At 39.3% G+C, this 288,358-nt stretch overlaps 3 protein-coding genes across 7 annotated transcripts in view; 1 reads left to right on the forward strand and 2 right to left on the reverse strand.

Annotated features, from left to right (window-relative positions):
* Positions 1 to 67,950: 67,950 nt before the first annotated feature.
* Positions 67,951 to 189,369, forward strand: PTPRZ1 (protein tyrosine phosphatase receptor type Z1). 4 transcript variants are annotated; one of them, XM_089524364.1, is made up of 30 exons: positions 67,951 to 68,228; positions 99,948 to 100,013; positions 118,286 to 118,465; positions 120,272 to 120,423; positions 124,933 to 125,028; positions 125,287 to 125,353; positions 129,386 to 129,543; positions 132,693 to 132,843; positions 139,254 to 139,438; positions 141,722 to 141,848; positions 148,979 to 149,013; positions 151,443 to 154,977; positions 160,405 to 160,534; positions 166,658 to 166,749; positions 169,472 to 169,557; positions 171,393 to 171,413; positions 171,555 to 171,651; positions 173,084 to 173,166; positions 174,058 to 174,192; positions 176,208 to 176,342; positions 176,544 to 176,707; positions 177,018 to 177,153; positions 178,267 to 178,413; positions 179,272 to 179,365; positions 181,015 to 181,088; positions 182,056 to 182,184; positions 183,361 to 183,510; positions 184,035 to 184,177; positions 185,108 to 185,243; positions 188,395 to 189,369. In XM_089524364.1, the coding sequence occupies exons 1-30, from the start codon at positions 68,168 to 68,170 to the stop codon at positions 188,533 to 188,535; spliced, it is 6,906 nt and encodes a 2,301-aa protein (XP_089380490.1). In that variant the 5' UTR covers positions 67,951 to 68,167; the 3' UTR covers positions 188,536 to 189,369. The 4 variants fall into 4 exon arrangements, with proteins under 4 accessions (XP_089380490.1, XP_089380491.1, XP_089380492.1 ...); XM_089524365.1 differs by having other exon boundaries at positions 183,364 to 183,510; XM_089524366.1 differs by lacking the exon at positions 171,393 to 171,413 and having other exon boundaries at positions 183,364 to 183,510.
* Positions 189,370 to 197,989: 8,620 nt separating this feature from the next.
* Positions 197,990 to 241,039, reverse strand: AASS (aminoadipate-semialdehyde synthase). 2 transcript variants are annotated; one of them, XM_089524368.1, is made up of 25 exons: positions 240,943 to 241,039; positions 237,508 to 237,729; positions 236,279 to 236,455; positions 233,803 to 233,887; positions 232,807 to 232,874; positions 232,559 to 232,705; positions 231,784 to 231,862; positions 231,569 to 231,696; positions 230,995 to 231,143; positions 228,514 to 228,636; positions 227,104 to 227,215; positions 223,804 to 223,863; positions 223,645 to 223,712; positions 221,426 to 221,547; positions 219,827 to 219,859; positions 218,036 to 218,165; positions 216,461 to 216,571; positions 214,734 to 214,842; positions 212,839 to 212,979; positions 210,023 to 210,190; positions 208,952 to 209,047; positions 206,077 to 206,192; positions 205,306 to 205,394; positions 204,284 to 204,460; positions 197,990 to 202,972 (listed from the first exon to the last, which is right to left on the reverse strand). In XM_089524368.1, exons 2-25 carry the CDS (start codon positions 237,718 to 237,720, stop codon positions 202,854 to 202,856), a joined length of 2,820 nt encoding a protein of 939 aa, XP_089380494.1. In that variant the 5' UTR covers positions 237,721 to 237,729; positions 240,943 to 241,039; the 3' UTR covers positions 197,990 to 202,853. The 2 variants fall into 2 exon arrangements, with proteins under 2 accessions (XP_089380494.1, XP_089380495.1); XM_089524369.1 differs by lacking the exon at positions 219,827 to 219,859 and having other exon boundaries at positions 240,943 to 241,038.
* Positions 241,040 to 282,858: 41,819 nt separating this feature from the next.
* Positions 282,859 to 288,358, reverse strand: part of LOC149312310 (fez family zinc finger protein 2-like) — a 6,752-nt gene continuing 1,252 nt past the window's right edge. The window contains exons 2-4 of the mRNA XM_089527190.1: positions 287,878 to 288,012; positions 286,443 to 286,575; positions 282,859 to 283,781 (exon numbers count right to left, since the gene is read on the reverse strand). Of these exons, the coding sequence (XP_089383316.1) occupies positions 283,468 to 283,781; positions 286,443 to 286,575; positions 287,878 to 288,012 (582 nt within the window). The 3' untranslated portion in view covers positions 282,859 to 283,467. The remainder of the gene's footprint in view (positions 283,782 to 286,442; positions 286,576 to 287,877; positions 288,013 to 288,358) is intronic.

Raw genomic sequence — 288,358 nt, forward strand, 5'->3', positions numbered from 1 at the left:
TGGCAAGGTGGTAAAACCATGAAGAAAATGGGACTGTACGAAGAACAATGAAGAAGCTTAACTAAATTTAACTTTGCCAAGCCTGGTGTCTCCTAGGTATATTGCAATACAATTCCCACTTTACATGCAGAATGACTAGGGTGATGAGAGATGTGGTACAAAACATCTGAAACGTGCTAGATGAAAACAATAGGCTTTCAAGCGCCAAAGACCATGTCATAATGTACCTATGCATCTGTAAAATGACAGCCATCATGGTGTAGTGGTTTGAGTGTTGCACTATGACTCTGGAGATGAGGGATCAAATCCCTGCTCAGCCAGGAACCCCAATGAGTGACTTTGGGCAAGTCACACACCCTCAGCCTCACAGGAAGGCATATCTAAAAACTCTTGCCAAGAACTCCCCGTGACAGCGTCACCTGAGGGTCAACATAAGTCAGAAATGACTTGAAAGGACACTACAACAACAATCTATAAAATGCATGTTGCTGTTTTTATTTCTGCAGGCTAAGAAGTACTGAAGGTAGCTTGAGGTATATATATAGCCATGGGATAAGTCAACAAGCATTGTTGGCAAGCATTGAGGGAAACCTTTACTGTCCATAAGTTCTAGATGTTGGAATTATACAAAGAAAAACTATATATTTAAATGGTAATCTATGTTTATTGAAGCGACATACAGTTTTAAGAAAATCAGGGCTAGAATTCAAAACAACTCCTTATTTTCAACTTTTGGCATCATTTTCTTGTGCTGTTGTCTTCACGTAATTTTGTTTTGTTTTGTTACACTCTCTCAATTATTTATTTCAGGCATCTCCCATTTCTACCATGCATAATATATGGTATCTACATCTTTAATGTTATGTCTAATGTATCAAAAGGCTTGAAAACACTAAGAAGAACTTTCATAGGATAGTTTGACATAGGCTGGAAATCTATTACCCCTTTAACTATTTTTCCTTTTGGCCATTTGTTTCTGTCATACCTTCCCTCTCTTGAAATCATTGACTCATTTCATGAGTAGGTGAAGCAAGACATTTATTTCATTTGGTGAGTATTGTAGACACATTGCTGAATACAAACACTGTACTATTATTTGTTATGATTTCCCAAAGAAATTCAGAAACCCTCTCTCAAAAAGTTTTTGTATGAAGATTGGCACAACATTCAGAGTGCCTCAAGACTAAGAAATCCTAGGAGGCATAAAATATGAAAAATACTGTTCAGAAATGAATTAACTCTGTTGCTAGTTATCTTGAAATAAAAGCTGCTTCAATGTATTATTAGGTGAGGTCTCAAACCAAACATAGGTCCTGTTAATGGGTGCTAGTCAGTTTTACTTTGATAACTGACTAAATTGATGCCAGTAATGTAAAACCAAAAGATTGGCTTTTGGTGTTTTACTTTTCAAAGCCATTTTGTATAGACCTTTTGATTTCCACAGATCTGTGTGGAGAGAGAAACTGAGTTCTTTCATGTGGTTTGGTTTTTAAAATATCTTTCAGGTGTCTTCAAGGGATGGAACAGTAATTCAAAACATGGAAAGGTGGTGAAAATGAATAGTTTTATTCATCCTTCCATGTATTTCTGTTACTTTTCTCCTTCAGAAAGGTTTTATAAAACTGTTAAGATAAAAAACATGCCACTCTAGCATGACTAAGATGGTGTCCACATGAAGAAAAAGAAATTCCAATCTGTTTCCACTCTGACATGTTCAGATGACACACCGGGCCAAAACAGGTGAAACACAGGCCCCATCTGTGCTCCGAGGCAATCCTCCAGAATAAAAATAGTCCCCTTTTGCGCTGGATCAGGGTGAAAACTCCAGAGAATCCCCTGAGCATGTGGACTGCATGCCAGTCCAGGGAGGGAGAGCTGCTGATTTCTTACCTCCCAAAACTTCCAAGTTCCCAACATAATACTTTCTCTTTCAGGTTTGTGTGGTTTCTCTGGCACCATTTATTTTGCAAATGTGCAGATTGATTGTAGAAGCACACATTAGCACAATACCACCAGTACAGTGCACCATCACAAATTGATCACATAAATACACATTAGCAAAACAATGTAGCACCTCAATGCTCCATGGAATAGCTGTTGTGCCAACAAGCAATGAAAAAAAGAGGTATCCTGAGGAGTGTGTGGAGTATACCCCTATTAGCCTGTTGTGGGTACCGGTTATGCAGATAGCTTGTTCTTCCTGCAGATCCAGAAGTCTGAACTGTAAGCTGGGTTTTCCTATCAGTATGGACACTGCCTGAGTCTGAATCCTGCCATTGAAGTGAGGTCTCAGTCCTGTTTTGTCTTTGATATATCAAGTCCAAATTTTCATTCTTTCATCCTTTACCAGGGTGATATGTACCATTTGCATTTTTTCCTTGTTTGATATTTGTAATTGTGGAGTGGCTTTTTTGGTATCTGCTGCCCATTTTTATTATTTAAATATAAAACAATAAAATACTGATATTTTAAAATGTAAACTATAAAAATAGAATTAAAGTGTTTAAAATTAAATATGCTATTAATACCTACTTCATACCATACCACTGTTTCCAAACCCATCCTCCTTTAATTTTATCTTTAATTAAGGAAGAAATGTTCATCACTGGTGGTGTGGCACATCTGCTCTGAAGCCCCCTGAAATGAGTAGTAGTTGGTGAGAGCCAGCATTGTGTAGTGGTTTGAGCGGTGGACTATGACTCAAGACAGTGATTCAGATCCCTACTCAGCTATTGGCTGACTTTGGGCAAGTCACACTCTCAGCCTCAGAGGAAGGCAAAAGTAAACCCCCTCTGCACAAATTTTGCCAAGAAAACCCCATGATAGGGTTGCTGTAGAGCCGCCATAAATCAAAAGTGACTTGTAGGCACACACCACCAACAACAAGTACTGCTGGTGGTGTTTCCACTGGCAATAGGGGCTTAATCCCTGTTGCAGCTACTTTGTTTTCCAACAGTAGCCTGGAACAGAAATCATCCTTAGGCTAGCCTCTTACACAGACCTCTTACACAAATGAAGGAGAGAGATAACAGAATAATCAGGGAGGAAAAATAAAAAGAAGTCCTTGGGTTTCCCACTGGGCTTTGGAAATGGTGATGATCACCTACCCCACCCACCTGAAGATCTCAGGGTAGCTTACAATGAAATCAATTTCAAACAATAAATAAAGAGGAGGCGCCTCTTTTTGGCGGTCTGTACCCCACCAACAAGAACTGAACTAAGTCATTTGGAGTTCCACTATTTCTTTGCATATGATGGCCATCTGTCGGAGATGCTGTGATTTGGATTTCCTCCATGGCAGGGGGTTGGACTGGATGGCCCTTGTGGTCTCTTCCAACTCTCTGATTCTATGAACTTCCCTTTTTGGTCAATGAGACCAAATTCTATTCTTTGCCAAAGAAACAACCCCGTGTTTGGGCTCTAAATAAAATCATCACATCATTCTGCCTGATTTAAATTCCAGTATATCTTGACCACTTACACACTCTTCTACCATCATATTCAGTAAAAGCGACCACTGTGCCAATTTCATAAGCCCTTCTTAACTGTAACACTTGCCCAACACTGTTTGGATGAATGAAAACACAAAGTTGGAAGCTACACTAAAAAGATCATCTAGACCTTCTCCTGTATGAAATTCACTAATACAGTATTACTGAGTGGTTGCCAAACAGCTTCTGCATAAATGTCTCTAATGAAGGAGAGTCCTCCTCCTTCTCCATTACCACCAGCACCTTCCAGAAGTTCTTTGCCACTGTCAAAATGACTCATATCTTCAAATGCTTAATTCTTTTATATAACTGCAGAAGGCAGCAAGGCAGCAGAATGTCAGAGCTCAGCTACTTGCCGTAGGAAAGAATCTTGCATTTATTAACATACACACGCATGGACAAATACACACACACACACATCCAATTAACTCATCCTTCTCTCTCCTTCACTCCTAATGATTCTTTTGTGCAGTGAAACTGTGAATATGTGCACTGACCTTTTTAGGATTACATACACCGAATATTTAACAAGCTTCAAGGAATCTGTGGGTCACTGCCTAATGTGCTGCTCTCCTTTTATGAAGGCGTGCAAGCAATCATCCGTATTGAGCATAAACAAAAACTGATTCCTGAACATTGTTTCATGAAAATATGCTTACTCTAGCAGGCAACTTCAAATTATGATCAATATTTTTCAGTAACAATACTGAAGTTACTCCTGGCAATTACTTACCTGTCTAGTGATAATTGTATTGGTCACCAATTTTTTCTCACACCCAGGCAAAATTGGAGCATGTTTTTTTCCAAATACAACAGCATGTAGGTCAGTGCCATAAATTATACTTGTTTCAGACAAATGCAAAACTTGCAGGCTGATTGCCTTTCTTGATTTTCTCTCCCAAAGGCCAATCTGTCATCTAGCTGGATTCTGTTTCTATGCAAATTCTGCTACTGGGGAGAGGAGTAAATGGCGAAGCTGACTAATGTATGATGGTTTCTGTGTCCCTTTACACTTTCCAACCAGGCAATGAAACTCAGAAATGCAATTTAGTGCACCCCCATAAGATCATGCATCAGTTTGGTTTCTTTAGTAGCATATTTAAAGCAGAGAGCTTGTAGATCATTTTACACTTGTCACACATATAAAATAATAACTACATCTATATCTATCTATATGCTAGTACAATATATATGAGAGGTAGCATGGTATAGTGATTTGAGTGCTGGGCTCAGCTCTGGAGACCATGGTTTGATTCCCCACTTGGCCTTGTCCCTGGGCATGTCTCAGCCTCAGGGGAAGGCAATGACAAACCTCCTTTGAACAAATCTTGTCAAGAGAACCCCATGATAGGTTTGCCTTAGGACTGCCATAAGTCAGAAACAGCTTGAAGTCACACGACAACAATGACGACAACAACAACCAGTATATACAGTTTGCATTCTGCAAATGTCTACCAGATGAAACTCCCCCTCTCCCGTTGCAAAAGTTCAATCAGTATATATAGAAGCCTTCCCCAACCTTATCCCCTGCAAATGTGTTGGACTGAAACTCCCATCATTCATAGTCAGCGAGTACCTCTGAAGGGTATCAAGTTGAGGGTGTGGCTTGCTGGCAAGAGGCAACATAGTACATCTACATGTACCATATAATGTTTATTTGTACTGTAAATCTCTCAGTCCCAGGGACAAGCTAAACAATACATTAAATATGCTTTCACCAAGATGCATTTTTTTCATTCCCACTGTTATCACTCCTCTGATGAAACACATAGTGGTATAGTGGCAAACTTTGAAAGCCACTTGCTCTTCCTGACAGGTCCACATAGACATGCTCTGGAGGAAGATCTAAATATGTAGGCAGTTGCATTTGTCCTTATAAACAAACCAGTTCTGTAACAGTTTTTGTCATTATTACAAGGTCTTTTGTAAAACGAATAGATCCCAAATGCCAACTCAAAACCAAAGCTGCATCTGCACTGCAGAATTAATGCAGTTTGACACTGCTTTAACTGCCTTCGCTCAATACTACGGAATTCTGGGATTTGTAGTTTTGCAAGATATTTAGCCTTCTCTGTCAGAGAGGTCTTCTGTCACAACAAACTGCACATCCCAGGATTTCATAAGATGGAGCCATGGCAATTTAAATGGTTTCAAACTGCATTGTTTCTGCAGTGCAGATGCAGCCCAAGACACCCCAGAACACTTTCCATTAGAACAGGGACAGTGTACAATAATATACTCTTTCTACTTCCCAAATTGCAAAGGGAGAAGAAAATTTGAAGGGGATGGCAAATGATGACATCATCCATGTTGTATACCCATTTGGAGTTGGACTGGATGGCCCTTGCGGTCTCTTCCAACGCTATGATTCTATGCAGATCAGGGTATCCTGGTCGACCCTGGCTCCACTACAACTCTAAAGTCCCTTGGCTTCATCTCTATGTTTACTTTCTAATAACCAGTCAGGCTTCTGTTGTTAAAAGCTCTATGAGCCACTTCTGATACGTGTAGAAGGACACACAGATATTCACTGTTCTATCCCATGAGACTTGGTTTATAGACTACAGTGGCCAGGAGGGGTGCAGCAAACCAATTACCTATAAGTGGCATTTACAGTTGTTGTCTTCTTGTTGTTATTGGCCCACAACTTGCATCAGCCTTAGCCAGTATAGTCAATGATGAAAAATTATGGGAGCTGTGAGTAGCCTAATAATAATAATAATAATAATAATAATAATAATCTGTAGGGCCACAGTTGTGCACTCCTAGGCCCTGTTTGCACAGGTCAAATAAAATGGCCTCCCCTCTGTTCCCACCACAAGGAGTTCTGATTACATAGAGGCCAATCCCCATCTCTGGTGTGGACAGTCTGGACAACATCTGTCCGGTACCAAACCTGATGTATATCCATTTTAAAACATTTTTTAAAATTAATCTTTTGCTTCAGATCTTCATGGAACACTCTGTTGTGTCCCACTATACCACCTGGTGTCTCCACCACTGCTACAAGTCACCGGGTGTCTTGTTCTGACTTCTGAATAAGAGGAGATTATCACACTGCCCTTTTCTGTCCTCCCATCCTGACCTAGGTGTGGGATGAAAACTTTTTAGCATGATTTTATTGCATGCCTCAGTGGCCAGGGTGGTGGCATGCCGTACCCTATCATAGCATCCTGTACCCAACCTGGACTTCTCCTGAACTTTGCAAAGCATGGGGAAATCCCGTTCTTTCAAAAAGTGCTGGAGAAGTCTGAATCGGGTAAAGGATGCCATGATCAGGTATGGGATGCCTCCAGCCTGGGCACAGAAGCATGCGATAAAATACGTGCTTAAAAGTTTTCATCCTGTGCCTAGGTCAGGAGAAAAAGATGGAATAGGGCAGTGCAATAATCTTCAGAGATGTGTGGAGGCAAACAGCCACCAGACATTGCAATGGAATGCCCAAGTAACAGGGCCCAGAATAGTCTGGGCTGTTCCACCTTACTCGCTAGTAAACCATGCAGAGAAGACCCTAATCTCTAATAATCAGGCATGAAGGTTCTTCAGGGGATGGATTTAAACTGATGAAACACGTTACTCACCATGTTCAAATGATCTGACTAGGCTGTCAGACTGCATCCCACAAGCAGTTTGCATTCTTATGATTCCACTTATTTCAAAAATATCATCTCTGCAACTACAAATTAAAATTAAAGTGTAACATCATTTTTTTTAAAAAAAATTCAGATGGGTAACATGTCCATTTTTCATCTTTCATTAGCAAGAGATAAGCAACATTGCTTGAAAACATGCAGGCAGTAGTAGAACAAATCATACAAATCATAGCTGAAATTTCCTGTCATTCTCTTAGCTTTATAATTCTTGGTTATGGGCCTGATTTTTCAAGAATTGTATGCGATGTGTTAATCTAACATGCCCAGTATGTCTGCACTGAGCTCCTTTCCACCATTCAATACATTTTGTATAATTATTCCTCATTTCTAGTGACAACACCAAAAGCTACATTTTCACTCTCTGTGCCTGTAATAGTATCAAGATGTTCTTGTTCCATATGTTCATATTAAAGATCGTGTAAGGAAATTCTGTGAACCGATGATTTAAATAATGTGATTGCTTCTATGAGAAATAATGTTGTTGCACGGCACTGAACAAGAATACAACTTTCACACAACACTGTGTGAGGAAAACCCATCCATAATTAAAAAGGGCGTATTCTATGTTCAGGTACTCAAGCTATAATTGCCCATTTAATTTTCTTTCACAAGCCTCAGTGTGAGATCTCTTGATAATTCAGTGCAGCAAGAGAAAGGGTGTGGTACACCCAATTTCACAGTGCATCTTCATTTGCATTGTACAATCATAGCCATGGCATTACTCCCTGCTTAGAAATGGACTCTCCTGAACAATTTTCAGTATCCTTCTCATGGGAAATGTTACGTCTTCTCATCAGCTCTACATAGATGGACATAGCCTGGAACCAGTTAAAACATGAATGGCTTACAGTGGAAACCACAAAGATATATTATCTGCTAGGAAGAGTTATCCTAACAGTTTACAGCAGAGATAAAGCAGAGCAATGGAAGCAGCACCCTTCCATTGGCTCCCTTGAGACAGGCTTTGGTGCCTTTTCTTTTCTCACACTATCCATTTGTTGCAAAGAGAAATTATTTAGACCAACGTGCTCTTGGGGAAGTGCTGATTTGTGTGCCACAGCTTAAATTAATGCATCTCAACATTTCAAGAACTTATTAGGCCAAGAGCAACCTCTATATGTCAAAAAAGAGCAGCTGCTTCCAACAGTTTCTCTTTGAAGAACCTGCAGCTATCAAAAATTCCTATAACTAAGACCTGATGCCTTCCATACAAAGTCATGATTTCATTATATCTGCTTTATTTTTCCTTCTTCTTATAGCATATCTATAAGAATTCCACAAAACACACCTATTCATTTATAGATAGATTAAAATCTCTGTTTTCTTATTTTATTAACAAAGTGTTCCTCGGAAGCATGAGATTTATCTTCTGAGAAAAGTCTAACATTTAATTATTTGCCATATTTAGATCTGGTTTGGTCTTTGGACTCTTCCAGGGTTATATCCACACAGCTCAACTATTGCAGTCTATAGCACTTTAACTCCATCATATGGAATCCTGGGATTGGTAGTTTGGCAATGTTCTCATAATTCATGAGTGCCCTCCCCTGAAATACAGAATTAGGACTCTCTGCCAGGGAATTCTAAGTACCTCACAAATCTACAAATCCCAGGACTCTAGGCTGGAGCCAAAGTGGTTAAACTGTTGTCAAAGTGTTATAATTCTGTGTAAGCTGCAACAACAACAAAACAGATGTTGAGTAGCAGTGGCATCACTATGGGGGTGAGGGGGGTTCAGGCCACACCAGGTGATACCCTAAGGTGGGATGACACCACTGCTCCCAAACATCTGCATTTTGGCAACAATTGGGCTGTGGTGTTTGCCTGTGTCCCATTAAAATATGGACGAGATGATGTGAGTAGGGTGAAGCTCAGTGGGAAAAGAAAGGAGATTGTTGGGGGGGGGGTTAAATTAAATTTTAATTTTTTTAAATTTAAAATGTTAAAATTATTTTTAAATCATCTTTTAAAACATCACCTTTTACCAAATTTTCACTTGAACCACATGGAACTATGTATATGTAATTGCACTGAAGCTGTGCGTATGGTATTGTGATTTAAATATAATAATTTTAATTTCACTATGATATGCGGGAATTACAGTTAATTATTAACATGAGTACAAAGAACATGCAGACACTGCGTGGCGGCAGAGTCATCATGGCGGCACCCATGTGGGCAGGATGCCACCATGATGCTGCCGCCCGTACGGGCAGATTTGATACTGCAACTCTGGTGACTTCTTTTGTAACTGAGAAGTATGTATCCTATGTTTAAATACACTATAGTAATTAATAACTTGTTGGGGACAGTCTGGGTGTAGTGATTCCTTGTTCACATCTGGATATTAAACAAAGATGTGGAAGCTTCTTCGCTGCAGTTCTAATCACAGTGAAAAATTAGAAATAATCTCCTTAATTATTTTTGCTTCAAGTTACCATGTAATATTATTCCTCATCATGATGTAACTCTGTACCCAGTGAAGCCAATGACAAAACTCACGGATTGCCAGGGAAATGGAACTCACTGTTTAGAGTGTATTGTTAAGTTTTGAAATGGGGCAGATGTTTGTTTCATTCAGTGATGGTCCATCATGGATGGGGAATGCCTAGCATAGGTGATGGTGTTATTGCTGCTGTTTAGTCACAACTGTTGTACAAGCACCAGCACTACTTCAGTTAATTCATTTAGCAATCATCACACCCAGAAACAGGCATATTTCCTAAAAAGCACCACAAAGAGATGTAAATGCAGCAAAAGCCATAGTAAATATAAAACAAACTCCACATTGTGGTAATGCTTCCGATTAGGCCAACCAAAAAGGGATTGAATTCCTTGTGCAAGCTTTCACATACATTTCTTCATGATGCAGGTGAAGGGGAGGATTATGATTTTAGAGTCACACTATCTTCAAGTTCTTTGAGATGGTAAGCAGAGCCACTAAGAGTAGGTTTAGATCCTGGGGAGAAGTTGCCGGGGGGGGGGGGCATCCAGCTAAGGTTGCCAAGTTTCTTTTACGAATAGCAGTATGGGGCAGCCCTCTATGTTGCCTGTTCAGCTCAAGATTGGCTGGTAAACATGAGGCAAACCTCATAAAGCCCCTTTCATGTTTCTTGAGACGAAGAACTTTTATGAGATTTTGGTTCTCATGAACCCAGAGATCTTCCCCTTCTCCTATGAAACATGGGATCTCAAGTTTGGTGAGGCACCAGAGCTTTCTGACAGAGAAGGCTAAATATTTCACAAAGCTACAGTTCCAAGAATTCCATAGCATTGAGCCATGGCAGTTAAAGCAGTGTCAGACTGGCTTGTTTCTCCAGTGTGGAAGCAGCCATTGTCAACCAGACAAAATTGTCACCATATAAATATATTTATTATTTTTGCTGCCTATGAAAATGAAAAGACTAGAGCCCTTCCCATCAGCAGCAGCAATAGCAAATAAATTCATAAATAAATAAAAGTTGAAAAACAGTATTTTTCTAAAATAATTTGTGGTAAAATACATCTTTTGTAAAAACAACAACAGCAGCAGCAGCAGCAACAACAACAACAATTTATGAAATCTTGGCACAGAAATCATGAAATGCTAAAAATTATAAGGGGGAAAGGAGTCATAATCTAGCCAAACAGTGAGAAAAGTTTAGAAATATTTCAAACTTGACAATGAAATAAATGAAGAGTTGCACCAGGGATGGGCAAAGTGTGACCCCACAGGCAATATATAAAAATGGGGGTTGCTCCAAATAGTTCTAAATGCCCTCTAGGGCATGAGGGTATTCTTGCCACAAGTTTAATTCAAGAAAACACCTTTTTAAAACCAAAAGTAAACTGGAAATGACTTCTGTCCATTTCCTATTTTGACAAAAGGCCAGTCCTGGTCTTTAAGGGCCTAAATGGGGCCTAAAACATGGCAAAAGTGTCCCCTATAGTATCTAGGGCATATTGGGAAACATGTTGGGAGACATTTAGGGGCAACATTGGAGGATGCAGCAGGAGTGGTGTGCTCAGGTGCGCCCTCCAAGTCTCTTAGGGGACTAATGTGGCCCCCCAGTTTTCTGTACCTGTCTACCCTTGAGTTACATCCTTATTCTTGTTACCCTAGATATCCTGTGGAAATAATGAAGTACTGACAATGTATAATGGACTGTAACAGATTACGCTTTTCTTTTCTGCTGAGGAATAATGTACTTTTGAAAGTAAGGAGAATGAGTATTTTAACATCATCTGTTTAAATCCATGGATGCTGTAACATCCCTTCATATGAAGGAATGATGCAGCAGAGTCCCTTTTGTTGCAGCATTTTCAAGTAGGTTAGTCCTCACATGACTTGTTAGAAGACTTTTCATAATGTTGAGAAGAGAATTGCAATGCTTTAGATGTATTAGTCTTGCAGATGATGAAAAGTAGGTTACAGCAGCACTGGGACTGGAGGTATTCACCCAGATTCTACTCCAATTAATTTTAAAAACTGTGAGATGCCAGATTGTGGCTTGTATAAAGCTTGTTCTGTTTGCTGCAAATACATTGGTTTCTTTAGTTTCAGTAATGTCCCACGTACTAGGGCAGATTCTCATTAATTTCATGCATTTCTGAACCTATGATAATCCATGTCGGCAAACCCTCTGCAAAATCAAGATAGTGTTTATAGCATCCTTCCCTTTCCCAACTGGTCCCTTCACAGTGTTGTAGATTCCAGGTTCCATATTCTATCACATTCATCTATGCTGGCTGAGGAAAGTATGGATGTTAGGGAATGGCTGATTAATAAAATGCTATAGAGGGTGGGGGGAAATTCTGGAGTCAACAAAGCTTAAATCCATACCTTCTAAGATCTCACAGATGAAGGCTGGGACATGTGTGGCCAAGCAAAATCACACTGTGGTGATTCCTGCAAAAGTAATAGGGGATTATCGCACGGAGGCACTTTCCGTATACAAAAGTTCCTGGAGCGTTCCTGAAACACGAAGGTGTGATAGCGAGTTGTGTTTCTCAAATGTCATTGAGGATCTCACTTCTTTCCCATCGATGAAGTGTTTGCAGAGCGGCAGTTATTTTAAAAAAATGCCTTCTCTGTGAATGCTTTGTCGATGGAAGAGAAGTGGGATGCCTTAATGACGTTTAGGCTTAATCGGGGACTGAATCTTCCCAGTCAGGACAACTGAAAATTATTTCAGTCAAAGAGGTAATCCTAGCTAGAATAGACAACTATTATACAACTACTGTATATTCTGCCTCAAGGTTCAAGTAATCTGTGTTCTCCTATAATCTTTTTGGTATAAGATTGAGATTTTCTGTTTTTTACTCATTGTACCACTATACTGGTTTTCAAAAATGTTCTTTATAGCCTTTCATTTAATAATTGTTATGATAGATATCATTTTAGCATATCTGCATTTTAATGTCTATTTTCAATGACTAGGGATGGGTCTACACTGGCTGCTTAATCCAAGGCCAGTCCAGAGCGTTATGCCCTGGACTTGCCCTTGGCCAACCACAATGGCAGCCACACACATCAGGTCAAATCTGGTGTGGTTCCACATCATTTTGCAGATATGTCAGCCAGGCAGACACTGCATCATCCCTGCTGTCCCATCCCATTTTCAGAGTCGCTGCCACCACTTTTTTGCAAGCAGGAACTCTGTGTAAAACCTGCCCAGCATGTCACCATTTCTGTTGAGGGCAGAAATGGACACCTGGACCTTTTGTTGATCACTTGTCCAAGAACCTCTTTCTGTCCTCAGCAGAAGTGGTGGCATATGGGGAAGGCTTAACATGGTGCTGCTACCTGTGAGGAAGCAGCAATGATAGCTCTGAAAACAGGTCATGTCCTTTACCTGTTCTACACAGAAGGGGGATGGCATAGCTATTGGCATGAGGACAACTGGATAAGGCCAAATAAGCTCCGTTTTACATGTCCGTGTGCCAATAGAACCAAGGTCACTGGGGTTTTCAGGAAACACTGGAGTTTTACCTGACTTGGCTTGGCTAGGGGCAAAGTTGGGATAAGGCTCAAAAACTGCTGTATCTCTATGGATGTAGCCGTACATTGTCAGGACCACCAGCATCAGCTTCAGGATAAGTATGGAGTTTTTCATCAGTGTAGACAAGCCTTTAGAATCCATTGAAGGAAGGGCTTTTCTGAACTATGTTAAATTAATTGATAAACTTTCTGACATGTTCTGCCAAATAACTAGAACATGAATAAGATCCTAAATGTTACAATTCATTAATTATTTTCTGTAAAATAGAAATACTGAAAACTGTGTCTAATATTTTATTTACTTGCTCTTAAGCTGGAAAAAAATCACAAATAAGAAATAGAACTCTTAGCATTTCCAAAGTTAACATACCACCAAGCGGAAACATAAAACATGGCACACATTTTGCTACAAATAGCTTATGATGAGATACAGAGGAATGGTTTGTCTTACGATGCCCATTTATTTTTGTGTTTGGGATAAAAACATTATCGCTTGGGATGAGAGAATAACATATGTCCCCATAGCTATCAACCTGCGAGAATTTTCCCAGAGGGGTTGTCTGATATTTACGTTGTTCCTGTTCTTATCTGTTGTCAAAGAGCTATGAATTATTTAAACAGAACCATTTCTAAAGGAGATCTGGCATACATAAAAAGGTGTCACAAAGTAAAGCACTTCTGACACCTTTTAAATCATCATGTGGATTTCACCATTTTGGTGGCAGAATCTTGGAGAAAGATGATAATAAAAAATCCTAACTCAAAAGTATATAATAATAACCAAATAAAAATTACCTTATTAAAGTGAACTTTATTTATTTGTTACAAGCACTTATTAATCATTCTTCTGGACACAATGGAACCACATGTGATATAGAATAGAATGTACAACAGAGTAACATTCTTCCAAACAGGTTAAAATTAATGTTAAAAGCCAGTTTTAAAAATCCAAAGCTATATAGAATATAGTTTTGTCTGCTCCCTAGAAACTCAAGAAGGATGGATTCAGGTGATACTACAAAGAAAAGTCTGTTTAATATACTGTCCAGCATAGCCTGGGGTAGCAGGGCATGCAAAATAGCCTCTGTTTAAGATCTTAGATTCTGAACAGGCTCATACAGGAGTAATTGGTCTTTCAGGTCCTTAAATACTGATGATGGTGTATACTTCATGGCAGGGGGTTGGCCTGTATGGCCCTTGCGGTCTGTTCCAACTCTATGATTCTATGATTTTACATTGGTAAAGGTGTCCAGTCAGCATATGTTTAGTCTTCACGCACAGGTACAACACATTTTAAGATTCTTTACCTTGTTTTCAAAGGTTCTTAATACATTTTCAGAACAATTTAGGCTTCAGTTTCACATATTTAAATTCTATGACTATTTATTGGGGAGAATAACCATGGGATATCCATGGTGCTTGAAAATGGCATGATTCCATCACCAAATCATAGTTCCATACACTCCAATTGTCCTTTAATTGGGTAGTCCCAATTAATCCCACTTCCACAGCTGAGTTTAAAAGAGTTCAGTTTTTCTCTCCTCCTTTCACTTTCCCCCTTTGTCTTCAGCTTACTTAAATTACTGCAAACTGAACTCAGAGTGCAAAAGTAGTTCACACTCCATTAACTCAGCAGACAGGAGGGAAGAAGAAGGAATAGAGTCATCTTCTTGCCAGTAAGCTTAAGCAAAAGCAAACCTAGCTTGTGTTATTCCTTATTTTATTTTATTTTATTTTATATTTAAAAGCAATGTTTTTGCTCACTTGACTGTATTCTGATGTTGCTTAGCTACATCTGTCTCAACTGTCATCTTTTAAATTTTGGGTTATATGGTTCTGTCCCTTCATTTCCCCTAAGTTGTGTTTTATAATATTTTGGCTAATTTCTTGAGATTTCAAAAGCTTGCACACATTTTCCCCTTTTACTCTGTCTCATAAATGAGCTTAGATGAAAGCTCCCAACCAAGGCTTTAAAAGAACATTGGGAGACATGAGTTTTGTATATCCTTGAATTCTTCTGCAAGCTAAAGAACTGTTTCTAGGCTCCTTTCCTCTGAACAGCTTTTCCCTCCCAAGAACATCCATTCCAACACTCCGCATTCTCCTAAATATTGAAACAGATGGTAAAATAAGCAGGTTTCCAGCCAGCTTCCGGGTGCCACAGTTAGATGATGCAAGCCCTGGAGCTGGCTGAAAACTGCTCTCAAGCCACCCTACGGAGAAAAAAGCCAGACTAAAAATGAGCTGGAGTTTTCTGCTTTTTCCTGGAAAAAGAGGGTGGTGAAGTTGGTGGGGTTTCAATGCGACTTTGGAAAAGGCAGCTTCAAGCTGCTTTTTTCCTGCTTGTCTGTTTCGCTCCTTTATCTGGTTAGATAAAGTGACCTTATTGAACTGTACTTCAATAAGGAAGAGCAGCAAGCCATGGAAAGGGGAAGACAAATGTCTTTGAAGTCATCCTTGCAAGAATAATGGCTATCCACATAAAGATAAGGAAAGGGAGAGGCTGTTTTAAGGAATGACAGGTTCACAAGGAGGTGGAATCATCTTCTAAGATGTAGGATCTCTTGAATGACTACTCTAAAGGCACCAAAGCCTATCTGATCTGGAAAGCTAAGCAGAATCAGCCCTGGTTAGTCCTTGGATGGAAGACCACTAATGAATAACAGGTGCTGTGGGCTATATTTCAGAAGAAGGAACTGCCAAAACCACCTCTGAATATTTCTTGCTTAAAAAACCCTATGTTTATGGGATCACATTCAAGTTGACAGGAGACTTAAAGATACACACATACACACACATTCACTTGAAAAAACATCCAAGTTTTTCAGATTTTCAAATACAGCTTAGATCCAGGCTATTTTGCATGACATGGATTCTGTTTTGGTTTTGTTTTAAAGAGTTTTAATTTTTAAATTTTAATAATGTAATGTTTTTAATTGTTTTAATTGTTTTTTAAACTTGTATTTTGCATGTTTTATAGTGTTTTAACTTGGACTGTTTTAGATTTGTAAGCCACCTTGAGTCTATGTAGTGGGCAGAAGGTAGGGTATAAATAAGCATAATAATAATAATAATAATAATAATAATAATAATAATAATATGATCTGGTGAGAGCTTAACCCTCTCTACTAGTAATCCTAGTTAAAGCATCAAAATCTGTCTTTTTGAGCTCCCAGAATCCTCCCATGAGCATTATCTGTTTTCTGTTCCTAGCATAAAACTTGTTTACATGTTGACAGTAAAGAATACTGTTTTTGAGATGATCTATCATATGATACCAATGTGCTTTGGAAATTTACAACCCTCGTACAATGCATTTGACTAAACATTGTACAGATACAATCTAGGGAAAAGGCTGTACCAATTTATTATATGCCAAGTTCAGCTTATTATTAATTGTAGCATTCTTCAGTTTCATTGTGCAAGTGCTTCTTGCAATGAAGATAAGCACCACTGAATTGCATGCCATGTTTGATGCTTGCAACTGGTCAGCCAAAGTTTCTTTTTTGTAAGAGCACCTCACTAAGATGGTACTTTGATAGCTCCTACCAGAGATTGGGGGGGGGGGGGAAGTGACCCAAAGGATCAAAAGGTTGCAAACTCTATAGTGAACTAATTTTGAAAAAGGTGCAGTGGAGCGTGCATTAACTAACTATAGCAGACAGATGCCTGTGAGCAACGGACAATAACTGAATGACAAGCTGTGGCAAATAATTCCAAAATACAATGTTTTATAGAGATAGGAAAGAAATGGCAGTGTTATCGATGCCATTGTCTTAGTCTCTAAGATCTAAAGACATCAATAGTGACTTTACATCAATAGATATCCTGCAGCTAGATTCATTTTTCAGACTTTGTACTTAAAGGTCTTATGAGGGGAAGCCTCTTTAGATGGCCATTTGGGTTGCTTTCCCTTTCTTTAGAATGTGCTCCACAGCCCTGCTGCATTTGAGGTCATTCTGCTGAAATGGACCTTAGATTTCCTTCTCCAAACCCAGCTCCAAACAACTGCTTCATGTCATTTTAAATCGGGGTATTGTAAATGGGTGTCCTATATTCTGCTTTATCTTCATAATAGCCCTGTCAGGTAGATCCAGTGGAGAGAGTGACTAGGCCACAGTCATCCTGTGAATTTCATAGCTCACTGGAGACCTGAACATGAATTTTGCATGTCCGTGTTCAATGCTCTCACCCAGGAATGGGAAAATTACAGAAGTCAAACTGAAAGCCCCAGCTATACTTTCAAGGGCCCATAGCATCCAACAACATTTACATGTGCTCACCCTACCCAACTACTATTTTAGCATTCAACCTGATCTGCACACCTAAGGTTACCAGATCTCAGGGCCTAACCCTGAGTTTTTGTGGGTCATCTCCAAACAGACAATGGAGCTGCAAATTCTCCAGTTTTGCTGGACTTGACATAAGGCAAGGGGGGGGGGGGGAAGCTATGTGTGAACCTACAGCTCGGTTTGTAGAGTTGCAGTTTGCTATAGTTTTTAATACTTAATTGATTTGTTGCTACAGCTTGCAAAGATTCTCTGTTGTGCTACATATTTACATATTTCTTCCTTCTCTCCCAGTCATAGTAGTACAGTCTGCCCTTTTTTTACGCGGAGGATCCGTTCCGGACTCCCCTGCATAAAGCAGATTCCTCCTATGCTCGAGCCCTGCATATGATGTAAAGTGCACCTGCAGATGACGCGGGTGCACTGTACCAGGGCTCACACTCTGCTCTAAAAGACAGTGGACTGCCTTAAATGTCTATCATCCCTAAACAGATGAGAGGGAATAATCCTCAGAGAGAAGGCTGAATATTTCACAAAACCACAAATCCCAGAATTCCATAGCATTTAACTATGGTAGTTAAAGTGGTTTCAAATCACATTAATTCTGCAGCATAGATTCCATCAAATCTCACAAAAGGAATTAATTGCAAGTGATGTAATATTAATAATTACTGTACTACCTTATTATTTGTAACATGTTACTTCTTCTTTCTTGAAAGCTCTTTTGTAAGGGTTCTTCGTTGCATTATGGAAAATACGTCTTTCAGCAAGAATTCTTGTCTGCTTTGAAAAATTATTATACTGTGTGCGGCAGCATCACAATAAAAGAGGTGCAGATATTAACTTCTTTGAAGTAAACTAGCTAAATCCAAATCCAAATTAAGGTATCATTTCATATCTGGAAGCTTTTGAGCTCAGAAGGACATTTGGAAATTAAAATATATCAGCAGTCACCAAGGAAACAGTCTCTAAATATTTTTTGTGCAAAGCATTTTGTCTACAACTAAGGACTGGGAGCACATAGGCAGAGATACTGAAATCTTCAGCAAAATATGTTTCATGCTAGCACATATCAAAGCTCAGAATAAAGCAATGAAATAAAAGGAGGATGGGAAACAATAAAAAGGGCATGAAAAAGAACAGACTGCTTACATGGGTTATGCTCAAAGAGAAGTCGTTTGGGGTGAAAACCTGCAGAAGAAAGCTATTTTCAAAGAGAACAGATGTTCCAGCCTTAGAAGCTGGTCAGATATGGCTTTGATATAAAAGACAGATTGGGGGGGAGGGGTATGCTGGGGAGGGGGGAAAGACTCTTCAAACATATTCCTTTCATTTCAAAAAGCAGGGGAAGCCACACAGAATTATTACTGTACAGCTATTAAGCAGTTACTGCTGCTGTTTTTTGTGGGGTTTTAGGGCTATGTGGCCATGTTCTAGAAGAGTTTCTTCCTGACGTTTTGCCAGCATCTGTGGCATCTGGAAGATGCCAGCCACAGATGCTGGCGAAACATCAGGAATAAACTCTTCTAGAACATGGCCACATAGCCTGAAAAACCCACAAAAAACTATGGACGCCAGCCACGAAAGCTTTCGACTTCACAGTTATTGCTGTGCTTGTCCCTCTCCAAGCATTCTGTTTCAGGGGATAAATCAATATGCAAGGAAGGGAGTATGCTAGCTTTGCTGTCTCTTTGTTCACATGAAAAGTGATGGCTATGTGTATGGATGTTCTCCATCTGATTTCAAACCCTGATTTTCTAAGGGTGTATTTGCACTGTAAAAAATAATGCAGTTCAATCCCACTTTAAGGGCTGTAGCTCCATCCTACGAAATCCTGGGATTTGTAGATTTACAAGGTATTTAGTCTTCTCTGAAGTACTTCTTGTTGTTGTTGCATGCCTTCAGGTTATTTCTAATTTATGATGACCGTAATATGAACCTGTCATAGGGTTTTGTTTTTTTTCTGGCTGAGTGTGTAATTTGCCCAAGTCACTCAGTTGGTTTCCATGGCCAAGCAGGGACTTGATCCCTGGTCTCCAGAGTCATAGCCCAATGTTCAAACTACTATGCCTTGCTCAATCCAATGAGTGCTGGTGCCTCACAAAAATACAGGTCCCAGGATTCTCTATGATGGTGCCATGACATTAAATTGTTGTCAAGCTGCATTATTTTAACAGTGTAGATGCTCCCACACATTCTTCTTACGCAGAACTTTTCACACAACCAACAATTTTTTTGAGGTTGGGAGGGGAGAATCAGGGATAGCATGCTTCCCATTTCACACATATATTCAGAATACCTGAATCAACATAGATATGAAGAAGGGAGTGTTGTTGCTTTTTTGTTCCTCTTTCTTTTCCTTCTCATAAAAACATAGTCACAAATATGCCAGTAATATTGAGAATACTGAGTTGTATTAAGATCGGATCTTATCATTAGAAGGACCATCAGCTACTGGGAGGAGCAGCCTTTGTCCTTTAGTGTCTAAGGTGGCCTCCTGCCCTAAAATGTGGTGAAGGATGCTATCCCATCACTAGTACTGAAGTAATTTCCAGCTACCAATCACATCAGTTTCTGTATATAGAAGGTGTGCCATCTTGCCAATAGGTCTTGGTGAAATATAACAATTTAGCTGAAGGTATGCTCCAGGTTTTCGTTCTGTAGGTTGCCAACTCCTGCAATGCCACCATAGATATTTCTTTTCATGGGATAATTATCAGTTTCAGTGGAAGGGATTGGTAAACAAGTGGGGAAAAAGGGCTAAACCAATTTAAATTGGGGCTCCCTTACAGCTACTATCTTCAAAAGGAGAAGATCTAATTATGCATTTCCTGCCACAACGTATCAAATCAGGAAATAATATAATATATGCAAATATATTCCAGCTGGAGGATATATCATGGTTTATAGGTATATTACAGTCAGCATTCTATATTTATGAATTTGACTTTTGCAGAGTTGATTTATTATGTTATCTCTAGGAAGCTCTGGTTCTTCCAGCGTGATTCTGCTGGAAGCTGGTCATAGAGTTGCACTGGAGGACCTAGAGATTCCTAGATAAAACACTTCTCTAGGCATTTATAGGCCTTCCAGTGTAATTCTATGGTTAATTCCTTGTGGATGTTGACCACAGAGTTGCACTGGAGGACCTAGAGAGGTGTTTTCTCAGGTAAAAATATTGTGTGTTTTTAATCCACTTTCCTGGGGATCCTGCACCCCTAATGCCAGTGAATGTGGAGGGTCCACAGTATATTAAAAATCATTGGTATGATATATTAAAATAAGGCTATTACCTACATGTTATTTTTGTCGTTTCTTTCCTCAGGATGTTGTTACCTGTCTGAGCCCTTAAAAGAGAAGTGTGGAACCTGCAGCCTTCCAGATGTTTTTGCATTACAGTTCTCATAATGTCTGATCTTTGGATATTTTGGCTATGGCAGATGAAAACTGGAGTAGAACAGCAGCCCAATAAGCAATAGTATCCATCCCTACTTTAAGATGATAGGGGGCAAAAGGCAAAAATAAATGAATGAATGATTGACACAGTGATATAAAAAGAAATAAGGATTTTTCAAGTTTACTGGGGATGAGGTCAAGCTAAGTCTTTGCAATCAGAGACAGCAATCTTCTCAGAGACAGCTTTTGAAGATTGGAGAGGACAGATGATGATGACTGATGATGATGCTTATATATTTATATCATGCCTTCCTCCCACAACTGGGACTCAAGGCAGCTTACAGTTTCAAAGAACAATACAGGTAAAAACATACCAAAAGTGAAGATTAAAAAAGAATTAAATGAGTCCCAACATTAAAACACTTCAGATCTCTAGTTAAAAGAAGAAAATGCAAGCAAAAAGATTAAAAACAATAAAACAATAGAGCAGATTTTTTGAAAGCCAAAACAGCATCTGGATTATTATTATTTTTAAAAAATTGTTCATCCTGAAGGCCTTCTGCATCTCTTCTGTGTTTCCCCAACAGGTTAATATTTGCCTTATTCCTCTTGCTCCAACTCTGTCTCCCAGATGATCATGTTATCTGCCCTTGATGTAAAGAAAGACAAACCTCTGCAAAGGCTTTTAATCAATGAAAAGGGAAAGCACTGTTAACTACTTGTCAGATGAGTTTTTATTGTTCTTTAGTTTCCCATTTTACAACTGAAGAGGGCTTGTTTGATTATGAAAAGAAAAATACATAAAAGGGATTTGTGCTAATTAAACTATAGTACAGTCCATTATTAACAATGATGCACGTGGCCTGTTATCTTTTTTTATTTTTATTTTTTATAGGAGCAATCAAAGTTGCCACCTTACTGAAAATTAATCATGTCTAAGCTGGAAATGTTTCAGGTCTACTGATAAGTAATGCAGAGAGAGCACAAAAAACAGAGATAAACATTTCAATGGCTGCATCTGCATTGCAGAAATAATCCAGTCTGACACTGCTTTGATTGCCTGGCTCAACGCTATGGAATTCTAGGAAGCATACGTTTGGTGAAAGATTTCATACTTTCTGTGAGAGAGCTCTAGTGCTACAATTGCTAGAATTGTACAAGCTGCAATTCCCAGAATTCCATAGCATTGAGCCATGGCAGTTAAAGTGGTATCAAACTGGATTATTTATGCAGTGCAGACCTATTTTAACAAATTTTAACTACCTCCTTAGCAAGTGGTTTCAGATTATGAGGATAAAGTGCCTGACCTTATACACTATATTTTTCTCCTTCAATATTTCTCCCACCAATTGTGAGACTTGTTATAATGGGACACCTGTTTATTTTTTACGTTCTAGAGAAAAATTGTAAACAGACCAGTTTCACACAGATGTTCTTTTCCTTCTCATCACAGGAAAAGAGTAGCACATTGAAATGAACTGTGAAAATTAATCCATTTTCCCAAGTTGACTAAAATGAGGATTTAAAATTCCTGGGTGAAAGTTTTCATTTAAATGAGAATAGCAGTAATGCAATGAACAACACTTAAGGTTTCATATTATTTTCAGTTCTTTTATTTCTGGTATAGAATCATAGCAATAGCAATAGCAAGCACATATCTACACCGCTTATCAGTGCACTTAAGCACTCCCTAAGCAGTTTACAATGTGTAAGCCAATTGTTTTAACTTTCTGGTTTTAAAATTATTTTTAAGGGACATTTTTACTTTGTTTAAAAAGTTTTTAATCTGTGTATTTAAAATATTTAATGTTTTAACATTTTTATTCAAATTTTTATATCTACATTAAAAAGCTATAGAAATTAGATACAAACACAGAAACAAATAAAAGAAAAAAGGAACAAAAAGAGATGGAAAAATTGACTTCTGATCTTCTTTTCAGCAGTTGGATATACAGTCAGCCTTCTTTATTGGTAGGCTAGCCATCTATGGATTGGAGCATCAGTGTATAGCCCTGTCCCTATTGTCAATGGCAGTGAGCGCACACAGCTTCGCCAGTGTGGTTGCAGATCCATTGAAAATAATGAGACTTGAGGTCTCACATTTTTTAGTATCTGTGGGGGGGGGAGGGGTCTGGGATTTGAATACATAGGTCTAACTGTACATATATTCATGCTTCACTTTCTAATATTACAACAAATTCCCTTCTTTGGATAATGTATTCTTTCATATCATTGAAACCTAAGATTGCCAAGTCATTTTCTTTTCCCCCCACCAAACATCTATAAGAGTTTCCAGCCTCTGAAAAATGTCACTAATGACCTTTCTCTAATAAAACAGGACAATTTGTCCATTGCTGATAAATCTGTCAGTTTCACCAGTCTCTCCTCCATAATAGATAATGCTGAATTCTTCCATCTTTGTGCATGTAATAGTCTTGCTGCTGTAATCATATGTTGCAATAATCTTCCTTGGCTCTTCTCCAGAGGTACGTAACGTTTTAAATGTGCTTATCTGTTGTGCATTATCTTGGAGACCTTGGCCAGCTGAGAGGTGATACATAAGTGCAGGCAGGCAGGCAGGCAGGCAGGCAGGCAGGCAGGCAGTCTGTCTGTCTGTCTGTCTGTCTATCTCCATAAGACTGAAGGGTAGTGGCGAGAGAAGTGGTTCAGCCAAACTTGTCCTGCTAATTCCTATTGATCCTAAGAAGAGAGATTCAAGCACAAAATCAATTCTGCCTCTCAATTTAGCATGGGATATGAGGGTTTAAGTTGAGATAGAGTTGTTACTGTTCACGATAAATATTCAGCACGTTCATTCACTGATGCTATCAATATGATAGTTTTTAAAAAATGAAATGTTTTACCAAAAGTTAATTTCCCCCTGCTTCCATAACTATTCATTTCAGAGCTCTTCATATTATTTTCAAATATATTCTTTCAAACAGTTTAGTTCCTATACTATTCATGAAAGTACTGTCTTTTGTTCTAATCACAGGCATTGATTTTTAAAAAGTAAAAGTAGATCAGTCACTATCCGTCTCAACACCAAGTACTTTTTTCATCAGCAACTTCAAAAATCACATGCTGAATTGTTGCATGCTATTAAGAATTACCCATGACCAAATAAATGTTACCAGTATTCAGCAGCTCAGATTATACATTCTGTATGTAACAATAAAATAAAACCACCACCCCATGCTGATTGGATTAAGTTGTCACAGTAGAAATTACTGTAGAGTTTTACATACTGGTGTTAACTACTTCAACCATAAATAACAAGCAAGTGTGAATTACAGGTCTTTGATTTGACTCAGCTGTGTCAAAATCCCCTTCAATGCTTTAGCGTTGTGGTTTGTTGCTAGGGTCTCTTAGCAGAATTATAGGTATGACCCACACACAAAAATTATCTTGTTCAAAAACCCACATATATGATTTTGAATTCCTGCCTGGTCCTATTTATGTAGGCTGATGATTAGAAAGACTGTGTAGAGCACCAATTCTTTCAGAGATACCTGCAAAAATGAACAACTACTGTATATTGCTCGCCAACAAACAGAAGTGTTGTTGTTGCTATTGCTATTATTTTCCTGCCTTTTCCCCAATACTGGGATTTAAATGTTTACAAAAGTTAAAACAAACATATTTAGAAAGATTTACAATTATTTGTGCAAATAAGCAATACTTAGCATATTATGCAAAATCATCTGACTTGATCTGGAGAATTGTAATAAGACAATCTTGTTCTAGTTGGTTGTGCAATTTTCTTTGCTTTGCAAAAGTTAATAGATATAAATCAAGTGTATAAATCAATTCCAACTGATGGAAACAATACAGTGAAGAACTATATAAAAGAGAGGAAACAATCCCCAGTCTTCAAGTAGCCCAGTCCAACAAAGGAAAAAAGGCAGGCTTACCTATGAGGCAAATGCTGAGGTAAAGGGAGGAGCAAACAATCCCCAGTCTTCAAGTAGGCCAGAGAGGAAAGAATGTCAGATTAATATGAATAAGAACCATAAGAACTGGATCAACCTCCAGTTTTAAAGAGTGAAGTGCACTCAGAATAATTCAGAAAAATAGGTCACCAGAACAAATACAGTAGAACACCTCCAAGTTAGAATCCACTCTAGTTCTAACTAAAATCTGTCAACGAATTTGGAAAACAAAACAATGGCCCACAGATTGGAAATGCTCAATATGCACTTCAGTCCCCAAGAAGGGAGACACCAGGAATTGCAGCAATTACAGGACCACTGCATTAATTTCTCATGCAAGCAAAGTGATGCTCAAAATTGTACAACAAAACTCTTACCATATATGGAGCAAGAAATGCCAGGTGTCCAAGCTGGGTTCAGGAAATGGAGAGGCAGTAAAGATCACATAGCAAACATATGCGGAATAATAGAATGTACCAAATATGTTTTTTAAAAATCAAGCTATGCTTTATACAGAAAAGCCTTTGACTGTATAGAAGATAATGAAATACTGTGGATCACTATTGCACTGGCTGTTTTCTCCCGATCTGGGCAAGGGCTGAGGCCATGTAAAAATGGATGTTATAGCACATCTTCATGCCCAGTTCAGAGGCATCCAGTACCCAATTGGGACTTCTCCTGTACTGAGCAAAAAACAGTTCCAGAACCTGGGAGCAACAACCAAGAAGGCCTTTTCTTGTGTTTCTGTCAGATGCACCTATGGGGGTGAGTGAGACAGAGAGAAGGTCTCAAGACACAGACAGGTTCACAGAGGGAGATAACCTGGACCTGAGTTATATAGGGTTTTATAGGTCATAACCAGCCCTTCAAATTGTGCCCAGAAATAGATGAGCAGCCAGAGGAGTTTTTGCAACAAGCAAATTGTGTTTTCCCTATAGCTAACCCTGCTTAACATTTTTGCTCCAGCTCTTTGCATCACCTGAAGCTTCCAAACATTCCTCAAATGCAGCCCCATGTAGAGTGCATTGATCTACAAGCATTAATGAAGAACTTGATCTCTACTGGTTAGCTGCTCTACATTTTAAAAGACTGTTTGAATCACTGAGAACAAATCACTATCAAAGAATTCTGCTGCATTTCCAGCAAGACTATCAAGAGCCTGGGAAAGTGACCCTTTGGGGCTATAGCTCCTAGAATCTCTGAATCAGCATGCCCACACCAACTAGGGGATTCTGGAAGCTGTAATCCAAAAAAAGTCTCTTTCCCCCAAGCTTTGTGTATGGCACAATATAGTTGATATGCCTTATTTATTACTACCATTGCATCCTTCAAAGATTGATTATTCTCTTTCCTATGCAATCTTATTCCTATGCATTCCACTCCAGACCCAGAGGGCTGGCACTCTTATAAGTTAGGGTGAAGCAGTTGCAGATGCTGGGATGCAGTAGCAAAATACTAGAAGAGGGAGATATTTATGCTATGCGGGTGCAATGGAGGATGTTTTCCCATCACCAGTGACCAATTCCAGTTGCCTTGTATGTGTATAATTGGGGAGGACACAATCTTGTCTGCCACCGCAGGCAGTAGAATACCTAGGGCTGGTGCTGGAGTTCCAAGACTTACTGTCATTTGTCTTCTGCTGTGTCCCAATATTTACTTCCTCTGCACTTTGCCATTTTCTAGAATGCTGCTGTTGCTTACTGAAATATATTCCTAGGGTGCTTCTTCAGATAGAAGTACAACCAGTCCATTACTGTCATGAGCCATTCCATCTCATCTCCCTTCATGGATTTTTGTAGAAAGAAAAAAGATGGAAGGAGCCTTAAGAAAACAAGGACTACAAATTGAAAGCAATGACATTTGCATGCCCTGTAAAATTCAGCGAATGAGGCAAGGTTACTGCACAATAAAATTTTAAACTGGATGTACCACAATTCACTCACACTGCTGTTGCCCTTTTATAAAAATCACAGAAAACTCTGTGTGTTCCATGTGTTTTAGGGTCTATTAGGCAGCAATAGAGTCCTTTATTTTATCTAAGGGCTATTCCAGTAAATATTGGGCTATCCTGTTTCTGAATTGAATTCTTTAGCCTGTTACAGACAGCCAAAATAAAGCTGCTTCGAGTCACAGTGGAGGTATGGTGTTTCAATGATGCATGCGTCCTAAGAGTCCAGAAGCCACACCAAAGCCACGCTCCAGTCCTTAGGGCTGGAGCATGGCTTTGGTGCGACTTCTGGACTCTTAGGATGCATGCATCATTGAAACACCATACCTCCACTGTGACTCGAAGCAGCTTTATTTTGGCTGTCTGTAACAGGCCTTTGTAACTGTTGTCTACCACCATCCAGTCATGGCATAAATATACCAGGCTTTTGTCCACCTCCGTTGTCCTGCTTGCAGTGCAGTTAACTATGGTATGGGCCAGGTTTCCTTCCCTCCCCATCTTATTCATGCATCATCAGTGAGAATTATCAGACCACCTAGAAGTACAGAGAAATCTGAGACAATGGAAACAGATATGGAATATTAGCCTCTCCCTCTCTCCATGACTCCTGGAACAGGAAAAAAACCAACAAAAAAGCACCCTCTGCATTGAGTTTGAAAATTTGTAGCTGATGCCACAAATTTATGCGAAATTACCCAGAACACCAGATACAACATTTGGATGTACTTTAAAAAAAAGAAAAAAATCAGAACAGGTATAATAACTGCCAAATCCTAAGGCTTTTTACCAGTACAAACCTCTTAGGTAAAGAATCTCACCTTTAGCCTAAGAGTACAGGTGTATAGTGGCTTGTGAATAGGGAAAATTTGGTAGGAAATGATAGAAAATGTGCCTGCTTTCCTCCTCCTTTCCTGGAATGTGAAACGTTGGCGGGTTACAGTCTGCCCATTTGGGGCGGGCTGTACCCGCCCCTTTCCCCGGTGTATCGGGGCTTCAGTGGCTAGAACGGCAGCCGCTGAGGCCCTGATCCGCCGTTTTCCGGGCTGCGGGGAAGAGGCAAAAGGCCGCTTCCCCGCAGCCTAGAAAGGGGTGTCCCTGGGGCTTCAAGCCCCAAGGACACCCCACGGCGGCGGGGAGGAGGAGAAAGGGGCCGCTTGGCCCCTTTCTCCTTTGGTCCGCTGAGCACAGCCATCTGAAGGCTGCACCCAGCAGACCAAACCAGGAAGGAGCTCCGAAATGGAGCTCCTTCCTGCTCCGCAGAAAGGGTGCATTATGTGCCCTGGCGCGGAGCGAGGACGTCACTTCCGCGCTGCCCTGTATAGAGGCGGCGCGGTCGTGGCGTCCTCATGGCGGCGGCCGTGTGGAATGGCCGCCGCCATTTTGTGCATGCGGAGCACGCACTAGGGTTAGGGGGGTGCAGAAGCACTGCCCCTTTCTAACCCTAGTGCACGCTCCACACGCACAAAACGGCCCGTTTGTAACGGGCCTTTTTGAGATTTTTTTTGAGGATTCTTTATGAAAAATCAAGTTTGGCCCTTAGTCCTCTAGATTGTGGGAAACAAATTTAATATGTATGATGGTTGACTTTGAATAGCTACTTCCCTATTAATGTCACTTTGGCTATCTATGCCTTTTTCTCTTCATGCTTCTTCCTTGTTATTCTTGTTCTCCTTCTTGGCTAGGGCCACATAATTTAGTTTTTTTCAAAAAAGAGTTTGGGAAGAAGCCTCAGGCAGAAAAAGAGGTCATGTGTTAGTCCTATAAGAATCCCTTCAATTTCTTTCTTTTCCCTCCTCCCCCCTTTTTCTTTTTGGCCGGTTACAAACCGGTAGTTTAGTGCGTGACGAGCACGCACTAGGGTTACAAAAGGGCGGTGCTTCCGCACCGCCCTAACCCTAGTGCGTGCCCGTCATGCACTAAACGGCGGTGGCCCTTCCATATGGCCGCCGCTGTGAGGACGTCACGGCCACGCCGCCTCTAGACGGGGTGGCGCGGACGTGACGTCCTCAATCTGCGGCAGGGCGCCTAGGGCGCCCTTTCCACGGACCAGGAAGGAGCTCCATTTCGGAGCTCCTTCCTGGTCCACGGTGCCGCTTTGCTTCGCTGGGCGCAGCCTTCAGACGGCTGCGCCCAGCGAAGCAAGGGAGAAAGGGGCCAAGCGGCCCCTTTCTCCCCCTCCCCGCCGCCGCGGGGTGTCCTTGGGGCTTGAAGCCCCAAGGACACCCCTTTTCAGGCTGCGGGGAAGCGGCGTTTTGCTGCTTCCCTGCAGCCCGAAAAGCGGCGGATTGGGGCCTCAGCGGCTGCCGGTGTAGCCACTGAAGCCCCGATACTCCGGGGAAAGGGGCAGGTCCAGACCGCCCCAAATGGGCAGTCTATAACCCGCCCATGTCACGGGCAACTGAGTTGAGAAGTCTGAAGGACCTTTCCCTTCACCATCCCTACCCCAACACCACCAAGCCTAGCAGTGTCCAAATGTATCTGTCTAACATACCATGCAGATCACGCACCAAAAGCTCTGATAATTGGATCACTCAAAAGCTTTTCACATCCATATCTGAGTGTGATTCAGCTCAGCTTGGAAAACGAAAGGCTGTCTGAAGTATATCCCTCTTCTATGGCCAGACTGTGAGCTTATTGAAATCAGCAGAAGTATTCCCATTGACCTGAATAGGCTTTGGAGCAGGACTCACTGGTCCATTGAAGTCTTCTGTAATTTACTGTGAGCCCACCAACTCTCCCTTCATGGGTAAGTCCTCTGGCCCTGCCAACTCTGAGGGCACTTGCCATTATCCTGGCTTCCCTTCTTTATAAAATTTTGCTTTCTCTTTGCCAACTGTTGGATGTGTTCTATACAGTCTGTGAGCTGCTAGGCCAACTTGAGTTGGCTTCCTCTGTGAAGATCCACCAATTTGCAATCACTAAGAAGTCTCAAAAAGAGACTGTTTTCTTCTTTACTAGGGGAGGAGAGAACTCTAAATGGAAATGTGCCCTGGATTTGTCAGGCAATTTGAGTTACCATGGAGTCTGTAACACTACAGACTTTACTGTTGCTTTCTGTGCATTTGTTTTCCACAGGCTTCAGAACTTCTCTTTAAGCCTGTTGGCCTAAAAAAGATCAAAGCTGACAAATGATGTATTGCACTGTCAGTGAGTTCTGAAACTGTCAGGAGATACATAAGAAATTGATGGTTCATCTAGATTGGTTATTATTCCAATGCAATCTTTCCCCCCCTGCCTCTTGTTCCACTGTGTGCAGTGAACTCATAAACATGTTTATAAAGACGTAGATCCTGCTAAGGTTAATAGGACTTATCATCAAAATACTCTGCATAGGACTGCAAACCATGCACTTAAATATATTTTTATTACTTAAGGAAGAAATAATGACCGATTCTACCTGAAATGTATGAAGAGATAAAATGAATATAAACTGGTACTGCTCTTTATTTTGATGTCTTATTCGAAAGACCAAATGATGTACTTACATATTATCAAATGACTGCACTATATTTGTTTTTGTTACATGCCTTCACATTAACTCTGACTTATGACAACCATATAATAAGGTTTTCTTGGCAAGATTTTTTCAAAGGAAGGTTGTCATTGCTTTCCTCTAAAGCTGAGAAAGTGTGACTTGCCAGCTCACCCAGTGGGTTTCCATAGCTGAATGGGGGTTTGAATTATGGTTTCCCAGAGATGTAGCACAGTGTTCAGACCACTATATCATTCTGGCTTTCTTTGAATTATATACTTATAAATTAAAAAAAAATACTGGAATGGTTTTGCTTGATTATTGTAAAGGTATATCCATGCTGCACTGTTCTAGCAGTTTGATGCCACTTTGTAATGACTCCATCCTATGGAGTACTATGAGTACCAGCCTAATGGTTACTCCAGCTCAGACATCAGAAGGGCTGCCAAACCCAGGAAAACCTATGGGAGTGAAGAGAAACCACCACCCAAAGGGAAGGTATTTTTTACCATGCATCAAAGGAGTCAAAGACAGAATAAGGAAACTGGTGAGGAAATACAACCTCCAAATGGTCTACAAACCAACCAAGAAAATCCAGCAAATGCCACACTCCACAAAGGACAGGAGAGACCTTCTCACAGCCACAGGAGTTTACTGCATACTGTGCAGATGTGGACAAGTCTACAGAGGGACCACCAAACACAGTGTTCAAACACGAATCAAGGAACACAAGAGACCAGAAAAATCAGCAGTAGCAGATCACATTATAAAACACCCTGGGCACAAAATGCTATTTGAAAACACTGAAATTTTGGACCATGACAACAACTATCAGGTCAGAATGCACACAGAAGCCATTGAAATCCACAAAAACCTAGACAACTTCAACAGAAAAGAAGAAACCCTTAAAGTAAAGAAAGTTTGACTACCAGTCTCCAAAAAACCTACCAAAATCAAGATCCAGTAAGTGCAAATGAAAACCACCCAGTGTGAGTGGGATTCCCAGCAGACAATGGATTATTAAGTAAATTGACACCATGCCATTCAACAACAGAACAAAACACATATTAACATGTAAAGCACTTCCTCTCAAACAACGGTCACACTGTGTATGTGTGTGTGTGTGCGTGTGTGTGTATCTCCCACTCACTTCCATGCCAGCATTCTCTGAAGATGCCAGCCTCAGCTGCTGGTGAAAGGTCAGGAATAAACTCCTTCAGTACACTGACCCAAAGCCTGAAAAACCCACAAAAAACTACTAGGATTTGTAGTTTTGCAAGATGATTTTCAGCTAGACAACTACTCTAATCTGCTGAACTACAGCAAATTTGAATTCCCTCACCAAACTGCAGAGCCCAGGATTACATAGGATGGAGCAATGGCAATTTTTGCTGTTGTTAACTGCCTTCATCATCAACCTCAACCCATGACAACCCTGTGGATGAGACATCTCCAAGATTCCCTGTTCTCCATTGATCTGCTTAATTCCTGTATATGCAGTGAGTACCTCTTCTACATGTCACTCGTGAGGATGATGCAAAATAGCTGCTTTGGAAGCAGAATGAACAATTTGTGTGACTTTGTGGTTTATGGTGGTAGTGGTGGTGGTGATGGTATTGGTAATAAGCACTAAGCACTGGGCAGGTAAGATGAGAAAATGGACAAGTATGCTTGTAAACATTTTACTGACTGCAGCTATTCCAGAGAGTAGGAGTGGAGTAGAAAACCATTGGTGTGGGCAGCTGGATGTGTTAAAAGACTGTTGCAACATCATATCCATAATCTGAACCAATACACCTACTGAATCTGACCTTCCATCTTACACAGTAATACTGTTCATAAATCATAGCCAACATCCTGTAGAAAGTGACAGATTAGCCAAATGTGCGTTCATATACATCATAGCATGTGTTGCTAAATAATTCATTTTTAATATGCGTTATTTCTCACCCACTTATGAAACAGTATATCCTGCTTGTCATTTGGTAGAATTCTCATAAACAATAGCTCTCACTGAGCCTAAATAATTCTGTTCACTATTGTCTGTCTGAGTTCATAATTCATGATGTCCAAGAGAGCTACATTTATCTTGGCAGCATATACCTATACCTTTTGAGTTTAATCTCAAAAGTTGACAGTCCTCTAAAGAAGCCAACAATTATTTAGCAGATGTTCTGCATAACATTAAGGTGCCATTCATTTAGTGTGTGTGTATTTATTTCCTAAATATAGAGCTCCTAACCTATTTATGGTTGTAGCTGTTAGATAAGGAACACCCAAATGCTATTGATAAGTATAGAATAGATGCAAACAGAAGGCTTCCAGAAACAAATTGAACCTGCCTTTTATGGAGCCCGGAATCAGATACTCTACATTCATAAAAAGAATACAATGTTCTCTAATTACTGAGCTTAATTGTCTCTAAACTAGAGGATCCAATAACCAGAAGCTTATGAATTCTTTATGTATGACTGTCTTAAAGTTCTCAAGTCAGGTTCAAGGCATGATCAGAAGGCATTATTATAAATGGTTACTCATCAGTCAAGCTACCCTCCAAACAGTTTGCAACCCTAAGGCAAACCTATCAGGCGGTTTTCTGGGTCTGAGAGTGTGTCTCACTCAAGGTCACCCAGTGAGTCTGCATGGCTGAGCAAGGAACTGAACCCTGATTTCCAGAGTTGTAGTACAATGCTCAAACCACTACACCATGCTGGCTCTCGAAAGAAGTCATACCCTCTCTGAGGCATATATAGTACAAACCAAAGAAACATCTTATGTTCTTACAATAAACACAACTCCCTGATGCTACATTTATTAGGGACCTGTATTCCATTCTTTCTGTTTACGTGTGCAATGATATCAGAGCCAATATAAGTCTCTGAGTAGTTTGGCATTTCGGCAACCCCATCTTCCCTAAGTCTAAAGAGCTGTTCATATCTACATTAATTGAATAAAAAGCAGAATAATCAACTAAAATCTTCTTCAATTTACAAGTTGTAATTCTGTGTGAAAGCTTGAGTGTGTGGTCCTCGGGTAGCCTAGAAATTCTGTGGTCTGTAATAAAGGACAAGATGTAACCTCTCTCACCCTTCCATGCAGAAAAGGCAACTGAGCTGCTGATCTTACTTCAACACTGGGACAGGACAGCATCTTCTACTGCATCTGAAGATATCAGAATAATTAGGAGACAAAAGACAGACAAAGTAGTAATCCAACTTCCTCCCCACTACTCCTTGCTGCTCAGCACCTGCTGCCTGAGGCATCTGCCTTCCTCTGTCTGTCAACTCCATGTGCTTAAATTAATAACCCTTTTCATTCTCCATTTCACATGCTGTTATTAATTGTTGTCAAGTCAGCTTTGATTTATGGAGACCTATGAATGTGAGATTTCCAAGACACTCTGTTAATAACAAGCCTGCTAAGGTCTTGCAAACTCAGGGCCATGGCTTCTTTGACTGAGTCTATCCACCTGTAATTCCTATTACCTTCCCCTTTACCAAGCTTTTGGTAAAGGGATATAATGCCAAATCAGACCAAATCATCTCAATAAGGCTCCATGGAAAATCTATGAATATTACCATATTTCAAGTATATGCACCATCCACAGATACAAAAGAGGAAGAAATATTGAGATGTTACGAAAGACAATACACCAACACACGACATTAAGCTAATCATAGGTGACTGGAACACCAAAGTTGGAAGCAAAAAGGAATCAAAAACAGTAGGCAGATTTGGTTTAGGTAAAAGAAATGAAGCAGGTCAGCGTCTGATAGATTTATATGAAACCAACCAACTATTCATTGCAAACATCTTTTTCATACAGCCAAAGCAAAGGCTATACACATGGACATTACCAGACAGACAACACAAAAAACAAATAGATTATATAACTGGAAGCAAAAGATGGAGAAGCACAATTTTGGTGGCCAAGAGGCACTAACTGTAACATAGACCACGAATTACTTATTTCAAAAATAAGAGTAAAACTTAAGAAAAAAACAAAACCAATCATCATACTGAAATTTAATCTAAACAATATTTCAACAGAATTTATTGTCAATATAAGGAAGAGATTTGAACTACTAAGCATAATAGACCGGGAACCAGAAGAACTTTGCTCAGAAGCCAGGGACATAATAAAAGAAGAATGCAGACAGACACTTACAGTAGTCAAAAAGAAAGAGAATAAACATGGATGTCAGATAAAACACTACAAGCAGTAAAAGAAACAAGAGAAGCAAAACAAAAGGTAGACAGGAACAAACTCAGAACCATTGATGCTACAATTAAACAAATTGTGCAAATAGATAAAGACAAAAATAAATAAAGATAAAAATAGATAAAGACTACAAGGATCAATGCAGAGAGATGGAGGACAACAACACAAAGGGAAGAACAAGATCTGGGAAAACAAAGGAAAATTCTAACCAAGGACTGGGACACTCTATGACAATTAAGTCAACATAATTCAGTATCAGGAAGGAATAAAAATATGCTGGATGCAGTACACAGAAGGGCTATATAAAAGGGATAACAAAATAAAGGACATATGCATTGAATAGTCATATGAAGATGAACCCCAAATTCTAAAAACAGAGATAGAAGCTGCAATTAGAGATGATATTCCAATCAAATTGCTTCAATCCACACTAGCAGAGTCAACACCAGTGCTAACCAACATATGTCAACAGAAATGGAAAACAAAGTGATGGCCAACACATTGGAAATGATCAATATACATCCCCATCCACAAAAAAGGAGATACAAAAGACTGCAGCAACTATAGGACCATAGATCTAATCTCTCATGCAAGCAAAATCATGCTGAAAATTCTGCAACATAGACTCTAACCATACATGGAGAGAGAACTCCCAGAGGTGCAAGCAGGATTCAGGAAAGGAAGAGGCAATAGGGACCACATTGGAAACATATGGTGGCTAATGGAGTGCACCAAGGAATTCCAAAAGAAAATCAGCATGTGCATTATAAACTATAGCAAGGTCTTTGACTGCATAGAGCACAAAAGACTATGAAATGCCCTTAAAGACATGGGAGTTCCAACACATCTGATAGTCCTAATGTAGGGACAGACCACAGAGAAACAGAATGGTTCCCAAGGCTGCATCCTCTCACCCTATCTGTTCAACTTGTATGCAGAACATATTATACGACAAGCAGGATTAGACACAGAAGAAGGAGGAGTAAAAATAGGAGGAAGGAATATGAACAATCTAAGATATGCAGATGACATCATACTACTAGCCGAAAACATCACAGAACAACTACTAAAGAAGATCATGGAGGAAAGTGCAAAGGCAGGCTTATTGTTGAACACAAAAACCCCAAAAATAATGACCACAGAAAATTTACACAGATTAAACCTAGACAATGAGAAAATAAAAATAGTAAAAGAATTTTCATACCTGGAATTAAATATTGATCAGAGTGGGGACTGCAGTCAAGAAATCATAAGAAGACTAAGAATGAGGAGGGCAACTGTATTGATGTGAGAGCTGGACAGTTAAGAAAGTGGATAGAAAGAGAATTAATTCATTTGAGATGTGGTGCTAGAGAAGAGTGCTGAGGTTACCATGGACAACCAAGAAGTCAAACTGATGAGTTCTAGAGCAAATCAAACCAGAAATCTATCTGGAAGCCAAGATGAGTAAACTGAGGCTGTTGTACTTTGGCCACATCATGAGGAGGCACAACTCACTGGAAAAACAATAATGCCAAGAAAGGTAGAGGGAAGCAGAAAGAGAGGAAGGCCACATGCTAGATTGATGGACTCTCTTAAGGAGGTCGTGGGTATGAATGTGCAGGACCTGAGCAGAGCAGTGGAGTATAGGGAGTCTTGGAGATGTCTCATCTACAGGGTCGCCATGGGTCGAGATTGACTCGAGGGTCGATAACGACAACAACAACAAACCACATTTCAAATGAGTTGATCCTCTTCCTGATAGCTTTCTTCACTGCCCAGCTTCTACAACCATAGATAAAGATAGGAAATGCTATGGTGTAGGCTAACCGCATGATGATGATGATGATGATGATGATGATGATGATTTTAAGTGAAAAAATCCATTCCAATCATTGTTTCTTCTCCTAGGAAAGGCAGCATAAAATAAAGCAAAAGAATACCAAACACTTCTATAAACAAATGTTTAAAAAAACAGGGGAAATCAGAAATGTATCCTTCTTTTCTGATGTATTTTTATGTATACTAAATGACTGAAGTGAAAAATGTAACATATCCACCTAGGTGAAAGGTGGGATACTCTAGATCAGTGTTTCCCAAACTTTGATCATCCAGATGTTTTGGACTTCAGCTCCCAGAATTCCTGATGGTTGGCCCAAATGGTTAGGGTTTCTGGGAGATAAAGGAAACACTTTATTTAGATAGACAGATAGATTATACATAATACATAATAGCCACTCACTGTGATATACCATGAGACCTGCAAGAAACTCAGAAATCTTTATGCTCCAGTCATATACCACTGATTGCCTGAGGCAGTCAAGCATCACTTCCAGTTTAAGACAAGTATTAGTATTCAGTCAAATATGGATGAAAATGTCGAATGAGCTCAATCTACAGAGGTGCTCCCAGTTGGATCCATGCTTGAATCTGCGGTGCAGTTAGGTGAGAAAAATAAAAGAACTGTATGAAAGAGTTTATATATTTTTCCTTTACAGTTCCTCATTACAGCTGGCAATCTCAGATGATCTCATAGTCTGCTGTGTGCCTGCCAGAGAGCTTGCATACAAATAGATGCCTTTGTACCGTGGCCCATAGAAACCTGCATCAAATTGGCCGTCTTTCCTTAACTGGAGCTGCACAAACAAAGATGAGTTTGTTGCTGATCAAGAGGCAAAGAGCTTTGTTTCCTAAGACTCTCTGAATGTAGTGCACTTTAGCACAGGAGAAGGTCTGCAACTTAAAAATAAAAAGAAGGAGAATGGGAAAGGGAAGGAGGGAGGGAGAGACAGAGGGAGAATGAAAACAAGAGAAGAATAGTAACGGAAACCAGACAACAAATCAAAGTGTATACTCTTCAAGTAGATATTAGTGTTGGGAGTATGGTGAAACTTTTTCTTCTTCTTTCTGCTCCTTGTGAATACTGGTCACATTTCACGAGCTGAATAAAAATGAAAGGGAAAGGGGCTTTAATTAATGGGATGCCTTTTGATTTGTAGAGCAAAACTGCCAGAGCAGATGTAGTAGCAAAGAGGATTAGATTGTCCCTTTGCTGACACTCTGAATTTTTCTTTTTCTCCCCTTTGGTAACCCCTATTGAGGAAGGGCTGTCTTTAGTAAATTCAGCACTGCTAAAGAAACTGTTGTATTTGATTACAATAGCCAGCTCTCCTAAGCCCAGACAGAATATGTGAGGAGAGAGCTAATATTCATTTAAATTTAACGTTTCATTAAGAAGAACTGCTGAGTCTGAATTCCTTCAGAGTCTATCGAAAGAGTATTAAAAGGAAACCTGTAATAATCCCAATTAGAGATTTTCATCTGTAAAGCACAGATCAAAAGACTATAACAGTTACATTCATTTTGTGTATTTTACATTAATTTGGGACAATTTTGTACACCTGTTTTTGACATATTAAAGACCAAAATCTAGCTGCAAGTCCCAAACAGAGTTCAATCACTGGGAAAAAAAATAGAATTTACACATATGATGACTTATCATTGAGCAATTGAGTCAATTGGTCTACTCTAGTTAGGACTAGCACTTGGATATAGCCTAGATATTTATTACATTGACAAGTTTAAATGTATTTTATAATGTTATTTTTTAATTTATTTTTTTAAAAAAATACTCACTGGCATTAATTTGATCTGTACTTCTAAATGTTGTCATTAACACATGTGAAAAGACACAGGTAGCTCTGTTGCTTTGATCTACTTCAGTGGATTATTTTTTTCACATCATGACAATGTAACATAGGAGTGAGATGGCACATTTGTCACTCTCTACTGCTAACTTACATTTCTAGCCCAAAATATAGTATTACAGTACATGCTGTCTCTATGTAGAGATCCCAGTGGTTGCCCTTACATCGCTACTGAAAAGTACAAGAACATAAGAAAAATGGTACTGGGTCAAACCAAAAGTATATATAGTCCAGCACTCTGTTCCCGAAGTGGACAATCCTAAACCTCCGGGAAGCACACCAGCAGGAACTGAATGCAGCATGATCTGAATGCAATGGCACTCTCCTATCATTTCCCTCCCCAACCCAGCATACTGCAATTACTATATAGCAATCATGTTGTTGTTTGTTAAGTGTGCCTTCAAGTCATTTCCAACATATGGCAAACCTAAGGCGAAGCTCTCATGGGGTTTTCTTGGCAGTATTTTTCCAGAGGAGGTTTGACATTATCTTCCCGAAGCTGAGAGCATGTGACTTGCCCAAGGGTTTCATGGCCAAGCTGGGAATCAAACCCTGATCACCAGAATCATAATCCAACACTCAAGCCACTATGCTGTACTGGCTCTCATATGGCTCATAGCCAACTTGGTAGCCTTATCCATTATTAAATGAAAAGATATCAGGCAGCAGATTTGGGATTGGGAAAGAGACGTCATCCTAAAATCAAACAAAGGGCACCAGATCCCATCTGATCTGGGAAGTAGGAAGTGTTAGCCCTGGTTAGGACTTGGATGGGAATCCATCAATGAATAACAAGTGCTATATTTCAGAGGACGGAACTGGCAAAACCACCTCTGAGTCTTCCTTCCCTTAGAAAATCCTATGAAATTTATGGGGTCACTGTAAATCAACATGCAACTTGAAGGCACATACATGCATGCATACACATACAGACACAAACACACGTAAGCTTTACTGGACTAATTATAAGGTCTTTTCTTTTTGAGGAGGATGGCTATTAATTTTGAATCCATCCCAATTCTAGTTGCAGACAACTAGTCATGCAGAACACAAGAGCATGGGATTCTGCCTTTCCTTTCACACCAGAAGATACTTGTAGCCATTTTAGTGCAACCTAATCACATGATTAAACTTTATACAATAAACGTAAATCTGCAGCCAAGAATCTTAAATCTTAAGCATGTGAAGTTTTCCTTTCTCATAGGAACTCCCTTACTAAGTTGAGGAGATGAATAAAGAATCCCTGTTGTGTGTTTTAGAAACACATAGATTCAGAGCATTTTAATGTTTCCCTCTTTATGTGAGATCATAGGCACATCTCAGTTAGGTCACTGGTATAATTAAAAAATATTCTGCTTTTGTTTTTATTAAAGATTAATGAGTGGGAACGGAGAGCTATCTCACCTCATATTACTGTTGCTGCTTTCAACACACATTAGATCTTGCATGACAAACTAGGAATTTATTGCTTCATCTGGGGATAGAGGGGGAAGACTGTAATATATCTTCAGCTTTATTTATACAGTTTTCCACCTAATATAAGAACCAATAGTCAAGTGCACCACTGGGGAAAAACTTGAGAAAAATCATCTAACAAGCAAGGAGAAGTTTTAAAAGTGAAAGGGATTAGTTCAGCAAGAATGAAAATGGCTTGCAATGGGGACCAGTAACATGTGGTACTAGTCTCTTCCTTTCAGCTTTCCCCCTCAATTTCCAGTTAGCTTCTGAAAGAGCTAAAGCTGGACTCCCTAAAGGCCCTTGTACTTAAAGACTTAGCTGCATTTAACATCAACTTCTACAGATTCTCCTTGGTTGCCATCTGGACTGGGATAATACCACTTTCCGTGTTTCTTCAGAAATGGGGTTGCACACTTGCAAAGAAAATGTGGAGCTGGGAGAAGCATTGTGCATTTTAAGACCTGAATCCTATTGAATCAATGGATTTTATGAAAATGTCAGTTGTTTAGCAATTGATTCAATGGGTCCATAAGTCTACTGTGTTTGATACTACCAAGAGAAATCAGGCCTGCATTAGTTTCCCATTTTTTAGGGTCATTGGGGAGAAGGTTTGTCCATGGCTCAATTATTTTTTTACAAGAAATAAATACTTGATTAAAAATAAATTATCTCCCAAACATGCCCTAATATTAACATGCCATAAACTATTTAAATGATGACTAATTACAGTCCCTTAGCCATTTTTGGTAGTGAGCAGAGTGGCTAAATGCCAGTACTGTAGCCACAACATTGTGAGTTCGATCCCATGGCTCCAAAGTTGACTCAGCCTTCCATCCTTTCACAGGTCAATAAAATGAGTACCCATTTGTTGGGGGAAACTGTTGAGGGCAATTGGCTTGCAGACTGTAAAATGCTTAGAGAGAGCTGAATTCACTGATAAGCGGTATAGAAATGTAACGGCTAAATGCTAGTGTTCCAAGCTCTCACCCTATAGACCCTTCCATGATGGGTGGAAGGTCTGAAGAGGAAGCCTGTATATGTTCAACTGATAATGTGCATAGGCTCTACCTGCAGTCAGAGGTGCTGATCTTGAGCATTTCCTAGCTGAAGGAAGGAGCTTACACACATCCAGCTAAATAAATATAGATCTCCTTTGATGAGTCTGCATCTTTACTGAGTCCACAAAAGTCTGGGTAGCAGAACTGGAAGAAATTGTGATATCAGGTTGTGCTAGCATGCCCTACTCTGTGCACTCCCTTCCCCAATGCATTTTTGAATACTTATTTGAATTTCTGGAAAGGGCTCTGAAAAATCACAATAATAACTCGTTAAAATAGTAAGCTATCAAGGGCCTTTATAACCAACACAATGAGAGTCTTACTTCAGCGGTGTAGCTGCTCCACAATGAAACTTTTCTTCAGACTCCAAATTTCTACCATTGCAAAGAGTGGCATGCTGAAAATCATTAATACCCAAAACTCTTATATTTGCCCATGCGCAATATTCACTTGGTAAATTTGCCTGCCGCTTTCCTTTGGACAACCAAATAATATTTCTCAAGGCTCAACTGAAGTTTCAAGTTGTTGCAATGTTAGAAATTTTGTGACTGAAGAAAAATGTCATGGAAGGACAGAATTCTTATTTTGGAGAGCAATGCCCTCATTTTGACTACCTTATTTTCTGTTAGAAGGCACAAATGTTTTACAAGGGCCACTTAGATCAAATCCCATCCCACCTTCTTAGGGTCCTTCTGAAATTCCTGGCTGCATTTGATCTAGGAATTAGCAAAATGCAAGCTTCAAAAATTTGGTCGGTTCCCTACTCCTGATCTGGAATGTAAAATTTTCCATGTGTTCCCCACCTATTTTGCATCCCAATTGCCTGTACTATATGAACAGCTGGCCTTGAAATTTCTCCAGAGAACAATGTAAAGAAGAATCAGGGGTGATATTACTGCTAAGGTAAAATACATCACATTTTCCTTCCCTCTCTCCCTCCCTCTCTGAAGCACCAAATGTCTATACTGAAGGGTCAAAGATCCAGCCCAAGACCTGAGATAGAAAGGCAAATGGCTCCCATCATACATAAATTGTGGCAAATTATACCCAAGGCTAGGTAAACTGATTCTGGAAGCTGTGGTAGAACCCCCCCCCCCCCCCCCAGTAATCTTTCTTTGGCTGCATTAGTACCACAGAAATAATCCGGTTTGACATCACTTTAACTGCCATAGGTCAATGCAATGGAATCCCAAGAATTGTAGTTTGATGTGGCACCATAGCACTGTATCATGGCAGTTAAAGTGGTGTCAAACCGGATTATTTCTACAGTGCAGATGTTGCATTTGCATTCTTCTTAGTAAATATATAATAACAATAGATTAATACTTAACCATTTGTTTCCTTTTTGTAACCCCAGATCTACTGTCTGGGGTAGCTGATTCACTCATCTAATGAGAAAATAGATATCTGTGCACACATAGGCTTATTCTGCACCTGAAGACCAATCCACCTTAAACAGGATCATGAAGGTGCAATTTCCAGGAATTCTTTCATGCAATCAGTTGCATCATTACTGTCCTTTGACTCATATTCAGAGTTAAAATTTTTACTCTGCTTTCACGATATTTCGATGCACACCAGCTTAAAATGTATTGTTCCTTTGGGCCTTATGAAGTAAATCTCTTAAGGGCTGTTTCCATCCAGTCCATCGTCCTTCACATTGGACTTTGTACTGAGTAATTATGAATGCCACAAATAATCTCTTAATGAACTTTAAAAAAAAAAAGGATGGGGAAAGTGGAACTTTCCCTCCTCACGGCCTCCAGAGGCTCACACAACATCCAGCCTCCATTAAGCTTTTGGTATCCGAATAGCTGTTGCTTGGCAACCAAGGAATCCTTATCTTCCAGGGGCCTCATTTTGTTAAACTGTAGTTTTATACACTAGACTCTCTCTTCCTTTAATTTGCTACCTAGTAAACAATATCAAAAAGTGATCAGCACTGAAGGGGCACCCAGAGACACTTCAAAAGCGTTCTGAATTTATTATTCATGCAACAGCCCTGATGCCTCCTCTTAAATGACCCACATTTTGGCTATGGTGTAATTGAAAAGATATAATAGGCGTATCAGTTGCCATGGGAGAAGCTCCTTAAGTATTACACAGCCACCTTCCTTCCCCCTCCACCGCCCTTGCCTGACACCCTCCTTGGAGAGGCAAAGACATCAGGAAGCTTATGCCAAGTCTAAACAGCAAGGTTATTTCCTCGAAAGCTTTCCAGTTCATCCAGCAGAGCCAAATTACTCATTTTAGCTGTAATCAGACAGCTAAAATAATTAAACCATACTTGCATGGAAGACACTTCCATAGGAAGCATGGGTGTCACTTCACCTTATATTTTTAAATGATGAGTTGTTTGTAAGTCACATGTGCCACAAGCTTTGAATCAGAGCTTTAAAAAGATACCTTTTTGGACTACAGCTGCAAGAATCCCTCATACTGTGCTGGCTGGGAGATTCCAGCAGTTATGGTCACAAAAGTGACTTTTTCAAGTAACTCTGTTTTGAAATGTCTCGTTTGCAAACAAGGGGGATATATATATATATATTCATTAGGAATACAGAAAAGATAAAAGATATTTTTTCATTCGGAATGCAGAAAAGATACAAGTCAGCTTTTCTTTCTTTCCCTCACATCACATAAGAGTTCTAATCAGATAAGCAATTTCTCATCTTTATTTCTTTTTAATTTGATAGATATACATTATATACAGATATAAAGGTTTAACATTTGTTTTTCCTTTGGGCAAACATATATGGAAAACTTAAATAGAAAATATGGCTGAAGCTGCAATGCTAACCACAGTTATAGGGAGATAACCCCACTGAACAAAGTCAGATCTGATTTCTGCATTAACATGTACAGCGTTGTGTAGTGAGTGTGCTAGCAGGTGCTAGGCTGACCACATACATCATTTTCATATATATATATATATATATATATGAAAATGCATCTTTCAAAATAGGCCAAAAGGGCCTGCAGTATTTGCACAATAACTGGAAATGCAAATTTATACGTAAAAACACAAATTAAGAAATTACTACTATAATTTTAATAGAAATGCAGTACATTTCTACTGAACTGGAAGAATTCTATGACCACATGAGCTTAATCTGCTCATCACAACAACTGTAAGCCTAGGAATCCCTACTGTGCAGCTAAGCCACTTATATGAAGAAAATATGTTTGTTCTCATTTTGACGATATCAGCAATAGCCAAGCTGAAACATGGAGTGACATGTTGATGTGCCAGCATGTTTACGTGACACATGTTATGTCAACAGGATGTGGCATCTTGATGATGAATTCTGTCCTTCCTTGATGAATGGGCACATCCACATGAACAGCAATTCCCTGTATGCCATCACCAGTGAATAGACAAGTTACATTTTGGACTACAGATCCCAGAATCTTCCAGCTGCCGTGGCCACTGACTACACATAGGAATAGTAGTCCAAAAATGAACTTTTCCAAACTCTGATACTGCTGCAAGTGATGCAAGATATGGCACAGCTAAGTGGTGGTACCAATTTGACTTTGCTTTCCAAGCCATTTATTACTCAGCACAAGTGTTAGTGACACGTATAGCTGTCTCTACAAACATTTGACACTTTTTTTATTTATGAAAAAGTTGGGTTCTTTTTCTGTACCACTTTTAATATATAGCTCTAATAAGCAGGAACAATTATCTTTGAATCAATAGTATACTCAAAAATAAAGCAAATTAATTTTTTTAAATAATAGGCCAAATAGTAAAAAAGCAATATATGACCATAAAACAGTGAACAGTATAAAATATTAGGTAATAGTGATTAAAAAAAAAACCAAAGTGCTAAGGCAGGCTTAATGTTGAACAATAAGAAAATAAAAATATTGACTACAGAAAATTTACATAAATGCAATTTAGAGGATGAAGAAACAGAAATAGTAAAAGAGTTTCCCTACCTTGAATCTATCATAGATCAGAATGGAGATTCCAGATAATAATAATAATAATAATAATAATAATAATAATAATAAAGTTTATTTGTATTTCCCCACTTCTCCCAGTGGATCGAAGCAAGATTACAACCAGAAAAATCTCCATACAATGGCAATTATATCTAAAATACATATCATAAAAACATCAGACTATATAAAAAATTTATTATAACAACAACAAAGCATCGGTCGGATCATGATGTTATGAACTGGAAATGACGTTTTCTACAGTTTTTCACAGAAGAAGACTCGAATTGGGAAGTGCAGCTATGAAGGAACTAAAGGAGATTCTAAAGTGCTAAGACATAAAAATGAATACCAAGGTTAGGATAGTCCAAGCCATTGTATTCCTCATCACCATGGACAGATATGAGAGCTGGACAGTGAAGAAGCCTGGCAGAAGGAACATTTGAGATGTAGTGCTGGGGCAGTGTGCTGAGAATACTAAGGGCAGCCAAAAAGACAAACAAGCATGTCCTAGGACAGATCAAGCCTGAGCTCTCCCTAGAATCCAAGATGACCTGAGATTGTCATACTACAGACACATCATGAGAAGGAATGACCTAATGCTAGGAAAAGTGGAGGAAAGTAGAAAATGAGGAAGACCACATACTACATATAGACTCATCAAAGAATGAGTCTCCCTGGGGCAAAGATCCGTGATGTGACAGAGAGGCTGACCAATACCCCTTCCTTTTGGTCCATGTGGGAATAAATGATACTGCAAGACACAGCCTTCAGAACATCAGAAGGGATTATGAGGCTCTTGGTAGGAAGCTGAAAGGAATGGCTGCACAGGTTGTCATCTCATCTCTTCTGCCAGTTGAAGGGCACAGTCCAAGAAGGGAGAGGAAAATAGCAGATGTGAACAACTGGCTCCGCAGATGGTGCCGCCAAGAACGATTGCATCTCATGCCAGTTGGAAGAAATGTTTTTGCCAACAGTCTCAAGAATTTGATCAGGAGGGCTTTAAACTGAGTTTCGTGGGGGAGGGAGACAATATTAAGGCAAAAGGGCTGGTGAAAATAGTCAAACAAGACAAATAGTGCAAGGACCCAACAGTGGGAGTCCAAAAACTTGCACAGGAAACAAGTAAAGGGGACCCATGATCTGCAACGTCTCTACACTAATGCACAGAGCATGGGAAATAAGCAAGATGAACTTGAACTCAAGTCATGCCATACAAATCTGATCTCTTTCTTTGATAAAATTACCAGCTTGGTAGATGAAGGGAATGCTGTGGATATAGTATATCTTGATTTCAGTAAGGCCTTTGACATTCTTGCAAACAAGCTTGTAAAATGTGGGCTAGACAAGGCAACTGTTACATGGATTTGTAACTGGTTGACCGGCCGAACCCAAAGGGTGCTCAACAATGGCTCCTTTTCATCCTGGAGAGAAGTGACCAGTGAGGTCCCACAGGGCTCTGTCCTGGGCCCAGTGCTATTCAACATCTTTATGACCTGGATGACAGAATTGGGGGCATACTTATGAAATTTGCAGATGACATCAAATTAGGAGGAATAGCGAGTATTCCAGAGGACAGGATCAAAATTCAAACTGATCTGAATAGACTAGAAAGCTGGGCCAAAGCTAACAAAATGAAATTCAACATAGAGAAATGTAAGGTACTGTACTTAGGGCGAAAAAGGAAAATGCACAGACATAGGATGAGGGACACCTGGCTGAATGAAACTATGTGTGAAAGGGATCTAGGAGTCCAAGTAGACCACAGGTTGAACATGAGTGAACAGTGTGATGCGGCAGCTAAAAAGGCCAATGCGATTTTAGGCTGCATCAATAAAAGTATATTGTCTAGATCAAGAGAAGTAATAGTGCCACTATATTCTGCTTTGGTCATGCCTCACCTGGAATACTGTGTCCAGTTCTGGGCACCACAATTTAAAAAGGACGTTGAAAAACTGGAGTGTGTCCAAAGGAGGGCAACTAAAATGGTGAAGGGTCTGGAAACCTTGCCCTATGAGGAACGCCTTAGGGAGCTGGGGATGTTTAGCCTGGAGAAAAGAAGGTTAAGAGGTGACATGATAGCCCTGTTTAAATATTTAAAAGGATGTCATATTGAGGAGGGAGCAAGCTTGTTTTCTGCTGCTCCAGAGAACAGGACCTGGAACAAGCTACAGGAAAAGAGATTCCACCTCAACATTAGGAGGAACTTCCTGATAGTAAGAGCTGTTTAACAGTGGAACACATCCCCTTGGAGAGTGGTGGAGTCTCCCTCCTTTGAGGTCTTTAAGCAGAGGCTGGATGGCCATCTGTCAGGGATGCTTTGATTGAGGTTTCCTGCATGGCAGCGGGTTGGACTGGATGGCCCTTATGGTCTCTTCCAACTCTATGATTCTGTGATTCTATGATTCTATGATTTTTGGAAGCCCTGGCCCTGCAGGACCTGAGCAGAGTGGTAGAGGACAGGGAGTCTTGGAGGTGTCTCACTCATGAGGTCGCCATGAGTTCAAGTCAACTCAAGGACAGTTAACTACGATACATTACAATAGTAATGATAATGGTTACAATATAACAACCTAATATGGCTAGCAAATAACAAAATCATACAGTAGCTAAAGCACTACTTCTAAAAAGGCTGTAATGACAGCATGAAATGTAAGTAAAGCAGTTACAGTGCAACTAGCCCAGAAGGGGATGATGAAATAATGAGTGAAATAGTAATCAAGGCATCATAGATAGCAACTAATGTATGAGAAAATCAGAACAAATCTCAAACATTAAATCATAGCATCCACACAAGTCTAGCAAACCTAAGCATTTTGAATCTCCAGTTATAAAAGACAGTCATATCTATCATTCCTATAGAAAGTTTACAATTTTTAGATGCTTGCCACAAATGTTTTAGGCTAGGTTAAGCACAGATTGACCGGTAAAGGCACCCTTCTGCTCTTGGTCATCCCTGTGTGTGTGTGTGTGTGTGTTTCTACTTTCTAGTTGGTGCTTTATATAAAATTGTCACGATGCATATGCATGACCTTACCAGACATCAAAGCCCAGAAATGTGCCCAAATCTTGCAGACCTCAAAGCCCAGACAAATGCATGTTTTTTGCAGACTTGAAAGATGACTGTCCCTGGCTTTTATGTCCCCATTAATATGAATACAAGTGTGTGATACAGTATATGCTTCTGTTCCTATAAGACAGGGTATGAATGTGTCAGGTACCTAGATTGATTGGTTTTGTATGCCGTCTATGAACCTTACTCTATACCTGTTGTGCTCGCTATGCACTTGTACAACCCTGGCTCAACCTTTTACAGAAAAGTTTCCTGCTCAAGGATTATGGTACTAGGTATAGACTGCTGTCTAGTTCATCTTTTAATTAGGGGCAACATTTATCTTATCTATTATCCTCTTGGCAGCAAGCCCAGCTGAGTTTGGTTTAGCAAAGGAATTACACCAACTGCAGCACTGTGTGAAGTCTTGTATCAATGGGTTATGACAGAGAAGTGTCCTCCACAAGCAGTCCCAACTGGGTAATTTCCAATACAAGAAAGCCTACTATCGAAAGAATCTCCTGAGTGTCTAGGCACAATGTCATAGGCATATCACCTAATTCTTAACTGAAATAAAGACTTTGGATTCTTTAGCTCTTATGGTAGAGAGAAACAAAGTATAAGCAATTTAGCAGAGACATGCATAATTAGATCAAACTGATTTTAAAATAAAATATAAGAAATAAAATCAATTTAACATCAATGTTATCCTCACTTTATGGTAAAGTCATAGCACAAAAACAATAAAATATAAACTGAGAAATCTTTTAACTCAATACATTTTAGAAAGCATTTCTTGACTGTCATGGTCTACATTATTTCATAGTCAGAGATTAAGAGATACAGTAAGTTCTTAGTTTTGAAGGATATGTTAATTGAGGGAAACTTTTATAGGGAAAGGGTTGTCCTGTCTTCAGATATCCTTTATTAGCCCACCTACAAATGGCAACCCATTCTTCAATGGATGTCTTCCAATCTTCTGTCCCATATTTCATCCTCAAGGACACATGGGTCTTACTATTGTGTGTTCACATATCTGCAAAATGTTATCATGCTGTCCATGAAGCAAGGTCTTCCTGAACTAGAGTCTTTGTTCACCAGAGATGGCCAGCTTTTATGCTTCAGACAGCTTTCTTTGCTTTTGGCTCTACAATACATGAAATGAACATAAGTGATATTCTGCTTTTCTGATAAACTTCCCATAGGCAACTGACTGACTATAGTCAGATCCAGCATTACTCTCCATACATTGTTGATTGTTTGTTGTTCAAAACAGTCCAAATCAACAATCTAATCCCAAAATGAAGAAATACATAACTACAGTACAGACAATTCATAAAACTTACTCAAGTGGCACATAGAAGGGAAAAGTAAAATAAAAGGAAACAGTGAAGACTTAGACATATACATAATGTTCTTGGCAAATGGTTACCAATTTTATTGAGGATAAACTTTTTCAGTATCAGAAATATATTCTGAAAGTGAATTGTACCAATCCCTTTGTTTTGTGGCCTTGGCAATTTAGGAGATAATGACAGCCGGAATACTTGAGCTAAATTAACAGGCAGTATCAAATGACCTAGTTCCTAACATAAAGCAGATCCAAAGAGGGTTCCATTGAAAGAAAATGCTGGTTGTTGAAGAAAAAAGAGTAGAAAAATCTGCTGTCATACAAAACTATTTTGCTGCCATGTATACTGGAGACATTGTTAATGAACAGTGTCCCCTTCACACACAGATTATCCCTGTAGCTCTGCCAGCATCAGTTCCTAAATGGTTGATTTGCCAAGGAAGTGCCAGTTTTGTAATATACACTTTTCAGGCATGGAAGCAATCCTCTCTTTCACACCCATCTCCTGAATTGGCATTCTTTGACCTTTTTGTGCCAACTTTTCCCATTCAGGGTTATTGTGGCTCCCATGGAAAGTCAATGTTCAAGTATTTGCTTGGTAGGAAATTACACCAAGTAGTTATATATTCCACCAAAAGCATGAAAGTTGGCAAGCTTCCCTGCTGACTTCAATGGAAGAGCTAGTTCTACAATCTGAAAGCTTTCCGCTGTAGTCAGATGAATGGTGAAATGCTTAGAAGTAGATTAGAATATGTTTATTGAATCTTAGGCCTCCTCCAAAATGGGGGGGGGGGGTCCCCCTCTGGAAGTATCAAGCCTTTACAGTTCTTTTTGTTTTGCGTTTTACCTGCGTATTCCCAGGATTGCATCCAAACTCTTTCTTGAAATACCCCCCTCAATTGTGAACTTCCTCTTCTCTTCTCTATATTCATGCAACATTTCAAAAATTGAATTAAATCTTCTTTATTATTATTCAAGAGTTATAGTCAGACTGTTAAACTGACACCCAGGGAAGGTTCTCTGCCTTCAGGGGGAGAAACCTAGGTGCCCACACAGAGATTGGAATGTTAGCTTTGGAAAAGAATTAATTGATGCTAAATATCAATTAGAAAATTAATTCACTACCATAATCACTAACAACTGGCTTAGTTTAATTAATTTAAACTCTGGTTGTTTAACTATCATTTATACAGTTCTTGTGAGGCAAAACCATGGTATGAACAGAGAAAGGCATAGAAACTGTCACTGTTAGCACATTTTGTTATTGGCTCCTTTAAAGAGTTTATTTTTGTCTTTTCACAATTGACTGAATTCAACTTTGCATCCCCCCCACATGGATTTCAAAACCCACAATGTGACTGTTACCTGGGAATGCGGAGTCAAATCCATGTGGGAACTGCCATGGATTGGGGAAGGCTATTGGAAATCATGGGATTTCATCTTACAACTTCTTAAATTAACTTGGGCCTAAAACACACATGCCAAAAGGGCCAGCTTTGGGCTGATCTGGGGCATGGCATACAGATGATGCATGCCTCCAGATCAGGCTGATGTTGCGCTGTGGCTGCCTAAGGCAACCTGGAGCTGCCAGCAAAAAGAACACACACAAAAAACCACTCCTTGCCAGCATCCCTTTCAGGACCACAGCAGTGGCTGGCCTCAGAACCGTGGTGTCTAGTCACTGTGGTCCCATGCTGGACAAGGAGTGACCGAGGCTTGAGCAGCCAGAGGCCAATCTAAGCTGGCAGTCTGCTTGACCCCTAGGTTACTCATCTCATTTCTCTTTGCTGTCCACCTCCACTACTATGTACACTTCAATATCTCTCTCATACTTTGGACATATCATGAGAAGGCATGACTCCCTAGAAAAGATAAACATGCTTGGTAAGGTAGAAGGCAGTAGGAAAAGAAGATCCATTGATATAGTTACACAATGGACATAAATGCTATTGCTTCCAATGGCTCACAGTAGGCAAGCTTAAATCTAACTGGAAAACTTTTACTTGTATATCTATGGCGCTGTACATACCGTCTGCAAAAGGCGGGCTGAGGCCACCTCTCTTTGCTGCGCAGCATTACTGCAGCAACCAAATGGCATGGTACCACTGCGCAGCAAAAAAGGAGCGCTTAGAAGCAGCTCCTGTTTGCTGTGCAGCTGCAACGCAGCAAAGTGCCATAGGATGGCGTGGTGTAGTTGCAGCTGTGCGGTGCTATTTGGATGCTGTGCAGCTATGATGTCACCGATGCATGCGACATGTGGGCAGGGGCACGCAATCATGGCGGCCCCCACCACATGTACTAGGGTTAGGGAGCATGCGGTTGATGTGTGCCCCCTAATCCCAATGTCAGCACCAGCACAGTGCAAAAGGCCAATCTGTACTTCGTCTATGTTATATGTTATATGATGCTTACATCTTGTCACAATCAATGGTGCTTAGCTTACTATTTTCTGCTTGCTACTACTAACTTTCTTGTTGCTAATGTTAACTGCCCTTGCTTGTGTTAACCCAGACTCATGGTGACCCTGTGAATGAGACATCTCCAAGACCCCCTATCCTCCCCTGCTCTGCGTAGATCCTGCAGAATCAGGCCTGTGACCTCCCTGATTGAATCTATCCACCCATGTGTGCAGTCTTCCTCTCTTTCTACTACCTTCTCCCTTTCCTAGCGTTGTTGTCTTTTTTAAAGAGCCATGCCTTCTCATGATGGGACCAAAGTACAACAGTCTCAGTTTGATTATTTTGGCTTCCAGGGAAAGATCAGGTTTGATCTGTCCAAGGACTCATTTGTTTGTCTTTTTGGCTGTCCATAGCATCCACAGCACTCCTTTCCACCATCACATTTCAAATCAGTTTGTTTTCTTTTTATCAACTTTCTTCACTGTCCAGCTTTCACATCCATGCATGGTGATAAGGAATACTATGATGTGGCTGATTCTAACTTTAATGCTCAGTTGTACATCTCTTCTCCTTAGGATCTTGTTTAATTTTTCATAGCTGCCCTTCCTATTTGTAGTCTTCTTATTTCTTGATTGCAGTCTCCATTTTTATCAATGTTTGATCCAAGGTACGGGAAATTTTTTGATTTCCTCATTGTCTAGACTGAATTTATATAGATCCACCGTGGTCATTATTTTTGTTTTCTTTGTGTTTAGCAGCAAACTTGCCTTTGCACTTTCCTCTTTGACATAACTTCCTATCAACAGCAGTAACCATGAAGTTTGGCACATTAGGTAACACGTTCACCAATTAAAATACTCTAATGACTTTCATGTTCTGCTTCAATGGACAAATGAGTGGCCCCATGGGGCTCTTTTGATTAAGAAGGGGTCACTGAGGAAGGGGTCACTGAGCTTCACAGGGCCTTCCTCCATACCACAGCAAAATGGTCTTTGGAGAAACCCTTGCTTTTAAGCAAGAAGGAGGTGGGGAGAATCTATGGAGATGTCCAATGGCACAAAAGAGTGTGATTATTCAAATCAAGACATGACCAACAACAACAATAAAAAGGGGAAGCCCATAGTGAGGAGTACTGAAACTGAAGAAGCAGCAGGCATTGTGGAGAAAGCACAAATAGGGACAGGGAAAGCAGAAATGAATGCAAAAAGGATGGGCTGAATGGAAAGCAGGGAGGTGAAATTGTAGAGAGCTGAAAAGAAAAGGAGGGGGAAGGAACAAAGAGTGAAGGTAAAGAAGAAGGGACCTACTAAAAGAGAGAAAACATAACTTGAAAAGTTACTTCAGCAGATTATTGGGCAAGGGGTATAATCTCTGTTGCAGACAGAGCTAATGACACAGACCAGTGTTTCATTAAAAAGTAAATAAGAAAGTTCTATTTATTTCTGGGAAATGATAATTACATAAAGACTGTTGATCAATGATAATCAGCCAGGGCAGGTGGATATCGTAATAGTCAATCACAAGCTATTACATTTCTAGTAGATGTAAACTGCAGCCCACACAGCTTCACTGATAAGAACTGTCCCTTTGTTTATATGCTTTTACTTTCTGTGATTACTTTTCCTGGATGGAAAAAAAAAAGGAAGTCATAAAAAGACTTCACTTTCCTACAAAGTGCTCCCTGTATCTTTCAGGACACTTTGACTGGATCGAAAGAAGGAATAAGAATTGAGGAATTAGAGAATGTTGTGAGATAATGAGTTCTTATCCCAGGAAAATAGATCTTGTAAAAAAAGCTGCAAAAACAATGCTCATAGATGATTTACATAGATGATTTAAATAACTTCAAAGTAGATGATAAAGATAATGAAATATTTCAACATTTTCCATATCTTTACTCCATCATTAGTCAGAATGGAGACTGCAGTCAGGAAATCAGAAGAAAATTTCTTTAACTAGGACTTCGAAGGGCAGCTGTGAAGGAAATAAACAAGATCTTCAAGTGTAAAGATATATCAGTGAACACCAAAGTCAGAACTGTCCATGTCATTGTATTTACGATTTATATGCATGGTTGTGAAAGCTGGATAGCCAAGAAAACTGATAGGGAGAGAACTGACTCACTTGTGGTGCTGGAGGAGAGCTCTGCACATACAACGGGCTGCCAAAAAGACAAATAAATGGGTCCAAGAGCAAATCAAGTCTGAATACCTAGAAGCCAAGATGAGTAAACTGAGACTATTTAATTTTGAACATAATATAAAAAAAACATGACTCACTAGGGAAAAAAGTAATTCCTGGTAAGGTGGAAGGCAGCAGGAAAAGAATGAAACCACATTACAGGTGGATACATTCAATCAAGAAGCCACAGCCCTGAGTTTGGAAGACCTGAGCAGTGCTATTGATAGCAGGGTAGCTTGGAGATCTCTCATTCACAGGGTTGACATATGTCAAAGTGGGCTAGAAGACAATTCACAACAACAACGAGCTTGCTTAGAAGAATAGTGAGATTTAAAATCCCTAGGTTTGTGTGTTGCACTTTGACTCTGGAGACCAGGGTTCAATTCCCCGCTTGGTCATGAAACCCACTGGGTGGCCCTAGACAAGCCACATGTTCTCAACCTCAGGGGAAGAAAAAAAGGCAAGCCTCCTCTGAACAAATCTTGCCAAGAAAACCCTACGATAGGTTCACCTTAGGATTGCCATAAATTAGAAATGACATGAAGGCACACAACAACAAAGAACAACATGATATGTTTGGTTTTAGTGGAATAAAATGATATAACATCCACTCACTTTCTCTGACAGTAAAGATGATGTTATGGTTTATACATCTGGGGCTTTATAAAGGACAGAAACTTCCACTGAGGCAGGAATGGGTATGATCAGCTTTGGCATAGGATCATTACAAGTCTACATAAAATATATCTGTGTCAGATGGAAGATACATTTTGCAATCCTTTTGATGTTCTCTTGAAATATTTATTAAACGTTTGAGGCAATGCAAGACAGTTGGATTCTCCAGGGAGAGGTGTTGAAGGAAAAATCTTGTGCCAAATTAAATGCTTTCCTTTCCCTTCTTGCCATTTTTTTCAACATGTTTATGTTTATTGCTCTTGCAACACCAAGTATTTGCAGCATGCAATCTGTGTTTTGTCCTTTTGCCTGTCTCTTGGGTTCATAAAAGATGAATGCATGCCATGGAGTAAGAGGAGTCGCTGAAAGTAAGGATTAGTAAAAATAATAAACAGATTCGAAATCTTTATAAATATGTGTAGAGTAAGTTTAGTAGTATGCAAAATAACCACATAAAGTTACAGTGCGTTCTATATGTATCCGCTCAAACTCAGCCCCACTGAGTTAAACAAGACCTATTTGTAGATGCGTGTAGAGGATTGTTGTTTTAATGTCTGCAAACAAATTGCAAGGATAAAAGGAAGTGGATGTTTCACATTACTGATGAAGAGTTATTCTCCCTTTCCTTTTCTTTGTCCTTGCTTTTCCTTCCCCTTCCTTGGAAAGCTCCTGTTTTTCTGAGTAGCTGTTGTTTTATATCTAGAAAGTAACTTTAGTATTCATGGCACATAACCCAATAGTTCTTTCCAAGAGGCACTGTGAGTCAGAGTTTTTGGCTGGAGTAGGATTCTTACAGAACTGGAGCGTGGTCTAGCCCGCTAATGACTCCGATAGCTGTGTACAGCTCACTTTTCTAACCAGTGTTCTAGATAACAATGTTGTCATGTCTGATCAAGATCAGCAGCTGTTAAGGATTTTCAGCTGAAAACACAGATCATACTCAGGCAAGCTACCACCCAGATCTGGAACACAGACAAAGCAGTAGCAGAATAAAATGGGCTCTGGTCACATCAATGAGGAAACACATCACTGTGTATCCAAAAGCAGGGTTTTATTTCTAAAATGACAGCTGAAACTCATACTGCCTGAGACCTGGAAATTATTTTCAAGAGCAGCCGTCCAGAAGCTTCAGCAACTCATGAATGAGCCCAGAGAGACTGTCCAAGAGATTATTTATTAATCATTGCTTTCTTCAAAGAAGAAATTAAACCACAGGATCTGTGTTCTCTGGGACTTTCCATTGGGCTCTTTCAGAAGTAAAGAAGGAGACCCATTTATCACTCAAGGGATAAGAATATATGAAGATCCCCACTGGACTATTGGGTTATGTGCTTTGATCAGACCAAAGGCTTTCTAGGATTCTACTCACACAGTTGGCAACAAGTTGCCTTTGAGAACCCCACCAGCGGGCATGTGTGCATCTTCATTCCCCTATTCAACTGCTAAACAGGAGCATATTACCTCTGATACTAGATAACAAGAAAGAATATATAGTCATCATGACTATATCAGTACTGCACAGTTACAGTAGTTTGATAGTGCTCTAGCTGCCATTGTATAAAATCCTGGGATTTGTACTTTGGTGAAGTGCTTAGAATTCTCTGCTGGGGAGCTCTAATCCAATTCCCCAAACTGCAGCACAAAAGTTCTCCAGCAGAGAATTGTAAGTATGTGCAAAATCCAGGATTGTGTAGAAGGGGCCCTTTGGAGTTAAAAGTGATATCAGACTTCTATCAAACTTCTTTAACTGTGTTATCAGACTTCTATCAAACTTCTTTAACTGGATAGGTGGTAACATATAGACACTGTTAGCTGCATCTTAACCCCAAACTTGTCTAATCCCCCTTTGGCACTCCTTAAACTGGTGGCAATCACTTTACTTTGTGGTAGTAATCTTACACAGTTGTCTCTTCAGATTGGCAGACTTCAGATCTGCAAATTCAATCATAAAAGGATTGTTGTGCCCCATATTATTAAATGGCAGTGTTATGAATGTGCACACTTCACTTTTCTTTTTCATCCTGTAATGAACCCTCACAAATCCAAAGTCTCTTCAGAATCTTCTATCATATTGTTGCTATGGATGATCAACTTTCTTCACACAGTGCAAAGTTTTATCGACATCTTCCATGTCTCTATCCATCTAGTACATGCTAACCTTTATTTTTTATTTCATGAAAGAAGTAACTGATCCCAAATATGGGAATCTATATCTTAGGGAAATGGAAAGAACCTCAAACTTCATAGAAATTGTTGGGGGTTTCTTTCAGCTGAATCAGCTGAATCCTACATGACAGCTTGGAGGTGGCTGGTGGGGGAAGACTATTGATCCCTAGCATACTTGTAAGGCATACTAGTTTTAATGAGCGAGATTTGTGTGCGGATCGCCTATGGAAATTAGTACCAGAAATATGATCAATATGAACAACCACGTAAGCAACACCGCCAGTGGTGGGGTATGATGGGATTTCCAGTCCAATAATGGGTGGACCAGCCACATATTGCTCACCTCTGCTGCACTGTCATTGTGGTTTATTCCCAAGTACTTATACATAGAATCTAGCAATATGTATTTATCCATCACTGGGTAGTATTAGGAAAACTGCACTTAAATAAACAACAAACCTGGCTACAACTGCATAAGACAGTGTCTGCAAGTTTCATTTGTTATGACCAAAAACACAATGGAGCTAGAAAAACTGAAACTCTATTGCAGAGATTGGCAGTTTCATGGGGATAAGGGCTACCTCCTCCTCTTGCAACCACCAAACGTGGCACTATTGCTGCTATTTCTATTGCTAAAAACAGCCCAATTTCAAAAGGAAACATGGTATGCAGGGAGCATTTGTCTTGTATTCCAGAGGCCCCCTGGAGAGCATAGTTCTTCTGGGAAACATGATGCACAGCCCTTACACACCATGTTTCCCTCTAGGAGCACATTGGATTGACAGGGGAATAAAACCAATGGCAGTAATTGGCGCCCCTTTTTTTTTGGAAGCTGAAAAAATGGTTATAGCATGGGGTTGGAGGTTTGCAGGCAGTCCATGTGTCATTCAGCACTCATCTACAGATTTGATGCCTCAGTGCTATGCAGCAGTCAGACCAGCACACACATGCTGTATTAGTATGCTTCCTCCACAATATGAATAAAACTAAATACAATCTGGCTGTTTGCAACATGTCATTCACCTCACTCTGCTCTGTAGAAATTGTGCAGTAGCTTGAAGGTAACCCTTTTAAGCCCAAATGTGCATTGAATAGCATAAGCATAAGAAAACAGATTTGCAAGAAATGTTCTAGGAAATAAAATCAGAAAAGGGAGGAAACAAAATTAGTTGTTTGTAGGCTGGCTCGTGTTGCTCTCAACTTTAGCATGGCTCTCTGGATCTTGTGAATTGGTTTCTGCAAAGCAAGTCTTGGTTTGTCTTCCCACATAACAAATGGCACCTGGGCAAAGTTGCCAGTTTTATTTTAACACTGTGTAACTGATAATATCCAACCCACACACTGGCAGCCCTGATTAAAATTTTGTGACAGATTGCATGGATATACTGCAGTATGATATAAATACATTGTGATCACTGGGTGCTATCATAATTATGGCTGGTAAGAAAACAGGATGCTGCCTGAAGTATTTTTGTACATGACAGAAAGCTGTTCCTAAGAATTTTAAACAAAATTGCCTTAAATTGGCAGGGATATTTAAGGCTATGGGAGTGGTCCTGGAATCATGCCCATATTGACTGGTGAATGCAATGCATGAAAATATCTAGGTTTTCTGTTGACAGCAGCTGTCAATACCTTAAAAAAACAAGGCCTTCTTGTTTGTGTTTTCTTACTCTTTCTCCAGATAGCAAGTGAAAATCTGGGTTCTGTTTTCCATAACACTCTTGGTATAAAACTCCAGTGAAAAGGGAGAATTGTCTTTGAACCAGCAGCACAATCAAAAGTAAAACAAACTTAACATTTATTGAAATGATAGACAAAATGGTGAAAATCAATACCTAATGAGAAAACAGCGAGTAATATAAAATATGAGGTACTACTAAGAATAATGGTTACAGCATAACAACAGAAGGGACTGTAATGTGGCTAACAAATAAGAACATTGTACAAGGTACTTACGGAAGTATGTCTACTAAAAAGACTATAACCGTAGCATCAAGCATAATGAGAGCCAGCATGGTATAGTGGTTAGAGTGATGGTCTATGACTCTGGAGATCAAGGTTCAATTTTCCGCTAGGCCATGGAAACCCACTGTGTGTCCTTGGGTGAGTCACATATTCCCAGCCATGGAAAATCCCTTGATAGGTTCAAACCACCTTAAGGTTGCCATAAATCAGAAATGACTTGAAGGCACACAACAAGAACAAAAACTCTTCAAGCATAATAATTAAAACAGTTATAATGTGACTAGCTTAAAAGGATATGATGAAATAGTAAACAAGGCATAATAAATGGCAACTAGCATATCAGAAAATCAGAACAAATGTCAAACGTTAAATCCTAGTTTGATAAAATGTCCCAACTTGTCTAGAAAACATAAGCCTTTTACATTCCGAGCTTTAAAAAAAAGTGATATCTACCACTCCTTTATATAGCGCAAGATGATTAAATGGTTGGAGCAGAATTTTTAAACAAGTCAGATTTGAATAGCAGGTTAAACACAGATTGTCTGGCAAAGAAACTCTCCCCCTCCCCATTCTTGGTCATACTTCACCCCTCTGTTTTCTAGCTGGGGCTTTATATAAGATTGCCACCATGTGTATGGCTGTAATAGACTTTAAAGCCAGAAGTCCCTAACGTTGATGGTCTTCAATGCCCACTCTGCAGTACTTAGTAGAAAGTAATAAATGTGTGACAGCATGTATTAATAAATTAATACAGGTGGCTAGACTAATTGGCCTTTGCTTGAACTATGGTTGACACTGCCCACCCCCCACCCCCATGCACTTGGTACAGATAAATTTCATTGTCTGGATTTGCTGTACCAAGTGTGAGTTGCTTCCCAGTTCCCCTTCTTCTTTACTTCTAATGAGATGGACCATTTATCTTATCTGTTACGCTCATGGCAGCAAGCCCAGTTGTGCTGAGCAAATGAATTACAAGACTCCAGTATTTTTTGGAGTTTTATACCAATGTAATTTGCCCACTACAGACAGTCCCAACTAGGTAATTTCTGTCTAGTCTACTATCTAAAGAATCTCCTGAGCAGTGGAGCCACTAGCATTAACATTACCTAGTGCTGTAACTCATGGTGTCACCTCCCTGTTGATCTCCTCCCATGCATTCAGAATTCTTAGTAATTTTTTTTGTACTAATGTTATTCATAAATTGCAATTCTCATATATCACTGAATGTAATGGTAATAGTCATGACAGTGACAACAAGCAAAATTAAAATTATACTTTTAAATTACAATATCACACATACAGCCTAAATGTATTTATATGTACATAGTTTCATAGAATCATAGAGTTGGAAGAGACCACATGTCCAAACCCCCAACCATGCAGGAACTCACAATCAAAGCACCCCCGAGAGATGGTCATCCAGCCTCTGTTTCATACGGTTAAAGAAAATTTTTAGTAAGGTGATGTTTTCAAAGAATTTTTTAAAGAATTCAAAAAGATTTTTTTAATTTTATAATTGTTTAAATAAATAAAAATAAAAATTATTTCTATCCCGCCTCTCTGTGTAGCACAACCAGGGTGGCTTACATGTTAAAACATACAATCCCCAACCCCAGTATCCCACCCTCCCTAAAATACAATTAAACAATTCATAATTAAAAACATGCTTTAAAATAACAACGAACAGACAGACAGGCTGAACAGTGGCTGTGGCAAAAATCACAGGTATAGTGGATTCAACTTTATTGGTGGCCGGTTATCTATTCAGGAAAGGCCTTTTATTTTTTTTAAATTAAAATTTAATTTAAAGAAACCCGAGGCCTCTCCATTCTTCTCCAGTGGAGCCTTGCCCTACTTCCATCATCTCTTCAGAATTTAAAGGGACTCAGGCCAACATGACAGCCCATTTCTATCAAAAAGAGAAGTTTGGGAAGCAGTGGTATCAACCCCCCCCCCTTTTGGGGGGTGTCACCTGATGCAGTGCTCCCCCCCAAGTGACATCCCTGTTCCTGAGTGTCCAGTATCATCCGACTCTTAACTGAAACAAAGTCTTAGGATTCCTTCGCTTTTACAGTAGAGAGATACTAAGTGCAATCAACTTATCAGAGATACACTACTGAAATCATTTCTCATTTCTTTAAAAGCAAAAATTATTTCAACATAAATCTTATTCTCACTCTATGGTAAAGTCATAGCATAAAACAATAAAATATAAACTTATGAGCCTTCCAACATATCTTAAACATAGTTCCTTGCCTGCCATAGTCTGCATTATTTCACAGTCAGAGAGATTTTAAGATATAAGCTCTCAGTTTTTCTAAGTCTGTACACAGACTCCTTACATTCGTGTAGCAACTGAAGAAGAAAAAGAAGAAGACTGTCATCCACAGGGAAGGGGGGACACCAAATGAAAAAAATATATGAGAAATGCTGACAGTGTGTATCAAACAGACCGGCAATCTGTTGTTGTGTGATCAAATTGCTAAACAGAAGTGACAGCTTTTTGGATAATTTCTGCTCCCCCAGGGGAAAAAACCCAATATGTTTCCTATCAGAATCATTCACAACTGTGGCCAACAAGTTAGGATTATTTTTGTTTAAATGGTTTTTATCCTGACTTTGTACACCAAAGGATACTCAAGGCTGCTTGCAATAAAATTAACTACAAATCATAAAATGTAGGTGATCATTAGACCCTTATCATTGCCATCTTTTATTCATAACCATGAAAAATATTATTTCCTTAGAAAGCAAAGAATGGAGAAAGGGAGAGATAGAGAGATAGAAGAAGGGAAAGGGGAAGAAGCATCAAATTGACCTCACCAACTGTTTTAATCACACTGCCTATTTATATTGATACCTTTACAGTTCCTTGTTGCTGTATACTTTTAACCCAGCAGCAACATAAGAGTTCTTATGGCTTCTGCTCCTCATCCCCTAGACACAGTACTGTGGATGAAAGGGCTAAAAGGTAGAACAGAAAAAACAGAGCACCTTCACAATACACAATTATAACACAACAAAAAATATCTGCTGAGGAAAGGAGGAAGTTTGGAAAAGAGTGAATCTGAGAGTGAACCTTCCAGAATGAGGCTGGAACTTTGTTGATGATCTTCAACAGGGATTTCTAATTTATCCTGTTGTACCTGGGATGTGTGTTCCTGGGATGCTAGGTCTATATTCTAAATGTGGTGGAAATTATTCTAGTGCACATTTTTCACTTTTGATGTAGTATTTGATGGGTAGACATTAATTCACACAGGATATGTCTGCCTTCACCCTAACAAAACATAGAATTTGGGCCTTAGGGTCACTCTAGATGATATGCTTAGAATATAGTTAGAAGGGTGGAAGGCATCTATTAGTCATGAAATGAGATTTGCTACCTCTTGCATCTTGCAAATTAGCTTGTTTTGTTTTGTGATTTATCAATAGAAGGGACACAATTTCAAGACAAATGTGGGAAATATCTACTTCCACATCATAGCAACTATGACCCTAAGGGTCTTTCTGTCAAGTGTGATAATTAAGACTATCTCACACAGTTACTTTACTCCAGCAGATGCAAATCATCCCTCCGCCCATTTAAATGCTGAGAGAGGTTGTCAGATTTATCTTCACAATCATGAAAAACAGACCAGAGCTTGGCTTTTTGTTTTCACTAGAGCTAGCAAAAGACTCTGGAAGACGTAGTACAAAAAAGCAACATGTTTGGCTGCCTCTGCTATAGAAAGTAGGTGCGCAGAATACCTCAGAATTTTAGCAAAAACACCAAGGATTTCATTAAAGCACATCTGGAGCTATGGTCAACCTACAGACTATCCATACATCCTTTCCCTGCTCCAAGGTCACTGCGTGCTTATGAATTTGAATTCAGACCAAATAAATGAATTGACCATATTATTATAATACATAACACTGAAGGATTGTTTTCTGAATTGACCCAGTGAAGAATATCTGCTCTGGAAGTGGAGTGTATATGGAGCCAACCTAGCTGATTTCCAAGCTAGCCTCCTCATCTGTCTTTGGCAAGACAGCTAAGTACAATTTAAGACACTTCCCAAGTATCTGTCCCACAATCAGGTCTGGACTAAAATTCTACAGGTTTCATCAGGATGCACAGAACCATTTCAACATGGACTGACATGGTAGAAAATCAGCATAAGCTGGCTTTTCTTGTGGCTGCCATGGGAACAGACCTTTAGCCTGAGATGAAAACAGAAAGGAGAGGCAACTCCTTTTTGATCATTACAAATGTGGGTCATTCAACACTGTCTCAATCCTCTGTATGAAGTACTGACAAATTCTCATATCATGTTAAATACTAAATGTAGGCTATTCTGTTCTAATCTCTTCTGTCCTTATTGTTCTACTTTATTTTCTACAATTTCTGTAACATCAACATGGCAACTTCTGAAAATGTGAAAACTTTGAAAACTGAAATGAAGTCTATATTAGAATCTCTTCTAGTCCAGTAAGCATGGATTTGGAATATGAGCTATGCTTTTTTAAAAAGCTGAGGCTGCTGTTGTTTAAAGCAAAATAAGAATTAAAACATGAAGTGCAAAACAAAATCGAGACAAAATTGCTTGGTTCCACTCTGACCTGGATGCTGTAGATGATACGGGTCCAAGAGATCAATCTTGGCTCCTGTTTAACTTGTATTATTGGAAAAGTTTCAAATTGTGCAGACTGTAGATGTCGATAGGAACCTTGGATAGGTGAGAGCCACCATATGTGTACTGGACCTTCAGTTTGTTTTAAAATGTATACAGGTTGTGTATCCCTTATCCAGAATTCCAAAATCTGAAGTACTCCAAAATCCAAAACCTTTTGAGCTACAACACAAGTAGTGTAGTGCCTATGGGAAGGTTTTAGATTTTGGAGTACTTCTCTCTTTTCTCTTTCCACTAGCTTCAGTCTGTTTTAACTGTTCTTTTAATAGTGTAGTACTTACCTGTATAGTATTTGCAAGACTGGAGAGATGCACAGCTGGGGAGAGATGCAAGGACCTGTGAAATGGCAGGAATCCTCACATCCCACCATTTCACAGATCTTCCGTCTCTCTCCAGCCTTATTATGACTCATTGTGTATATGCAAATACTATTCCAAAATCCAAAAATAATTTCAAAATACAGAACACTGCTGGTCCCAGGTAAATATGGTCCCCATTGACTATACATTGTATTATTTATTTGATTTATAACTCACCTTTGTACCAGAACCAGACCCAAGGCAGCTGCAGTGGTGGAGTAGAGCAGGGGCTTACAGAACTTGAGGAAGAAGGACTTTTTTTGATTAGCTGACATCCTCTACCATTCTCCTCCTCTCCTCCATCTGACCTTAACTACAGTCTCTGCTGTCTGAGCCCCTCTCCATACATACTGCCAGTACCACCTGCCACCCATAGCCATAGGTTACTAGAAGAAACTGATTTTCCACCACCAATACATCCTTGTGAGTAATCCCTGCAGCAATACAACTTTGTCAATTTGTATGGGAAATTAAGTTCCAGTTAGCTTACAAAAGACCCGCTCCTACTAAAGATGAGAGCTGCTGCAGATTTGTTGCTTTTTTGGAGTTTTCATGGGGTTTGGCTATGACTGTGAGACTGGTACATTTTAGTAATTGCACGTGGTGGCTATGAAGATTGTCATGATGCCCACCTGCACATCAAATATATCACTATACTATTAGACACCTATGTGCTGTTGTCTCCTAAAGCTTTCCACTGTAGATGGGGACCATTAGGTTCTAATAATAATTCTGGAATAGCATAAGATGTGTAGATAAACTGTGACCCTGGTTGCTGTCAATCTCAGGGCCCGAACAGACAGGCCAAAATAAAGCTGCTTTGGGTCACTTTGGAGGTATGCTGTTTAAATGACACACACATCTTAAGAGGCCAGAAGCTGTGCCAAAGCTGTGCTCTAGTCCTTAGGACTTATCAGCTTTATTTTGGCCTGTCTATTTGGGCCCTCAGTTAGTATTCATCCCCAGTGCTTGGCTCCATAACTAGCCATGGAGAAAGATGCCTGCTCAAGTTATATGCAGCGTATCAACACAGATGCTATCACCACCCATATAATTATCATTTCCTTCTCAGATCCAAGGCAGGAGGGATGAAATGAAAGTGGAGAGGCCTCTGCATTTATGAGCTTTGGAAGCATCCATGTGGCTCTATGTGTGTACAAGAACTCTGATCAGTATACTTTTGCATATTTTCACACTTACAGCACTAGTTTTTGCCATGCTTTACATAGCACTTAATGATGATGAGGGTATGTGATAGTGTAGGTAGTAGGGGCAGGATAGATTCCTCTTCCTAGAGGTTTGTCTGTTAAGGGCTTTTAAAATTAGACCAAATTTCTTCTTCACCGTAACAAGCTCAATAGGAAAATAAGTGCTAGCTGAGAAGTCCTTCCTATTAGGTGTAACATCATTAACTGGGACTGTCACTGCTCTGTCAGGTCAGTGGGTCCTTATTATTATTATTATTATTATTAACCTTTATTTATGAAGCGCTGTAAATTTACACAGCGCTGTACATGCAATCTTTTTAGTTAGACGGTTCCCTGTCCTTGTGATTTCAGTGAAACAATCTGGAGGAGATGTTATACTCCATCGAGACTGCACTGTTTTCTTTTTCTTTCATTTTTCTTCTTCCCTTTCTCCTTAAATGTTTGTTTTTAATTAATTTTTAACACAAATATTTTATTCAAAAAAAAATAAAAAGACAGAAAGAAGAGAGAGAAAAAAAGAGAAAAGAGAAACAAAACAACAAAAAGACATATAATTAATATACAATAGGACTCTGTTCCCCCCAATCCTGCCTGTCATGAAAAGTAAACTAAGAAAAGGAAAAAATTGTTATACTACCATTACACTTTCAACTACGTAATCCTACTCAAATGACTAAATATCATAACCACAGATTATAACATAGTTAGATTTCTCAATGCTCAAAAATTCATAAAAGATGTCCACTTTTTCATTATTAGTCTTTATTATTATATAATTATAAATCAGTCTTTCCAGATGGAGGGTTCTTTGTGCTCCCAGTCTGAACAAACTGTAGAGTTTTTCCAGTTTTTCCTCTCCTTAATAGGTTTTCTGCAGTATAGGGAAAATATGGAGTAAGAAGAATGGATAAACAAGGAAGAATTATGAAAGGAGAGCCACAGTGTGTGTGAAACAGCCACAAAATTAAGTCAGTTAGGCAGAGCAATGGCTAAAAACTTCATCAGGAACCACTACAGATCTGCAGGAATCTGGAGCACTGCCAGAGAAGTCACATTTTTGGTTTGAGTTCAAATTTGATTGCCTATAGAACATTTGGAAGCTCAAACCTTCAATTCTAATCTAAACTAGTTAATGAAACTACAGTTTGACATGACGTCTAAAAGATACATCAGGTCTGCTTGGAAAAGTTTAGTTTCTGCCTCATATTGACACAGGGCTATTTGCTCAAAAGTAAAACACAGCCTTTGCATGCAGGCAATGTACAAGTTAGTGCCTTGCATCTCCACATAAAACATATCTTGGGTGGCAGATGCATGCTGGAGGCACCCTGCTTGTTTGCAGTCACATGTGATCAGGATCTTGGCTGACCAGCATTAAGATCTTCTTTTTAACTCAGTCACAGATTCCTTTTCAGAAGCACTTCCCCACCATTAAAGGATGCTTCTTGTGAAAAGCAACTCAGCATTATATTAAAAGATAAAATGTGGTGGTGGTGGTGGGGGAAGATATCTGCTGCCCTTCACATTTCCTTAACTGTGCCACCTTATCTTGCTTCATGGTAAAATTGGGATCTTCATGGTGGGAATGTATATAGAGGATAACTGTGCCATGTTCTGTCTCTGTTCTGGTAACCCCAAATGCCACAAATCAATGAGAATCTCAACTGGTAGTTAGCAATAGCAAGTACATTTCTATGCTGCTTATCAGTGCACTTAAGCACTTCCAAAGTGGTTTACAACTGTAAGCTAATTGCCCTCAACAAGGTGGGTACTCATTTTAGCAACCTCAGAAGGATGCCAGGTGGAGTCAACTCTGAGCCCCTGGCTGGTACTGAACTCACAATATTGTGGTTTGTGAGTGGCTGAAGTACTGGCATTTAACCACTGCCCCAGCAAGGCTCCTCAAGTTCTTGTCACCACCAATTTTGTGGCAAAATAAATGATCACAGCCCTTTTTCGGCATTGTCAATTTACAAGGAGACAATGCTTCCTTTCTTCTGCAGAGTACACAGAGCACACTCTCTTGTTGTAGTGTGTGATTCAGTAGCATGCCCCTAGGGTTGGCATTTTGTTCCGGAAAACCTGAAAAATCCCAAATTGAAGGGACTAAAAAATGTCCCAGCTGGCTTCAATGGCTTTGGCGTGGCTTCCAGACTTAGGACACATGCATCATTTAAACAGCATACCTCCAAAGTGACCCGAAGCAGCTTTATTTTGGCCTGTCTGTATGGGGCCCAAATATATATCTCCGCGGATTTATTGTTGTGATGTGCCTCCGATTCAGGGTCCTGCTCCACATTTGGAGGGCATTTTGAACTAACTCCTGGGAAAGCAAGCTGAAAGGGAGGCCACGTCCTGGAAAGTCGTCTCTAACTTCAGGCAACCCTAAATTGTGAACCTATCCTGGGTTTCCTGGCAAGGTTTGTTCAGAGGAGGTTTGCCCTGGCTCTCATCTCCTTCTGTGCCCCGCCGCTTCCTTCCCTCAGAGAGGCTGAGGGCATGGACTGGGTGCAGTGGGCACCTCAGGGAGGAAGAGGAGAAGGAGCAGCAAAGGAGGGCTGGGGGAGGCTTGGGTGGCATTGACTCATAAAAGAGACACCTTCTCAGTTCCCTCCACCTTGGCAGAGGGGTCTTTCTTGCCCCTAACCCACCCATCTCCATCTTTAAGGCCTCTTCCTTCCTTCCTTGGGCTCCCTTTTTCTTTCTTCCCTTACTTCTTTCATTCCTCTCTCCCTTCCCTGGGCTCCCCTCCTTCCTTGGGCTCCATTTTTCTTTCTTCTCTTACTTCTTTCCTTCCTCCCTCCCTTTCCTGGGCTCCTTCCTTCCTTCCTTCCTTCCTTCCTTCCTTCCCTGGGCTCCCCTTCTTCCCTCCTTCCTTGGGCCCTTTCTTTCTTTCTTTCTTTCTTTCTTTCTTTCTGTCTGTCTGTCTTTCCTTCCTTCCTTCCTTCCTTCCTTCCTTGGGCTCCTCTCCTTCCTTCCTCCTCCCTTTTTATTTCTTCCCTTACTTCTTCCCTTACTTCCTTCCTTCCTTCCTTCCTTCCTTCCTTCCTTCCTTCCTTCCTTGGGCTCCTCTCCTTCCTTCCTCCTCCCTTTTTATTTCTTCCCTTACTTCTTTCCTTCCTCCCTCCCTTGGCTCCCTCCCTTGGCTCCCTCCCTCCCTCCCTCCCTTCCTTCCTTCCTTCCTTCCCTGGGCTCCCTTCCTTCTTTCTTTCCTTCCTTGGGCTTCCTTCCTTCCCTCCTTCCTCCCAGCCCCTGCCCTCCCTGCTGGGCGCGTGCCCGTGGCGCGTGCTCTGGGCGGCGGGAGCCTTTCCTTGGCTCTTGCAGGCAGCTCGGTCGCTCTCTCTCGCTCCCTTTCTCTTTAGGCTCAGAGAGAGAGAGAGAGAGAGAGAGAGAGAGAGAGAGATGCCCTCCTCCTGGAGGCGGCTCCGGCAAGAAGCACTACGAGCCGCAGCCGCAGCCGCAGCAGCTCCTGGGGCAGGTGGCTCCTGCTAAAGGGGATTTGTGTGCCTTCCTTTCCCTGGCTGTGCCTCTCTCCCTTCCTTCCTTCCTTCCCTTGGCTTCGGAGGAAACGCGAGGGGCGAAGGAAGAAGGCTTTGGCCATGCTGGCCCTCCAGCCCTGGCTCCTCGCCTGCCTCCAGCTGGCCTGCCTTGGGCAGAGAGGTGAGTGCCCCCTTGCGCCTTCCCCCCCTGCTCTTGCCTGACTTCTGGGGATGGTGGGGGGGGGGTTCTTTGGCCAGTGGCTTCAGAGAGGGCTATTGGTGCCATGGCCAGACTCTGAGGCTGAGAGAGTGAGGCTTCTCCATGCCAAGGAAAGGTTTATTTCTCCTGCAGACCTTTGAGACTCACTGGAAGAAAGGCATGGGCAGCATGGGCTCTTGCTAGACTTCAGTCTACTTCCTCAGATGCTATGCCCTCCACTCCACCAAAAGCATCTCAGGAAGTAGGCTGAAGTCTAGGAAAAGCCCATGCTGCCCATGCCTTCCTTTCAGTTAGGACTTTACCACTCTGGGACTCATTTCAGACATCAAAGAGAGATCAAAGCGTCTTTGAAAGCATCCTGCAAATAAAGCGGAAACGGTGATGAATCCCGTGAACAGTTATCGCACGCAACGATATCGGGAATGCATTACCACAGACATCCTGCAAGTCAAAAAGGAAGAAAAGTTCTTCCCTGTGGGCAGAAGCCAGAGGTTGAGTTATGGGCATCTCACCTCAGGGCCAGAGCGGGGCCCTGCTTTGGCCAGAAGAAAGGCCAGCCGGAATCTATTATCCTCCTCTTAAAGGAGGGGACTCTCTGCAGGGAGAAGAGATGCCCAAAGGGGGCACCTGTTCTCACCCGCACCAGTGGGAGACACATGTATTCATTGGGTTTGTTGTGGTGGTTGTGTGCCTTCAAGTCATTTTCACTAAGGGCGGCCCTAAGGCGAACCTCTCCTGGGGTTTCCTTGGTCCGGTTTGTTCAGAAAAGGGTTGCCCTTGAGGCTGAGAAAGTGTGGCTTGTCCAAGGCCATCCAGCGGGTTTCATGGCTGAGCAGGGGAGCAAACCCTGAGTGATAGAATTGTACAGTTGGAAAAGACCACAAGAGCCATCCAGTCCAACCCCATTCTGCCATGCAGGAAATCTCAATCAAAGCATCCTCATCAGATGGCCATCCAGCCTCTGTTTAAAGACCTCCAAGGAAGGAGACTCCACTGCACTCTGAGGAAATCTGTTCACTGTCAAACAACACCTCTTACCGCAGGAATTTCCTCCTAATGTTGAGGTGGAATCTCTTTTCCTGTAGCTTGCATCCATTATTCCCGATCCTATTCTCTGGAGCAGCAGAAAACAAGCTTGCTCCCTCCTCAATATGACATCCCTTCAAGTATTTAAATAAGGCTATCGTATCACCTCTTAACCGTCTCTTATCCAGGCCAAACATCCCCAGCTCCCCAAATTGCTCCTCATAGGGCATGGTTTCCAGACTCTTCCAGAGTTGTGGCCCAATGCTCAAACCACTACACCATTATTTACTGCATGTATATACTCCCTTTCTCCCATTCAAGATCTGGACCATCAGTTCTGGTCAATGAAAAAGTGGTCCCAGTTGCACTGCTCCATTGGTCAATGGAAGAGTGATCCCAGTTGCATTGTAATTATTATTATTATTATTATTATTATTATTATTATTATTTATATACCGCTTATGCACCAAGGCAGCTCACCACTCCACATAGCAAGCCTTGCGAGAGAAAGCAGGGCTGGTGGCACCCAGGACCATGAAGGGAGGGTAGTATCTGAGCCATTCTGTTCTCTCCCCCACCCAGGAGGCATGCAACCCTCCTCTGAGTCTCTGCACACATGATCGGAGAATGAGAAACTGCCTACAGTCCAACAGGCATCGACCTGCCTCTGTGGGGTGTTGGATTGTGTTACGTGTTCAGTCAGCTGGCATTGGGTGCTCATCCAAACCACTCATAGGATGGCTCTTTCCATTGAGATGAATGGTGGATGCTCTTGACTTCTGCCCATCAAAGGACTGAGGGGATTCCTCAGTCTAATGCCATAAAATAGATTTCTGTCTCTAAGAAGAAAAGTGTCTTCTTGCTAATCAGTTCACTCAATTCAGGACACACTTGTTCCGATCTGTTTTTTTCTCTCTCCTCCCGACAGTGCAGCTTACATAATCAAATTAATATTGAATATGCTCACTTTCATATAGAGGGCTTGTACTTTCTGCTTAATTTGCTAGCGCTTAAAAAAAAGGATTTTAAATTAAAATGTTAAACAGTCAGATTGTTAAATACCAGTATGATACAATTACCAAACAAAACACAGGCTTCTCATTTCTTTGTGACATACAGTCACGGCTATTACATCGCTAGCATCTGCCAAAGGGAGAGGAACATATTGTTTCTATTACTGTGAGCGAGAATAAAGATTCGCTGCAGTCATTTATACCCAAGCCCCAGTTTTACAACAGAGAAAGTAGATATTAACCTATATTTTTTACCCAATAGGTGGTGCTGGTTTTAGTACATTAAACCGATGTTAACCATGAGGGTCTGTGTCATGCTCTTTCTTTGAAAGAAATTTCATTATAACGTTTATTCAACGTGTAAAATTAATTTGACTTTTCATTTTGAAGACTGCTAGAAGAGCTTAGTTTGTAATTAAAGATGGTCGGTTCAATGGAGGTTAGGCTGAAATAGCATGAGCAGTGTATTGGCATTCTTAGTTTTATGGTAGTTGCTATTATATGTTTCATCTCAATTCTTTTGCAAATGAGATTATTTTAATAGAAAATGGTTGTCCCTTCCAGAGCACCAATAAACATGTGTCTAAATATCTGTGGCAACAGAATTCATTCATTACAGTCAGTGGCAAATTCAGTAACAGCTGAAGTTTGCTCATTTTTTTGATAATAAGAGCCATTTTCATAATTGTTGAAATAGTTTGAATGACTCTGCTTTGTTTAAGTTGTTAAATCATATATTTAAAAGGGGCTTTTCTTGAGAGTTTTTAAATGTGTTTCCTGGTTTGGGAGAAGCAATATTATGTACAGTTATTGCAATGAGGCAGAAGACAGGACCTGATTTTTGTAGCATTAGACAGATTTTTAAAAACCTATTTTTAGAAAGAAAATGCTAACTTGTATGACTACCTTGATGTTCTTGGTATGCAAAGGGATATGACAGTGAGATGGTTAAGAATAAAAGCTTAATTGACATATTAGATAGAAAATTAGCTGTTACTTGGCTGTATCACTCTGAATCATCGCTCTCAAATATGAAATAAAGGAACATAAATTATTTAGTGTAAATGACAGTATATTGCTTATCCTATGGAGCCATACTACTTGTTTTCTCAATTATGTATTAGTTCTAGTGTAAGAATGCACTCTACCAAATACTAACTATTATTAGGTCTCGTTTTGAGATGTCTTTATAAGTTGAGATGCTTGTTATCTATGCCTATTTCCTATGTGGTATTCACATTTTCAATAACTTCATTTTTCTATCCTGCTTTCACATTATGGTTGCAAAACTAAATATTTTGCTTGTGTATATGGGGGCATGCAAATATTCAATAATCCTAGCATCTAAAATCTATGTTACGATAATGGTTCTTCTGGTACATATCATCAGTGCCAGTTGGTAGCGTCTATGTTAATGCGGTAGTGAATCCACTCCTGGGTTAAGTCTTAACTTTAAAGGGCCTGTACAAGGTTGTTGTTGTGTGCCTTCAGTTTTTTTCCAACTTATGGTGACCCTCTCACAGGGTTTTCTTGGCAAGATTTGTTTAGAGAAGGTTTTCCATTGCCTTCCCCTGAGGCTGAGAACATGTGACTTGCCCAAGCTCACCAATGGCTGAGCAGATGGGCTGGGAAAGCCTGGGCTGAGCCTGTGCTGCTCCTTGGGTTGGCCTGGGGGGCTGGTGTTCACACACCTGTCCTTGCGCTGATCCAGAACCTGGGACTGGCATGCTGCTCCTTACCTTGCTGGCTGTTGATCCAACTGAGAGGCCCCCCAGTCGCCCCATCTGACATAAAAATGGGCACCTGGCTACACCCACATGGCCAGGTGCCCCATTTCTGCATCAGCCAGAGTAACTGCAGGGGGATTCTTGGCTGGATTGACAGTCAACAAGATAAGGAGCACCAGGGGGCTGTCTGAACAGTCCAGTTTTGCAGCAGTTTCTTAGAATCTACACACAAAACCAGGAGTGTTTTACACTGGGATAAAGGCACTTTACCCTGGCGTTAGACCTGATCCTCTGGGTCCAGGTGTGCACAGGAAGAATCAGGCCCAGTCCTGCCCTGGGAGTTTTGGCTTGCATGATCTAAACTAGACAACATGAAGCCCGGGGGAGAGGGGGAAGCTGGGCATTTTGGCCTGTGCAGGCAACCCCTCACTGGGTTTCATATGCTGAAGCTATTTTGGGTTCAGCACTTTGGACAGCTGTTTTAAGTTTGGAGAAAACACACCTCACTGATATGGAAACCACTATGTGATGCTATGTATCATTGTGAATATATATATATATATATATATATGCGCCCGTGTGGATGGGTTGCCGTGATGCTGCTGCCGCTGGCACATTCTAGAGCTAGGGTTAGGGACCATACAATTGGTGCATGGTCCCTAACCCTAAAATCGCCACGGCCATGACCACTTTTGGGCTGTCTGTCTCGGCCCTATAGTATCTTTTCATTACAAGAATCTGATATTTCCAAGATGTAATTGTAATTGTGACGTATTGTGAATTGATACTGGCTGTAATCCTGCCTCGATCCGTAGGGAGAGGCGGGAAAATATAAATAAAAATATTATTATTATTATTATTATTATGTTTAAAATGAGTTCCTTTCTGCCTTGAGATGAAAGCAAAGGAATACTGTGAATTACAAACTATGGATGGCCTGATGTTTGACAGTGGGACACACTCCCTTAGAGTGTGGTGGAGTCTCCTTTGGAGGTTTTTAAACAGGCTGGATGGCCAACTCTTGGAGGTGCTTTGATTTTGTGTTCCTGCATAGCAGAGGGTTGGACTGCATGACCCTTGAGGTCTCTTCCAACTCTCGGATTCTATGATTTTATGATTCTATATATATCTTCTGCCACCTCCCACTGTAGACTTAGTTCATGTCATATCATAATTTTGCTTGTTTTGAATTTGCCTTGCTTGTAATGCATTGGTATGTGGTCTTACTCTTGTTACTCTACCACATATCTTTGAGTCCATGTGTGGTATGTAAAGAGATTTGTGGGTGTCTGCACATCCATTGGTCTTCTGCCACTACACAGTCTCTGTCCCTTGAAAGCATTGCCTGTTTCACATTTAAGACTAGCAAGAACTACCAAACTTAATAATCTTCTTTAAAGTCTGTGTTTAATTTTCTTGATCAAAACCATTGTAGTATATTTTGTGAATTAAGACCAAATAAAAATGAAGGAACAGTAAAGTTTAGGCCAAGTAAAAAATGATATAAATGGCACAATTGCTTCTATCAACAAATAGTTTTGATTTTGGATTGAAAGGATTAATGTCAAAGAGTATTTTCATAACTCTGTGAGCTCTGCAGAGTCACATGGTTCATCTGAATAAAAAAAAACTGAAATGTTACCTAACCTCATAACAGGTTTTAACAAAAATAACTTGCAGACTTGTGTATAAAAAGAAGGCAATCTACTTTTCATGTTTTACCATACTGTAATAATTTTTTGTGAGAAATCTCCAGTCTTCAATTGAAAAGAGTTGTTTACTCCATTTAGATAAATTTGTTGCATTACACAATAAAAACGAGAAAGCCATGATGATCATATTACAATGAATTGATACATTTTTTTTATTCTCATCTGTCAGCATTCTTGAACATGTTTGAACCACTTGCAGATAAACCCACAACATAGTTGTGTCAAAATGTTGAATTTCAGGCAGCTTAAACATATTTGCTGCAACTGGACTAAACTGGACTTAAATAGTACTTGATGTCTTTGTGTGATGTAGTTCTACTGGAGACTGTATGATTACTGAGAAGTAATTAGTTTGAATACTGTCATCTTAACAAGTCTTATTTTCCTTCTTTCTTGTACTTGTCATTTAAATGGCCAGTTCCCACTGAGACTGCTCTAATTAGGAATTTAAGGGTGAGAAGGTTCAGCTCTTTTGCTGACAATTTCAATTCTTCTTGAAACAGTGTTTTTCAAGTTTTCTTTCAAGTATAGAAGTCTCAGTTGATTCCGGAACTCCAGTATTATAGCTGAGGGATTTATTCTTACAACTTCATGCGCCAATTGAGGGCCCTCCCAGTATGACACATCTTTGGGCTAGCATGGTCACTATGCCTATAAACTGTTCCACTCATTAAGTTCAAATATATCATGAAAACACAATCTAATAAAAAGGACCTCTTTAAAATTTAAAAGTAAATGCCAAAAATGTAGTCACCACTGTATATAGACCATATAGTGTACCCCACATAGTAGTGGCAATCCATGTGGTAAGTCACCTTAGATATAGACTGTGTAATATGTCATACTTCAGATACAGCTGGACTATAAATCCCATCAGCCTCAGTTGAACACAGTCAGTGGTGAGGGATGGTGGAAATTGCTATTCAGCAACATGGTTCCCAATTCTATCCTAGATATTATAGCTGCCATGCATGCAGAAATTTCTTTGTTCAGCCAAATTATGTATATAGAAAGTAACAGGTATAAAATTAATATTTATTTCATTGGCATTTTATTTTAATTCATATGTGATGCTTATAATTATTATTATTATTAACCTTTATTTATAAAGCCCTGTAAATTTACATAGCGTTGTACATACAATCTTTTTAATTAGACGGTTCCCTGCCCTCAGGCTTACAATCTAAAATTTCCAAAGTCCTCACAAAACCTACTACCTATTTATGTCAGATCAAACATGAGTGCTTCTGAATTAAATAGCTCTTACTCCCAGGTACTACCAAGTAACTATGTATAAGATTACAGCCTAAGACCTCAACTACATTCTTTCTGGCAGTTGCCTTGACCTTTTGTATTAGATGCTATTGATGTGAAGCTCACTGCATTAAAAATACAGAGCCAAAAGTCAACAGTGATCCAAACGTTTTCATGGCATTGTATCTGGAATTCAAAATGCTTTCTAGAGTAAGACCACAATCTTAAGATGTAAAACTGTGATTTACTATCCTGGCCAAGAAGCAGTATAGAGTGTAGTAAATACTGACTGTGCCCAACTTGAATCTAACAGAAAATGTTGTGTAACAGAGTGGTGTGGTATTTCTGTTCAGGTAGCCATAGGTGCAGTCAAATCATGTAGAATTGGCAGTTCTGAGCATTCTGAAATTGAGATCGACTTCATCAGGTGCATGAAATTTTATCCTAATTTGACAGGATATAGAGAAGAGCATGTGGATTATAAAGTGAGAGGAAAATAACATGAAAAAAATAAGGCAGAATCAATTATATTAATGTGAAGTCGAAGGCTTTCATGGCCAGCATTCACAGTTTTTTTTGTGTTAGTCGGGCTATGTTGCCATGTTCTAGAAGAGCTTATTCCTGATGTTTCGCCAGCATTTTAGGCTGGCATCTTCAGATAAATTCTCTGAAGATGCCAGCCACATATGTTGGCAAAACATCAGGAATAAACTCTTCTACAATATGGCCACATAGCTTGAAAAACCCACAAAAACTAATTAAATTAACCTTTAAATATATTTAAAAGTCATAATAACTATTATGAATAAAATTGTTGATGATAATACAAGCATAAGGTTGTGAGTTCAATCCCAGCCAAGGGCTGAGGCTCAATTCAGGCTTGGATCCTTCCGAAGTCACTAAAATGAATACCCAGCTTGCTGGGGGCAATTACCTTACAGTTATAAACCGCTTAGAGACTGCTTAGTGTGGTATGAAGTGGTATATAAATGAAGCTGGTATTGCTATGTTAACATTGTTAATTAAATCAAGACTGTTAATGAAATAAAAACCCATTATCTCAATTCAAACTATAGGTAATAAATTTAGTGTCTTGATAAATTCAGCATAAGAACTTCTCTTGGATGTAAATATCTTATATAATGACATGCCTCACTTTGTGTATCATCACAGTTACAACTACAGCTATACATAGGTAACTATTCTGGTACTGTAATTCAACTGGAATGCTTATTAACAGTTAACAGTACACCTGGACAGCAGACTGAGAAGGCATACTGCTCAGCTTGTCACAGTCTTCCTTGCTGTGGCAAGATACAATTAAATCATAGCGATAGTGTCTAAATTTGCATCTCTGTCTATGCGATATGTAAATGTGCAAGCCTGTGCCCTCATTTTGTCCTCTGTTTTGGCAATATATTTCTTCTTTTTGGGGAATGTGTAAGTGGCTATACAATGAGCATTCCATGGAAGTGCTGAACACAGACTCTAACACTTAAGTCTGTTAGATATGTCAACCTGGGATGCCCAGAAACAGTACTCCCTGAACTAGATTGCTGAGTGACCTGTTTGGCATTCCCAGTCTCATACTTCCCAGTGCCTGCTTAACATAACACAATGCACAAGGTAAAAATTGGCAGATGACTGTGTGCTTGCCTACAGGTAGGAAGATTTAAGGTTACCCAGCCATTAGAGGAAGACCAGACCCTGTGGTGTTTTGATGGGAAGACTAGCTGAAAAGACCTCAGTTAACTGCTGTATTTTTCCAGTGCAAGTGAAGTTGGGGTTGTGCCAGGTCATGCAATACTAGCCCTGTAAAGTACCTGTGCTGATTGAGGCTCACCTTATGCTTTGTGGGCTCCTGACTGAAGCCTAGGCAAGACGTGTTAAGTGAAAATCTAAACTGTAGGTCATGGGAAAGTTGTGGTCCTCCAAATTTTGTCAGCTCTTGCTAGAATAGCCCATGGGAAATGGGATTTGCAATCCAAAACAGATAATAAAGATAACCAATTCCCAACCCTTGCTGGAGGTAAATGTCAGTGCTCTCCATTCCTTAGGAAGTAAGAACATCATAAAGATTGAAAGTGTATTCTGTCTCCATCATTATCAGCAAATGGTAACTGGAGAATTCATATGTTCTGTGCCTGTCCACTCTAGAATCTGTTCTTCATTTATATCCACCAAAAAGCTTTTGCTTTTTAAGAGGTAGGTTTATTTTTCTCCTAACCATTCTTCCTTCTTCCTCATTCCCATTTTTTTTGGTAATATGCAAGATTTTCATCTATATTTCCCTCAGTTTCCCCTGTATTTTTTTGTGCCAATACCTGACCAGAGTTAAGCCAAACAGTTGGTATAAACTCTTACAATAGAAATAGAAGGCTATCTGTAATAATGTTCCGAGTAGCTTTCTCTTACTATTGAACAGGCAAAGTGATCTATCCCCTTAGGATTCACATGCTGAGCACATACTTAAACAGGAGTTTAATGTTTGAAAGCATGTTCAAAACTGCTTACAAATTCAGTAAAACCAAACCATGAGCACAGACATTTCATGGCACTAGATTGTCAACTGTTGAATCATACACGAATATAAAATACTGAAACTGTTTAAATTTTAATAAAGTACCAGCATGACAATAAGATAAGAGAAAATGTAAATGCATAATCTCTGTCAATATAAAAGTAGCAGAAAAGATAATCACATACTCAGTACTTCAAAGAACTCATAAAGTTACATTAAGGGGGTTTAAATATAAAAACAGTTTTGAGGCAGCCCTTTCCTCCTCTTGTAACTCTTACCTAGGGCATCTTGAGTCTCTCACTAGGGAATCCAATTTCACCTCCATTCATCCTCTAAATATACCAAATGTAATCACAGACCTGCTTTTTTTTATAGCTAGACTCACTGAGGTTTCCTCTGCACATACCAAGTGCAATAAGCCAGATACAGAAGAAAGATACTAGGTATTTCACAGCTCATAACCACATGCTGATTTTCTTTGTGCAAAACCTAGCTGTATTAGATATCATTTTAGCAGACGGTTTGGAGCTTCCAGAAGGACAGCTCCTAGTACTAGTGATCAGATAATATTGTGTCACTAGTCCACAATTCTGTCCATAGTGCTGTGTGTGTGTGTGTGTGTGTGTGTGTGAGAGAGAGAGAGAGAGAGAGAGAAGATGTGGTGGGCAAATATGGCTTATGGAGGCCTAACTATCCTAAAGGTACCACATCTTGTCTGATCTTGCAAGCAAAGCAGGGTTAGCCCTGGTTAGTACTTGGATGAGAGACTGATAATGAATCCCAGGTACTGTAGGCTGTATTTCAAAGGAAGGAACTGGCAAAACCACCTCTGAGTATTCCTTGCCAAAGAAAAACCTATGAGATTCATGCAGCCGCCACAAGTTGACAGGCAACTTATAGACACGCATACATATGTGGTTTATATACTGCCTTTCTCCCAGGATTGGGAAGGTGGCTTTCAACATAAATTAAAAAGGTTCCAATGAAAGCACAATAAATTGTACATATTAAAATAAAAATGCAAATTAAACTAATTATAACATTAAAAATCAGTAATTTTCTTATAAATCACCTATTCCCTAAGACTGGACTCAAGGTGACTTACAAGATTTTTAAAAAAGAGTAAAATCACATCTAGCTACAAATAATATAAATGTAAAATTAAAATAGTGTTAAACTATAGAATTAAAACCATTTAAAACAATAATGTAAAAGATTAGAATAGAAGTACATTAAACAATAAACCATTTACAAGTAAAACAATCAGTTCTCAATAACAGTAGTGGTATTTGGTATATAATATTAAAACACCAATTAAAATTATTTAAAAAGTGGTGATAACCATTAAAGTATTATAAGATCTAGATAATCTACTACTGTATAAAGCTTCTGACCAAACCAGATGGTCAGTTGTTGAAATCAGAGAGCTGGGGAGCATGCAGTTCTCTATACTGGGAAATCCAGATTTGCTAGTTTAATATAATATTATTTTAAAAAATCTTAGTGTGAGATCTGCTGAGAGGTGAACATGTTATGTGTTTTGCTCATTTAGTAGGCAGAAGTAATGAGAAGAAGTCATGGGCAGCAACGGAACCCTATATGGGAAAACAAAACGAGAAGCAATCACAAAGCAAGGGAACAAAGACAGTATAGTATCAGGCAATGAAAGAACAATATGGAGACTGACAGAGGAGAGATTACAGAAATGTAATATGCAGGAAAAAGAAGGCTAGGCTAAAGAGAAAATAGTGGGGAAAGTCAAGTGTGCTTCAGTAGTTAATATAGAAGCTACCAAATTGTTGATTTCATAAAAACATAAACATGGGTAAAATGATGTGTTGACGTTTATAGCTAGAGTGCAGTTGTACCACAGTAGAATCAGCTTGAGCTGGTATAGCAAGAGAGGTACAGGTTTTCATTCACAGGATTCTTGGAGAGGTGAATGCCACCACACATGTGCTAGGCCCTTACCCTTCCTGGCATATCAAGCAGCCTAGAAGGGAACAGGCTGCGTGCATGAAGGGCTCATGCCTTCTTACAACAAGGCAGAGTTCCAGCTTGCCTAAAGGAGGCAGCTGTGAGCTTTATGATGGATAATTATCAACTAGTGTCCAACCTACTATTTTTAGACAAGTATTGGGTATGGAACAGAGAAAGTATTTTTGATCACCTATCTACCACTGCCACCTCTGCTTCCACAGATGATTTGGCAGAATTCCCAAACTACAAATATTAAGTCTAAAAAATGTTGACCTTTTATTATTTTATAAATTCCCCTAAAAAGGGCCTTAAGAAGAGTACACAAAAGCTGAAGCATGTTGGCCTAGTTTTACAAACAAAACAACAATGTTTTGAGCATCTTGAAATGTATGTCCAACTTTGTATTTTGTTATAATGTGAGACAGCCTGATGGTTGCTATGGAGGTTATAAATGTTCTAAGCTGCTCTAGACAAGGCGATCACAGCATGAATGTTGAATGCTTCATTCAGACCCACCTCCCCCAGCTCAGACAGGCAAACTTGTTAAACAGTGAGGTGGAGAGTAAAGCTATAGAATCTTTGATGAAATTAAGATCAATACCTTGGGGCTTTAAGCTAACAGGCAGTTGTTGCCTTTTCTAAAAACAGATATAGAACTAAATTGATGTAAATCCAAGCATTTCAGTTTAGCTAGTATCTCCATAGGTCTGATTTTTTTATAACAGAAAAGTAATTTGTTGCTTGAAATACATAAAAGAATTGAGAGAGATGAAATCACTGTGGGGTTTTTGCATTTCTAGTTTCCTTCTTTTAAATGTAATGTATATGGAATGTTCTATAAACTTAAATGGATCCAGATGTATCTTAATGAACAAGCAGTTTCTATGTGCACTCACTGATAGGATTTTGCACACAGCCATTAGCATATGTAAATTTTCTTGGCAAATCATTAGCCATGTCCTTTAATGTGACTAGCTTTCTGTTGCTTGGGATGCAGTATCAACAAATTTTAGTATTCAGTGGAAAGTCTTAATTTGACTTTTCTTGTAATGGTTTCCTTTAAGTCATTATGTCTTAAGACAGACATTGTCTAATAAGGAATATCCATTGGACCGCTGGAACACTGTAAATTAAAAAGCTTGAAAGCTCATTTTGAAACTGAATGGAACAAGTCATCAGACGTACTCCCTTGGGGCACTTGGACATTCCTTAGGAGAGGCAGACACAATTTCTTCTTCTCTGTTTCACATCAGATGTATTCTTGATTATTTGCAGGCAAACTCTAAACCATTGTTTTTGTGTGTTAGTGGCATTGTAAACACAGAATGCTGGCTGGTACTGTGTTTTGGTTTAACTCACTTCTGCAGTTAGCAGTTTGTCTATTGGCTTACAGTAAGTAACTATTTCTTCTGTGCCCATAGTTTGTGACACTGCCTACTTGTAGTCATATACATGTGTGCACGTACAGACATGCACAGACACAGTTTTTTTCAGTGTCATTTCCCCTCACATCTGCACCCTAGCGATAAAACAGGATCATAACAAAAGTATGGAAATGACAATAGGATTCCTTCCCTTGTCCCTCTCTCCAATCTTGAAGCTTGTTTTCTAACATGCATGAATGGTCTAAAACATGCTGCAGGAATAATCCCGTTCAAGACTGCTTTAACTGCTGTGATTAAGTGCTAGGGAATCCTGGGAATGGTAGTTTATTGTGGTACCAGAGCTTTCTGACAAAGAAAGTTGAATGTCTCACAAAACTACAGTTCCAGAATTCTCTAGCATTGAGCCAGGGCAGTTAAAGTGGCCTCAAACTGGATTATTTCTTCAGTGTGTTTTGGAGCAATGTTCTGCATATCCTTCAACTGTTTCAGTTTTGCAAAGGTGACTACAGTTAATCTTCTGCTGTACCACTTTCTTATCTGTTTTTAAATTGTCCTGGTTTCTCGCTCATCCTTTTCACCCCTTTGCCCTTGGTTTACTTCAGTTGCACCAAACTGAGCTCATAATACAAAAGTAGTTAGTATTCAGTTAAGTTAGCAAGTGGAAGAAAAAAGGAGAGAATAGATTCTTGCCTTCTTGGTAGGCTCAGGCAAAATCAAACTGCTGTAGCCTCTCCTACCTTTGGAACAGAACATCCTGCTTTGTGTAACACCACATTGCTTCTTGTGGTAAAAAAAAAAAGGAGAAGTAGGAGTAGGTATAAGAGTAGGGAAGGGGGAGGCTACTTCAAGTAAAGAGGAGCTTTCTTTGCAGAGATCCTGATTGAATTACAGCACTCCTAAAACTGTGCACCAGGTGGTCTCTCAGTATTCTCACAGACACAGAGATTCATTCCTCACCTCTGACTTCCATAAAATTGGATCAATATTGCAGAGGAGCATTCCTGATTTGAAATTTTCCCCCTCCATTCCATTCTGTTTTTGTTGTTGTTGTTCTTCAGGTGTGTGTAAACGCTATATTTCAAGGTTTAATTACTAATTTTTTTCACTTCATCCCCTCTCCTTGGTTTTTACTAATCCTGTGTGTGTTCCAGGGATGCACAGTGGCACAGGAAACAAAGTGTAACTTCTAGAAGTTGTATGTCGGGAGACATTTTATTGTTTAATTAGTTTGAGATGTTTTTACCCCCCTAAGAGTTATTTTCAGTTTACATTAGCAGTGCAATCATGCACACATCAGCTTAGGAGAAAGTCCCAATAAGTTCAGGGGGTGTTGTTCCAAGGTAAATGTGTTTAAGACTATAGCCTGAGAAATTGTAAAAGGCTTATTAGAGTACATGTCTTTATGACAATCATGTGGTTTTTTTTAATTCTCTTTCTAAACTCATTCTTAACTAATTTCCTAACTACTCATCTTCCATTTATTCCAGAAGCTAAAACTATTCATATTATGTATTTACCCCACCCTACCCCTTTTTCACCTTGTGAAGTAATCCAGAGTTGCATCTACACTGCATAATTAATGCAGTTTGACACCACTTTAACTGTCATGGCTAGGTTGAGAAGCTATGACTGGTAAAACTGATCACATGGGTGTTATCTGGTAAGCTAGGATTTGACCTGATCTATAATGTGCCTTGAGACATGGATGTGAGTTATCTTGGGCAAGGCACACACTTTAAGTCTCAAAGGAGGGCAACAGAGAGATGCACACACACACAAACAAACACCGTGTTGTATTTATGGATTTCGGTCATCCCCTCCCTTTTCTCTAGCTTCCCTAAACCCAGTACATACGTTTCTCTGCTTGAAATAGTAGATTTCTGTGATCTTTCTCATAAATAATACTTGTTGCCTGGCCATACCCACTCTGTAATATTGCTCAGTCACACATGTCTGGTTTTCATCTGTGAAATGTTGGGAGTGCATGTTTCAGCCTCTTCTGGATGACACTTCTCAGTTTTAGTTGCTGCCAGATGTTTTACAAATTGAAATATGCAACATTCCTAGTATAGAGAAATGAGGAAAGATTCATCTATTGGATGTGAACCTTACCATAGAGTTTCTAAAAATAGAGCAGCCCTACTTGAGTCAAAGAACAAAATGGTTCCCCCATCCACACTTTTTATGGAGGTTGATTGGACTAGCAGTTCAGTCTTATTTCAGCACTGATTATTTGCTGTTCCCTTAGCACTGTAGCAGGCAGCAGGCTAGTTTAGGAGGTGCATAAACAGAGAAATCATGCACAATAGCTCTATCCCCCCAGAGGAGTACATGATCATGAAGTACAGGAAGAATGACTGGGAGTCTGTCCTTCTGCACCAACCGCCTGAGGCGATTGCCCCATTCTGCCTAATGAAGTTTAGAAGAGATGAGGATTGGCTAGGATGGCAAGGTAGATGATCCTCACCATACTTCATCCTAGGACAGATTGTCTTATAGCTGTCATACAAGGGGGCACACAGAAGTCTACTTAGGGGGAAAGGAGATCATGCTTTTAAAAACAAAGCAGAATGAAACACCATTCTATAGAACAGTGGTTGTCAAGTACAGGTGTTTATTTTGTTCCAGTATTTTGAATTAATTTGGCATTAAAATATGCTGTCTGTTGTTATTTGTCATCAATTTGACATCAACCTATGGTGATCCTCTGTATGACAGAACTCCAAGATCCCCAAATATCATCTACCCTGCTCATAACTTGCAAACCCAGGGCTGCGGTTTCCTTGACTTGGGCTGTGGTTTCTCTGCCTGCAGTGTGGTCTCTGTTTCTGTGGGGTAGAAAATTCTGTGGGATTGCATGCGCCTGTGAGGCAAAGAAGCTGTGCTGATGACAGCATTGCTGCTAATAGGGCCAGATAGGATTTCTCTAAGAAGCTAGACTAAATATCCCTAACAGCTACTGGACAGCAGTCTTAGTGGTGTTAGTGGTGCTGGTATAACACTGGTCATGGATCACTCAGAAATAACATCAGTAGCATCATAGCTAACCATGAAAGACTGTTCCTGAAACCTCTTACCTTGAAAGTGGTAAACTACTTCAAGCTTCTCACCTTGAAAACCAGGTAAAAGGTGTTATACAATCAATAAATTATGAACTATGAATTACAAGTGACCAATGGCTTTTAACAGATGAAGGAGTTTTGGAAACTGCAGCTTGTCATATCATAGTGCTGTGGAGTAACTATAGTGGGAAGCAGGGAATGTGCATCTGCCCCAGTATGACTTTTTGCTTCTTAAATATGGAAAAAACAGAAAAACAGGCATGCTTAGCCTTTGTAGAGTTATTTTTCTGCACCACTGCATTGCCATTTTCTGTGACTGTTAAAAGATTTTGGCATCCGTTGATCAGAGCAAGGAAGCAAACTTCAGTAGTCAGCAATGTAGACATTTGAACACAGAATAGATTCAATAGAATTCATTCAAGTGGTCATACAAATAAGGTTAGCTTAGGAATTAGTTTCTTTCTCTATTCATGACTAGTAGGTCTGTACAAAAAAAAAAAAGATTTGGGGGTGCTACCATTTAATTCTTAGTGGTTCTGTGCTTTTTCTGAATCATACTGTCAGATGTTGGGTTTGTATTGTATGAATCTGGCAGTAAAATGTTCCACCATGAGCCAGTATTCTTTATTATCTACACATGGGAAGCTCCGGTTTCCCCCCACTACATGGCAATGTGACAGCAGCACACAATCTGCTAAAGATTTCTCTGAATCGTGGTGTCATCTCCTAGGCAGAAACCCCAGGGGAAATATGACTGTGGGAAAGATTCTTAAATGCTGCCTCTGCTTTCTCCTGAGAATGTTAAAATATGCACAAATTCATTTATATTCCAACAATATTCAAATGTTCACAATAACTAGCAGTTAGATCTTTAGGGCTAGCTGCAAGTCTCTTTCAGTAGTAGAAATGGGGTGTGATTCAGGTGAACCTAAAACTATGGCACATCTTTTCAGTGACTGTAAAATCTTTTGTCACCACTAATGTCAAAATTACTTTATGGATTCATCGCATGCAACTGATTGGATGGATGGATGGATGGAGATACTTGCAAAGGTAGCTTCTCTTTCTTCTTCCATCAGCTGAAACTCTTAGACATAAAAGGAGGAAGACAGTTATCAAGATTTTTTCTTGGAGTGACAGCTGCTGATGGCTCTTCATGTCAGTCTGAACTTTGAATGTGACATTTTGGATTTAGGGTTCAGCCCTTTGGATAATTTTTTTAAAAAATGGTTTGACTAAAGTGCCTAGCAGATTCACTACTCTGCTATCATAGAAGTCTGCAGCTGCTACTGCCTGACTGCTGCCTTGGCCAGCTCCACAAACATCTGTGCCCTGTACTGGACTAGAATATGGAAATTGGCTTCAGTGTTCCTATGTTTTTCATGATTATAATTAATAACTGATTACTCCAAAGAGTGGATATATTAATCAAGCTTTCTAACACTAGAAACTAGAAATAACTAGTTTCAAACTGCTAGCATTATTGTGACTTAACAGGTGAAATCTTTTGTTAGGTAACTGCCACTTTTAATTGCTTTTAGAGTTATTATTATTTATTATTATTATTATTAAACTTTATTTCTAGAGCGCTGTAATTATACACAGCGCTGTTCAAAGTCGGTAAAATTAAGGAGTATATAAAAGCCTGTTACAGGGATTGTAGTCTCACTAAAAAGCGAAAGAGAAATATTGTATGTTAAAGGACTGCCTCGTGCTGTTTCTCATGCTTGTGCTTGCTTGTGCTCCCCTGGAGAAGTTGAGGATGATGAGGAGGATGTTTTGCACCATAGTACATGTATTTGTAGCATTGGATACTTTCAAAAAGTACTTGAAATAAATATTTAGTGAGTTTTGAGAAAGAAGAAGACAGATAGTTAAGTCAAAGGCTTTCATGGCCAGCATCCATAGTTTTTTGTGGTTTTTTTGGGCTATGTGGCCATGTTCTAGAAGAGTTTCTTCCTGACGTTTCACCAGCATCTGTGGCTAGCATCTTCATTTTCTAGGCAAGCATTCTCTGAAGATAGCCTGAAAAACCCACAAAAAGCCAGATAGTTACTTTTGAAATTGTAGCCATAATGACAACTAACTACTGTCAGAGCTTTGCAACTATAATACTGACATGTTACTTTTTAAAAAGTAAAAAGCCTTGTCTTGTTGACATTGTTAGAAATATGGTGAATGGATTACAGACTAAACCGAGTCAAATCTACTTTCAGATGAAACCATCTGCTTCTCTTTCTCTAGCCTTCTGTTGGTCTAGGGCAATAAGGTTGAGTGCATGGCTGAGGAAAGGACAGTAGATACTCTGAATCAACCGGTGGCATTTCCATTGAAAATGGGTGATCAATGAAGAATATGTGCAAGTACATACTTCTTTGAATTAATGTGCCCATTTATGAAATTGACAAAATCTATATCTAGTACATATGGAAAGTACTGTATACCCCAGCCTCCTTCAGGCATTCATTATCAGTGCTCAGTGAACATATGAGGAAAGAGAATGCATTAGCCCCCCTTCCTTTGAAGAAAAGGGGTACAACAGCCCCACTCACCTCCATCTTTTCTGTTGCCCTCTACTTGTGGAAGGTAGTGGTCTGAAAGGGAGAATCCTTTATATCCCTTGAATTCTCTTCTTTAGACAGTGCTCATTCACATCCCAAATATTGGATGGTGGTTACTCAGGGGAACGTGCGTGCTCCCCTTCTTATGTGTTAACTGAGTACAAATAGAGAATGTCTGAAGAAAGCTAGTGTGTTATTAAAAAGTGAATATAGATATCTGTACTTGATTAATATAATGCTTCTGAATTTCATGGGCTTTGGAAAACAATATTGTGATCTGCCACAGAACCAGAGTAATATTCTGTATTTTTATATATCCAGACACAAAACATTGAAGAGGTGACCTATGTGACCTCTCAACATAGGAAACTTAATTGCTTCCATTACAGCAGTATAGCTAAGTGACCTAGATTAATGAGAGAGAAGTATAGACCAGGATGTTGTTGAACTACACCTACTATCAACTGTAATAATCATAGACAGTTGTGCCAAAATTACCCACAAGGTTGCAGTGTTTTTAACTGTGGTTTGAAAAATCAGGACTTTGGGAAAACTGCTAATTTGACTTTTACTGTCAGACTAGATATTTTACATGGCTTTAATTTTTCTGTGATTAATCTCACTGCATAGCATCATCCCTCCTCTTTGCAAATGATAAATAGTTTGTGTACTAAATAAGCAAATCTATCATGTCAGAATCAATAATGAGAGGTGATGGTGGTCACAATCTAACAACATCTGGAGAGCCATGAATTTCCCATTCCTGCTAGATTACCTACAGGTATTATATGAATAAACTCACTCATACACATGTGTACCTAATATCTAAGCCCTTTACATTCATTTTAATGCAATATAGGCAGGTGGAAATCCTGCAGAATCAAAGCATTTATTTTGGAAAGATTTCAGAGAAGCTTAAAGAGGAAGAAGGCAAAAGGAGGAAAGAAGAAAAGGAATGTACAGTCAGCCCTCCTCATCCACGGATTTTTTTTTATTCATGGATTCAAGCATCCGCGGCTTGAAAATGTTCCAAAAAAGTATAAATTCCAAATAGCAAACCTTGATTTTCCATTTTATATAAGGGACACCATTTTGCTGTGCCATTATATTTTATGGGACTTGAGCATCCATAAATTTTATTATCCATGTGGGATTCTGGAACCAAAAATCAGTGGATAACAAGGGCCCACTGTAGCAGCACCTTTAAAACTAGCATGAGTTTTTGAGGATCTAGACCCACTTCTTCAGATGCAATATAGCTTAGGCTGTAAACCTAAAGCCTTAGGTTTTAAAGCATATTTATATGGTTGTGGGAATGGGATAGAATGTAATAGGATCCAAAAAGATACACATTATGTCCCTTACCCTATATTTGCAAAGGGCTGGGTGAGATGATACAGGTCTTTTAGATCTTTATAGTGGTGCTGATGTGCAAAAGCAATAAATTGGCTTCCCAAAAGTCATTTTATCTGGGTTCAAAATTTCCTATGAGAAAATTCCTTTTGTTGTACCTGCAGTAATGAGGACTCTTGTATTAATATATGTAGTGAGCCATGAAACCATTGTCTTTGTTCATATCTCTGCTAAAGGATTAGAATTTCTGAATATCATTCAACCCAGTTATTTCTCTTTCTAGTCTTCCTTTAATTTCTTTTTATCCAATGATTGTGACCTGTAAATTCTTTACTGTATGTCCCGGAAGGTTAAAATATTCAGCAACTGGTTTTTGGATATTGGCATTTCTAATTTGTGTCCTTTTTGTACAATATAGAACGTAGAGGGGCATTACTGGTATAGGATGTTATATATTACATTGGAAGAAAAGCAAATAAATGCACCTCTGATGTGTAAATTACAAAGAAAAAATAGGAAGATAAATAGCTGAATTGAATTATATTAACAAATCCCAATTTATTATATTCTGATGCTAAGAAACAAAGGCCCCAAATACATGGGCCAAAAGAAACGGTTTCTGGATGCTTTCAGGGCATGGTGCTTATGCTCCCAAAGTGGCTGGAAGCCACTCTGGGGTTGCCAAAGGTGGCCCAGAGGTGCTGCAAAAAGGAGCCTATTAAATTTGTCTCCTGGTAGTAGTCGGTTTAGGATTGCAGCAGCAGCCCACTTTGAAAGTGGCCCATGCAGTTACCATGGTCCTGGCTTGATCAGGGCCAGAGTGGCCTCTGGTTGCTCCTGGCAGGCCATCTGCTTCATCTCTAGGTCTATCTTCATAGTTCTGCATGTTTGCTTCTTATAGAGATGTTCCTGGTGCTTCTTTCTTTTAGTGGCAAACTTTACTATAACTTTATAGACTTCTGTTATATATAGTTATTGCTTCTGCATGAATTGAGATGATGTCCATTCAAGACGCCTGGCTTCTTGGGAACTGTACAGCTTTTAGCAAAAAGCCAAGGAAGTAGGACAAGGAATGAAGTGTGTCCCTATGTGTCAGGATCAGGGTTCATCATCCACAGGAATGAACATATGCTGTCCTTGAAAGCCTTACTTATGTAACTTGGCATTAATTCTCTGCATTTTTACTGGGTGCTTCTTACAGTTACTGTATTCCAGCTGGACTTCCAAGAGGCATTGACTGTGCTGTAGGGCAGAACAATGAACTACAGTGTTCATAAAGTATAGCAGCTGCTGGACCGTGAAGAAGATGTCTGTTTTTCTATACATCAAGTGACCTTCATTTTTGCTCTGATATATAAGTGGTTACCATACATAGTATTTGGTGACCAGATACAATACAGCTCAGGCCTAGTGTACCTTTGGTAGTTGTGTAGAAATTGCACATGTAACTTTCCCCCTTCTTACATCAATGTGACATGTCAAGATGCACCTTCCTAAGGTTTTTACTCTATAAATCAGAGGTTCTCAAACTATGGGGGAATACCCCTGGGGAGCCAACACTTGGAGGCCCTGATCCACCCTTCCCTGCTGTCCCAAACCTTTTGTGTCTTGGAAAGGAAGAGAAAGGCGAGGAGGTGCTTGGAGCAGTTGCCTTTGAATAAGGGAGTAGGAGAAAGGGAGCAAGTAGGCTTGCTGAATCATGGCTTCTGGTGGGCCTCATTCTGAGCTGCTGCTGCTTCTTCTTTCTCCACCCATCACATCAGTGCTCTAGTTTGCTGATGTAGTCTTTGTGATCATATGAAATTGCTGCACCCTGAATGATTCAGGAACACTGGAGGCGAGGGGACGATTCCCTGCCATTTAGGAAGCATGTCAGGCTTTCAGACACACGGACTTCCCTGACATTTTAATGACATTAGCACTGGTATGAAAATCTTCTTTGTCTAGTGTGGCCTAGTCAAATGGTAGCCAAAGGAGAGCCAGTGTCAGTGATAGCCCCCAGCAGAGGAGGAGGATGATGCCTCTTGCTCAGGACTGTCACCATCTCCTGGTTCTGGATGAGCTCCCCAGAGGCAAAGGAAAAGCAGCCAAATGTTGCTGTGTGTTACGTATTGAATTTAAATAAATAAACAGTTCTAATTTTAATGATATTTCCTTATAAAATGTTAAAATATGAATATATGTAAATGTGGAAACAAAAATATACATACTAAACAAACAAAATATTTTTACTCATGTGTTATGTTGAGTGTGTGTGGGGTGTGTGTGTGCGCAAAATCCTCATATAAAGGGGGTCACAAGGGTAAAAAGCTAGCTGCTATAAACCTACTGAAAGGCCAGAAGTCTGAATGTCTATTGCATGCGTGGGAATCAGGAGGTTATTTGGATTTCATTGGACTCCCAACATTATATGTGACTGGATATACTGGCTAGGACTAATGGAAACTCCAATCCAACAACCTGAAATGTTGACCATACTTTTCTAAAGAAGGTTAGCTGTTCAACAGGGAATGTGGAAAATTGTAGGACTTGGGTGACCATGCACAGTGTTAATTTAACTACAAAATATCTCTAGTCAACAGGTATATTCTTCAATTCAGAATCAGGCAATTATGAATCTCTGCGTGGCTCTGAAATTCACTTCCCATTACCCCTCAACATTGGCTGCCCTGGGTAAGGCAGATGAGGGTTGTAGTCCAAAATCTGGAGGGCCAGGTTGGCAAGATGAAGTTCAAATTGATTGTTCCCCTTCTCTTCTAGTTTCTTATTTAGATTTCTTCTAAGGACTATAAAGGCCATCAAGATTATTTTTTCAGAACATATTGGCTTGTGATCCAGTGGGACATTGTACTGTCTTTGGCTTCAGGCAATCTTTCCTTTCTTTCATTTACAGCATAAAATGATCTCTATTAATTTATATTTATTAGTTGTCAAATCAAAGATTTATTACCTTTAAAAAGCTATTAGGTACTAACTTACAACAGCTAATAGTACAGTCAGTCTTTTTAAAAAAGCATTCTCTTTACTTTGTTACATTATTATAAGTTACATTAATATTATATTTAGACAGCATAAAACTTCATGCTAATTTCCCCCGGCTGAAAATTACTTTGCATGAAAAGTACAATGTTTTATTACACAACAGACTCTCATATAACGAAGTCAATCACCTAACGTAGTTGGTTTGCATGATATTGGGCATGCATATCTGACACATTCTTAATCCATATTTTATTATCCAAGTCAGAAAGTCCTTATTTTTTATGCAAGCACAATAGAAATATAGGTTTTGCATTGCTGATGCTGAAAACAAGTGTCTCTAGAAACCATTTGCTTGTCCCATTTTATTCATTTGCCATGCTAGCATAAATTTCAGTAACCTCGTAATTTTCAATGTTTTGTGCAGTTCTGTCCTGCTTCTATCAGTATTTTCTATTCAAGGGACATTTCATCCCGAGAATCAGTGTGGTCTTTTGCTAGTATTTATTTATGGGGGAACTGTGATGATAGAAACACTTCAACATGCATTTGGACATGACCTGGATAACTTTGTGTTATGATTGATTTCAGCCTATGCAAAAATAATAGGTTCTGGGTTTTTCAGATATTTTACTGGAACTATGTCTTTCCTCACCTCTCCCATCACCTGCCTAAATGATCAGAAATGCAAGGCATTTGTGGCAATTGATGGTGTGTTTGTAAAGAATACATTTACTTACAAATCAGCCTATTTAGAAGGATGATAAATCAGCAGTGCTGTTCTTTCAGGGTACAATCAGCATCAGCCCTATCCCAGTAATTTTGAAGCACTGGTGGCTTCTTTTCTCCGGTACTTCTTTCCATCATTTGTTACAATCAGAACATTTACCTTTTTCAGAGCACCCCCACAACAAATTCCAGGCTCAATCTGACAGAGAACTCTTAAAATGGCATAGGTCTCTGCCAGCATACGTTTGCCAGTTGTCTGGGGTACACAGGTTGCTCCTCTTCCTCTGGTTCTTGCCCACTTGTACAGTAGCAGCAGGGAGTTTCTCTAGCAAAGCTGTCCCTCCCAGCACGAATCAGTTTCAGGGGTCCATTTATGTGTATTCTGGCTGCCCTTGCATGACAAAAGAAGAAGGACCAGTCCTCAACCCCAGTATAATTCATTCTTCCATGGATCTTTAAGGGTTTCTGGAACATGCACACGCATAGGCACATAGCCTATGCCTGGTGGGAATGAAGCTGTGCCGGAGAGACCCTCAGCTTCTGTTCTTCACTAAGAGTGAGGGCATTGCAGGAGGTGCTGGGTGTCTCTTTCTGAAATGCACCAGAAATTATATATATTGTATAACTGTCAATGTAGGCCACTAATGGTGCAGCCCCTAGGCAGAGTGAGCTCCCTGGACCCCACCTTTGTGACCCTTTGGGTCTGTCACCAGGCCTCAAATTCAAAATGAAGCCAAAGTACCCCCCCGCCAATCGCACACAGATGTACAAAACAAGACATCCCAGCCACAGAATCCCTACCCATCCTAAATATGTTACATTACTTCTTTTTGGAGGGGAAACAGAGGAAAACTGGAATTTTGGAGGGGAAACAGAGAAACAGAGATCTGGGTGTAGTCAATGAGGGTGTGTAATTCATGAGGTGGAAAATTAGCCCCAACCCCTCATAGAATTGCCCACCCTGATGTAAAGCCTTACAATTCATGCTACTGTATAATGTGTTGGTTTCTAAATTAGGTTTCTTATTTTGTGCATTCCTGCGTTTAATAATTGTTTCAGTTTTTGTTTGTATTATTTTATTGCAGCTATAGGTAAACCTATAGGTGCTATAGATAAATATTTGCAGTTCAATCCTATAATGTTTACTCAGAAGTAAGTCCCAATAATTCAGTGGCATCACTTGCTTTTGGCAGATTGCAATTCTATAATAACTTTATTACAGCCATTTGGCCAATTGCAACTCTGAGAAACCCTCAGTCAGTATGGTACTTTGCAGAGCAGTAATAGTTTTTGAATAGATGGGGTAGGATGGGAGTAGGATGGTAGGATGAGAATATGTATTTAAATAAACTGATTCAAATGTCAAAGGATTGGAAATGAGTTACCTAAACAAGAAAGAATCTTGTGACACATTAAATAGCACAAGCTTAATAAACGCACACTTTCCCCCCATTATCTGAAAAAAAGAGAGGTGGGGGCAAGAAGCTGTTACAAAAATAGCTTTGCAAACGATGTCAAGCCCTGATCAAGATTGGCTTTGCACCTTTTTTTATTCCTAAATGTTTAGTCCTTCTACCATTTCTGATTAATGTTTACTGGCACAGCTTCTGCATCCACTTTAACTCCATGTGTGTGTTAGGAAAAGGTTAACTCACAGCTAGACAGAATGAAAGAAAAAGATAATTTCACAGGCAGAGCTTACTCCCTGGGGGCTATAAATGAGATGAAAAAAGAAAGGGGAAAAGAGTCAGGAGAATAATGCTTTCAGTGCTCAGAATGGTTGTGAAGTGTGAAAGGTTGAGAAAAGTAACCCAGACTGTAGCAGGCTAGGAGGAGTTTCTGACAATAGAGATAAGAACCCTTCAGAACTTGTAGGAATAATTTTATTGTGGCTGTCTTTGGAACTGTCATATATACAAAAAGTATGTATGCTTTGTAGTTATATATATATGAATGTTATGCATATACATTGTAATTATCGCACCTATTTTTATTCCCACACTAGGTGTGGGATGTAAACACACAGGGATGAATTCTATCACACAGCTCCATCCCTGGCAGTACTCATCCCGTACCTGATCTGGGCTTCTCCTGGGCCTTTTAAAGAATGGGAGAAGCCCAGATCAGGTATGTGAATCTATCCCTGTACTATAGTTTTTTGAGGGTTTTTTGGGCTATCCCTGTACGTTTACATCCTGCACCTAGCTCAGGAATAAAAGCTGGTGCAGTAATCTCCATATATGCATTATGAAGCTCCAAACTTCAATCAGCCACAAAGCTTAATATATTCAGGGGTAGCTGTGATGGCTATTCCTTTATGGGCTACATCCATATACAAATGTGAGAACTGTGCAGTGAAGAAAGCTGATAGAAAGGAAATCACCTCATTTGAGATGTGCTGAAGGTGAGTGCTGAGAATACCATACCATGCATTGTCAAGAGGACAAATAAATGAGTCCTATCAGATCAAGCCTCAACTCTCACTGGGAGCCATGATGATTAAACTGAAGCTGATGTACTTCAGCTTAATATAATAGTATCCAAAATACTGTACACAAAACCATAATACATTTACTGAGAAAACCAAAATGCACAATATACATGTTGCAAGTTTTTGAAGCTCCAGTGGCTTCTTCATCAGGCAAAGATGTTAAAAATCATAAAGCAGAAAGAAAGAAAAAATGACAACGGTAATCATAGCCCTCCATTTTCTCAAGATGTTGTGGTTGTTGTCCTCAGTTCAGATGGTATAGAGGGATATTAATTCAGGCAGGCCTCTCCTCCTGGCCATGGTAATACTGGGAGAGTCTTAATGTTCAGGAAATAAACTTTTTAAATTGCATTAAGAAGACAAAAAGCTACTGCCTTTGAGATCTGGATCCAAAGCCATTGGAGCTTTGAATGCTTGCAACATGTATGGTGCGCATTTTGGTTGGCCCAATAAAGGTATCACTGTTTTGTGGATTTTGGATGTTATTGAACATTGCTATATGGCCAACACAGCTACCCCTGAAAAAGCTTAATATGTAACCTTGGACAAGCTGTGTGTTATCATCCTAACCTTACTCACATTGTGGAATTGTTGTAAAGCTAAAATGGTGAAGGTGAATGATGTGAATTATCACAAGCTACTTGAAGGAAAGGAGAAAATAAATGTAACAGAATAAATTCTAGAATAAGCTTCCATGAAGTAAGGCTGTTCAAAGTGAAAGGCCCTTCAGTTGTTGACATTAAATCAGAAGCATATTTATTAAAGGGATTAATTCAAGTGTGGTATCTATGAAAACACAGAATTCCTCAAGAGGAAACCTATTTGAAGCAAAGAGTTCAGTGAAGAAATGTGTTTATTTACGTTTTGTGTTTCTTTTGCTTTTCATGTTAATTAGTGGAAGATTTTGTGCTGTGAATTCTTTTCCTATGAGGGCATATGATTAGAATTGTTACATGATCTGCCCTTGACTTATGGAGGTTTTTAAAAGCTTGTGATGGAAAATAGTAATTAACCCCAAACCTAGTAAATTTCAATCCTTTGGGATCAAAGGCAAAAACGTTAGCACCATAATTAGCTTTATATGCTACAAAAGTGGATTCCAGATGGGAAAAGGAGATGCCTTTATGAGCTTAGTCAAAAGGGAAATGACTGCAGTGGAAAAGCAACCCCTGATTGCTTTGGTTGAGAAATAAACAAGATGCCTGTTTTATGATAATGCAAATATCATATGCTATTTGGTGAGAAAGGTTCAAAGCCCACAAAAATGTTGAGTAAAGGCATAGAGGTGAATTCTCAATGTGAAATTAGCAAGAAGGGAAGTATGATTCTAGGTGGAAAGCAATCTAAAATAAATCTTGGACTCCATATAGACATATATTGAATTGAAGTGCATCTCTCTCTCTCTCTCTCTATCTCTCTCCACACACACACATCCTTGTGAGCTATCTTCTCCCCACCTTTGCTCCATTAACGGTATGGGTGCAACCTTTACACCTGGGGATGTCTTACCTATACTACTCCTTCCAGTGCTTCATGCAGATTGTCCTCTTTATTATTTCACCCAGAATTTTGCATATTTTACTACTCACCAGCATTATGCTGCTTAAGTGGCAACCCTATAGCTTTGTTAGCTCAGGTACATGACAAAAGGAACATTATGTTAATTAGAATTAATTAAATTTCACAATTTTATGACTTTCCATCTATTTTTGTTAATTTTAGACATATGTTATAGTTTTAGTAACAGCCAAATGTTAACTGTTGACAAAAATTGTGTTATGACCAGAGGGAAAAAATACTGTATCTGTAATGTTGTAACTGTAATAAGATAGAAATGGATAATGTGGAACTTGTACAGAAGCAGTAAGCTAATAAAATATTGGCTCCGTTTATTCTGCAGAATGGTTGAGTTCTGAATTTGTGTCCATAGCCGTTTGTTCAGTGTATACAGAAAGGTAAAGTGACATTAACCCATACAAAGAAGTGGTTGTTTTCATAAAAAGCAGTCAAGACATGAATTGCATTCATGTAGACAAGTTAATTGGAGCTGAGCATCATTAAGGATTCCTGTTTCAGAGATGACATTTGTAGCCACCTCTAATGGTAAAAATATAATAATTAGAAATTAAGGACTATTTATTAGTACTCCTATAATCTGCATAGTGTTCCATCAATTCAAAAAGTCTGTCTGTTCCAAAATATCTGCACCAGATAGATTTATAAAAGCTATCTTACAAATTAAAAAGAAATCATTATTCTACCCTGTTTGTGACCATTTCCCTATATGTTGTACAAAAGTGTGAACAACTAAGAATTCCCAAAATGTAATATAAATAATATTGCAGTATTCAAATGGGACTTCTGTGAGGAAAAACAGCATTAATTAAAATGGTACAGAACTCTGTCACGATATTTATGGATCCAGAGGCCAAGATTTAATATTGCCATTTCTTACAAGTAGCAACATCTTTTCAGGAACCATTGCTCTTAAAGACAGTATGAAAGGTTTGACTGAAGTCAGGTGCTATAAACTCTGCACTTTCATGTTGCTGAAAAACTAATAACACTTGATTGTGTTCCTTGATGTAATTTCAGCATTAGCAAAATGGAAGGCATGCAGCTTAGTTGGACTTATGAGATATATGCCCATAGTAGCATCACCCCCATAGCCCAGTAATGTGGATGAGTTCAAAGGGATCTTGCTGATCTAAGTGGCTGGCACACACAACGTGATAATGGCTACATCTTCCTTAATAAAAAATTTCAGAAAGTCTTAGAAAGATCTGTGACCTAATTCCATTTTGCCATGGCACATGGAGAGCTTAGTATTACATGGCATGACCTTTTTGTATACAGTTAGCTAATCTGTAGCCTGTAACAGAGTGTCAGTGCTAAAGGGCTTCTTCTTTAAACAGAGGGCTAAATGGAGAACAAGGTGACAACTCAGAAAGGCCATGAATTCTCTTATTTGGTTCAACAGACAAAATGAGACTTTTCTCATTGTGTCAGTAGGAGAAGCTATAAAAAAGAATAACTTCTGTTAGTTCAAAGGTTAGATAGGTAATGCTTACAGCTGGGGCTCCATGTCAGTGACTATCTCTACACCTCTCCTTTAGTATGATGATCTGAGTTGTGAATGTATTTCAGTAAGGTTCCTAACTTCAGGTTGTATATCTGTTCTGGCTTTGTGGAGAATCTTTTAGATTTTGACCATTCTTCTGGGTTTAGTAGGGTCTTCGATAAATTTAGGCCTCTTAAAAGTAATGAGTGAGAGGTGGCACCTCTCTTTACCTGCAAACATTTCATTAGTTGCTATATAAAATTGGGTGGGTGGATATCAAGTGTTAGTACAACACTCACTCAGCTTTACATGCTATATTTCTGATGCCTATATAGTCATAACTTGAGTCGATCTCGACACATGGCGACACTGTGGATGAGACACCTCCAAGACCCCCTGTCTTCCACTGCTCTGTTTAGTTCCTGTAAAGTCATACCTGTAATCTCCTTAATAGAGTCCATCCATGTAGCATGTGGCCTTCTTATCTTTCTACCTGCCTCCACCTTTCCTAGCATTATTGTTTTTTTCCCCATTGATTCATACCTTCTTATATGTGTTCGAAGTACAACAGCCTCAGTTTTGTCATCTTGGCTTCCAGAAAGATTTCTGGCTGGATCTGCTCTAGGGCCCATTTGTTTGTCTTTTTGGCTGTCCATGGAATCCTCAGCTCTCTTCTCCAACCCCACATCTCAAAGGAATTGATTTTCTTCCTATCTTCTTTCTTAACTTTCCAGCTCTCATATCCATACATAGTAATAGGGAATACAATGGCTTGTATGATTCTGACATTTGTGCTCAGTTGTATATCTTTGTATTTTAGGATCTTTTACTATTTCTATTTCATAATTGTCTAGTTTGAATTTGTGTAAATTCTCTGTGGTCATTATTTTTGTTTTCTTTATGTTCAACAGTAAGCCTGCCTTTACACTTTCTTGCTTGATCTTTCTTAGTAGTTGTACTAAGAACTGCTAGTATTATGGTGTCATCTGTATATCTTAGATTGTCGATATTCCTTCTTCTTATTTTCACTCCTTCCTCTATGTTCAAGTCCACTTTTCTTACAATATGTTCTACATATAAGTTGAATAGGTAGGGTGATAAGATTCACTCTTCTCTTACCCCTTTGCCAGTTGGGAACCATTCTGTTTCTCCATGTTCTGTTCTGACAGTAGCCTCTTGCAACCTGCATCATTGTTTTCATGTAATTACTTTGAGCTGAAGTGATTAATATATAACTACATAGGAGGACTATATTTCTCACACTTCATAAATTTTCACATAGGTATGCAGATAATTTGCTCTTTTTGGTTTTATTTCTTTCTCCTGGAAATATTCATTAATCAGATTAATGACCCAATTTAGAGAGCATTTGCTAGTAACCTTTTGTAATGGGATTATGAATGACAGACATTTAGCAGGATGAATGTGCCCCATTCGCCTAGTAGAAGATGCCATTGTAACTATGCCAGCACACAACAGAGATGTATGTAGATACTTCTAGGAGTAAAGTGTCTAGTAATTATTACTAAGACCATAATAACTAGAATATTAAAGCACAGCTTGGAAAAGTTACTTTCTTGGGCCATAACTCCTGCAGTTCCCAAACCAGCATCACCAGTGACCCTGTTTAAAAATTTCCCAAGCTCTGCACTACAAACAAAATAGCCCTATTAAAAAAAAGTCAGCTGTCTTAAAACTCAGTTGTCTTTGCATCTCCACCAAATATACATCTGCATGAAAATATACTCTGTCCAAGAAATCTCTATTCTGCTTTCCCTTAATAATGTCAGGGACACCTTTGAGGCTTCACACTCCCTTTCTGCCTTTACGGGTCCTTGGACAAGACCTTCTCCTTTATCACACTAGGGAGCAAACAGGATTTAAATGAGAGTTAAATTGGAGGAAACCAGGAAATGTCATGTGATAAACATCAGGCATTTCCTGGTTTTCTCTAGTTTAACTCTTGTTTACATCCTGTTTGCCCCTTAGTGTGATAAAGCAGCTTGTATGGTAATTTTCTTCAAGGACATGTTGCAATATCCCAGCAGCTTAACCTCTTTCCCGCCACCTCTGCTTTCCTCAGGATCCTGTCCCTTTCACAAATGTCTTTTTGACATTTCAGTTTCCTCTTCAGCCCTCCTTTCAAAAGCCAGTACTCTGCTATAACTGTTATATTTTAACTCCATTTTCCTCATCCCCTTCGGTCAATGGCATGCAGCACCCCAACTGTCTGCTTGAGCCCTCTCCATTGATAACTGGTAAACTGGGTATCATAAGAACAGTGAATCAGCTCTGGGCTTTTATCTGAGGCTTATCTGGAGTGTGGATTCATTCTGGTTTCTGACTGCTTTGGAGGCATGCATTATCTAAATGGCCTCCCTTCAAAGTTGTTGGAAACCACTTTATTTTGCCAGTCTGTTCAACCCCCATGACAAGTAATCACTAACATATTAGCCCACTAACAATTTCTCCCCTGTATTGTATTTACTTGCAACAGTGTTTTGCTCAATCAATCCAATTATGAGTTTGTCTGCTTGTCAGAAAGCTATTTAGAAGAGGAATTTTTCTGAAGGGGCAGTGATAGGTAAGGTGGAGGCTAAAATATGCAAGTGAAGACTGAGCATTGGAGACTGGATATGGAATTATTCATGTTAACTACTTACATTGATATCTAAGGGGAAACCGAGAAGGGACACATTGTTTGTTTTTACATTGTGTTAACAAAATATCAAGCAAAATGAATGCATTGTCACTGGCGGAATTTGGTTTTTGATCCTTTATGCTATATAAAACTGATATTTTTCTTTCTGTATGCTTAATTTTTAGAATTGATTTCTGGATACTTTAGACAGCAGCGGAAATCTCTTGAAGACATTGACTGGTCCTACTCAGGTAAGTACATTCTGTAGTATTTCATAATATTTGCTGTTATGAATTGTTTTTCCTTGAATGGGCAAAGTAAAATGAAACAGCTGCTTCAGAAGTACTCCCACATATAGTAAATATTAGAAGTATTAGTAGGTCAGGGAGTGTTCATGGAAGGATATGCTTATTCAGCTCTTGGAAAACTGGATTCTGTTCTGTGGTTGATTGAGTATTTTCCCTCTTAGATGCCACCTATGCTAAAAAAAAATCCTGATAATAATCAGTCACTGGACAAGGAGAAGGAGGATAAAATTCTTCATTTATGAAGCAAGATGCTTTTTGGAAAATCAATGCAGAAAATGCTAGAGTTGAATCAGTTTTCCTGCTAGAATCATAGTATTGAAGTAATCATAAAAAGTCTTATAAAACTCTGTTTACACAGTTATTGATTTTAAAAGCTCTTGTCTGCAGACACTGAAGCCGAAAGAGTGGTTTGTGCTTAATCAATATAGACATGACCCCATTTTTATTTATTTTTAAAAGGTGTTAAAGAGATGTATTGATTCAGTTTTCTGATGGACATTACTGTTTTCCTGTTGGGCTCTTCCCTTGAAATAAAAGTGACAATGTTTATGCGAAGGAGGATAATTTAAAAATATATGGGAGACAACATCTTCGCAGTGTTATGAGAATGTAAGCTGGACTTATGAACTTGTAACTCCTGAGAAATCATGTTTAAAGTTTTTATGACTGAACATGACCCCAAAAACATGACCCCAAAAACCTACACCTCCAGCTGGAGAGTTTCTGATGTGTTGCAAATCAGGGCACTGAGAAATGATATCTGTAATGCTGTCTCAGTCACAAGGTCCACTGGCGCAATCTGTTGGCATAGGATATCAAGGGGTTCTCCAGCTGCCTGTTCTCCATGTACCCCATGACTAGGACAATGCAGTAAGGTCCATTATTTTCCATGTGGGTAAATTTATAAAACTGAAGCACTGCAAATGTTTATGTTTGCTTTTCTGCTTATAAAGAGTTGGGCATTATGTTTATAAAAACTGAAATTCTATGGTGGTGCACATGGAAAATTCAACCAACATGGAATTCATAAGAATCAAATTTCACAAGCTTCTCACAAATATTCCATTGCAAAATATTGTTGGTAATTTCACAGCATTTCTTATGAATAATAACATCATTCCAGTTTAATCTTGTCTTCTTATATTATTTCTGAAAGTTGAAATTAGTTTAAAATTAATTTAATATTAAATTTTATTTTTTTCTACAAAAACCAAGAATCTCCTTTTACGATAATTAAATATGATCGAATCTCCACAAAATTTATTGTTTTGAAAGCTTCTCACTCACATACAAGTCATCTGCTTGTGCTCAGTCAGATCCATTGTCCTTCCTGTAAAGCAGGAACGGTTTTTGTTTTTTATAAGAATCTTTATAGCTATGAAAATAATATGTTAAAAATTGAATTTCTAATCCACAATAGTAGATTTCTATTGTTTACATTATTATTAAAAAAAAATATCCTGAACCATGTCATGCGATCTCAGGCTGGCATTAAATCAAATGAAAGTATGTAAGACTTTAGCATTTGGTGATATGTATATTTTTTCATAATTAGGAAATCAGGCTGGAATATTATTATACTGATAATCTTTAAAATATGATATGCTGTAACTATAATCCATACTATTCTGTATGTTCCCTCTAAGGAGGTAGCGTTTCCATATGATCAACATACTATGGTCATGGTCCAAAGAAAAGTCTCAAATGCATAGAAGTGAATTTGTATAGCATGTATTTATTTTAATAATGTTTAATAATATATTTAAATAACTTGCTCAGCAGCTTACAGAACAGTGTGAACAATTACTTTTCTTCTGGTCCTTCTCATCTTTGGTTTCATTTACCTCTCATTAGATGATAGCAAAATTCACTGCCTTTGTTTACCTATGAAATGATATACAACATCAGGAATTCACTGAAATACGGAAGGCACCTTTTTATTTTCTTTCTTTTTTATTAGTTGAATTTTTTTCCAGGTTTAATCGTTTTTTCATGTATTTTTTTAATGGAAATATTGGAATTCTGTAATTTAAAAAAAGAAACACTATATAGGTGCATTGGGAGACATGATAATTGAAAAATAATTTGTGTTGGAAAGGAGCAGTAATCATCTGGTTTAAGATGTTTCATGCACCCAGTCTTGCCTGTTATAATTAAGTTAATCAATGTGTATTTTAATGAGGAAATTTAATTTTTGCCTCAGAGAAATTCAGTTATTTGCTGACCAACTCATTAAAAAACAAGACCAGACACAGAGAACTGGGTTATAAAATGGGCAACTTTATTAAAAATTCAACCTATTTAACTTTATTTCTTGAGAACTGCAAGCCCAGGGGGGAGAACCTTGTGTAGGAACAGCTGGCAGATGGTCTGCTCCAAGACCAATTCCCCAGCTTTCAAAAAGGGCGAAAACACCTGAGCCCCAAGGGCAATCCATAATTTGGGTTGCCCCTGGCCAGCCCTCATCCGGAAGGCCAACCCAAGACTTCCCCACTTAACTCTCAAGACTTAAGTAAGGGTTTGAATCTCAAGCCCGCTCCAAGGCAAGTCTCTTTCCCTTCGTGTTTAGTCTCAAGATGTAAACCTCCATTCCAGAGACCCACCTTCACCCTTTAGGAGGGTGCCAAGGTGCTCACCGAACCGACTATCTCCCCCTGCCTATGCATGAGGCCTATTTATGGCCACATCCCAAGCCAATCGTCCAATTCCCCATCCAGCAGTGTAGGGTAGGCAAAAAACCCTTGGGAAAACAAGGGCCAAAATTCCTACCCAGCTCCAAAGCAACCAGAATGAATCTTACACTGTCGTCGAGGTGGGAGGGTGGGCCAGCTCTTTTGAACTGACAGGGAGGCAAGGGCGGGAGAGCCTTAAATAGGCTTAGCTCCACCCCCTCCCTGTCTAACGGCCACACAAAGCGCACCGTTTTTATTTAAATCTTCTGGTCTCTCCAATGAGAGGCCAGCAGAACCTTCTCGCTGGGCCAATGGGCCCCGAGAACCATTCTTTCAGTAATCAAAGGCCTGGCTTAAAATGTCATCTCTGGGGCAGATGGAAACTTGATGATGCACTAGTGATTTGTAATGTATAGTCTAGTTTATTTTCTTGTGCAGCCATCACTATGCCTTTAGAAATAACTATTATGGTGTTCACCAAGTTACCCAATTTAAACGATGCAGGCACTCCATGAGATAGTGAAATAGTGGTTTTCAATTACCTACGGTATGTCATTGAAATACTATTTTTGCCTTTTTAGTTATATTTAATTTAAAATTTTGTTATATTTAATTTAAAATTAAACAAAAACATATTTTCCCACTTTACCCATGTGAAAGATGTAGATTGTATCTTTCTAATAAGGTGTTGATTCCTTTGGCTGCAAAACTGCTGAACTGTATGGAATTCTTTGTGTTGTGTGCCTTCAAGTCATTTTTTTACTTAAGACAACCTTGTTGTAGTGTTTTCTTGGAAAGATTTGTTCAAAGGGGATTTGCATTTACCTTCATCTGAGGCTGAGAGTGTATGACATGTTCAAGGTCATCAGATTTACATGCCTCATTGGGATTTGAACCCTGGTCTGCAGGATTGTAGTCCAGTGCTCAAACCAATATACCATGCTGGCTTTCTGTGGGATTCTACAGTCATAAAACATGTAACAGGAAGCAATGTACTCTGAAAAGTTAATCCTTCATTGAACAGAAATGAGAGTTGGATCAAAATGTAGTCATGCTTAGAGGAGACCCACTGCAATTGATTTCACTAGGTCTCGTCTGATATGGCTGAGTCTCAATCCAGACTACATATTTTTTAAAAAACGGATTATTGTTGTCTTTAAAAATAATTTGTAAATATAAAACAGAATGTAAAACAGAATGTGCTACAGGTGGATATGTGGTATTGCATCCTGAGTTGCATCAGTCTGATTCTGATGGGAAATTTTTCAATTGAAGGAGGGCTTCTGAAGCAGAATGCATGAAAAATTGAAACTTTCTGGAAATTTTGAACATTTGGGAAAATTCATAAGGAATTTGGATTTGGACAAACATCGTTCAAGACAGTGTGTCTTGAAAAATGAATACATTTTATTTCTAAGTTCTCCATAAAAGGAAGAAGAGAAAAGAGGAAAAGAAAATGGAAGAGTGTACTTTTGTGACTGGGAGTTCCAGCCACAGAAATCTCAGTTTTCATTGTTTAGGGCAGAACTCTTGAAATAATATGTTATAGGGTGGTTATTTCTGGTTCAGAATAGGATATGAAGTCCCAATCAATTTAATGCTGACAGTAGTCTGAAATAGTCTGAAATCTAGTGTTTGTGATTGTATTGGGATTTTAGGTACTTTGGCCACATCATTAGATGGCATGAATCATTGGAAAAGACAATAATGAAGGTTGAAGGCTACAGAAAGAGAGGGAGATATCATATGGAAGATGGATAGACTCAATCAGGGATGGCACAGGCATGCATTTGTAGGACCCAAGACGAGCAATAGAGAGCAGGGGGTCTTGGAGATGTCTCTTGGAGTGTTAGTGCAGGGGAAAAACTGGCAGTCCGCACACAGAAGACTGCCAGCTAGGAAGACAAACACCACTGCTGAGTCTTGAAGTAGTTCACAACTACTGAGGTTCTTCTGAAAAGGCTTTTAATCTTTGCTGCAGCAAAGATTTACAATCACGATACAGCAATATTTACACAAACCAGCATAATGCTGTGCCATCAACCAACATTCACACCACCACATTGTGTACTGGAGCATTCATCCTTATGTACACAAATACAGCTAAGATTCTGATCCTACCCCCTACTAGTGTTTCATCAGCTTTCTGCCATGTAGCCACAGTGACAAGGCAGTTTGGAACTGCTATGACTCATCTCCATGCTCATGTTGCATCAGGTTCCTCTGAGTCAGCATTTCCTCTTTAACCCATTGCTGCACCTGAGACATTTTACACAGCCTGGGGCAAAAATATACTGACAGTCATGGTTGGCTCAAGGGCAGTTAACAACAACAACCTTACCCACCACCCACTTCCACAGCCTTCTCCAATGCTCAGATTGTTCATTAGAGGATTTTCTAGGCATTTTCATCTGTATCTTTCAAGTATTATCCCAAGGACTTTTGTTTTCAGTTGCAAAAATCATTTATTTTATTGTTTATTTCTTAAAATATTTATATCCCATCTTTTTCCCAAGGATCTCACAGCGGCTTACAATAAATCAATTTAAAACAATAAATAATTACAAAAGTTTAAAAAGATTAATATATATATTAAGTGGCTTCTCTAATTAAAAACAAACAATTTAAACCGGATTTTTTGGGGTGGGGGGGAATAATTGAATCATAAAACATGGACAGCCAGGATAAATTCAGTTTGTCTCCAAGAGTTTAATAAAAAGCCAAATTAATTAGGTGCAGAAATGATTCCAGTGTTGGAGCCAATCAGGCCTCCAGCGGGAGGGAATTCCATAACCAGAGTCTCACTGCTGAAAAGGCCTTCTCCCATGTCTTCCCACAATATATTTCCCTTACTGATTGGACATGGAGGACTGGCTTTCCAATAATCCCAATTCTCAGGCAGGCATAAATAGAAAGAGCTCATGCCCTAAAGTATCAAACTTCAAAACCATTTAGGACTTTAAATGTTATTGCCAGCACCTTGAATTCAGAAAGGAAACATACAGCCAGAACAAGTGTTATGTACAATATCTAGTGGCTACGTTTTGCACTAGCTTCCCTTTCCAAGTAATCTTCAAGGGCAGCTCCACATAGAGTGCTTTGCCACAGTGTGGTGTAGTGATTTGAGTGTTGGACTGTGACTCTGGAGACCAGAGTTCGATACCCACTTGGTTATGATTTCCACAGGTGACCTTGGGCAAATCACATGCTCTTAGTCTTGGAAAGGCAATGGGAAACCTCCTCTGAACAAATCTTGCCTTAGGGTCACCATAAATTGGGAATGACTTAAAGGCACACAACAATACAGTAATAGCAACCAGGACGTTACCAGTGCATGGACTACTGTGGCTAAGTTATTCCTGTCCAAGAAAGACTATAGCTGATGGACCAGCTGAAGTTGGCACTAAGCACTCTGAGCCATCAAGTCCATCTGGCCTTTAGTGACAAGGATGGATCTAGGAGTACTCCCAGACTATATACCTGCTTCTTCAGGGGGGGGTGCAACACCATCCAGAGCAGGTAACCTACCTTATTTTGGTAATGGACACTAATAACTTGCAGGTGCAGAGGTTTTAATAAGTTCCTTCACAAAGTACTTCTAAATATCTTTTTAAGGTCTGTCATTTATTGAGTTTTTTTCAAGCATCTTCTCTTGCTGCAAAGTGACAAGCTACCGTTATCCATATAATGGGATACTAATGGACTGCAGTAGGGACTTGGTGATTGGTTGTTTTCTCTCGTGAGAATCTGAAGGAAATTCCTATTCGACTTAAACAGAATGCATGTCCTAGTTGATTTTTTTTTAATTGCTTAATATGCCAGAGGCAAAATTAGCTTCTAGTAATTAATAACAACATTAATAATAAAATTACATTCTCCCACTGTACAGTGTACAGCTTCTTGGTTTGAACTGCTTTAATGTAATTTAATTTAAACATGAGACCATGTTTCAAATTTAAGGGTAAAGATGAAACTGACAAAATGGACCAACACTAATTCTGCAGATAGCAGCAGAATTAGTGAGCAAAGTTTGGGGAGATAAAAGGAATTGGAGTAGGCCATGGCTGGCAGTCCAAATATTTTATGACTTGTTTATTTTATGACTAGCTGCTGGTCTTCAAAGATAAACTGTGTGTAAAGGGGTATGTACTTAACCCAGTTGAGGTTCAGAAACTTGCAAGAATTTGTTAGTCTGTTGCAAGGGCAGATAACATCCAGATGCTTTTGAACTCCCTCTCCCATTATCCCTTATCCTTGGCGGTGATGGGAGTTTCAGTCCAACACTGGGCATTACACATGTTCCCCATCTGTGATGTCCTGCCAGGACTGATTGAATCTCCCGCTGCATTTTCTTTCACATTGGTTCAGGCCATAGTATGTTTATTGTAGAAAAGTTCTTTGTATTAGTTGTGGGAGGAGCTGTAGGATTCCCCTGCATTATTTCCAGGTTTGGTTTGCCCTTTCCCATCTTTATTTTTGTCCTTTAAATTAAATTCCCCCCCCCCCCCCCTTTTGAACTTTACATTCAGCTTCAGAGCCTTTTTTGGGTAAAGAGTTTGATCTCACCAGGGTACCGGCGTTGCACACCCAAACCTGCCACCACCTTTAGTTGGGTGTGTCTTCACACCATCCCTGTTATATCTGGATAACCCATATACCAACAACATTCCCTTAACATTCCTTTAACTCTGGAATAAATTTTAATGCCTTCAGGAAGGTTTTAAAAACTTTTTGTTGAAATATATCATGGAAGTATAAGTCAATGAATTTGTTGAAGTTTAAAGAATGGTGATTTATAAGGTAGATGCTAAATCATTTTACATATTATCAAATCAGGATAGAAAAAAATCCTATTCAGTAGAAGATTCATATGTAACTGAGCTTTTGAAACTGTGATAGTTATCAAGGAAAAATGATTGCATAAAACTACAGAAATATGATAGAACATGGTTTCAGTACAATATAAAGAATCTTCTATGCGGCTCTTGAAAATATAGTCACAATTCTGAAGGAGCCGTTTTAACAAAAATGTGTAAGAAAAATACATAATAGAATCTAAAATTAGCTCCAAGGAGAAGAAGAATGTGCACTTAACAAAGCTTTAATCTTTTATATTATAGTCCATTTTATCATGTACTTGAGTATAGAAAAAAATGAATAAAAGCAAGAACAGTTTTACACATAAGTGTAAAATGGAAAAAAATCCATTTTTTCCATAAGCAGTTTAATAGAGTCCATTTATTCAGTTCATGAAGTTTACAAGTCGGATACGACTAGACAATTATATCAAAAGGGAAACATTTACCTTTACCTTTTAGGTAAAGGGCAGTAGGAAAAGAAGAAGAGCATGTTCCAGATGAATAGACTCAATCAAGGAAGCCATGACACTGAGTCTGCAAGATTTGAGCAGGGCTGTTGATGATAGCGAGACTTGGAGGTCTCATTTAAGAGGTTGCTATAAACTGAAGTCAACTTGACAACAGTTAACAACGATTTGGATCTATAGGAAGACTTTAAGAAGAAGTGAAAGTATTCTACTGGGAAATGCAATACATGTTGGAATAGGCAATCATTCATGGCTATAGTTCTCATACCAAATATGGTGAGACATAAATATAATGAAAATGGGGCTTGAACTCTCAGACATCAAGATAATAATTTTTGGGGGAAATTGTACTAACTGGGGTTTATTGTGATATCAAATGAGGTTTTCACTGCTTGTGTTTCTTGACCTCAGTGGGAATTCTGATGCCTACTTCTGGGTAGGGCCAAATTTCTGACAATCAAGTTATGTTATTTCATATCCTCCAACATTTTACACATGAAAACTAGGAGTCTGCCCTCCCCCCAAATTAACTTGAGCATAAACTACTTTTTTCACTTTGAATTTAATGTGCTGCAATTGAAGTAAGTGAAGGACAAAGGAGGAGAGAGAAAACTGGGAATTTTTAAAAACAGCTGTAAAACTGAGATCAGGGAGATTAATCAGCACTGTTCCTGCCAAATCAGGACAGTTGAAGGGTATGTTATTTCTGCTTTCAGTATCACAGCTTGTCAAAAAAGAAAAAAGGACCCTATAGGACATTTTTGTCATACTACATTACATTGCACAGGACAAAAAAGGATCCCCGTAGCAAAGACAAATGGAATTGTTGGGTCATTCTTTGTCCTAATATAGAAATAGGGTGACTAATAGACGTTGTATGTTGGTGTATGAAGGTATACAAGCATTGATAGATATACTGTATTATTTATAGGTGATTTGGTAATGTAGGTGTTTAGCATATATAATTATATACTCTTTTGGAAATAATAATAGAAGGATTGTTTTTGGTTTTTTTAATTGTCCTAGTTTGTGCCATACATGTCAGATGGCTGAAATCTAGGAACATTGCTTGCAATAGTTCAGGTAATACTGCTGCCAAATGTCTATGTTGTAAATCTAGCCTATATCAAAGGCAGACTGCTCCCACCACCTCACCTTTGGTATACTACTGATGATGCCATTCTTTGTTATCCACACAGTTAATATGAATCAGGCTGTAATATTACCTGGATGAGCTGAATTAAAAATTGGTTTTATTTCTGTATAGGGATGAGCAGTCTCATACTGGTCTTGAACAAAATAAAATTATACTTTATTTTCTTCCGAAATTACAATCTACCAATATTTACGAAAGTTTACTTGTCACTTTGGTGCTATCATTATCATGAGCCTTGAGTCAGGTTTCCTGACAGCAACATAGGTTGCAGTCATATACCCTCTGATTTGGGATTAACTACTGAACTCATTAGACATGTATAGAACTGTGAAGCTGTGTGTAAATTGAACTGATCTCTGAAAACTTAGCAACCAGCATATCTACGCATCAGTAAATTTACTTAGATTATATGCCATTTTATCCAGTAGATAAAATTTAATGATTCTTAATGGAATCAAGTTTCTGGTTTTAATTGTTCAAAGGTACATAGCCACTCTATACATTAGTATGATAGGTGTGCTTCTGTTCAGGAAAGGATTTGCATTAAATATCAGCAAAGCATTTAAATTTTATCCATTTCTACTTCTCCATCACATAGAAACATTCTGTTCTATGTGGTCCTGCAAATTTCCAGAAAAATATCATATCTTACATATTTACATCCTCAGTTCTATCAAGTGCTGTGACAGGCAAAAACAAGCTATTTCACCCCCAATTCCTGTTGATGTTTTCTGGTGTATGCACCGCTTGACTAATTCATTGTAGCTGGAAGTCAGTTCATTCATGAGTAGCACCCTTTGAATTTTTTGTTTTGTTTTATCCTTCCTGAATTTTGACGGCAGTATTCATAACTAGTTCTTTAATAACTTGCAGGGCAACAATAGACTTCCCCATTCATCACCTTGGAAGGAATCTTATCTAGTTAAAATAAATCTATATTGTAAAACTGTATAGTAGAAATGGATAGTGGGGGCTTGGGAGCTTACCGATTCTATGCCTTTCTCTTTGCAGTTTTTCCAAAAGAATAGTTTCTCCCCTCTTTTCTAGCTATAATGTTTAGTTTCATCTCTCCACGTCTGTTAGTTACCAGTCTCACTCCAGTGGTGGAAAATGTATGGCCCTCCAAGTTTTGTCACACAGCAGACCTAGCTTACATAGCTGATGGAGAGGATTATGGGAGTTACAGTGAAGCAATATCTGACCACACAGTTCACAGCCCTGCTTTACTCACGTGAGAAACAGTAACTGCTCAACTGTGTTTTCCTCAATTATCATAGATTTCATAATCTCAGCCCTGTGCTGGTTCTACATTACAGTATATGGGACATAGAATAATGGATACAGAAAAGAACTCTATCCATTTAGCAGATACTTTACATTTGTAAGGGTCATCATGTTGCAGTGCGAGGCTAGCCCAGCCATGCAGTGGGATGAAGTAACTTGTTTCAGAAAGCTCTGTCAATGGGGCAATGGCAATAGATAAGGCACAACATTGGTATCTGAATAGTTCAATAAATTTTTTTAAACAATGTTACACCTGGTTAGAGAAATGGGGAGATCTGGGCTCTTGAAACATCACTATAAACTTTAGATTGGCTGTATTTTGTACTGTTCTAGTAGCTAAAAATGCAGTGTATTCAGTGGGGCTGATATTTGACATTGATTGGTACAGTGGCAACATGTAGTTCTTTTCATTATTTCTGTAAATTTGTAATGAATATACTAATGGCATTTTAAATGTCCCTTTAATCAAGGCTGTAATGACTGAATTGACAATTCAGTCAATCAGTATTTATTTACTATACAGTAAAAACTGTTTTATGACATCTTAAATATATCTTTTTTAAAAATCTAAATCTACAGTTAGTAACATTAAAAACAATTAAAACACTAAATAGTAATCACGGCTAGAGTCTAAAAGCTGTTTATTCAAAAATTGTGATTGAATCTTAGCTTCTGCTAAGTAAAACCACTTTATAGGTCACCACCGTATTTCTGTCATTCAGCAAAAAGATCAGCTTGTCTGTTCAGAGTGGTCCACAGTCTTTAATTAGTGAAAGATGGTCTTATTTTTCTTTGCAGGATAAAGAGAAAGCATAATGACATGTGTGGAAGCTCGTATAATTTCTGTGGAAATTTGTTGAACAACAAATGATACAGGATTATACAGGATTGTATCTAACTGGTTGTCTTACATTTTGCTCAGAAAATACAATTATGGTTATGCTGTTTAGAGGTTTTACACTGAATTCTTAATAAGGACAAAAATACATTTGATGAGATAAGATAAGCGGTAAGATAAAAGATCAGAGATAAGATAAACAAAGACCAATGACATAATTCGTAACTTCCCTGGCTTCTTTAAACAAATTACTTCTACCCATCATCCTTTTGATCAAGATTTCAGTTGAATTACAATAATGCAATATTTTTGCCATAGACATGGTTTTGGTGTTTTAAATATCTGTTCTTTCCCTGAATTTCAAAATGTTAACACAGAATAAAGCTACTAATATCATATATTAAGACTACAGTGAGAATTTCTGTGCATGTATTTCAGATAACATTTATAATCTAAGACTGCAAACGGGAATGTAATTAATTCTTTTTATTTCTTCAAGATTTGACATATTGGATGATCCCAATTTTTTAAAAAAATTATTTATAGTTTTATATGTACATTTGTTATTGTTAGATAGTAATGTGGCCCAGATGTTTTTTTTCTTCTTTTATAATAACAAATTCGTTGTGTCCATATGACTGTAATATTAAGCTGCTGCATGGGGATGGGCAACATTTATATGTGCATTCATTAAGATTTTTATGTATTGTCCAACTGGCAAATAGTCACCATCTATAAATATAAAAAGCAATACAGTCAGAACTGACTGTAACAACATAGATTTTACAACCCAAACAAATATTCAGTTGAAATTACTGGGAGTTTAAAGAATGGTATGAGCTAGTATAAACAAGAGGAGAGAAAAGGTCATGGTCTGAATACTTACCAGAGGAAGAAGATTGTACTAGCCTTGTCTGTAAATGTTACTAGAGAGGGTACAAGCTGGATCTAACTTAGAAGGGCATTCTCACTACTGAAAAGTCTTTTCCCCTCGTTTTCACCCATTGCACCATTCTGGATGGCAGCATCCAGAGAAAACTCTGAAGATGACTTAATAATCAAGCAGGAATAAACTGATGGCTTAAATATCCTAAAGGCACTGGATCCTGACTGATCTTTCAAAACCAAGAAGGATCAACCCTGGTTAGTACTTGAATGGCAGATGACTAAGAATGCCAGAGAAAGGAACTGGGAAATTTCAGAGAAAGGAACTGGAAAAACCACCTGTGTATTCTTTGCCTAAGAAAACCCTATGAAACTCATGGGGTCACTATAAATTTATAGGTGAGTTGAAGGCACTTACTCATACACAGCATACTGTTGGTCCTAAGCCATTTAGGGCTTTAAACATTGCCACCAGTACTGAGAATTGGGCTCACAAACTTCCTTTGTTGCTCTGTTCTGTACTAATTGAAGTTTCTGGACCATCTTCAAAACAGCCCATTCCAATAAATCAGGCGAGAGATTACTCCTTTGTGGGGTAATGGTAGTTGGGGTATCTCAGCGCACTGAGCATTATAGCTGGTAACCACTTGGGCCTCAAGTAACAGAGCTAAATCTATGAGTGCATGTACACACACACACATGGACTGCAAGCCCACATCTTCCAGGGAACCCTCACAAAAATGGCCTTTTTATGCATTATCTCAGGCTTTATTGTTGCCAGTTTTATGATGTGAACCCCTGTTCTTAAAGGCTTGCCTTTTGTTTTTTCTTTAAGCAGGGACATAGCTAGGATTTTAGGAAGGGGGGGGGGGTCCAGACTAAGTGCCACCATTATAATGGGGCTTGAGTGCAGCGGCGCAGCAGCACACACCATTCATTTTTCTAATGGAAGGGGGGGGTCCAGACCCCAAGAACCCCCCCCCCCCTTGGCTACGTCCCTGCTTTAAGTGTTGCCTGTATTTATCTTCTTTGGAAATGTGTTGTTGATTGGAATCCTTTTTATGTTCCATAAGTTTAGGATTATGTCTTTCTTGATAATGATCATGGAAGCCTGGGATAGAAATAAGTTATTGTTATTGAAATTGAAATTGAAATTGCATGGGAAGAATAAGGTTTACCACATACATGTTTAACTAATGCATGTTCTGCCTTTGGAAATGTTTCAAATCATCTTGTTAGCTGATTTTTGTTGTTAACTGCCCCCAAGTTGATCTCGACCCATGGCGGCCCTGCTGATGAGAGATCTCCAAGACCCTCTATCTTCCACTGCTCTGCACAACTCCTGCAAACCCATACTTGTGATCTCTTAAGTAGACTCCATCCATCTTGCATGTGGCCTTCCTCTTTCTACTTCCCTCTACCTTTCCTAGCATTACTGTTTTTTCCAATGATTCATGCCTTCTAATGATGTGTCCAAAGTACGACAATCTGAGTTTTGTCATCTTGGCTTCTAGGTAGATTTCTGGCCTGATCTGTTCCAGGACACGTTTGTTTGTCTTTTCGGCTGTCCATGAAATCCTTAGCATTCTTATCCAGCACCACATTTTGAATGAGTTGATTTTTCTCCTATCCTCCTTAACTGTCCAGCTCTCACATCCATACTTGGCAATAGGGAATACAGTGGCTTGTACAATTCTAACTTTTGTGCTCAGTTGTATATCCTTGCATTTTAGGATCTTCCCTAGTTCTTTCATAGTGTCTTTCCCATTCTTAATCTTCTTCTGATTTCCTGGATGCAGTTTCCATTTATATCAATGTTTGATCCCAGGTATGGGAATTCTTTTACTATTTCTATTTCTTCGTTGTCTAATTAGTGTAAGTTCTCTGTGGTTATTATTTTTGTTTTCTTTATGTTCAACAATAGGCCTGTCTTTGCACTTTCTTCCTTATCTTTCTTAGTAGTTGTTCCACGTCTTTGAGGTTTTTCTGCTAGTATTATGGTGTCATTTGCATATCTCAGATTGTTGATATTCCTTCCTCCTATTTTCACCCCTCCTTCTTCTGTGTCCAAACCTGCTTTTCTTAAAATATGTTCTCCATATAAGTCGAACAGGTAGGGTGATAAGATGCAGCCTTATCTGACTCATTTGCCAATTGGGAACCATTCTCTTTCTCCATGTTTTGTTCTGAAAGTAGCCTGACTATATTTTTCAATATCTTAGATGGTTCTGTAAAGGACCATCTTGTCTTACATGTAGCTCAATTTCCACATGAAACTGCTGAGGTGGGTCATAGATTTGGGCTTAGATGTCATCATTGTGCTGATGATGTATCCAACTTAAGTCAAATTCACAGAAATCGTAAAGGCTATGTAACAATGTATCAAATAAACAAAGGATTGTATGTTGCTGATAGAATTACTATTACTTGAAAGGAAAGATCCATGACTGATGCACAGCCTGGGTGCCACTCTCTTGAAGTATTAAATTTTCAGTTTAGTGGGCACATCCTTTACCTGCAGAAATTGCCCAAATTTCATCACCACAAATCTCCAAGTAGGAGAGAGTAAGACCCCCTGGAGAGTCATTAACAATCAGGTGTAGACAATAATGAGTTAGATGGAAAAAAAAGTTCTGATTTGGTATAAGGCAGCTTTCTATATCCCTGTGCTTCCTCTAGATTCACTGTTGCTCTTGAATATTCTGGGCCCTCTGTGGACAGCACCATTCCCCCAAAAAGCAAGAGTGAACTGGACCTTGTTTTTAAGGGAACCCATTGCTCTTATAGCAGTGACATCACTAGGTTGATGTAACCCAGTACAGTAATTCATGGTATCACCCCCTGGTTGGGAAAAATATATCTACCTCCAAATCACAGATTTGCAATATATTTTATCTTTTTTCCACTCCTTCCCTGGCCTTCATGAGCCTTAAACATCTCTAATGCCCCTGGCCCATTCCAACTGACTAAAATTAGTATCCTTGTCATGCCTACATACAGAAACATAAATAGGCAGGCCCAGTCAACAGTAACACAGTTCCTCTGACCTGGAAGGACCTGGTCTACCTCAACCCAAGTGATCCCAATCTATCCTTGTACCATCAATCTCATGGCTGAACATCCCATTCTGTCTGAAGCCATTGGCAGTGTAGAGCCAGTTCACTTTGGAGCAACTTTATCAGTTGGGCTCAGCTGGAGAGGTGGTGGCCCCAAGGAGAAGAAGAAAAATTCTGTTCTTTGGGGCCACTGCCTCATCCTCAGCTGAGCTGCCCTTGCAAAGTTGCTCCAAAGTCAGCGGACCTCTGTGTCCAAAGCGCTCAAACATTTCAAATGATTAGCACAACTGCTTTATGGGTGCCAGCTGGGACCCCTCTCCAAGTCTGCATGATTAGAACTTGTGCAATTTGAATTTCTAATATCAGCTTTCCAAGCTCCAAAATGTATTTCTAATGCCACTCTGAGACTGGAGTCATATTTTATGAAAGTGGAAGCCAGAGTGTAACTGTACTCAGCTACTGGCTCACACTATCCTTCTGTATGGACCATCCTTCTTTCCCACTGGCCATGCTCACTAAACCTGACTGATGATTTCCAGTCTGTGTGGAAACAGATTGTGATGACTAAAATGTCACAACTTGGCTTTTCATATCTTCTGCTCAGCATGGGATACAATAAGGCTAATGCAAATGTCAAACAATGGGTGGTTGATCTAGAGTGACAACTGGATCTAGTGCTCCAACTTCTATTGCTAGTGATTCCAAAAGTGTTCCAGCTTTTATTGCTAGTGATTCCAATAGATATTTGGCATCACCTATGGTGTACTTACCAAAGCTCAAAGTACCTAAATGCTGGAGAGCCTTTACTTTAGCACGTTGTCATGCCCTTCCCTCAGTTGTCCTTGAAGACCAATATAAGAAGACCCACTTCTCAGACATATTATGCCCCTGTAACTCTAGCCAAATAGAAACAACAGTGCATGTATTACTCCAGTGCTACAGGGACATTCACCTCAGCATTTTTAACCTCTATTGCATAAATACCAAGGACACACAAGTCAGTTTTACACTTCTCTGTTGCTTTCAGACATCAACCCTTTTACAGCATATAATGTTGCCAGATGATGTGCAGCTGTGGTTAAAATTCACCTCAATGACCTCCGCAGTACAATAGTACCAAGCTATAATGGAACTGTGTAATCTGAAAGGATATTTTAAATACTGTTTTTATCCTGTGTTTATATCTTCTTTTATTCTTTATCCCCTCTTATCTGTGCTGGTCTATGACCATAATAAAGACTCCATTCTTCATACTCAAAGACATCAGCCAGAATGAGGTGCATTGCCACAAGATGCAATTTTAGATTGGGCCTGGCTTGGGTGGAAGTAGACTGGTCCCTTCCCTGTTAGACAAAGTGACTGTCTGTAAAATGTCTTCGAATTCACACATCTGTAAAATAATTGTATAAATAGTCATTTTGGTGTCAACTGCTTTGATGGTGTCAGCCAATTCAGTCCGCTCCCCCCTCCCATGATGCCACTGTTTTGAAAGTTTCCAGGAATGTCTCCTTTTGTAATAAAAGATCTTGGTTGGCTAGTGGGGCTGTCTGGAGCAACCTGGATGCCAGGGAGATGGCCAGTGTACTACATCCAGCCTATGGAATGCATTCTTTTCTTCTCTCCTGAAAGTACAGTTTAAGCTGGTGCACTGGTCAGTATGAGGACCTGTTATATGTTTCCCAATCTCAGAGGTGTGATTGACAAGCAAAAGAGATGGGCCTTTTCATTTGTAGTACCATAACTGTAGAGTTTGGTAATGGAGGAGGCCTGCCTGGTTCTGTCACTGGTCATGTTTCAGTGATTGGTAAAAATCAAGCTCTTAGGAAGACCTTTGGGATGGGCTAATATTGGCCTGCTATTGGATTAATGTTTTGGGGTGTGTGTGTGTGTTTTCAGTGCTGCTGAGTTTGAAAGCATATCTTGAGGTCACATTTTTTGAAATTGGTTTAATTTATTTTTTGTAGATGCCATGTGGATCCCTCAGAATGATTAGATATTAAATGCCATAAATAAAAGTAGGTTCTCCAAAGCCTCACCTTGTGCCCAAATAGTGGATACATAGCCAGTATTGCCAAAATACATGTTATCAAAGAGAATACAAGAACCAGGACAGAAATCTGCTACATAGCAACCAATTCTCAAAATAATATATAGGCGAATCTCCCAGGAAACTGTCATCCTGCACTTTCATAAGGAAAAGCTGTCAAGGTTGGGAAAAGTGTGGCAAAACATTCTGTGGGATGTGGACCAATAAGATTGTGAAGACTGTGAGGAACAGACCACTCAGAAAAGACTTCACAGAACAGGGATGCAATGCCAGTACCTCTGCTAGCTCACTGTAATGGAAAGAATACCCTCCCATATACACAGTAATGTCCCTCAGGTTGGTGTTACCCAGTGAAGGGGGGGGACTGCCTTGCTCCCTCCATTTGACCAGACTACTACAGCCCCTGCCCCAAGCCCTTCAGGATCTGGTTCTTACTTAAAGGCACTGCCCCCTGCTACTGCTTGACAAAGGAAGAAGTACACTGAATTCTTGGGACATGATGCTCTGCTGGCTGTCTTCCAAAATGGATTTTTGCCCTTTTTAAATGAAAGCCAGTTATGTCAAGCAGGACAAAATCTTGTAATTTAGGTCTAAGAAGTGTCAGGTTTTGTCACATTCTCAACACATACAAGACTAGAATGTCAAGGAGAAGGCTAGGGCAAAGCTGTCTCCCTGATAGCTTTTCTAAAGAAGGGAGCTTTTTGAAGCAATAGAACATCCTTTTGTGTTATCCTCTGCAGCTGTTCTGACAACCCCATGAGGCTATCACAAACCTCCACTGAAATCATTTTAAAAAGCAATGGGGAGAGTAATGGAAGGGGAAACTGGCTTTAAAAGAAGTACATCCTTCTTCATGGGCATTAATATTGAATAATTTGTTGTTTCCATGTAAAGCTCCACATTATAAATACATTTATTTAGGTTATTTACTTCTTTGTTTTTTATGCTTAGGAGCATTAAATCAAACAAACTGGGGAAAAAAATATCCAGCATGCAATGGTGCCAAACAATCACCTGTTAATATTGATGAGGATCTAACTCAAGTGAACGTGAACCTTAAAGAACTGAAATTCCAGGACTGGGAAAAAGAAACATCAGAAGATACTTTAATCTATAACACAGGCAAAACAGGTACAAAATTCATATCTAACATTTTGAATTACTTAATTTTCATACAGATGAATTCATTTTGAATGAGAAGTGAATGCTTATAGATATTAAATCTCCTGAGTCATTTTCTTCTTGTTTTTCTCATCTTCTTGAAGTTAGCAGTTTTATTATGGGAAGGACAGCTGGCAATAGCAGTCAAGCATCAAGTCAAGAGGACTCAAAGGAAAAATAAAGACATCACGTGGAGGGAAAACACCACAGAGATCATATTACCATAATCCATTAATACATACTTACTAAAATAAAGATTTGGGTATTTTATACATAATTATTATAATCATTAATAATACCTACTGCTGACATGCTGCTATGCTGATATTTTCACAACTACAACACTAGTGTTTTCAAAGATGATTATGCAAAAACATTTACATTGGAGAAATTATTTTAGAGCAATCTCTCACTTATATATGGGAGTGTAAAGAGGTGGCAGCAGTTTAAACTATTCAGCTGCTGCCAGCCATAGCTAATGCTCTGGAAGAGTGCTGGTGAGCCATACAAATGGAGATATGAATGGAAAATGGGATATACACCAATGCAATTTGGTTGAGCTTCTGAATTTGTAGAATATTGCTCTTCTAGTAGTTGATAGGGTATTTTTGACTGAGTATCTCATGTATCTTGAAGCCAATGAAAACTGAATCTTTTTTGTTAAAAAGTACCCACAGTGAATGAAATGAATGAAATGTCATTATGTTGTTGTGTGCCTTCAAATAGTTTCTGACTTACAGCAACCCTAAGGTGAACCTATTACAGAGTTTTATGAAAATGCAATATATCTCGTGATGGATCTGAATACAGTATAGAGAATATGTGATTCATCCAAGGTCTTTCTTGGGCCTAAATGGGCTCAAAACAAGATGGTAAAGGGCATTTTGGGGCAGAAACAATTGGGGGGGAAATACATATTTTTGACCCCCTGAAGGAGCCAGGAGGCACAGGACACATTTTGCCCACCTATGCTCTAAATGTTGTGCAAGGGCCTGAGGGAGGGAGGGAGGGAGGGAAAGAGAGATGAGTTGCAAGTGAAGATTCCTTGAGCCTCATCCCAAGATGCTCTGCAACCTTGCTTTACCCCATCAATTTGTTGACAGCACCAAAACAATTCTGTAATTGTTACAAAGAATAACTCTACCCTGCCTGTTGCTCAACGATCCTGTAGAATCAGTTTACAATATTTATTGAACTAGTTGCAGACTATGGAGGTTTTCAGACCAGCACTTAAGCACTTGTAAAACACTGCTAAATCGTTTAGGAAGCGTGCGTGTGTGAAATTCTGATGCACTTCCTAAGCGTCAGGAAATCATCGTCTTCCCTCCAGCATCCATGAATCTTTCGGGGAGAGGCAATTTCCTATCAACAAAAACTTTGCATTCAGAGGAAATTGCCTCTCCCCAAAGGATTCAGGGACGCTGGAAGGGAGCCAACGATTCCCTGATACAGTATTTAGAAAATGTGTCACGCTTTCACACATGCACATTTCCTAAATGTTTTAGCAGCGTTTTACCAGCACTTAAATGCTGGTCTGAAAATCTTCTATGTTACTTCAATGTAAATATCTTTGAAATTAGTCCCACTAATTTCAGTCTGAACAAAATTCAGCCAAATTATTCTGGCTGTCACACACAGTGTGGAGATATGCTTTACATTGACAGTTTTAAAATAATTACATTTACTCTAATGCTGATGTGGTAGAAACACAAGATAGATGTTGTTTGTCTTATCTTAAGAATAATTAATAACTCTTTTTTCTCTTTCTCTCTCTAGTGGAAATTAAACTGACAAATGAATATTTTGTGACTGGAGGAGGTTTAGAAGGTGTGTTTAAAGCAAGCAAGATAACATTTCACTGGGGAAAATGCAATATATCTCATGATGGATCTGAACATAGTATAGAAGGACAAAAGTATCCTCTTGAGGTAATTAAGATACTAAATATTATGTCATTCCAAAAATGACTTTATAAGTCATTAGAAATCCCATGGTTATGTGAATGCAGGAATTGCCATATTGACAGTTAAACAAAATCCAAAAGGCACATTGCTGATACCATTAGTAGGGCAACCAAAAGGTGCAAAAAACATTGCAATAGTTTCAAAAATCGCTAGCTTTTTCATCAGGCAAGGATGGTAGGAAAATCATGCAGGAGAAAAAAATGTTTTTGTAGTAGAGTAGGCCCTCCCCTTATGTGAGAGATCCATGCCAGATCCCCCAGTCTGAGGGGAAATCCGCATTGGGGAGCATGATCATGGCTCGGGGCAGTGTGTGTGTCAATGATTTGATTGGTGTGCGGCTTCCGCATAAGCTGGAAATCGCATATAGTGGATCGTGTATGGTGTGGGCACACTGTACAGCTCTTCAGGTCTGCATGTTTTGTTTATGGTGTTAGAGAGAGAATGTTTACGCAGTTACAAGAACTCAAAGAAAAAGAGAAGTAGTGAAGCAACAGGACAAAGGCTGTAAAATGCAAAGTTCAGGGATCTCGTCAAGAAAACCCTATGCTGGGAGATCTGAAGATAAATTTAAGTGTGACAGAAAGGCATACCAAAAGAACCCAGCTTAGAGTATTTTACCTTGTTCAAATCCCCATATATGACAAACTGTCCAAAAATGAGGGGTTTTTTCCTGCTTTATGGGTGAATTAGATCAAAAGAAATCCAGGGATGGTCATGTAGACAATTATGCAAAATCCAAGATATAAAGTACACATTGGAGATGATCAGATGGTGATATTCATTCCCATGAATAAAAAGTTATGAGGCCACTCCACATCACTGACAGGAGAAGGACGGGATCAGAGCAATGCCACAGGATGTCATCTGATAATTTGGCAATTGCATGATAAGGATGGGAGTGTCTCGCTTCTCTCCCATCCTTTTTTGCCATCTGATAATCTCCATTGTTTATGTCTTTATTAGGTGAAACAGAAGGCACAAAATGATTATTCTAACTTTTGAAGCTTCTTCATTAAGTAAATAGAAGCAAATGGTAGAAAAATAATAATTCAGGAGAACAAAATGACATTGTTGGGCTCTCAAGTCTCCATCTTGTATTTGTGAAATTATTATGTGCATGCTTTCATATGTATAGTTGCAGTTAAAATGTATAGTAACTATATGCTTTAATGACTGAAGACATCTGACATACATACACAGACATACACACACTGAGGTGCCCAATGTTACTTTTAAGTCAATGGAAGTATGATATTTGTAGACTTCTATATATGTAGATGCAGTTAAAACATTGTACTAGTAATGTGCTTTGATGAAGGAAGATATTTGTAGTGTGTGCACCTATGTTTACTTAATGTTTATTTTAGCTGTGCCAAACTAAAGAAAATGTCATCAGTTTCCATGTTTACAGAAGTATTTGTCATGATGATAATCATACAGTCAGATGGGACAATTGTCATCCAGTATGGATAATATATAATACTGCCTCTCAATCATTCAAAATATACCACACACTTCAAATTCAGTTTTCCCTTCTAGGCAAACAGAAATACACACATGGACTTCTAGTAGCAGTTCTTCCAATAGGCATGTTGAGGCAGTTGTCTCTGGCAGTAGATTTTGGGATGTTATTAAAGGCCAACAAGGCTTAAAATGCTTCCAGCTGAGGGTAAAAACTATCTGGAAGTCCCAGGATTTATTATTGTACAAACCACCTTTATTTTTGAAGTTTTCTTTATTTCAAAGTATTTCCTGGGAGATCCTGGCATTACTAAGGATTTTTAATTCCCACTCTACCGGTCAATTTAAATTAAATCATCTGTACTTCTGTAGTTCTACATTGTATGAATTGACTTATATGGCCACCAGTGAATACAGCTGTTGTTTCCAAGACAGATTCAACATAGATCAAGTGAGGGAAAAGTCACTGAAACAAAATTATTTTGATGTTTAACTAGAGTAATATAGCAAAAGCACTTTAACATTTTGACCATAACTCTTGAATAATATTAATAATCTCAAAGGAAATTGGTAAAAATCAATTACTGAAATATTGTATGAGACTGGGTATGGGGCATGGTCAGTGGAAGGAGGAAGAGACAGAAACCAGTCATATTTCAAGAAAGAGACTGGATGCAATTAATGAATAAGCAGATTTTTAAAAAAATATTTATCAAAACTTTCAGTACTTCCAGAGACTTTTCTCCTCATCTGAAGACAGTCATTAAATTTATTATGAGTAGTGTTTCTCTGCCAGGAAGGAGGAGGGTTTCTTGTGAGCTTTATACCTCAGGTGCTAAAATTAAGGGAGGATCTGCTTCTCAAGCTATCTGATGTGGCAAAACTATTTTTTTTCTTGTTTGAGATGTATTATTATTATTATATTCATGTAGTTTCCTGGAAGTTCACCACAGAGTAGCAGCAGGTGGTTCATGGACTAGCTTTGATGTGCAGACCGCCACTTCGAACAGCACTGACTTAGGCTATTAATATGTCTTTATGTCATAGGGGAGCACTCTCTTTTGCTCTGAATCACTGACTTGGACTTCAGTGAATGTGCCAACACATTCTTGCATGGAAGTCTCCTCTGCAGTCAGAAAATCTATGTGAGGACACTACACATTTTTCTTACTTTTAAGAAGACCCAAGAACATTTTAACATCTCCAAGCATTTTTGTATTTCTAAGCAACTTTTTATGACATTCTCCAGGATGTGAAGTCGAAGGCTTTCATGGTCAGCATCCATAGTTTTTTCTGGGTTTTTCGGGCAATGTGTTCTCTTCTAGATCATGGCCACATAGCCCAAAAAACCCACAAAAAACTATTATTGAGAACATTTGTAAATGATAATTCCTCTCGTGACAAGCTACAGAAGATAACCATCAACTCCTAGATAGTAAAATGGTCTCTGGGCATGATTGATCTGCAGAGACAGTGTTGTTAAATTGTAATTTATACCAGAAAATAAATGTTTACATTAGTTGAATGAATGAATTTATTACGGCATACAGCCAGCAACATTCGTTGGAAAGTGCAAATGGTTCTGACCTATTTCAGAGTCAGTTACATTTTGATTGTTGCTTTGTCAAATATCCACATTTGAACTGTCATATTTCTGTGCAACAAATGTCAAACCAGGTGACCCTTTTTCATTCACTTTTTTCCATGGTTATTGAAGGGAAATGGGTGTCCACATATCTTAGGTGGTCTTTGTGGCCAACCAAAAATTGTGCTCACCAGCGGTTTTGCTCCTTCATTTGTGGGTATGTCTGATTTCATGCTTCACTACAGAGAGTTGTGGAGCAGTTTGGAGCTGTGTTAGTACAGCTCCTGTTGTTCTCCCCAGTTCTAAAGTGAGAAATAAATGGGAGCTCATTCTGGTCATGCTTGGTTTTGGAGACACTCCAAACACCTCAAAAGTCCAGAATTATGGCAAGTGATATTATGACTCGTGTAGATAAACCCAGGCACTTTATAATGCCTTTAGCTGGAGGGACCATGCTTACATCTGTGGATTGAATGGGATAAAATAAACAATTTCTGGCCTACAATACTTGATCAGATCTCCAACATCACTAAACAAAATATTACATCCTGATTGGAATGACTCTTACTCTTGGTTTTCCAAGGTGAAAACAAAAATTTAAAATATAAAGATCTAAATTGCTTTTTCTTAGCAATTAATAGACTTGAAATTGCAAAATACAAACAAATAAACCCTGGAAACGATGGAATCTCTCCCTTGAAAATTGGTGGGATAAAGTACGGGATGGGTAATGGCACAACTATAAGATAAAATGTCATCTAGTATAGGACCTATGAACAACAACAAAAAAAAATTGTGGAATGTTGGTATCCTGTCACATAATATATTAATGTCAATAAACATCTCTTGAAACCTCCAGCTCATCACTTGTGGAACTGGAATGGTGTACTCTCCTCAGAACCTCTGAATCCTTGATAATGTGCTTAACAACAAACCCATATCATAGAGCTTATCTTCTTTTCTATTATCATACCCATGCCTGTTTTTTATTGCTGTTGTTATCTATACACTGAAACTGATTGCATCTATTGATGAACATTACTTTTCTGTACATTAAAATCTATGCAAATCCTACAAGTCTATATTGATACTTAGTACAAAACCTAGGTCAGCTGAGACCCTGAGGGCCCAACATGCTCTTTGATACACATCAGGCTTACATTTGCTACTGTGTTGGCTAAAGTAGGCCACATTGATGACTAGTCTTATTGAGAATAGAGCCTTAGACTGCGTTATATGTCAAAGTAATATTTATGCAGCATAGAAAGGGACATTACAGTGTTTTAGGATTAGAAGTTCATCTTTGAAGCAAATAATTACAAAAAGCAATATACATATTCAATAAATTATTTTACTATTGATATATAAAGTTTTATTGGTATAATTTAAGGGAAAATTCACCTAAATTAATATTATTCTACTTACAGATGCAAATCTACTGTTATGATCCAAATCGGTTTGAAGATATTGATAAGGCGATTGAAGGAAATGGAAAATTAAGAGTGTTATCCATTTTATTTGAGGTAATCCTTGTTTATGCATATTGACTTAAATTACCAGTGAAATGCAAACATTTCCATCTTAAAGATAATAGTACGGTGCATACATATATTGTTGTTAATTAGTTCTGCAAAAGTAAATAAGTCTTATCCATTGCAGTGTTTGGCTAAAGGTAGTATATGTAAAATATGATTTCAAAAAATATTTTTTTAAAATTGGAGAATTAACAAATGATTGAAACACTGAGCTCAAGAATAAATTATGGAACATTTCTCCAACAGGTTGGTCTGGAAGATAATGTGGATTACAATTCAATTATTGATGGAGTGGCCAGTGTTAGTCGTTTTGGTGAGTTTGTGATGTAACATGGAAAACCATCTATGCAGTTATCAATGTATTCAAATACATTAAACTTCCAGTGATAAGAATTTATGAACTCTGGATACAATATGTTCAAACCAAAAAAAGAGACAATTTGCTCCATATCTTAAAACCTTTGTTTTATAAACCTACTTACAGGGGAAAAGAAGCGATTAGTAACTGATTTACAAGCCACGAGTGGAAAACCTCTACTCCCTGCCTGGAAAAAAAGAAAACACCTCTATGCCCTAATTCAACACAAGGAGTTGTTCCATCTGCTTGTACACTTCACTTACCCATATTTGGTTCTAATATTGTAATAAATGGATGTGCACATAGATGCTGAGAATTTTACACAGGCCACAGTTGAGCATGAAAGAATCTGTGTCCACTGCTTTGAACCTAAAAATTATTTTCAGTCGATTGACACTCTTTCCATGACTTCCTTTGAAGGGAGTCTTCAGAATAATTGTTTTATAAATACAGAGCAAACTTACTTGAGTGTATTCCTATAGTGTGTTGATTTCCTAGGTCGAAAAGAAACAAATATTTAATGCAAAAATTCATGTTGTCTTAAATTAAGAAAACCAAGCTTAGAACTTGTCATTATTCACTTTATTCCAAAACATAACGAACAAAAAGCAAAAGTGGCATAGAATTGTATAAGACTGTTTTCTTGATAACACTGTTACATTTATGTTCGAGACTGAGAAATTGAATAGTTCCAGTTGTTGATCTGTACATTCAAACCTGTGGCTAGTTTTATTGCCCCAATACAATCCAGCAGTAAAAGCAGCTTTAAACTGTGATTTAGACAAGACCTTGTGGGCTGACATAAGTATGTGTTTATGGGGGGCTGGATGGATCAAAAGCTGGAAGAAGATAGCAAAAGTCTTTTCCTTTGCTATCCAAAGAGAAAGTTGCCAGCTTCCAAGCAACCTATTTTTTCTTTGTCTGACTTCCAGATTGATCGTTGAAGCAAAAAGCCCCCCAAGAACACTGCCTAGGAAGAAAAATTCCCTATGGTTTTCTGAGGCAACATTCCCAGAACATCTTTAGCTTCAGGGCATCTTTATCTTTGAGGGACTTAGCATGGACTGAGGAAATAGGCTGCTTGGGAGTTTCCTTGAAAGGAAGTAGAGAAGTCTTCCTCTGTTTCTCACACACTCCACTGCCGATACGGCACAGCAATAAAAAATGAGCACTGTGCCAGCTTAATGAATCATTGTGCCAATGTAAAATACCAGCAGGATTATAGCCAGAAAATTGACTTGTAGGTTCAGAGTCCTTCAGAATAAATTAACTATAGCTCTGGGTTCAGATGTAAGGGGGAGCAATATTTAATTGTAACTTTGTTGTTCTTTCACCTGCTTATGAAGAGGGAGAGCCACAAAGGGATTGAATGGTCTACATGCATCACCGTACAACTCATGTACATCATGGTTTGATAAGCCAGGTGGCTTGCCTTAAGGTGAAAATGTGGCCAACGTGATCATGTGGGAAAGGCCTGAGCATTTGAGAAATGCCAATATATTTCACAAGCAGAATTATCGTAAACATTATGGATACAAACAGATATATACATGTTCAGAACAGGAGAAACAAGAAACGCAGATAATGGCTATGGCAACATGATTTATTTATAGGAGGTGTGGCTTTGAAATGAAACAGATGGCCAGATCATATTTTATCCTCTTAATGAGAGGACACCTGTACTAAACTCCCTCTGTTCTTGTGGCCTTCTCTTCTAACAACCAGTACAAACAGATCAGATGAAGAATCAGATAATCTTCAAGTCTTCACTTTTCTCAGCTATCATGATATGCAGAGAGAGGCCTGAGGCTACTGTGCCTTCTTTGTTGAAGTACCACCTAACTATTCCTTGGCAGTGAGAGCAAATATATTGTTGCTCCAGCTGTTCTCCTTGGCAATAGCTCTTTTTGCCTGCAGTTATAAGGGAGCAGGAGTAGAGAACAGCAGTGTTTATCTGGGAAAGGGGAAGCTACGCACTGCTGTGAGCATAAAAGTGTGGCAGCATCAAGCACATTCATTGAGACAGAAGCCAGGGGAAAAGAAAAGGGAAGAAGGGAATTAAATCTGTAACCTTGCCTGCCTGTCTGGTGGTGAATTCTCTATACACCAGATGTAAGAACTGGAGGCCATTACAGACTTAGGGCCCCCATTAGGAGACTAACCTGTGAACTGTTAACTGATAGCTCACATGTACCACAATGTATACTGACACATATTATAAAGAACATTGTACCCAACATCATTCGTGTCTGCTGGTGCAGTTACAGTATGTGGTAACTCTATTCTGTTTTTTAGCCTGAACTTTAAATAGATTCATCACCTTGGATATTTCCTTTGAAATTTACATTAAAACACACAGCATATTTATCATCCTGCTGATAACAGAACCATCTGCTGCCACTGTCCCTCATGGCAAATTTTAAAGGGGTCATGATGATTTTTAGAATCATTGTCATAACCTCATACTTCAGTTTTGCAGAATATATGTACATTTACCATAAAAATAATTCTTTTGGATCAGTTAGATACAGGAAAGTTAATAAAAAGTGCCACTATTTTTGAAATGTAGAGTAATTACATTTAAATGATAAAAATGATAAATAGCTATTAAAAACAGGTCAGCTAAAACAATACAGCACCTCCTAGGCTGTTCTTTGAAAAGCTTTCTGTTTAAAAGCTTGTCAAAGTAAACAGGGACATTGTGTGATGTCTGTAATCTGCCCCAGTTAACAGTCTGGCTGAAACCCTTTGTACCATCTGAAGTTTCCAAACACTCTTCACAGACAGCTCCAAGTAGAGCATGTTACAGTAGTCCAAACATGATGTACCACAGTGGCCAGATCTGATATCTCAAGGAATGGGTGCACTTGGTACAGAAGCTTTAAATGTGTAAAATCACTTATGGCCACTGCAGAAACCTGGTACTCCAGGTTCATAGCTTAGTCTAAGAGTGCCCCCAGACTGCAAACCTGTGTCTTCAGGGGGAGTGTAATCCCATCCAACACAGGCTGAATTCCTACTCCTTGATCTGCCTTTCGACTGACCAAATGCACCTCTATCTTGTTTGGATTAAGCTGCAGTTTGTTTGCCCTTATCCAGTCCATTACTGATGACAAACACTTGTTGAAATTTATGTTACAACACAGCAATAAAAATCTAAACAGAATGCACAGGAAAAATCCCATCCATAATTTCGCCTTTTTGCATCCCACTTGATCTTCAGAGAGATTTTAAAAAGAGCAAACTTGCAAGAGCAATTTTCCACACTCAAATCTACATAAAGAGAATTAGTAAACTTAAAATAAAAGACACACATCTCTCTCCCTGTGTGTGTGTGTAATTTCAAGCAACAAGAACATTTCTTTTGAGAATATTTAGGAGAAACAAACATTTAGACTTAAGTTTCAATGTTTTACCTCACATATAAACTAATAGCATCTCCAGTCAACGGTTCAGGTTATATATAGAAGATTTCCATACCAGGCTTTCAGACACACACACTTCCCAAATGTTTTACCGGCATTTTACCAGCACTTACCCCATGGCAAGCACTGGTATGAAAATCTTCATAGCCTCCAAAATGACAAAAGAAAACCCTACTAAAAGGCCTGCCATCAGCATCTATCAGATTAGCAGACATTAGGACATTTTTCATCATGGTACCATGTTTGTAAAAAAATCTGTCCATAGGTGGTTTTCAAGCTGGGTTTGTATATGTGTGTCTATGGGTCTAGCTGAATGATACTTGTGATTGTTTTTTACTGTTGTCATTTTTACGTTTTGGTTTTTGCTTTAGTTTAGATTGTAGTTTCACCGACAGAAGATGAATTGCTTACTAATGATGTGGGCTTTTATGTGATCCTCTTTCCAATGGTATTCACTGACCAGAAGATTAAAAACTGTGAAATAGTTCAGCTTCCAGGTTTATTTGATGTAGTCTGGTTTTAGGAATGTCCCCACTGTTTACTTATAATTTATATTTTTCAGGGAAAAAAAGTGAACTGGAGCCTTTCGTCTTGTTAAACCTTTTGCCAAATTCGACAAACAAATATTACACTTACAATGGATCATTATCAACTCCCCCCTGCTCAGAGACAGTTGAATGGATTATATTCAAAGACCCTGTTAATATTTCAGAAAATCAGGTGATTTTATTTAATACCAGGAAATTAAAGCAGTGTTATTCAGGTTGATGTTGATGATTTTGTTAATGATTGAATTACCTTGGTCAATACAAAGAGAATAATTTCATTAGTTAAAAGTATTACTTATACCATTGTTATTATCTTATTATTCTTGAGATAGATTATAAAATTGTTAACATTTGAGTGGTAGGCTCTAAAACCTTTAAAATTTGATTCATATTAAGTTAATGAAAAATGTGGGGGGAATCTAGCAGGTTATCTGGAAAAAAAGAATTTCTGACACTAAAAATGTTACAAATAAGTAAGTTTGGTTAAAATTGGTTAATAAAAGTGAATTTTAGAGTTAAAAATGCAGAAATTTGAAGTGTTTGAATTAGGAGGTTCCTGAAATAGTTGATGGATCATATGCAAATTACAGTCTTTGGTTTTGTTCCATTAGATAACACCAAGTTCAGTGTCTCTGTGTGTACTTTGTGTACACATAAATTATAGTAGAGATGTATGAAATAAGTGTAAACAAAGTGTAAACAAAAACTATACAGAACCATTTCATTATAGGAGTGACACAGAATATTTTAATGTATAAATACATCCTATAATCTTTTGGGGTTTAGACCCCAATGTATAGTATATTTCTGTTTGATAAAATACTGGACTGTAAAGAGATTGGCTTAAATCCTCTTGTTAGGCCTAACTAGAACAGACCCATTGAATCAATGAGAGTTACGTATGTGTTGACTTACCATTCAGCAATTGATTGAACTGGTCTACCTTAGTTAAAATTAACCAACAGAATGCCAGCCAATGTTAAACTGAAATTGCACTGCATTAGTCCCATCTTCACTTGGAGCTTAATGCAAGATGTCTGGTGCAATAACATGCTGTAATGTTGTTGGCTCATACGCCAATAAATTATTTTCCCCTTGAATTAATATGTTAATGGCATCTTACCTTGCTATGGTTTAGTAACCACTTTGGATGCAAATGTCTTGTTCCACTTCATTGTGATATTGGAAGCATAGTGGATGTGGTCTGAGTGTGGTTTTACTGCTCCTCCCATTGGGATTCCCCAGGAATCTCCAGCAAAGAAACCTCTTACTGTTTCTGGTGATTGGCCTAGGAAGACTTTGGGATTCCCAACAGTTCTGCATTCATGGATTCAACCAACCACAACTCAAAAAGAAAAATCCCCAAAAGCAAACACTGACTTTTTCTGTTTTATATAAGAGGCACAATTTTACTATGCAGTGGTTTTGAGCATCCACAGATTTTGGTATCAACAGAGGTCTTGGAACCAAACGGCAACAGATATCAAAGGTCAACAAAAAATATAACTGGCCAAGTGCTGGTTGTGGAGAAAAGCCTAGGGGAAAATGGTGGAAGTGGCCTGAAGTGCTTTTGTTTTCCCAGTCTTGGAGGGGGAGGGGGTGGTTCCATAATAGCATAATTACACAATTGTGCATTTGTACAGTTCTGTAATTGCATAATTAATGGATTTCTGGTTGCTGTTGTTGTTGTTGTTGTTGTTTTAAAAAACATTCATGGAGCAGGAAGCAGTGCAAACAAGGTGGTGTAAATGGCAATTTTTGAAGTATGAGAAAGTAAATATGGAAAATAATGCCACTAAAGTGCAAATACAGTAATGGTGCAAAAGAGTACATTGTCATTCATTATTTATTTATTCATTTAATTTTTTGAGTAGAGGAGAAGTGGATTTCAAACAAAATGACCCAAAACTGCTGACTAGGGTGATGAGCACCTGAATTGCAATGTAATAATAGGGAGGAGTTAGTTCTGTAGTGCTTCATCACAGAGTAACTAGTCAATACTGTATGTGTATATGCCATACATTCAGCAGAAGCAAATATCGTTCCAGTACAGGCAATACACACACACACACATATGCTTTATTTCTTTACAGTTACAATGTTTTTTCTGACTGTGACTCAACAATTTCTGTGGAAGAATACGTTGAGTCACTTTTATCTGGAATGCCAAAATCTGAAATGATTCAAAATCCAAAACGATTTTCATGTTGTGGCTGAGATAGTGACACTTTTGCTTTTTGATGATTGAGTGTACACAAACTTTGTTTCATGCACAAAATTAATAAAAATACTATGTATAAAATTACCTTCAGGTGTATATAAATGAAGCTACTATTGCTGTATAAGGTTTTTCTGATCCATAAATCAATTTTGTGTTTATACCCAAGATTATTTCATTACAAGTGTATCCAGTGTATCCAAAATATATGCAAACATTCCAAAATATTTTTAAAAATCCAAAATACTTCTTGTCCCATGTATTTCAGATAAGGAACACTCAACCTATACCATGAGTATTTCTAACACAATTATGGTAGTCCAACAAACTGAGTTTCATTAAACTGAGCACCCACTCCCTTGTCCACCTGCATGTCAGCTTTGGAACTTCTGATGAGGTTTAAATCAGAAATTCCACAATATCGTTGGAAATCATTACAATTTGCCAGCAAGAATTAATGTCAGATTCTTTTGCATTTGCATATGTATTACACAAGGTCTTAAAGGTTGAAATGGTAAGGCAGTAGCATTTGCAGATCATTCCTCCAAAACAGTGCTGAGCAGGGACATTATGTAGTTTTCTAGAGCAATCTTAAAATGGTGGAAGATTATCTTTTTCCATGGGATGAGGCTGATTGTGAAGGAAGCAATCTAGATAGTTTGTCTAGGGAGAGGATTAAAAAGGCTAAGGAGCTATATCTCTGTTGAACTAAAAGATGATCTGCAGAAAGGCTAGAACAGGGGTCGGCAACCTACGGCCCGCGGGCCGGATCCAGCTCGGCGAGGCCTTGGGACCGGCACCAGCCCGGTCCTGCCGCCTGTTGCCGCCCCCGCCGCAGCTTCCGCGCCACTCCAGGCGCCATTTTGAGTTTGGCCCCCAGTTGTCTGAGGGACAGCAACCCGGCGCCCTGCTCAAAAAGGTTGCCGACCCCTGGGCTACAAGCATGGAAACTCCAATTTGTAAATGTAAGAGTTGTGATGTAATATCAGATATGTGTGAAATTCAAGTGCAATTTCTTCAACATTCTTGAATTTTCTTCTATTGATGTTAACTATTTCTAAAGGAAAGGCTGTGTCTGATTGCATTAACTGCCTTTTTTTCAGCTGACCGTATTTTGTGATGTCCTCACCATGCAACAGTCTGGTTATGTGATGTTAATGGATTACCTGCAAAATAATTTTAGAGAGCAACAGCTTAAGTTTTCTGGCCAGGTGTTTTCCTCATATACTGGACAGGAAGAAATTCATGAAGCAGGTATTTATTTCTCTACTTAAGTTTACAGATTTGAAAGTTTTGAGCATGATTTTGACCACAATAAATTGCTCCTAGAAGAAAGATGTATGTATGTATGTTTATTAAAATATTTCTATCCCACTTAGATTTCCAGTGTTGAAGCTTCAGTAACTTTAATGGATTGTGAAGCAGGATGGGGTACCATAAAGATCAGTCAAGCAAGGTGAAGAAATCTGTCCTCCTTCATTTTCCAAAGCGAATCACTTAATCTCTGCCATCCCCTCTCAGCACAGCTAATGAGCAAGGACAGAAGAGCATTCACTGATTGCAGAAATAGTCAAGTTGGGAAGGAGCAGCTGTGGCTGAATGTTGGGGCATGGAAGGTGATGGAGGACATGTTGCCTTTTCCTGCTTCATAGAAATTTATGCTACCTCATCCTGTTCTATGATCTGTTAAGGGGCAATATTACAGGACTCTATCTGATACCCAACCTGACAAACCTAATCCTGCCCTATATTGAAAGATCTGAAGGCAGCATAAAATAAAATAAATGTATGACAATAAATAACAATAACAGTAATTTTAAAATAGTTGTTGTGTGCTTTCAAGTTGTTTCTAGCTTATCGAACCCCATCACAGGGTTCTCTAGGCAAGATTTGTTCAGAGAAAGTTTCCCATTGCCTTCCCTTGAACCTGAGAGCATGTGACTTGCTCAAAGTCACCTGATGGATTTCATGGCCGAGCTGGGAATCAAACCCAGAGTTGCAGTCCAGCATTCAAATCACTGCACCACACTGGCTCTCTTTAAATGACTAAAAATGTATAAATCATCTGTCACTTTTGTAAAAAAGATAATTTAAAACCAGTTTAAACAATTTCAGGTGATGTTAACCACAGCACATGTGCAAATTTGGTAAAATTTGCAAAAAATAGATCACAAAGGCTTTAATTTTTTTTTTACAAAATCATGTTCTGACTTGGAGCCATAGTTATACCACATCAGAACTCTGGGGATGGGCATTCCATAACCAGGCTTGAACACCGGAGAAGACCTTCTCCATGTCCTCCCAAAATGTTTTGTCCCCACTGGTGGACCACAGAATTCAGCTCTTGGGAAGAAATATCTCTGAGAGTTATGGATTTAGTACAGAGCTAGACACTCATCTGCACCCTCTCCTCCCACTCTCCACTCACCCATCCACCCATCCAAGTCTTGTTACCATGATACTGGCTCTGTTTCAAACATGCACATATACAGAACTGTCACGAAATCAATAACCATGCTAATCCAGAAATCTCAATGCATGGGGATGCCAAACCTAGCTTCGCCAAATCCTAAAAATCTGGTCAGAATGTTTGCTTGATTTCTGATTAGGTCTAAGAATTTGCAGTTGCTGTACCTAGAGCCAGAGAAATGCAGTAAATACCTAGTGTGTTACATGATACAGTTCTTTGTCCACCTAGGAATATGCACATAAATGACTGTTTCCACAAGCCTTTGCTTCCTAATTCAGTCAGACATAAAAAAAATTATTTACAGTAAGGAAAAAAAATTCAATAACTTGTTTAAAAAATTACTTATTTTAAAATGAATGTCAAAACTCCCATTAATACTAAATGATGGGTCCATTACTGTTTCTGGATGGGAGAAGAATGGGATAAATGCACAGGAGTGTGATAATCTTCCCCCAATCTCACGATTAACACAATTTAATCGCCGGAGAAAGACGCTGGCCTCATCCGTGTGATAATCTCGTATGACATGTTCTAAGTAAAAAAAAATCCAAAGAAATGTCATGTATCTGCTGCTTACAACTTGATTACTAAAGATTATATATCCTTCTGTCTCCTTTGAATGTATCTCATCATGGGCAAACATCTTTCTCAGGGATTCATACTATATTATTTTAGTTGTACAACTAAAGTGATAAAGTTAATTCAGATCAGACCTATTGGTCATGGCTGATGTATATTGAAACATATATGGTGAAAAATGCACAAATGGAAAAGGATCCACATTCTTCCTTTAGTAAAGGAGTGGGGAATTTGTGGCACTCCAAAATATGGACTTCAACTCTAACAGCCACAGCCAGCATTGCAGTAGTGAGGGATGCTGGTAACTACTGTGAAAAAATGTCTAGAGAACTACTACTGCTTACAGTTGTCTGCCCCTGCTTTGGGCCCGGTACAGATGGGCCCTTTGCGGGGCACCCATGACGTGCTAGGGTTGCTTAGGGGCAGCACCATCCAGGTGGTGCGCGCAGTGATGACATACCAGCAGCACAGAATCCAAACGGTGTTGCGCCGCTGGCACGTCACTGTGCCATAACTGGTGCTTTGGCGCGGCATGGGCTCCTTTCTTGCTGCGTAGCAGTGCCGCACAATTTGGTTGCTATGGTGCAGCTGCGGAGCAAGGAGAGGTGCCTCCCTGGTGCCTCTTTTTGGCACTCTGAACCACACCCTTGTTTCTCGACTCTGCAGCAGGGATCCCCTTTAGCAGTAAGCTTATTTTGTCTGTCCAAAATATAAAAAGGTATGATGTTCTTAGTATTATTTTTCAGTTCCATTTCTTCTTTTCAGAAACAAAAATTACATAAAAGTACAACAAAAAGGATGAAATGCTCAAGGATATCTGTTGCTAATGGTTTGATTTAACTCTTATCTAGTGGTTTGTATTAGTTAAATTTTAAAGAGACAAATAACAGTCACAACACTATGGATGTTAAGGATATGATTACACAAAAAAAGTTTGTGTTACAGTATTTTATTCTAATACATTATGTCTTGAAGTATTTTTAATCAGTTTATGTTTATTTTACTGATATTTAATTTTAATCATTTATTTTCTCATTCCTGTTCCGAGAACCATATTGTTGTCCTGTAGATTTTGCAACTGCACATTTCCATTTCCTGAAATCTTAAATGCTGGCAGAGTGCCTAGTCTGGAAGTTCTTGCGACAGCTGTTTGCTTTATCTCCTTACTTTTGTCCCATACCTGCATATTCATTTGGGATTGCTGTTATCCCCTGGTTGTTTATTGACTCACATGCAACTGTTTGGACTATTATTTGCCAGGTAGCATGCATTAAGCTAAAAACTTGGAAGATGACTGGGATGCCTAAGAATTTTGAGTGACTAGGGAGGCATATCCACCTGGTTTAAATCTAAATATTCATGATTTTCTGTACCGTCACAGAAAGACTGTCTACAGCAACCATCCAGCAAGAACCCACATGAAACTGAGTATTGGCATACAACAGGATCAAGTTTCCAAGCAGAGCTCTCACATAAACCAATATTTTTAAGAGAATGTTATTGCATCTCATTTCCACTATTCTTTATAATCTCCAAAGTGAAATGCTTGCAACACTTCTATTCCTGATGCAGAGATAGCCTGTGTCTTTCCATGGATGGACATTCTGTAATTTTCCATCCCATACTTTAAAGAAATACAGACAATGGGAAGCATAGATCACTCTCACTTCCTGTTCCAAGCACAGAATTCAAATTCTGTGAATAATGCTCTCCATTCCATATGCTGTGGCTGTATGCAGACCTTAATGTGATATCAGCTAGATTGAGAAGGCCCCTGTTTACTATTTAAGTTTCATATATACACTGGAGACTTTGAATTGCTGGAATAGGAAGCATGATGCATTGTGATTCAGAGAACAACCCAAAACACAATATACAGAGAGTAATTTCCAATGGAGACAGTTATGGCTTTCTAATAAATACAGTATGCCTGGGAGTCCATTCATGAGTTTTGAGATTTGCCAAATATGTGATCCATATTTTAAAACCATCCCATTTTCCTTATCAGAAAGAAAATCAATTAGAGCTTAGTGGTAGAAACAATGTAGTTTGATAGGGAGTGGAGATCTTTCTCCTACATACAGCATGAAGCTTGGGGGTAGGACTCTGAAGACTAGGGTTCGATTCCCCCACTTGGCCATGGAAACCTGCTGGGTGACTATGGACAAGTCACACTCTCTCAGCCTCAGAGGAAGGCAAAGGCAACCCTCTCTGGAGTTTTCTTGACAAATTTCATCAGAGGGGACTTGCCATTACCATCCTCTGTGGCTGAGAGAGTGTGACTTCCCCACAGTCTACCGGTCGGTTTATAAGATCAAACGGGAAATTGAACTCTGATCTTCAGAGTCGTAGCTGAGCACTCAAACCACTACACCACATTGGCTAGTTACTGATAATAATAAATTTAGGGTAAAAATATGCCAATATTTTTGGCCACAACCTTCTTTTTTGAGTCCTACCCACTATTTCCATGTAGTTCCTAAGAACCTTTCTGAAACAGAATTCAGTTGTTAAGCTGAAAGAGGTCCCACAACCTTAGTTATGAAAGCTATATGAAAGGGTACTCAGTAAAGCTTATCCCAAGTATATCTGCATAAGATTGCAACCACACCTTAAGATCCATAATTATTAATAGCAGCAGAATGTTGATCTTGAATTCAGTAAGTTTCAGGCTGTAAATATATTCAAGATAGTTCGTTACCAAGGCAAAAATAATGTTGTTTGATTTCATAGTTATGAAGTTGTAGCTGTAGGTTATGGGTTTTAAAAACATAAATGCTGATTTACCATTTACTATTTTACTAATATATACTCTAGTAAATGGTGTGTTCCTCCTCAAATTTATATTGGTCCTCCTGGGTATACTTTGTTCCGTTTTATCCCTATATCTTCCCTGTGACGTAGGTGAAATAAAGCTTTATGTAGGTGAAATAAAGCATTGCAAATCTGCTTCCACTTTCTGTCCTCCATTCTGCAATATGTTGAGTACTGCCCTTAAAAAATCAAACTAATTCATTCCAGTGGCAGTGTCCCTCTTGTATGACTAAAGTCTCCAATGCACAAGTATTTTCCAAAATGGAAATATATTAATAATGCAATCCTATACATGTCTCCTCAGAAATAAATCTTTTTGACTCCTAAAGTATTTCTTCCCAGGTTAGTATGTATTGGACTGCAACCTAAAACACTCAAACCTTTTTCCTCTGGATCATTATGAACAGGAAAAGGAAAGCATTAAATGTTCCTTTATACTGAGAATGGTGTGTTCAATTCCATCTGCTTCAGTTTCAAATATTAAACATTATTGGCTCAATATAACACATTTGAGCAAGTTTTGTTTTCCCCAATGGATATACCTTAGGGTATCAGAGTAATTGCTAAATTTAATAAATGTGTACATAACCTCATCTAGTAAATGGAAACTGACACTGTGATAGGTTTTAGCGTTTTGTTTTGAAAGAGACTTTAAATGGGCCACAAGTTAAATAAGATTGTTTCATTAATTTTTTATTTGCTGTTACTGTGATATAACAGAGAGAAAGGTCTTTGAATTGTCTACTATATCATGCAGTTTTAATGCTGAAAAACAATACTATGCCTTGAGTGCCCTCTTGTGTTATAGAATCAAATTATTAGCTAATGAAAATAAAATCTGTATCCATGTTGTTTCAGTGAAAATTGATTACAATTGATTACAGAGATTTTTAGTCAGTGGTTTTTTTAATTGGAGAATTAACTACATGAATACCTATTTGCTTTCATTTACTTTATTAATAAGACAACCAACAAACAGATGAATACAAGAACTAGAATGCAGTGGAGTGTTGATGTTTTGTTTGCAATGACTGTACAAATGAAGAGCCCAAAGCTTTTGTCAGGTGTGGGAAACTGCCTTTCCCCCAATATGGGACCCAAAGCAGTTTATAATATATATATATATAAAATAGCTAAAATAATGTAGAGTCCCAAACTTTAACAAGCATTAAACAAACAATCCAATTAAAAGATAAATTTAACACAAAAATATGAACATATATATTTTAAAAAATGTAGGAAACCCACTGAACATCTCTCTGCCCCAATCAACTGAAAGTTGAAGGCATGCTTAAGAAGGTCTTTACCTGCTTTCAGCAAGAAAGCGGAGGGAGCCCATCAGTTCTCCCTTTGAGGAGACTTTCATAACCTAGGAACAGCTGCTAAGAAAGTTCTCTTCTATATTCTCACCAGATGAGCCTCCCAGATGATCCTGGGAGCATGGTGATCAAGATAATGCAAGAATCAGGCAGGGTTATGTGGCAGATGTAGCTTTCAGATAGTCTAGGTCCTAATCTGTGTCTTGATTGAGTGTACTTTCCATTATCCCATACCTGTGGCTGTACAGGCTAAGGTTGCTGGGAGTTGAAGTCCAAAAGCATTTGTATGGTTTAGGGAGGAAAGCAAGCCTGACACTTGATTTGATGATATGTACTCTCCACTTTCAGCAATGAAGCCTGGAAGAATTCAGGCTTGTCTTACGGTAGTGAGACATTCTGTGAGCTTTTTAAAATTACCACTGTCTCTTCCCTAATTTTTTTCCCCACCTATAATGACTGTGAATTTGTTTTTTGTTTCTAAGTTTGCAGCATGGAACCAGAAAATGTTCAAGCTGATCCAAAGAACTATACCAGTCTTCTTGTTACTTGGGAAAGGCCGCGAGTTGTGTATGACACAATGATTGAGAGGTTTGCTGTTTTTTACCAACAGTTAGAAGGAGAAGACCAGAAAAAACATGAATATCTAACAGATGGGTATCAGGACTTGGTAACTGACCACTTTAAAGGTTTTCTACAAAGCAGAGATACTAAATTACTTACAAATACTTATTGTGGGGGACTGAACTTACTTAATTTGGGGGAAGCTAACAATTATGTTGCTATGATTCTTGTGTTGCATTGTTCTCTTTGAAATGATTACATTTTAAAAAGCTTTTATTAACTATAGATATTATTTTAGTAGTGTTAGCCAAGTTGTATCCATGACATAGGCTTAAATCCAATTGTTAGTACACACTAGAGTCGATCTATTGAATTCGTGGCATTAATATAAGTGTTAACTTACTGTTCAGCAGTAGATTCAATATCAGTACTATAGTTGGGTCTAGCAATTGGGTTCAGGTCATAACAGCATAATCACATGGTAAAAATGATAAAAAATATTGCAACAATGCCAGGCATTTTATTTAACTTTATGTTTTATGTATTGTTGTTATCTGCCTTCAAGTTGACTCCACCATATAGTGACACAATCATAGGGTTTTCTTGGCAAGATTTATTCAGAGGAGAGTTGCCATTTCCTTCCTCTAAGGCTAAGAGTGACTTGTCTGGGTGATCCAGTGGCTTTCCATGGCTGAATTGGGATTTGAGCCCTGGTCTCCAGAGTCCTAGTTCAGCACTCAAACTGCTATACCACACTCGCTCTTTGACTTTAATTGTCCACATGATATTTATATAAGTTGTACAATGAATTCCTCTTATACCAAACCTTGGGGTACACGAGGCATGATGGTGCTGATAGGCACGTGTCTATCCCATTTATATATCTTTAACAGTAAAAGGACTTCATGGGAGAGGAATATTAAACCCTCTTCTTTGCAGAGCCTTAACCTCCCCACCCTTATTTACTCCGGCTACCTTTCAGTCTTTCAGCTCTAACACAATAACTGAGCTTGAATGGAGAAAATTAGCTTCAGCCATGGACTGAGGAGAAATTAAGATCTGTGAGGGTTTAAGATTTAGTTTTCCTCTCTTGTGCATTCCTTCTGCTATTAAAGGATGGTTGCTGAACATTCTACTTTATGTATGAATGGAGCAAACACGTCAAATGAGAGAATATCCAGCTTCATCTTCGTAGTTTAGTTTAATTTTTGGTATTTCACAAAAAACTAGTTCCATATTTGCTACCCCTATCTACAGTTACCTGCACTTCCCCAGATTTATCTGGAGTAGGGGGTAAGGCATGGGGACAGTAGAGAATAGGGCATGGGGGTACTGGATAAGGAAGGATTAACTCCCAAATCACACTTGACCATAAGATGTTAACATGCTAATCTGAAATTAATGGATGCAAAGTTTCTTGTTACTGCTTTTCTTCTGTAATCCCACTTGCCTCATTCCACATTGTTCAGGAGGGCTCCCTGACCTTCTTGAAAGGCTTCTTAAGGGTTGCAAATGAGGGGGGGGGGAGGCTGGAAATTTGTCATCTTGTGAGTTTCCTTAAATTAATGCATCTTCACTTGAAACTGTTGGATTTGAATAATAGAATGAGTGGAGATTATCTTTTAAGTGTTCTTTGTGCAAGGGGTTATTTGTTTGTTTATGCACTTTTGGGTGACCGCCACATGGGAGAGACTCATGCTTAAACCTGCATAAATACATTGGGCAGATAGAATGCAATTGAATAAACATGGCTGTGTTAGCAGTCATCCATCCCAATCAAATGATTCTGAGAGTAAATAGCAAGATGAAGACTGGTGTGCTCTGATGCAGTCCAGAGATCACATAAGCAAGAAATGTCTCACTGGGATGTTGAAAGAGCATCACTGCCACAGTGGGATATGCATGCAGATACTGGTGGCTCATAGTTCAGGCACAGAAGACCTCATCCTGCAGAGGCATTCTGCATCCTTTTCCCCTTCGGACCATGGGCTGCTAGCATGTCCAGAGTTTTGCCAACATTGCAATGGACTGAGTATGCGCTATGTACATCTGTGCAGTTTACATAGAGCAATGCATAACAACAGTTATATCCAAAGAAAAAATAGATATGTATTCAACATTTTAATTGCTTTCTACATGCAGTGGTTCTGTTGGTTGTAGAAATGCTTTAAAAATGCTTTTTATACCTGGACGTAACCACCACTGTTGACATTAGGACTTGATTTTAACTGTGCTGAAGTACTGCATTGCTTTTTCTCATGAAAAAAAGTTGGTATTTTAATAAATATAATAAAACTTTTTATGAAATATAAAGTAATGATTGGTATTTTAATAAATATAATAAAACTTTTATGAAATGTAAAGTAATGATTGCTCATTATTATTTTAGGGGGCCATATTGAATAACCTCTTGCCTAATACAAGCTACGTTCTTCAAATAGTTGCTATCTGTGCTAATGGTCTATATGGAAAGTACAGTGATCAAGTGATTGTTGACATGCCTTTGGATGATCCAGGTAAGTTCACAAAGGTAATTTTAGTTGAAACTCCACTAATCAGTCTTTTATTTGCAAACCAGCTGAAAATGCAGTGCAATGAAATTTCAATATCAATATTGTTCATTTGGAATTTCTGCTTTTTTAATTTAACTAGCACAACAAATCTCATACTTTTAAATGTCTACAGTGAGCGTGTTATTGAAAATTAAAATTATAGCCACTCTGGACATCGTTTTGACATCCTGCCACTCTTTAATATACATCAATTTATGTAACTGGTGAAGTATAAACTCAAATTTCTGCTTGATCATGAACTAGTTTTGATAATCTGTTTATTTTGTGAGGAGATATGAGATAAACATTACTAAATTAATTTATGGTAAAAGGTACAGTAAACTATTAGAAACAATTACCAAATATGATTCTATTGATTTTGAAATCTCATTGCATGGTGCTACTTTTAAAATGCGATTTCAGTGCAAATGTGGTGATGGAATTCCCTGCTTCTTAATGTTGGACTGCAACAATCAAAACAACTAACAATTACATTTTTTAAAATTGAAAAGCTCTGTTTTCTTTCCTTTTTATGAAATACATAATATTAGTTATTTGGCTGATTTCCTTTCATCATCATGATCTAATATTATGGTTTGTACCTACTGAACTGTAAAATACTTAATTTGAAGTAACTATTGTTAGTACAGGTGCCATTATTTCTCAGTGTACACTCAGTTGGGAGTAAATCTCCTTGAACAAACATATTGCTAAGTAATCAAGATTATATTATAAATCATATCTTTCTTTATTAAAATTAGAACAGTTGCAAAGGTATAAATATTGCTTAATACAGAGGTACCCAGGTTCTTTTCTTACTCCTTGTTTTCATGAGTCTTTACTCATGGTATGATAGTCTAATATTCTTGCCTTCCTACTCTCTTGTGTGTATGATATTTGTTGCTCCCAGGATGGAAGTTAGCTTTACCCAGTAATCTGTATTTTCAAAAACATTACACAGGTTAAAGAACTTCTGGAGTAGGCTGTGATACTGGCAGTGCAATACAAAACAGTAATACTGGATGTATGAAGTCATTATGTACACCAAAGCTTAGAAATTATTTGTTAAAATGTAGCATAACCTTTAAATATATATATCACCATAATTATGCATGACACTTTGCAGAGTACAAATGGACAGGTACCTTCTCTGAGGAGCTTGCAATCTAGAGTTTTACTTGGGGAAAGAAAAGAAGAAGCGAAGGGAAGTAGATACAAATAGGGCTTGGAAACAAAGGATTGTACCAAAGGTGTTTGTAACCCAACCTCCTCACTCTGGTTTAATGTGCCACTTATTTTTTTTATGATTAAAAGCATACAGTTGTAAAAAATTTGTTGAACTTCAAAGTATTTTTTCTTGAATGTCTTCTCAGAAGAAGGATGTGTTTTGATTTTCCATCATTATTGCTTTTTTGTGACTATAGTGAAGTCTCTTCACATTTGTTTACATCTTCAGAATTAAAGAAAGATATTCAGTCATCTCTTTTGTCTGCATTCAAAGAAGACCCCCCCTCTTTATACTGTGAGCAAACATTGATTTTTTTTCATTAGTAATTATTGAGATATTAGCTTGCTTAATAGATCTGCAGATCCTAAAACTTCGAGTAGATTCACTGCCTGTCTGCATTGGAGCCATCAGCTACCATTAGTGTAATGTAATTGTCATTGGTCCTGTATGCATGGGCCAAAAGGCCTGTGCTCCCCCAGCCTCCCATCATCCTATACAGATAATGCAGGGCATTAGCCCCAGGCTGGGATTCACCTGTGCAGATGCTGATCTGGCAGTTCTGGACCAATCCTGGCCCAAAGAGGCCTTAGCCTAGAGCACAAGAATTCACTGTTTGCCAAGGAGTTTCCCGGAAACTTTGTGGTGACAGTTGGCGCACCTCACAGCCCAAACCCACCCTGTATTTGCTTCCGCCATTGTGTCTTCTCAGAAGATCCCATCATGGCCCATGATGTTGGACAGGGCTGTTTGGTCATGTGGGGATTGCTTGGTGCCATGTTTCTGCCATTTCTGGCCATGACAGAGGCCTTTAAGCAAATGTGATGGTGGAGGCAGGTACATGGTGTGTGGCAGTAGTGGTACACAGTGTGTGGGCTTGGAAACACCCACCTGTCACCCATGCTGGCCCATGGACTGACCCAGCTCAGAACCTGGGGCAGGATAGAACAGGCTTGGCCCATGATGTAGCCAGAAGTTGTCAATCTTCTCATTTTTGCAAATAAATTTACAGAGTAGGGGAATCCAGAACTGCTAATTTCTTAAGTGAACTGCTGGAGAGTGGCCCTATTTTATATCTGTCTCACTGCAGCCTGGTGGAACAGCTACTGGAAGTCATCGCAGGAGAGGCAATATCTGATGAAGTTGGCTTTTCAGCATGGCTGATGTCAGTTTTGCTTCCTTTGTTCCTACTACAATCTCATTCAGTGGTTGTAAATAGATGACCAGAACATGGAAGTAACATCTACTTGCATCTGATGGTCAAGATTATGTTGGAGTAATGCACATGTGTACATTCCCATACACATGCAGTTGATCTTTTTTGTTCATTGTGCAATAGGTATTTTCAGTTCATGACTGAGTTAATTCAGTTCCACAAATAAAGCAATTTCACAAGAATTCTAGCGAAGCATTAGACAAAGTTTCTGGATGCACTGTGACATCATGATCTTCAAGGATCTCTGGCTTATCCCTGGAGAGTCCTGAGGGATGTCTCATCACCATGTGTCCATCAATAGGCACATATCCGGACACTTCACCAGCACCATTCGCCCTGTGAACCACCAGCAAGTTAATTTCTATATTAAAAGAGGGAGTACAGCAAGGTTTTGGTTGTTGTGTGAGTGTGGAAGAGAATTCTGACCTCCACAACTGCTGAAAAAAGACATATGTAGTTGTAGTCAGGGCTTAGCCGTCGTATGTCATGAACAGGATACTAGTCATTAGAAGCTGATATACTGAAACAGTACATTTAATACAGAAATAAAGAGTAGCTTTCTTATTTATTTTTTAAAAAAGGAACTTTATATTTATTCTGAATAGTTCATTCCTATGTCCTGTGTGCATGCATTCCAAAACAATCTTCACTGCTGCCAAACACATATTGTTGTTCAGTACTGAAATATTTTAGAGGTTCCTTTCCCTTAATGCTGAGTATACCTGCTAGCCCAACAGTCCTTCCCACTCTGGCCCATCATTTAAAAATCAAAATCAAATTTCTTTCTCTTCCCTCCCTAAAAGATACCTACTTATCAAGTGGCTAGGTGACCTATATGCCACCTCTTGGTTACATTTACAAACTATTATAATGAAGCAATTAGAATATGTATTTGTTTAATGACTGTTACCTACTTTCTGACCATCTGTGTCAGTTCAAAATATGAGTTAGAGCTATGACTTCCAGTTTGGAAGACTGTCAATGGTTTATAAGAGCTCTGTAGGTCGGTTGCAACACCAGACTGTACACAGTAGGCCAGAAAGCTGAATACTTTATGAGAATACAAACTCCAGGATTCCATGGAATGCTGTCATGACAATTAAAGTGGACTTGATTGATGTGTGTCTCCAAGTTGTTTCCAAATTTATGGCAACCCTGAGGTGACCCTATTATTGAGTTTTCTGGGGCTGAGAGTGTGTAACTTGCCCAAGGTCACCCAATGGTTGAGTGGGGAGTTGAACCCTGGTCTCCAAAGTTCTTCCCCACTACCTCCTACTATAGAACTATAATTGTGTAGTGTGAACACGCTCTAGGTATTGGAAACAGTTAAACACAAAAAGGTTCTTTTCACAGGACGAAACAGACAAGAGAAAGGTAATCCTCCAGATTTCCCCCCCAAAATTACTGGAAGAATACATATGCTTTTTTAAATGGGCATAAGTGTAGATGCATTCGAGTGTATTAATAACAACACTATATCTTTCCAAAGTGAACAGATGTTTAAATATAAATGGGAAATTGCTGATTCATTTGTAGATTTTCATTAATGAGGGGTTGTTTTTTTTAAAAAAACACTAATCATCTGTAGGAAGGATTTCTTCCGCCTGAAGTGTGCTAAACTGAGTGCTGCCAAAAGAGGGGATAGGGTGGGGCTAGAAATGAAGAAAAGCCAAATCAAAAGGATTTGAGGCCAGTATTCTCTTTTATACTTGTGACGATCATGCTTCTTTTTGATTAAAAGAGATGTTGTTTGAAATGTCTTCTGAAATATATATTATGCATCTACAATGTTAAGTGTTTCCATGAGCATCTTAAATTTTTTATTACAAACAATTGAGAAGCCAGGGAATATCATCACTATTTTATATCTAGCCTCCTAAACTTCTGAAAATAACAGGTAAGACTTTTTTTTTTTTGAAATTGATTATTTTCTATATTTGGTTATGCGTCTGCTTCTGAATTGCTTTATTACGTGTTTAGATATTTCCAGATCAGGCTCTTGTTGTGCAAACCTCTGCCTTATTCACACAGTTTCATCAGGATTGTGTTGTTAATCCTTCCATGTTTTTACATCATTACTTCTGTGATAAATGGGAATAAATGGGGTTCCCCATTTATCTGAGGACTCTCCCAGACAACAAAGGGTTAAATATTTGGGGGGAAGTTGCATTCTAATGAAGGTTTACATCACAGCTGATAAGATGATGACTGACCAAAGAGATGGGGGAGCTGGGACAGAAATGCGAACTTTCGAGATCCTTCTATGGAAAGATTTTTAAAAAGGCTCCTTGCACCATGAGGCTTGAGCCCTCTTTTGTCTACCTTGGGCTGTGTACCCTGGGGCAGACCTTAAGGAGCTAGTAGAGCTGGATAAAGGGCATCCAGGCTCCTAGCGGTCCAGAAACATCAAGGACTACGAATCCCAGCTGACTGTAAGTAGTTAGGAACATGTGCTAGCTAGTGGTATTAGTTTTTGGTTATTTTTCTGGCTTACTTGAAGTGACTATTCTGTAACTTACATTTCTGTATGCCTGTAGGACAAGGGATCCTACATGTAATTATATCATTTGCTCTAGAATTCATTAGGCCCCATACAGACACCCCAAAATAAAGCTGATTCGGGTCACTTTGGAGGTATGCTGTTTAAATTATGCATGTGTCCTAAGAGTCCGGAAGCCATGCCAAAGCCACGCTTCAGTCCTAAGTTGCTTTGGCATGGCTTCCGGACTCTTTGGACACATGCATCATTTAAATAGCATACCTCCGTAGTGAGCCGAAGCAGCTTTATTTTGGCCTGTCTGTATGGGCTCACATTTCGAATAAAGCTTTTCTTTAAAGTACCTTGCCTCTCACACTCCTTTTCATGCACCTTTGGCTCGGCTAGTTCTTGCCTGGGTTGGCAAGGGAAAGGAACTCTATAAATCACTTAGCAACGTCCTGATGCGTTGCTAAGGGAATTCAGTCCAATTCATCAGGTGGTGGCAGCTACTGGAAAAAGGGAGGTCTAGAGGGATCCCCTCCAGCTCAGCAGGAGTGGAAAGGGGATTCCGAGAACTTTCAATGATGACTTCTGTGGGCAAAGAGTCATATTAGAGTAGCAGCATTTGGCTCTGAAACCATAACTTCCAGAAACCATAACCATAACAGAAATCATAACTTCCATATATTTTGTTCCCACAAAAAATGGGAGACAAAATAGCTGCACTATTTATTTATTTATTTGTTTATTTTTATACTTGGATTGACAGATGTAGGAGCTATCTGTATGGAAGCATCTTTCCATACACAGTTTTTAAGCAGAGGAAGCATCTTTCTGTGTATACATTTTTTAAAGCAAAAGTACATGAAGTATTACCCTAAAGCCAAGTCGGCCTCCTCCCTCCCAATACCCTGGACAGGAGCACAATTTGCTTTTTAAATAGGTTGCAGGACCCATGTGAACTGTTCAACATATTTTTAAAAAAAACCAGTAACTCAAAACCAACCATTTTCATGTTTGTTTTTGTTTATTTTGTTTGTTTTCCTAACATCATTCCTTTACATAAAAGTAGCCATGGTCATAGCACAGGTGAAACTGAAAGAACATCTACCACAGTGTCATTGGATAGTATTAATCTGTGGTTTGTACATGTTTACTTTCTACCTATCCATTTATAAAACAACATTTAGATCAGCTGATAAGAAAATTATTAAAAACAATAGGCAAAAAATCCAAACAAATAATATCTAGAGACTTTAGCATGTAACTATATCCGAAGAGAGAAGTGGGAAATATAAATAAATGTTGTTATTATTATTATATAGTATAGTGAATAAGTAGAAATACTCTCTGTTTGGCAAGTCAATTTCCTGCCAGAAAATGAAAGTCTTCACAATGGGATGATGGGCCATCAGAGAGGAGCAAGATCAGCCTGCTAAATAGAGAGCCCCAAAGTCTGTGTTTAACCATCTCCTAGATTTCTCTTAACACACATACATACAAACACTCTCCCAAAGACCTGCTTTTGGCTATGTAGTATAGAGAAAGGTGAGTACATATATTGTTCATGTCTTAACTTCCTTCTACAGCTAGTAATAATGGCAGTGGGAGTTAAAGAAGCTGCATGCAGGAAAACTTCCTTTAGGTCAGTGTTACAGCTGCAATTTCCTCCATCTGACCCAAGTTTCTTATAAGCAAAGAAAAACATGCCAGGAAACCTGTGGCAGTTTTCCTGTGTCCCATATCATTTGGTACTTAACACTCATACCCATCCATCCTTTATTATGAGATACTGATTAAATAATATCACAAAATGGTGATCATATAGATGTCTTGCTGATGAACAGTGTGTTTTTTCCTGTCCTTCAAATCATTATGCTACCACTGCTTTTCCTTTCTGAAAAATGCCTCAAATTAACATTTCTCTCAAATGAAAATCCCAAAAATAACCTTGTCTAAAACCAAAGCATAAAATCATATTAAGTAATCCACCACAAACTGTAATGCAGGGTTTGTGCCTTGTGGACAGGTTTTAAATGCTTAGAATAAACACTTATATTTATATTAGAGAGATAATGGTTTTATGGAATTTATTATGATATTCCTTAGAAAAATGATGCCTCTGTGAGATTAAATGTTAGTTTATATAGTGCATTTTTTATTTTATTTTATAGAAATTGACTTTCCTGGAATGCCTGAAGATTACGAGGTATTGTATCAGCATATGCTTCATTTGTACCAGTATAACCAATGCTCCTGGAATTTAACAAAATATTCAGTGTGTACCTTTTGGTTTTTAAACATAAATTAAATAATATATTATATTTCCAGGTGCTGCAATCACAAGGCTGACTTGGCCCTCAGTATTCTTTTTTTTTTTTAATTAAAAAAAATCACACTGAGGAATTTAAAAACTAATTTTAAGCATATATGAACTACTTCTTATCACAATTTGCTTCACACAGATGTAAGAATGCTAAAGCAGCATATTTGAATGAAACCATTATAGAGGATGCATGGCTCTAGTACTGTGTTTTCTACTATCCAAATTCCCATACTCTGCTCTGCTTCATTACCTAACATTTCCAGAGTTTTGGAAACTTTGATTGCAGCACTATCATATCACATATTTTACACGAATAGCCATTAACAAGGGAGAGAAGAAGATGCACAGAGCTGGAGTTTTCCATATATTCTCTTAACATTTCACTGTCTGAAATTATATTTGTTCTGTAGTTTTTCAGTGACATGAGTCCATTTAGATAAAAATGACAGGTGTCACTGAAAGGGCTTTCTGTTTTTTCAAAAGGCCTTAATATCGTTAACCTAATTTTGTATTCTAGTTGCAGTGTTGTACCATTGTGTCCATACACATACACAAATGCTTCATTTGCCTGAATAGCAGAGACGTACTGTTTTGAAAGCTTAGATGGGACATTAACATGCCTTCAGATGTCCCAATTTGATGTGGACAGTTCCAATTTATCCTCTGTCCTCCCAATTTTTTCACTTCTTGTTGTTATTTGTTGTCATATAAGTCTCAAAATTGGGACTCAAAGCAGCTCATAATTTAAAAGGACAATAAAATTAAAAATATACAAAAATTAAAATATTACAGTATTAAAATAAATCATAAAATAAAAAATAAAATGCAATTTAAAAAGATAAAAGGTCTTAAAAATAATTGTTAAAATGTTATAGCACCTTCAAACCTGTTATTTAAAGGCTTTCTGTAATAAAACCCTGTATAAAAAAGGTTTTAGCTTGCCAACAAATGGACAACAAGGAGGGGGCCTCCCTGGGAAGGGAGTTTCAGAATCAAGGGGCAGCCACCAAGGAGGCCCTCTCTGGTATTCCCACCAAACATTTTACAATGATGGTAGAACTGAGAGAAGGGCCTCTCCTAATGATCTCAGATTCAGGAAGATTCAGACTGCCAAACAGCCTGGACCTGAGCCATATAGGGCTTCATTGATCATAACCAGCCCTTTGAATTGTCCCCGGGAACAAACTGGCAGCCAGTTGAGATGTTTCAACAGTGGTTTTATGTGGTCTCTGTAACCTGCCCAATTAACAGTCTCTGTGAACATATCTGGACCTACGTCTGGGGGGGATTACTTTTTTGGATTACAGGTCCAAGAATGCCACAGCCAGTATGGCCAGAGTTCATTATGTTTTTATGATAAAGAAAACTTAAAATCAGTAAAGTGCTTCATCTCTCTTAATTTGGCCCTGCCTAGGTTCTCCAGCACTGAACATATATCAACAGTGGTGTGTACCATTGCATACAGAAGTAGTATTGGGGATACTGAAGAATTAAAATTATGACAATTTATATAGTTTGACATGGATGTAACTACAATTTTTTTAAACATAACCGTGATTGCTATTATTTCACAATCCATTGTGTTAGGTGATACATAAGAAGTTGAGACAAATTGCTATGTAATACATATTATTAATTTGCTGTTAATTTTTAAAATATACATTTTCAATTTGAATTGCTATTTTCCTGCAATAGTTTATGGAAGTTTTTTGTGGGTTTTTCAGGTTATGTGGCCATGTTCTGGAAGTTTCTTCCTGACGTTTCACCAGCATCTGTGGCTGGCATCTTCAGAGAATGCTTGCCTGGAAAGGAGTTGGGTATATATACAGTATACTGTGTGACCTGGGAAGGCAGAACTGATTTGTGTGTGGATTGTTCTGTTGCTAATATCAGGCCTCAGGGTAGGAGGGTCTGCAAAAGAGGATTAGTGTCTGCTTGATTAGTGCTCATTTTCTGCTGGGAAAACCCTGACCCTGAGAGATTTCTCATTTGCATTTGTTGAGTCTTCATCTTGCTATTTTTCAGGACTGGTAGCCTAACCTTGTTTACTTTAAGGGTTTCAGGAAGAAACTCTTCTAGAACATGGCCACATAGCCCGAAAACCCCACAAAAAACTATGGATGCTGGCCATGAAAGCCTTCGACTTCATGTTTATGGAAGTTTTTCTGCCATAATTTCTGCTATAACATAAGGAAATTTTACCACCATTATTTATCAGAGATGTTGTGTGTTAGAATAATGGGTCTTCATTTTTTAGATATTGTCTGCAAGGGCCTTGATAATGTTTTCTGTATGTTTTGTTGTTTTCAAAGGAGGAAGATGAACTGGAAGAGGCAAGAGCAGGGATGGGTGAAGAAGCTGCAGTAATTTCCAGAACTGATAGTGTGACAAACCAAATACGGAAAAAAGAATTCCAGTTTACTACATCTAGCTACAGTCAGGAGAGAATGAGTACAAAACTCAATGAAGCAGGAACACACAGATATTTAACAGAAGAGGAAGATTCTCATGGAAACAATGACCAGTCCCAAACAATTTTTCATCCAACTTCTCAGCCTATTACTGAAGTATCAAAGAAAGAAGAGGATGATTCTGTTGAATCTCAAACAGCAACTGCAGCTCTTTTTCCACCAAACAGCTCCAGCAAAGGTAATGAGGAAGAATATGCACATGTTATTTCTGACACTGAAATAAGAGCATCTGCTGCTGATGGTACTGAAGATGACATAGAGGTGTCTGCTTTTAAGCCTGACCCAGACACCGACAACGCTTGGAGTTCAGTTCACACTACCTCTCCTCCATGGTTAGTTACTGTGGAGACAGCCCAAGAAAGCATCTTTAGTTCAGGAAGCCCAGACAAAATACGTGATGATCTCTCTCAAGACTATATTAAAATTCTGTCAGAAGATGTAACACCTCCAAGCGCTGAAGATTTTGCAGATAAAGTGCTTGCAGCCAATGGAAATTTGTGGTATCACAATGGCACAAATGCTACTTCTGTTCCATTGGATAGTAAGCAGCTTTTTCACATTAGTTCCCCAAATCCTACAACAGTTCCTTATCCTGGTGGTCCACTGGTGTCACAAGATTCTTCAGCTGTGGATATAGAATTGCCACATTCTTCTACCTTTGCTTTCTCCCCTACTGAGTTGTCATCTTATTCTGATGCTTCAAATTCTGAAGAACATGGCTCTGCTTCTTCTGCCAATGAGGTACTTTCTCAGACAACACAACCAGTATATAATGGTGAGATACCACTTCAACCTTCCTACAGTAGTGAAGTGTTTCCTCTAGTCACCCCTTTATTGTCTGATGCTGAGATGCTGAACACTTTCCCTGCTGCATCAAGTAGTGATGTGACCTTGCATGCTACGCCTGTATTTCCCAGTGTTGGTGTGTCATTTGAATCCACCTTGTCTTCCTATGGTGATGTACCTTTGCTTCCATTTTCCTCTGCTTCCTCCAGTAGTAAAGTGTTTCACCATCTGTATATGGTTTCACAAACATTTCCACAAGCTATTCCAGCTGTTGAGAATGATAAGGTATCCCTGCATGTTCCTTTGACATTGGCAGAGGGTGGCATACTAATGCAGTCAAGCCTTCCTCAGTTTTCTGATGTGACATCACATCAGACTGTCGGTGCAGCTTCAGAGACATTGATATTTGGTCACGATAGAACTCACTTGTTGTCTCAAGTTGAACCATCCAGCAGTGGTTTAAACATGCATGCACTGTCTACGGTGTCTGAACTTACTTATGCTTTATCTAGTAATGTGGGCTCTCTCGAAACAGTTGCTGCTTCCTATTATCCTTCAGAATTTGTGCATGAGTCTGTTGGCACATTTCACCAAGGTCCATTATTTAGCAGCTATAGCAATGTGCTAATGCATAAACCTTCTGCAGTCTCGCAAGCTGATACTTTGCTGCAGCCTACTAGCTCTCTTTCTGGTGAAATGGATTGGTCTGAAGCATATTCTGGTAGTGAGTCCCTTTTGCCTGGCACAGATATTTTGTCAATGCTTAAAGCTTCTTCGCGAGATCCTTCAGGTGACTTGATAAGCAGCACACCTGGGTTCACTGGTGATGTTGAGATGCCACCAAAAAATGGTGTAATAGAGGGATATGACAAAGAACTGCAAATTTCTTCTTTCAGCGAAATGGCTTCTCTTGCTGAAATTGAAATGACTGAACTTACAACAGTCTCTAATGATGAGATTACTAACCAGGATGCAACTTTACAAGAAGTACTCATTACTGTTTCTAGTGCAAAGGGGGTCCTTCCAGTATCTATTGCTTTTCCTGCTACTAAAGTAATTGATGATGATGCTAGTAAACTCTCAGAAAGTCACATTCCCATTCAGCCTTTGCATGTTACAATGCCAGCCTTTGATGACACTTTGCTTAAGCCTCTGCTTAGTGCAGTCTCACAGCCAGCTTCTCTTACCCCTGCTTCTAGCAAAATATTGCATCCTTCCACCCAGCAGTATTTTTATGAGGCTTCAGCTACATTAAGTAATAATGCATTGCTGCAAACTTCCTTTCAGTCTTCTGATGATGGTCCACAGATTAGATCATCTGTAACTGATCATAGTGATCCAATATTAACTGAAAAAAACAAGAGTCCTAATAATGGTAGTTCTGTATTTGACCAAATATTGAACCAAATGGCACTAGATTCTTCTGGAAATAAAAAAATCTTGCATTCCACATCAGCACCATCAGCTGTAAATACATCATATGCTACAAGTAGCCTCACAGATTTGCAAGGAAGTTTAACTGTTGCCTATATAAATGATGAATACAGTTTGCCCAGATTGCTTAACAGTGAAGAGATACACCAGGATGCTCCCTCATTGTACACTAGTGATGTGTCAAATCAGTCAACCAGAGTAGAAAATAAAGGTGTTTTTTCTTTCAAAGTGGTGAACACAATGGCTATCCCTGTCTTGCAAACTGATACATTACCGAATACAGCTGCAACTGCTAATAGTCATAGTCTTCCAAATGTTTCTGAACAGGATGTATTTCCCACTGTTTCTGCAAATACGAATATTGTTGATATTACAGTTCCTGTGCCTGAAATAATTTCTGATTTTGTTCAGCATACCTTTACAAGCACACCAGATATGCACATTTCTGCTACAGCTGATTCTTCTAGCACCAAAGGCAGTAAAATTTTAAAAACTTTATTATTCCCAACTAAAGTAACCACTGAGCTATCCACAACAGCCACTTCTGTTACTGATTTGTGGTCCTCTATTGTTGATGAAGATTATGATGAGTATGATAGTGGCTTACCTGTAAACAATTGTCACACATGCCTTTCCCATAGAGAGACTCAGGAAGAGCTAGATGAGCCCGATACACAGGCAAACAGTATAAACAACCAGTATAGCCTAATTGCAAATTCACATTTTGAAACATCTGAAGAAAAAGAGAAGAAAACCGTAACTGCTTTATCACATCATACAGTAACCAATGAGATGGATCAGCTGAAATACACATCAGTCCCAGCTGTGGCTTCAAACACAAAAACTAAGAAACACAGCAATCCAACTGTATTGAATAATCAAATCCAGACTGTTAGAGGTCCATTGAAAAAGACACCAGAATCTAAATCATGGGCAGTTTTTACAAGTGATGAAGAGAGTGGTTCAGGTCAAAGTACCTCAGATAGTATTAATGATAATGAGACTTCAACAGATTTCAGTTTTTCTGATGTTAATGATCGTGACTCTGATGGGGTAGTTGGAGCAGGTAACTCAGGATTAATCTCTGGATCACAACAGTCATCAGTAGCATCCAGCAGTAGTGGTCACTCATCAGTATTCAACATTTCTGAGGCAGGTTAGTTATGGCCATATATTGTTCAACTGCTTAACAGTAGCATCTTCTGCTGTACGTGGGAAGGTAAATACAGTGGGCCCTTAGTATCCATTTGGGTTTGGTTCCAGGACCCCTGTGAATACCAAAATCCATGGATGGTCAAGTCCCATTATTTACAATGGCATAGTAAAAATGGAGAATCTGTATCTCAGCAATGTGAACTGTAGGAACTAGCACATTTAGTTCAGTGACAAGGATGATATAATAGGGAAAAGGAGGAAAACTGTCGTTTCTTATCTATGTAACGCCATATTTGAATCTGCTTGTTAGTTTTAAACAATGGAGTATGCTCTCAGTTATGAAACAATGGAAAGTACTCTTCGCAGTCTAAAAATGCATTTATATGCATTCACCCTTAATTCTCATGATGTTTGTCTCTTTTCTAAAGGCACATCCTATAGTCCAGGCAGAGGGAGTTCATCCCACCTGCTTGGACTATGTGCAACTTGGATCTTAGATGTTTCCAGTCCTCAGGCCTAAGACATAACTACAGTTAGCTTGAGAGTCAACCTTTTCTTAGGAGTCTTTCTTACTATGTTTAATGAGATTTACACATGAGCATGAACTATGCATGAACAGTGCATAGAATTGCATTATTCAATATACTGCTCTTAAACTTACAATAGTTAAAGCAGCAATATCAAATATACTTAATATCCAAAAACATTTCCACTTGGCTGCTATCTGTGTCCTGAAGGTTTAGTTTTGCCTCATTACTATTTTTAATTATGTTTTATTGTATATTTTTGAAGTAAGGGGAAAGTTATTTCCTCATAAATGAACCCTAATCTCAGAGCAATATCTTTTCAGTTTTATTATGTTTCATTCAACTACCATTATTATTATTATTATTATTATTATTATTATTATCCATATCATAACATAGTGATTGTAATATTTTTCCTTCTGTGGAATTGAGAAATGTGGGGGGGAAAATTGAATTTGTGAAATTCTAAGTATGTTTACCTTACTGTATATTCATTTCAACTCATATCAGTAGTTTTGTTTGTCCTGTTGTATACCAACTAATGTGAATGGGTGGGGAATTGACAACTTCAGCTATAAACATATTGGTTGCATATTGATTTAACTACTGTTTCTTTCCCCCAGGAACCCTAGAAATGGTAATTTGGAGAAAGTAAGAAGTGTTGCCATTATACAGAAATACAATTCCCCCCAAGTGCTCTGGGGAAAGACATGGGAGGGTATTTTGATTGTATCCTGTATCAGTAACTAGGTAACTTCTCCTAGCCTGATCACCCCAAAATTGACAGAAATCCATCTTTTCCCCATACAGATGATGCCTGGTAAAGTAGATTTGGGAGTTATGATCATGGCAATAGCATCACAATCATGACTCAATAGTGATTGTGAATATGAAACAGTTATATGGATTTACTCATTCGTACCTGTTTCATATTCAAGATCACTGCTGAGTTGTGATTATGACATTATTGCCATGATCATAACTCCCTCCCAAACCTACTTCATCAGCTGCAAGGGGAGAATTCTGTCAGTTATTGCAGTGGGAGTGAATGGCATTTCTGCTAGGCTTTCAGGGAGGCAGGAGTTGGACTAGGAGAGGTTACCTTGGTCCAAAACACACTGCAGAAATAGTCCCGTTTGAGACCACTTTAGCTGCCATGGCTCGGTGCTGGGGGTTTGGGGGAACTGTTGTTTTGTGAGACATTGAGCCTTCTTGTCAGAGAGCTTTGCTGCAATAATAAACTACAATTCCCAGTATTCCCTAGCACTGAGTCAGGGCAGTTAAAGCAGTCTCAAACTGGATTATTTCTGTAGTGTGTTTTGGACATAAGTTAAACATACTTAAGCATACTTAATTAAGTAGCTGATACAGGGTTCTAACAATCATGCTTATGATTTCTCCTAGACTCTAGAGATTAGAAAGCAAGAATTTCACTGGCCCAAACTCACAATCCAGTAAATAACAATTGAAAAGAAAAGGAGGATTTAACAAAGTTAGTGATAGTTCTTTAAGTTACAAATTGTCTACTGTGTTGTTTAGTGGAAGGGCCACTGAGGAGACAGATCTACAGAAGGGAGCATTATCCTCTCCTTCTGAGGTAGATGTAGCAAAATAGCTTCTGATAGAATAATTTTGTTGCTACGGATATGTCCTAATCTAAAATGGACATCTGCTAATATATAGGCATTGATAACTATTGTATCACAGTTTGTATTTCTGAGAGTTTAAATATGAATCTCCCTATACATATTTCCCCATTCTTCCATATTTTCATTGTCTGTAGAGGGCAGCATTATCCAGCTAAATGTTTTATGATTTGTTGATGTCTGGAAAGGATGCTAAAACCTTCTCAGTTTTTCTGTTGTTGTTTGCTGCCGTCAAATCAGCTTCGTGGCCTTATATAAATTCATTTCAGTCATTTTAATCACAGATATATGAACAGTTCATCTGAAGCATATACTTCATTTTCTTCTATTACTGCTGTGCCTGTTTGCTTGCTTCACTGAAGCCGTATTGTTCTACATAGATTAAGAATAAGCAAATAAAATGTTTATATATTCTGTGTCCTGAGTGTAGAAGAAAAAGATACAGCTATGTGTTTTAAAGCAAAATGTTATATTTCTAGTTTGTTGATAAATTAACAATACAATACTTCATTTGCCTTTAACACGAAGAAGCTCTAAAGGGATGCTTTAAAGGGGCTATATATTATATTGCTTGGGAAACCAGCAATTGAGCCTTTATGTCTCATTCTCATTGGGCACTATCATGAAAATCATTTCCTCCTGATGTGCCTTATTTTCCATTTATCACAACAGCAATTAAAAATGAATTATTTCTACCAAGAGATCTTTTGCTAATCAACTTTAGATGCATATTAACTCATTTTCTTCCCTTTTTTAAACAGCAATAAAAATTGAATGTTGATTTATAAATTCCATGAATCCTTCCTTGCCAAGGGCAGGAATTAAGCTATTCATTGTAATGATACATGTGAATTCATGTTCTAGCCTATATTTTTGTCATTCTTTGACAATACAAAATATGTGTTCTTTCTGTAGTACCTGTTCCATAAATTTGAAAAAGACTTCCTATACATTATCTTTGATAGTTCTTGTAGAAATGAAACCTTCAACCATATTGCTATACTGTACCTATAGAATGTAGAGTTATTGAATCTTGAGAATGACTAGTATTTTCATGGTAAAATAAAGCTAGCTCATAAATTATTGTCCCCACACCCAATAAATGTGAGATGAGAAGCAGATGCTAGATTTAAATATGCAATTTATTTAATTACCAAATCTGCAAACCTGTCTAATGAACTTATTCCCGCTCTTCAGTGTGGAACGGGGCAGGCTGAGGGACAGAAATGGGGGAAATTTATCATTTCTTGGGGCAAAGACTCGTCACCCATTTAAGTGCTAAGCAGAGCTTGCTGGCATACATTTCATACAAATCCTATGGTACTTAGGTAATCTAGTGTAGCCTAAGTAGTCATATAGCTGTAAACCTTTGGAGGAGCAAAATGAACATGCCTTGCAGTAATCAGCAGAGTAAAAATAAAAGCATTCCCTAATTAATCCTTCAGTACTCAGACGTACCTCAAAAAACACTGCCAGCTAATCACTCCAGCACCAGTCTAAACAGCCTCGTTCTTTGTGATGGAGGTGAACACTCCAGTCAATGGTTCATTTAGGAAACCAACTGAGAGCAAACAGAAGAGAAGGGTTAGGAGGTAAAACATCCCATATCTACTGCCTCCCACAGCCCCCTGCTTTTACAGATGGGCCACGCTCTCACCTCTCTTTACATACAAGAATACCACATTTCCAACTGTCTAATAGGGACTTCCACATAAGTGGAACTGGGGTGTACCTACTGTGTTATACACCCTCTCTTAATTCTGTTTCAAAAATGTAAATTAGTCTCTTTAGAAACTGTAGTTTTGTGAGACATTTAGCCTTCCCTATCAGAGAGCTCTAATATCACAGTAAACTACAATTCCCAGGATTCCCTAGCATTGAGCCAGGGCAGTTAATGCAGTCTCAAACTGGATTATTTTTGCTGTGTATTTTGAATCTTTGATTGTCCTAATATATCGATTTACTGTAGGCATAGGACATCTAAAATGCAGACTGAGATCCCATCTGTAACTGTTTTCCCACTGGCTTTAGTTAAGACAATTTATATATGGATTATGCATGTCCATTTTTCTGTTCTTTTTTTTTTTTTCCTTTTTTTTTTTTTTAATTTTTATTAAATGCTTAAAATTTACAATATTTTACACAAAACTTACGTAAATATACATACAGTAATTCTTGTATTCCACCTATTATCCTATTACTTCCTTTGGGCTAGGTTCCATTCCTTCTCTAGGGCTAACCAATTTAACAAGCGCTTACATTAGCACATCCATCAACAATATCATCCCTTTCTCACTGACCTTCCCTCTGTATCTCCTTAGCGGTTAATCTAATCTAGTTCCTTCCATTTTTCTGTTCTATGATTATTGCTGGGAAATCTCTGCTTAGAAGCATCTTAGTATGCCTCTGGACTGGACTAATACTTTTATATTGACTTTGCCCAATATTTAAAAAGTATTGGGCAAAAAAATCAGTTTTTAACTTCTTTTTTCCTTTATCAATGACATAAACTTTTTTCTTTTATCAGTGACATAAACTAATAAAATGTGTATGGAGTTGCACTGATATATCAATATATTAATGAGGAAAAAAGCATTTCAATACAAGTTACAGTTTCCTAAAGTGCAACTGATTCCAGATCCCTCTTTTTCATATGGCTTTTATTAGAATAACATTATGAAGAAAAATTATGTTCTCCAGGAATAGCATGTCCAAGACTTTTAATGTTAAAATCTGACTTGCATGGAACAGGATTTTCATGAACATGGGACAGATAAGGAGGTCTTAATTATGTTTTCTTGTAATGCTTAAATAACAGACAAGAACATTTACAATTTAAATTCTATTCTCTTTAGAATGTCTTTCCACTTACAATCAATAAATACTTAGGCAAATATTTATGTACTTCAATATACTGTATATTGTTCAATATCCTGGAACTTTATTATTCATTAACATAAAGCTGAATCAAACTTCTCATTTATTCTAGTCTTTATTAATGAAAAAGATAATTATAAGTAGCTGCAAAATGAAATCCTGCACTTCTAGGGTGTTTAGAAGCCTAAGCTTTTATCTTCTGCTTTGCCACCTGTCTGCTTATTTTCGTTGAACTGGTTTGCAAATATATATTGCAGTGTTTGCTAAAAGAATTAGAACGGTAAGTGAGTGTGCCTAGGACTCTGAAATCGTGGCCAGTTATGCTGTGCTTTTTACCAAAGTTTAAATATAAGTTGTTTCAATTTTCTCTGACTGCAGAGGCAAGTAATAGTAGCCTTCAGTCGCGTATTGGCCTCCCAGAACAGAAGACAGTTATACCTCTTGTGGTCGTATCAGCACTGACTTTCATCTGTCTAGTGGTTCTTGTTGGTATTCTTATATACTGGAGGTAAGATTTTTAAGATAATTATCATTATGATAATAACAATGTACTGTCTTTTATAGTGATGACAGCAGAATTCATAGGCATAATCTCCATTGTTATCCCAAGCTAGAATGCACTTATTTAATCAATGGTGCATTAACACATAAGTTCCTATTGTTCAGTGGCTTTTCTCTGTTTAGGACTAACAACTGGATTCAGGCCAAAGTGGTTTGGCTAAAGAAACTTATTATTATTATTATTTTAATTAATCAAATATTTATATCACATCCTATACCTCATGATGTCATACAATAGCAGTTTATTTTAACAACTTATTTATAGTATATATGATCTTGTTCATGGTCATTGGTTTAAATCATATATCAGGAATCTATGTGTTTTCAGCATAGATGATTCTGGCTACTGAAGTTCACAGAAGAGCCCTACTAGATCAGACTGAAGGCCTATCTAGTCCAAAATTCTGTTCACACAATGGCTAATCAATTGTCTGTGGAAAGCTTTCCAGCAGGAAATGAGTACAACAACTGTTGGCTCTCCTGTCCACCAATTACCTGATTAGAAGCTTACTTGGAATCTTCTTCCAAATCAGGGAAGTCGAACACCATTGGCAGTTTTCTATGTTGTACAGAAATACATGAAACTGCTATCATGGCTGCTGCAAGAAAGTATAGAAACTTTAATATGAGGCATAGTTTTTCAGACCAAGTCAGGTAAACCTTCAGATTAGAGGAGAAGTAACCATTGAGAGCTTCACACACCCAAGTCAAAACTGGATCAAAAGAGAGTGATCTTACAGCCTATAATCGCTATAACATCTTTAAACTGATTTGCTGGTATATGAAGCGATACCATCAAATATGTGTTGAACTATTTCTATTGCCTGTTTTCAGTGATTGTGATTTTGACAGCCTTAAAACTAAATGAGGTTGTGTCATGCGATAGAAATATAGCATTGCTACATCCCTCCTCTTCTTCCCATTTTTTAAAAATTAATAAAATATTTCACTTTGAGGTTTATATCTAGTTCACACATGCCTGCCCATGACTTTACCATTTCAACATCAAGGGATAACTTGCATAGGTGAATGAACTGTCACAGATTTGACACCACAGATTGTGTTTACAAATAACCTGACCTCATTTGAATATATCTTTTTAATGAAGTTTATTCACACATTCAGCTGTGAGTAGTCATAAATTGGCTGTGCATTCATACATGTGTAAACCACCACATAAAGAAGAAGCATTCCAAAAGCAGCACATCTTATTTTTACTTTACATTTCTTGGACAATTATTCTGGATTTTACTGAGAGGTTTTATAGTTAACCATCATTTTGTTGACAACCTTCTCTTGTAGCTTTGTCATATTCTACATGACTGTTCACATTCATCTTCCAAAAGGTTTTATCTTTCAGGCTAAATAGTATTTGAAATCCTCTCTATTTACAAAGAAAATACTGCCATACAATTTAAGACGAGGATTGCATGGTGTAGTTTGAGTAATCCTACATGTGTTCTGATCAATGTTCTTTTCAGATGACACAGTGTTCATTTTGTTTTCCTTTCCTGAAAATATAAATATGCAGTTTGGTAACCTTGATTTTTAAAATAAAACAAATATCCCATTAATGTTTATATCCCTTAGATGTTTTTAGATTACGTTTAATCTTTCATGTCTTTTCATTGTACTACAAAATATATATTGTAGCTCTCTTTTTGTTAATCTTAAAGAAAAATTATATTGACCACAAGAGGTCACTAACATTTTTTGTTAGAGTTCTGCAGTATTATAAATTAATATATAGTTATGTTAAATTGTTCTGTTCTTTAGCAGTTTTCTATCAAAGTTAGAAGGATGTTTCGGAATAGCATCCTATTCCTGAAACATTATATCATTAATATGTATCTTATATACTTTTATATTTGAATTTTACGGTATAAAACATAATCAATTTACCCATACTGTAAATTATTCTCAGTTGTTTTCAGCTTGTGTGAAGTTCTTTCTAGATTACTCTCAGTAGACCCACACACTGTGTGCCTTATACAACATCACAAGAATGCACACTACAGATTCTATGTAATTGTAAAATTACATACTGTTTATATAATATATATAAAATCATGTTTCCTGAGGGAAAAAATGCTGTTACTGGGTTCTTTCTCTATCTGCTCAAAATTTGCACATGGTTTATTTTACATAATAATGGCGTGTTACAGACGTGCAAAAAGTATGTACTAGGTACGTACAAGGGTTAAGGCGTCCGGAAAGGACTCCCTTTCCTAACCCTAGTACGTACCTAGTATGTACAAAATGGCAGCGCCCATTCTACATGGGTGCCACCATTGGGACATCACGACCGCGCCGCCTTCAAATGGAGCAGTGCGGAAGTGACATCCTGGGGTGCCCTTTCTGCGGCACTGAAAGGAGCTCCGAAATGGAGCTCCTTCCAGGTTTGTGTCACTGGGTGCAGCCTTTACACAGCTACACCAGCGACACAAATGAGAAAGGGGCCAAGCAGCCCCTTTCTCTTCGTCCCCGCCACTGTTGGGTATCTTTGGGGCATGAAGCCCTAAGGACACCCCTTTCCAGGCCACAGGGAAGCGGCCTTTTGCCGCTTACCCACGGCCTGGAAAGTGGCGGATCGGGGCCTCAGAGGCTGCCGCTATGGCAGCTTAAGCCCCGATCCATCAGGGAAAGGGGCAGGAACAGGCCACCCCAAAAGGGCGGTCTGTAAACTGCCTATATTTCAGAAATAACAGAATAAGTCCCAAATTGCAAATCGGCTTTGAAAACTGAATGATTTTTGAAGAGTTTTAAGAGAATTACTCACTGCTTCCTTTAAGAAAAATAATAGTGAAGAATTATCTAAGATGGTCTCACTGTTTTCTAGTGCATCTCACTTTACTAAGCATTATTATCTTTTCTCGTGAGTCATGTTGTCTCATGATATCATGATAGCCTTAGGGGCGAAACAGATGGCCTGGATGGAGCAGCCTCGTGGTACTTCATGCTAGGACTTCAGCGACCACACATGCCCAGTCCCAATCTGGGCTGCTGCTGCGGTCCTAAACGGGGCTGCTGGAAGGAGCTGATTTTCCCCCACCTTCTTGGCCCAGTTCTTCTGCGATGGCGAGGAACCGGCACGGTTTTCAGCTGCATTTGGGCGGTGCGTCATCTAAACACCATGCTCCCAATGCAACCTGAAGCTGTCTGTTTCGGGCCATAGTCGTTTTAACTTCTAGGAGCTCCACTGCCACACAGTTTTACTTCATTAATACTGTGTTGGGTTTTGGGCCACTGGCAGTACAGCAAAATACACAATACTGTTTGTTCTGTGCAGAAGCCAATGCTTGCTTCTATCCAAGCTATTTTGGAGAGGACAACAGACAATAGAATTGTGTGCCACATCATTTGTAAAGAATATCTGCACAACATGTGACCAAGTAAGCCCAGCACAAACAATAATTTATTACATACTATAGAACCATGACAACATCCCTGTTTGTAAAGACAAAATGATTTCTCAAGCTTTTATTGAAAGCCATATACAGTTGTTGAGCTGCTATGATTGGTTTGGTTGTGCTTGTCTATTTTGAGGCCATATCTCAGTATCAATTTAAATGTTTGATCATTTAAATTATATTAAACTGCCATAGATAACATTTACATGGCTTGATTGACATCCCTTTCTAAATTTTTAATATTATTACAACAGCAAGCCAGACATTTGTCAGATTATTGCCTTATTAAAATAACACGAAATCTGTTGCTAAAAAAAGGAAACTATGGCTTTGGGGCAGAGCCAAAAGGGCCCACTCCCAACTCCCTGCATCATGCGGCTTTACTTCAGAGTAAAGCTGCATGGGGCAGGGACTGGGGAGTGCTGGGCCATCTCCCTCCTTGTCCCACATGGCTTTACTATTGTGTAAAGCCATGCAGGGCAGGGACAGAGGGTGCCGAGCCCTCACCCTCCCTGCTGCATTTAATGGCACGCACCAGGGAACTGGAGGTGCTCATTGGGTGTCACTCCTCTTCTGTGGTGTCACTCAGTGTGGTCCGCATCCTCGCACCCCCTAATAAAGCTACTGCTGCTGTCCACATTGCCCCCTCCCAAGGCAGGATGTGGATGCACAGACTAACCAGCACTGCCAAGATTCGGACTATCCCAGGTTTTTTTTTTGGGGGGGGGGGGGTTGTCCAATCCTAAAAACCAGAGCATGGCTTCCATCCACTTTGGAGGCATGCTTTGTGTATTGGAGCAAAGACAGATGTAGAACATTTCATCAATTCAAGCTGTTAATATATTTATGACACCTATATTATATAACTTGATACACATTCCCCTATTCAAACCTGTCAAAGTATAGAAACTTTTAAAAAATATTCTAGTTTAGTTCACTTGCAGATCACCCAGTTAGATCCACAAAATGGAAAAGGAAGCAAAAATGGATATTTAGGCCCAGTTGCTATAAAGCAAAATTTAATAAATTTAAATTTCTGTTAGTCTTATGTAGTTATCACATTTTAAACTTAACCAGTTGGGAATAATATTTCAAACAAAGCAAATGACCCATATAAAGTGCTGTTAACAATCTTAATTCTCTGCAGATGTATTTTTTTAAATTAAGGAAATGTTTCATTGTTTAAAGCTATGTTTTATTATTACAGTCTTTTGAATTGCTTATTATAGTCTCTTACCAGATGCTATTGCTATTATTTCCACATTTGGAATATGAAAGAAGACTCAAATCATATTATACAGCCCTGGTGGCGCAGTGGTTAAATGCCTGTACCGCAGCCATTCACTCAAAACCACAAGGTTGCGAGTTCAAGACCAGCAAAAGGGCCCAAGCTCGACTCAGGCTTGCATCCTTCCGAGGTCACTAAAATGAGTACCCAGACTGTTGGGGGCAAATTAGCTTACTTGCTAATTAGCTTACTTGCTGTTCACTGCTATGATCTTTGGAATAGCGGTATATAAATAAAACAAATTATTATTATTATTATTATTTATCCTAAACTCTAATTCCTTTGATCAATCACCATTGTGTATTACGCTCTTCATATTTGAACAACTTAGCTGGGTGAGATTTCGGTGTCTTGGTTTGGTGATTAACCAACCTTTCTCCTTGAATGTTTGTTGTATTATTTTGAGCTTTAGGGTGAGTTTTACTCATAATGAGCAGCTTTCTATTCACTTACACGGGAGAAAGAATTTACTCAGTGTAGTATAAAAGGTTGGTTTGAAATACGATCTAAGAATCATAGAATCACAGAGTTGGAAGAGACCACAAGGGCCATCCAGTCCTACCCCTGCCATGCAGGAACTCACAATCAAAGTATCTCCTACCCAATACTGTTGAGTAGGACAGGAGGAAAGACAATTGGCTAGCAGTCTGATCGGGACAATCATTTCAATACTATATCACTGATATGAACAACATAAAAAGCCTCAGCTACATTTGTGCCTTCAGTATTTTACAGTGACAGTGCCTGCTACATCTTTTGCCTCCTCTTCTGCTAAAAACAAGCTCCCTGAACATTCAGTACAGGAATTTTGTATTAATGTCATTGTTGTTGTACAATTTGTAGCTTTAATGACTTGTTACAGTCAAAGCACATTTAGGTATAACTGATATTAATGTAGAGCTATGTACAGTGAGCCCCCATCATATGCAGGTGCGATATACATGGCTTTCAGCATATGCTAAAAGCTGTGCTGGAAAAAGCCATGGAGCATCCTGAGAGAAGTAATGGTGTGCGTGCTGTGCCACAGGCACGAGCCCCATTATTTTCAATGGGGCTTGAGCATACACAGGATTTCTCTTACGTTGGGGGGGGGGTGTTTCAGAATGAATTCCCCACATAAGAGAAGGGCCCATTGTATATGCCCCCCCCCCAATTAAGTCAGTGAGTACCAAGTATGCTCAACCTTGGTTGAAACTTGCCTTCTTTATTACTTTCATTGTGGTGCCTTCTAAGAAGACCTATGTAGGTAAATTTTTAAACTGTGAGTTTAAGAAAACATATTTTAGACATGGTTGTAAGAAAGTATGTCATAAATGTTATATGTGATCATTGTGTTCATGTGACATGTTCTGTGCTTCTTTCTTTCATTTAGGAAATGCTTCCAAACAGCACACTTTTATTTGGAAGATAACACATCTCCTCGGGTAATATCCACTCCCCCAGCACCAGTCTTTCCTGTATCAGGTAATTTGCTTATGATTTGTTTTATGAACTATTGCCAGTTTGTTAAAAATGAGAACATAATAATTATTGTTTCTGAAATTAAAATAAAAAAGTATTAACAAAGAGCTTTTATGTCAGCTTCTAATTATAAGGCACATGCAGAGAAGAAGTAGATTGAAATAACTGGCTGTGTAAGAGAAAGCAAGATAGAAACCAGAGATTCATTGTGCAGTTTGGATTTTCATGTTCTATTCTGTGTAGGGTAGACCTCATGTCAGAAGCTGTTCTGAACACCAGCCTATTCACAACTACTAGTTGCTCTTACATTTCCCTGTTCTAATGTGCGCAACTGCCTTATTGTCTCCCACATTATTTTAGTGAACATAACAGTTTGAGTTCAGCTGAGCAGTTGGACTATGATGTTCACATATTATAATATATTTATAATGATTGTAAATATTATAAATGGTTATTTATACATATTAATACATTTATCATTTTTTAAAACTTAAATACAGCTAATGATTTTAGATTTGTTTCATTCCAATGGGAATGAATGGATCTATGATTTTTCATTTCTGTGGCATTTTTCAGTTTCTATTCAACAACTCAGCAAAGTATGCTTTTATACCAATGGGTTTTATAAAACTGAACACCTTATCTTCATAACTAAGCCAGTATTGGAATCTACATTGAACCTCAACAGCCAAACTGGACAGGAGAGATAATTTTCACTGGGAGATATGCAAGAAGTAAAGGCTTAGAAACATCTTCACATGTAGACCAAGCTTTCCCCCCTGTTTTCCAGGGTAGGAATCATAAAATTTGTTCTCCCTGGTGAAAATATGCCCAAAAAACACCAGAAAAAGTGGTAAGATGGCTTTTACCAGTTCTCCCTGTGGCCTCCTATACCCCTCCCCAAATCTCCTCCCCAGCATGAGGGAGCCTCTGTAAGGAGGCAACAGAGAAGGAATTGAGAAAATTGCAACCTTCCTTCCTACTCATTGCTTCTTCTGCTGGGATTCTCCACTGGACCTTTGTTGTATCCATAAACAAAATTAGATCTTCCTTTTTAGAAGGAAGTTGTGACCCAAACTGTTATGCTTAACATTTAAAATATATATTCACATTTTAATCAGCTTTTAACCAACTTTAAAACTCCATTTAGTGTTTACGGAACCAAGGATCAACAAAAATTACCACTTCTGTATGAATCTGAAAGTTCATTCAGAACTGGCACAAAAGCTTTGGGCATTATAAGCAACGAGAAGCAGAAATCCTGTACAAAGGATTGTTTACAGGAAAGGGGACATAGCAAAGAAAGAGGGTTTAGTTAGGGAAAGGACCACATATGAGGAGACCACTTTAAATATTTCCACAGAGTGGTTTATGAATCAAAATAACGAGGAAATCAGACTGACTCCTGATCCATTTAACCCAGAACCAGAGTTCCCCCTCCCACATACAGTTTTTATTACACCAATACAGCTGCAAACAAAGGATAGAAGCTTGAAACCTAGCCCCATTTTTAACATATTCTTCAACTTTTTCATTCACTTTTGTATTCTTTTATAAAAGTATGAAGTTTACAGTTTTTGCAAAGCTCTTGTTTATTTAATCACTGACATTCACAGTCAACAGCTCATTGAAGTGAAGTCTCTTCTCTACATTAGGACAGGCACCCAGTCATTGGTTGATTTTTGTGCTTCTTAACTTTATATCTTCATTTTATTTTTATCAGCTTTTGAAACCAACATGTGTATCCTTGACCATATCATCTGAATTAAATAGATCATAAAACTTTAGTCTCGGTGGGTCTAGTGTAGCGATTACTGCTTTCTTCTTTGTCCCATGCAGTGCAGCCATGTGTGTTTTCTCATAGATGTGCATCAGACTGAACCTTTCTTTGATCAGAAAATACATTTATTGCAAGATTGTTTTGTTAGGGTGTGAAGGTGGAGTTATTTATTTGTTCAGTTTTTGTAGATTTGAAAAGGTAATTCAATCAATGTATTCAAATCCATCCAACTTAAAAAAAAAACAAACCAGAATGAGTTCAATACAGTACAAATATTTTAGGTATCTTAAATTATTAAACACCTGTTGATATAAATTACAACTCCTTAGACAGGTTGTGTGGTATTTTCTCATAACTCTGAAGTCCTTTTGAAATTTCTTTGCATGATAAGAATGAAGGAAGAGACCTGCTGAATCATAATGGAAGCCCATAAAGTTCATTATCCAGTTGCTAGCAGTAGCAAGCCAGATGCCTCCACAAAGCCCATTTGCAGGGCATGAATAATCAGTTGAATAAACATTATCTGAGGAGATCTTCTACCCTCTAGAGGCAAATCTGATTAATACTTTACAGGCTTTTGGGAAGGCTGCTTTGCCCCACTTAGGTATGAGGCTGTAATTTGTGTGCAAGGCTGTAATTTGCTTTCCAAGAACTAAACATCTCACATTATATAGTATACATTGTTTGAACAGTGTATAGGGAATCCATCTTAAGAACACTCTTATAAGAAGTCTTTTTCTTTAGGTATTTCTGGCCTTCTTATTCTTGCAGTTGATGTGGTTTAATGTTCTTGTATTATGTTAGCATTTTATTGCAATTTGCGAACCAACTTGGATGAAGTATGTGTTTTAAACAATTAATTAATCATTACTTTCCCTCCTCTCTCTCTCTCTCTCTCTCTCTCTCTGCCCCCCCCCCAACTCCTTCTCAAAATTCATCAATAAGATGATGTTGGAGCAATCCCAACAAAGCATTTCCCAAAACATGTTGCAGATTTACATGCCACTAATGGATTTGCTGAAGAATTTGAGGTATGGAATATTATCCATTAAAATGAAAGACTGAAACAGACTTTGAAAGTATTGTGGAATATCCCTAGGTGTTAAAACCCTTTACAACACTAGTAGAAGTGGCATGTGATTAGGAGAAAGCTGAGTTGTATTGTCATAATACTGATACATGTAATCCAGTTTTGTCATCTGACTGGCAACAGCTCTCTAGGGTTTCAGAAATTCATACATAGCCCTACCTGGAGATACCTGATATTTCCTGGTGGTCTGCAAAGTATTCAAAATACATTGGTGATAGGTTGGTTAAACTAATTAATCTGATAGTAGAAAATATCCATGGGAAAACATTTATATAAAATATGCTTTTAACCTCAGTCAAGTATGAAATGTGTGATATGGAGACCAGGGGGATGTGCTTGTTCTGTTAGTGCAGAGGCATTGAATCCACCCTATATTTTACAGTTATTCCACCCACAGCTGTTATAGGTTGTAAGGAACCATCCACTTGCTGGACTCTATTCCCAACAGAAATTTGTATTTGGCATGCTCCCATACAATCTGAAGCAGCTGCAGGAGCAGCCATAGAACTAAGAATGGATTCCATGGCCCTGCAACAACAGATCCACCAGCTGCCCCTAATTGTACAGGTGTGACAGAGTTCAACATATGAATATTGTGTGATCTCAAAGTTCTTCAAAACATGGCTTCATCATATTTGGCTATCAAAATGAAAAACATCCAGACACTTAGTGGGTGTGAATTACACTTTTAATTTGCAAACTGACTACAAACCTGAAATCTTCAGATTCCCAGTATTAAGGGGCAGCAGCAGGCAATATACAGAAGAGCTAACAACACGAATGCCAGCTATCTGATATCTCTTTTTGCACTACATTTCTCCTGCAGTGACTGCAAAAATGCTCTGTTGTGTGTCTCTCAAACCTATGCATCTCACTACAGGAAATACTCAATTCCCATTTTTCATGTTATATAAGACTTATGAAAATGAAAAATGAAAGTCAATAATTTTTTTATCTCCAGTTGTGTACAGCATCTGAACTTGCTCTGAATATAGGTAGAGTATTTCCACTAATCAGAGTTTGAAGTGCTTGGTCAAAATGTACAGTAATGGTTCAATGTTAAAATGTAGTTTCCCAAATTCAGAATAGTACTTGGAAAGAATATTGATGTTTGTCAGGCTTTATTTGTGTTTTGAATTGTACATTTGATACCACCACAGGCACACAATATATATAAATCAAACTTCCTGTGATTGAGAGGTGATAAATGTGTACAACTGATATTAAATATTGAAAAATTAAGATTATTCTCATTAAATGCTTAATGTCTGTGTTTCATGTCACAGACACATGATGTGTCTTCATTTGCAGTTCATGTTTTTAGCTGTCCTATGCATGAGTGATTTTTTCCATGATTTTGATAAGATGATTTGCCATTTTAATATTTTATTTGTTATGCCATTTGTATCTGCAGATCATGATCTGTGGACTAGAATAGTGAATAGAATATTGAAATAAACAGAATTTTTGGTGGCTTTTGTGCTTAATTAGCCATCCTGATTCATTATAATCTGTGGGGGTTTTGCCACTGACTTCTGTAGGTCTTGACCTACATCTTGAATCACCAAATTATATTTCAAAGCAAATTTCTTTAAATTGTGTGCTGTATATTAGAGATATCCAGCTATGTTATATTATCAGTATGTATATATGTTTATATTCCCTCATAACCATACTTGCTTTCCATTCTATTTGTAATATATAAACATTTACTCATTTGTTATGTGCTGTGGAATTTGATTTATTTTTACTTTTTTGCATTCATTTCTTCATTAGACACTGAAAGAGTTTTACCAGGTAAGGAATTATTTCAACATATCTTTTTTCTTTTTCTGTAAATATGTAGTTGCAAGATACAGGGGACATTTAGTGGGAAGGAGGGCATGTATGCAATTATATATGTATCTACAGCAGTGTATGTTTGTTTTATCCTTTCAGGAAATCCAAAACTGCACAGTAGATATGGGTATTACATCAGACAGTTCTAATCATCCAGACAACAAGAATAAGAATAGATACATAAATATTGTTGCCTGTAAGTATTCAAAATATATGCTGATATTATGGTAAGAGTTTACATATTTGCTCTGGTTCAGAGCCACCTGATGACATTGTTGTGTTAATTTATTTATTTATGTTTATATCCTGCCTTTCTTTACAACAGGTCCAGTGTGGCTTGCAACCTTTATTTAAAAAAAAACACTATTAAAACCATAACATTAATATATAACGAAGTATAAACAATCAATACCAGACAAATGGTACATATCCTTATATTCCAAAAGCCAGCACAAATATCATAGAATCAGAGAATCGTAGAGTTACAAGAGACCATAAGGGCCATCCAGTCCAACCCCCTGCCATGCAAGAACTCTCAGTCAGAGCATCACCGACAGATGGCCATCCAGCCTCTGTTTAAAGACTTCCAAGGAGGGAGACTCCACCACACTCCGAGGAAGTATGTTCCACTGTCTGAAGAGCAGCAAAATACAGAACAGCTAGATCGCTTTCTTTTTATTTGCTGTTAAGTCAGCTTTGACTTATGACACACTATAGTTAACATAGTCGGGATACAGACCGCCCAAAAAGGGCGATCTGTCTGCGCCTTGTTTTGCTGCGCGAGGGAACCGCAGCGGACAAACCATGCGGCTCCCTCGCACAGCAAAAAGAACCTGCAAAAAGCGGGTTCTTTCTGTGGCACCATAAGGATGCCGCAGTGCGCCAATGGCACACTCGTGACATCCTTATGGGGGTGTGATGTGCAGACGCTAAACTCCGTTGTGTCAAAATGGTGGCACCCATGTGTATAGGGTGCCGCCATTTTGACACCCTCGTCATGTGCTAGGGGTGAGGCACGTATGGGCGGTGCACCCTCGGCCAACCCCTAGCATGTGACGGGGCCGCCGCAAAGGCCCATCTAGATAGGGCCATAATTCCATAAACCGCAGCCATCAACAGCTCTGCTCAGATAATGCAAACTTAGGATCATGGGTTCCTTTTAATGAATCAATAAATCTGTAATGTGATTCAACATCTGGGATACTACCACCAAGAAGACCTTGACATGTAGTTACTTCTCAGGTCATATTCCTCAAGAGTACCATCAGCAGAGTATCCCTATTTTGCATCCCAGATTGGTTGATATTAGGGCAGGTTTTAAGGCATCAAGTATCTGGATCTTGAGTAATTTATAAAGCTTTGTCCAATATTACTAACATCTTGGATAGACTTTAGGAATACATCAGCAGCTAGTACAAAGATTTTAAAACTGGTGTAACTGGCATAAGGTGTGTACATTTTGCTGTCCTTGCTGAACAAGGACTACTTGGACATGAGGGATAAAATAATTTATTTATTTTTCAACTTTTAATACATTGGACTTCCTCTTTCAAAGAATAAAAAAATCACCATTGTTACTAAAATTATGTGTTTATTGTAACCCCTTTTTCCTCCTCCATCCAATTTAGATGATCACAGTAGAGTTAAACTTGCACAACTTTCAGACAAGGATGGAAAACCTACTGACTACATTAATGCCAATTATGTTGATGTAAGTGAGCCTTTCCAATCCGTTATTTTTCTTCTCCCCCCCCCCCACACAAAAAATTATAATTTGTCTAGCCTGGGCTAGAATTTACAGTCTGTAGAACAAGAATTTTACTTAGCTATACTAGATGAGAGGGGACTTTTCTAGCACTTGAAATAGCAGTAACCTGAAGAGAACAATAATGCAAAGCTGTGGGCGGTAGGAGGAAACGAAGGAAAGGAATTACAATCAAGGTCTGTCATGCCCCATGTGAAATAAAAAAGATAAAGTAGGGCCACAGATCGGGAGTGTATGTATTTGCTACATGTTTGTGAAGAGGCTGCTTGGAATGTTTATTATGTACTTTATATGTCTATATTAGTCTTACTTCAAGAAAAATATGTGGTTATTCTGTTTCAACCTTATAACAACCTTGAAAGCAGGTTAGGCTTAGAGACTGGCCCCAAATTACTCTATTTGCAGTGAACTCCAAATAGAGCATATGCCATTTTAATTCTTCAGAATGCATCAGAATAGGCATACCTGGTTTATAACACAGCACAATGGAATAGTCCTTAAGTTGTCAGGCCAGATCAAGATTTCTAATCTTGTGGGAACCTGGAACAGTTACAAAAGGCACTCTTCTTATGAGGCATGCTTTGTACAGTCTACCTCACGTGCCACTCACTCTTGTTATCTAGACCAAAAGAACTGGAAGTAGGAAAAGTGGAACTGGTAAAGAGTTCAAGCTACTGCAGTCTGAAAATTGTGTCATGGGTATCAGTTCTCAAAACTGAATTTTTTGGTACACTAGATTTTTTTTTTTTTTAGTATCTTGCTCTTAATCAATGAACCATATTTTGAAATCTTTTGTCATTTATTTATTGATACTTTTCTTTTGTTTATTTAATGCAGGGTTACAACAGACCCAAAGCTTATATTGCTGCTCAAGGGCCTCTAAAATCAACAGCAGAAGATTTCTGGAGAATGATTTGGGAACATAATGTAGAAGTCATTGTAATGATAACTAATCTTGTTGAGAAAGGAAGGGTATAGTCATATTATATATTTTCCTTTTATATTTTTTATTATTATTATTATTATTAATGAGAATCTATATTCATTCCATAGTGATAGCAGTTTAAAGTTAGTTTAGCTGCCACAACTCCATCCTATGGAATCCTTGGGTTTACAGTTTTGTGAGGTACTTAGAATTATCTTTTAGAGATCTCTGGTTCAAAAAATTCTAAATACCTTAAAGGCTACAAAACTGTACATATTTTCCTTTGGAGTAAAGGCTTATTTCAGAAGTGAGACTTACACCTCAGTAAATATGCCTGTATTACACTGCCAACTCAACTGAAGATTCTGCAGAATGGTACGAACAGTCAAAATAGATGACACAGTTGTGAAAATGCAATTAGCATGCTGGTTATTTGTTATATAAATAAGAGCTGCAAGGAAACTAAGCAGAAGGTGGGGAGGAAATCTTACTATTCCTGTCATGGTCAGAACAAAAGTTACTTCATTTAACCTGGTGTTTGCTTCCTAATGGGATGTAAATGTCCAGTCTGGTTCTTATATTAACTGTCACTGTGACATTTAGTTATCTCTGTGGTTGTGTTATTTCTGATTTATGGTGACCCTACGTTGAATCTGTGACAGTGGTTTCTTCGCAAGATTTTTTAAAAGAGGGTTTGTCTTTATCTTCCTCTGATGCTGAGAGAGTGTGGCTTGCCCAAGGTTTCCCAGTGGGTTTCCATGCTGAGTGAGAATTTGAAACCTGATCTCCAGAGTCATAGTCCAAGGCTCAGGCTACTATAGTACACTGGCTCTCAGTTATCTCTATGTCAATTAAACCAGTTACCTTTGTAGTTGTATTGTCACAATAGCCAAGGACACAGAAAGAACTATATTGTCTATGGGTGAACCTTTCATCTCATGGCCAGGATTTGAATGAAATATTCTGTGTTCTGCTCAAGGTACTGCTCTGCCACAGTACTCTATACCTTTTTAAAAGAAGAGGGGGGGGGGGGGAGGACACTATTGTGGGACTGTCCAAAACAAAAAGAACTAGCAAAGCAGCATCAGGTAAATGGAGTCTTTGGATCTTCACTTGATTCATTTTGTCTCTAATATCCATCCTGGACAAGAAGTTACTCAAGGCCTGAACAGACAGGCCAAAATAAAGCTGCTTCAGGTCACTTTAGAGGTATGCTGCTTAAATGATGCATGCATCCTAAGCAGTCAGAAGCTGCGCCAAAGCCATGCTCCAGTCCTAAGAACTGGCACACAGCTTTGGTGCATCTTCTGACCTCTCAAGATGTGTGTGTCATTTAAACAGCATACCTCCAAAGTGACCTGAAGCAGTTTTATTTTGGCCTATCTGTTCAGGCCCTCAGTTTCTTTAACAACACTGATAGTAAAATTTCCATGTTTCCACAAATTTAATGGAATAACTGTGGGAAACTCTCAGAAACTTTGCCTTATATTTAGATCTATTTTATACTATACAATTATAGCATTTTGATACCACTTTAACTGCCATGGCTGCATTCTACAGAATCATATAGTTTGTGGTTTAGTGAGGCACTAACTGTCTAGCTGTAAATACATCACTAAATTACAAATCCCGAGATTCCATAGGATTTGGCTATGAGAAGTTAAGTAGTATCTGAGTGTTATAACTGCATAGTGTACAACAGACCTTATTAATTTTTGACAGCAAGGTATTTTGATTGGTATCTTTTTTTATTTCTGATGGATGATGATGATGATGATGATGATGATGATGATGATGATGATGATGATACTTTCTTGTCCAGCATCCCAAATGCACATTCTCTTGTTTTCTGTTTTTTTATGGAAAACTAAATAAGATATACACAACTGATTCTTTGAAAATAATAAATTTGTACTGGCATTTTATTATTGAAAATTTTGTTCTCGCACAACCATAGATATGCCTAGAGACACAGCAAGGACAAAGGCTAATTGCAACTGGGCTGATGAAATTATAAAGCATTATGTCAAATGTTTACAAATATTTATTTTTTCTCTGTTAGAGAAAATGTGACCAGTATTGGCCAGCAGACGGTAGTGAAGAATATGGAAACTTTTTAGTCACACAGAAGAGTATTCATGTTCTTGCCTATTACACTGTGAGGAATTTTACTATTAGGAACACAAAAGTGAAAAAGGTAGGTTACAGTTTAAATGAATAGTGATGATTCTATAAGAAATCACAAAAGATTGATTGATTAGATTTATGTCTCCAATCAAATGGCACTCAAGGCATGATAAAATCAAATAGAACTAATACAGTTAAAAGATAAAACTGATTATTCCCCTTCCCCAATTCTATTGTTTTCTGTTATTTAACAGTTATTATTTATTTGTAGGGTTCCCAAAAAGGAAGGCCTAGTGGCCGTGTAGTTTCGCAGTATCACTACACTCAGTGGCCTGATATGGGTGTCCCTGAATATACATTACCAGTGCTCACATTTGTTAGAAAGGTATCATATGCTAAACGTCATGCTGTAGGACCAGTCGTGGTTCATTGCAGGTTAGTTGTTTTTACTGAAATTCTCCTACATTGTAATGTTATTGCATGCTTTGCAAATGGATATATACCATGATCCTACCATTAGGAGACATAGCTATGACAGCCTGTTTTCTAGTACCAGGTTCACAAGAATACATATAACATCAAGGGTTTTTCTTTTGTAGGTAGCTCTGTTCATGAAGTTATCAATATGAGCTGTCCTACTTTTGCTATTCAATTTTTTCATGTTTAATTTGATATAATAGATTTACTTGTTGTTATTGTTACAAATAAATAGTTTAATAAAAATATTTAATATTCATTTTTTCAGTGCTGGTGTTGGAAGGACAGGTACATACATAGTATTAGATAGTATGCTGCAGCAAATTCAGCATGAGGGGACTGTCAATGTATTTGGATTCTTGAAGCACATACGAACACAAAGAAATTACTTGGTGCAAACAGAGGTAAGGAAAAGTAGTTTGTATCTGTTTTCTGTGTCCAGTCCTTTATCACAGAATCTCAGATCAGACTTTTTAAAAAGATTGAAAAGTGCAAAATAAAACAAACATGTTTGAAAACACTAATGGCAACTTAAGGCCCAGCTACCAAAAAGACAAAAAAGGAGGGGAAGCCATGATAAAAACATGATTCATGTTCCATCTTAAAGTTGGAACTTGGACTGCAGCACAACTCTAGCAGAAAGAACATTCTCTGAGGACCCCAACAAGCATACATGTACATCCTCACATAAAATGGTAGATATGTATTTGTATGTGTGCACAAATATTCCAAAGTTTATTCCACTTCCTCACAAACATCCAGTGCTCTGTGTCTGAGAGTATTTATTAAAAAGCACCAATATTTGACATAGTATCTCAGGTAACACTGGGTCTCCTTTTGAAAAGTGCAGATTCCAAAGCCCTGTTCTGTCCTTACGGCTCTCACTAAATAATATTTGTTATAAAGGACACTATTGAGCAGTATTAAAAACCTGCAATGGGGAGATGAATCATTCAACTGATTTCCCCCCAATAAATAATGCCTAACCCATTTAGGAATTTTCATCTGACAATCTATAGAAGGAAATCATTGCAAACCTTAAAAATTGAATATAATTGACTGGGAGGTGAACAGTTCTCACTGTACAATCAAGACTTTTTATTGCCTCTCTTGTGTTTACATGACACACCATACTTTTTTTCACATGAACTTCTTATGAATTTTCTCCTAGTTGTTACTGCAATGGCAGACTATAGATATAGAAGAATTTGTCATGTAGATCCATCCTAGAAATTATTCAAACTATAGCACTTTCTTGGTAGATAGTAGACAAATAATATAACTAGATTGATATTTATGCAAAAGTAATGTAGGTCAAGTAGTTTTGTTACATTTTCTTTCCGCTTGGAGAAAAATATGTTTCTGCCTGTTGTTTGTTTGACCTTAACATACTTGTCACGGTTTTGTTGGTTACCTCATATCAGTGTGGACAAAGCTAAGAGGGTTTTAGATTAGAATAAAAATTATGCTTAAAATGGTTTCATCATGCTTCTTTCCTTTTTTTTTTTCCAAATCAGGAACAGTATGTCTTCATTCATGATGCACTTGTGGAGGCCATACTTAGCAAAGAAACAGAAGTACCAGAAAATCACATTCATGCCTATGTTAATTCTCTCTTAATACCAGGACCAATGGGAAAGACAAGATTAGAAAAACAATTCAAGGTAAGATCCTTGGGTTCCAAGGACTCAGAAGTTTTCAGTTTGGCAGGAAAATGGTCAAATTTTGCTGGATGAAATTAGGAAATTAGCATCACCATAAAAAAGCAGGTGTTTCTTTTATGGCCATTCCTGTCTATACACTTGCATGTGTGCATATTCTGATATTCAGGTTGCTCAATGGAAGCTAGGTAATTGTTTGTTTATTTGTTTGTTTGTTTGTTTTTATTTATATACCACTATTCCAAGGATCATAGCGGTGAACAGCAAGTAAGCTAATTAGCAAGTAAGCTAATTTGCCCCCAACAGTCTGGGTACTCATTTTAGTGACCTTGGAAGGATGCAAGCCTGAGTGGAGCTTGGGCCCTTTTGCTGGTCTTGAACTCGCAACCTTGTGGTTTTGAGTGAATGTCTGCAGTACAGGCATTTAACCACTGCGCCACCAGGGCTCCTTGGCATCTTATTTGTTTGTTGAGGACATATGCAAGAGACTACTGTTAGGGGCAGGGGGAGGCAGAAGGCACAATAGAGTCTAATCCAGAAGTGGACAATTATGGTGGGTGTGGGGTCCACCCTTTGCTCCAACATCTCATGGCAGACTGCACTGCCCAAGCCCCACCCCAAAATAAACTGGGGTCACAAATGAAAATGACATCTAGTTGGTATTCCCCAAATCAAATGTTGGCTCAGGCAAAATGAATCCTTTCAGCCAACCCTACTGCCTTTTGCAGTATACTATAAGCAGATAGGATGTTTGAGGTTCACTGAATAATAGAATCTGTAATGTGTTGTCTTTGCATCCATGCTACTGTCATATATATGTAAACTAAATTCTGTTTTTTTTTAATTATTATTTTTCTTCAGCTTCTTAGCCAATCTAATATACAGCAGTGTGATTATTCTACTGCACTAAAACAGTGTAACAGAGAAAAGAACAGGACTTCATCCATAATTCCTGGTAAGTTTGTTGAGAAAATCTTAATGTTTATTAAAGATTAGACCAGTGAACTATTTAGCTCAGTATCCTAGTATAGTTTTTAATAATTGTAAAGCTCAAGAATGGGGTCATCTTGGCTCAGCCACAGTTTAATATCTGTGACCACCTCTGATGTTGAATGGGTTGCATCCTTAGCCCTACATGAATTTTGGCATAGTTGTGCTGATATAAACTCATTCAGATCTAATTAAATATACACCATGGTACATTGGTGACTAATTAAAAGGGAACTGTGTGGGCAGCACCCTGTCATGAGAATAGGTTCTTTGTATGGTGCAGGCAGTGTTTGCTGAAACATCACATTCTTTGTATGTGCAAGCATGACTGAGATAACCCCATTCACAGTAGAGAACCATTGCACATGAATGGCTACACATGAGCTTTCCTATACTTTTGACATAAATGGGTTTCCCCCAAGTTGTACGTTACTGAAGTAGTACATGTAAGATTGCCAGAATGAACACTGGAAATAGCTTCCATACTATTAATGGTCGTGTAGAAGAGGGAATTTCGGCAGATGTTGCTTGTCATGCAATTAGGCAATAAGGAACACCTGTTTAAATTGCCTCTTCTACACAACTATTAAAGGAACAAAAATCTCTGGCAGCTTTTAATACAAGACAGGAAATGCTTTCCTATAGTTAACCTCTAACACTGCTGTAAGGGTCAAGAGCCTTACAGTAGGAGTGAAATGAATCTGTGTCCATTACATCTGACCATTGCCAAAATAAGAGAGAACGAGAGCAAGATGCCACTCTTATTGCCCATATAATGTCACCCTAAAGCAGGGGTAGGCAACCTGCGGCCCGCGGGCCAGATGTGGCCCGGCGAGGCCTTGGGACCGGCCCCAGCCCGGTCCTGCCGCCGATTGCCGCCGGGGCCTTTGGGGGGCAATTGTCTATAGAAACCTCAGAAACATGCATTTATATTAACATTTTTTTAAAAATCAGCAATTTTTTCGCGTGTCCTCCATTTTTTAAAAAAAAGTGTCTTCCATTTGAAAATTTTGTCCTACATTTGTCCTAGTTTATTTATATATTTAATTTTTTTTTTTAAATAATTATTTATTTTTGGCTTCGGCCCCCCAGTTGTCTGAGGGACAGCAACCCGGCCCCCGGCTCAAAAAGGTTGCCTACCCCTGCCCTAAAGCCTGGAACAGTTGCTTTTGGAAGTCGAAGGCTTTCATGGCCGGCATCCATAGTTTTTTGTGGGTTTTCCAGGCTATGTGGCCATGTTCTAGAAGATTTTATTCCTGACATTTCACCAGCATCTGTGGCTGGCAAGATGCCACACATCAGGAATAAACTTTTCTAGAATATGGCCACATAGCCTGAAAAACCTACAAAAAATATAGCTGCTTTTGGACTACTTCTCTTGAAGCCTCTCAGTGGCAGGAGGGTGGGATGGAATTCTTATATTGTAACCCAATTAACTTTTCACTCCATCAATTGAAAAAACAGCTATGTGGACTAAATGTGCAAAAACATGATTCCCATTGCAGAAGATCTTTTAGTTTTCTTGCTGAAAAAATACAGAGTCTGGAACAACTAAACAGCAGGTTTTAGTACATTTGCTAGATCCAAAATACCAACCTCATTTTTATTTTATAGTGGAAAGATCGAGAGTTGGTATATCATCCTTGTCTGGTGAAGGTACAGACTATATCAATGCTTCCTACATCATGGTGAGTTTCCTCATAAATTGTACTATTTTTTTCAGCTTTTCTGTAGGCCCCTTGGATAGGTTATACTACTTTCATATCTTTTCTGTGTTTGTGTACAAGACCTATTTGCATATATTTGCAAGACTTTCAGTTGGGCTTCACAACAGACAGTCTTTTTCAAGGGGATAGACTATAATTATAGGCTGTTTCACTCCTCTTAACTGAAGCTCCCTCTTCTATCTGAGGACTTTTATCCACCTCCCTCTTGTCTTGCTCTTGACATCAGTATTTCTGCCACTGCTATTACAAATAGGAAAAAGGATTACAGGGACAGGACAGCATGAAATGCAGATTTTTTTTTAATGACATTGAGAAGAGTTGTCTCCTTTCACATCTGCCAGAATTTACTCTATAGCAAAAGGTAGAAATTGCAGCAGGACCAGGGGGCAATTTTCTATCATGGAACTCTCTAGGGGCTGCATGGACTGCCAAAAATGAGCCCAAACATTAATTAATTACCAATCTCTCCCCATGGATCGAGGCAGGGGACAACAACAATTAACAATCAACAACATCAGTTAAAACACATTGATCAAAACGCATATCAATTTAAAATGACAAATAAGATGTGCACATATTAAAACAATCCACATATAAAATTCATCATTTAAAATTCATCATTTAAAAAATCATCTGGATAAGCCTGCCAGAAATTTGTATGTTCAGTTCTCCCAAAAAGAATGAAAGAAAGACACAGCTAGCAGACCACAAAGAGTTAGCAAGCCAGCTCTGAGACATAAGGGCTCTAGCTTGATGTTGCCTCTTATATCAGTTTTCTGTATTTAGAGCTGTAGTAGGATAATCTAAATACTTTTACTCTCATCTTCTGTTTGTACTAACTAGACTGCTTTTTTAAAAGAATTGAACCTTGTTTTATTAATATTAAACATGATATATTCACTCTCAACTGAATGTGTTTACTTTGCAGGGTTATTATCAAAGTAATGAATTTATTGTTACCCAGCACCCCCTGCTACATACTATTAAAGATTTCTGGAGAATGATATGGGACCACAATGCTCAGATAATTGTCATGCTTCCAGATAGTCAGAACATGGTAAGATTATGACAAGGGATTAAATACTTTTATTCATATAAGTATTTTCCTTATGTAACTATATGGCTCAGCAAGAAATATAGAATCTCATGTACTATCTTTCTGTGATAGTTCATCTAACAGTTATTTTGACTTTATAAATATGAGAATGGAGTGAAGATATACTATTGTCATTACTAGTGCTTTAATGTGGACTGTGCAAATAGTCTCATATACAGTAAGACTTTGGTATCCATGGGGATCCGTAGTAATATAATTATACAAAGTGTTACATTATAGGAATTTTGAAGAATTAAGATATAGTGTTTATACTTGAAGGTGCACAGAAATGGTGATGTGTTAGAAAGTTATCCCTTGGCAAGTAAAAATAGCCCATATTCTTATTCTTATTCCATATTCTTAGCTACATATGCATAGCTTAAGTAAATCTCCTGGCTTGATCTCCCCAAATCTACATTACCTGACAGTAGCCACACTGAAAAGTGGAAGTCTGTTCAGCTGGAGATCAGGGCACAGGAGGAGGATGTTTCTACCCCTCTGTGACTTCTGAGCGAGGATGTGACAAGGAATTCCAACAAGAATCCTGTGTTGTATTGTTACAGCATTGCTCACTGGCCAGGAAAGGATGGAAACATGCTCCCAGATCTCAGTCACCAGCCGAACAAACTTTCAGCTCTTGGTGTGGTTGCTGCTTGGTAAAGTAGGATTAGGAGAGCATCTACACATGTTAGTGAATACAGCACAGTTACAGATCAATAACTATAGGCTAAGAATCCATTACTGCAACACAGATTGCAAGACAATACCATAAATATTTTTAATGGTTAAAATTAATAGATAGTGTCTTGCCTAGACATAACATAAACTGGGCTTTATTAAAGTCCAGTCTCTTTATCCACTGGGGATATGTGTGAGTTGCATGTCTATGGCCTAGCCATGGCCGAATGCGGTAAGATCCATCAATGACAGTTAAACACGCATCTATCTCATCAGGGATATTCACATGCGATAATCTCCTAAATGCAGATATAGGCCTAAATCCTATTATTAGTCCTGATTAGATTAAAGCCATTCAATCTAATGGATTTACTTATGTGTGACAAGTTGAGAATACCTTGATCCCAATTTATGGCTAATTTGAACTTTTGATTATATTCTTTTTCTTTTTTGCTTCAGCAGGCTGAAGATGAATTTGTATACTGGCCAAACAAAGAGGACCCTATAAATTGTGAAAGCTTCAAAGTCAGCCTGATTTCTGAAGAACATAAATGCTTGTCAAATGAAGAGAAGCTTATAATCCAAGATTTCATTTTAGAAGCTACACAGGTATTGTTGCTATCCCACTTTGTACAATGATAACCCTGTAATTTATATCTGGTAATTATTAGTAGCATTATTATGATTGTGATTATGGGGGTGGGGTTTGAGGAAGGATTCCAATAACTTATCCATAAAAAGAAAAGATGGAGGAATGTGATAATGAATTAGTTAATAGGAGCAACCCATTAAAAACAGAGTTTGGGAAACTCTCTTGTTTTTATTGGAAACATTTCTTCAGTTGGAATCTATATAGCTCCAGTATGTTAAACCCAATACTCGCAAAATTGCTAAAAACAGAATTTGGAAAAGTTGATTGGACTACAACTCCTATGTGTTGCTAACAGCAATATTTGCAAATCATTAAAAGCGGTACTAGAAATGGCTATGTAGGGCTCATGAATATAGATCAGTTATGGATTTGTAATCCCGGGTTATGCTTGGTAAGTATGATACTAAATTCTTGCTGCAGTTTCTACTTTAAATAATATGAATTGTTGAGGATATTAATTCTGTTTCTTTCATTTTTTAAGGATGATTATGTTCTTGAAGTGAGGCATTTTCAGTGTCCAAAATGGCCAAATCCAGATAGCCCAATCAGCAAAACATTTGAACTAATAAATGTCATCAAAGAAGAAACTTCCAACAGAGATGGGCCCATGATTGTGCATGATGAGTAAGTAATAATGTGCCTACTGCAGTTCAGAGTCACTTTATATGTTGAACCGTTATATAGCTATGTGCTTCACATAGCATCTGCACATTTACAGAATCTAGCATAAGCACCCCAACTTTTTTTTGCATACGAATCTCACTATGTTTTAAGCAGTCCTTTCTTTTATCCAGAGCTGCTCTATGTGGTCCTTGTTCAGTTAGTAGATAACAAGATTACTAAATAAAAGGATAGACAGTGGTTGAAAAAATAAGGAATAAATCCTGAGCTGTCAAGAATTCAATAGGACAAATTGTATGTTGAATATACTAGGCAGTTAGAATGACTGAATGTTATGAGAGGAATGTGTTAACAAATGCAAGAGAGATGTACATTAAGCCAGCCCTGAACTTTTATAGAAGCATTTCTGTTCCACAGGAATTATTATTTAAACAAAACCATTCGTAGATCTGATTTGTGAAATGGTTATAAATGGTTATAAATCCCTGCTATTGAAATCCATTTCAATAGCAGGGATAAAGTGGAGGCAAAAGACAAGAGTCTCAGCTGACTTTATAGACCCACTCTTTAATATATCCAAGAGTAAGCAGCCAAAATAAGGTTTTAAGACCATTTACTGTGGGGGGGTTTTAAATATCAGTAGTGAAACAGAAATATTAATCACACAGGTCAAGGTGTCACATGTATTCATGTTCTAGGAAACCTGTTCCCTTTGACATGAATACTTGGTAGATATGGCCATTTGATTGTTTATGAGGAGTAATCATGTATAGAACAAATTAGTTACTAGAAGTAAATCCCATGTTATCTGATCCTCTGCTCCTACTGCTGTTTCCTAAATGGCATTTGTTTAGAGAACTGTATCTTGTCAAAATTCAGGAAATGATCTATCCCTCTCTTCCTAATATTCTGTTGTTTTTAACCTTCAAAAAGACATGGAGGAGTGACAGCAGGTACCTTTTGTGCATTAACAACGTTGATGCATCAGTTAGAAAATGAAAACTGTGTGGATGTTTATCACGTAGCCAAGATGATCAATTTGATGAGGCCTGGAGTCTTCACAGACATTGTAAGTAATCCAGTATCGTGCACAGTTTTCTTTGGAACAAGAATATACACTAAGAAAAGGATATAATTATATGTTTATTTTTTAAAAATAGCAACTATAAAACATAATTAAAACAGTGGCCCTCGTGTGCAGTGTTTTATCTCAGAATGATAATACAATGAACTGAGTCAATAAGAATCAGATATAGTTCCACCTGCTTTGCGTATTAGCCCTGTTATCAGTAAAGTGTAGCTTGACCAGGAATAAAATGCACATGATGTAAAATGAGCAATTAGAAAAAATACCAGGGTTAATCATAGATTTCTGTGGTGGTGGCAATTTTCAGTTGGTCTGCCATGTATGTGTGTAGGGAGATTTAACCCTTCTGTCTTTCTGTCCCAGTCTAATTGCAGACTAATACATATCTAAATATGAAACACATATTCTTTCCTGATATGGTATTATCTTGCAGATATAAGCTTTTTATCCAAGTCAATGGGATATGTACTTTGAAGTGCACCGTTTCAAGTACTTTCATGGCTAAATCTAGCCCCAACGAATGGTTTAGCATAAGTCCCCTTGCAAAGCAGATTTCAACCAATAAAGATGAGTTAAATTGTTGTATTAAAAATGTTTCTTTTAAAGTAAATGACTTCAAATTGCTACTCTGGATCATTACTCATAAACCTTTAAGACAATTGTTGCAATTCTTTTACATAATTTGGACCCATTACAATCCAAATTCAGCCCTTATTTGAGCACTAAAGGAGTTTGGGTTGCCCTGACAAATGACATCTTTTGACGGGGGGCAATATAAGGAGAATGAGATATTTGTATTACCCTCCTCTCTTCTCAGTAGCATGTGATGGCATTGACCATGGCATCTTTTCCCATCAACTCTAGCCCAGAGCGATACAGGGATATCTCTCCTGCCATTTCAAAAACATGGCAATTTTTGACACTATGTTCCATCAGGTTTCATTTAACTCTATTATCTCTATGATGGAACTGCAAGAGCATATCTGACAAGAAGTGCTGGCAGTATGCAGTAATTCTAAGAATGCAGGTACTGTGTGTTCGATAGTCTAGGAAAATGACATTCAGGCTATTTTGGACAGGGTTGCATTATTTCTGGAAAAATAGGCTTATAGCACCTCAATCCCTAACTTTGTCACTTGAAATGCAAGTGACTCACAGTTTACTAACTTCAGCTCAATTTCCAGCTCATTCCATTGCTGGATAAGGGGTAGTATGAGCTGGCTATGGTGGTTGATGCTTTGGTAACTGCCTAGTTGGATTACAATGATGGCTGAGATCCTGCATCAGGCAATATTGCTATGACAACAGAGCTCCATTGTCACAGCTACATCTGATGTGAACAGCAAAAACCTATTATAAAAACAGGCAACCACACCAAAACAGGAATTTCTGAGGCACTGAGGAGTGGGACAGTAAACAAGAAGCCTCCAGCCCTCTTCCAGGAGTGAGGCACTTTGTGGCAGGCAGCTACTGGCTGCTACTTTTCCACAGCCCTACATTGGTGAGGCTGCCTGGCTTCTAAGGTAGGATTTGGGGCGCCCTTTCTGTCGTTGTCATGATGCAACAAGCACAAAAGTGAATTCCGAAATTTACAAAGTTGTAAGTCTTGCTTAGAACATCATAAATACTGGACAGGATACCAACCAATGTGTTATATGTGAGAATGGCCTTGAAGATGGCACATAAGGTCATGAAAGAGCACGTTCCTCATATACCTGTACCAGCTTTTGTTACTTTTATGTAATTGCAAAGGTGAGAGCTCTTTCTGTGGCAGTGCCCTGGTTTTGGAATATCCTATTTTATAGTATATACCTTTTTCTGTGCCAGGTTAAGGTCTATGGCCTCAATCCGAATGTCAGTCCTAATCAGAATAGACCTATTTAATTAACAGAATTTAGCTACCAAGTTGGAGAGCCAGTGTGGCATAGTGGTTTGAGCACTGGAGTATGACTCTGGAAACCAGCATTCAAATCCCCACTCAGCCATGAAAACTTACTGAGTGATCTCAGACAGGTCACACTCTCTCAGCCTCAGAAGTTGGCAATGGTAAACTCCTCCTGAAGAAACTTGCCAAGAAAAATGCTGTGATGGGATTGCCTTAGGGTCGCCATAAACCCAAAATTACTTGAAGGCACACAACAGACACATCCCTACCAAGTTACCATTGATACATTAGGTCTATTCTAGTTAGGACTAACAATGGAATTTAGCCCTATCTTTTTAGCCCCCCTTTTTAATTGATATAGCTTCTCAATCTACCTTGCAATTGAATTGCTTTTGTAGCGTTTTTTTTAATACTGGCTGTTAGATATTAGTTTTATTTTATTGTTTGCACTAGTGTTATAAATGATTTATGGTTGATACTGAATGCTACTCTACATTCTCATTTTATGAACATTAGCAGTATAGTGTTTTAAATATATAAAGTTGTATCTCACTCCAAAGAACACCAATATGTATACAAAATGTATGTTCCCTGATGTGTGCTCCATGTTTCCTCCACAGGTAGAGATAGCCAAAGTTTCAGCCTATTCACACCCACCCCCAGTGTTTGTGGGTGTTAAAAGACATTGAATCAAGACCCTTATCTAAAATGAATAGGGGGACAGAAATAGAGTGTGTGTGCTTGTGTGTATGTGTGCTTGATTTATTTCGCGACAACTCACCATGTAGATAGCCGAAATAAAAAGAAAATTGGGGGGGGGGGGAGAATAAGACAGAAGAAGGTTATACTAATAGAGAATACTGAGAAGTGATATGAATTAAAATGTCTGTTCCTCTTTAGTAGGATGTCTCCCTTGCAGTCTAACCCCATCAGCCTCTCCAGTTCAGTAGTGTATGGTCACTGGGTATGCTCAGGCTTCCTTGGACTGTTTATGATGGCATTTGTACCTGTAAGATAGCTCTCCTAAAGACTTTTTCTATATTCCTTCAAACATTAAGGTTCTGTTGAGGATACCTTCCTCTTACTTTACAGTGGTTCCACTTTCGGTGCAACAAAGTGGACAGAATGGAAGTTCTGTCAACAGAACTTCTCCCATCCTCCCCAAAAAAGAATGGTGCTTGTCTTCAAGAACAACCACACTAACCTTATTCCTTATTTTCTCCTCACTCCACTCCCCAACTCCCTTAGGACCACTATCAGTTTCTCTACAAAACTATTCTCAGTCTTGTTAGTTCAAGGCAAGAAGAAAATCCTTCAGTATCCATAGACAGTAATGGCTCAGCTTTACCAGATGGCAATGCAGCAGAAAGCTTGGAATCTTTAGTTTGACTGTGGACAGAACCTGACCTTCCATGGATAATTCCAGAGTTGGAAATTTCAATATTGTTACATTTCTTTCTTTTTTAAAAAAAATGGGGGGGGGGGTGTCCAACTATTGGGTAATCTTTTTATTTCACTTCTTCAAACAAACATTGCAAATGACTTGATTGCTGAACTTACTTCATTAACAATGTGTGCCTTTTTGAAATATTTCTTGTAATGCATTTTGTTATGTTTGAACTAACTTGACTGAACTTTACTGTGTTTCTACAAATGAAAATGTTGTCTCTTTTACAGTATTAGTTTCTAATTTCTCAGGCTTTGTTTTAATTTAAATTTAAGTTTCTCGGCAACAAACATGTAATGTTTTAGTATCCAGTTTATTTGCTGTTATTTATAGCATTCCTTACATTTGCTAGAAAGTTAACTTTTAATATGGTATAATGTAAATATGTTCTTCTCTGTAATATTCAACATTTTAAGATTTTGGTAGGCATTTAGAATAGCTGTTACTTACTGTAAATATTTCTAGAGTGGATTCCATGGACCAAATTTATATTTATAATTGTAGATTTTTATATTTTACTACAAAGTCAGTTTTCTAGTTCTGTGTAATTGCATTGTTAAAATGATGTAGTCCTGTACCTGTTAAATTTTAACAAACTTCTTGATACATTATCATGCATCCTAAGCGAGTAACCGTATCTCTGCATGCAATTTTAACTTTTGTGGGAAATTGAAACATACCTGTTTTAAAACAAGAACTTTCTATGAAAATAACATGTACTCAGCAATGTTTTAAAACCATTTTTATCCAAGGCGTTGCAAAAATAAATATCAATATTCCAGTTTGAGTTGAATGCTCTGCAGTATACCTTGAAAGCATGCAATTTCACTAGTACATGTAGTCCTTCCATCAGTGTAGATCACAACTAATTCACATCACTATTATGTTGATAGTTGCTGTGGCCAATTCATCACTTCTATGACAATTTTATAACAATTATTAATTCATTTTACAGCTGTAAGTGAGTTCTCTAAAAACAAATAAGACAAGAGACTGTTCTTAGTAGAATATATGGTAAACTCATATATTCAATTTCCCTGATTTCAATTAATGTGGCAATTAATTATCTTAAATATTTGTCAATTATCTCCTATAATTTTATAGGATTGTTTTCTTGTTTAATTGTTTAGCTGCTTCTACAGTTCATTATACTTCCATTCAATATTTTAGTCTCATATTCTTTCAAATTACTTCCCCCCATTAACCAATTACATAAACCCCCTCTCATTCAGTTTTACAATAGTGTCAATAATAACTCTCATTCAGCATTACAGTAGTTTCTATAATAACTATTGCATGACCCAAAAAGGGAGAAAAAAGAAATGATCTTTTTGCCATTACACTGGAGGCCTCACCAGCTACATGGACTTTCTGTGGAGATGGCAGCTGACAGCTTCTGCAGTGAAAGAGGAATAGCAAATTTATGTATGTATGTATTTTATTTTTATCCCACCTTTTTCCCAAGTTGGGCAAAGATCTTCTGAAGTCAGGAAACTGCAAACCAGCCTAACACAGCCTTTAGTATAAACAGTTCAGGCATATTGGATGGCTATATCTTAGTTTAAAGTGCTCTGTACCCAAGAGTTATAGACTGGAATAGTTATACTGGCCTATGTTTTTATCCTGCTGTTTGAGAAAGGAGAAATCCACAATCTCCCAGAACAACAACAACACACACCACACACACATATACAAACACAGCCTACAACAACAATGCAGGACACACACATGGTCTGTTTATGGTCAGGGGAATCACAGGCACCACCTGATTGCAGTCACACAGTTGTTTCTCATGAGACCATGGCTATTGCTTTTTCTGGGATGCATAACTGCAATTCAGTAATACCAGGGAATTACAACTAAATCTACAGTGCTATATACATAAAGTATAATAATACTCCATCCCCATTTTGGCTGTGCAAATGTACCCTGGTGCCATTACATTGAGACTGCATAGCCAGCAGCTGCAGAAACCCAATAGGTGTATGTTGACATTCATTTCCATTCCATCAATGATTATGCAGGAACTTGGCAAGGAGCAATTGTGGATAAGAAAATAACGTTTGTTTATATTTCAATCACAGTAAATCAAACCAGCTCCAAACAAGGGCTCAAACTGACACCAAATTTACACAGGCTAAATAATGCATCATTACCTCAATCTCAGCCTTGAAGCTCCTCTCCTCCTGATGTAAAAACACATCTTACTGGTGCCTGAAGGTGTTGAGACAATTTTTAAAAAATCTCCTGTTTGTTACGCTATTTTCAGGATGAACTAAGCTTTTAAAATGCATGGTATGACCCTGTAATTGGGATCAGGGTGGAACTGAGGAGAGGGAAGGGGGGCCAAGTTGGAGGGTGGTCACTTAGAACAGGTTGTTACCTAAGTAACTTGATCATCTTCATTTTATAGAAGCACCAGGGGGCAATGGGAACAAAAGGAAAACAAAGACTATTTGAGTAATATGCAAATATGTGTTGTGTGTTGTGGGAATTAAAATCCTGCAGCTGCTGCAGTCATGTAAACCAATACAGCAAACATGTGCACTGCACACAGTAGAAACACCTCCTTGCACAGGTGAGTCCTCTCTGGCTTTCCAAACTGGTTTCAGTTTGTATCAAAACAGATGTGTGTGGAAGTAAAGGAGCCAAAATGGGGCAGGGATACTACATAGTGGAGATGGGATACAAGCCCTCATGTAGGTGCAACCGAGGAGGTACATCAAGAAACATATCTGAATTCTAAAAAGCAAAAACAGTCCTATATTTTGGACTAAGGAACAAGAGGCAAGCAGCCAAGACAGGCAGTGAGTTGTAGAGATGCTGAAAATTCCCTAGTAAGACCAGAAGCACTGAAGATTCTCTCATATCTTTGCGATGATGAGATACCTTAAATGCAGAGCAGCTTGCCTGTTCTAAATGTAAAAAGGATAAGAGAGAGAGAAAATAATGTTTTGTGAGAAATATCCTATTCACATTTTATGAGGAGGGGGCTAGTGTCCATCTTCCTCTTTTGCTACCGTTATGAAGGTGTTTCTTATCTTATTTACATTCTAATGCATCTGACATTTAACCCAGGCTGACATTAAAACTAAGGCTAGTTTTCTACTGCTCCCCCCCCCACACACACACACACAAGAGCCTATATCAGTTCTTACACCACTTATTTTACACTATATAGGTGATAGCAATGTACATTTTGCCCTGACCAGTGCTGGATGGATGCACAGAGGTTTGGAGCTTTCTAAGGACAAAGTGAGATACGATGAATAAGTGCTTTTCTAAGGGCAATCCAGTAAGGCTGAGAGAGTCCTAGGCACTGCCTTGAAAAGAAGGTAAATCAAAATGCTCCTTAAAGTACATACACACACACACACACAAATCCTGACTGCATGAGCAACTTGCTCAAAACCCATGGCCTTAAAATAGGAGTCGATTTTCATTGGGACAAGGCCTCTTCTCTCCTTGTTTGTTTCAAAACAAGCACTTAACAAGAACAGTCCAAGTCTTTTTACTCTGCAATATCCCTTGGGATGTAAGTGCCACAGGGTTAATGTTGATCTTATGGCTGTTTCCGTAACCCCCTTTCCTAATCCTCTTGCCTTCTGTTTTCTCTTCTTCTCATAATCTCAAAGATGGAACAAATCAGAGACTCAAGACAGGAAAACACAAGGCTCTCGTGTGCCATTTACTTGACCTAGGAAATCATCTAAGAATACAGTCCTACATTCACTTGCGAAGGACCAAATCTCATTATACATGGTGATGTTTGTTTTTTGAGTAAACTTGAATAAGATTGCATTGCACAGGGTTTACTCCCAGCAATGTCTTCCATGGAAAAGAAAGGACCTGATGGATACCTGCCATTCAGCAGTCATTTTTAAAATGATTATCGAAGGAATCAGCTGGTTTCTTCCCACTTACTTCTATAATCACAATCATCATCTTAGCATGCTGACAAGTTTTTTTAAATGCATAAATCTTTTGGATAATCTTTTTACCAACACATACAGTTTGATCTGGGTGAAATGAAGAATTATAAGAAATCTTCCATAATCTTCAACTTGTCCTGGATTATTCCTTTTAATAAATGTGCATCAGTTCCTAAATAGAGCAAGTAAACCATCTCAGACAAAAAGGATGTATTCTGGTTGTTGTTATTATTATTATTTATTGTAATCCATGCTACAGACTCAAAAGACATGGAGCCTACTTCTGTAAACTAGGTCAAGTGTGGGCAAGATGTTATTTCATTTGCTCCCATGTGCCCCAATATATCTTTAACTCAGGCTGTCACTTTAAGGTGTTTTATCCCCTCTAAAGAAAGAAAAACATGTGGTGAAAGATGACAATGGCTACTTTGTTATCATCAACAAAAAACACCACCAAAAAAGGCAAATATGGGAAATGAATCTAACATAGCTTCCAATTTAGAAAAAAAATACCTAGGTGCAAACCTCTGGCCTCAGATGCCACAAAGACCATAGGATATTGTGGCCTTTCCCATCTGTGGATTGAGCTGGAGATTCATTTGCTTAGAAAGAAATCCACTATAATAAAAAGGACAAATTTTGAAACCAGTGTAAAACTTTGGCTTCCTAACAAATTATTTGAATTACATACAGAATACAGTATGCCCTATAGAGGTTTCTATTAAAAAGTTCTACAAAGGAATCTCTATTAGTACACTTATAAAGAGGGACCAAAAATGCAGGTCGTTGGATTGATTAACTTCAATATATGAATTCTCGTATTTTTCCTCTCCACCATGAGTAGTTCTGGAAAACCTTTATTGCCCATTCAACACCAGGTCGTTCCAAAATATTTTTCACTGCAGTCAAGCAAGCTCACAGCAATACATGGTTATGGAAAAATCAAAGTGCTTCCTGGCTGCTACTGAAAAAAGTGACACTAATCTCAGATGGCAGAAGACATCATCAGCTATACTAAGTAAAAAGCCATTTTACTTTGACCCTCTACTTTCACTGAACCACTAGAACAAACAGAAGATTTTTTGTTTAGTTGAAGATTGCACATAGCCATTACAAGTATACCAAAAGTTCTTTTTTCCTTTTTAGCTAATAAAGCAATTGCTGTTTCCCATGTCACCTGTCAGTTGCATTTCACTTTGCCCACAGCTCCAAACAGGCACTCTGGTAACATATTTGACCTTATGTACAATTCACAACGCAAGTTTGATTCAGACAACAATATGCCCTGTGACAAAGCTTTGCAGAGACACTTGTTGAAGATTTGTGGCTGGGGAGACATAAAGGGACATGGTGTCACAGAAAACAGGTCACCATTTCTCCTCTACAATGTGGATCTGATTTGAACAGATGGACTGTGTGTCAAGTACACCACTGTGTATAAGGCTGTGGTAGCTAACTGTACCAATTTAACAAAGTGGGTGAGTGGGGTGCACTTTTGTTGGTCAATGTATTTACAATCTGAGTAAAAAATAAAATAAAAGCCTATTGACAGATATGACTTGATCTTCCAGCCTAAAGAAGCAATATTTGTACCTATCATTTATGTTTCACATCTAAATAAGATGATTCTGGATTATTATTTTTTACGGTATAACTTGCAGAGTTAAGAGCAATATGTTGCAGCATTGGGACAAAGAACATCCAAGACACCCCCCTCCCACTTAAAATATTATTCTACAACCAAACAAAATGCAGAGGTATAATGCAAAGCAACCAGGACCTAGAGGGCTCATAACCTGTAGGTCCACAATATGGTGTTGTTTTTCTTTGTATTGCAACCCGCCACCACCACATTAATATGATGATTAATAATTATTAAACATCTGTAACCCAAAGCAGCTTATGATATTTTTGATAAAACTACATCCAAAAAAACCCCACAACAACACCCACCCACAAATGAAAAGCACAATCTCCACAATTTACAAATGAAGCAGTAATAAAGGGAGGCAACAGCAGCTTAAGATGGTTTTAACACAGTGCATCATTAAGGATTAAATGTCTGTCTGTACAAACAGATCGACCACGCCAATGCGAATGCAGTAAGAAAAGGGAGCCTTGCTAAACCTCACCCGAGCTTGGCCAGTTACTTTTAAAAATCAGTTTGTTTCTGTTGCCCATCAGGCTTTTTTTGTTCTTTGCTTTAGTAGACACTGCGCAGGCGCAGTGAAACCCATTTGTATGATTCACAGAGACCACGAAGAAGAATATGCAATGGGGGGGGAAGGGTTTTGTTTTTAAAGTTACAACAACTGAAATGCCAAATATTCCCCTAAATTAGGAATTGTGGGTCCTCCTGTCTTGTTGGTTATATTTCACTGCATTAACAAAGCCTGGGTTTACTTACCTCCCACAATAAACATTTTCTCTATTTGTTTCTCATTTTTCAGATGTTTTATCCCAGGGTTTAAGGAAATAGTTTGGAAAGTAACCCTAAGGTGAACCTATCATGGGTTTTTCTCGGCAGATTTCTTCAGAGAGGGTTTGCTATTGCCTTCCTCTGAGGCCGAAAGAGTGTGGCTTGCCCAAAGTCTTCATGGCAAAGTGGGTCTTCATGGCAAAGCCAAGATTTGAACCTTGCTTTCCAGAGTTATAGTCCAACACTCAAACTACTACACCATGCTGGCTCCAGTCCACATCTCAAATGAATTGGTTTCCTTCCTATCTGCTTTCTTCACTGTCCTGCTCTTGCATCCATACATGGTGATGGGGAATACAATGGCTTGTATTCAATTTTAACTTTGGTGATCAGTTGTGAATCTTTACACTTTAGGATTTTGTCTAGTTCTTTCATGTCTGCCCTTCCCATTCCTAGTCTTCTTATTTCTTGACTTCACTCTCCATTCTGATTAATGTTTGTTCCAAGGTAAGGGAAATCTTTAACCATTTCAATTTCCTCATTGTCTAGGTTGAATGTGTATATCCTCCATGGTCATTATTTTTGTTTTCTTTATGTTAAGCAGTAAACTTGCCTTTGCACTTTCTTCTTTGACCTTCCTTAGTCATTGTTCCAAGGCTATGATGTATGATGTACACATATCTTGGTTTCTTGATGTCCCTCCTCCTGCTGCTAAGTTTAAACCTTCTCATCATATTATGTTTTCTGTGTAGAAGTTGAACAAGTAGGGAGATAAAATGCAGCCTTGCCTGTCCTGACCCCTTTTCCAATTGGGAACCATTCTGTTTCTCCTTGTTCTGTTCTAACAGGAGCCTCTTGTCCTATGTAGATTTCTCATGAGGAGTATCAAATGTAATGGCACTCCCATGTCTTTAGGATCATTCCATATCTTTTTTTGGTCTATGAAGTCAAAGGCTTTGCTGTACTCCATAAAGTGAATATATCTGTTTAAGACACTGGATTGGTTTCTGTTCCTCTACTGAAGTGCAGAAACAGAACAGCTTGAACTTCTCATAACTGATTTTCAGCATAGAATGTTTATGGAAGCCCTCCACTGAAGTTTTTGTTAAACGCTTAAATGCCAGTGTTTATTAGGCCATTGGGAAAAACATGAGAAGCCCAGTTTTGGAGAGGTACCAATTTTGGCAGACACTACAAATCTGCGGAGATTGTCCTATTAGTTCATTAACTTGGGCAGATTCATCAATGATCCTAACCAACAGGGATGACCTGGTCAATAGGGTGCAAGTGGTGGGATCCTTAGGTGGAAGTGACCATGTTCTCCTGGAGTTTGTTGTACAGGAGAAGCCAAGCATAGTCAGACACACATTCTAGACTTTAGGAGAGCTGATTTCAGTAAACTTAGAGAAGTTCCTGTGGTCAGGAATACTAAAAGAGAAGGAAGTAAGGAAACATTAGGAGGAACTTCCTGACAGTAAGGGCTGTTCGACAGTGGAACACACTCCTTCAGAGAGTGGTGGAGTCTCCTTCCTTGGAGGTCTTTAAACAGAGGCTGGATGGCCATCTGTTGGGGATGCTTTGACTGAGAGTTCTTGCATGGCAGGGAGTTGGGGAGGTCTCTTCCAACTCTACGATTCTATGAATTGTTGCTGTATAAACAATAAGAGCTACTGATTCCTGGGAATGTAACTATGGAGAGGAGCAAAATGAAGGCATTGTCCTCCACCTGTTAGAACTATGGCCACTAAATGAAATTTCCCTGCAGTTCACACATTTCAAGCATTGCAGAGAGTAAGACTGTGAAAAATGTCCTAGAAGTCTGTTTGCTGTGCTTGGACTCCCTTGCCTCCCCTGCTTTTCTTTGTATGCCTAAACTATTTCAAAAATTTCAACGGAAGTTGTAACTTACTACGATGCTATGGGAATGAAGGGAGAGTGCATTGGGGAGACAAAATTCTTATGGGGGAACCTAAGCCCTCCTTTTCCCCACCCTACTCCTTTGCCAATTTTTGTCGAGATAGTGACACTGATGTAAGCAAGGGACAAAGCAGGTTTTGTGTTTGGCTTCTTCTATTCAGGAAGGATAATTTGTATCCTTAGAATATCTTTTAAAAATAAAACCTTTGTTATTTATTATAAATAATTTGTGATGTGATATTCAAGGGAAGACTTTTTTAAATATGTAAGTTGGTTGAGAAGGGCATAAAACTTGCAGGGAGTGAGAGATTCTTTGAACACAACTCTGGTTCTCACTGTGATCGCATCAATGAAGAGAGGTTCACTGCCTTGGAGGCACTGCATACTAGACATCCCTTCATTGGGGTGACCAGGCTGTTGGGTACACTTCTCACTCCCTTCTGCCCTTATCCTCAACCCCATGTCCCTGCCCTATGCCCTACCCAGCATGTCCTCTTCTTTCTCTCCCCCCCCCCAAAGAAAAGTTCTGAGTATGCTACGAAACAGTTGCAGTAACGTCTCATCCAAATGAATGACTTGTGTGCCCACTCATTTAAATCACCCATTCCATAAACCAAGAAACCATACCAAGGAGCAAGCTCTGGTTGCAGTTTTCAGCTGGGTCACTCAGCTTGGATGTGTGGGAGTCCAGGGTCATTCTCTTTTGGGATAATCTGTGGGGAGGGGGCACATGCAAACAGGGCTAGACAAAAGGGACCCATCCTTCTTTTCTGTTCCCTGCCTCCTTCTCATCTGGCAGCCTCCCATGGAAAGGGCTGCTCCTTCTAGATCAGGGCTGGGAATTATGTAGCCATTCAGATATTGTTGAACTGCACCTACCAGAAGCCCTAGCAAACATAACTAATGATAAGATATTTTGGGAACTACAGTTCAACAACACCACCACAATTTCAACTGCGGTTCTAGGGTTGGAATTGGCCCGTGTCAAATGAGGCCAAGGGCTATGAGAGATCAGACAAAGGCCAAAAGTTTCCCATCCCAGCTTACAAGCCCAAATATAAACACTGCCTTCAGTCCTCAGAGGGCTTTGAACATAATAAAAAGAGATAAGCACAAACAAAAGTCAAATGCTTTTATTTCATATGGCACCATAGCAGAAGCACCGGATTTCTGTATAAACGCGACAAAATACATAAAATACACTTTTGCCCTAAGGAAAGGGCTCCAAAAGAAGTATGTTGAAATAAGGAACAGCTACAAAGGCACACAGTAACGGCTGGAACAACCTTGCAGTTGTTCCTTTCTGTTATTTGAAGTATTTAGTAATATAGCAGAAAAGCTTCAGTAAAGGACATCTTTTGGTTTGGGGAGTAGGTGCTTGGGGGTAGCAAAGAAGATGGGCAAGAATTGTGGATTCTTTTATTGTTCTTAAACAAAACTCACTAAAGCTGGTTAGTATCCCAGAGCTGCTTGATGACTTCTCAGAAAGGTCACTACCAGTTGGCGAGGGGACATTTTATGTCCCACACTGGCAAAAGAAGTAGGAGGCTGAACACCTGCACACAAGTTTACTGGACTAGGTACCAAATATTGCTTAAAAGGACTTTCCATACACCTCTTTGGACATGTACATCCAGTATTTTTGCCACTGGAATTGTGTGTTTCTTTCAAAAATCTATTGAATGCTTTCAGTGTCTATTGTCAGCAAGAACACTTGTCAATAAACTACTCCAAAACCAAGGTAATGGTATTCGGCATAAACTCTCCAAAGCACAAATAGATCCTAGACCAACATAATATAGAACAAACCCAACTATTCAGATATCTGGGCATAGTTCTCAGTGAGTCCCTTTCTTGGAAAAACCATAGGGAAGCAGTAAAACTGAAAGCTGACAAAACAGTCAGAGCTTTGTTGAAATTCTATTACAACCAAGGCAGCCAGTTGATTGAACCTGCCTTGAAAATTTTCAACAGCAAAGTTATTGCCCAGATGCTTTATGGTGGAGAAATATGGGGATCAGATATCCACACCGGCAAAGCCTTGGAAATATTGCAAAATACATTTCTCCGAAAGCTCTGCACTTTACCAAATGGAACTCCTGCACCTTTTCTGTGCACTGAATTTGGCTGCCCCTCAGTTAAAACAAGAATAGATTTTACACACATAAGATATTTTGAACATATTGCTACTGTATCAACTAATCGTCTCCCAGCATTTTGTTACTTGGAAATGTGCAACAACCAGTTCTGGAAATCAAGTTTTCAAATTCTTTCACAAATATATAACTTTTCTGAGCTGAACACTGTTATTGGCATGGATAAAAGGCAATTAAGAGAATTCCTTTTTTGGACTGATTCAAGAATCTGCAGTCAATTAGGAACTCACAATTCTCCTTTTGGTTCTCCTTTTTGAAAACTGAACATTTTAGAGCCAGATATTTGACTCAACTCAAGTCGCCTACTTTAAGAATTGCCTTCACTGAGCTACGACTTCAAGTAATGCCTACTGCGGTTCTAGATGGATGCTACAACGAAGTGCCTTTTGAGAACAGACTATGCATCTGCAGTCAGCCTCAGGTGGAGGATAGTGTTCATTACTTGTTAATTTGTCCATTGTACAGCAACCCTAGAAAGAAATTTTTAACACCCTTGCTGACAAACAAAAGTAGGAGCTCTACTGTTGATTCGGTCCAATTCCTTTTGAGTGATACCAATGACTATGTAACACATAAAATGGCTCTTCTTGCCATGGCTGAAAAATAGATTAGAAAGAGTTAAAAATAATTGCCATAAATTGCTATGGAGACGCCAAGTATTAATTAGATTTTATGATTTTATTGTATATGTTTACTAATATTCAGGAAAGATGTCTCTTTTTCCTTTTGTCCTTTTTAACAGTTAACTATTTTAACTGCACACTAAATGTTGGGACATTTTTTGTCCTTTGTATTCTGTGTCTTTTGTTTTAAATGTTTTATGCTTTTTGATAAGCTCTTTTTGTCATGGCCTTTGGCTCCTACAATAAACGTTAACTTGAACTTATAGAAAGATAAAAGTCTGTTTCCCAGCAGTCAACATTTGCTTTGGACAGTCCAGATAGCTGGCCTGTATTTAGATTTAAAACTGAACCACATCAGCAAATGAGCTACTCTGGTGTACATAATACCTCCCAACAACCAGACTAGACAAGTTCATACAATGAACAGGCTGAAATGTAGTGGTACTTGTGTTGGGTTTCTTTTCCTTATTTGTGCGCATACAGACCTATTCCAGACAATACAGGCAGATTTAATTTAAGGCCAAACTTGGCTGATATCAATGAGAATCCAGATGTGCGAGTCACTTTAGTACCTCGAAGTGGAACTGCCTAATTTACTGCAGGAAAATGTTTACATAAAGGGGTACCGGATACCTCTTTAGAAAGTCAGGCAAATGTTTGCGTAAAGGGGTACTGGATACCTCTTTATGAAAGTAAGTAAAAGTACAATTATTAGTGTAAACCAGTTATGGTAGTGTAATGCCACAATGGAATTTTGGCCTAGGGATGCAATGAACACAAGAGAACTTGCTTCTGAATAAATATGGACAGGACTGCACTATTATGACAAGATGTTTCACAACTGCTTACCCCCAAACTGTCATCAAAGTAAGTGGGATTATTGAAGGAAACAAAGTCTTTAACTTTTTCAACTATATGAGAAGAACAAAGGGGACAGGAAGAAAGATCAGCACAGCTGGGATGAAATGGCAAGGCACAGTACTTTAGCACAGTACAGAAGACACTTTGGTTCATGTTTACCTCCTTTTAGCCACTGGAGTTTGAAGCAGTGTTCATCTGAGCATGTGGAAGCACAGACTGCACATTCTTCTTTCTTCCTTCATGCACAACCAAACACGTGCTCTTTTCCCACCTCATTCCCACTCCCCATGGCTGGAGCAAAGAGACCTTTCTTTCAAAACCTGAGTGATCTTGAATAGGAAGTATTAGATATCTGGCTGCATCCAGAAAGTTTCCATTTAAGACAATCATCACACATGTGGCAAAGATCAGAAGATGAGATGCATCTCTCATCACTGATAAATCCCACCATGCTCAAATGATCTCATTTTTGTTTTGATATAATTAAATGAAAGGGCAGTTACAGAACAAGAATACTTTGGATTTCCTGAAAATAATGGCATATGCACTGCAAGACCTGTCCTTAACCTATTGTGATGTCTTCCAAGTATGGAACAAGGAAAGATCCTGGTAAAGACCAACCAATGAGCACTACAGTAGAACATATCAGGAGGCATGCAGGTTGGGTGAGGCTGATATATAAATGGAAAAGAAAATGGAGATATTCCACTAGCAAATGCTACCTACAGACTATAAATCAGCTACCTTCCCATAGCTAAGTATACTATTACTTAGCTATCCAGTAGATTGAAACATACCAGTAGTTTCAAACAACACAACATTTGGCAAATGTGGAATTAAAGTTATCATATAAGATAGAGAAAATATTGTCAAGATCTCATATATTACTGAATTGTCTATAACAATAATATTATAATCAGATTTTCATTTCATACAAAAATATTTCTGGCATAATTTTCTAGGTATTGTAAATCACATTAAGAAAAGCTTCTCTTTTACTAATAAACGGATTAGTTTCCTTGACCATAAAATTATTTTCAGACAACAAGACTGAATGGTACATATCTGTCTCTCTCTCTCTTGCTGGCAGAAGTTCTTCAGAACCTCTGGCAGAAGTCTTTCCCATCCTGAGACCCAAGACTCTTTAACTGGATATGAATAGGTAGAATAAACTCTGAAAAGCTCATGATGAGACCGCTGTTGAGTACCATCTCATAAGTGAGTCCAATATACATTTGGCTTCATTGCTTGCAAACATGCAGTCATTACTACTGAGATTTGTTGGACGGCACAGTAATGATAAACCCATTATGCATATGGACTGAGTAAAAAAATGATTACAAAAGTTGACTCATTGAGGGTGGGAGTGGGAAGCTATTCCATATACATTTTTAGAAGATGGAGTTTACTAATTTTAATGCTGATTCTTCAGAGGAAACAGTCTAAAAACTGAGGCCTCAGACTGACTCAATAAAACAGTGGATCCCCAGCATGGATCCTAGCTGCCATTGGACTCCAACTCCAAGAAGTCAAAACCAGCATGGCCAACAATGAGAGAGTCTAGGAACTGTAATCCAATTTTCATTTTGGAACCTAAGACTCACAGAATTAATGGAATGGGGAAACTATCAAAATTTGGCTTTATAAATATTACAACTTTCTGCTGCCAGTGTTATATTTCAAGGGAGACTATTCTATTTTTTTAAAAAATTGAACTTAACAGACTTAGCAAATTCTCAGCACTTAAGATAGGATTTAAAACATTTAGCATTGTTTTAAGATGCCCATGTACTGTCAAAAGGTTCTCTGGCTTTGAAGGCAAATAGGCCCCATATTATGATGGAATTTCTGTTATCTACACAAAAATTTTAAAACAGAGACTGGAAACCTATGTCCCTCCATATATAGTTTGACCAAACTCCAGTAACCATTGGGCATACTGCCTGGAGCCAGTGTGTGCTGGAGCCCCAAAATATATGGATAGCCATTCATTCCACACCCCTGCTTTACAAGTAATTCTGTAGTGCAAGCTACTTAGAAATCTAAGCCTCACTGATGGAGACTTGCTAATTTGGGGGGAAAAAACTTGCTTCCAGATATGTATGGCCTGGACTGCAACTTTAAAGAAAAGCTACAGGGCATGATCCACCAGGAAATTATATTGTGCAAGCTTCACTGAAAAAGATTTAGAGATTCACAAGAGTGTGGCAGAACTGCGGCAGTACGGCTCCCTTAATTTCAATGGTCCTATAGATTTCCCAGAGAACAGAGGCCCATAAGCAATTATGTCCAAGCTGCCAATTGTTCATAGAAAACTAGATCCTGGGGAGGGGGGGAGAGATGAAGCTCCCTTTATTGCTTGATAACACTCTGGGTACTGTAGGAAATGCCTTCAGCTTGAATACGTTGGAGTATTGGTCCATATATGTTCTTTGTCAATGGGATGACCATGCCTTTGCTGTTAATTTCACCTAAAATACGAATGAAAAATGTGTTGTTGTTTTAATCTGATACTTTCAGAGAGACAACACAAAATAATAACTTGTGGAACATTGATGTTATGAAGCTACAGCCTTCTCAAACAAAACAATGACATTGACTTCTCCAAGTTAAGGTAAAAATATTACAATTTATACTTTGACTATAACTTGACCTCATGTATAAGTCAAGGGCAGGATTTAGGACCAAAATTATGGATTTTGATATGTCTCGTGAATAAGTCATGGGTAAAACCTAAGGTCATGTAACAAAGGATCTAAACGATGAAGCAAAGGAAAACAATGCCAAAGAACTTACAAAATTCCAGCAGGCATAACTGTTTGTGCTCATCCTAAAGGATGGCTGGATGGGGGCAGGAGGAGGGATTCAGTGCTTCCAGTTACTTTCAGCAGTGCATAGTTCCTTTTTACTTATTTATTTTTTTAAAAAAATAAAAGTTAAAGTACAGTACTTACACTGACCCACAGGTAAGGCGACTCAGGTTTTTGAGGCCAACGTTTTAACTAAAATTTATAGACTTATACATAAGTATATACAGTATGTATGTACAGGGATACTAGAAAAATCATGGTTCTTCAAGAACCAAAACAGTTAATCTTAAATGGAAATAAGGGGAATAAAAACATACAGGACTATTGGAAATACGAATGGAGATATTCTATGGGAATGAGACTGGGATGGACATGAGACTTATAAAACACATTCACAAGTAAATGTGTCGCACGTATTGGGATATTTTAGCTGCTATCCTAAACAGTTACTATATGGTATTATATTACTATATGCTATTATTATGGTATCCTAACTACTGGGAATTTATATTTACTGTCATGAATGTGACCTCAAAGACCTACCATCACATTCTGGCAGCACCCCAACCAAAATGTTCCTGAGGTGCTGGGAATCAGGGTGCTGGGAAATAATGTCTACAGAGCTTTCTTGATCCCAGGGTGCGTTGGGACAAACAGTTGTGGCAGGGCCCCAATGAGTCTCCAGTGCCTCAGGAATATTTTGGCCAAGGTGCTGCCCAACTGCAAAGGCAGGTTTGGGGTAGACAATAATGGAGTTCCATCAAACTTACAATAACAATGTAGCATCTTGGCCTTTGTTTATTTTCTGTGTTCTCCCCAAACTGGCTCATAGCACAGAGTAACAAAATCAAAGACCAACTTCGCCAAACACAAACAAAATGTTTTCCAGGAAGTATTTCAATACCCCACTACCTGACTGAGTAACTTTATATTCAGAGACCCCTCAGTAAACATAAAAATACTCATACATACCATCTAGAACCATCTTTGCTGCAATGGCTGTCGGGTACCCTACAGTTTTTGCCATGGCGGAATAGCCTTTATCATCACCATACACCACAAGACTGACATATTTATCCTCCAAATGACCAGAGGGATGCTTTAGTCCTATTTCATTCCTCATAATTATCATGTCTCGCTCTCCAGGGCCTGAAAGAAAAGACCAAAATCTAAACTTAAGAATTTTACACGGAGGATAGGCTGCTGCTTCAGTAGCAACCTATGTAACTGTTTCATAATCTGCACAGGACCTAAATTCAACCCAATGTGCTTTAAGATACCCTGCTCTTATCCTCCTACAGTTTGCTTTTCATCATAAACAAAAACCTTATCTTTTTCCCCCTCCAAAAGATTGTTATACTAATTACATAAACAGTCCAGACATTTCAGTGCTCTGGTGATAACTATCCAGGTATGTCAGGATTATTCATAATTTGTACGGGATATTCACCTTCCTTGTCATTAGATTAATAATGTCTTAGAATGCAGAAGTTCTACTTTTCTTTACTGCTTGCAGTTATTATCAAATTCTAGAAATTATATAGTTTTTGGTGGGTTTTTGCTGCTGGCAAAACGTCAGGAAAAAAACTCTTCTAGAACATGGCCTCATAGCCCCAAAAACCCACAAAAAACTATGGATGCAGGCCATGAAAGGCTTCAACTTCACATTTAGAAATTTTACTTGAGAAAGCATTTTTAAAAACTTACTTAACAAAAAGAGAAAGTGTGCCATAGCTATAGCTCCGTCACTATGACACCTGATCCTTAGCATTCATACTATCAGGACCCTTGGGATGTATACCAGCAAGTTACAGTCACCCATCTGTATCCACGGATTCAACTATCCACAGCTTGAAAATGTTTTGTTAAAAATATATGAATTCAAAAAAGCAACCCTTTGATTTTCTGCCTTGGTTCTCCTCTTCCCCTATCCTAAGGAGTTACAATGAGAAAACAAATCCAGTCAGTCTGGAAGCTGAGAGTGTTTCACATACCATAGGACAGTTTGGCCTCCATGTGCTTGGCCAGTGCACCCACTATACTGTCTGCTATTGGAACAGGTTCATCTCTGAGTAATCCCAACCTGAAAGGCAGAGAAAATGACGACACTGATCAGGACATTCAAACAATCTTTTTAGAATCAATTTAGATATGGAACGCATAAGAACGACAGGATACCACCACATAACATGGACAGACATTTGGCTAATGAAAGCAACAAAGGTGAAGTAGGTGCAAATCACCGTTAACAATTCTGCTCCACCTATAGGTTACTGCCACAGTGTCCTTGTATTGGCTCCTCATTGCTGCCACACTATTTCATGGTATTACACCTCCAGCTTTTTGCCACTCACTGAAAGCTTACAGTTGATTCCTGAGAATTTTTTTTAAAAATTAGGTGGAAATACAATTCTGAAACTTTTTGTTTCCATCACAGGGATACTTTCAGATATATTTTGTTATGATGACACTAATCAAGTACAAACACAAATCAAACAGAACAAAATATGAAGGCTGGGTAGGTCTTCTTTCTGGTAGGCTTCAAACTTGATCTTGATTGCACCCTGTGGACATGGGCCATTTTTATCTCCTGAAATATTTTGGAATTCTTCTGATGCCTGAAAATACCCCCATAGTCACTCAATGCAAGTTTTAAAATCCATTTGGATGGGGCTTAATTACAGTTTTGTATCATATCCCAGGATGCTAGAAAAGAGCTTTAAAAGGGCAGAGATTTAGACCAACTACATAATCTCCTGCCATACCATTCCACTGCCTCCAGTTGCTTTTCATCCTTATTCAGTTTGTGGTAGACAGCATCACGGAGATCTTCAGATCTGGCAGTCTGCTGAAGTCCAAGTAACTTGCACATTAAGTCTTTCTAGGTGTAAAAAGAAATTACAAACCAGTGTATAACTATTTGAAAGTCAAAGAACTACAGTATTTTCTGGTGTATAAGACTACTTTTTAACCCAGGAAAATCTTCTCAAAAGTCAGGGGTCGTCTTATATGCCGGGTGTCGTCTTATAGGGCAGGTGCTGAAACTTCTGAGCCAGACTGGAAAATCTGCAGTTGCCGCATATGGTGGGGGGAGCTTAAAAACGGCTGCAGCCGCAGCCGCAGCCGCATCTCCTCCATATATGGCGACCGTATGAAAGCAGCAAGGGCGGCGCTGTACAAGTACAGTAGAAGAAAATCTTGGAGACAGGGATGGTTGGGCAGGCAGGGAAAGCTGACCAATCCAAGCAGGCTTTGTATATAACAAGGTTTCCTGCTAAGTACCTGCATGTCATAAGCATTTGAATTAAATAAAATCTGATGTTTTTTAAAAAATTTATTTGGAAGAGGGGTAGTCTTATACGGTGAGTATATCCCAAACTCTATGTTTTAACTGGAAAAGTTGGGGGTCGTCTTATACGCCCACTTGTCTTAAACGCCGGAAAATACAGTATTTTGAAATTGACCTGTGCAGCTGATACCAAAAGTCTGATTTAAGGTTTTTTTTAATTTATTAATTTATTTGATTTATCTCTTGCTTTTCTTGCAATAAGAGACCCAAATCAGCTTACACTGTTACATGAGAATAGGTAAAACAAAAAAATTAAAACCATTAAACAATCCAACTGAAATATTCATTTGGAACAGTTAAAATGTATTAAAAAACGTATTACATATTAAAATAAAAACATCTATTTACCACTACCAGTTAAAGTCTTTGCTGACTGGAGAAAAGAGGAGATGGGAACTGAGACTGCCTTGAAAGGGAGATCCATAGCATAAAAGAGCAACCAAGAAGGCTCTTTCCCATGTCCTCACCAGAAACATATGCATCTGAGGAAGTACAACCTCTATCTTTTAGTTAGCCTCAAAGGTGCTACAAGATTCCTTTGCATACTGATTTTCCAGACTAGCACGACTGTACGATAAAGAGAAAGTCATCCTCAAATAACTTGTCTCTGGGAGTTTATACAGGGAGATATGATCTTTCAAATAGTCTGGACTTAAGCTGTATAACACTTTATAAATCACAAATCATTCTGAAATGTGCTCTGAAACAGAACAGTAGTCAGTGAAGCCATTTCAGCAATAAGTTACATGCTCCCTATAATCAGCACTGGTCAGTAGTCTAGCTGAATTTCAATCATTAATTTATTACGGTCATAGACCAGCATAAGTGGTCTAGTTGCAGCATATTGAACCTGCTGAAACTTCCAAACAGGCAATTCATTGTACAGTGCATTACAGTAATTCAGAGGGGATGTAATTAAGGGATGTGCCACTGTAGTTAGATCTGACATCTGCAGGAATGTAACTGGCACACTAGTGTAACCGTGCAGATGCACTCCTGGCCATTGCCAAAACCTGGGCATCCAGGCTCAGAACTGAATCCAAGAATATACCCAAGCTATGAACCAGCAATCTTAGGGTAAGCATAACCCCAGCCATCACAAGCTGAATCCCTATTCCCTGATCTGCCTTTTGGCTGACCAGGAACATTTCTGTCTTGTCTGGATTAAGTTTCAACTGTTTGGGTCTCATTCATTCTATTACTGACAAGAGATACTGGTTTAATCTCTAAACAGCTTTCTTGGAGTCAAATGTAAAAGAGAGATCGAACTAAGTATTGGTGAAAACAAACCCCAAAGCTCCAGACTCATGCATATGTTAAACAGCATGGTGGTCAGAACTGAAATCTGAAATCTGCAGACCAAACCAATGGCCAGGATGTTGAACATGAGCCAATGTAAAACAGTGCCTTCAAGTCCTATCCCAGACAGGTAGCCCAGAATACCATGGCTGAAGCTGCTGAAAGGTTCAGAAAAACCAACAGCAACATACTCCCCTTGTCTAGTTCATGATGTAGATCATCTACCAAGGTGACCAAAGCCATCTCTGTCCTATAGCCAGTCCTGAAGCCAGTCTGAAATGAATCTAGATAATCCATTTTAGCCAAGAACTCCTGGAGCTGGAAAGCCACAACATGCTCCAGGACCTTGCCGGGGGGGGGGGGGGGGGGAAGAAATACTGGAGACTGGTCAACAGTGGCCTAATAGCATAGGGATTTAGGGCCCAAAGAACATAACAAGACTAGTGAACATAATCCTGGGGGTAATCATTAATTCAGTATTTATGACACATTCTGCTCTTGTGTCCTTTCTTGGCTTTCCTCCTGATCCCTTGATGCTCAGGGCCTGGAACAAAAAACAATCTCGCTGTCAGCACTTGGTTATAGGAGGCATTTATGACTGAGGGATTCTGGGGATCCAGAAAGGGTAATGTTTCGAAGACTTGTTTCAAACAGAAACAAGTCTTCTTCCCCTTGATTGTCAGGGCAGGGAAAGCTGTGTGTGTGTGTGTGTGTACACGCGCATGCGCACAAATGAAAAACTGGTCCCATTTAAAGTAACATCAAAGAAAGGATGACTCATTAGGAAAACAGGTAAAACTGCAGTCCACAAGGTGTGCAAATAAAACTTCGCTAACAAAGAGTAGGAAGAAAACCATCATCCCAGCACAGCCCCCTGCTGTACACACACCAGATTCCAAAATAATTATAGGTGTGGCAGGCCCAAATGGAATATTATTTTTTATCAGCTTAGTGTCAGCAGAAGCCTTCCCAAGGTCCTGAGCAAGACTCACCCAGTTTATAGATGGTGCTGTTGCACTCAGCATAGGACATGGCTCTGGACTGATTAGCCCTAATTTCACAAAGCCTGCTACGGCTTTCGAATAACCCTGGGAAGACAGACAGAAGATGTCAGAAAATTACATAGAATTTAAGAACATAAGAAGATACTCTCAAAGGCCCTTACTTGTGGGTAAAGCAAAATGCTAAGAAGTAACATGTGAAATCAAATAAAGAGGCTACTCTCTTAACAGCCTTTCTGTGTTTCCCTATACAGTGAGACCTTGTTATTCACTGGGGTTTGATCCCAGAACCCCCTATGGATAACAAAATCCATGGGTGCTCAAGTCACATTAAATACAATGGCACAGCAAAATGATGTCCCTTACATCGAATGACAAAATCAAGGTTTGCTATTTGGAATTTATACTTTTTTCAAATATTTTCAAACCATGGATACTTGAATCCATGGATAAAAAAATCCATGGATATATACTTCCTACAGTAGGCAGCAAGTTATTTGTATCAATTCTGAGGACTGCTTTTGCAATCCTGCATAAACACACATTTCTGCTACAATGCTGCCTACACAATCTAGTAGGCTAACGAGTACTATATCAGTGATTTATATAACAAAGATGAAGATTTATGTTGTCAGACCATTAGGAAAAGCAAAAATAGAATGAAGAACAAGTAGCTTTTCTCATAATAAGTAAAACTTTGGCTGACCCAAGGTAGTTTGCTGTTTAAGGCAAAGGATAAGATGCTGTCTTCTCACCTACTCCACATATAACCAGACTGCCAATTGAATCATACTCCAATGTTCATATGCAGTAGCATCCTCCATCACAACTCATCAAACCCAATCATACCACGTTAGAGGAACAGGACAGGGTCTATGGCACCCATGGTTCTGTTACCCAGCACAGGCAGAACAGCCAAACAGGTTGAAAGGAATTAGAAGATTGCTGCAACAGCCTAAGGTGAAACTTCTCTCTGCTTAACAGAAGGGCCATCCTTTGGTAGCAATGCATTTTACACCAGTTGTACACAATCATGTCTTCTACAGTACCAAGCACACTTACCCTGTATCGTAAAGTTCCTCTTAAAAGAGTGTGAGCTGATTGAATACCATATGGTTCAGCATATTTTGTACTGTCCCTGTTTGGAAAACCTTCCAAATTTAATCCTGGGAAAAAATCCATGACAGTAACAGAATCAAGCACAGCTCCTCCGGCTGGAATATTAATAATCTAAGGATTGTGAAAAACAACAATCATGTAAGTGTACTATAATTACGGACAGGGCACTATAATTCCTCTTTACAAACACACACCTCCCACAACAATACAGAAAGCCATTTCGGCAGCGCTTCCTTCCAGATCAATAGTGCTTGCCGCAGGAGAACCCAGCACCTACACAATTCCAACCTATCTTTACCACCCAGTCCTCCCCCCAGACGCCCAATATATGGCCTCCACACAAATCCATCACCCATTTAACAGAAAGTCCTTTAAAACTATATAGATCAGGATTAGGGGACCTGTGATTTTCCAGAGTTCAGATTTTCCAAACTCCAATCCCTATCGCCTTCTGCCAGCCTAACCAATGTTGACAAATAACGGGAGTACTAGTTTGTCCTCTGGAAGATTACAGGTTCCCACCCACTCAGAATGAGAGAATTAGCTAAAGACTCAAAGCCTCTCCTTTCTGCAGCATACTTTTAACTTTCTACATTTCTTTCTACATAGATCAGAACTCAGCAATCATGTCACTGTCATAAAGCTGCAGAAAGAGAAGACAAGAACTAAACACCATGCAAAAAGTCAAGCTTAGCTAGAGTTCATTTAAGGTGTGTTTGATTTATTTTCACATTATAGTTTCAATTTTTTCTTCTTTCCCAGTTATTTTTGGAATCCCCTCCTCTTGCTTTTTGCAAGTGACAGAAAGCTTACGGCTGAATCATAAGAATTGTTTAAAAATCAGGAGGAAATACAAATCTGAAAGCATTTGTTTCCATCAAAGGGTTATTTTCAGAGATTACACTAATCAATTACAAAAACAATTCTAGCAGAGCAAAGCGTAAAGTATATCTACCTCTTGATACGCTTCAAACTTGATTTTGATTACATGATTGAGAAGGCAATGCACAGGCTCCTTATATTTACAGCAACACCAACTCACTTTTAGGCTTCTGAGCCTTGATTCTTTAATCTCACTGGATTCTAAGTGACCATATTAGACTAAGCATTTTACCAATCTAAGACAAATTCCATTTGGTAGTGAAGTCTGTATAAATATCACAGAATGAGCCTCATCTTGTGTCCTGTTGGAATTAAAAGCCCTGGCCAGTGAACACTTTTGGATTGTAACAATCCACAGTGTAAAAAATAAACTGCAACCAATAACAACAACAACAACAAAAATAAAAGCTCAAAGGAAAAAAGACTCACGTTATTTGTCACTCTTTGCTGACTACCCTGACTTTACAAAGGCTGGGTGAAGGTTTAAACTAGTGGCCTGTAGATGTGCTGGATGGCAACTCACAGGATCACATACCAGTGTCTATGCTAGCAAGGACTGATTTCAGTCCAATAACATCTAGAATACAACATGGCCTCTGATCATTCTAAAGGAAAATTAAAAACTTGACTGTTTTGAAATGAGCACATGCACACTCCCCCATGCCATTTATTAGGGTTCTTCCTTACACACTCTAGTAGAATGGCACAAATCCAGTTCATTATATACTGCAGGCAACCGGGAGTGGATATATGGGTGTTATAGACCCTTGTTTGCAGGCTTGTTCTGAACCGAGAATGCAGCCTGAAAAAGGAAATTGAACTACTGTACCTGTCTGAAGGCTACTCCTTCCCTCGTCGATTTAAATCTCAATGAAAAATTTTTTTGTTTGCTAAAGCTTTTGAAATTCTAGTTTAACAAGATCCTGTTTAATCTTGGAAGCTAAGCAGGGTCAGCCCTGATGAGTACTTCGATGGGAGACTATTAATATCAGATGCTGTGGGCTATATTTCAGAGGAAGGAACTGGCAAAGACACCTCTGAGTTTTCCTTGCCTAAGAAAACTCTATGAAATTCATTGGGTCACCATAAGTCAAACAGACAACTTGGAAGGCAGATACAAATATATTGTTTTATTATCTTGTATATTTTCATTATATGCACTTTTCCATTTGCTTTATATCATATTGCATCATTTTTTTGTATTTCTGTGTGAATAATTTGTTTTACAACTGTATTGCATTAGTTTTATATTTTTATTACACGTCCTCTCTCTCTCTCTCTCTCTCTGTGTATGTGTGTGTGTGTGTGGGGGGGGGGGTGTTAGACTATATGCCTTTGACAGGGCTGGCCGTTGTTGTATTCCTTTGTACAGCACTATGTACACTGATGGTACTATATAAATAAATGATGATGATATGCAAACTCTCTGACTTCTGGTTCATGTTACAGTGATGAAAACTACCATGCAACTATTCATGATGGATTCTGGTCAGAAGGGCCCTTTGCTTTAGAAAAAAAGCTACTGTGTGGAAATGTCCAATCCTGGATTGCCTCAGTTGAGCACAGAGGCCCTAATAAATGTCCAGTGATTTTAGTTGACTTATCAAGTCCATGAAATGAGCTAACAAAAAATCCTCTTACATTTCTATTCAAGACTGAGCCCTTATCATAACTTCCACATCCAGTAAACTTCTCTTCCTTTTTTATAACACCTTGAGTAAGGAAAATCAGAGAGCCAGGATGACCACACAGATTTTACTATCTTTTGGTTGGCCCAGTAAAGATCTTGGAATTACAAACTTCTATTCTCCATGAATATGTAACCTAGCTACATATCATCCTTGCATTTCTATGGCTATATACACACATTACCTCACCTGTCCATTTTTTAAATACGTGGCAGATTGAATTGTGTTTAGCAGGACTCCCTGTGGACTCCAGCTGAATTTATATCTCAGGGGATTGTCAGAATATTCTGGAGCAGGCAAGCCACCACAGAAAGAAATATAGGATACAACCTATAGTGGAAAGAAAAAAATATTTCCATTACGTTCTGTTCATTTAAAAGTATCCAGTACAACAGTGGTTCTCAAATGGAGGGGTGGAGCCCCCAGGGGGAGTGCAAGAGTTGCTCGAGGGGTGGGGGCATGAGACTTGGAGATCCTGATCCCTCCTTCAATTCCCAAACGCTTTTATGTGTAAAATTCACACACGCGTTGAGTTAAATATTGAATTTACTTAAATAAAACTGTTCTAATTTGAATGATATTCTTTTCTTATAAAATGTTAAAATATGAATATACATGAAAATACACTAAATAAACAAAATATTTTTATTCATATACTATGTCGAGTGCAGGGAGGTGCAACATCTGCATATGATTGTAAAGAGGGACACCCAAGAGAGTTTGAGTACCACTGCTATACAAGGTCCAGAGTTTGGAAACATTTGGGTGGGGGACTACAGCTTCAAGAAACCTAAAGCCATCATAGATAACAGCAATTATAGCTGGATGAATCTGGGAGTTACAGTCCAGAAAAGTAACTTTCATGTTGTCCTGCAGGCTGATTTAGTACAGCTCAGGTCTGTGTCACTGAGTCACTTTTATTTATTATAATAAATCTCTACAGAAAATCACCTAAGCATTATATGAGTCCATTGTGCAAATTCTCATTTAAAACACACACACCAATAAATTAACTTGTAATAGGTTATCCTTACTTTTTTTACTTTTTTTTTAATAGTCTTTATTAAATTATATACAAATTAAAAGAGGGATACAATAATACTTAATTTTAATAATCTTATTACATCTATTCCATCCTCTATACCCTCCTCCCCCTTCTATTACTCCTATTGTTGTTGTTGCTTTCTTATAGCTATGCTTTCTACATTCCTCTAAAAACCCTTCTGGTTTAACTTCCTTTATCTCCTTTAAGTCTACCCTCTTTAGCTTACTTACTAAGACTGGACATTCAGGTGTACATTTTCAGCTTATTCTGCAGCAACGGGTTAAGTCACCCTTTCCCTTTCTATCGTATCTGTTATTCTTCCTGTTTTCTATTTCCCATTATATAACTCCCTCAGATTTATCCATATTTTATTCTCCTCCCCCCATCCTTACTTTTTAAAAAGAATCATGTATTCAACAGAATGCATACATGTTAGCTATAAAGAAAAAAAAACACTTAAAACACTCTATATAAACTCACATATTTCCTAATCTCTACCCTATTAAAATTGAATATGACTAAAGCCACAATCCTGCCACCTGGGAATAAGTTCCCTTAAAAACAGAGAGAAACTTACTTCTGAATAAGCATATTTAAGATTTTAACATCCCATTGAAAATAATCTAATTATTAGCCCCAATTAGAGAAGACTTGAGAATCCAATGGAGTATTCGTAAACCAACACTTACATGAATTCTAGTGATTCTAAAGGTCTACCCTAACTTGAACTAACCACTGGATTAATGTCAGTGGGATTTATGGCAGTCGCAGCTAATTGAAACCATCATTTTCAGTAGAACTCAGATCACCCTGGTAGAATTATGATCATATATGGAACTTCACATTCAAGGGAATTCAATCACATTAATTCCCATCATCCTGCCTCTTCACGATGACCACTTGAAAAGTCGCAGAAAAAAAGGAAGCGAATACAATGGGCCACAGCTAACACTACACAAAAAGATGCATCGTAAGACAGAACTATTTGGGTTGGAAATGGAAACACTGCTCAGAGACTCAATTTGTCTATTCAGCTTACCGTAGCACCCACTTCTTTTGCTTTATCGATACATTCCATTGCCAACATATGGTCAAGACCAGGATCCAAACCCATTTCACTGACAACCGTAATGCCAGCTGCTTCAACACTAAAACAAAGGGGAGCATGGTTCAAAATGGAAGGCCAAAATGAGGCATTGCTACAGACCAGCATACTACTGATTAAGTCCACTTATGAGGAGAAGACCATAGGTACAACTACAATGTAGAAATAATGCAGTTGATACCATTTTACCTGCCATGGCTCTATCCTACAGCATCCTGGGATTTGTAGTTTTATGAGGCACCAGCACTCTTTGGCAGAGAAGGCAAAAGGCCTTGTAAAGCTACAAATCTCAGGATTCTAAAGGATGGAGCTACAGCTATTAAGTGATGTCAAATTGCATTATTTCTACAATATAGATGTACCCCATGTCTCACACTGGACATCCCCTTCAGCAAAGTAAGGGGGAGCAGGCCATCTTTACTCTACCCTGATTCACTGAAGGTTCTGGGCCAGGCAATAATTCCCTCCAACTCTGGCCCTCAGTGGATCTTGGATAGCAGCATCAATTGCAAAGAAAGAAAGGAATAAAGGAAGGAAGGAAAAGTAAAAACGAAAAGTTACACCTTAATTGCACCTGAAGCAGTGTCAAGGCCATTTCAGATCCAGGAAAGGCCTTGGGGACCAAAACACTTTTTGTTGATTGGGCCATAAAAACAGCCCCAGGGTGCTGCCTGTGGACTGTACACTCCCCGCTTCATCTTAGGCAAATGTACAAAAATTATTCCTGCAATTTCAGAAATTATGTTTTTTGGACTACTGTTTCCAGAATCCCACAACCAGCTGAGCCAAATTTAGAACCCACATGTTTCTCCTCCATTGCCCCCCCATGGCCCCTTTTCAGCAGCAAGTATAAAACTAATCTAGCTTCCTTTAAGATAGCCTTATAGGTCCTGTACCACTAGTGCTGCAAGGGGGACCAGTGAAAGAGAAATGACGATGAACAGTTAATTACAGTCAGCTCTCAGTATCTGCGGAGGATCTGTTCCAGATCCCCCCCCATTCCCGTACGGATACCAAAATCTGCAGATGCTCAAGTCCCATAGACCCCAATGGCACGGCGGCCATGTGGCTGTATAGCCATTAGAGAGAATGAGACTGAAGTCCTTCCTCCCTCCTTACTTCCATTTTTGCTTCCCTCCCTCCCTCCCTTCCTTCTTGCCCCTCTGAGGCTTCTGTTCCAGGCTTGGCTTTGGGGGGCAAAGGCTGGAGCCTCGTCAACCATAGGGAGCTAGAGCCAGCACAGGGACTTAGGGTGTTGGGCCTGGGGTCAAGAGGTTCTGAGACCCAAGCCTCAGCCCCAGCTCCAGCTCCCTCTGGCTGATGGGGCTCCAGCCTCCACCTCCAAAGCCAAGTCTGGGGCAGAAGCCTCAGAGGGAAAGGAAGGAGGGAAGGAAGGAAGGAAGGAAGGAAGGAAGGAAGGAAGGAAGGACTTCAGTCCCATTGGGAACAGCATGGGCTTGCCGTCCACGGATGCTCAAATCCACGGATCACAAATCCACAAGTATCGAGGTCCCACTGTACATGCTCCAAAGTCATGCAGCAAGCGTGGGACTCCCAGTGTATTGGTCCCAGTGATACCGTTTCTGTAAATAGTGCTCTAGTTTCATGTTACAAGACATACATGAGAAATCCTGAGGCTTAAAATATTCAGGAGAGCCTACCTTTCCTGCAGTTCTTTCATAGCTGGTGTCAGATAACTGGCAGTCACCAAATTCACTTTGCTCTCAATACACTTCTTAGCAACCAAAGGATGGAATGAGTAAGGGAGCAAGCTAAAGAGAAAATGGGAAAAAAGCTGGACACTTGAAATTCATGAGCTCCTTCCTTGTCACCAAAGGTGCAAACCTGTGCAGCTAAGGGTGCATCTACACTGTAGAAATAATGCAGTTTGATACCACTCTAACTGCCATGGTGCCACAGGATCCTGGGATTTATAATTTTGTGAGGCACCAGTACACCTTTGGCAGAGAAAGCTAAAAACCTTGCAAAATGACAAGTCCCAGGATTCCACAGGATAGAGCTACAGCAGTTACAAGGGTGTCAAACTGCATTCTTTTGACAGTGTAGAATAGATGCACCCTTAGTTTCTCAACACACACAAAAGCCAGGCATAGTATGGTCTATGGATGACAATTTAATTCCAGTTCTGGAGATGTGAGTTTGCAATGTTGCTCTGATATGAATGCAAAAACAGTCTTGCAGCACTCTAAAGACTATACAAATTTACTATTACATAAGCTTTTGTGGACTATGTCTACAGTATGAGATCCATGAAGTATTATTTTTGCAGATCAGATTATTATATATGTGCTTGGATGGGTGGAAAAATAACAAAAATATGAAAAGTGATACCACTTAATATTTACACAATACCACAATCATTCTTGTTTAACCACTTAACACTCTAGTGTAACAAAAAAAGGCCCTATTCAATCTAAACACATGTAAATGAAAAGTCATCTTAAAAATTGTAAAATGAAAAGGAAGTGTTTGAATTTAGGATTTCCCCTAGACTACTTTGCTCCTCCAGATGTTTTGGACTTAAGCTCCCAGAATTCCTGACTGCTGACTAATCTGGCTGGGGTTTCTGGGAAGTGAAGTACAAAAGACCAGGAATGTTTGGGAAACACTGTTCTAGAATAGCCTGCCCACTCCAAAGAGGAAGGATTAGTGCTGACACAGCATAGTATTTGGTGCCAGGTCAATACATTTATTTTTATCTGTTGAAGCATTTGAAATTCACTAATGTTTTTAGCTAGTTGAAGAGGATGATGTAGTGTGCTTCAAGTCATTTCTGACTTATGGGGATCCTAAGGTGAACTCTGCAAGATCTATTCAGAGGTTTGTCACTGTTTTCCTCTGAGACTGAGAAAGTGCAATGTGCTCAAAGTCACCTAGTAGATTTGTTAGCTAAGTAAAGATTTGAACCCTGATCTCCCAGAATTCTAGTCTAATACTAAAGGCATTACCCTACATGTTCTCCCCCCCACACACACACTTTTAACCACCTTACAATTCTATTTTTATGTTTTGATTTTATTTTTAAACAATGCATTGATAGCTATACCATTCTGCTATAGGGAGTGGTTTTGAAAATAAATGACAAACAAAATGGAACAATTCCTCCCCATTGCCACCTAAATGGCATGGCTGACTCATCAAGATACATCTTCGCACATCCCAGAGTGGCCATTAGCAGTTACTGAGGGTTTTGACATGAGTGCCAGAAAACTGACCTAATAACAAGATTGTGTTTCTTCACCATAGATGATAATTTCTCCTCATCTTCAGTGACATCTGCAACAACAGGAGCAACATTCATGTATCTCTTCGCCAGCTGTTCAAGCTGTTTCTTCATGATGGATACTGTTAAAGAGCAAAAACAGCAGCTGAAATACACATGAAAAAATTCTTCTCTTGAACTTTCAACAAATAAACTCAAATCTTCTCTAAAGTGGTTTCTAAACAATTGATCCATATTTTCTCAGTCAACTTGTTTCATATGCAGCTCATCACCAAAGAAAACCCTCTGTCTTCCTTAAGCCACCTCGAAATCTATAGATAAGATGGAACATGAATGCTTTATAACCCTCATGCACTGGGATTATTTTTTATCAACATGAGCTGTGAAAAAAAGATTCTGTTCCCAGTTAGAATTCTAATGTGATGATGGACAGGATTAAGATATAATTGGTTAAGTATATGTAAGGTAGAATACATGTTGACCACTATGACAATTCCGGAGTCCTCCCAAATGGGGTCAACCCACTGACAACCAGGGAATTTCATTTCTGCTTTGTTACATCATAGTTTGATCAAACAACATTTTTACCCCAGTACATTATATTTGGTGGGATAAAAGGGGAGGGGACTACATAACAGATGGCTGGAATTTGGGAACGCTGTTTACACTTTTCAGGTGACAACAACGGAGGATGCCTATGGTTTTGGCCTACCAAATGTGGGTTTTGCAACAAAATGTGATTCATGGCAATAATGTCAGTGAATTGATAGAAAATTGGCAGAGGAATTAGTCTCATTTACCATCTTTCTATTACAGACTTATATGTTCAAATGGAAATTCTTAGCAACACAGTAACAGAGAATTACACAGCTAAATCTTAAAAAGAACAAAAATTAAATAAATCTCTTTCAAATATTCTCAATTTAATAGCACCTATGCATGTAAGACTTTGATAAATAAGGAAAAGGGAACATCTAGCTGACTCAAAGGTACATAGTTTAGAATTAGTTTACCCTCTATATCCACAGGTTGTTTTTTTTAATCCACGGATTCAATCATCCATGGCTAGATTTTTTTTTACTATGCCATTGTATTTAATGGGAATTGAGCATCCATGGATTTTGGTATCAACAGGGAGTTCTGGAACCAAACCCCAGTAGATAACATAGGCCCACGGTACAAACAAGCCCACAGGCCTCTGTGCTCATTTCCTCTAGAACAGAGGCACTTGGAAGTTTTCACTTGTTTTAGATTAGTCAGATCTTATTATGCCATCCAAAACCAACACACTGTGGTTATCTTTTCTACAAATGGCTGAAAACCAACAAGACTCAATAGTTTAAGATGTTTGCTTCAGCAAATCACACTTAACCAGTTAAGTAGCAACCACGTAATACTAAACTGTGGTTAATCTAAAATGGATGCCAAAGCTTCTTCATGATGGAAGTGGTGGCAATAAAAAGCACACACCCAGGAGAAGGCTAGGCCCAAACCCATCACAGTAAATTACGGCTTATCATGACATGGCAGCCATTATAACAAGGTAAATATTTATGAAGGGGATGGCGGGTAAAGGAGGCTCCCAAAGGAAATATAAGAGGGTATAAGTATAGAAAGGATGCAATATCTTCCCTGTTTGGAGAAATGCTATTGTAAAACAACAACAGTGAACAAAATGTGAATTTTCCAGTGCATAAAGGTAAGGACAAGAGTGCAAGGAGGATAATGTCTTCCCAACAAGACCCCGCTAAAACTAAGCTAATCCATGCAGGCAAAGCAGTACCTGTTCTAGGATAAAGGTTCAACGGAGAAACTGCTGGGGGGGAAAGAAATCAAGAAGATCAACAAATGAAAGACTGAAAAGATGGCTAGGTCTTAGAAATTCTAAGCCATTCAAGCCAACAATTCCTACAGCCTGCATCAGGCAGAACACAGGTGGGAAATGTAGTAGTAGATAGATGACTCATAGGAATACTTTGGTGTGAATTGCTGCTCTGAGGATGAAAAAATCTTTCTAAAAATCCATTCTACATTATAGCACCCATGACTGGAAAGAATTTAAGAGTTTGATGGGAAAGTGTTGAGAAATCTCAGGAATCCAGAAAATACCCCGAAGAAATAACTCAAAAACATATTCTCAAGATTCCTTATTTGTATTTCTGAAAAAGTTTTAATACAAAAAATGGGGAAGTATGAGGTTTAGAAGCACATCATTATATTATACAATATGTATATTGTATGTTCCCTAATTACTGATTACTTCAATTTCAAGGAAGTGGCTAAAATATTTACATATTCCAGATTCATGATATACATGAGGAAATTAAATCCATGGTCAAATCTCTTGGCGCATATACTCTGCTTTCTACTTTCCTATAATCTTCTTAGAACATTGATCTAAAAATCAATGGGGATAGAATTCAGAGACACAGCCATGTTAATCTGGAATATCAGTATGCAAAAGCATCTTGGAGCATCTTTGAGACTAACTGTTGAGGGACAAAGCTAGATGGAAAGATATTGCTTAAGGCCAGGGTGGATGGATGACCATATCAATGGTAGAAGGAGTTTTGGATTGTGGTGTGTGCAGGCTATTTATTTATTCATTTATTTATTTTATTTCCAGGATTTATATCCCGCCTTTCTCCCACAATAGGCTAGAAACTAGTGTGCACAGGCTAGAAACTAGAAAGGAGATATGATAAACTGGCTAAACGCAGTGTCGTGAAGCTGGGGTATTAACCAGTGTTATAATATGTGTCATGTACCAGGAAGCCATCGTCTCTGTTTAACCCACTGTTGATGGATTGGAGTTTGTGGATATATTGTAATTATAAAAAATCAATGGTTAGGGATCAGGGCTGGCAGTACCATTAGGAAAAAAGAGACAATTTCCCCAGGCAGCAAATACTGAGAGACAACATGAATGTATTGGTAAATGCAGTGTACCTGATCTGTACTCTTCAACTTAGTCTTTTGCCTTTAGGTGTAGTGTCCTACCACTAATGTTGAAGAAAGTTTCAACTGCCAGTTTAGCAGGTTGCTGAACGTGGCATAAGAAGCAAGGCAATCCTTATGTCAATTGTAAGTGGGTTACAGGGTAATCATTCCATGAACTTTCATACCCAGGACAGTTGTTTTCACTGAAGTCTCCCCTCATTGAGTGAAATACTTCCCTGAGGAATGGAAGCTTCTCTGATGAGTCACACACAATGGCCCTTACATACAATAAAATGTAAAAACAAAGTGTACATATAATAAAGTGTAAGAAACACTGACACTAGTCAGCAAGGGTATTCTATACAGGAAGTCTTGACATATAATAAACGTGATTTCGGTTATTTCAGTTAATTTGCAATTTTAGGGTCACAGTCTTACATACCTGCTGTTATTTCAATGTTAGGGTCTCTTGTGAGATATTCTATCACAGGCCCAGAGACGTATCCTGATCCAAGGATCAAAACCTTCTTTTTCTTATCCATAGTCAGTGACTGGGTGTATTCCCTGGAAGAGAGAATAAAGTTAAGTAAAGAAATATACCAGCAAAACAGGTTTCAGATAAGCTTTCAGATATACTTTCAAATTTAGTTCAGTACGCTGGGATTTTAACTCTGTTGTTCTTGAAATGTTTACAAGAGCTTTTTCACCATTTATTTCAAAAGGGGAAAGAGACCAATCTGACAGTACATCATGCACTGGGTTGATTCCACATTTAGTAATTTTGAGATGATTAGTGATTATCATGCGTCTATTTTAATATGACTAAAGATGTAATGCATCCACCCCACAGCATCTTTGATGGCTGCTCTGAATTCTTAACTTTACACTGAAAACAAAGAAATTACTGCCAGTAATCCACAAGAATATATTTACAGTGATTTATGTGTCATTTTATAAGTATTTTCTTTTATTATATTCTTATAATGATAATGTGACAATAAAAGTGTGACAATAAAAATTAAAATTAACTTAAATTAAAAAAAGACATTACAATGCAATTATTTCAGGGAAAAATAGCCTTCCAGTAGATTGCCAAATTTTACTTTACACAGCTGTGCCAGGGATTATCTCAGCGTCAGCAATAATGCAAACCTTTAAACCAGGTCTGGGCAACTACAGACGTCCAGATATTTTGAACTACAGCTCCCATAATGGCTTAGTAATGGCTATATGCTCTGGAGCTGATGGGACTAAAGGCCAAAAACATTTAAAAGTCCATAGCTGACGAGCCTTACTTTAAATACTGCCAAAAAAGTTTTAAAGTTACTAGGATTTCCATCAGAAAGGTTTGCTAAAAACTCTTTCCACCATTCTCAAGCCATTAAAAAGGGAGAGTAAACTTCAGGACTTCTCAGGGTTCTTAAGATCAATAGTGCACAACCTACAACTGCTGCTGCCACACTGCAGAACTGATGCAGATTGACATCACCACTGTCATGGCTCCATCCTATGGAATCCTGAGATTGGTAGTTTGTTGTGGCAGACTTTCTGATAGGGAAAGCTAACTATCTCACAGAACTACACAATTCCATAGCACTTAGTCATAACAAAGTGGTATCAAACTGCATTAATTCTGCAGTGTAGAAACCTTACAAGCCTTAGAAACACAATGGCCCGTTCTGCACAGACCTTTGCGCAACCCCCATCATGTGCTAGGGGTTGGCCGAGGACCTAGTGTCCATACCAGCCTCACCCCTAGCATGTGACGGGGGCGTAAAAATGGCGGCGCCCTATACACACAGGCGCAGCCATTTTTACGTGCTGGAGGCTTAGCGTCTGCACGTCCCCCTTGCCTTGCGATGTCATGAGTGCGCCATTTGTGCACTCGTGCATCGCAAGTGTGGCGTGAAAAGAAGCCGCTTTTTGTGGCTTCTTTTTCCGCCGCCAGGAAGCCTCCCCGTTTGGAGGCTGCAGCTTCCTGGTGGCGGAAATGGAGGCAGCAGCAGACCGCCCGTTATGGGCGGTCTGTAATGTGCATATGTATCTGGGGGGGGGGGGGGAGAGTACTCTGAACACAAGAAAAGAGAACACTTGTTTTGGCATACAGGTTGTTGCTGTCAGCTGCAGACGGAGGAACCAGATCTCTATAGAACTTGTGCTTTGTTCCAGGTAATTTGAGATCTTATACATATTCAATTTCATTTTTAAATGAATTCTGAGTGGGTTTGTGTATATTTTATTCAACCAGCAGCAAAGCTGAGAAACACAAATAGCAGCACGGTAGATTCTGGAGGACAACAAGCTAAGTTTTCTTTCAGGACAGATGGCATTGTAAGGTGTCACATCAGTCATAGCACTACCACACTGGGAGGGAGTGATGTCTCCTTGAATCAAATAAACCCTAAGGCAAGATAGAACTTTATGTTTGTCACATGCAGAGAAAGTATGTCACCCGCTGCCATACTGGAAAACACTGTCAATATGCACGTTTTCTTCATTGGTTCAGTTAAATTATACTGCGTCCAACTGTATCAAACATCACTTCATAAAGCAAGGTAAGTAAAAATTCATAAGGTTAAAATACATATGCTGTCACAATAATTTAAAACTTTAATGAGATATATTTTATGTAGACAGTGGTGGAGAAATCTGTGTTATTACCTGCTTTCCCTCAGTTTCTGGATGTATTTATATTTATCAGTCAATGAACCATTGGATGCAATCACTGCCTATAAAAGTATACAAGATACGTCATTACTTTCCTGACCTCGGCATCTCAGAATTTAGAAAAAAGCAAGGCAACAGGTTTGCAAGACTTACATCTCTAACTACAGGTGAGTAGTTCTGGCTCTCAAGGGGCTCTGAGGCTTCGGAGAGCAACTGTGGAGATCAAATTTTTCCAGTCAGAGCACTTGCTTTCACAGACACATGTCTTTACATAGATAATGATCTCTCAGATACTAAAAAAAGACCCTTGGAAAGCTATATTTCATAACAACAGTGAAACAACCAGGATGCAAATTCAGATTGAAATGCAGACCATGTTATTAATCAGACCACCTTGTTGATAAGAAATTCACCTCAGCATTTAATGTTCAATTAAATAACGTATCCTCTATTCATTGCCCCTCCCCTTTCTTCCCTTTTAGTACAATTAATTGCTAATTGTACTAATTAATTAGAGAGCAAGGATATAAGAGATGCATCAATATACAATTAGCCTTCCATATCTACAGATTCCTTATCTATGGGTTCAATTGTTCACGGCTTGAAAATATTTTTTAAAATATATAAATTCCAAAAAGCAAACTTTGATTTTGCCATTTTATATAATGAACACCATTATACAGTGCCACTGTATTAAATGGACTTGAGAATCCACGAATTTTGGTATCCATGGGGTCCTGAAACCAAACCCCAGTGGATACCAAGGGTCTACTGTATTACAGAATCTGTGAGTGAATGGGATTTGTGAAAAAGGGAGTGTACGTGTGTGTATTGTGTGCCAGAACTTGGAAATAATCAATTATGAGTAAGTTGCTTTTGGGGTAATGAAGTAACATAACATGAGAAAACAAATTGTCTACTAACAGTTTCTAGTTATATTTTAAAGTTACATTTACTAGGCATTTTTACAAACTGCTTTATGCTATTGTCTTAATGGTGTTTTTTAAAATAGGGAAATGACAGAAAGAACAACATAGAAAGTAGTAAGCAACAGAGCCAGTAATACAACGAACAATGTTCATATCACTGAAATAAAAATAATGCTAAACATTGCTTTCTGAAAAAACAGGAGGAGGAATGGGAAATAATTACATCTTGAAATTAGCCTTCTGATGCACGTACACACATGCAGGCCCATGTTGGTTCTAGACATGCAATGTCTTGTTGCCTTCCAGCAGTGAACAGCCTGCCACCTTTGGGGTGTTGTCTACGCACTCTAAGTGGGGCTGCCTTTGGATGCTGTTCAGAAACTCCAGTGAGTCCAGAATGTTGCATTCAGCATGCTGACCAGAACCAGTTTTAGGGAGCATATAACTCCCTTGTGGAAACAGCTTCACTGGCTATTGGCTCATTTCCAAGCTCAATTCAAAGTGCTGGTTATGATCTGTAAAGCCCTATATGGTTTAGGTCCCGACTATTTGAAAGACCATACCTCCCCATACGAACCTGCCAGAGTTGTCAGATCTACAGGGGTAGGCTTTCTCTTGGGCCCACCACAATCACAGACTCATTTGGTGAAGACAAGAGAGAGAGCCTTTTCTGCAGCTGCTCCCACCCTCAGGAACTCCCTTCCACAGGAAGGTAGACTGGCCCATCCTCTGCTCTCCTTCAGTCAGCAGGCTGTTTAAGCAGACTTTTAATGAATAATGGCTTGCAGGGAGGCTTCTTATGAGAGAGGAGACTGCTTTAATTTTATTTTTAACTATTGTATGCTTTTAATGATTTTATATATTTTTAACATGTTATTTTAATGTGATGCTTTAATTACGTTTTAAAATTGTATTGTATTTAGCTTATCCTTTTGTGAGCCACCTTGGGTTCTAACCTAGGAGAAAGGTGGCATATAAATCGATGATATAAATAGCATGAGGCTTTTAACACAAGTGTCCAAAGTCAGTCTGGCCTTACTCCCATTCCTGCAGACCTATCATGTACTGTATTCCCAAAGAGCAAGTTAACAGTTTACAACATTCCACTGTAGAATTTGGGGATGAGTAATCAAGTTGCCAGTCGGAGGGTAACGGGTCTGTGATACCACATGAAACAAAGAAGGGAGGAGAACTGATTTGTGAAATGAGAAGAGGCAAAACCAAAAGACAAACTCTGCTATGAGACACATAGCTACATCATACCTACAATCCATCTTCTGATCCAGCTTCCTATAACCCATCTTAAAAGCCAGGTAGCTGTATCGAGGCATTTATATTGCACTGGCAATTGGAATGCTGAAGAGTGACATAAAAATTGCTTTGGATGACACTCTGGTTTGGCAAGCTCTTGCAAAGACGGATACCGGGACACTTACTTATTAAACAAAACTGACTTCCAGTTTTCTGTCTGTACTACAATGCCCACATGAGAATCATTAACACCTTCCAACAACCATTTAAATATCATCCACTGCTATTAACACACAACTCCACAATCTGCATGGCTTCAGAGTACAGTTGTCACAACAAGGATGGCACTGGGGAGTGAAGGACAGTCCACCATGCCTTGCTCGTCTCTTTCAAAACAATTTGACATGCAGAGGTCTGTAGGCAAAGCATCTCAAGGCATGTAAATAATCTTAGTACCTATTACTATCTGAATATTACTTTGCTATTAAAGCTGCAGGTACTTGGGCCAAGTGAAAAGTTGGCAACTTTGCCACTACAGAATTCACTGGGGCCACTCCAGTTAAATCTTCAAAATCTTCTACCCCCACTGCACTGGCCACCAAAATTCATCCAAGTGTCTCTTTTTGTGGTGCAGGAAGGTGCTAGAACATCTTCCCTCACCATGTGAAACTACAGGATAGAGGGTTTACTTTCCTTACTGAAGTGAAAGTAAGGGAGGAAGCCATTAAAATATTGGTAGGATTGACAGTGTCAGCAACCACTACCATGACAACTATTCCGCTGCAGTCAAGCAAGGTGGACTTAGCTTAGGAAGCGACAAACAAGGGCTGCAGGAGTCATAGATAGGCTGTATGCCCCCCGCCAACCACCACACACATTCAAATGAACCAACATTTAGAGCAAGAGAAAAATACATTGTTCCAGAACTTATCCAACAAGATCAGTTATGCGCATTCCCATGTCAACTGCAGTTACTAGCCCCTGGATGATGATGATAATGATGAACTTTTGAAATGCACAGGCTGAGACAATGGAGGAAGGTAGGGAAAGTGAAGAAATTGCAAATAGAAGAGTATCGTTTGTGTGCAGGACATGTGATTTACCTTATCCTAATGAAACTGCAGATCAGTCTAGAAAAAAATACATTCCCAATATAAACTTCCTTAGATCTAGTTATGTTTTACAGCAGATTTCCTATATAAGAAGCAGATCAGAGAAGCACAATGCACAAATGCTGACACACCCCAAATTACATGCTCCCCATCCACCTTACCATTTCTTCAATATAAGGAAAAAGCATGTCTCCAAAACATTCTGTTGATTCTATGGGAAGCTGAGCCGGCAGATTGTCAATAGAACACATCAAAATCCCAGATCCCTCCACACTAGAAGAGAAAGAAGTTTGATTCCAGGTCACAAATACTTTCTATACCCTCCTCTCTCTTTGCTTAACCTGCTTCCCAGGGCTGTTGCAATAATAAGATGCTGCAGGAGAAGAAAATTACAAATGCATGCAAAACTTTTATTTGGTTATTAAGATGTTAATTTAATTTCTTATCCCTGCACCTGTACCTATGGCTGCTACCACACTGAAGAATTAATGCAGTTAACACCATTTTAACTGCCACAGCTCATTGAGATGGAATTCTGGGATTTATAGTTTGTTGTGGCACCAGAACTCTGTCAGAGGCTAAATGTCACATGAAACTACAAGTCTCAGAATTCCATAGCACTGAGCTTGGGCCCAGTTTATTTGAAGGATTGTATCTCCTTTTATGAGCCACTAGAGCATTAACATCTTCTGGAGAGGCCCTTCTCTCTGTCCCACCACCTTCTCAGGCTTATTTAGTGGGAACAAAGGAGAGGGCCTTCACAGTGGCTGCTTCCAGGCTCTGGAACTCCCTCCCTATAGAGTCCAGGGTGACCCATCTCTGCTCTCTTTTTGGTGGCAGGCAAAAACAGGCTTTTTATACTGACAAAGGTTGGGCCCCCAAATGCTGTTTAAGTCAGATGTCAGGTTTGCATATAGTTTTTAGCACATTTTAATATTTTTAATGCATAATTATTTTAACATTTTAAATGGTTTAATTGTTTTTTAAATGCCATACTTCTTAATGTTTTTGTATTATTTTTGAAGTGTACTGTTTTAAATCTGTTGTTAGTCATTATCAGTTCCTACACTGGGAGAAAGGTGGGATATAAGTAAATACTATTACTACTAATAATTTGTGTCAAACTGCATCAATTCTGCATTGTAGATGCAGCCTCAGAAACACCTTTCTGAGGGAGTTACCCTAAACAATGTGAGATGGAGTTCAGGAGACATCCAAAAATTGGACTTGGATCTTTAGATAAACTGTCTTAAAAGAGGACACAGAAGGGAAAGTTTGCCAACTTCTTCTCTCATAGCCCATTGTTCAGGCTGTTGGCTGACCCTTCAGCAAGGCTTTGTGTGGGGAAATTCTATACAAGTGACTGCAGGGCAGTAGAAAAGACAAGAAAACTCTACTTCTGTGAATTGCCTTCAAAATAACTTCCCTGGGAATCCTATGTGTGCTAGGAGAAGTCTTGATTTTATTCACCACAATAAAATAAAGCCATCTGAAGTAAGTGCAATAGTTTCTTTTTCACTGAGCTTTTCAACCAAAAGCAAACCCTCTACAAGTGAGGAAGACCCTCTCACCTGTCATGAATGATATGCTGGTCAGCATCATACATGCAGAAGGGACTGTCAATTGTTGTACATTCTGTCATAAATTCTATAGATCCTCCAGCATCAGCAGAGATGTCACATATTGCAACAAGTCTGGAAGAGATGATTAAAACAACAACAACTTAAAACCAAGGTAACCAAGGAACTATTTTTAATTTATAGCACCTTGAAGGTATACCTCCTAAAACACACTGTCATCACTACTGTCAGAAACTCACAGCTGAACAAGACAGACTACTTGAGGTAGTTTTACAATACACACATTTTTAAGAGCCTTTTTATTTTTAAAAAAGTATGCTTTGTTGGCCACTCTGCTTTGAAGAAGAAAGCATCATGGAGCCCAAACATGGTCTAAATTTGAAAAAAGCCTGCATTATTTTTCTTCCAAAACCTCAACACTCTAACTGGTAATTGCTCTTGAAGGTGCAGTTTAACACCTGTAAACCAAGAGCCCATGGTTACTGGTACTTTTCCTTTGAGAGAAAAAGTGGACAGGTTAAAGCATACTTTTATTTAAAGTACATTTATCATAATGTCTACTTCTGCCCAAAGCCAGTATGTACTCACAATACATAATCTCTATTTCCTGCAGACAATGGAAAGTTGCTGCAGTGATAACAACAACCAGCCCAGGGCAATCTGGAATAGGGATGGTTAGTGTTGAGAACAGAGTAAGATCATAAAGTCTCCTGTAAGTTAATAAATTAGTATTCTTAGCTTAGCGATGAATCTAGAGAAGGAGTGGATGGAAGATAGATCAGGATCTATTACTAGATTTCCAGTGACCTGCAATACATGGGCAAGAATTTCTGCCACCCCGCAAAAGGCTTTTGCCCCACCACCTCTAAATTAGTTTACTAAAATGAAGAAACCTGACTGGGGGTGGGGGAACTAGGATATTTTCTGTGAAATGATACTGATACTGAACCAGGATCTGAGAAGTCTTATTACACATATTGTTGGATTGCATCTCCCAGCAACCCCAGCCAGCATAACCAATGGCAAGGAATGCTAGGAACTGCAGTCCAACAACATATGAAGGACCACACTTTGTCAGCCCTGTACAGGAAGTCTGACTGCTCTGATCCACTATTTTGAGATATGAACCCTATTTGGTGGTGTTACTAGGATTCAGAACATTAAAAAAAATAAAGAAGCAGATTCTAAGAGGCTCAATTTTAAGGAACATGATTTGGTATTCCAGACTTTTCCATAGAGGACCACTTTCACTACAGTGAGTTGCTCTGTCAGTGCAAACCAACTCATCTGCATGAACAAGCATGCCCATGGGAAGCAGAATATGGTATTTTTTGTTGTGCTGTCAGAAGCAAAGCCTGTTCCATCACTGCCATAATGAGATACACAACAAAGTCATACAACTTGCTATATTCAAAATTCAACAGACCCTTCTTGTCTTTGGTGAGGATACAAGAGAGAGTTTTCTCAGTGGCTGATTCCAGGTTATAGAAATCCCTTTCTCAGGAGGTCCAATTGGCCCCATCCCTGCTGTCTTTCTGTTCAGATGTGAAGACCTTTTTATTTAGGGAGGCATTTGGTTTTAATATGCAATGGCAGGAGGAGCTTTTGGGGTGGGGAGATACACTTTTATTATGTTTTATGTTTTTAAAATTGCTTTTAATTGTGGGGGGAATTTCCACTATAGTTTAGCCCCCCCCAGGGCCTTTTTAGGCCTAGGAAAGGGCTTTTAAAAACCTAAAAACAAAACATGAAGTGAATGTAAAGTTATTTCCTGCTTACTTCCAGTTTTTTTTTAAAAAAAACCTTTCCTCAGCCTAAAAAGATCTGAGGGAGGGCCTAAAACATGGTGAAAATGCCCCTATGGGCATAAAACTTTTTATTTTTTACAAAATACCCTAAAGGGCCCTAGGGACTTCAGAAACTGCCCTGGAAACCACAGGCAGCCCACAGGCTACACTTTCCCTATCTCTGCTGTAAAGGAATGGACAGATTACAGCAGTCTACAACAAAAGGGACTACCATTATAACTGTATACATGTTACTCAGGGCTAAGCCCCACTGCTTTCAAAATTGAACTTATCCCCAGGTAAATTAAGAACAGGACTAAATTTATAAACTGGATATAAACATGTCCTTCCATGAATTGGAGGGATCCTTCCAGTAGCAGAAGGAATGGAGATCCAAAGAGGAACCAAGATCCACCATTTTCTTAAATTCCCTCTTTGTCCTTTAGCACCAGCACCATCTTCCAAGCTGAGTTGAGGAGCCTCCAGAATGGCATGGGGAGATGACTGCTATACAAGGGATATTTGGGGGGAAGTGCATTTTCTGCCCGCTTTTTCCAGCACCAGCATAACTCTGCTGGATGCATGCCTAGATCCAATCCAGTGTGACCTCTACTGGATCTAGGGCTCACTTGTCAGCACATCGTGATGCTGATGCTTACTGTGAATGAATCACTCTCATCCTTACTTGTGTGGCAGCTCAGGGCAGCCCTCAGTAGCAGTGGCAGAAGGTCGGAGAGGAGTCAGAAGCCTCTGGGCATCCTGGCGGCTCAGCAACCGGGGAGTATGCTGCTCCCAGTAGATCCCATTGATTAAGCAGGTTGTATAGGGTGCAACCTGAAAATACACATTTGTCATACATGATACATCATTTGATTCAGTCCAGAGGGAGGGGATGGATTTTGGCAGTGACAGCTTTGGGACCTGGACAGGCCACACTGGAGCTGCTGGGACCACATGCACTTTCAGTCCTTGGCTTTCCAGATGATTCAGACTTTATTTTGCAGAACCCCCAGCCCACATGAAACAATATCTGAAGGTTCCAATGAGCCAAAGACTGAGAACACTGGCTCAGAAAACCTTCAACTCATTTTGTTGTTATCAAAAAAGCATTTTCCGTCATAGATTTCAATGTAGGAAGCTACCAAATTAACTGGGCTTTTCAAGCAATGGAGGTGCAGGTAATTGCAGGCCACTACTGTACTCAAAAACTTCAGATTACAAAGCCCTCCTAAACTGGGGAAACTAGATGTCCTACTCACATCAGTATTAAATCGAGATGTGTAGAGTTCTGGATGCTTGTCATATTCCACAGGATCATATACACCATCGCTCTTCCTTACAAGATGGTGGTGTCGACTTAGCACCGTCCCATAAACTTTCCTGAGGTCTGTGGGGGAAGAACAAAAAACGAGACACTAGCACTTGAGATTGCATGCCTTCTAATACACATCACCAGAATACCACCCAGCAGTACCTCCAGTCCTAGAGACCTCCTTCAGCTCATGGGGCTCCACAAACTCACAAGGTAGTGCATTAAACATTTCCTGAGCACCCTGCAGACCAAGACATAACCAAGACATGGGTTAGTCACCAAATATTACAAAGCATTAGGTGTCACAGTAAGAACATTTCTGTTCGGGGGCCCTATAGACATTACTGAGATCAAGTGTAGAAGATACAGATATGGTGTTTGACTCTACATAGCAAGATAGTACTCTGTTCAACTTCTCTATGTTATTATCCAATCATTCCCACTTGTTAGCTTGTCATCAACATTCCACATCTCTCTCTCTATTGGAGAGCTAGTAGGGTGCTTACCAGTGGCTGGCACCTAACAGTAGCTGATGTATACACAGCTAGTGATCATGGGAAGAAAGAGAGAACTGCAGGTGGACAGCAATTCCCTGACACTATCTCATGAGCCTCAAGTTCAATGGTACCTAATACTCTGCATGCAAAAGATCCCTATTTTATTCCTGGCATCATCCAGGAAAGTCTTTCTTTAATGATGAAAGAACTGATGTCAGTGTAGCCCAGCTTTTCCCAAAATAGTGCCCTTCAGATGTTTAGGACTCTACTTCCTATCAGCTCTAACTTATGGCAGTGATGGATGGAGTTGATGTGTGTTGTGGTCCAAAATATTTAGAGCACCATGTTAATAGGAGGCCAATTTAGACAAATTTGAGTTGAATCTGTGTCAGTCCATGGTCTCACTCAGAATAGGGCAGCTCACTTGAAGAACACCTTACCTTAGAGACATTACCGGTACCTGTAAACACAAACGTTACGGGTCCAAGAGATTTAGGCATCAGGCCCAGGGAAATTTCATAGCCTGCATCCCGAACTGCTTGCACAGCCTGGCTGCTGTTTCGATAATTATGGGCCATACCAAGGTGCTGAAACAAAGAAACAGAAAGTCAGTGCCAAAATCTGCCGAACAGGTTAATCCAATGCATGCCACCAAATGCTTTGCAGGCTGTTTGGAATACAGCCTTACCATGAAAGGAGTGTGATGTCCCAGGGCAAGAAATCGTAAACCCATTCCATGTAAAATGTTGATCATACCTGTGTCAGAAATACAGTATACATGAACATTAATTCTATAACAGAACCAACAAGGTGACAGAACTAAAAGAGATCATGAGATTGCAATACCTCAGTTGAGCACAGAGATATTTAAATCACAAATTATTCAGTGGGACTTATTTCTGACAAGACAAGTATTGGAATACATGTAGGCAGATTAGCTACTACTATTCCAGTTGATAGGGAAAGTACACTTTTACACTTTTAAATTGAAAGGCCAGAGACCCATAACTGTTGCTGCATGAAGCAGAAGGGGAGGATTTTATATTGCCTCCTAGTTCTATTTCAGTATGCCATTTTTAAAAATGAGTTCTGAATCAGAACATAGCTCTATAGCAAAGAACGGTAGAGATGCCACCTAAACATTATAAAGAACTTATTGATAGTAAGAGCTGTTCAACAGCAGAATAGATTGCCTTGGAGGGTAGTGGACTCTCCTTCTCTGGAGGTATTTAAACAGAGATTGGATGACCATCTAACAGGAGTACTTTAGTTGTATATTCCTGCATGGCAGGAGTTGGACTAAGTGGTCCTTGTGGTCTCTTCCAGCTCTATGTTTTTATGATCTACGTTCCATATTCCATCCCTGATACCCCCAGCCAAAAGACTCAGGCAAAAATGGCATCGATCCCAGCCCAAGATACTGGAAAATCTACTGGCTTTGCCTAAAGACAGTTTTCCTGAGTTCCCAATTCTCACACATTTGAGTCTGGGAATATAATGGTGGCAATATACAAAGAACCCCAATGACTTAAGCGAGGTTGCCAAGCCACACGTATCCAAGGAAAGGGAAAAAAATCCTTCCTCCTCCATACCAATCTAATGCCTTAAGTAAAAACAGATACACAACACTGAATTCTTCTGGCACAGGTGACAAACATGCAAGACCAATATTCAGTCCACACACCTGCGACACCAGCCCACTTTCCAAAGGCTACAACGCGTACTCCTCTGTGATCCACCATTTTTTCATAATCTATTAATCGTATTTTCTGAAAGTAAAGAAAATCCATTCATTTGAGAATGATTTTAAAACAATCATTTCTGTGCCCCTCCCTGCATAACAGATGCATGCAATAGTAGTGAAAATAAGTTCGGTTTTTAGACTAACAGGTTGAATCCAGCATGGGTTCAACTAGGTTGACAGAAGCAGACTTACCTGCCCTCTTTTTTCCCCACAAAAGTCTTTCTAACCTCCTCCTTTCAAGTGACACACAGAAGGTGGGGAACCCTTCTATAGCATGAGGAGAAGCTAGAATTCTTGAAAACCAGGCAGAAACTCCTTCCACAAATGGAGTTCACCCATGCTAATTTTTAGGGTTCCCTTCTTTTCCTACACCTCATGGTCTATCCCATTCAGACCCCACCCCACCCCACCCCACCCCCTTTGTATGTTATTTTGCTATGAGGAGGTAATGGGAAGGGAAGGCTAGTTATATCCATTTAGAGCTGGATCGTAGGAAATGTCTCCCATGCAATTACCACTGGGGAGAAAAATGGTATTTAAAAGGCCAAAGATAAGCTCTCTAACCACTTCCTTGCATTTCAATAAGAGCACTAAAGTAAGATGTGTGTTTTTTTAAAAAAGTGCCACTGATTTCACCTACAGTTTGAATACTATTCAAAATATTGTCTAGATTTTAAAGAAATATTATTCAAATAAATCAGCAAATTTAAAAAGTGGTGCTGCCTCCTAAAATCCAAATAGTAATGTTTCCTAGCACCAGTTCATATTTATTACATCTGGTTTTGTCCAACATGATTCAAATTCCCCTTAACTCACAGGAATTGCTACTGTCGTGTACTAACCAAACCAAGCTACTTTATTCAGACAAGTGAACTAGTTTTGATTGTGAAGTCAAAGGCTTTCATGGCCGGCATCCATAGTTTTTTGTGGTTTTTCAGGCTAAGTGGCCATGTTCTAGAAGAGTTTATTCCTGACGATGCTGGCGAAACGTCAGGAATAAACTCTTCTAGAACATGGCCACATAGCCCGAAAAACCCACAAAAAACTATGAACTAGTTTTGAACTTTCACTATAACACAAACAGGACTGTCACTAATAGGATGGTGCTGGCTTGTTCTCTGCTGGCTCAGAAGGTAGAACTAGGTCTAATGGTTTTAAAACACAGGAGAGTAGATTTCCATTGAATATTAGAAGCAACCTCTTGACAGCAAGAGCAGATCAGCAATGAAACCAACTGCATAGAGAGGTGGTGAGGTCTCCTTTTCTGGCCACCTTCAAAAAGTGGCTGGACACTTACCTGTTGGGGATGGTTTAGCCAGAGATCCTTCCCTGAGCAAGGGGTTGGGCCTGGTGGCCCATGGGGCCTCTTCCAACTCTGCCCTCCTCTTTGCCATCCTTCCATTTGCAGGCAAAGACGTCTTCCTTCTAAACAGCTCTTGAGAGCTGACTGTTTTTAAAGAAGACTTTTAAATCCTTCAACTGTTTTTCCCCCATGGATATTCTAAATTGATTTTAAGGGTCTTGATAATTTGTTGACATTTTGTTTTGTCTATACTGCATTTATTTTAAGAAGCTGCCTTTTAAAATAAAGGTGTCTTTGATTGTTTTAGCATGGACCCCCTTTCTCTCCCAACAACAATATGTGCCCTATTCCATAGGGTCCCCAGAACTATGTGGAGCATGGGAGGGAAGCTTAAGCACTGCTTTGTAAAGGAGGTAGGGAAGTCAGCTTCCAGCACCCCAGTCACACATCCCTAGCTCTTGATTCAATCCACTGTAACTGATCCCATACCAAAACAGCTCTATTACTGACAGAAAATATGTGAAGCCATACTGAGTATGGCACTTCATACTCGGCACTTCAGAAAAATACAATCCACAGTATGCATTTTCTTACACACATGGAAAAGATGAACAACCAGAAGTATAAGGGCAGCAAAAAAGGAAAACATCTTTATGTCCAGGAGTGGAGGTCCTGACACTCCAGAAGTTTTGGGGCATCAGCTCCCATCAACCCAGCCAAAAAGATCAACAGCCAAGGATTGGAACAACATTAGAAATGTTTTGTTTTATTCTGACAAGTGAGTCAAGCATGAGTCTAACGTGGCAATCTCATTCATGCTTATTCAGAAGTCCCACTGAGTTCAAGGGAAGATATTCCCCATGTTGAATGTATATAGGATGTCAATCTAGATCTCTAGGCTTTAAATGATGGGGCTTGAAAGGGTGAAACACTAATAAGCTAAGTCTGCAGCTAATTCGTGTCTTGGTTTTGGCTTTTAAACTGATAACAGACAGTCAGAGAGAGAACGGAAAGAAAATTGCACACTTTCTAAATAGTCCCACCTTGCTGAAGTCATGTTTCATCATGCTCTTACAAATAACAGTTAATTATCGTAGTTAACTACAAACCTACCTTGCTCAGGATTTCATCTAACAAGGGCATGTTTGCCTCTTGAGCTTTGATAGTATGGGAGAAGAATGCATAATTCTTGTTGGGAATCAGTTTTCCATCTGGAGGCCTCTTCACACCCACAATCAAGCAAGCCTCAGAAATGTCTTCCTGGATAATGCCACCAGCTTTGATGTAGTCCTGCAAACAAAGCATGGAAGCCAAACTGATGTCTGAAGCCAAAAGGAACAGAGAAATAACGCTCACAAATGTTGCTCTAGAAGATGTGCCCTTACATAGCCCTGCAGAAACAGATATTCTCTGCCCTCAAAATAGGGAAGATAGGAAAGACGCAGGCCCAACTCCACCTCCCAGGGCACCCTGACACCGCATGCTGCTCCACACGGTGCATGACATCATGGCGCTCCTCCGGCGCTACGTCCATATGACACATCACCAAAGAAGCGCCATATAGTCACGACAACATGGATATGGCACCCTTTTGAGGGTGCTTTGCACCCTTGAAAGGCCGGATCAGGACTACGGCATGAGGTTGCCGCGGCCCCGATCCAGCTAGAAAGGAGCAGCGTCCCACCACCATACAGCCCCTAACACACCTTTCCCCAATGTGGCCCCTTCCAGGTGTGTCAAATTCCCACCTTGCACAGACTCCACGACAGTCTAACACAATTTGAGGGTGCCAAATAGGAGAAACTAAAGATTTTCAGCTGAAGAATTCAATTTGTGAACATCCGTTTCTCACCTCTTTTGTTCCCTACTCTTCTGACCATTCTCTTCTAGATTTTCTGTCATCCACAGTTTTGTCTTGTTATTCATTTCAGCACATTCCTTTATGGACCTTCTTTCCCAACCTTACTTCTGCTTGACTGAAATGATTTCTCAGATGTTTTCTGTCTCTCCAGGGTTTAGAAAGGTTATTTTTGGCTACAACTGCCAGAATGCTGGAAGTTGTTGTCAAAAATGGTAGCTTTTCCAAGCTCTGCCTCTACTTCCTTAGCTTTTTCAAATAAGGGCAGGGTCAAGCAATCATTGCCTGAAACATTACCAGTATATTGTATATTATATATTATATTATATTATATTATATTATATTATACACACACACACACACACATATTACATAGTATCTCTATGTGTTACTGTATATTGTTGGGTTTTGACATACAAATCCAACTATATGCATATTCTCTTGTTACAACCAACAGGAAAGTACAAGAGACATTGGTACTTACTTTTTCATGGATGGATCTTCGATTGGATGGTTGCACCAGAACTTTGTATCCCAAGTTGGTTAGCAGTTTGACATGCCGGGGGGCCAGTGGAGCTCTCCTTTCCCAGGCATTAACATCCTCCCTTCTAATTGCCAATACAGATTTATGGTAAGGTCGCCACCTTGAAAAATGGCTCTCAAACCTGTGGCCTGTGCGGTTGATTGCGTGGAGCATGACAAACACCTTGACAATGGCAAAAACATAGTAATAAACAAATATAACATAAAGGTGCTTAGAAACAGGTGTGTTTGTGCCAGAAATGGGGTCTGATCTGCTTGGAAATCTGCTGTAAAACCTAGACAATAACAGTTCTGTCAATACAAGGAGCAGCCAAGAAACCAAAATTAACTATCATTGTCAATAGACTGATATATTTTCTCAGCTCTCTCAGATCAAAACCCACCCACCCTTAAGGTGATGTTTCTGCCTAAATGAAAATATGAAGAAGAAAAAAGATTAAATGAAAGGAAATTTCTGAGTTTTCAAAAGGTAGATCCATGAATAGTACAATGCAATAATCTAATCTAGATGTTAAGAGATGCTGATTAAAATTCCAAGTAGCATAATCACTGCAGAAAAAAATATATGAACATTTGACCCAAGCCAGTCAATCCTCCTAACCTTCCCCTCAGAAATGCTAGAATCCAGATTGTATTGACATTCAGCCTATATTCACATTGCTCACTATCATAGATCATGAAGATTTGGGGGGGAGGGATGAACCACAAACTTTTTCCTGTTGTTTCACAATATAATCTCTGTGAACACCACAATAAACCAGGCCCATCAAAACCAAGGCAACCCAGAATCCCACTGCTTAGTAGACCTTTAGACCCACTTCAACTCCTCATGCATTTTTTCATCTAAGGATTTAAAAATCCACATCTTTAAATATGACTACTGTTGAAGTCAGCAACAAACCATGGTACATCCCATATTAATATAATGCACCCAGATTTAAGAGCAGAGCAGTACTGTACTTAAATAAATAGTTCAGCAACGTATTTATAGCAGGACTTTGACTCTGAAGTCAGAGCAGACTTAACAGCAAATAACAACAACTACAAAGACATTTATTAAATGCTCTCTACAAAACAAAAGATGCTAAGAAGACAAAACAGTCAGAGCCAGGTAGATCTCCCACAGGTATTATATAGATTAGGCAACACAACTCAATTTATAGCTTTTTGTGGGGTTTTCGGGCTATGCGGCCATGTTCTAGAAGAGTTTATTCCTGACGTTTCACCAGCATCTGTGGCATCTATGGATCTAAGAGTCTGGAAGCCATGCCAAAGCCATGATCCAGTCTTAAGGACAGGAGCGCAGCTTTGGTGCAGCTTCCAGACTCTTAGTATGCATGCATCATTTAAACAGCATACCTCCAAAGTGACCCGAAGCGGCTTTATTTTGGCCTGTCTGTATGGGGCCATAGATTCAAGACACTTAGGGCTTTATACTGTAGGTAACATCCAGCAGTCTGAGTGGTATTTGCAAACAGATTGGGGATCAGGAAGGATGTTTCCAAACCAGCAGGAAGTAGCCTAGCCTAGCAGTGTTTTGCTGCTAGCTGAAACTACTCAAGTGTCTTCAAAAAGTACCTGTATTTAGCACTGTCTACGTGAATTACAAATGCAGGCAAAATGGAATCTGCCTAAAACAGAAGCATAATTTTAAAAAATCTCTAAGAGGTTCCCTCAGGCTAAAAAATGATCAAGTTCACAAAAACAGGAAATTCAGGAAGAGAGGAGGGTAGACAGAGAACTCCCCAGATCATGAAGAAACTGTAAGGACGCTATTTAAAAAAAGTACCTAGTAGTGAACCGCCTAAATTTAATCTCCATTGCTCTGTGCTGACTAAGAAACATAGGTATGTTTCACCTTAGGCAACGAATAGAGGCCATTCCTGAGTTTAGAAATGGAAAGCGATCATTGTTCTTCCATCCTGTTATCTAGTGTCAGGTATACCCTGAAACCTACAGAACTAGCAATGATTCATTCAGTCTCTTATCTCCATCTTGAGATTGGATTTATTGTCCTAACAACAAGCCGCCTTTGAAACTTTTCTGTTTCTTCCTCTGTCGCCTGGTTCTTTTGACCGCAGGACTTGAAAGTTCATGCACTTCTGTGACTATTGGAGACAATCTAGTGTAAAAGATGGGAGACTGGGAGCAGATGCTTCTGTCTCTTTGGCCCAAGAGAGCGTTGATTTCAGAGTCTTGGAGCAATTCCTTGAGACCAAGGGTGGCAAGAAGGTAGCTCTGATTCTACTGAAGTGGTTGATTTCTGAGTGATTTACTGCAAATTGGTAGAGATTCCTAACTCTCGGATATTTATATTTAAAGAAGTGTGGCAGCTCACCTATTGCCCCCATTACACTAAATTATGCCCCTGAAATGGACCTTGTGGCAAGCATTATAAGCAACGGAGGTTTAGTGCCAGGTTGGTTCTGGGGAGACTGCACTCAGCCTCCACATCTGTGCCTTTGACTTTTGCAGATTTGATTATTTGCAGATTTGGTTAATATGTATCGCAGCGTTTATAATTTTAGCCAATTTTGTTACAGCTTTTTTTTCCGATCGGGTGATTTTTTTTTGGGGGGGGAATGGTTTTATTCAAATAAATTTATTTCATTCAATTAGCTTACTTGCTAATTAGCTTACTTGCTGTTCACCGCTATGATCTTTGGAATAGCGGTATATAAATAAAACAAATTATTAATTAAATTAAATTATTAAATAAATGTATTGTAGTTAAAAGAGTTAGGAAATATTATTATTTTTTGTATTAGAAAGTATTATTTTTTCATTATTGTTGTATTATTAAGTATTATTTTGTATTAGAAAGTAAAGAGATGTTTATAATTTTAGCCAATTTTGTTACAGCTATTTTGCAGCCGGGTGTATTTTTTATTATTATTTTTATTTTATTTTATTTTGGAGAATGGTTTCATTTATAGCTTGTTGTTGTTGTTGTTGTTGTTGAGCTTATGGCAGTTTAGAGCGGTGTGAAACTGCATTAATCCTTCAGTGCAGATGCAGATGCAGAGGGGTGAAAGTGGGAGAGAGTAAAGCCAAGGTAGCAGAGCCTCCATGGCAATCTGGGACTGGTTTATACACAAGCTGAGAGACAAAAAGAGGAACAGGAAAGAAAAGGAGGAGAAGAAGAAAGAGGAGGAGGAGGAGGAGGAGACTCATTCCTGTTTCAATGTGAAGCAAAAAGGGAGGAAATCCCAATGCTTTTCTCTTATGGGGAAAGTCAAGAGAGGCTTAGAGAGAGTTTCATTGAGGTGCTGCATACTTAACCCGGTTTGATCCCGCTTTGAGTGCCATGATGGTGCAAGGGTGTTGGAATCCAAACCGGGTTAATTGCACAGTGTGGAACCCTCCCAAGGCTTACCTCCCTCGCAGAGCCGGCCTAGGCTGGGCCTTTCCACAAGGACGAGCAGCAGCCCCTCTCCCTCCCTGCTTCTGGGACCATATGTGGGAGGAAAAGCCCTTCCCCTTCGGCAGCCAATCCCTCGCCATGGCCGCCCTCTCCGCCCTCAGCCCGCCTTCCCTCCCCTTAGGCGCCTTTTTGGGCCTGGAATTGGCTTCCCCCAGTAAAAGGCGCAGAAAGAGGCCTGGACGGACTCCAACTCCCATCAGCCCTAGGCGGCGGCGGCGGCGGCGAGGAATCATGGGAGTTGTAGTCGGGATGCTCAAGAAGGCCTGGTAGTGGTTTGAGCGTTCATGGTGGGCCTTTCATCCCTGGCCATGAGACTTAAAGCAAACTAGGCCTGCCCTAGAAGCCACGATGACAAAACTGAGGCAGCTGTCTTACTTTGGCCATATCTTGAGGAGAACTGGGCCACATTGTGGCACTGTAGTGCTACTATTACGCTTTGGCTGTCTCCCGTTGCATTGTGGGGCTTGTAGTCCAGTGAGGCCTAAGAGCCCTGGCTGACAATTCTAAATGCCCCTTCCTTAAACTGCAAATCCCACAATCCAACAGGAGGCAGCCAGAGTAGTTAAAGGGGAATAGCAAGACTGAAAGAGAGTAGTGATAGAGTTGGCAACCACTGTGATGTTGTGGTTTGAGTCTTGGACAAAGACCCTAGAGACCAGGGTTCAATTCCCAGCTAAGCCATGAAAGCCCACTGGGTGACCTTGGGCTAGTCACACTCTCTCAGCCTCAAGGGGAAGTCTAAGGCAAATCCACTATGAACAAATCTTGCCAAGAAAACCCCATGACAGACTTGCCATAAGTCAGAAGCAAATGGAGTGACTATGATGTGGATTTCTTTTCCTTAGAGAGACCCCAGGACCAGGATGTTTGAAAAGGAAACATAGTTAATTTAGCTGCAGCGTTGTTCCCAGAGGAAATTCATATTCCAAATTCTGGGACCACGATTCTCAAACAAACCAAGTTTTTATAGTATTTTGAACAAAGGAAACTACAAATCACATTTTCATTGGTTACACTGAATCAAACATTTACACCCCTGCACTGTATATTCATTGGATGTCCTAACATACGTCTTTATCCCTCATGGGTTAGCCATCCATCAAACCCTTATCTAGATTTCCTGCATGGCAGGGGGTTGGACTGGATGGATGGTCCTTGCGGTCTCTTCCAACTCTACGATTCTATGATATGTTTTGTTTCACTGTCCTCAAACTGTTTATGCAGTGCTTCCTTTTATTTGGGCGAGCAGCTTAAAATCTGGAGCCATTCAGAGTTGTTTACATTCTGAAACAGAACATTTGACATGACCTGGAATATCAACTTTTGCTCTAGCCCATTTCACATTTCAGCACTATAATCTTCAGCTCCTGAGCATAAGTAAAATTCTGAATTTCAACCACTCTACCACAACTAGACCTCCTCCTTTTCTAGGATACATCCTAAATTTCAGGCTCCCACCGTGAATGGCCTCCATTTTGAGCACCCTTTTACATTTCTATCGGGGTGTTCCCACTTAAGATTTGAAACGATTTAAAATACAACGTTTTTAATAAAATCGATTCAAAATAACACTGTTCTTATCCCGCTTTCAGAACCGCTTTTTTTATCGTGCCCATCTGGCAATTTAAATCGATGTATTTACCTGCAAGCGTTCCTACTTGGCATGAAATCGGTGTTTAAATAAAGCGATTCTTCTCCTCCATACCTTATTTGGAGCTGTCAATCAATAGTACGTCAGAATGACGTAACGTTAATCCGGAATATTTGGAAGCGATTTATCTTTTGGCATCGTTTCCATTTCATTGACAGCCAGGGAGAATCCCTTCAGAGAGCACAGAGATCAATGGGAGAGGCTTCTGGCAAAAAGCGAAGCTCTTTCCAGAGGAACTATGGGATAGCTTTTGGAGGGCAGCATCCTTTCTCCCAAGACAGCCAGGGAAAATCCCTTCAGAGAGCACAGAGATAATGAAGGAGGCTGCTGGCAAAAAGCGAAGCTCTTTCCAGAGGAACTATGGGATAGCTTTTGGAGGGCAGCATCCTTTCTCCCAAGACAGCCAGGGAAAATCCCTTCAGAGAGCACAGAGATAATGAAGGAGGCTTCTGGCAAAAAGCGAAGCTCTTTCCAGAGGAACTATGGGATAGCTTTTGGAGGGCAGCATCCTTTCTCCCAAGACAGCCAGGGAAAATCCCTTCAGAGAGCACAGAGATAATGAAGGAGGCTGCTGGCAAAAAGCGAAGCTCTTTCCAGAGGAACTATGGGATAGCTTTTGGAGGGCAGCATCCTTTCTCCCAAGACAGCCAGGGAAAATCCCTTCAGAGAGCACAGAGATAATGAAGGAGGCTGCTGGCAAAAAGCGAAGCTCTTTCCAGAGGAACTATGGGATAGCTTTTGGAGGGCAGCATCCTTTCTCCCAAGACAGCCAGGGAAAATCCCTTCAGAGAGCACAGAGATAATGAAGGAGGCTTCTGGCAAAAAGCGAAGCTCTTTCCAGAGGAACTATGGGATAGCTTTTGGAGGGCAGCATCCTTTCTCCCAAGACAGCCAGGGAAAATCCCTTCAGAGAGCACAATAATGAAGAAGGCTTCTGGCAAAAAGCGAAGCTCTTTCCAGAGGAACTATGGGATAGCTTTTGGAGGGCAGCATCCTTTCTCCCAAGACAGCCAGGGAAAATCCCTTCAGAGAGCACAGAGATAATGAAGAAGGCTTCTGGCAAAAAGCGAAGCTCTTTCCAGAGGAACTATGGGATAGCTTTTGGAGGGCAGCATCCTTTCTCCCAAGACAGCCAGGGAAAATCCCTTCAGAGAGCACAGAGATAATGAAGGAGGCTGCTGGCAAAAAGCGAAGCTCTTTCCAGAGGAACTATGGGATAGCTTTTGGAGGGCAGCATCCTTTCTCCCAAGACAGCCAGGGAAAATCCCTTCAGAGAGCACAGAGATAATGAAGGAGGCTTCTGGCAAAAAGCGAAGCTCTTTCCAGAGGAACTATGGGATAGCTTTTGGAGGGCAGCATCCTTTCTCCCAAGACAGCCAGGGAAAATCCCTTCAGAGAGCACAGAGATAATGAAGGAGGCTGCTGGCAAAAAGCGAAGCTCTTTCCAGAGGAACTATGGGATAGCTTTTGGAGGGCAGCATCCTTTCTCCCAAGACAGCCAGGGAAAATCCCTTCAGAGAGCACAGAGATAATGAAGGAGGCTGCTGGCAAAAAGCGAAGCTCTTTCCAGAGGAACTATGGGATAGCTTTTGGAGGGCAGCATCCTTTCTCCCAAGACAGCCAGGGAAAATCCCTTCAGAGAGCACAGAGATAATGAAGGAGGCTGCTGGCAAAAAGCGAAGCTCTTTCCAGAGGAACTATGGGATAGCTTTTGGAGGGCAGCATCCTTTCTCCCAAGACAGCCAGGGAAAATCCCTTCAGAGAGCACAGAGATAATGAAGGAGGCTTCTGGCAAAAAGCGAAGCTCTTTCCAGAGGAACTATGGGATAGCTTTTGGAGGGCAGCATCCTTTCTCCCAAGACAGCCAGGGAAAATCCCTTCAGAGAGCACAATAATGAAGAAGGCTTCTGGCAAAAAGCGAAGCTCTTTCCAGAGGAACTATGGGATAGCTTTTGGAGGGCAGCATCCTTTCTCCCAAGACAGCCAGGGAAAATCCCTTCAGAGAGCACAGAGATAATGAAGAAGGCTTCTGGCAAAAAGCGAAGCTCTTTCCAGAGGAACTATGGGATAGCTTTTGGAGGGCAGCATCCTTTCTCCCAAGACAGCCAGGGAAAATCCCTTCAGAGAGCACAGAGATAATGAAGAAGGCTTCTGGCAAAAAGCGAAGCTCTTTCCAGAGGAACTATGGGATAGCTTTTGGAGGGCAGCATCCTTTCTCCCAAGACAGCCAGGGAAAATCCCTTCAGAGAGCACAATAATGAAGAAGGCTTCTGGCAAAAAGCGAAGCTCTTTCCAGAGGAACTATGGGATAGCTTTTGGAGGGCAGCATCCTTTCTCCCAAGACAGCCAGGGAAAATCCCTTCAGAGAGCACAGAGATAATGAAGAAGGCTTCTGGCAAAAAGCGAAGCTCTTTCCAGAGGAACTATGGGATAGCTTTTGGAGGGCAGCATCCTTTCTCCCAAGACAGCCAGGGAAAATCCCTTCAGAGAGCACAATAATGAAGAAGGCTTCTGGCAAAAAGCGAAGCTCTTTCCAGAGGAACTATGGGATAGCTTTTGGAGGGCAGCATCCTTTCTCCCAAGACAGCCAGGGAAAATCCCTTCAGAGAGCACAGAGATAATGAAGGAGGCTGCTGGAAAAGCAGGGAGGGAGCACTCTTCCCAAAGATTCTCTTTCCAGGGTTGGGGGAAAAGGCAGATTCCATTTGAGAAATGGAGGGAGAAAGGCTCTATCCCCCCCCCCCCCCATTCATCAGAGCCCTTCCCTGCCTGTGTGAGACCAGATGCCTCCTCGCGAGGAGCCTTCCCTTCCCTGCCTGTGTGAGACCAGATGCCTCCTCGCGAGGAGCCTTCCCTTCCCTGCCTGTGTGAGACCAGATGCCTCCTCGCGAGGAGCCTTCCCTTCCCTGCCTGTGTGAGACCAGATGCCTCCTCGCAAGGAGCCTTCCTTTCCCTGCCTGTGTGAGATCAGTGTCCAAGCGGGCAGGGAATGCCTCTTTGAGAGGAGCCTTCCCTTCCTGCCTCTCCTCCGTTAGAAATGGGCTCTCCCCACACAGAGGGGAGGTTGCAATCCACCGGGGGAAGCCTTGAGCAGCCGGGACTTCAGGCACTTAAAGCGCTGAAAAGATTAAGCGCCTGTAAACCATTAAAATAAAAAATAAAAATAATCCTTATCTCTTATTGAAAGACCACAGCGGACAAAGGGGTGAGGGAAGCAAAAATGGCGACAGCCAGACGGATGGGGACAGAAAGGGCAACTCCCCCAAGGCCAGCCCCATCGCAGTCCGCTCCTCCCATCCATCTAACACGAATCCACGGCTGTCGTTCCTATTTAAATACTCCGGTTCCTAACTCGAATCAATGGAAAACTGTAGGTTGGACCCTAGTGTTTTTTTAACACGCGTTAAATGAGGAAAACTCGAATCAAAATTTTATTCCGCTCTACAATTCGATTTGTAGTGGAGACGATTGCGGGTTGCTCTAGAACCGTTCTAGGTTTAAATCGGATCCTAATAGGAACGCCACTCCTTGGATTCGATTCAGAACGCGGGGTTTCACCTAATGGGAACACCCCCTATGAGTGTCCTTGGCTTTTATTTGGGCAGGTCCTCCATTTTTCTTGAATGACCTCCATTTCGCGGTGCCTTGTGCTCCTTAGGACATCTGTCCACCCAGAAACGAAACGAAGGCACACAACAACAACAACAACAAAAGCACAAAGTTTATTTTTATTTCTTGCTTGCTATATTTTATTATTTAATGTTAATATGTATTAATATGTATTTTGTTGAATTATTTTAGCAGAATGTACACCTTAGGCAGTTTTATTTTATTTTATTTTATTTTTAACTGATTGTAGGTACAGCACTGTAAATTTACAGCGCTCTATAAATAAAGCTTAATAATAATAATAATAATAATAATAATATCAACAACACAAGGCACCACAAAATGGAGGACATTCAAGAAAGACATAGGGCAGAACAAAATAAAAGCATAAAACACTCATATAAATGTAAGTTCATGCTTCTTAGTCCTGCTCGAAATGGAGGACATTTTGAAATTACTCCTGGACAGAAGGTGGAAATGGAGAATGTGTCCTGGAAAAGGAGGAGAAGTGTGACTAGCAATCATGAATATGGAAAAGTTGCCTAGATTTCCTAGGTACTTCGGCCACATCATGGGAAGGCATGACTCATTAGAAAAGACAAAAACATCCAAAATGTGTTTATAGAAAAGTCTAGGAGTCTTGAAAGGCACATAACTACGGCTAACTAATGGGAAAGCCAACCAAACACAAATAACAAAATGAAGTACAGTTCTCCCTCCATTTTCTTGGACTTCCAAGTCCACGGCCTTGGTCCTTTTTCAGGCCAAAAATGCCCCCAAGAGGAACAATTGCTGCTCCTGGATCAGAAGTGATAGAATTGTAAGAAACACCCATCTATCAAAAAGTTCAGCAACAAATGCAAACCTTAAAAGTCCCCTTTCACACTACAGACTATGAGCACTATTATCTAACTGCCATGGCAACAGCCTATGAAACCCTAGGATTTGCAGGACGGTTTAAAATTTTCAGCAAGAGAGATTCAGTGCTTCATCACACTACAAACTCCAGGATTGCATAGGAAGCTGCCATGGCAGATAAAGAGTAACCACGATGCTAGAATGTGAAGTCGAAAGCTTTCATGGCTGGCATCCATAGTTTTTTGTGGGTTTTTTGGGCTAGTGGCCATGTTCTAGAAGAGCTTATTCCTGCTGTTTCGCCAGCTCTCTGAAGATGCCAGTCACAGATGCTGGCGAAACGTCAGGAAGAAAATCTTCTAGAACATGGCCACATAGCCCGAAAAACCCCACAAAAAACTACAGTGTGAAAGGGGCCTAGAAGTTTGCATTTTGGCCAACTTTTGGGTAAAATTGCAGCAGTGTAGTCTACTGCAGTAGTTTCCACCCTTGTTATAAAACAACAAGGCTGTAAAATATTTAACAGAAATCACTGAAATCACCAGAGTAACTGATAAGGTTAGTGACAGGAAGATGTCTGGGCAAACAGATCAGTCATCAATTGGCAAAGAAAACACCCCACATCCAGGCCCCACATCCATACTAAGGATGAAAGAAATCTTTGGTCATAGTGAATGACAGTCTGGTCTCAGTGTTTAGAAGCTGTGAGAAAAAACAATTCCATACCAGACATTATTAGTCAATGAACTGACATAAAACTATCAGGATTATGAAGTGTTAACAGACATCTATGATGTGGCCACATTTGGAATGTTCCATAGATTGTTCTGGATGTTCTGTTTCAAAATTGATATTGCAAAGCAAGAAAGAGTACCAAACAAAGACCAAGCAACACAACTGAAGAGTAGTGGTGCTTTTGTTATAAGCAAATGCTAGAAATGAGTTATAGAATAATAGACTTGAAAGAGATTGGGAGTGCCACCCAACCCAACTGTCTGGTGTGCCAGAATACACAACTAAAGCACTCTTGAGAGATAGCCATGCAACCCCTTGTTAAAGATAACCAAGCAAGGAGACATCACCATTGCACAAGATAGTCTGTTCCACTGTTGAACAGCTCTTACCCTCAAAACATTCTTTCTAGTATTTAGGTGGAATTGCTTTACTTGCAATTTGAATTCATTGGTTCATGCCTTTGCCTATGGAAGTTTGCTTCATCTTCCACAAGACAACCCTTCAGATATTTAAATGCATTTGTTGTGTGTGTGTGTGTGTGTGTGTGAGTGAGTGAGTGAGTGTGTGTGTGTGTATGTGTAACTTCCAGTTGCCTGACTTATGGCAACCTCATGAATTTCATAGTGTTTTCTTAGGCAAGGAATACTCAGACATGGTTATGCCAGATCCTTCCATGGAAATATAGCCTACAGCACCTGATATTCATTGGTCACCCATCCAAATAATGGTGCTGACCCTGCTTAGCTTCCAAAATCAGACAGAACCTGGTACCTTTAGGATATTTAGGCTTTGCACCTATCCTATTACCTCTCAGTCTTCTCCAAGCTGAACAGACCCAGCTCCCTAACATATTTTTCACAGACCTTGATTTCCAGACCTTTAACCATCTTGGTCACACTCCTCTGGTCATACTGCAACATATCAATAATCCTCCAGATGTCAATATTTTTAAGGAAAGATGACTAACTGAGAGAGGATGATTGATGTTTTAAAACTCTGTATGGTATTGGAACCATTTTAAGACATGCTGAGGCCCTCTAGGTTATGTTAAAAGGGACCATAAGTAGGAATAATTCTATAATTTGCTGCTGCTGCTGCTGCTGTGGTTGTTGTTGTTGTTGTTGTTGTTGTTGTTTAGAGTCCACATGACCATTTTGTGAGATAAGAGAAGGGACAGACAGTTGCTTTCAAACCCCAGTTGAGGACAGCCCAGAAACATCTGGTTGGTCATCATGGGAAGCTGGATGCTGGACTGGGTCAGCCTTTGGTCTGACCCAACAAGGGTCCTTCTGTGCTGCAGGTATGAAGGATGGAGGAGGAGGCTAAATATATTACAATCAGCCCTCTGTATCCACAGACTCAAGCATCCACAGCTTGAAAATATTTAATAATATATATAAATTTTGAAGTGCAAACCATGATTTAGCAAGATTTCTTTTTTGAAAATCGGAGCAAATTTTAACTCAGTAAGATTTATCCTTCAAAGCAGTCTAAAAATCATAGTGCTCTATATTTCAGACAAGTAGGTTGGTATCCAGCATGGTGAAGTGGTTTGAACTTTGCACTTACAACTCTGGAGACCAGGGTTTGAATCCCAGCTCAGCCATGGAAATCCTCTAGGTGACCTTGGGCAAATTATATTGTCTCAGCCTCAGAGAAAGGCAAGGGCAAGCCCTGTCTGAACAAATTTTGCCAAGAAACCCCAGTGATAAGTTCACCTTAGAGTTACTATAAGTCAGAAATGACTTGAAGGCACACAGCAATCACTCCTGTTACTCCATCTCTCCTGCATCGTTTCATATAGTTTGGCCCTAAAACAGCTGTAACTTGTAATCCTCGACTTTTCTTTGTGGGAGATTTTTTTCCTATTCCAATTCAATCAGATCAATAAATTATAATCTGGAGGAAAAGGTGGGTAGTAGAAATTGTAGTCCCCCACAACTCTCAATGTGATTTCCTCTGCTCCTGATTTTGTCTAACATTTCTTCTTTGCAAGAGTCTAGATTAAAAGTAACCATTTCTCATTAGTTTTTGTTGCTATGGAAGTATTCATTATCTCAAGGCACCCAAGACAAAGAGAAGCGACATAGTGATTTGATCTGAGCAAGATAATAAGAGCTTTCTTATCGGTGCATTCTCATTCCTTCACTGCTTCAGTTCTGTAATTTATGGTAAATGTCCACCTGCTGAACAGCTTTGCTAGAATTTGAAATGTATTCCCTTCCACTTGAAATAAAATCATATAAATAAATTTTAATGGCAATTAATTACAGTGAGGCAAAATTACATTCCAAGACAACCTCTGTGATACATGATGGTTTCTGTGGCACATTATGTAGTATAAAAACAGAATAATGTTGGGGCACAACAGTGGTGAGGACCACAGGTTTTTCTCCCATTAATGTTTATTGTTTTCTTTTAGTGTGATTGTAAGCCTCATGGTGGCAAAAACAACTGGGAACAACAGCCAAGTGTGATGGGGAGAGGATGGGATTTCAGATAGCTCCCCATTTAGATCCTATCTGTTAAATGAAAGAAAATATAGATCATCTACTGCAGTAGCAGGCAAATTCTGACCCATAATTCTTGAGGACACTCAACTACATAGGAGTCTTCATGGTGGCTCTACCTCCCAACCAAATTTGGAGAGGTGTCTTGAAGACTCCCTTGTCCCTGTTTCCCTTGCCCTCTATTCTAGAGCCAAGGTCCAGATGGTGTTAGACTGGCATGGTTGGTGAATCCACCAGTGTGGGAGTTAATTCACTCTTGTTTTTACTGATGGTTCTTCCACAGCTGCTCCCATAGTTGTGTGAGAGGTCTGCTGGTGCCAAACCTCTGAAGGGACAATGTCCTTCCTTCAAAAAGTTTCTGTTGAACTTCATCTCCAGTGATTTCTGGTGAAGAGACTGTAAAAGCAAGAGTATATTCACCACTACCATCACCATCCCAAAGCCACATATCCACCAGTCATCCCTGTTCTGGACTACCAACAGAACTGACTGGGAATGATGGGAATGGTGGATAATTTTTATTTTGGACAATTGAAGAAAGAAGAAACCAAAGCATTTAGTCAATCGTTAGTTAAACTGTGTTTGTTAATCTTTCTCATATATATATATATATATATATATATATATATAACATAAAATTATTTGTAATGACTGATTTATTGATTATGGTGGGATAGTGAAGGTGGTGGTGGAGGAGAAATAGACAAGTGTTACCATTTTCTCCCTTGGTCTATAACAAGCATGTGATTACATTTTAAACATCTTGTTAGAATATGAATCTGCAATCAAGATCATGGAAAGAGTGAAGTCTGGAAAGGGGTTACATTTACGATAATCTTAAACAGCAACAAGTTTGATTAAAGTATCACCATGTCTAGAACTAGCTTTTTCAAAAAATGTAACACATACACAAAATTGACAACAAAGACTCAGACTCAGGCTTGGATCCATTTGCAGATACAAAGTTCATTTTCATATGGCACAAAAATGGCAAGATAGAAGATGTGAGCTTCCTGCATTGCACAGTCCTATTTGGAGAAATGTCCCCAGTTCTCAACAAACCTGTAATAAACATCCCTCCTTTTTTCTTCAGAATAATTGTCTGGAAATCTTGTAATGGTAATGTGTTATCTTATTGTGTATTGTTATTGTTTCATATTGTATTTATAACTTCAATTTTTAAAAGCATTTTTTTAAAAAAAATATTAGGTACTGTACTAGTCTTGATCTTTTGAGGCTGAGAATTGTAACATACATCCAGAAGAGGGCACCAAATTTTGCTTTTTGTTGCAGCACACAAAACTACAATTGGCAAAAAGCAAGCAATCTCAGAATCTTGGACAAGGCCCAATGGATTCCTCTCAAGTCACTCAAAATTACTGAGCAGGCGAGCAATATTTTAAAAGCTTGATTTATTCTTATAATTGCATACAAATAAGTCCATTGGTTTTCTATTTTTCATAACCAACAATGCAGTAGAAAGTACATTTTAGAGCATGCTGTTCTATTATATATAGATCGTGGCTTATTACTAGACTTTGCTGAGAGGTATGTGACCAAACAGGGCACCTACTGTATTTGAATTCCAAAAAAATGGCATTCATGCAAACAGAGTCTGGCAATGATTCAGCCAAAAATGACAAAAAAATCAGCCACTAAATTTCTTACTGTGTGGAGCAACTAGATCATGTTACACCATCTGAATTGCTTGCTTATTCGTTTTAAGGCTTTACCCACTTAATTCACATCTAATTGAGATCTTTATTATGAACACTCCTTAGCTGATTTATTTGTTTCAGTTTTCCTGTGCCACTCTAAATTGAAATCCTGCCAATGTTAAAACATAAAATACAAACAAAAATCAGTTCATAAAATTACAGAACTAAAAGAGCAGTGTTACCCTTGGGGCTGCAACCAGAGTTCCCAGCTCTCAGATCCTGCTCCTGTGATGTTCTCAACTTTTCAGGGGAAAATGTTGTTTCATTTATTAGATATTAGATGTTAAGGTAATATAATTGGGCATGCACAGAACCAGCGTGGTTTGCGTGTTGGATTATGACTATGGAGATCAGGGTTCAATTTCTTGCTTGGAAACCCACTGGGTGACCTTGGGTGAGCCACACACTCTCAGCCCCAGAAAACCCCATGATAGGGTTGCCTTAGGGTCACCGTAAATCAAAAATGAAGACAGAAAACAACAACAATGCACTGCGTCGGGAAAGGGGTGAGAGAATGAAGTTTTGGGAGTGAGTCCTGATTGGTACATCTGAAGGGATTTGGAAAAAGACTAGTGAATGATAGTTGGTCAGTGAGGACAAAGAGAGTAGTCTGTCGAGATTAGGGATTAATTAGGGAGTGGGTTTAAGAATGTGAATGGCTAAAATAATAATGATAATAATATTCTGCTTAATCTCAGGGAATCCAAGGGGATTACAGCAGTAAAATATGGTACAATTAAGAGATAGATTAAAAATTCCAAAATCCCCCACCCTCCACCCTCACATAAAAACATAACCAAGTTAGAGAGTGTTGAGTTTAATATTAAGCAGTATAGAAATATAAATGCTATTGCTATTGTGTTTGACATTTAATGACATCACCAAGGGCTAACCCTTGTAACATCACTCTTGTGATATCACCAGGTCCTGCTCCTATGACATCAAAATGGGTCAGCTCTGGGTCTCTGGTTTTGGCCTTGAAATCTCAGGGCCTGGGATATTCCCAACCTAGCAACCCTAGTTACAGTTTACATAATCTTTCATCTATTAACCATATTGTCTGGGAATAGTAGGAGGTGTAGTACCCCAGTATATAAGGACTGAGAATTTAAAACTTCTGATTTACTGGTGTCCCTATTTTCTTGTCTATCTGAATGAAAAATACAGTTGGTGGTTTCATTCTCATTTAGAAAATGGCTTATTTCAATAGTCTGCTTTGGTAGTGCATGCAGTTGTAATGGGCTGTTGCTTCTATATTAATATTTCCAGTATAGTGACTTGAGTTATGTAATTTTGATATGTTGTCTATGGCTTTGCAGTAGAAGGCAAAAACAAGATACCTAGCCACTGTGCATTATATCTATATTTCTAGCTGGACTGGATCAAAGATCTTCATAAACCTATTCAGTTTGTATCAGAAAGACTTCTTAAGGGCAAAGCCTATACCTGCAGAAAGAGGAGTTTGCCTATATATGAAGGCTGCCTCAACAGATTGGAATCACAGCAAAAATATTTCTCATTATTCCTACAGGCTAAGCACTATTTTCTATGTAAGCCCCTGAGCCCTGAACATTAAAGAAATATGCATATCTGTAAAAAGGGTGTTTGTGCATCAGGTAGCATACTGTTGAGAAAGCAGGATGGGCTTACCAGCTAGTTCCAGACATGAAAACATCTAACTTAAAACAAGAAAAAAATAGAGAAAATATTTTGACAGGGAAATAATAAATGACCAAAGTATAATGAAGAAATTGAAAAGGAGTACTACGTGCATATGATAGTGTTAATTGATTGATATATAATACCTGCAACTGATCTGATAGAATCAACTGATGGCAGACAGAAAGAAAAAATGGCCAGTGGCACTCTCAGGTGGCCTCTTATAAATGTCCCATCCCTTGGGCATCTTTAAAATGTCCCTTCCCATTGGAAGGGAAGATTATTGTTGACATTAACAGGGATTAGTTAATGTCTCTCTAATACAGGAGGCAAAAGAAAATATAAAAGCTGAGAGATCAGTGTTAAGCTATTACACAGCCTCCAATGAACTTTTGTTGTTGATGCTGTTCCTAGCTGATAAATACCCACAAAATGCTGGGAAGAGAGTGGGAGAGAGAATCCCTTCAAACAGTATAAACTAGGCTAAACTGAACATGTTATTCTTATCTAGAACAGATACAAGAAATGCTTGCCTGTTATATAAATAATGGATGCCACAATAAATTAAAGTACCTATGTGTTTCATTCACCAGTGATCTAAGATGTATGATTTCTTACATGTAATGTAAAGACAATGCATAAGTTATGCATATACCTAATATATATACATAATATAATTTAACCAGATATTGGTTAAAGGGACCTCCAAACAGATACAGGTTAGCTAACAAAAAAGCAAAGAAACCTCAGTTCCTCAGTCTTGACATATAGATGTGGAGCACCATGACTGCTTCATTACTCTTTTGCAGCATCTCATGTTGACAGAAGAGAAACTTTGCCAAGTTCCAAAAGTAGAGAGTTAGGTGAAATAGGGAGTCTAGTCATTTTTTATTTTAGTTGAGCCAAAAATTTCCCCAAAGGGACTTTATCAACTAATAGTATGGGCATACTTAATGAAAAAGCTCTCAGAGATGAAAAGCAAATGAACAATGACATATTCAAAGACTCCCATCACTTTTCAGAAGCCAGCCTCTGACGTTCCTACATGATTAAGTGATCCTTTCCACCTCTATCTCCTCAAGCTAAAATGCTCCAAAAGATTATTCGGTCATATCCTCTACACATTAACAAGGTAGACCTACCTATCTGTTTTGCCACTGTACTTCTCACCTATGGTGGTTGTATTGCCTCCACGTGTTGTAGGCCAGGAAGATTTCATGAGCTAGAAAAGAAATGTCACTTGTATCTTTCTGTCTCACCACTCTTCCACAAATGACAAACGTAAGACTGATTCAAAGAAAGGTATATCTATATTGTGCTCAAATTATAGCGTTGGTTGGATGAGGTGTAAACCCCTTACTTTTTATGATGGTCTTTCCTGTCACACTTCCCCAGAAGCTGACAACTGCTGTCATTATAGTTTCCCTTATAATGGTAGGTACAGCCACCTGTGTCAGGTGCAAAGGCTCTTGTACCATCATCATATACCCTCTCTGGCACACAAAGAAGTCTAACAGGACAGCATTAGCCTCTTCCTTGCCCTCTTCTCTCTTTCCCAAGGGAAAGGTGGCCCTCTGTTCCTTGGACATCTGTCTATATTGCACTGGCAGAGGAGGGGGCTGGTGTCAAAGTTACCTTGAAAAACAGCATAAAACCTGACAATCATGCCTTTTTGAGCTGTCCCTCTTCATCCATCTTGACAAACGGGGAACGCTTCACAGATGCCAACAAGAGCACTCTGATGTAAATTTCATTGCTCTCCTATTTTATTTGGTGTTTGGGCCTGGTTCCCTATCTACATCTTCAGGGGTTCCGCTAAACCCCAATACTGCCTGGATCATTTAAGTCATGCTATGTCAAATAATTTGCCTTGCATAGATGACAGAAAGGAGGTAACTGGACCAGTTGCCGGGAGTTTACCTTGATCTCCCTTTATTCCCAGATTAAGACACCATGACAGTCCAAGAAGATCGTCTTGCTTTGTGGTGAAGGAGGTAAATTAGGAACTGGTGGTGACAACAAAAACTGAGTGGAAACAGATGGTGCATGTCCAGAGATTTCCCAGGAAAGATGGTGCTGGATGATAATAATAATAATAATAATAATAATTAAAGCGATAACTAGGAATTTAACAATTTCCCTGGCCTCATCCCCAAAAGGGAAAAGGGGGGATATAAATAAGTAAATAATAATAATAATAATAATTTATTTATTTATTTACTTATTTATTTATATCCCCCCTCTTCCCTTTTGGGGATGAGGCCAGGGAAATCGTTAAATTCCTAGTTATCGCTTTAAGACGGCAGAGCGGCCATGAATTAGCTAAGTTGGGTAAAGTCAGCTCTAATAAGAGTCTCCTACCCATTATCATACAAGTGTTATGTGTACAGGGTAATCTGTCTATCTCCCTGCCTCCCTCCCTTCCTCTAGGTAATAATTCTCAGGGTGACATACAATGAAGAGTCATAAAAAAATCCCCTAGTGCATATAAAACATGTCATATGGTGTCATATGAAGGTCTAAAAATAACATGTGGGGTAAAACCATGTCAAAATACAATGTGCCATCAGGAATGTGGTGAGGTTTATAAGGCCCAAAAGAATGAAAACATCTTTGTGCCACACTGGTGCCAGAAAGACTGCTCTGGAGTGGGTATTCCATAACTGGCAACTATACCACCAGTGGAAAAAGTGCACTTTTAAGAACCCAGTGCCTTACTATGTGAGGCATTTGGAGCAGTAGTATCTCTAGGGTTGGTGTCACCTGGTGCAGTAACTCATGGTGTCATTCCCCCATTGACTTCCTCCCATTTCACACCAAACAGAATACTTAGTAATGCTTTTTACACAAATGTTACTCATCAGTCATAATTCCCATATACCACTGAATGTAATGCTAATAGTTGTGACATAAAAAACCTAGCAAAATTAAAATTATACCTTCAAATTACAATATCATATCCACAATCTACATAGTGAAGATTTGGATAAAATGTGGTGTTCATAAAGAATTTTTTTAAAAAAATTGACATTTGAAATTTGAAATTTTAATTTTAAAAATTTCTAAGGCCTCTCTTTTCTCCCCCCACTGAGCATCATCCCACTCCCACCATCTCTTAAAGCATTTTAAAGGGAAACAGGTGAATGACATAGTCTGTTTCTGCCCAAAGGTAGGTATTTGAGGAGCAGACCCTTAAGGTGTCACCTGGTGGGTCTAGACCCCCCCCCCACACACACACACACCTATAGTGGCGTCACTGCTTTAGACCAGGGAAGGAGAGTTGAGGAAAGTTGCTTTTTTAAGCTACCTTTCCCAGAATCTACTTACATGTATGGCCAATGGCCCTTTACTCAGCTCTGCTCTGATGATGATCTTGGCACACTAGTAAGACATGTGGAATTATTTGGAAGACTGCCATTTCTGTATCAGCTCCCCACAGATCTCCTTCTGCAATCCAGATCTCTGCATTCCAGAGAGCAGTTAAAGTGTCAGCAGAGCAATAGCTCTAAAATGACTCACTTTTAAAAGTTCATGCTACTAGGGAAGGCCAAAAGCTTTAAAGAGGAGCACTGTCAGAGATAAACTGGAAGGATAGCTCCTCCTGTCTCCCTCATGGCAGCCGAAGCCTTAAGGCATTCAACCTAACTAATAGTCTGGTTCAATATTACTTGCCCAGCTAATAAGGACCTAAAACTAATTAGTATGCAAAAGGATCTTGCAGCACCTTTGAGACTAAGAGCTTATACAGACTGGCACTTTGTGCCGGCCTGCAGGCAAACTAGGGCTGAACTAGGACCGAGCGTCCACATACTGCGAACCCTAGTTCTGCTGCCTGGGCACCATTTTGGCATGCGCCTGTACACATGGGGTGCGCCCTGATGACATCCCACTGGCGCAGTGCCCAAATGACGCTACACACAACAGGTGTCATCATGGTGTACAAGTGTGCCAATGGCATCCCTTTGGGGACCCAAAAAGAACCTGCTGGGAAGCAGATTCTTTTTCATCCTTCCGAAGGCTGCAGCATCTGGTTGCCAGAACCTCCATCCAGGGCAAAAATGGGTAGCATTGAGCCACCTGTCTGTTGAGCCCCTAATTGAAAAATAGAAGGTGGTAACATGAGCTTTCGTAGACTTGAGGCTACAAGATTCCTTTGCATACTGATTTTCCAGACTGAATTGTTAGTCCCAAGTAAATAAACCCATTGTTTCAATTGCCAAATTATAAATCAAAATACTTGTGGAAATCCCATTGATTCACTTGTGCTTGATTTAGTTGGGGCTAGCAATTGGCTTTAGGTCAGAATGGGAATCTTATAGCCTTCTAGCTGTTGTCCAATAGCCACAGCTAGCACAGTCATTAGTGAGGAATACTGAGAGCTGCAATCCAACATCTGGAGGGAGGAATGATTTCCCCCCACATTTGGCTCAGAGTATTTTGGATTCAGCTCAACACTTGTATACATTAATGATAGCTCAGAAAAGTTATTTTCTTGTACTAAATCTACAAAATTCCCCAGTCAACAAGGCTAACTGGTGTCTGGGGGATTCCAGGAGTTGTAGTCCAAAAGGTAACTTTTCAGTCTCTTGTTTTTAATTACCAAAAGTGTCCATGCACCCTGAATTCTAGCAAGCGAGTCCCTGCTAATAACAACATCTCAGACCTGGAAAATATTGCAGTGTGGAGTGACCCCATTCAATGACTTGCATGTTAGTGAGGTAGCAAATCCATTCTGGCGTTTAATCTAAACTTTGCAGTGATTATTCCAGGTGCTGCACTTTTTTTGATGTAGGGGTCAGTACCCTGGATATCTCCTTTAATGTCCAGAGTAGAACCTGGAGCAGCTTTACCGCTCCCATTGATGTGGAAGCCTCTACTACTCCTTTTCATGGCTAGATCACTGCAACCACACACTCCTCTAAGGCAACTCTCTGGTGTTCTCTCTGCTCTTGGTATTTTTTTAAATTGTCCTCTCCCCTTGGCAGTCCCCATTTTGTAACCGATAAGCTGGCACACCACTCATTGGTCCATGTGAGGAGAACTTGCCCTCTTTTGAGTAGGTAGGGAATGACGGTATTTTCTTGAAAAAAGAAAACTAATTGTAGGTATTTGGTCTGCAAATATTGAGGATTTGTTAGAGCATAATGATTTAAATTAAATTTTGGAGTGTGTGTGGAATTCACTTTGACCCCAAGCCGAACTCCTTGGGGCACCGCCATTTCTCCAAAGCAGAGATGTCGTGTAGGCAGCTTGCAAAGGAGGGGGTAAGAGCCCTAGAGAAAAGGACTGGAAATTCCCCACAGGAAATTTGGGAGTTGCTAAACAAGAAAAACCATGTCCTCCAAAAACTGGTACAATACTGGCTGTTTTCAACCTCACACCTGATGGCCCAGTGATTAAGTCAATGGTCATCTATTCATCTGTTTGCCTTCCTTGATTGTGTTTAGATCCAAGTGCCTTGGCTAAGTCTATTCTTCACCTTGGTTTAACAAAAGCCCAGGACTTTACACTCTTTGTCTTGGCTGCAGCTAAGCCATTAAGTTCATAGCTAGAGGCTAGAAATTGTCTATATAAACCTCAGTCCTAGCACACACCGGTGTGCTACATTCAGAATACAGCCTGGCTTCACGTCAGACTGAACTCTGATTTTAGTTCCCTCGGCCATTTTACCCCCACGTTTTGGCGGCCATGTCCTTTCATCATCTACATCCACATCTGGTTTCTGGAGAAGCCTTTGGAAGTAAGTATCTCCCGTAGATTTGCCTCTCTCAACTCTCTCCCAAATTTCCCTCCTTTCATACTCAATACTTTCATTGAAAACTGTGTGTATGTGTGTGCCCTTTTGCTGTGTGTTTGTTTTCTCCATTTAATAAATATTTGGACTTAATTGGAGCAGTCTGTCTCCGCGTCATCTTTCAAGGGATTCTTGTGGACCTCTCGTAGACATCACGGGACACGGTCTCGCGAGGGTGTTGTTAGGACCCTCCCTCTCAGCAATTTGAGCTAAATTCAGAAATTCCTCTAATTAGATCCTTCCTAACAGATTACCCAAACTGGGTGACATGAATGATGATGCTTGGGCTCCTAAAGGATCAACCCCTCAACAGATGAGGATGTAGAGCCCATATTAATATGATGAGGAAGGCAGGGTAGAAAAGAAACAATACATGTGTTTAAAAAAGACTTATTTGCAATAAACTCCACCACCACCACCACCACTACTGTTGTTCAGGGAAACTGATGAATCCACTTCATATCAGTCTTCAGGAAGATAGTATGAGGACTGGCCACTGACTGCACCAGTTTATGTAAGTTATAGGAATCTGCATCCTAGACATCCACCACTCCCACCCCCATCCTTCACTTAAGCTTCATCTACACTGCAGCATTAATGCAGTCTGACACTGCTTTAACTGCCGCAGCTCAATGCTATGGAATGCTGGGATTTGTAGTTTTGTGAAATATTTAGCCTTCTCAGTCAGTGAGCTCTGGCACCACAACAAACTATGAATCCCAGGATTCCATAGGATGGGGCCATGACAGTTAAAGCAGTGTCAAACTGCATTAATTCTGCAGTGTGGCAGCAGCCTTCAAAATTGTTGACATCAGCCAGAACTGTCAGACACCTTTTAAAATCCCAGAAAGAAATTATTCATCAGGACCAACTTTCCTTTCAGTTTCCAACATGGAAAGGAAAAAAAACCATTCAGCCAGCCCTGGCAAACTTCTCTTGCTTCTTACACCTGCCTGAGGGGCTGATAATGCCAGTTAGAGCTTGGCAAGGCGCCCATTTCTACACAAACGAAGGCATGGCCAATATACTTTAGCTTCGGCCTGCTCCCCAGGCTTGCTATTTTGCCCAGAGATTGCCAACCGTGCTGAATTGAATAGTGTTTATTCTGCAGACAGAATTCCACCAGGAGTTGAGCTCTGACAGTCGGACTCATTTTTATGTGTGAGCTAATCCAATTTGAATCCAGATTTCTTAGAATGTGCAACTAGCACGTTACGCAATGCAGCTCCTTTTCTTTAGCGTCAGAAGGAAAATTAAACCATTCACATTGCTAATCTTTGGAAATCAGCTCCCATTTGTGTCTCGCACAGAAACCACTGTTCATAACTATTGGAGGCAATATATATGCACACTATTATCTGACACGTTATTTTCATAAAAACATACTCCTCTGCCAATAGACTGATATGTCATCACTCTACTTTAATTAATGTACTATCCACCACAATTTCCCTGCTTTTCTAGAGAAAACATTTTCATTCCAGGCCCAATTTATTATGACTGCAAAAATACCCACATTGTATCTGATAAAGACTCCTCTCTCTCTCTCAATCGCTCTCTCTCTCCTTCTCTGTGTGCCTTGCTTAGCATGGTGTAGTGGTTCAAGTGTTGAACCATGACTCTAAAGACCAGGGTTGGATTCCTCACTTGGCCATGAAACCCACTGGGTGCCAGATTGTGGCCATGTTACTCATATGGATAGTTGGAAATTTGCAAGAGAAAAAACAAAGAAATTTACAAAATCTCAAAACCTGAGAGAGAACTACTGGAAGATGGAGCATAGATGGTACCTAACTCCCCCCCAAAATGCTAAAATTTACAAAGCAGGTTCATTGCTGGAAATGTCAGGCGGCAACTGGATCTTGGTTCCACATATGATGGAGATGTCCAAAATTAAAACTGTACTGGAAACAAATACATACAGAAATTGAACAAATGCTGAAGATAAAATATGAAATGAAACCGGAAATATGTTTATTAAATATGTTGAATAAAATGCCTTCCCAAATACAGAGGAAATATGCTTTATTTGATAACAGTGGCTAGAAAAGTGCTCTTGTCTGCTCTGGTTTCCACAGTGCCAACCAGATATAAAGCACTCATCTCCATAAAAAGAATGAGAAAAGGAAAGCAAGACCAGGAATTACAATGGTATATCATACTGTACATAGTCTTACATAAATGTCAACCTAGTACACTGTTATTACAATTAATGCAGTGGGAGTAAATATATAAATGCATAGGCACCTTGATTTAAATCTTTTATTCATAATTCCTAAAACAAAGTATTTTATCTTTTTTAAAAAAAATCTGTAAAAAGGGGTTTAGGGGGACAAAAACAGGGGAAACTTTTTTTCAATTGTTTTTCTGGGCAATGCAGAGGGGCTTCACATTTCTATACAGGAAAACTTAAGAGTGGCTTATTATCCCTTACTTCCTCACACTTCGTCTCATTTTCAGCATCTGCCAGTGCTGGTGGCTAATAGGCTGTGTAATAGATACAGTAAGTTAATTAACGACCATTTTGCACTGCAGTTACTGCTAATGGTTAATGAACCATAAAAGCAACACTCAACTTCTCCAAGCTTCATTTTAAAGTTACACTTTAATTTGTTTAGATCTCCATGACAGGCTGATGCCCTCTTTCTGTGTTACAAGACCAGCAATTAACTGAAGTCTCACACTGGTTGTACATGCCTAATCACACACTTTGCACATCTAAAGACAGTTTAAGTTCAGCCATATCTATCATGCACTGGGTTGGCCCAGTCATAACCAACCAAAATGGAAATTGCATTTTCAAAATGATTTCTTCCCACTCACTTCCTTTGTTAACTGAGGAGTTATTCAGATGGTGAAAGTAATCCAGGTAAAATCTGAGTTGAATCTTTGTTGTTCACATGCATTTTGAATGAATCTGATTAAGATGGGGGGTGGCTGCCAAAACCCCAATTAATCCAAGATAATCAATGTCAGATTTTATTTCTGAATTTTTCTAAAAGATTCGGTTTCTTGGCTGTGTGGATAACTGACGCGAATAGACTCAGGATAAACTGGGATACAACTCTGCTTGCCTTGAACATGCTTTGAATACATCCACATCATCGACTCCATCTTTATTCGAGTGTTGACACTGTGAACAACCAAACTTGTAGAGATGCACAGAGATGGGATGCCATAGTATGAATAACAAACCGAGAATGCATGAGTGAGATTATTTGCGTAGTTACACTAAAAAAACAATAACGTGAATAACCCCGGGAGGGGAGAGGATTCCTTCCTCCCTGAGATAGGACATGATTTACAGAGAAAGCCATATTCAACACTTGCACTATTTAAAAGGAATTAAAAATGCAACAAGTGGACACCCATCTTTCCATGGAAAACAATTGGGAAAAACTACAGCCAACGTTGTTATTATTATTTTTTTGCGAACCTAGCATCTTTCTTTCTCTATGGTGTGTGTGTGTTGTGTGCCTTCAAGTTGTTTTCCAACTTATGGAGACCCTAAAGCAAACCTGCCATGGAGTTTTCTTGCCAATATTTGTTCAGAGGAGGTTTGCCATTGCCTTTCCCTGAGACTGAGAGAATGTGACTTGTCCAAGGGCCAGTGGTGTCACTAGGGTTGGTGTCATCTGGTGTGTTAATTCATGGTGTCATCGCCTCATTGACTTTCTCCCCTTTCACACCATACAGAATCCTTAGTCATGCTTTTTAGCACTAATGTTCTTCACCAATCTTAATTCCCATCTATCACTGAATATCATGCTAATACAGTGCACCCTTGTTTTACACGGGGGATCTGTTCCAGACTCCCCCGCGTAAAATAAAACGGGGCTTGTGCTCATGGTGGTCTGTGGCAACGGTGGCGCATGCACGCCATAGGCACACACGCCATTGTTTCTTCCGACACATGGCACCAGAAGAAGCAGCATATAATGCCCCTGTGTATGATGCAGGCACACTGTAGTTGTAAAATAAACAACTCGCAAAATTAAAATTATACCTTCAAATTACAATATCATATGCACAACCTAAATGTATTTACATATACATAGTGAAGATTTGGTTAACATGTAATGTTTTTAAAGAAAATTGAAAAAGAATAAAAAAAATAAAATTTTAATTTTTAAAAAAAATAAAATTTTGAAATTTGAAATTTTAATTTAAAAAATTTGGAGGGGCCTTTCCTTTCTCCTCCCACTGTGCTGCACCCCACTCCCACCATCTCTTAAATTTTTTTAAAGGTGAATGCCACAGCCATTTCTGCCAAAAGGTAGGTTTTTGAGGAGCAATGGTGTCACTCCCTTTTAGGGTGTCACCTGGTGCAGTCCAACCCCCCCCCCCCCAGTGACGCCACTGCCAAGGTTACCAGTGGGTTTCATGGCCAAGCAGGAATTGAACCCTGGTATCTAAAGTCGTAGTCCAGCAGCCAAACACTATGCCACAGTGGCTCTCACCTTCCTATGGTGGCATCCCAGTAATGGAATACCCTCCCTGTGAAGGCACCCATTTGGTGCCAATGCTGGTATCATTTCTGCACCAAGGGAAAACACAGCTTTTTATTAAACCTCTCTCGCCTGATTCATTTGATCCAATATTTGCATATGGCTGGTACTATTTTAAATAGTTTTAACTGGGATTTAAATTGTTTGGGTTTTAACTGACAAATTGTTTAATCTATTTTCCTTCTTATAAAATGTATTGTTGTTATTTATTGTGTTATTGTTTTTCAATTGATTTGATGGTACACTTCCCTGAAATGTTCCTCTATAGAGCAGGAATATTAAATATTTTAATAAATAAATAATATAGGCATGGATCCCAAAGTGGGCCAGAGGGGCTCACAGCTAGACTAGGAGAGAACTGAGACACCTCTTCCAAAATGATCTGGCAAAATTAGGCCACCAAAACATTTATGTAGTTGAGCCTCCTCTCTACCATTATCAACCAGAAGTTTCCTAAATGATCAACCACTAAGAAATACATAAGAGAGTTACTGTTCTTAAGTCCTGCCAGGAATAACAAGGACTACTTGCAATTTATCCTGTGTGAACTTTCATACTTAAGGAGTAAACTGCACTGGAGGGCATTTCTAAGTACACATTTTGCTTGTTAGAGTCTTCATATTTAAGGATGCTTCAGTAATAATGGATGGGGAAAGTGATTTGCCCTCTTTGGGCAAATACCTGCAAGTAGGCAAATTTAATAATAATTTCCCTGCCAATAAAAACTTCCAGGATCCCTGACCATCTATGGATAGCAGGAAGCCTGGCCAATAAGCCAGACTAGATGTTTTGAACCTATTCAACTAGGACCATTTGAAGGCCAAGAGTCATGACCTGTCATTGTATGAGGAAGAGATAAATAAATGTGTATAATAGCTATAAAAGCTTTAAGACTGCAGGCATTAGGAGCCTTTTATGCCTTGGGCAACCAAGCCAAAAGAGGCCAACTTTTATGCTATTTGATAAGTCTATAGAAATACAACATAAATTTTACAATACTGTCTGAAATGATGAACAGACAGAGTTAGAATTACCATTTGAAACAATTACTGTACTTATGTTGAATTAATGCAATTGTATTACAAATACTGAAATGCTACTAAATACTGAAATGTATGTAAACCATCTGTATGAGATGTGCACATTTCCTCAACAGATGAAATGAGGGATATTTGATTCTCATATACTATAAATATTGATTAAGCTGATGTTCATTACCACTACATATAACACATGCCTTATAAATATGACGAATGCTCCTTACAAGAAGATAATGAGCCTCTACTATGTAATGTCTATGAAGTTGATGTCCCTGAACTGGAAATGGCTGTGTGATATAATGAACCTCCTCAAGGAGTGTTTAACTGCACAAGGTAATTGTTTTAATATATAAAAGGATGGTAAACCTTATGTTTATTCTCTTGTAATATACATTTTCTGAAAGACCAAAGCTTAAGATGTTCTTAAGAGGAGCGCAAATCAGTATGCAAAGGAAGTTGTAGCACTTCTGAGACTAACTGAAAGAGAGATTTTAGTAGCATGAGGTTTCATAGACTTGAACCTACTTCCTCAGATGCATTGGGTCGAGTGGAAAGTCCAGGGACAAACCTTTATAGCCAGACCTATATGACCAATTTATCATGTCTTCTTTTTGGTTCCCACACTACTTCCCAATGGTCATTCATATGGGTAGCCATTTGTCTTGGCTTTAGGCAACAACTTTCCTCCTGCTTTGTCCCATAATAACCATACTTAAAACTAAACTTGTCACCTTGTCACCACACCCACAAAGTTTTGCATTCCCATGGACATTCCCACACACAAACTGCTCTACTGGTCTGTCCCTGGACTTTCCACTCTAACCCATGTGTGTGAAGGGCAGCATAGACATGTTGTTGCAGTTATATGGCACTCCTTCAGTGCTGCATGATATGGACGATGCAGAACATGTGGAGCAGCGTGCAGCATCAGGGCGCCCTGGAGGATGAAGTTGGGTTGTGTGTCATCTGGACACACGCCCTGACTCTGCCCCCAGGCCAGCCTTTCAGGCCAGTCTGAAGAGGCCTAAGATACAGAGAGGACACAATATTACTAGCAGAAACCAACAAATACCGTCCTAGAGCAATTACTGAGGAAAGTCAAGGAGGAAAGTGCCAGGATAGGCGTAACACTGAATATAAGGAAAACAAAAAATAATGGTGATGGAAGATCTACAAGAATTCATCTTAGAGAATGAGAAAATTGAAATAGTTCCAGTCCTTTGGATCAAAGGTTCATTGGAACAGTGACTGCAGTAAAGAAATCAGAAGAAGACTAGGAATGGGAAGGGCAGCTATGAAAAGAATGCACAAGATCGTAAAGTGTAAAGATATAACTCTGGGGATCATCAAAGCCATTGTGTTCCTTATCACCATATATAGATGTGAGAGCTGTATAATGAAAAAAGCTGATTGGAGGAAAATAAACTCATTTGCTGGAGAAAACTGTTGAAGCTACAGTGAACTGCCAAGAGGACAAACAAATTAAAACAGATCAAGTCCAAACTCTCCCTTTAAGCCAGGATGCCTAAATTGAGGCTGGCCACATAAAGAGAAGTCATTAATCATTGGAAAAGACAATAATGCTGGGAAAGGTAGAGGACAGTAGAAAGAGAGGAAGAACACATAGATGGTTGGACTCAATCAAAGAGGCCACAGGCTGAAACTGCAGGACCTGAGCAGAGCAGTGGAGGACAGCGGGTGATGGAGATGTTTCATCCACAGATTCTCCATGGGTCAAGATTGTCTTGAGGGCAGTTAACAGCAACAAACAAAAAGCAAAAAAATGACCTGAGATCAGAGCTCTAAGGCAAAGTGTAATACAACCCTGTAAAAAGCAAGTCCAACCAAATTCAATAGAATTTTCTTCCTGGTAATTATGTTCAGGACAGTGAGGTTTCAGGGATGATGATTTATGTCTGATTATTTCTTCAGTGCAGATTAGACCTAAGATGCGACCCCAGTTTTGCTTCAAAGACATCTGGCTTGTAGGTACTACACAAATTTTACGAGACTGATTATGTCTGCCAACCAGTAAAAGATACAAACTGGTGATTTGTTGGTGTTGTCAGTTATCTAGTGCAGCATGTGAACACTGAAATGTATACAGCTCTGTCTGTGAGTCCCTAGGAAGCATGCTGGAAGCCGATCACTAGCAGAACAAATAAAAGATCTGGTCAAAAGGAATCCATTAGTATTCCAATTTCAGAGATGAAGAACACTGGGTTTGAGAGATAACCAATTTGCACAAGGACACCCATGGCAGAGGGGTTTTTTCCTTGCAAATTTACCTGTTTTTGTTCAGAAACATATGGAAGTCAGAAACACGTGTAAAATTAGTGCAATACCTACAAGCCAGAACTCCAAATCCTTTAGATATCTACCATTAGCTAATGATTTACCTTCTGCCCATCCTTTGCATAGTAAGACATGAAATGCAATAGCTTTAGATTATTTAAGGTCCTCTGGAACGCTGTGTCAAGTCAAGGAACCGTTACTAAACCATCATGAAAAGCTGCAGTTAGGCATCATGTATGCCTACTGGATAGCTTTCCAAGCTCTTGTTTTGGCAATACCAAGTACAAACTGAATTTTTTTTAAAAAGCTATCTCATTAGGTTTCCTTTATATGTGTTTTTTTGCTTTTGGCAACTGTAGGGTAATTTAGGTTTTGTAAGGCTTCAGCCTTTAGTAACAAAACAAAAATATTTAAACAGCAAAAACATTGAACTGTTAGGGTCTAGCTTTAAATCAGCAGAGTAGCGGAAATGTGCCTTTGTCTAACTATGCTTTCCTAAGAACTGAGACTGACTCCAAAAACAACAAACATGTAGCTTGTAGTTTAAAACAAAAGTTTACTAATGGCTGTAATCTATATATATACATAGAGGCTATATTCTAATCTTTCTAGTGAATAATTCAGGTTAAAAAATATTTATCTCACCATCTTTCCAAAGAAAGTTGATGGTGAAGGAAAATGGACAGCCCAAGAGGTCAGGAGAAAATCTTTGCGAATGAGTGAGTCCCAAAAGGGGGTTTGACCTAAGTCACATGGTTAGTTTGAATGAAAGGGGGGGGGGGGTTGCATGCAGGAAATCCCTATCTATATAAGGAGGGGGAAAGAGAATGCAAAAATCTTCTAACAGCAACTCTGTAGCACATGCCTGAACATTGTGTTGTTGCAGGTGCCAACAATGAAATTTTATTTTAAAATCATATTTTACAATGAAAGGTCACATAACCAGTGTGTGTTTTGAAAAATCTACCCTTTGAGTATCAATTGCTCAAACATGGCCCATAGTAAGAATAAGAAATAACATCATTGTAATAGCCATGACTGTGAAACGTGTGTAACCACATCTTTAACCAAATAGCATCACTCCAATTGAGTGGGGGGGGGGGGGGGAATCTGAGCACCACTTCCCTAAAGTGGAAGCCACTGCTCTCCCTAGACATTTTACTGTCTGGAGCAAAGAACTACATGGTGGCCCTCATATCCTGTGTTAATTGGGTTGGCAGTTGAATCTTTCTTTAGCACTGGTAACAGGTCAGCATCCCCCACAATACCTGAAGGCAGAGGACTAACTAAAAGGACAGAAGATGTAATATTCCCATCTCTTGACTCCAGCACTTCTGCCATTTAAGGCAACTTCCTCACCATGCCTCATGGTGGTGCAGCAAGAGAAATGTGCATCAAGCTCCTGTACCATAAGCACACCACTGCAAGCTCTAGAAGAATTGATTACCCATGGAAGATACTGTGTCCAAGTAGTCTTTCCCAACAGTAATAAATCAGCATGTCAGAACAAGGAGTAGGAGGATCGCTAATTAAATAGACACAAATCCTCCTCACATATCCTTCTGTTGCCATTCACCAACATCCCAACACACAGATTAGCATGTAAATCAGTTCCTCTCAACCAAGGGTCATAGTGTATATATATACCCCACACACCTCCATGTTATCATTCTCTGAAGATGCCAGCCACAGATGCAGGCAAAACATCAAGAATAAATTCCTCTAGAACATGGCCACGTAGCCCTAAAAACCCACAAAAACTATGGATGCCAGCCATGAAAGCCTTCGACTTTTCAAAAGGAGGAGAGTTTTTCTTGGAATCAGTTCCCTACCCTGAAACAGCCTTTCCTCAGATATAAAACATTTACCATTTTGGCATAGGTAGAAGATTGTTGTGTTCACCTCAGCATGTGGCCAGATAAAATGCCAGGCAAGGAATTGTGTGACCCTCCAGACATTGTTGAGTTGCAACTCTCAGTAGGCCTAGTCAGCATAGCCAACAGTGAGAAATTTGGGGAAGCTGCAGTCCTGCATGATATCCACCCCTGCTTTACAGTTTTCAGTTGTTGCTAGGTATTATGGTCTACTGTTAGTCCCAACATAAGTACGGTAGATTTACTGAATCAATAGAAATTACCTATGTGATAACTCTCCATTCAACAATTGATTAAGTGGTCTACTCTGATTAGAGTCATCCCTTTGTATCTGCAGGGTATCCATTCTGGACCCCCTGTGGAGAACAAAAAATGGGACCTCAGGTCCTGTAGTTTGCTATGACGGTGCAATGTGTACATAGCTGCTGATGTGGCCGTATGTATGTGCCTCCATTAAAAACAACAAGGCTTGCCATCCACGGAAGCTCAAATCCATGGATGGCAAGCCCACAGATAACAAGAACCCACTGTAACCAATAGAAGTCAATATGTATGCCGAGGCATGTTTGATTTTATTAATAATGTTGTTGCTGTTGTTGCTATTTCTGTTATTATTATTATTATTATTATTATTATTATTAAATAAACTGTATTTGGATATTTTAAAATTATCCTTCTGTAGTGCCCGGAGATGATGGTATGATGAACACATATAAATACTAAAATTAAAATAAATTATTGGATTTGGCCTTCCCCAGTGAAGAAGCTCTCCAGATGTATAGAACTACAAAACTTATCACCATCCCATCCAGCACAGGATGATGGCAGCAATAGTCCAACAAATCTAGAGAGCTGCTAGTTGAGCATGGTGGACTGTGGTTGGGAGGAAATTCAACTTCATGCGACAGTGGGCACAGCAGTCATGTCACCAAGGACTCATGGACTCTAACAACATCCTTATATTTCAGGAAAGATATATATTTTTTTCCTTTACCAGATCCTTCAGGCCTAGGAACTTTGCTCTGTGTAATGTGGTTCACCAGACCATTCTCTGTAAAACATTATTCATACTTATACCCTCTTACCTTTAGTGGAAATAATCTGAGAGCCACAGTGGTGTAGTAATTGCCATGTCAGATTAGCCTCCTGTATTGGAATCTCCCACTCAAATAATGAGGCTCACTTGGTGACTTTGGACCAGTATCTCTTCTCTCAGCCTCATTACTTCATAGGGATGACATGAGGATAAAACTGGGTGAGAACCACGTATATCACCCTGGTATAATTTAGTTCAAAGTAGGGTCATATTTTTTTAATGAAATAATCATACTGTCACTCACCACACACTACAATGTTATAGCACTTTTACTATTACAGCTGCCTCCTGTGGAATCCTGGGATTTGCAGTTTAGGGAAGGGCATTTAGAATTTTCAGCCAAAGAGCTCATAGGCCTCACTATACTACAAAACCCAGAATGCCACAAGAGGCAGCCATAGCAGAAAATGTGGAATAGCACTATCACAATATTATAGTGCAGTATTCAGACAAATCATTATAAATTGCTTTCCAGACCTTTAACCATAGGAATAAGCTTTAAAATATAAACCTTAAACACACATTCTTCGTTCAATATTATTCATGTCAGTTTGATCAGGCTCTGAAACGTTTGAGTTTCAACACCTCATTGGATTGGGGGAGTAATACTTTGAGAAAGATCTGACTACAACATGTGTTTCTTTTTTACCTTGAGGTCTTGGCTATTATACGCACTTTTATTGTTGTGACTTGTTCTTCCTTGTCTTATTGTTGTGACTCCTTCTTAGCTGAGCCCAACATGTTACTAAAGGGACATCACTTGGAGATTAGCACCTAGGTGGAAAAATCCTGTAATTAACAGGCTGGAAATGTGACACAATCCAGTAAGAAGATGCTATTGTCTCAGGACATCATTGCTGAAATAATAACTCCTCTGTTGGACAGAAACTCACAGGTCCTTGGCCCCAAACATTTTGCTACCTACAGAGAGTACAACATGGTGCTTCTGCTACCACTTTGTATTCCATGCTTACAAGCTGACCAAACTAGCAGTCGAACCAACAACAACAACAATTTCTTACCATCCTTTCCCCAAGGCTAGAGATGGGGTACAACATAGATTAAAACTCATACAACCATTTGAACGCAAAGGTTAAAACTCATAAACATAGGACACATTAAAATCATCCAAACATAATATTAAAATATATGAAATAAAAATTCATAGCTTAAAATCATTTGGGTGGGCCTGCCAGAAGAGATATGTTTTAATACTGTTTTAAATTCAAACAGCATCTTTAGTTGTCGAATCTCTCACCGCAGGTTATTCCCCAGTCTGATGAAAAGGTCCTCTGGGTGACAATTGCCAGTCTAGTTCTGGACAGGTGAAGTGTCCCTCAGAGCATACAGAGTGGATTACATGGGAGGAGGTGATCCCATAGGTAACTTGGACCCAAACTATGCAAGGCTTTAAAGATAATAACCAACACTTTGTACTTCGCCGGGAAACTACCTGACAGCCAGTGGAGTGATTTTAATATTGGATTGATGTACTCAATCCTAGATATTGTTGTTGTTGTTGTTAACCATCCTTGACTCAATCTCAATTTATGGCAACCCTGTAGATGAAACATCTCCAAGACTCCCTGTACTCCACTGCTCTGCCTACTTCCTGGAAACTCGTATCTGTGACTTTAACAGAGTTCATCCATCTAGCATATAGCCTTCCTCTCTTTCTACTTCCCTCTATGCTTCCTAGCATTATTGTTTTTTCCAGTGAGTCGCACCTTCTTATGATATGTCTGAAGTATGAGAGGCTCAGTCCTAGATGTACCAGCAATCAATCTGGCTGCTGTGTTTTGAACTAACTGATGTTTCCAAACTTGGTACTGAAGTAACTCATTGCTAAAGTCCAGCCTTGAAATTACAAGCACATGCATTGCCATCTTCAGATCTTCCAGTTCTAGAAAGGGGTGCAGCTGGTGTAACAATAGTGACTTGATAATGTCCTCCACTTCTCAGAGTACAACAGGGCAATGCAAAGGGCACATAAAAGAGCAAGGGTAACCATAAAATGAAATCCAAAAAGCCATCTTATGATGATACTTTTATTAAGCCAGGGAAAAAGTACAAAATATATAACAGTGGTCTCCAAAACTTACATGCTTCATCATCAAGAAAGGGTAGTATTAAAAGCATGCAGGTAAAGGAAATATATTGGGAACATAGATATTAGTCATCTGCTTTCCAGCTCTTGGATTCTGCCACCTGGGGTACCCACCTCACTTTGCTTAACAGTAGGGCCAGCTGCTTGTTGAGTAACTTGACTCATTCATCACAAGTTATTACATTTCTCTCAGAAACTCTACATTCCAGTCACACATACACACTCAAACAACCTTCGTCAATATGGCAGCCTTTGGATGTTTTGGGTTACAGTCCCACACAACAAAGGTTAGAGGAGATGATGAGTAGAGCAGTTGACAGTTCCTGGAAAGTTCCACCTACATGAGATGAGGATGATTCCTCCATGCCATTATTTATTGTCAAGACTAGATACAAACATGAATTGTTAAGACTAGCATGGGAAAGCAAGGGATCACACAAGATCTGTGGTCAAAATATTTACAGGGTTAGAAATCTAGGGTTTCTAAAATCCAGCAGGACCTACTTCTCAGGAAATGTGCATATGGTCAGGCAAAGTGTGGAGGTTTGTGTGGTTTCTTCTTAAATTCTCATTGGGATTATCCAGGGCCCACAAACTAACCCATGTTCCAGCCTCTTCAGGACACCATTGCGCCACACAGGGCTCCCAAGGCAGTTTCCCACCCCCTTGGCTTCTTTTCCATTGGAAAATAATCTTTTGGAAAGAGGGTCCCCAAATGCTTCATAAGTAGCCTGTGGAACACAATTCTGCCGCATTTTAAGAGAATCCCTGACCATTTTAGGCTTTTTAAAAAATGAATTGTATGTTGACTTTTACATCAGTTCCTGTTTAAAAAGGGCTCCTCCTGGATTTAAAATGGCCCAACAAGGGGGATAAATGGTTAAATTGCTACAGGGGGTGTTGGGGGATCAAAACATGTTTTTGGGATAGGGAGATCAGAAAGGGTGTGTGACCCCCTCAAGGTCCAACTGATGCCTCTCCCTACTTTAGGCCTAAATCCAGCTTTGGTTCTGTCTAGCTTTGGTTAACAACATACAACTCTTGATCCCACCTACCACACAACAACAGAAATAATCTTGGAGAAAGAACAACGCTCCAACTAAAGAAACAACTACTGTTCTTCATCCCTGCATGTCCAAGTCAAGGGCCTAACTGTACAGTGCACTTCAATTGCTTAAATAAACTTGGAGCATATAAAAAAAAGCTTAGGGGTACATTTACACTGTAGAAGTCATATGGTTTAACACCACTTTATGTGCTGTAGTGCCATCCTATGGAATCCAAGGATTTGTAGTCTTGCAAGACCTTTAGCTGTCTCTCCCAAATAGTGCTGGTGCCTCACACAACTATAAATCCCAGGATTCTGTAGGATGGAACCATAGCAGTTAAAGTGGTGCCAAACTGCATTGTTTCTATGGTGCAGATGTATTCAAAGTTCAAAGGGAATATGAAACAGTTACCGGAGGAAATTTAACCAAGGCCACTTTTATATAATTGTTCTGCTTCTCTCTTCCATGTTGCATAATATTTCCCAGAGATGTCTAATTCATCTTGTGGCCCCCAGGCTCTCCCACCTCTGCCAGAAATGAGGACATATTTCTATTCTTAAGGCACTTGTACTGTTTATTTCCCTGTTTTGGCTAGCCCTAAGAGCCGCCACTCCCTCTACAGTGTGATGGAACATAAAGAATGGCGTATCTAATCCAATTACAGCTCTAGTCAAATGACAGTCTCTCGAGAGCATTTTTCATTCTTTGAGTCAACACTGCTTCTTTCTTATGTAGAACATCCGTGAAAACAATCCCTGTCCCACCCGTGGAACATGTTCTTACACAATGCACAAGGCAGAACCGTTCAGTATAGTTTAGAGAAGGGGTGGGCAAACTGTAGCCTTCTGGATGTTGCTAAATGATAGATCCCATCATTCATGGGTGGGGCCAATGGGAATTGTAATACAGGAAAACCTGGAAAGCCAAAAGCATTTCCCCTATAGCCCAAATTAAGGAGCTCTAGATCATTCATCTCATAGCCCCATGAGTTCTTCCAGAGCCCTGACTTTCCCCTAGTCATACTTCCTTCTGCTCTTCACTTCTCCCCTTCATGTGTAGGTCAATGTCAAGGAGAAATAGGGCCAAGAACTTGAACCAAGCTTCTCAACAAGTTATTACTCCTGATCTAATGGGCTGAATGCTGGTAGGCCCAACCCACTGCAGAGAAGACCTCTGCCCAAGGCATTTTCAAGTCCTAGACCTAGTCTACTTGTAAGTGCATTATGCAAATTACTGTGGCTTTTCACACATCTGCATCAGTGCATGATTATCTTCACTTTCCTACACAGTTATGTACCTGTTCACCCTCCCTCTGCTAAAAATGTACAGCCTTGTGAATCCATGCAGATGAACGGCCACAATAATGCGCATCCTCATAGATACTCTCAAATACTCCATTGAGGGCCAGTGTAGTGTAGTGGATTGAGCTACACCACGTACTGTAGTGGGTTGGACTAGGACACTGGGAGTCCAGGGTTCGAATCCTGGCTCGGCCATGGAAACCCACTGGGGGACATTGGGCAAGTCACTGTCAGCCTCAGACAATGACAATGGCAAACCCCCTTTGAAGAAACATACCAAGAAAACCCTATGATAAGGTTGCCTTAGGGTCACTATAAGTCAGAAACGACTTGAAGTCACACAACAAAAAAACTCATTAACAACCATAATTCCTTTTTCTTCACCAAAAGCCCAAATTCCTCCACATTATGTGCAGAGGAATCATATTATATTTGAATAAAATGAGGAGTACAGTATTTAAATTGTGTAGACAAGTGGTGTGTCTAAATGGGCACCCAATCTTGGCTTTTGGACACCCACTGGAGGCAAATAGACACATGCAATTGAATTAATGAACTGCCCCTCTTTAAACTGCAATCTGTCTTCTTAAACTGCAAACCAAAAATCAAAACAATCTTCACAAATTTATATTTTGCAGTCCCAATCCAGTTAAATATTTAGATCAGATTTTCTAAACTTGGATGGGAGTTTTAGGGATTTTTCTTCTTTTTATTTTCTGGTGATAGGGAGGACAATAAAAACTGCCAGGATACTGACTAGTGTAAATGTGTCTGTAGCTCTGCATTAAGTTCCTCCTTTTTAAAAAATCATTTTCAACACCATCTGAATTTAAGATTGTATGTAGTAGAAAAGCTATCACTCATAAACCTTTTTAAATGAAGGAATGGACACCAAATAACAATGTAAAAATGCCCTGCCTCTGTCTACCAAGGCATTCTTAAGAAACTATCGCTGGGCATCTATTTTCTCTTTCAAATGATTCATGCCTGCTTGCTTCTCTGCTTTCTTACAGTCTTGACATTCAGACTATGACAAAAGTGATTTTAAAAAGCAAACTGGGTAAATTCGGTGTTTCAAAACCATTGACACATTTTATATCCAAGCATTAGTCAGTGTCCTTCCTCGGCTTGAATTTGTGTCCTTGGTTCATTGGTTAAATTGTATGGATTTATTTGTTTCCACCAGGTGTCCAAAGCCATTTGGTTCCACAGATCTTATTTTTAAAAATGCCTTGTTGCGTACTTACCGAGGGGGAATTTGACGCGAACTAGTAGTCATGCTGGCTCTGGATTATGAGAGTTGTAATCCAACACATTCTGGAGCACAAGGTTGGGGAAAGCAAGCATAGGCCCTCTCTTCAAGGGATGCTACTCTGACAATCTGTGCCAAGAGGAAGATTTCCTTTTCCTTCAGTTAGTCAGCAGTCTCCATCTTGAGTCTAAATACGAGCCAACATCTTGCCCAATTTTGTCTTGTTGTTTTGTGACACTGGTTTTGATTACAAATTCAGGGGAACTCTGAAATTCACGTAGCCTTTGGTCGCATTTGGGCTGGTTCTGATAAAGGCATCTCACCTTAAACCTACACAACACAAATTTAAAAGAATTATGAATAGGAGAGGCAAGCTAAGAGAAGGTCTTCTGGAACCCAGGCTGTGAGCATTGTTTGACCCCTTGCAAATTGCTTCAATGCAGTGAGATTCATCCACTTCAGGCAAGAAGCAGAGTGATATATCAGTTGAAAAACGGAATCTGCACTAGGCCTACCCAGTAGAAGAGTGAGGCCATCATGGCAGAGTCAAAGAAAGTGCAACAGAGAGAGTTGACAGCAGATCAACTCTCCCCAGCCTACTTCTGGGGCCACAGATTTTGAAGGCTAAAGAGAGGAATTTGCTCTATGTTGCATTTCTTGAAGGTTTCTGGCTCTTTCCCATGTATATATATGTGTGTGTGTGTGTGTGTGTGTGCGTGCCTTCAAGTCACCTGCTAGCTGTTGAATTTCCTAGGGTTTTCTTAGGCAAGGAATCCTCAGAACTGGTTTTGCCACTTCTTTCTTCTGAAATGTAGCCTATATAGCACCTGGTATTCATTGGTACTCTCCCATCCATGTACTAACCAGAGCTGACCCTGCTTACCTTCCAAGGTCAGACAGGATCCGGTGCCTTTAGGACAGTGGTTCCCAACCTTTGGTCCTTTTGTTTTGGACCTTATATTCCAGAAGACCCATTAAACCTATTAAACTTGGCCATCAGCCAGGAACGAAAGTCCCAAACATCTGGAGGACCACAGGTGGGAAACCACCACTTTAGGTTATTGAGGCCAAATATGGTTCTCTTCTAGCCAGGTTCATTGAATTGGAAAGTTCTTTACAATTAGCCAGGGGAACGTTTGCATGCCAAACTGGATTCATATTTACACGGAACTGGCAAAAAAAAGGAGCAGAGTACATACAGCCGCCTCATGTGTGTGTTTGTGTAGCTATCTTTCTTATTGCTTCTTCACAGTGCATAACAATAATCAGCAGATAACTCATGTGTGCATCCCATGGTCCTATACCTGTTGAATTGCAGCAGAAGAACACTGCTAGAACATAAAAAGAGCATTTTACAAATTACCATCCGCAGGGGTAGTCCAACACTCAACATCCTGGCTCTCTTTTCCAACTGGACTAGACCACTGAAATCCCATGTATTCAGCATATCTACTCTTGTTGGGATGAGCAAGTGGATTTACCCTGAATGTGCCAGTTAAATGTTTTTGGCGCATAAAATATAAGTAATTTGTTGTGGTTATGTGCTTTCAGGTCTACTCCGGCTTGTGGTGATCCTATCATAGGGTTTTCTTGGCAAGAGTTATCCAGTGGAGGTTTGTCACTGTCGCCTTCTGAGGCTGAGAGAGTGTGACTCACACAAGGTCACCCAGTCAGTTTCTGTGATTGGACCCTGGTCTCCTGGAGTCCAACATTCGAACATTACGTCAGGCTGGTTCTCTACCTGGCAATAGCAGCAGTCAATTTGAATTTAGAAATCCATAGTGTGGTACAGGGGCATCACTATGGGATTTGGGGGTTATGGGTTAGGTGACACCCTTGTATGGTGTGGCAAGAGAGGAGATCAATGAGAGGAGGGTGGCACCCTGCGTGGCTGAACTGGGCAATGCCAACCCTAGTGATGCCCCTAAACCTTGCACCAATTTGAGAGGCGCAAAAAGCTGTGCAAACTTTTGCAGTGGTCAGGCCTCCTCATCATTTGAGAACAAACCCTCAAGGAAAGCAGAGGCGACTTGCTCTTAAAGGCCTGGAGCCTCCTGGATGTCATTTGGAGATGTAATGAGGAAGAAGGATCTGCAGACTCTCAGGTTGGGCCCCTCACATACTTAGGCTTCACCCCAAGTGTCCCAGGGATGGCTGGCACAGGAAAAGCCATCTAAAGGTTTATTGACCAAGGGAGCTGGGGGACTGGAAAGCTTGCACAGCTTTTTCTGCCTTTTTGGGGTCGGCCTAATGAAAGTGTTAGCAGGCTATGGATTTTAGAATTTGCCTTGTTTACAGTCAGCGCAGCTCCCTCTGTGCTTTGAGTGCAGGGAAAGCTTGGTGGGTCCTAAAGTTGGCTTTCAGTAATCATAAAAAAAGGAAACAACTTCCTCCAGCCTTAAGGTGATGCATCCTGGGTTCAGTGCTGAATTTCAACTCCAAGTTGCTAAGTTCATCTCCTTTTGGACCAATGCAGGAATCGATTCCTGTGCTTATAAGAAGAAGAAGGAGTTTCAGCATCTCTGTTCCTGACCTTGGGCAAACATTTGCCATATAGCAAACCCAATGACATCCCGAACCCACCCAACAGGGATACCTTTCTTGGGCCAGCCAAAATGCACACCAAACCTGTTGCAAGCTTTGGAAGAGCCTTTTGAAAGCTTGCAGCAGGTCTAGGGTGCATTTCGGTTGGCCCAAGAAAGGTGTCACTGTTGGGTGGGTTTTGGGGTGTTGTTGGGTTAGCCTTGGGCAAGTCACACTCTCTCGGCCAGATGTAGTAGCTAAACATCTCACAAAGTTACACATCCCAGGATTCCATAGCACGGAGCCAAGGCAGTTTAAGCGGTGTCGTTGTGTGCGATGCTGAATTGCATCCTTCCTGCCTACTCCGAAGTAAGTCCAATGAATGCGCACTGCAGAATTAATGCAGTTTGGCACCGCTTTCACTGCCATGCCTCAGTGCTATGGAATTCTGGGGTTTGTCGTTTTGTGAGATATATAGCCGCTCTCTCTCCGAAAGCTCTGGTGCTACAACAAACTACAAATCCCATAGCCATGACAGCTGAAGCGATGTCAAACTGCATTATTTCTGCAGTGCAGATGAGATCTTTGTGGTCCCAACATTGATTTAGAGACCTACCCTTCCTTCCGAAGTATTTTCAATACAGAATCTGCTCCATCACAAACTCCAGTTCCCAGAATTCCACAGACTTGAGACAGGGCAGTTAAAGCGGCGTCAAACCCGGATGATCCCTACAATGTGGATGCAGTCAACGAAAACACCCGATCAGCTCCCGGTTTAATTTTATGTTGGTAAGGATTTAATGAGACCAGACTGAACTTGGCTACTTTTATTATCCAAGATCCAAAAGAATCCTGACCTTTTTGGTTAAAGGACCCCAACTCCCCCTTTTCCCCCTTTTCCTTTTGAAAACAGGGATCGTTTTTGCCCAAATCCGAAACCTAAACCGATTAACTTTAGAAACGGACCGCCTGGGTTTTGCGTTTTAAGAGAAATAACTCAACGGACTTGAGTCCTGAGTAAAAACCCGCAAATTCATGGCCAAGATTAGCTTGAATAAATTCTTCAGTTATGATGATGATGATGGTGGTGGTTTAACTGAATAATTAGTAATTATTCAATTATTCGATTATGATGACTATGATTTAACTGAATCATTAATAGTTATTCAATCATTATGATGATTCCATGGAATAACGAACAATTACTCAGTTATACAAAGTGCATCGTTCCTGATTCCGTTCTTTTTCTTTCCTGGAAGGGCTGCTGAAGGAATGAATGGAAGAATGTCTGGATGAATGAAGCAGATGCTAAGAATTCCAAAGATCCAAGAAATCCCTCCAAAAAAAGCGGGGGAGCATTTGTCGGGAATACTTAGAAAGAGGTGATTCCAAACGGAATGTGAAACATGGTCACATTTTGGTGACACATGTGCTGAAATCAATGGGTCGGCCTTTGAAGATCCCTTTCCCCTCCTTTTCTTAAAACCCTGGTCCTAAAAAAAGGGACCCAAAGAAAGAGCAAACAAGAAAGAAAGAGGAATAAATAGAGGAGAATATCAATACTTAAAAAGAGATCATGAAGCCAAGGGACGGCGTTAGCTGGAAAAGGAACGATCAGAGAAACCAATTCTTTCCCTTTCGTTGTTCGCCAAATCCTTCCGACTTGGGCCAAGACAGTAAGAGAAAACCTCTTGGGAAGAAGGGAGAGCATTTTCTTTACGTTCGATTGGGCGACACGTGTCAAGCCAAAGCCACTCCGCACTGGAGCCACAATCCGGTTTGACACCGCTCTAACTGCCATGGATCCCGTGAGGTTCATAAGATTTTTTATTGTTATTATTATTTACTTAAAAGGAAGGAATCCTCCTCAGAGGTGGTTTTGCCAGCTCCTTCCTCTGAAATGTAGCCTGCAGCACCATGTCGGTCTCCCCTCCAAGTGCTATCCGGGGCTGACCCGGCTTAGCTTCCAAGATCCATGCCAAATCTGGCGCCTTTAAGAGCCAGGATTCCCCCCCCCACACACACACACACACACAGCGGCCCCTAAGGCTGTATCTGCACTGGAGAAATAACCCGGTTTGGCACGGCTCCGCTCTGAGCCCCACAACAAGCTCCAACTCCCAGAATTCCATAGCAAAAAGCCAGACAGAGAGTTAAAGCGCTGCCAAACCGGGTTATTTCTCCAGTGTGGATGCAGCCTCCGCTGTGTATCCAAACTCACTCCTCTTCTTCCTCCAGATCCCCCCCTTTCTCTCACTTTCTCATTGGTTAACCTTGGGCAAGAAGTCACACTCTCTCAGCCTCAGGGGAAGGTTCATGGCAAACCTCCTCTGAAAAACATCTTGCCAAAACCCCTGGATTAGGATAATGGCCTTAAGGTCGCCATAAATCGGAAAAGACTTGAAGGCAGGCAACAAGAACAACCACAGCAAGAAAACCCTGAAGACTCAGAGGCTGGATCCGCATTGGAGCAATAATGCGGTTTGACACCACTTTAATTGCTATGAAATCCTGGGAATGGTCGTTTGCTGTGGCACCAGAGCAAGCATTAAACCTTAGCAGTTAAAGTGATGTCAAATCGGTGTCAAACCGCATCCAATTGTTTCCCTTCAGAGAAGTTGCCCCCCCCCCAAAAAAAAAGCCCAGGAAATAGGAATCAATCCCAATTTCTGGAGCAACTTTCTCCAAGGAGCTTCCACTCCATTCGAACTCATGACCCAGGAGCCTTCGCTTTCGATCCACCTGGTTTATTTGGCCACCAGATCTGGCCTAAGTCATCCTGGTGTGTGTTTCTTTTTCTTTTCCTTGTTTCGTTTTGCACGTGCAATAAGAATAATAATTATTATTATTATAATCATCATCATCATCATTTAAAAAAACAAAAAGCAAACCATACAACCGGACAGCGTCCAAAAGTGAGCCCAGATGTGTCCAAAAATGAGCCGGATGTGTCCAAAAACGAATCCAGCCCATCCAAAGGAGAGAAGGGAAGGAGAAGAGGAGAGAAGGGGAGAATCCGAGGGAGAAAACCATCAAAAGAAAAGCAAACCAACCAGCAGGCAAAGTCAATCCTTTTTTTGGGGGGGAAGATCTATGTACACCGAAGGAAAGGGGGCTAAGCATGTCAGATCCAGAGATCATCCATGCAGGAGCCCCTCTCTTTTGAACGAAGCTCCCAAAGATGCCCTTTGAATGTCTCTCTGATGTGAGTCTTCCAAATGAAAGCTCTTCCTCTCTTTCTTTCTCTCTCTCTCTCTCGCACATACACAATCACACATATACACATATACACAGTCCCTTCCCTCCCTCCCTCCCTCTGGCATCTCCATGGCCTGTTTTCCAACACTGTGCTTTCAAAGTTTCAAACTGCTTAGATGCCCTTCTGGCCTCAGGAAGGCCTTCTGTGGGCAAAGCAGTTGCATGGGAAGTTTAGGGTTCCCCACTATGCACAACTCCAGCCAACAACAACAATTTCAACAACTGAAAATGAAAACTGCAGCATCTTTTGAGCAGACTCACACAGCCCTTGTTTTAGATCCTCAGGGCTGGGGGAGAGACATAGAGCACCACTGTGTGCCATGATCCCAAAGCATATTTGGGAATAAGAGAGTCATATGAAACTTAAGGACTTTGGGATAAAAATGCTTGCCTTCAAAGCCAAGCCCAGCAGGGTTGTGTCTTCCTGACTATACAATCCAGGGGCAAGCCTTCTAGGTTGGACCAGAAATAGCTTGGATGCATCTGAGGAAGGAGGCTCACGTCTAGGGCTGCATCCACATTGCAGAAATAATAAATACTGTAATAAAGATTCTGGTGCCACAGCAAACTATGCTTCCCAGGATTCCATAGCATTGAGCCATGGCACTTAAAGTGACACCCAACTGGACTGTTTCTGCAGGGCAGGTGCAGCCTAGGAAAGTCCAAGTGCTACCAACTTCTTCCTTTCGGTTAGTCTGGAAAGTGCAACAGAATCCCTTTCAACACTGATGTGCAGACAGCTAGGACTTTGGTTTTCACCACCTTGGCATTGTATTCTGTTCTGGCAACAAACTGGCACCAAAGTTATGATTTTTGTCCTTTGAGAGCAGTCTTTGGGAAACTACACCGAACTTTGCCAGTTTTGATGTCTAGTAAATTCTCTCTTTTTTCCCTAGTTGACCTCAGGGATTGACCTTTGAGCTAAAGGGCACTTAAAGTGGCCAAAGAAGGGGCTTGTCCTCCTAAAGGATGATGGATGCAACCATCTTCTGACTACAGATGCTGCTGAGGGCGCATCTCATGCTTTCGGATGGGGACCAGAGAGTCCTGGAACAAACCTTGAAGGTGTCCCAAGAGACATTCATATGCTCTAGGGCTCAAGAGGCATTCCCACAATTTGGGGATGCCTTCCCATGATCCAGACTTGCATTCCCACAATCTAGGGCTCAGGATGCCTCTCCACCATCTTGGGATGAAGATGCATTCCCATCAGGATGCCTTCCCATGATCTAGGGCCAATCTTCCCATGATCTAGGCCTACAAACAAGTCACAGACACACACAGACACACTCATGAGAGAAAGAGGGGCCACTTCTGGACATGGATGTATATGTCCAGATATATATGTATACCCAGAGGATGACACAGGGATCTTCAGGAGTGAAAGGAACCGTCCCTTCGAATTATAAAACCCGAAGGAGCTTTAGGAAATGTTTAAAAATGACCCTTTAGGCAGGTTTTGTCCACAGGCTGGGCTTCCCCAAGTTCAATAAATACAACTTTCCAAGGTCCTTATTCTCCAAAGCAGTTCTTGAGACCGGATGGGGGAGGACACTGCTGTGTCCACACTGAAGAAATAATCCGGTTTGATACTGCTACCAAACTAGATTATTTCCACAGTGCGGATGCAGTGAAAGTCAGTTTCAAGGGCGGTGGAGAGGAGGCAGCTCCTCGCTGGAGGAACTTCTAGGCAGGGCCAAAGCAGAAGCAGAACCACTGTTACTGTTGTTGTTGCTGCTGTTGTTGTTGTGGCTGTCGTGGAGTTTGCGGACGTGCTTCTTGAGGTCAAAGTTCCTGCAGAAGCCCTTGCCGCAGGTGGGGCAGGTGAAGGGCTTCTTGTCGTTGTGGGTGTGCATGTGGAAGGTCAGGTTGTACACCTGGTGGAAGGCCTTGTTGCAGATATTGCACTTGAACTGCTTCTCCCCGCTGTGGGTCAGCTTGTGGTTCTTGTAGTTCCCTAAAGGGATGAGAATGGGGGGGGGGGGGCAAAAAAGAGATAAGAAGAGAAGAATTAATACTCATGGGGGGGATCTATGCCCCTCTCTCTTTCGACACCCCCAATTGCATCCAACTATTGATCATAGAGTTGGAAGAGACCCCAAGGGCCATCCAGTCCAACCCCATTCTGCCATGCAGGAACTCTCAATCAAAGCAACCCCATCCAGCCTCTGCATAAAGACCTTCAAGGAAGGAGATGCTTTGACTGAGAATCCAGTCTCCATCTTAAAACGGATTTATTGGCCCAAGAAAGCAGTCCCTTCCACCAAAATCTGAAGAATATCTCTAGACCCAGCATGGCGGAGTAGTTTGAGTTTTGGGACTATGACTCTGCAGAGCATATTCCTATCTGGGCCATGGAAACCCAGTGGCTGACCATGGGCTGGTCACACTCTCTCAGCCTCAGAGGAAGGCAAAGGGAAATCCCGTCTAAACGAAATCTTGAAGGAGAAGAAGAAGAAACTTAGATAGGTCCCCCTTGAGTCCTTATATTGGAAGAATGGAGGGTTATAAGTAAAATAATAATAATAATAATAATAATAATTGTTGTGTGCCTTCAAGTCGTTTTCCTGACCAATGGAGGCCCCAAGGCAAACCTCTCAGGGGCTTTCCTTGGCCAGTTTCTTCAGAGCGAGTTTGCCATTGCCATCCTCTGAGGTTGAGAGAGTGTGACCATTTCAGGAACCGATCCGGATTAACTCCATCCCTCAATTATTATCATTTTAAACATCCTTGGCATACTCCGCCAGAGAAAAGGCAGTTTAAAGTCGTGCCGCAATTGCTATAATCCGGAAACTCCGGAATCATCCCCACCAATTCGGATTAACATGGCTCCACGGTCATGATAATGTCCACATATTAGTGCCATCTCCGACTAATAACCGATGCCACTGGGAGGAATGATCTTTTTAAACATCGCTTTGGGATAACCCTCTGGAATCGATTCCACTCGGAAGAACTGAGATCAACATAATTCTGCAATGATGCTTACTATCTGGAAATAATACACATTTACTTCTGGATCCGTTTATGCTCGGCTCCGAAGCCACTTAAATTTGGCTTTTTAAAGGTATTTCCACACCATCATCACCAATAAATCGAAAGGAAAAAGTCAACGATCAAAACAAAAAAACCCGGCCCGAAACCAGCATAAATCTTGAATTAAAGTCGGACCCAAAGACCGACAATCGGATCCTAAACAAATACTTCAGGTTTTGGTGGCAGCAGGGACTAGTTTCTTGGGACATTAAATCCGTTTACTTCCATGAAGCCAAATATGAACTGAACCTCAGGACTTCATGCAATACAAACCTCATTGAGTTCAGCGGCGTTTACTGAATGGCTCTAAATGGATTTAAGTGATCTCAACCTCAAAAATACTGCAGGCATCTTCCAGGGACAAGGAAAATTGTCCCTAAAATATTGTTAGAGCCACACTGTCCCTAAACCTGCCTTTTGCTCACTCGGAAATTAAACACCCCAAGAGAGCGAATAGCCTCCGACTATTCTGCGAAACCCATTTTATTTTAAAGACATGAAAGCAGGGAAGTTTACTCTCGAGTAAGGCTTGGATCTCTTCATCCTAGTTCTCCTGGTCTATTTTTTTATTTTACCATTACAGTCTTTTTCCAAAACCTGAATTCCCCAGCTTCCCCTCAAAAGAAGAAATAAAAATTAATCTAATATAACTATATATCTATATATCTATATCTATCAGATAGTTAAAAGCCTCATTCTGGGCGCCAATCCTCAAGCTTCCACTCCAAACTGAACAGAAGTGAAAGCTCCAAAGAATAAATAAAATCTGGAATTATTATTATTATTATTATTATTATTATTATTATTTTCTGGTCAGGTAGTTAAAAATTCTTGTCCTGGGCAATCTCCAAGGCTCCACCCAAAACTCAACTGAAATTAAAGTTGCAAAGGGTAAATAAAATTTGAAAATCTTATTATTATTATTATTATTATTATTATTATTATTATTATTATTCTGGTCAGGTAGTTAAAAAGCCTGGTCCTGGGTTCCAGTCTCCAAGCCTCCACCCCAAAATCAACAGAAGTGAAAGCTCCAAACAATAAATAAAGTACGAAAATAATACTTTTAGGTAGCTAAAAATCCTTGTCTTGGGTTCAAAATCTCCAAACCTCAACAGAAGAGAGAGCAAAACAAAATAACAAAAAAATCCAATAAATAAAATCTGGAAATAACATTATTATTATCTATCTATATAGATATAGATATATTTCTGATCAGGTCATTCAAAAGCCTGTTTCTGGGCTCAAATCCCCAAACCTGGGCTTCAAATGCAAAAGAAGCGAGAGCTCCAAAAAGTAAATAAAAAGGATCTGAAAATGATATTATTATTATTATTATTATTATTATTATTATTATTATCCTGATCATGTAATTAAAAAGCTTCGTTCTGGGGCTGAAAACCAAACTTCTGTATGGACTTGTCTCTTGGTTCTTACTCGCAAAATAAAAGGAAGCATAGACTTCGAAGATTTGTCTCTGCAAGATGGATTGAAAAGATGGATGGATGGATGGATGGATGGATGGATGGATGGATGGATGGATGGATAGATGGATGGCCAAGGACGAGGATCTTTTGGGTACCTTTTTGGTGGAAGCCTTTCCCGCAAAACTCGCAGACGAAAGGCTTGTATCCGGCGTGGATCCTGGTGTGAGTGTTTAACGTGGAGCTCCGGTTGAAAGCCTTGCCGCACTGGTTGCACTTGTGGGGCTTTTCCTTGGAAAGGAGGAACAAAAGAGGAATCAAAAAGAGATCAAACCGGAATATTTCTGGAGTGCGGATGCGGGACTGAAGGGGATCGGAGCGGAGCTAGGAAGAGGGAGAGCGGAGAGCGGCCCTTAGCAGCCCGGTTTTCATGCCTGTTTAGGCAGGTAATATCGGGTATCTCTGAAAGTTTGAAGGCAGCCGTCGGAGATCAGAAGTGGCAGGAAAGAAGAGGGGAAGGAAAAAAGGAAAGAAAGAAAGAAAGAAAGATAGAAAGCGAGGGAGGGAGAGAAGGAAGGAAGGAAGGTAGAGAGGGAAGAAAAACGAGGAGAAGGAAGGAAGGAAGGAAGGAAAGAAAGAAAGAAAGAAAGAAAGAAAAAGAAAGAAAGAAAAGGAGCGAGGGAGGAAGGGAAGGAAGGAAAACGAGGAGAAGGAACGAAAGAACGAAAGAACGAAAGAAAGAAATAGCATGGAGGGAAGGAAGGAAGGAAGGAAGGAAGGAAGGAAGGAAGGGCAAATAGGGGAACGCTTTTAAAATCTCTCAGAGGTCCAGATATTAGTCTGAGACATTCATGGGGGGAAAGTAATCCTTTTTTAAAACTACAACTCTCCCCGACCGCATTACCAGTTCCTAAAGTTTCTTTTCTTTTTTGCTTTAGTCTTGAGTATGTTGTAATAATAATAATAATAATAATAATAATAATAATAATACATTTATTTATGCCCCGCCTCTCCAATGAGATCGAAGCTGCTTACAACAATATTGAAAAACACTTTCAAATACAATAAACCACAAAACCCCCAAAAGGTCTTGAGGCGCCTTTGGGACTCGCTGAAAGGAAAAGCTGGCTGCCAACTTCTTGCTCTAAGCCTCAAAGGCGCGACAAGATCTCTGTGCGGACTCACGCGGCTATAGCTTTCAATAATAATAATAATAATAATAATAATAATCATCTTCTGAGGAAGTATACCTAAGTCTACGAAAGCTCATGCCGCCAACCTCTTGCTCTCAGCGAGTCTCAAAGGCTATATCTTTCAATAATAATAATAATAATAATATGCATCTGAGGAAGTATTCCTATGAAAGCTGACGCTGCCAACCTCTTGGTCTGAAAGGTGCTCTTTGCAGAGACTAACAGGGCTGTATCTTTGGATGCATAGATTTCATGCTTGACGGAAAGGACTTGGAGTCCTGCCATTAATGCTTTTGAAAAGGGAAAATGAATATCTGAAGGGAGGAAGCCCCAAAGCAGAAGCAGGGTCGAGCTAAGGCTCCGTTCCGGAGGAGGCCTCCTTTGAGGCGGGGGGGTGTACCTGGGTGTGGATGATCTTGTGGCGGCAAAGGGTGCTGGCCTGTCGGAAGCCTTTCCCGCAGACCTTGCAGACGAAGGGCCGGGCTCCCGTGTGGACGGGCATGTGGCGGGTCAGGTTGTAATGCGCGTTGAACACCTGGCAGGGAAAAGAGGAGGCGAGAGAGATCAACACCGGCGTCAAAAGGGAATCAAAACAAGACATCAAGATCAGAATCAAAAGCCAAGAATGACGACCTCCACACACAACCCCCCAGGCTTTCTTCAGGGCAGGGAAAGGGGTCTCACATCGGATGTCCGGGAGAAGATCTAAGGAATCGACAGCAAGGTCCAAAGCACTCTGCGGGAACTCATGCCGCTTGAGAGGGCTTCTTTCCCTGCTGCCCTGGCTCAAGGCTGGCAGTTCGGTCAGTTTTATCAGCCCTTCTCTGTCAGAAAGCTCTGCTGCAACAAATCAAGTATCTACCATTCCAACATTTCCCTAG

Source organism: Sceloporus occidentalis, unplaced genomic scaffold, assembly GCF_023333645.1.
Source record: "Sceloporus occidentalis isolate IW3139 unplaced genomic scaffold, rSceOcc1.0.p SCAF_5, whole genome shotgun sequence".
NCBI classification, from domain to species: Eukaryota; Metazoa; Chordata; class Lepidosauria; order Squamata; family Phrynosomatidae; genus Sceloporus; species Sceloporus occidentalis.

Excerpts from the sequence above, each read along its gene's own strand:
- PTPRZ1 (XM_089524364.1), top strand. The coding sequence starts at position 68,168 with ATGCTGGCCCTCCAGCCCTGGCTCCTCGCCTGCCTCCAGCTGGCCTGC. Across the intron at positions 169,558-171,392 it reads GATTTGCTGAAGAATTTGAG|ACACTGAAAGAGTTTTACCA; the intron begins GTATGGAATATT and ends TTTCTTCATTAG. Across the intron at positions 177,154-178,266 it reads ATTACTTGGTGCAAACAGAG|GAACAGTATGTCTTCATTCA; the intron begins GTAAGGAAAAGT and ends TTTCCAAATCAG.
- AASS (XM_089524368.1), bottom strand. The coding sequence starts at position 237,720 with ATGCTCCACGCAATCAACCGCACAGGCCACAGGTTTGAGAGCCATTTT. Across the intron at positions 231,697-231,783 it reads GGAGGTCTCTAGGACTGGAG|ACCTCAGGAAAGTTTATGGG; the intron begins GTACTGCTGGGT and ends CTTCCCCCACAG. Across the intron at positions 221,548-223,644 it reads CAGAAACTGAGGGAAAGCAG|GGAATACACCCAGTCACTGA; the intron begins GTAATAACACAG and ends TCTCTCTTCCAG.